The 288,358-nt window shown below is 40.2% G+C and overlaps 6 protein-coding genes and 2 long non-coding RNA genes across 11 annotated transcripts in view; 5 read left to right on the forward strand and 3 right to left on the reverse strand.

The window, feature by feature from the left end:
• Positions 1-25,343: 25,343 nt before the first annotated feature.
• On the forward strand, positions 25,344-158,266 carry nav2a (neuron navigator 2a). 2 transcript variants are annotated; one of them, XM_059347371.1, is made up of 40 exons: positions 25,344-25,565; positions 55,796-55,913; positions 60,637-60,689; positions 75,172-75,244; positions 76,846-77,062; positions 77,272-77,328; positions 80,654-80,787; positions 88,303-89,527; positions 91,771-91,880; positions 91,966-92,074; positions 94,730-95,155; positions 101,845-101,967; positions 118,477-118,606; positions 122,323-122,641; positions 123,134-123,842; positions 125,602-125,821; positions 127,611-127,885; positions 129,934-129,999; positions 131,194-131,238; positions 131,778-131,938; positions 133,035-133,217; positions 137,520-137,572; positions 140,794-140,817; positions 141,235-141,309; positions 144,591-144,674; positions 144,789-144,912; positions 145,539-145,726; positions 148,366-148,538; positions 148,625-148,778; positions 149,415-149,601; positions 149,786-149,886; positions 149,996-150,091; positions 151,256-151,433; positions 151,613-151,848; positions 152,035-152,186; positions 152,891-152,962; positions 153,077-153,273; positions 153,361-153,479; positions 154,005-154,205; positions 155,414-158,266. In XM_059347371.1, the coding sequence occupies exons 1-40, from the start codon at positions 25,344-25,346 to the stop codon at positions 155,537-155,539; spliced, it is 7,515 nt and encodes a 2,504-aa protein (XP_059203354.1). In that variant the 3' UTR covers positions 155,540-158,266. The 2 variants fall into 2 exon arrangements, with proteins under 2 accessions (XP_059203354.1, XP_059203361.1); XM_059347378.1 differs by lacking the exon at positions 25,344-25,565 and adding an exon at positions 46,136-46,235.
• On the reverse strand, positions 149,601-156,039 carry LOC131982794 (uncharacterized). Its single transcript, XR_009395422.1, has 6 exons — positions 155,898-156,039; positions 154,062-154,202; positions 153,339-153,473; positions 153,058-153,239; positions 149,949-150,602; positions 149,601-149,859 (listed from the first exon to the last, which is right to left on the reverse strand). It is a non-coding gene; the product is annotated as an uncharacterized LOC131982794 (long non-coding RNA).
• A 311-nt stretch (positions 158,267-158,577) lies between the features above and the next one.
• dbx1a (developing brain homeobox 1a) lies at positions 158,578-161,855 on the reverse strand. Its single transcript, XM_059347386.1, has 4 exons — positions 161,162-161,855; positions 160,948-161,049; positions 159,188-159,390; positions 158,578-159,057 (listed from the first exon to the last, which is right to left on the reverse strand). The coding sequence occupies exons 1-4, from the start codon at positions 161,526-161,528 to the stop codon at positions 158,776-158,778; spliced, it is 954 nt and encodes a 317-aa protein (XP_059203369.1). The 5' UTR covers positions 161,529-161,855; the 3' UTR covers positions 158,578-158,775.
• A 24,975-nt stretch (positions 161,856-186,830) lies between these two features.
• Positions 186,831-203,192, reverse strand: LOC131982897 (uncharacterized). Its single transcript, XR_009395430.1, has 4 exons — positions 203,025-203,192; positions 199,867-200,080; positions 196,653-196,851; positions 186,831-187,010 (listed from the first exon to the last, which is right to left on the reverse strand). It is a non-coding gene; the product is annotated as an uncharacterized LOC131982897 (long non-coding RNA).
• Positions 195,376-201,338, forward strand: htatip2 (HIV-1 Tat interactive protein 2). Of its 2 annotated transcripts, XM_059347472.1 has the most exons (7): positions 195,376-195,652; positions 196,690-196,879; positions 196,979-197,086; positions 197,213-197,350; positions 197,459-197,520; positions 199,888-200,127; positions 200,393-201,338. In XM_059347472.1, exons 1-6 carry the CDS (start codon positions 195,528-195,530, stop codon positions 200,102-200,104), a joined length of 840 nt encoding a protein of 279 aa, XP_059203455.1. In that variant the 5' UTR covers positions 195,376-195,527; the 3' UTR covers positions 200,105-200,127; positions 200,393-201,338. The 2 variants fall into 2 exon arrangements, with proteins under 2 accessions (XP_059203455.1, XP_059203456.1); XM_059347473.1 differs by lacking the exons at positions 199,888-200,127; positions 200,393-201,338 and adding an exon at positions 198,103-198,288 and having other exon boundaries at positions 195,377-195,652.
• On the forward strand, positions 203,096-205,122 carry LOC131982845 (uncharacterized). Of its 2 annotated transcripts, XM_059347470.1 has the most exons (4): positions 203,096-203,245; positions 203,342-203,403; positions 203,527-204,856; positions 205,050-205,122. In XM_059347470.1, the coding sequence occupies exons 1-3, from the start codon at positions 203,223-203,225 to the stop codon at positions 204,822-204,824; spliced, it is 1,383 nt and encodes a 460-aa protein (XP_059203453.1). In that variant the 5' UTR covers positions 203,096-203,222; the 3' UTR covers positions 204,825-204,856; positions 205,050-205,122. The 2 variants fall into 2 exon arrangements, with proteins under 2 accessions (XP_059203453.1, XP_059203454.1); XM_059347471.1 differs by lacking the exon at positions 203,342-203,403 and having other exon boundaries at positions 203,118-203,245.
• A 2,760-nt stretch (positions 205,123-207,882) lies between these two features.
• On the forward strand, positions 207,883-270,769 carry prmt3 (protein arginine methyltransferase 3). Its single transcript, XM_059347461.1, has 16 exons — positions 207,883-207,952; positions 208,196-208,328; positions 209,109-209,191; positions 209,270-209,319; positions 209,538-209,643; positions 211,861-212,020; positions 212,548-212,689; positions 215,312-215,377; positions 217,883-218,004; positions 221,848-221,947; positions 237,638-237,716; positions 245,843-246,030; positions 248,053-248,139; positions 258,708-258,758; positions 260,062-260,149; positions 270,502-270,769. The coding sequence occupies exons 1-16, from the start codon at positions 207,931-207,933 to the stop codon at positions 270,609-270,611; spliced, it is 1,587 nt and encodes a 528-aa protein (XP_059203444.1). The 5' UTR covers positions 207,883-207,930; the 3' UTR covers positions 270,612-270,769.
• Positions 270,770-279,279: 8,510 nt separating this feature from the next.
• slc6a5 (solute carrier family 6 member 5) overlaps positions 279,280-288,358 on the forward strand; it is a 19,286-nt gene continuing 10,207 nt past the window's right edge. Inside the window, exons 1-8 of the mRNA XM_059347469.1 lie at positions 279,280-279,335; positions 279,559-279,634; positions 281,183-281,333; positions 282,058-282,190; positions 284,113-284,247; positions 284,342-284,445; positions 285,295-285,419; positions 285,583-285,695. Coding sequence (XP_059203452.1) covers positions 279,622-279,634; positions 281,183-281,333; positions 282,058-282,190; positions 284,113-284,247; positions 284,342-284,445; positions 285,295-285,419; positions 285,583-285,695 — 774 coding nt within the window. The 5' untranslated portion in view covers positions 279,280-279,335; positions 279,559-279,621. The remainder of the gene's footprint in view (positions 279,336-279,558; positions 279,635-281,182; positions 281,334-282,057; positions 282,191-284,112; positions 284,248-284,341; positions 284,446-285,294; positions 285,420-285,582; positions 285,696-288,358) is intronic.

Genomic DNA, 288,358 nt, shown 5'->3' on the forward strand with positions numbered 1-288,358 from the left:
CAGCTCTGGGTTTTTACTACGTCTATAACAGAAGACGTCATCAAGTTTGTGTGAAAAATGTGTGACATCCTGACATTTTGGATCTTGACCTGTAAAAGGCCACTAAAGGTCAACACAACTTGTCCTATGCTGCATCAATTATGTTTTTTTTTTTTGTATTTCTTCAAGTGCCCTTCTTCCCTTTTGCACGTTTTAAATAAACATGCAGGATCAAGTTCCACAAGCAGCCTGTGCAGTCACCAGAATAAATGTTGGCATTTTAATTTCAGAAAACCACAGATGAACATGTGTGGTTTTCTGACTGATATATGAATATGACTTTTTTCTGCAACCTGCTTTATTGTGACACAACAATTGAAAAACAGTTTGAAACTACTTTAAAACCACTCAATATTTTAACACCTTGACTTTGCTGTACACAAAATGAAAAATGAAATAGAAGTTCCCCAGTAAAAAGTCTAATTTAATCCAGTTTTATTTCATGCTTCAAGGCAATAAAAGCAGCAGACCTTGAACCTTTTGTATTCTCTGAATGTTCAGTATTCAGTATTTCATGCATTCATGTTTTCCTCTGCCACAGTATAAAGCTCCACGGCCTTCAGCTCGGCTCTTCGCCCCTTGTTGTCACCAAGAGGATAAACACACTCATCCTTTGTGTCTTTCTCTTCCCTCTCCCTGCCCTGTGCTACTGTATCCGTGGCTGAATGTTTAGCTTCAGGTTGGCATTAATACTCTGCAGAAAACAGGATTAGCACGGAGAGGAGAGTGGGCGACGTGGAGCGGGTGCCTTCCTGACCCAGCACGCTGTCGGAGGCAGACCGGGCCCACTCACTAAGCTCTTTAAAGGATTGCTTACTGATAAAGAGCACATCTTCTAATCTGATCTCCAGATTGCTGCTGTCAGAAACAGTAGAGGTGCGTTTGAAGCAGCACCTGCTGCAGGAAGAGCACCACTGGCGAGCGAGTTGTCATTACCTTTGGCTGAATGAGTCGTCAAGGACACCAGGATTTAAATGTGAATGATGCAGGGTTTTGATTTGAAACATTTCTGGTATTCAGATTTAACAAATGTAATTTTCATAATCTTGTTTGGCTGTTTTTGCAAATTAAGGAACAGGGGGCAACTGTGTATTGTACTGTTGGAATGGTTGAACGTCTGGAGCTTTCATAAGAATAAAACGTATAAAAATAAATAACTGTAAAAAATGTAATTATCTGGCAGTTTGATACCAGCTACCAGTTACACTCAATTTCTTAATTTATTGTCACCAAACCTGATTTTTTAACCATGCTCAGTTTGAAATCAATGTCAATAATTCACATTCTATTTATTTTTTATCTTTTTAATGTTTTTAATATATATATATATATATATATATATATATATATATACACACAGTCATGTCCATGTCCAAAAATATTGGCACCCCTGCACTTCTGTCAGATAATGTACCACTTCTCCCAGGAAATTGTTGCAATTACAAATGCTTTGGTATTCACATGTTTATTTATTTTTGTTTGCATTGGAACAAGACAAAAAAAAGCAGGGGGGAAAAAAACGCCAAATCTGATCATTCCACACAGAACTCCAAAAATGGACAGGACAAAATTATTGGCACCCTCAAACTTCATATTTGGTAGCACACCCTTTGGAAAAAAGTAACTGAAATCAATTGCTTCCTGTAAGCATCAATGAGTTTCTTACACCTCTCTACTGGAATGTTGGACCACTCTTCTTTTGCCAACTGCTCCAGGTCTCTCAGATTTGAAGGTAGCCTTCTCCCAACTGCTGTTTCAAGATCTCTCCAAAGGTGTTCTATGGGATTTAGATCTGGACTCATTGCTGGCCACTTCACAACTCTCCAGCGCTTTGTCTTCAACCATTTCTGGGTGTTTTTTGAAGTGTGCTTTGGGTCATTGTCCTGCTGGAAGACCCATGACCTCTGACCGAGACCCAGCTTTCTGACACTGGGCCCTACATTGTGCCCCAAAATTCTTTGGTAGTCTTCAGATTTTATGATGCCATGCACACAGTCAAGGCATCCAGTGCCAGAAGCAGCAAAGCAACCCCAAAACATCTGTGAACCTCCACCATAGGGACCGTGTTCTTTTCTTTGGAGGCCTCATTTCATTTTCTGTAAACAGAACACTGATGTGCTTTACCAAAAAGCTCTACTTTGGTCTCATCTGTCCACAAGACGTTCTCCCAGAAGGATTTTGGCTTCCTCAGGTACATTTTGGCAAACTCCAGTCAGGCTTTTTTATGTCTCTGTGTCAGCAGTGGGGTCCTCCTTTGTCTCCTACCATAGCTTCTGTTGTGCCCTGTGTCTGTAGATCAGCTTGAATTTGTTTGAAAGTTGATCGAGTGTCTTTATCTACCATTCGAATAATCCTCCATTGCAATCTTTCATCAATTTTTCTCTTCCGTCCATGTCCAGGGAGGTTAGCTACAGTGCCATGGGCTGTAAACTTCTTGATGGCGCTGCGCACAGTGGACACAGGAACATTAAGATCTCTGGAGATGGACTTGTAGCCTTGAGATTGTCCATGCTTTCCAACAATTTTGGTTCTCAAACCCTTGGACAATTCTTTGCTCTTTTTTCTTTTCCTTCACTCCATGCTCACACAGGTTGAATCAACTTTCCTCCTTTTCAACTGGCTGCAATATTGATTTCTATATTACCAGCACCTGTTACTTGCCACAGGTGAGTTTAAATACAAATTAAAGGAGTATCACATGCTTGAACAAGAATTATTTCTTACAATTTTGAAAAGGCGCCAATCATTTTTGGAGTTCTGTGTCGAATGATAGTAGATTTGGCTTTTTTTCTCTGTGTTTTTGTGTTATTCCAACACGAACAAAAGCAATGAACATGTGAATACCAATGCATTTGTAATTGCAACAGTTGTCTGGGAGAAGTGGTGCATTATCTGGCAGAAGTGCAGGGGTGCCAATATTTTTGGCCATGACTGTTTTTATAATATAGTGTAATATTAGTTCAAGTTTTTTTTATGTTAGCATGGTTGGATTAAAAGTTGAAAAACTTTAAATGTTTTATAACGTTTCTGGTTGCATCTGCTCCACCACATCCAGCTGTCGGTTTGGAAGCTTTTCAGGTTTAGATGTTTTAAATCATTTGGTTCCTTTAAATCCAAGTAAAGACGGAAACTTGTAGCAGTTAACAGAGTGCTGATAAATCTTTTTATCTTTAGGTTTATGAGTCGTTTTGTCACATCTTGCCTTCCTCAGGATGGAGAAGACTTTTTTATTCTGAAAATAAAAGCTCTTTTATTGTGCACCTCACAAGAATACGTGTTTCCTTCATTTCTTCCAGGATAAGCTTTCTTTAACTGAGTTTCTTGTTGCATCTGTTAATCTAAATGTAGTTTTCTCTGGCGAGCACCAGTGTAAAAAGGGTGGAGAAATCATTCACATTTAAATGGAGTAACCTCCGCCCACAGTCTCCCACACAGCGTGAGAGCGGGGAGGCACTTTCAGACCGTCATGGCCGTGGGCCTAGGTGCCTCTGTGTGGAGTCAGATTCATCACGGCCAAATTGGCTCATGTGCGAGGCCGAGCGAGACCGCTTTTTTAGTTTTATTCTGGGGGATTTCCGCTCGCAGTCTCTGTCGGTAGAGTTCGGCCAATTAGCTAAATGCCAATGTTGCTGTGAGTGTTTGTGTTTGTCCATTTCCATCTCTGCAAACTGCAGAGGAAGGCATAATACATCTCCATGCACTTTGCACATGCAAAAATGTTCCTTCTCTCCATTGCATCGTTACACAGCGCTGTGATGTGTCTGTGCAGGCTCTTTGTTTTATTCCCCAGCTTGTGGTGCAGCCCGTCTATTAGAAACATCCCTGCCAACCTCTGCCAAATTAGAGCCTTTAATTGCCGTTCCATGTTGTGGCTTGGAGTCAATGTGTTTCCTCTTCCCGAGCTGTTTGGCTTTGAACATTTAAAAGTTCTGCTCTCAAACTTATAAGGCATTTTTTTTTTTACAACTTTTCATAAAATTCTTGTTGTAACCCTTGAGTTTCCATCAAAGCCTCTAGGCAGGAAATGAGGCTTTAGACTTGATTTCCTCTCCCCCTCACCAACGTGCTTACAGTAGGACTCTTATTTGTTGTTTGTGGTGGTGTTAATTTCCTGTTTGCCTCTGAGGGTCTTCGCCAGAGAGTCGTGTCTGTCCTTGTGATCTTTCTCACTGTGAAAGCATCACAAGTTCCCCCTTGTTAAAACAGGTGTGCGAGAGCTTCACATTTAGTTTGAATTGGCCTTTTTTTAAAGCTTTTATTGGCTTTACATCACCATGCAAACACCATTACCTATCAGATGGAAGCTGTGAGTAAGTGGGGCTGAGCTGGGTGGGCAGCACTTGGCAGCACATTTCAGCCTTGGCACCCCGCAGGCAGAAACAGGCTGTAAACATTTAGGGTGGCTCCCCCAATGATTCAGCTGGGCCAGAGCCAAACACACCTCCCTATTTACTGATACACTCTCAAGTTTGCCTCCTCTCTGTTGAATGATGGATTCAATTTGACTTTTAGATTTCAGCGAATGTTCGCTACAACTTTTCTCTCCTCCTGGATGATAGTTCAAAGTAAATTGTGCCACTTTTAAGTGTTCTGTTCTGCAACATCAGGCATTCCTCATAATTATTTTGCTTTTTTATGTGTTTCAGTTGTTTTATGACTTGCATGTACCTCCATCATTAAAAGCATTTAGAGGTTTAACAGAGGTATGGGAACATGAGTCGGTAAAAATGTCTTTCATCGTCTCCGTATTGACATTATGAGTGCATTTTTGTAATGTAATGTAATATAATATAGGATTAAATTTAATGGATATTACAGATTTAAAATCTTAAAATACATTTTGGGGAGAATTCTCTCATAAAATGGAAATATTGGCCTATTACTAACATGCGTTTTTCTCCTTTTCTTTCCCCCTGCCGCTGTTCGTCCTTCCCCTGTGATGCTGTGACCTTCTTGTCTCAGGTAAGAATTGCTTTCATTTGTTTTGCTGTTCCCCTGTCCCATGTTGTTTCCTCAGCAGCGTGCTGGTTTTAGATTCAGCTGAGTGTGAGTTTCTGTCAAACACCGGCTCCGTCAACAGAAGCTCACATATGTGTGCCAGATGGAGGTTTGAGCACAGTAAGAAGCTGCTGCGAGATGAATCTTAAAACTTGTGTATGTGCATACACATTAATGCACCCATCTGTGCATCTGTGTGCGTCAGCACGTGTGTGTTGGAATATTGTGGTGTAGAGCACCCACCCGCTGGTCCTTCAGGGTGGAGGTAGAGCAACCTTTGCGTTAAGATTGAAGTGATGACTGCACAACTTTTTGCTACAAATTTAGAGTAAACTGAAGCTCTCAGATGAGACTTTCTACATTAATGTGAAAACTGGTAATGAAAGCTGATGCAATTGTTGTTAATCAGAAATAACTCTTCTTTACAACATAACAATGTTAGCTGACAGTTAATGCAAGTTATGCAACCAAAACATAATACAATCTTCAAAGTCGTCAGCTGATCAGACTAGATTGTCAAAAGTGTTAAAAGTGTTTTGGTTTGCACATTGCATGAGTGATCTGTGACAGGGGGGTCAAACATAACAAGTCTGTCTGGTCTCCAATGTTCAGACAACAAAACACCTGTGAGAAGGTAAATGGGAAAACACGGAAGACCAGGTGCAAGACAGAACTTCTTTTCTCCAAAAGTCAGCAAAAAGCTGCCAATCCAAGTAGTTTGTGCATTGAAGTGCAGTAAAAAACTGAGCATGAAAGAAAGACTATGATGCTTGCTGATGTCCTGGTGCAGGTGTTATGACTCCTCCATGTGATTATTTATTTTTTAGGCCATTTTTGGCTTTTTTGATAGTGGTAGAGGTACAGAGTGAAAGGGAACTTGGGTCTGCTGCCTTGCAAGGACTAAGTCTTGGTGATATGCACTCTACTGGATGGTCCCTCGCCCTCTATATTGCTCTCATGGACTTTGTGTTGTCGCTGCTTTCATTGGCAGTCAAAGCAATTATTACGGGATTCGGACTCGCAGACAGGTGCAGATATTTAACAGACTAGATATCACCTGCCGTCTAAGACACATCAGCGCCTCTTTGAAAATTCACAAGTAGTGATGGACGCTCACTGTAGCCCAGAAAAAACTTGGTCAAGGTTAAAAATCACGGCTACTGTAATTGACAGCATCTCTTCTGACTTTCCTGACCTTTTGCTTTCCGCTGTGCTATTAAAATGTCAGCCAGCTATTCCAAGACTGTCCACTTTTAAACCTGCCTTACACATGGGATGAAAGACACTCAACAAGTCCTCTAGACTCAACAACAAAAGAGTGTGTAGTGTTTGTAATTACCAAAATAATTTATAATAGTAGTTTCCTGTCCAATGCTCCTGTGGTTAAGGATTGGTTAAGTTCATGCATAAATCTGACTTGGTTAGAAAGAGATTACGGTCTTGTTTTAAAGAAACCAACATTGTCTTTTAGTAAAAAAACAAAGTTGAAATTGAAATATTTTAATATTCCAACACTGCAAGTTTTTGGTCGATGTGACATCCTCCTTCAAACATTTTGATTATTATTGTTTTATTCTTTTTCTTGGTTTTTACTTCACAGTCAAGTTACATTTGCTTAATTTTGGCCTAAAATCGACAACATCCTGAGTATATTAATGGAAAGTGGAGAATTTGATTAAGCTGTAGGAATCATTTGTAAGGACGATTTGATACTTTTTTCCACCATTTAAAAACTCTCACCACTAGGATCCATTGTACCTGAAATTAATCCAAGCTGCTGTTCCATTCGAATAAAACTATCAACTTTTTATAGGCACCTTTCAAGCCTACAGGGGACGAGTGTTTGATATTAGATTTTGGGTGTGTGGAATCACGTCAAATTTTACTGCCCTTTAAAACAGCTCGCTTCGTGTGTTAGAGCATTTCACTGTCCTGAGTTTTACATCTGCAACAGCTAAATGTGATGCCTTTATTAAGGTTTGAGAAATGGCTTTAAACATTTACCTGGAACAGATAAAAAACTGACTAAAGAGGGGGTGAATTGAGTGAAAATTACTTTGACATTTGAAAGGAAAAGATAAAAAAAACAAACTTCAGATTGGGACGATTCCGTTAATTTAGTTTAAAATCCTGAGTGTTAAAAGTCACAGAAATAAGGTCAATTGTGTATTACAAATTATTTCAAATGACTGATCGTGCTGAAGCATCCTGCACTTCAACTAACAGAAAGGTCAGATTTTACACAAACTCATTGCACTTGCACACTTGTGGTAATAGAGCCGTGCAGAAACACGTGAGGGAGCGTTCTTGTTTCTGCAGCGCTGTTGAGGAATGATGCCACATGCAAATGCTGACTGTTGTACAGCCTCTGATGAATAATGCATCAGTGCAAACAATCACCTCAACAAAATATCCAGCACTTTGTTTGGTGAATCCCATTAGCATTTTTTTGTATATCTGCAATCCACTAATCCATGATCTCTGCTCTGTTTAGCTCATGCTGTGGCTCTGCCAGCATTGCAGTTTCCTCCAGCCGCCTCTCTCAAATATGTTTGTTTAGGGGAACGAAATGTTTAGATCCCGGAAATACGTCAAATCTCTGTTTATTCTTTATATTTTTATTTATTCTTTTGAGTCTATTTTATCAGGCGGTTCAAATGCCTTCTGGTTGCATGCATCAACAAACATCCTATTAATACTACTCTGATGACTATACTGTATCTGCAGTGTATGTGCTGCATGACTGAGCTTGGTGCTTGTGTAACAGCTTTGGGTAAAAAAAGGTTCATCTGCTGTGTTTTTTTGCACTTTAAATTCTTCATTCCATGCATTTAAACTGCTGCACTAATGAGCCATTAGCAGTGTAAATGTGCTCTAGATAGTTTTGTTGGATATGGTTTGGTGTTGATGTATGGACTCCATAATTAGCTGTATATTCTCATGTGGATACACAGCTAAGGGAGAATATGTCAGACAATTTTTCAGCAGGAAAGTACAGTCTGGTAATCTCCTAGATGTTTTGTTTCTACTACATATATTGTAACTGGTATTTACAAGAAATGGCAGTTTCCTTTAGTATGCTGCAGGTGCTTTACTGTAGGTGATCAGTGAAGGTGACTGTGCAGCTGTTTTCCTCTGTTCAGTCAAGATGCTGTAAAAGCTTTTTTCCCCAACTAAACAACCTGAAATTGTAGTTTGCTTTTAGTAATCCTGATCAGACCAAGATCAATAACAAGTGTCTGCAAATAACTTTCTTCCATGTTGCAGTTTTCTGACATGAAGTAAATTTACATTTCCTTTTTTTATGCACAGTTTACATTTCAAGAGCACCAGAAATTTGAAAGAAAGTAGAAATATGTCCCAGAAAATTATTCTCTAATGAGGTTGAAATGCTGCAGTAAGAAATGGGCTGACAGAAACATAATAATAGTTTAATGTGGTTGTTTTTGCACGTCTCTTTGCTGTGAAAACATCCCGAAGTTTTTTTGTGCACAGAGACAAATTAGTTGTTAGTTAATGACAGAAATGATAACGCAGTGCAAAGCAAAAGTGCATTTTCTATCTGGCTTTTGTATCTACTGTAGTTGATAATGCTCCTTGTGAGTTCCTTAGGAAAAAAGTATTTTCCAATTGAGTGAAATATATAATGGATTACATGATGGACAAGAATTACATTGAATTCCCATCACATACAGTACTGTGCAGAAGTCTTGGAAAAAAAAGTCTCTCTTGAAAAAATGCCTAGAAGAATTGATGCTGATTTGAAGGCAAATGGTGGTCACACCAAATATTGATTTGATTTAGATTTATTTTCTGTTCACTCACTTTACATTTTGTGAACTTATAAAAATAAACTCTTAACATTTCTGGTTTTGAAAGCATTACTATGATTTTTTCACACATGCAGTGATTTGCACTTTCATTTTGCTCACGTTTTTTTTGGAAATTTGCTCAACTAATGCCCAGATTTTCTTGTCTTCTTGTCAAAATATACTTATCTTAAAGTATCATTTACAGATAACAAGGGCTGTAACAATACATCCATCTGTATAGATGTCCAGATTCAAAGATCAACGATTCAATATAATTGGTGCAAAGTAAAAATATTGATACATATTATCATCTCTAAGGAATGCTTTTATTTTGAAAATCCCACTTTAAATTTATTCTTAAAAAAAAAGAAAAGATTTTCATTAAATGCCTGAAGAACTCAATGAAAAAAAAAGGAAAATCGTATTTTAGTTTCTTTTTGTGAATCTTATATCAATCGCAATCGTATCGTGACCGACTTTGTGATATCACTAAATATTATTCATATAATATCACATCATGATGGAATTTGTGATTCATACCCAACGAAAGCTATAGCATTGACTGTGTGTGTTGTCCATTTGTTTTACTTACATTTAGATCTGAGCATGTGGTCCTCAGTAAATATCAACTTATCTGCATTCACCTACAAAGAACATCTACAAATCTAGGTTTCCTGTTTGTGATCTAATTATTTTCCCCTGTTATATCTTGAAGTGATTTTGCAGCCAACATATTAATCAAACCAGGACACGTTCTCTATCAGCCACTTCTCTGTCCTTTATTCTGCACCTCCTTCCTTCCAGCCTTTCACTGACCCCTCCTCCATCTGTTCTGATCTACATCTCTATTTCTGTTCCCTCTTTCTCTCTTGTTTTTTTCCCCAAACCCACGTCTACTCTCGTCTGTCTCACTTTTCTGTCCTATTTCGTCACTGAGAGAAAAGCAGTAAGTGGTTTTGTGTCACAACAGTTGGGAGGTAATTGCTATTTCAGCCTCGGGGCTCACATTACACCGGCTGGCTTTATTGCAGACATGTTACATGATGCAATTTTTTTAATCTCACTTGTATTGATTGTTCTCTTTCTCCACTAAGGAATAGAGTCTGATGGAGATGGATGTCACTTGGTTTTATATTTAGGTCAAACAGCGGCTCTTCAGCAGGACTTCTTCCCAACACTAGAAAGCATAAAGGAGGTCATGCCTTCTAATATTGACTCATGCAGTTTAAATATATAATTTGGAGCATTTTCGAACATCAGCTGGGCTTCGAGGCTCTAATTAATGCTCTCAGACATTTGGTGTCCTCTCCTTCACCCTCATCCATTCATGAAATATTCACCACTGTCTCCTTTTGTCGAGTAAGAGGGGCTAAAGCAGAGCCTCATGTTTAAAAATGTTAACATCAAATAGATGATAAGTTGTAACATAATTACCACGGGAAAAAAAACATGTCCAGCCTAATGTGTTCGCATTAAATTCCACCTTCAGCAAATACGCAATGAAAGAGCTATTAGAGCCTGATTAGTGCTGGTTAATTATGCAGACTTCATTAAGAAGTGAGTTAGGAGACACTTTACTGTGTTTCTGCTTCACTTTCTTTATTCGGGACAAAATGTCCATCTTCTTATCTAAAGTAGGGCTTGAGATCCACATGTACACACAAAAACACACACAGACCTCGGAGCTGTGACCGCGATGACTTCTCCCTCGTTTCCTTATCTGTCACCCCAGTTTACTGCGGGGAGACTGTTGTTTGGGTGCAGCTGTCTCCTCTGTCTCGTTTTTAATCTGTGTCTGACTGTGTGTGTGTGTGTGTGTGTGTGTGTGGTTGCATGCACTGTATGTGTGTACATGTCTTTAATTTTTATGATTTTTGCTCTTGTGTCTTTGCTTTTGTTCACACTGCACAGGTTGTTCTGTTTGTTGTGTATAAGTAGAGATCTGCAGTGTGTGTGTCTGTTTCTTGTACATTCACCTTTGTGGGGACCAATTTGAGTTGTCAACCTTGAGAAATGGGGACACTGTTGGAAAGTGAGGAAGTTTTATTAGGTTTTAGTGTATATCTTCCCAAAACTTTATTAATCACTCTCTAAATGACATCAACATATCACAATGAAAATAAAACCACAATTAACAGAGGATTGTGTCTGAAAACAAAACTATTCCAACTTGATGGGCGCCATTCTATATTGAACAGGTTGGAAACAGGCAAACGATTTTTATTACTCAAACTGTAAACATCTATTGAAGTTTAAAAAACAACTTCCAGCTTCAGTTGTGCGCACACACTATTTTCCTATGAAATTAGGCGTTCTCTCTGAAATGTCATATCTGTTCACTTTCTGTTTTATATCATATACATAAAGTGGTTTAGATAACCTGATAGATTGTGTGACTGCTCGTGTTTCTTGCTCATTTGTGACGTGGTCCCAGATCTCTGCAAGCATTTTGATGACAGTTTTTTAATAAAGTGATGGCAATGATGGCCCAAACTATGAAGACAAAACATCTGAAAAACCTTTATTTTGGGAATTTGGGACTGCATTACTTTTTACGATGGATGTTATTTGGTGTGTGTGTGTGACGTTCTGCTCCCTCTGAACTGACAGAACCAACAGTCATGACCTGTGTAGGTGACATGTGACAGGACGTCCCCCCACTGCCCCAGAGACCCATTTAGATCTCACACACACACATAGACACACACGTGCCACAGCTGGAGCTGGGCAAGGGCACAAACACACTCAGCAGGATCCACACTGACACACACACACACACCTCTTTTCTCTCTCTTCTGTCATTTTCTCGCCCATGTGCCTCGTGTATCTCGTTTCATGTTTCATGAACAAACAGGACTTTTTCTTCTTCCTCCAGCTCATCCTGCTAAGCTGATTTGTGTTGAATATGTAGTAGGCGTGTTGTTGTTTATGTGTGTGTGAATGTTTGTCCTGACACTGTGCTGTGGGTGTGTGTGCGTGTGTGTGTGTGTGTGTGTGTGTGTGTGTGTGTGTGTGTTGTTTCACCCACTGTCACTTGAGCCATGCCAGAGCCCTGCTGGGCTTCATGGACTCGGCTCCTCTCCCCCCTGCGATCCCGCCTTACAGCACTGCCACTGTTCATTATCGTAAATAACTTTGTGTGTTAGTGTGTGTGTGCGGGCGCATGCGTGTGTGTGTGTGTGTGTGTTTGTGGGCAAATAGACTAGTGTGTGTGTAGGTCAAGTTGTAGATCCTGTGCTGTCACGGTGGAAATGTCAGGCCGTTGCTCCAGTTAGCGCAGCTCTTGTCAGTGAGAGCCCACTTGTTCTGCTCTGCTAACTCTGCTAATGAAAACAATCAGGAAAGGAAGGTAAAGTGTGTGTGTAGGTTTGTGTGAGTGTGTGTGGTTGTGTATGGTGTGTGCGTGTGTGCAGTTTAATTTCCTTTGTGGTGCATAAATATTTAAATATAGGGGTAGAATGTAGAATTGGCTGCTATGGAAATGGATCACTGTCAGCAGACTGTTTGAATATATACATTTTAATATTTGTATTAAACAATGGAATTTAAAGTACCCAAAATCAGTACTGGACCCAAAATCAGGTTTGAAAGGCAGTTACAAAATGTTTGTGACAATACAAACAAACCTTCACTTAATAAACAGTTTGAGTATGGAAAGAAAATCCTCATGGACACATTCCTCTATCCATGCTGGTATCCAGCCAGGCGCAAAAATAAGAACAATAAGAACAGCGACAAACGGCAAGTAAACGGCGGAAAATTGATAATTTGCATCTGCCTGTTACTATCTGGGGATATACATCAATGCCCAGGTCCGATGCCAAGAACTACGATCTCAAAAAGGCCCAGAGCAGGTGAAATGGTCTGCACGAGTCACCCAGACGTCGGGAGCCGGCTTTTCTCCATGGTCGCCGCAGGGAGTGGAGGTGCGCGTGGAGACGCCGAGAGACGCAGCGGAGATCCGTCGGGGAGAGATAGCATCAGGCAACGCGAAACTGAGCAGGCCAGATTGGATCTTCGGGCCCCCGTACTCGTAGGCCAGTCACTCTTGGAGGAGCCGGAGAGAACCGGCAGTGAGGGGCCGAACGTGGATTCTTTCCTGGCTATGCGAGGACTAAACCTGCTTCATCTCAACATCAGAAGCCTTCTACCGAAAATCACCGAGATTCGGCACCTAAGTAAAAGCAGAAAGGTTGGAATCTTTTGTTTCACTGAAACATGGCTGGATGACTCTGTTAAGGATGCTGAAATTGAATTAGAGAACTATTTGATTGTTAGGAGAGATCGAAACCGCAGAGGTGGAGGGGTGTGCATTTATGTGAGAGCGGACATTGGTTTTAATCACAGAACGGACTTGTATAGCGATCAGATTGAAGCGGTCTGGCTGGATATTTTGCTACCGAAGAGTAAGCCCATACTAATCGGTGCTTGTTACAGGCCGCCTGATCAAACCCAGTTTTATGAACTTTTAGAGGAACTTTGCACAAAGAGGTTGGACTTGATGAAATCTGAAGTTATTATGATGGGAGATTTTAACACTGATATTCAGAAACACGATGTGTCCGCGTATAAAGCATTGATGAATTTCTGTCGTTCGTTTAGTTTAAAACAGCTGATTAATGAACCTACACGTGTGTGTTTCAACACCCAAACCACGATTGACCTTATCCTAGTATCGGATAAGTCTAGAATAACACAGAGCGGGGTTATTAATTATGGTTTGAGTGACCATTCTATTGTTTTCTGTACTAGAAAGTCCAAGAAAGCAGTGCTTAATTGTCATTCTTCAATTAGAATACGGTCGATGAAAAAGTATAACAAAGAAACATTCAATGAAATTTTGAAACAAATGGATTGGTCTAATGTATTGCAATGTAAAGATGTGAATGAAGCATGGTACTCATTTAAACGCATATTTTTAGAAGTGGTTGATAATATAGCCCCATATAAAGAAATTAGAATAAAACAGAGGACAGAACCTTGGGTAAATGATGAAATTCTTGAGAAAATACGGTCAAGAAATAAGAAATATGATACATTCAGGGTTGAGAAGGATAAGCAAAGTTGGGCTGAGTATAAAAAGGCAAGAAATGAAGTCAACAGATTAGTGGTTAATACTAAAAAGGCATACTTTAATGAGAAAATAGCAGAATATAGAAATGACTCAAGAAAGCTATGGAAGTCCCTCAAGCAGCTTGGTTATAGTAAAAGGATGAAAACCAAAAACTCCAACATCACTCTAGATCTTGGCAATACAATTACTTCAGATAAGGGGATAGTTGCGGCTGGCTTTAATGAATATTTTTCATCTGTTGCCAGAGAGTTGGTTGGAAAGCTACCTGGCCAGACTGGGCAATATGGGGAAAGTCATGTGCGGGACTATTACTCCCAGTTAGGGATTCAGCCCAGGAGCTTCTTTTTCGGAAAAGTGTCTGAGGCACTGGTTCTGGAGAAGCTCCAAAGGCTTGATGGTTCTAAAGCCACAGGATTAGATGCCATTCCATCCAGATTATTAAGGGATGCTGCTGAGATCATTACTCCGTCCATCACTCACATTGTAAATAGGTCCATAGAACAAGGGCAGTTTCCAAATGATCTCAAGATTGCCAGAGTGATCCCTCTATATAAAAAAGGGAGTAAACAGGACCCGGGCAATTATAGGCCGGTCTCCATTCTCAGTAGTCTGTCAAAGATAATTGAAAAAATCATGTTTGAACAAATTGATAATTACCTTTCATCACAAAACATACTTTATGAATTCCAGTCTGGTTTCCGGAAATCTCACTCTACTGATACATGCTTACTCTTCTTAACAGATTTTATTAAAAAAGAGGTAGATAATGGGAAGTTCTGTGGTATGGTGATGTTGGACCTACAGAAGGCATTTGACACAGTTGACCACTGTGTTTTACTGTATAAATTGAAAGCTATGGGTTTTAGTGAATTAGCAGTGAAATGGTTGGGCTCCTATTTGGGGAATAGAATGCAAGTGGTGGACATTGGGGGTACAATGTCTCAACCTCTTGGCATTGAATGTGGTGTTCCTCAAGGGAGTGTTTTAGGGCCACTTCTCTTTCTTTTATATATTAATGATTTAAAGGCGGTCTGTTCATCTAATCTTTTTTTATATGCAGATGATTCTGCGCTCGTAGTTTCTCATGAGGATAAAAATATCATTGAACAATTACTTAGCGCAGAACTTCTAAATGTTAGCAGATGGATGACTGACAACAGGTTATCACTCCATGTAGGAAAAACAGAATCCATTCTTTTTGGGTCAAAGATTAGATTGAAAAAAGCCTCCAGTTTTAAAGTCGTAGTTGGAGATCTTGAAATTACAGCCAATGAATCAGTCAGTTACCTTGGATGTGTGTTAGACTGCAACTTAAGTGGCATAGGTCAGGCACAGAAGGCAATCACCAAAATAAACAATAGGGTCCGTTTTCTGGCCAGAATTTCAAAATTTCTGGATAGAAAAACAATGGTCATTTTGGCAGGAGCCTTAATTCAGCCGTATTTTGATTATGCATGTGGCTCATGGTATAATGACGTCACAATGAATTTGAAGCATAGGCTACAGACCTCACAAAACAAGTTAATCAGACTTGTTTTGGATGTCCCCATGAGAACCCACCTCGAATCATCCCACTTTGATAAGGTGGGATGGTTGAAGGTGGAGGATCGTGTATCTCAGATGCAGTTATGTATGGTACACAGGTGTGCTTATGGGGATGTACCCAATTATTTTAAAAATTATTTAAATAGAGTAAAAGAAGTTCACCGCTATTCCACTAGGGGAAGCTTAACAGATTTTGTACCACCTAGAGTTAAGACAAACATGGGTAAAAAGTCCTTTCTTTATGTTGGAACAATTCTTTGGAACAGGTTACCTGGCCCACTTAAATCAATCAGAAGCATATGCAGTTTTAAACAAAACTTGAAAAAATGGTTTAAACACCAATCTTAGAATGTTGGCAATCTGTATCTGTCGCGTGTATTTGAAACTGTAATTTATGTTTTTATGTGACTTATGAATGATTGATGCATGTATGTATGTATGTATGTAAGAATGGTACTTGTTTGATTTATGTAAGATATGCTGCTACTTGCCCCTGTCTCCTGCCTTATAGGGACCACAATGGAAATAAGCCTTGGGGCTTTATTGTGTCATCCCTGACTATTTTTTATCTATTTATATTATGTATGACACAGGTTGCTGTTTCATATTTTTTATATCAAAAATGGTCAAATAAAATCAATCAATCAATCAATCAAAGTATATAATTTCAACTATAATAAATCAAGAACTTTGAGACAGACTTTTTAATTTTGTACTTATTTTTGAATATATGCTTTCTGAAATGAAGTTTAATTCCCCTAATTTAGCTATTAAAGCTATTAATTTGTGGCTAAAGACTAAACTTGAGAACAATGAAGAAAGTATATCTATTTTTATTAGGAATGTTCATTTTAATGTTTTGTTTTTTTTTGGACCGATAGCTGACCCTTGTCAACAGATCATTAATAATAAGATTAAAATGCACCATAGAGTCCTGTAGATGTATTTTTTCAGACCTCAAATAGCCCAGAATACAATAAAACAACAGACCAGTACTCCGTACAAAGGACAGCTTGTCCATTGTTTTTTTTTTTTAATTCAGCAACAGGTGGACATGCTGTGAAATGTCAAACCCACATGAACCCTTAATAGAAGCTGTCTGGTGCATTTTGACTGGGCAGCAAGATCTCCAAACAACATGACAGAATAGACCGTTTGTCAATACCTCCCATGTAAGGTTCAGGTTGTAAAAAACAGGCTGCAGTTTCTGTGAATTTATGTTTCAGAACCACTGACCAAGGTTTAGAGCCAAAAACTTCCTGGTTAGCTGTTATAAAAGACAGTTGAAACAGTAAATAAATGTTCGTAAATGCTGGAAGCGAAGTAGTTACGAGGGTGAGCCACAAAAGTAAAAACGTAAGATCTGTAAACAAAATTGGTTACTCCAGTTTTCACGTGGGACACAAACCCTATTCTCCTGCAGGGGAAAGTCTGCCATTTGTTCGACTCTGAGTGTGACATCCACCATTCAAACTCCACATCACCGTCAATCATTACTACGACATCAGCAAAATGGCGGTGGAGGACAGTCTGAAACGTAAATATGAGTCGGATTTTGCTGCCTGTATTGACCTTTTTAAGGGGAGACCGGTCTGGACTGGGATCACATGGCATCACAGAATACCGGCTCTGGTGGTACCGATGTTGCAGAGTTGATCCTCTTGAGAGTGAGCAGCCCAGGGTAGCACGTGTGATTATCTTAAATAGGTGTTCGTGTCGGCATCATACGACTCCTGTCTGAGCAGCAGTCAATGCTGCATCTTTTACAGCCAGCGGTCAATCTTCAAAATATTGCAATCCTTAAATTAACACATTGTGGCGCTAGTGAAGCCAGCTCTACACCATATTACTAATAACTTGTAGGCTGTCTTGTCAGATTTGTTATCTTTGGACTTGAATTTGAAAAAAAAAGCTAAAAATCAGATCGAATCGAGATAAATATTTGCACCTTAAGGATGTGTTCAGACAAGCAATAGTACAGGTGAAAAATTTTTTTTTTTTTACAACTCATTTAGCCAATTACCGATACCGATATTTTTTTCCCACACAACTTATACCCACAATCAGGGCAAATTTGGCCAATTTCCCAGTTGACATAATAAAACATAAACATAAACATAACCTGTTTTCACTGGGAACATGTGAAAAGTGCAACTGTACAGCACTTAAGCCCAAATGTACCTTACAGACTGCTTCTTAAATTCAAATTTAACTTAAAACAGGAGCCCAATATGTGACGACTCAATCTGCACCGTGCAAACAAAATCACAAAAAGTACAAAAAATATAAGCAGCTTCAGTCCCTAAACAGAACATAAATAAATAGGTGAGCTCAGTCTACACTTCACAATTCTGTGAGCTACAAACAAGGTGCAAAAGAGAGGTGATGTGCACCCCATTATTTAATCAGTTTATTATATCGGCGTGTTGGCCATTTTCAAGCCAATATCGGCCGATACCAAAAACGTGCCGATAATATCGTGCATCCCTAATCAAGACCCTTATGTATGCACAGTGGAGGTGGTGATGCAGAGTACAGCAGTACAACTCTGAGTGCAATGCATTGTGATGTTATCCACCAATCAGTGCATTGGCTAAAAATGCAAAGGCACATTGTAGGTTACTTTCTCATGTGAACGGTGTATTTCTCCTGAAAGACGGAGGGTGGACTGATTGCCACGGTGATGCAGTAACTTTCCAGAGCTGTAATATCCTGTGCCATATATTATCAAATCCTGTGCAGTGTTTTTGCTTCTGACAGGCCTCCACACTGAGTTATGACTCAAACTGGACCTCCTGCATTGCATTTCATCGTCTCATGACACCTAAAGCAACACACCCCCACTAACACACCTCCCCGCCGGTCTGCACACCTGGAAAGACAAAAAAAACCCATGTCAGTTAAATCAGTAGTCCACCTCTGCTCCCCTGAGTTAATAATTTAGTACTTCAGCATCTATACGGTTCATATTTATTCTCTGTTGACACTAATCTCTCTCCATAGCTACAGAGCTCACAGCAAACACCCACCATCTACCCCACACAAATGTTTATTATTCTAAGAAGAACTGGAGTATAAACACACAGTGGAGCAGGCGGGTGGGTGTCCTAGTTATTACTGTCAATACCGCCCATTTAAAGCCAAAGCGGCTCTATTATTAGACTGCACTGGACTGTCATCAGGTATCTTCAAAGGTTGCTGCATGAATCTGTTTTTTTTCCCGCTCTGTGAAGTCCGTATGTTGTGATGTGATCTGTGAGGGACATGTTTACCATCACAGAGGAGAGCAGGGAAATAATGGAAGTTTCCCCTGTTATGTTTTTCTTCTTTCCATTTTAGACATGACAGATTGACATCTGAGGCCAGCGCGGTAGAATTAATGTATTTTCCGATATATGTTTCAGCCACTGTGTGTTTGTGTCTGTTTGTGTGTGTGTGTGTGTGTGTGTGTGTGTGTGTGTGTGTGTGTGTGTGTGTGTGAGTGTGTGTTTTGATGTCAGGATGTGAGTGTATTTTCAATCAGAGAGGCGATCTGTCTTTTCTCTCATCACCAGTTACGACCTCGTCAGGAGTTTATGACAAGGTGGAATATCTTTGGTCTGTAGTAATCATAATAATAATACATTTTATTATTAGAGCACTTTTAAAACAACATTTTTTAAAGGCAGACAAAAAACCACAAAATATACAACACATTTTACAAACACAAGGTTTAATGCTTCTTGTATATAAGGAGCTGATAAAAAAAATCTGAGGGGCAAATCTAGAATAAAAGCCTAAAGCTCTGTGGAATCAGCACAATCATGGCTGTAAGTGGGAACCACTCAAAAATGTCTTTTGTGCAGAATAACACTGTTATATTGACATAAATCATAAATAAATGGGTCTCCACATGCTACACATATGGAACAATTTACATTTTTACATCCTCTACTTTCAGCCTGTCCTCTCATCTCTGGTCTGTGTAAACAGACTGTTAGTCCCAGCAGAATCAATCGTGGCTCTTTAAGAATATAATGCTTTTAACAGGATCTACAGGACAAATTGTTTATTTTTGGCAACATTTTATACAAGCAACCTCTCTTGTCCTCTCCTCTCAGCTCTGTGTAAACACTCCGAGTTATGTCTGATTTTCAATGAATATTTGTCACGTGACCGATCGTCTCAGCAGAATCAATCATGGCTTCACAGTGTTGCTGAGGAGCAGAATTTAATGCTTTTAACAGTATCAGGTTTTTCCAAGTGGTTTATTTTTGACGTTTTAAATGAGACATGTAGAATAAAGTGATCTTGAAATACTTTTTAAGCTTTGTTTTAGTTACTTTTTTCTCACAGAAACTTTTGTAAATTATGATACCTTCAAGTACAGTAGGCAAATTCAATCTCAGACGATAGTAATGGCTGTTTCACATACTTTTTACGATTGCAACACATCCAGAATCAAAATAAATGATTCAAACACAGTCTAACTTGGACACTTAAAAAAAGACCTGGACCTGCAAATATTTAGACTCTCAGCATCACTTCTCTACACACACACACACACACACACACACACACACACACACACACACACCGAAACCACATTAAATCATAATCAGATATTACTATTTACATAATTTAGGATTAATGTAACAGGATTAAGATTAACATACTAAACAAATCCGCTCCTGGATTAAATTACTGCTCTTATAAAGTGTGTGTGTGTGTGTGTGTGTGTTAGCTGCAGAATGAACTCAGATGATCTTTTCACATTGAGCTGGAACACTGAAAGGCGCTCTGCAGTACTTAGTGACTCACTTGGTTCTCATGTCTCTAATGCTGGTAATTTCTGCTAATTTGTTTGGTTTGGATTGTGGAAAGCTTCCACTGTGTTTGTTTAAGACGCTTTCTCTGTTATTTCAAGAAAGAGAAAATGACTTGCTAAGAAAGACTTTATTTTAGACATCAGTATTATCTTTTGCAGAAGCGGTCCTCGTCCACAGAGGTGCGTCTAAACACCTTTGTCAGTTCCTTTCTCGGCTACCAGCAGGTCAATGTTTCAGTTAATCCAGTTAAATATTACTCACTCAGTGCTGAAAATATCAACATTACTAAACTGTCTCTTCTACATGTTTTGGGATCAAATTTAGTACAGAACTTCATGGGTCCTAGACAATGTTTCCCACTAACTTTGGTTGACTGAACTGCCACTAAGTGACATATCTTGACAACAATCAACCTTGTTTTGCCTTCTTGAATGCAAGTATACAGCTCTTTATGTCTTCTCGCCAGTGACAGCTGCATTATGTTTTGAGGTTGTGCGTTTATCTGTATATCGCATTCTCAGGAAAGCGATACCTCAGGAACAGGACATTTCTTTCGATTTGGCTCAGGCATCTACTCTGGATACTCAGTCCATGGCCTAGAGGTTAGGAATCGGGCTTGTAACTGGAGATTCGTCGGTTCGCAGTAGTTTGCTGCCCACTGCTCCTTGCATGGTGTGTTCACTTGTGTATAAAAAAGGATGGGTCTGAATTTCCCCATTGTGGGATTAATAAAATATGTAATGTTAATCTACTCAAGGATAAACTGATTACATTTTTTGGTCAAAGGTCAAAGCTCAAGGTCACTGTAACTGGGGGCGGCTGTGGCTCAGCCTACATGTTGAAGTATCCTTGAGCAAGCTACTGAACCCCAAATTGCTCCTAATGCTGCATTCATCGGTGTGTGAATGAATTCCCAATGGTGGCAGGTGGCACCGTTTAGGGTAGCCTCTGCCACCATGAATGTGTGTGTGAAAGGGTGAATGAGCGCAGTCTGTAGTGTAAAGCACTTTGAGTGGTCGCCAAGCGACTAGAAAAGCAATATATAAGTGCAGGTCCATTTACCATTTACCATTTTAACCTCAGATCTGTCCTATTCAACTGAACACGATATCTGAGGAATTTTTTTCAAATTTGGCACAAACATCCACTTGGACTCACAGGTGAACTGATGGTATTTTAGTGGTCAAAGGTCAAAGTCACTGTGAACTTCCAGAATATTGTTTTTTGGACTAATTATCACAAAATTTTACACAAATCGCTAACAGTTTAAAATAATGAATTGATGACATTTTATATCCTAAAGGTCAGCTTGACACTGTGACATCATAATATTATTAAACACTTTCCTAGCCATTATTCAACACCATTACTCAGGAACAGAACATTGTGGCCATATTTCACATTTGGTTGGGTATTCAAGTGGTGATAGAAATCTTTGGTGCCCAGCATGAAAATGGTGATTGTATAAATTGTGTGTCATGGATTCACTTTTTAGAATGTGTATCTTTTCCCCAGCACCATCCATATTCTAATCATTGTTGACTCTCATGGCTGCATTATGAGTCTAAACAGACATGGATGTAAATTACAACTTAACTGAGTAAAACAGCAAACAACCTTGAGGTCTTTGTCTTATGTGATGGTGAACAGGAATAACTTTCGGTTTTAGACTGTTAGAGAAAAAAAAGTAATTTGAAGACATCATGCTGGGGAAAAACAAAGAAATTGAAGAGGCATTTTTTTAACCATTTTTTTTTTTTACATTTTAAGCACCAAACGATGAACCGAATCAAGAAAGAGATTAAATTTGATGAGGTTAATCATTGCTTTTTTTATACTTACCTTTCAGATCATGTTGAGTTTGCAGCTGCTCTCATGTTTATATGTAGGAGATGAACAACGTGTGAACAAACTACTGTTGGATAGCTGTGTTTACACTTTTTGTCGTCCGAATTTGATTGCTGTCACCTGGCAAACTAAAGGAGTTAACAGGGTGTCACAAGGCTTCAAATTTATCTTGATTTTGGGTAGTTATATGTATGCAAATCTTGACATACTTTGGAAATCAGTATATAAATTCTTAAATTAACTGGTGGAGTAAGAGAAGAGAAGAGAAAAAGCTAAATCTCCCTGCTCTGTCTGTTCTCTCTGGTTCTGCAGCAGGATTTGAGTCAACACCTCGGCAGCCTTCACTGAGCCTGCTGGGAGTCAGGCTGATCTGACACTAGTCCACTAATTGGCCATCCTTACATTAAAAAGAGGGAAGCTTAATAGAGTCAGAGGAGGGAGAGTCTATTAATATAACATCTTGAGTGTCAGTGCCTGAACTTCCTTATAACGAAGAAGCAGCACTTGAAGTATGACACACTGATTTGGTCCAAATATGTAATGGACAAATAAAAATAATTGTCAATCAGTCGACCATTGTACACTGCAGCCTTTACTCTGATCACAGACATATGTAGCTCTAAGTATTTCAGTTTCAGACATTTTATCATGTAAAATGTTATGTTCCAATCGTGACATTAATGCATCTCATGTGTTCTGTATGTGGTTATACATATATATATATATATATAAAAAGGTGAAACGCCTTCCATCATCATAACTTCATCCATCAATCAATTAATCAATCACTGTTATATGGTTTATGTCACATCGACATTTCATCTTCTGCCAGTCCACAGTGATGCTAGCAGCTCATTGAGGCTGTAATTAACCATGGTCACCATCTTAGTTTAGTGTATTAATTACCGTAGATGTGTGAATCCCCAGAGGCCCCACGGTACGATTTTATCCCTATTCTTGAGTCACGATATGATATTATTGCGATCTTAAGCATTTGGTGATATGGTGAGTTTTGCGATACATTGAGATTTAACTGTTTAACTGCATTTGTGTCCACAAAATTAAATTCATTCAAGAATTGTTTTGTCGAATAAGAGGAAATTCTCAGTCTATTCATCTCACTTCAGTCTTTTTATTTCTCCAGAATGAGTCAAACCCACAGACTGACCAACAAAGTATTCAGTCAAACTGAACTGAAATCAAACGTGTATGGAAGACAACAACTGCAGCATTTTATCAAACTTTCCAAAACTTTAAGCTTCACTGCTCTCAATATTTTTGAATGAAACATAAAAAAAGCTTAACTTTGCAGCGTTATTTCAACGACATCCTGACACGATATCCTGACCCCTGCCTATAGATTCCTTAGATCTTCTAGTTTCATATGATACCAGTATCTCCAGTATATTCTTAAGAGTGAGCCTGTTACGGCAGAAAAATGGCGAAAATACTGGCGGCCGGAACGCTTAATATCGATACTTGGCAGCCATGAATTGATATGACTATGCTGTATTGATTTTTTCCCCTACCTCTAGTATTAATATGTTGCCCCGTGACAAGAGCCAGCTCAAAGTTCAGTTCACACACATTAAAATGAACGTTCAGAATTAAAATTTTTAAACTAACTTTACAGTCCCAAAGTTTAAGCTAGTTCATGCTCATTTACTTATTTATTTATAAATGAAAATTTGTGGCTGCAGACGTTTGCATTTGTTATTTCCAAACTGGCAGGCAAAATTTGCATATAAAAGCTTTGATCTGATGATAAGCCTCGATGAAAAGTTGACAGATCACCAGATTTTACAGTTCACCCTGAAGGGGATGTGAATGTCTGTACCGAATCAATCTTATGGTTTTAAGAGATTTCACACAAAACCTCTAATGTCATCCTCATGGTGGCACTACAGAAATCATATAAATCATCAGGAAACATCTGGGAACCATGAAAGTCCATCAAGTAAATCTTGCAATCTTGACCTGCTGGAAAACAGAAGATCCGTAACGGCTTCATCCTCTTTGGAACATAAATGTCAACAGAAATTCCTGGCAGTCTGTCTAATAGTTGTTGAGCTCTTGTTGTTGATCTCTAACACTCAGCTTAAAATCCACATGACAAAACATGCAAAAAACAGCTTAAAAATGATTCCTTTAATCCTATTTTTCATCTAGCAAAAAAATGTATCTCAAAGTAGGCTGATATGATTGGTTGCTCGCTTTGGAAACTGCATGGTTAAATGTGACCCACATGGATACTGAAGGAGTAATGCCTCATTTGCCTCATTTCAAGACACTGTCAGCAAACAATATTATCACACTGGACCCTTAAACTCAAGATGAGGAAGATTTCTGTATGAAAAGAAAGTAAGACATGCAGAGAGATAGAGAGGCGGGCTGCAGGAGCATACTGAGTAGATGTGGAGAAAAGCTCCACACATATGTCGGTCCTGATCTAAGCCACACCTGCTGCTAACCACGACTTAGAGGGAGAGGCAGAGCGGCAGCAGAGTGCAGTGTGTTTCAGGCTGTGCAGTCACAGGCTGAGCAGTCGCTGAAGCGAGTGGTCGCTGTGTCACTGCTGCCTTTTTCTTCTCTCTCTTCATCTCTCCATCTCGTCTTCTTGCCGGGGCTCGGGTCTTTCCCGCCGTCATCCTGGAGGGACGAGGTAATTAACAGGACTCTGTGGGAAAGGAACGCCTCTGACTCCTGTAGGATCCTTTTGCCAATTGCTGGCTCTCTCACTCAGAGCTGGAAATAAATGGAAGGGAACACTCGCTCCGCCACCAGGCAACTGGGGAATCCTCCCAGTGTGAAGTGGGATTTTTGATTTTCTTTCCTAGACTTTGCAGAGTGGATTTTCTTTCATTTCCATGTGGACACATTTTGTTCAGAACACCGTGAAGAAGAGCTGAAGCTGCTTGATACCAGGGAACAGGTGGAATTTAGTGGGTTTTAAGTCCCCCAATGCATTTTGGGGAGCTCAGCTCACCCCCCTGCTGAGACCCAGCAGGATCAGCCAAGACCGGGACACGGACAAATTACACAAATTACTACAACCAAGTGTCGGATCAGGTGCAAACTGCACGTGTTCCTTCAATCTGCTAACACCTTCACAGAAGTAGCGGGACCATATGTGAGTTAACGAGGAGCCTTGCTGCAGATTTTCCAACTCGGCGTGAGAGGAAAAGGAGCGTGCGGTCATCAGGCAGTGGGGGGGAGAAGATGCCAGCCATCCTAGTGGCCTCAAAGATGAAATCAGGACTCCCCAAACCCAAACCGGTGCACAGCGCCCTCCCCATCCCACAGACCCACAGCAGGCCGTCAGCTCTAGCTCTGCCCACAGCACCCCTCAAAACAAATATCCCCTCGCTGGGCCACCAGGGGGGCGCAGGTGGACCCCCGAGAAGCAACACATCCGGGTCAGAGGATGGAGAAGGCACTCAGGTCAGGATGTTAAACTGTCACCTCCACCCACACCTGCTGAGTGATGCTCACACACATCCACTGTCATTTCTGGTGCCTTTTTGTTAGATTTTGCAGCCAGCTCAAAGAAGCTTTGCTGCAGCTTTGCAAGGTACAATATGTGCTTTTGAACACTGCAGGATAAGATAATAGATTTCCTGCCTCCAAAACTCTCTTGCTAAATGGTCTGTGCATAGCTCTGCAGGGATCTGGGGCACATTTTTACAAGAGCATTTCATTTTACTATCTAGAAATTTGTATCCTCAAGTGAATAACCCCAAAAAATAATTTGTGACAGCTGTGCTTTGTGTCTCATCATGGCCTGAATGCTCTTTTGTGAGATTTTACTGTCCAAAAAAGAAGCATTTCTGGCATTCAGTCTGTGCATGAAATGTCACTTTATTTGTGTCATCAGTCACTTCACATTGTGCCAAAATGTGTTTCTGTGCCTCTTGTTTTCTCAGCTATGTTGGCTCTCAGGATGATCGTTTTTTTTTGTAAATCAATACTAAGGATTTTAGTACTTTCTCTGGCTCATTCCATCATAACAGAAACACAAAGCCAAATTCAGTGATTTCCTGGAAGGAGCCGGAGCCGGCTGTGTCTCTGCTGTCCAGGATGGCAGTGTAGCAGGATATCAGGGTGGCTGTTTTGCTGTGTTTGTGAAATATTGGCTGCACTTAGCAACCCCACACAAACGGCTGCAGTGGCGAGAGGGATCGCTCTAACACCATGTAAGGCAGCGAGGGGGAAGGAGGTGTCTGTGTTTGTGTGTATTAGGGAGCCAGCATGTGCACGCTTGGCAACCTGTCCTTACAGTAAGCGTGACTTGGAGCCACTGAGGCGTCCAGCACTCCGTTGTTGCTGTTTAAGAGACAAATATGAAGTGATGCTGATCGCGTGAGGAGATGATACAGGAGCTGAGCGCCGCTGGACACGGCACGCGTCCGCTGCTGGTGTCGTTTGTGTACTGGCTAATCACGTTTTCTCACTGACCTACTTTCCGTGACTTTCTCTCTCTCTCCTCTGTCCTTTTTATATTCTCCCTTTCCCTCCATCCCTGTGGTGCTGATGAAGCATCCGTCTTCACCCTCGGCTGGGTTAACCCTTGACCTCCTGACCAGCAGCAGTGATGCAAATATTGCAGTCATGTACTGGAATCCATAGCTGCTGACTGTGTGTGTGTGTGTGTGTGTGTTTAGGTGAATGTTTAGGCAGGAGAATCACCTCAGGGCTCATGTTTTTTCAGCCAATCTTGTTATTTTAACTACAGCACTGTGCGTTATGATGGTCAGCTCATTTTATCAGGCAATAAATTCTTAAAAATAAATGGTTCGTATCAGGAACGGTTGATAAAGTTTAAATTACAAATCAATTTCATATTTAAAAAAATGTAATATCTAACTTTATTTGCATTTTTATGGACTTTGTGGTGATTCATATTTGTCAAATTTCAGCTGGAGTTGACAGTGTGACAGTCAAAACCTGCAGGTTTTGTGCTTAAATAAATTAGATTTCTGCACCAGAGTTGCAGGTATATGTGCTCATCTTCTTCAGTGATTGCAAACACTAAGAAATAGTACAACAGGAATTTAACTGTAAACTCCAAAATAGCACATTTTATTCAAATAGAGCACATACAGTGGCCTTCACCTGAGATGAGAAACAGAGAAAGACAAAACACCTGAGCTAAAATAGAAACATTGACAACAAACTAATAAAAAAGATAAAGATAGAAGACTAAACAAATAGTTCCTATCCACATATTTCACATTATTGGCCCTCTTCAGACTGAAAAAAGACAGATTCTCTAATAGTCCATTGTTAGATGTCCCTATAATACAGAGTAGGAGTGTTTCTTGTCTCATAGCTCAGCTTTATCGTCCTCATTTCTGGACTGTGTCTGCTGCGCTGCACTCTGGGGACTGACTGAGCTAGAGGAAGGAATTGCTGGCGAGGACGCTGCGTGGCTGTCAGCGCAGGTCCAACCCTCGATGGATTCGATGCACAGACATGATTGTTCCTCAGTGTGAACCCAATCTGCTCCGAGGGCAGAGCGAGATGAGACGAGGCTCTCTGGAGATGTGATGGCTGCTTTATGTTTCTGGTGCTTTCACTGCCGTCGTCAGTGACACAATGTGTACAGACTTTTGTTTTAGTCGAATAATCAGGATACGTCTATTCACTGAAAACAATCTTTCTGGAGCTAACATTTCCCACTACCCTTCAACATTCATACAGGCAGAAAAATTCTATCACAGTAGAGGAGGAGAGACCAGTTTCAGCACCCACAGTGGCAACAAATAGAGCTGAATATCCAGTACAGTCATCAGAGTGGGCTGAGGCTTGAGTCATTTTCAACCAGGGAAACTTATCCGTTTGCTCTTACTCACTCTTTTTATTATTTGACCTTTATTGAACCAGGAGGGGCTCCACAGTGGTGCAGCGGTTAGACTGTGTGCAGTGTGCATGTTCTCCCCGTGTCAGCGTGGGTTCTCTCCGGGTCCTCGGGCTTCCTCCTGCTGTCCAGAGACATGCAGCTTAGGTTTAGTGAGTGAATGAGAGCGTGAATGGTAGTCTGTCTCTCTGTGTCAGAGCTGTGTCAGTGTGGAAATCTGTCCACCCCGCCGTGACCTCAGCTCGGATAAGTGGTTAAGGATAATGAATGAATGAACCAGGAGTGTCTTTTAAAATCTAAAATGTATTCAACTTGGATAACACTTACAGAAGAGAAGGAAAATATTCACCAAATGTATATAAACCATGGCTGAATTCAGGGATGTTATCAGGCATTCTGAGAAATGTCTAAAACTGCAAGAAGACACCTCCACGCAAAGTGTAAATTGAACATGACAAACTAACTACCGTCAGCTCACGCCTGCAGCTAACTGAAGGATTAGTGGAGTCATGGCAGACTGTGCACAAGGCTCCTGCTCTTCACAAACATCCAGCCAGATGACCCAGTTGGCACTAAACACACAAACATGTTGTGTACACCTGTAACAAAGAGTTAATCCATAATGCAACAAGAGCAGCAGGAGGCAGAGGGAAACATCCAGGCCATGTCTACAGACAGGAGAGAGGTGTGTGTGTGTCACTCTGTGTGTGTCACTCAGTGTGTGTGTGTGTGTGTGTGTGTGTGTGTGTGTGTGTGTGTTTGTGTGTAAAGTCTGGCATCTGCTGAATTTGATGTGAAGGTGATAATCTGGAAATGTGTGAATGGTATTTGAAGCTGTTTGTCCATTCTCTCTCTCTCGCTCCCTGTGTGTGTGTGTGTGTGTGTGTGTGTGTGTGTGTGTGTGTGTGTGTGTGTGTTTACTCCTCATATGTGACACCACATGAAATGCCAAGCTGTTCTGACCTTTAACCTTTTACCATACTGTCATTAAAAAGCGCAAAGCCAAGCACAGATACTCTGCTGCCCTCTAGTGGTTGTTTCTTTGCATTGCACCTGATTCCATTCACAAACATGGACAGGAGAGAAAGAGAGAGAGTGTGTGTGTGTGTGTGTGTGTGTGTGTGTGTGTGTGTGAGTGTGTGTGTTCAAGTCATTCAAGGCCACAGTCTTCACTTCTCTATTCATCTTTAATGCCTCAGTTTTTATCCCTGACCTCCTTCTCTTTCTTTTTTCTCTGTTTTCTCTCTCTCTCTCTCTCTCTCTCTCTCTCTCTTTCATTATTTTCTCTCTTTGGAATCCGAGCGTTTGTTTTTTTGTTGCCAGCTCATTAATTCTTAGCAGTTTTAAGAAAGAAAAGGTTCAAACGAAGACTCTCTGAAAGCCACATTGCACAGCGGGAGACCCTGAAAAAATAAATTCAGATGCTACGTGGAGCATGCACAGACCTTTATAAGTCATGAACACACACACACACACACACACACACACACACACACAGCCACTGAGAGAGATTTGTCCATGTGCTGGTGTGATAAGGAGCTCCTATCTTAATAAGTATCTGTGCAGATAAAGGCTTAAGTCGGACTCTGTGTAAAGACTGGCTTTATTAGACTCATTATGAAAGCTCATCTGGGCCGGGGAGGAGCTGAATCCCAATCACATGAAGACATACTGTGAGCAGTGAAGAGGGTCACAGGCCACCTTGGCTAATATTTATTCACATGATCTAGTTGTAAATAAACCACGATCCACAATTTAGTCTGGATATTAAATCATCACTGTGAGATGCAGCTCCATTAATTCAACATTCTTGACGATGTGTAATTGCCCGAGATTATAATTTCCCATGAATTATTCAAATTGGGAGTAATTTCATTCTACGGATTGGTTTGACCGTGAACCTGCACATGTGAACTCATTTAATTGTTATAGATTCAAAGCTAATTAAATGACCCTTAATGGCAAACTATGGATCAGTGGCGATGGAGAGGAGAGATTAAACTGAACATGTGTATATATTCGGTGAAAACTGGGAATGACATTATATTCAGCTGCCTGCTTATTCATTCATGTATATTGCAATTATCAATTTAATGCTGGAGGAGTAGTAAAGCCTGAAACAATTGCTGACTCTAATAATAATTCCACTTGTTTAGATACATTTGCAGAAACGAGCAGAAAAAGTTAAATTTACATTTCACTGGCTGCAGCTGGAGATTTGCTACTTTTCTCTGTTTTATATGATAATTTAAATATTTATGTTTTATCTCTTTTGGTGAGATAAAAAAGCAATTTAAAAATGTCATATTGAGGCTGTCACAAAGACAAATAATGCATAGATTACTTGATAATGAGAATATTCTTAGTTGCAGCTCTGTACATACATTAAATAGTTGTTTATTTAGGATCCCCATAGAAGCAGAGCAGAAGTAGATGTTCCTCTTGGTTACCTGGGACCCTAAACAAAGAAATACAATACAGGCAAGCATTAAAAGTATAAGACAGTTATAGCTATAAGAAGTATTTACAAGCTCATCATATACACAAATAAGAGAAATTAGGGATGAAGTTACCACAAATATTTGTCAAAAACCTCATATTTCAAGCCTGATATTTTATTCTAGAGAAGCAAGAACACTAAACATATCACACTGCATGATTCCGCTCAATTTATAACAATAGAATAACACTGCAACACATTTAATATCAGCTTCTTCAGTCTGCAAATGTCAGCATCAACCTTTAAAACCTATCTCACTTGACCCCTGGAAGAGATCTCTCTCCTCTCTCCCCTCCTCCCCAGCGTCCCGTGAAAAAGGCAATAATGACTTTTTTTATGGCTCCTACATGCAGCCGGAGTCTCCTGGAGGCTTGGCCCAGCAGGTGAGAGTGAAAGGCAAAGCACCGCCATGCTGCATTGGATTGCTAATGCATGCTCCGCCCAGAGCAGGACAGATTGGGTGGGGGGTCTGGGAGGCTATTTTATTATTAGCATGACAAAGGGCCCACACATCCACATATGTCTCCTCTGGAGGAGATGCAAGTTAAAGCCAGATTTAATGGATGTTATAGTGATTCATTGTTGGGGAGTTCATTGTTCAAAGGAATAACTGAGGATTTAACAGACTGCAGGAGCTCAGACAGGAGAAAGGACGTGTCTTGTTAGGTCTCGTGACTGATGCAACTCATGCACCTCATTTCCAAAATCAGAAAAGTGTCAAAAAAGTGTTTTTCTGTCAAGCTGAAATCAAGGCTGTTTTCTTCAGTTCCTGGAAGCTGACACTTTGGAGATAAGAGGTTTTCACCCAACATGTGTTACAATCAGCATCAGGCAGGAGGAAGATAAGAGCAACAACACACCTCTGTGTGTGTCCGCTCTCAGAGAACACAGAGAAGCTCGTCCTGCAGATTCAGCGGGCCGAGCTGATACCAGCCGAGGCTTCACTCACAGGCAGATGGTGAGATAGTAGCAGGGCTGAAGGCTGCTGCGTTTATCTGAGCCAGGTTCTCATCTACCAGCAACCTGAGCAGCTTCCAGTGTGAAATGGTAAAAAAAAAAGATACTGGCTGGTACTGCATGAAAATGGGACGAAGGGAGCTGTTGAGTTTAACTGAGGCATTTCTACTTGTTGAACAAGATTTTTTACTTTCTTGAATAGATGTGATATATACAGTTCGAAAACAATAATAACAAATGTATTAGACCACTGGTTTGTGCCCCAGTGTCTGAAACTAACAGCATTAGTAATTACCAAAATTATTTCTATGTCTCTGTGATGGTTAATACAGTATGTAGAAGCCCTTTAACCCAAATTATATTTTTAATGCTAAAATAAAAATATTATTGTCATCCATGTATTTTCAAATTTACTGTTTTACAGAATAACTGTAAGAATAGTGAAGCACATTATTATTTCTTGATTAAGAGTCAAGTTCTAGTTATTTACTTGATTCTTGAAGAGAAAATGTTGTATGTTATGGTTGATTCATTCTGACTTCGCTCAGATTTCAGTATAAAAAGATGAATTCAGTTTATTTGCCAAATAAATAACAATACAATTTTTAATTTTTAAACAAGCTTTTGAAAGATTTCTAAATGATTTGTTTTCACATTTAAGTACTGTATGTTTTAATTGTAATCAAAAACACAAAGTTTATTTTCTCGTTTTGTTCAACCAGAAAACTCAATGTGTGATGATCATGTTCCCCAAAAACCTGTTCCGATGAGTTGACATTTCAGTTTTAGTGAAGAGTTTAATTTAAAAGGACAGGAAACCCTAAAATCATAAAACTAATTTTATTATCAATAATCAGCCTGGTTCTCAAAGAGGTTTTATATTTTTATGTCAACCTTTTGCACTTTGTCTCCAATTTTTTTACATAAACACCATGAAAAGCGGGCGGCTGTGGCTCAGTTGGTAGAGCGGGTTGCCCACCGGTCGGAGGGTTGGTGGTTCAATCCCTGACCATGGCAGCCTACATGTCGAAGTATCCTTGAGCAAGATACTGAACCACAAATTGCTCCCGATGCTGCGTTCATCGGTGTGGTGGCAGGTGGCACCGTTTAGGGTAGCCTCTGCCACCAGTATGAATGTGTGTGTGAAAGGGTGAATGAGCACAGTCTGTAGTGTAAAGCGCTTTGAGTGACTAGAAAAGCAATATATAAGTGCAGGTCCATTTACCAAAAGCTGTTTTTGAGGATATACATGATCAGATGGCACTTGGGTCCAGTTGTAATGACCTCATCTCTGCCTAATGCGTCTCGATCAGATTCCACTTCCTGTGCGGTTGTCCCCTCGCCTTCCTGTGTGAGGTCATGGCTGAGGACATAACCATATTAATTAAGGCCGGGGCATCTGCTTCTCCTGAGTCAACGTCCTTCTATTGATCTCCCCCCAAGGTGCCCTCCTCTCTTCACTTTCCCTGCGTCTCTGCTTCCCCCTGCGTTAGTTGTCACAGGCGGCCCGTTGGTGCAGACAAACGGGTCATTGTGAAGCGGCGCCCCCTGGGGAAGCGGCGCTGCAGAGGCGGTTAGACTAACACAATCAGCCCCATCTCTGTCTGGAAACAGAAGGCGGTGTGGAAAAAGGAGGAGAGGCCAGGAGGTAGAGGTCAGCAGGGCTGAAGTCACCGTCCCCAGAGGCCCGTGCTCAGGGTCAACAAGGACTGAGCGGCAGGTTGGATCACTTCATGACCTCTGTGGAGCCAGCGGAGAGCCAATAACAGCTGCTGATCAGACCTGGAAAGATCTCAGTCTGGTACTGTAAAAAAAAGAGTCAATACCATCTGTGACAGATTTGACTGGATGCAACAGTTACTATAATCACTGTTCACCATCTGATCACCATCTCACAAGTTGACTCGTTAAAAGGAAATGGAAAAGTTGAGTAGAAATACGATCTTTAGGAGTTAGTCTTTCATCAAAGGTACCATAGATAACATTTGGATATATATATATATATAAATTATACTGTGTTGATCAAAACAATTTAAAGCTGAAACCAGAGCAGGTAAACAAGTGGTACATGTGCGTTGTTTAAGCTTAAGTACAAACACATTTTCTACTTTTATTTGTAAAAAATATTCCAGTTTTTGCCCTTATTCCAAAATAGACAGTATTCCTACTCAGCTGTTTGCATGTCTAATGCAATTTACTATTTCACTAATATTTCTGTTTACATTAAACTGGACATACTCCAATTAACACAATGGAAGTTATTCCTTCAATCTGAAAAGGTTGGCATTTAGATCTTTGCACATATCCAAAAACCTGTTGATATCCAAGTCTTTTATCATGTTTAAATGTAGGTGTGTTTCTCCTTCTGATCTGAAATATGGGCTTTTCTTCTACATGCATCCCCACTCCGGTGTTGAGTTTTTTCTTCAAACTATTGGCTGGTTGGTTTGTGTGCAGAGCTACAGCTAGAGCTGCACAGAAAACCAGCACAAGGTTGTGTGTCGAACCTGCACTTCTTATCAGCTGTCACCGTTTAGGCAGCGTATTCATCACTGAGGTCATTTACTGGAGCAACATGAGCGGTCACATTCATTTGGTAAACAAACCCTAGTTTATTGTTCTACTAACCCACTTATTTAAGAGAGAAAGCAGCAGAAAACTTTCTTTTGTTAGCTTTATATCACCTGCCATCTCTTATTCATTGTTTTACATTCTTAATTTTAAAATTAACTGATTTATTAACTTAAAGTTTGTTTCTAAGATTTGAGGACCTCCTGGCACTTTATTTTTCTGCTTTTTTATACACTATGGCTTGCGATTTAACTTCAGAATACAAAAATATCTCACTCTTCATTTTTTCTTACTGTCAATTAAAAATGCTCTGCACCTGGCACCTTATCATGGTCCAGATTTGTCCCACGGGCTGTAAGTTGGGTATCACTGACCACACATTTACTGCAGATTACCATATAATACCATAACATAATAATGGTTTACACTGTGCTTCCAGCTGCAGTGGCTCTCAGCTGTGCTCTAGGGTTTGATGTGACTCTTTGGTGTGAACAGACACAAACACAGCTTTGAAATGTTTCCTATTGTTCAATCAGCTCTCTGCCTGTGAACAATGACATTAGATTTTTTACTTTTTGGTTTCGGGGGGATTTTTCATTCCTTTGATTTCAACCTGGATGCACAATGTGTGTGTGTGTTTGCGGTTATGCATGTCTGTGCTCGCTCAGTTGATGCAGAGAGACTCTAACAGACACTAACAGACTCTAAGCCTCCCTGATAAGTGTTGAATCCTAAATGTGGCTGTAAATCTGACATTTAAGAAGCTTCTCAGTGATGCTAAACACCCCAAGTCTCCCACTCACACTCACAAAACCTTTAAACAGGAGCTTTGGATTAATTTTTAAATGGTTTTATTATCATTTTTGGGATTATATGATTCTTTTAAAAATATTTTATAACCATCTTGAGTTTATGTCTCAAAAGTCAAAGATGAATGGATATATTTACTAATTAATGTCAACCAAATTGCTGTGAGATTTCTCAAGTTACAAAGTTCTGCACACAAGAACTCACTTCTCTTTTGATTTATTCTGAAAAGACACAATCTACACCGACAACAGTGACTGTTCCATCTTTGCTGTATCTAAAACTTTGATAGTGTAATCCAGACCATGAGGGCACTTATTGCTTTTTTTTGTGTTTAAATGTTGTTTCGTTAATCAGGTGGTCTCAGCTGGTGGCCAGATGGCATCCTTGCATCCAAAGTGTTCTAATCAGTTTTATAATTTGATACCGGATAACTTTAATGACATTTTCTTTCCTTTCTTTATCGGGCAAAATAGCAGGTTGAGTGGAGCATTAGGTTCAGTGCCCCACAGAACAAAGATAGACATATATTTTTTATTGTACCTTTTAAATTAAAGATTTATGTTAGATCAGGATTTGTTTTATATAATAGATTAATAAAAGCAAATCAATATTTAAATATATCTATCCAGATGACACTGTCAATCCGTCTAACTTTAGTAAATAACATTTTTTTTACTACATACTTAAGTGAAACAGCTTTTCAAACGTGACACCAAACAATCTGTCATCTTACAGATACAATTAATAATAATAATAATAATAATAATAATATATTTTATTATAGTGTAAAGTGCCTTAAAAGGTACTCAAAGACACTGTACTAAATTTTAAAAAGCAAGAAACAGTGTAAAAATCAACAACTAAGGTCAGTGAAAGCAATAACATAAGAACAATCTCTGTAACAATATGTGTATATGAGAAATAACATGTAATAAAGTAATAAAATCACATCCTTCTGTGTATTTGGCAGCTTTTGACATACCGCAGTATTTAAAGTTAAATGTGTGTGATGTAGAAGAGAAGAAGTCAATAAAAAGCCAGATAAAGCAGTCAGTGTACCATCACCTTCCTGTCCCACTGCTTTGTGCCTGTCTCTTTACCCTCATCGAGTCCATATGTCCCTGTCCTCCACCCCTCATCCAGAGACGGAGCAGCCAGGCAGCAGGGCCGTCCCCACCCCTCCACCATCACCCCAATCTCTCCTACCCAGCCTCAAGAGCTCTGAGGTGGGGGTCCCCCAAAACAAAAGGCCCTCCCTGGCGGGGTTATCCCCCCATTGTCCCGGACACACTGAGGTTTATCTGGGCCTGTGAAAGGAACCGTACTCAGCCCATTCACTGTGGCTGCACTTAATGAGCTTGTTGAAGGCCTGTGCTAAAACTGTTAAACACAAGAACTAAATGCTGACATATTCTCTTCTTGTGGAGCCAGAATGTCATTAAATCAATGCTGGTTAGGAGCAATGGGGGATTAATGGCTCTGTGGTGTGGAGGGCTGAGTAGATGGGACACTTTTTGTGGTTTCTTACTGTACGCTATAGAAAAAGTACTGCATCTGCTGCATTAGTTGCTGTTGGAAAGTTAAGTTGATTTCATAATGGTGACCTGCAGCATCTTTTTTATACTGTTTTATTCCCATTGTTGGTGTTTCTTGCTCTTAGGTTGAATGCTGAAACATTGAAGCAGCTGTAGGATGGATTGCCATGACATTTTTGCACTGACCTTCATTTCCCCTGGAGAATAAATCCCACTGGCGTTGATGATCCCTTGACTTTTCCTGTAACTGTTTTTGGCTCTTTTGTGAAGCTAGTCTGAATGGTAAGCTTGCTTGGCCTCTTGTATTGCTGCTTGTAGCTTCATCCAAACAACTTCACACTCAACCCTGCACTTCCCTGAGTCCTGAGCAATACACCTGCTATGATATAGTTGCATTTAGTTGTATGGGACCAGGCTCTTTCCTTTACAGTGCTGATGCTTGGAGTCAGCTTTGAGTTTTCAACAATGTTACATCTCCGGTCTCTCTGGTCTCTCTTTCTTTATCTGTTCTTAAATGGTCTGTCATGAGAGAGGGAGAACAAGCTGTACTCAGCATGCCGTTCAGCGATGTAACATTTAATAGGGGTCCCCTCTCAATACACTACAGAGTGTGAACATACTGATAAAAGCAGAATGTCCCGTAGAGCTCAAGAGCTAGCACTAGACACTGTACTTCCTTGGATCCTCAGCAATACACTCGCCAAGTGTGGGCCCGATTGAATGAACGGGTGCAAGAAAAACAAAGGAAACCCAAACAAACAGAGACTCCTTCCATTATAGTTACAGTAATTGGATGGATTGCATTTTTTTCTAGATCTACAGTAGACACTCCTGGTTCTGATGGCTTATATTTGCTTATTACACCCACCAAGTGTGGGGTCGATTGAATGAACTGGTGCAAGAAATTCCAATGACTAAAAATACAGACAGAGACTCCTTCATTTTAGTTACAGTTTTTGGGTGGATTGGAAATGGTACATCTATGGTGCTGAGAGGATGATCATGATTAGGTGAAATACCTGCAAGACTTATAACATTCCCAACAAACTCTGAGATTTGCACACTATCACATCATGCTAATGCATTTAGCTCAAAGCACCCATAGCCTTTGATGGAGTTTGGATTTTGTGGTATTTATAAAATTGTTGCTTTCTTTATGGTGGCTATTGTGGCTCACTAACTGTACCTGCATACATCTGCTTCTGTAATTTTCTGCAAACCACAAGGCAGAACTTGAGCTGTCTTTGACACACAATGCCTTACAAAGTATCTATCCAGTCTCAGTGTCTCTTTGAATGATATTCTGGTGAAATCCAGTCACAGTTTCACCATTTTACTTGCAGTTTGCGGGGCATTTTAGCTGCAAATATCGTTATTTTTATTCTACATAAAATGCACAATTTCTCACCAGTGCAAAAGGTGTCATGAACCGGCTTCAAGTTGCATCGCTATTGTGTTTTAGTATTTGACTGTAGAGGCAGACTGCAAAACAGGTATTTATTTCTGTGAAAACATCACAGGTCATTACTTTATACTGTCTACATGGCTTCACTATTATTGTTGTTTCGTGAAGCGTTTTGTACAGCCTGCTGGAAGTGATCATGCATCCCCCTACTGTGGGAACTTTCTGTAAATCTTGGGCCTTTCCCAAAATTCAAATTCGGCTTGTAATTTGTGGTCAGTGGTGGGGTGTGTGTGTGTTTGTGTGTGTGTGCACAGGGGGTTGGAACGCGCTCAAACTGAGGGCATCCTGTGCTGTGGACTATTTTACACACACACTCACACATACATGAATGCTTAGGTTATGAACCCGCCGTACACATGAACATAAATACACACATGCAGCTGCTGCAATGTGATGTGGGTGACGGCTGATCAGAGGCCGGACTGCTCCGTCTCTGCTCGGGGAAAATAAAACTTTGCTTTTTTTACCAGACAGCAGAGGAGCGGGTTAAAGAAATAATAAATAGAAAAAGAGATGGTTAGCGTTGAGCGCTGCGTGGTTTGGCCTCTGAGCTCTCGGAGTCTCTCCACTGTTATCAAGGGTGCACCGATCATCCCTTTCTTGTCCTTTTTTTTCTCACTTTTTTTTGTCTTGGAGGGGGTCGACTATCGGGGGAGGGGTGTTAAGAGTTTAAGAGGTCTGTCCTTTTCTTTTTCTTTCTCCTCCCCATATGACCGATGGTCCATTGAAGAGCAGAAGCACAATGTGTTGCCGTGGGCAAGGGAGGAGGGGAAGGGGGGTCCACTCCTCCTCCTCCTCCTCCTCCTCCTCCTCCTCCTCCTCCTCGGTGCGTTTGGTTTGGCTGCCTCTCAGAGCGGCAGCAGAGGCCGTGGAGCTCCTCTTGCCTTTCGCCTCCTGCGTTTATTTTTCCCTCCTCCATGTCCCTGAGTGGGTGGAGAGAAGCTGGAGGCGCTGAGCTCTCTCCCCCTCAGGCACACAGAGACCTGCTGGGGCTCGAGCACGCAGCAGCTCTAACATTTCTTCTGGATCTACATGGTGCTTTTCTTTAACCTGCAACCTCCTCCTTGGATTCTTTTTTCTCTGTGGATTTTGCTGCAGCTCTGTGGGGTCCAGTTTGGTCTACACCTGTTTCTGATGGCTTGTATTTGGGCCTGGCTGGCCAGCCAACACTCCTCAATGTGAGGCAGGTGTCTCTGCTGCAGGAAGCAACATGAGTTTGATGCTGTGCCGCTGGGAGCAGAACAACTTCACCATGAAACTGGTAGGCTGAACTCCTCCGGGTCATCAGAAGGGTCAAACACCACAGGGCAGTTAAAAGATTTATTGCATTACATGCATATAAAATCACAACCCTATAGGCTTTTTTCTCTTGTTGAAAGTCCTTTTATCCATACAGTGTTCACATCTTTATCCTGCCTTTCTTCCCTGACGCTGCAGCTTCAGGACATGTCTCACTTAGGATTTTTTTCCCACTGTGTGTTTATGTATCAGTGAAAATGCTTGTCTCATCAGCCCAAAGCCTTACAGTAGCCGTGGTGTCGGATTGCAGGCACGCAATGGATTAGTGGCGGTCGTTTCTTAATATCATAGGAAAGTGCTGAAGGCGTGCATCCCGGTTTTTCCCCCTCACCTGATACCAGCTTCACTTTGATGTCTGCATGGAAACTTAAAATAGGCTTAGCAAGGACTTCAACCTGAGTTTTGCAACATTTTTATGTGTGTGCATTCTCCTTTCAAGCATTATGAGAAAAGGACAATCTTTGCTTCTGCTTTGTTGCCCACTGTTTGGTGTGATATATCTACAATATATGCTACAGGCATGGTAAATATTCAACAGGATCTGGGACAGTGTGATAAAAACCTACGGCGGTCAGGTGCAGAGAGGTCATGTGGTGCAAACAAATGAGAAAAAAGGCTGATGTATGTGATAAAAGTAGGAAGCAGCTGACTTAATATAAGTCAGTTTGTATAATGAGCACCCTGTTGAGTTCTCTCTCTCTCTCTCTCTCTCTCTCTCTCTCTCCCTCTCCCTCTCTCTCTGTGTCTCGTTCTTTCTGCCATGGTCCTTATCTGGATCTGGAGCCCACAGAGGAAGGGGAGATGGAAGCAGAGGAGGTTATTACCAGAGTCTAGAGATGAGCCGATAAGGAGGCTAGTTTAATTACACACCGCTAACCTCCACACAGCATGACTGACGGGATGCCGTTGGGCCACAGGGTCAGCATGTGTGTGTTTGTGTGTGTGTGAAAAGGAGAGAATGACAAAGGGATTACGGGAAGGCACACTTGAACATGTGCACACACTTCCCCAAATTAAAATGACCTTCCTTTTTATTATGAAGTGTAGTCGATGTCCATAACCCTCTCTTTTCTAATGCAGCTCTATTGATTATTTGATCGTCACAGGCTTTATGTCATCATGAGACCTGTGCAGCATAAATCAGAATGCATGCTTTATGTGTTGAATCCTGATCAAAGACATACAGAGCAGAAAGAATGAGAATGGAAGCGTAATTTATTTATTTGTGTGTGTGTGTGTGTGTGTGTGTGTGTGTGACTCACTTGTGCACACAGTAACCACATCATACAATAACTGCTCATTACCTTTTTCCAATTATTATTTTCATGACCTTTTTGACTGATCAAGGTTTTTGTTGTGTACAAGTGGTGTGACAGCTGAAGAAAGTGCAATTCGATTCTGTTCAATTTTATTTTATTTATTAATAAACCATAAATGTCTCAGAGGGCTTTTCAGTCAGTACAGCATTCAAATTGATTAGGATTTCAAAAGCTTATGTAAGTTGGATTCAGATTTCGCCACACAATATTTTTAGTAGGTTTTTGTGCTTTTGAACATTGCTTTTTAAAAAGAAATGCACTTATTGACATGTTTTACATTTTAATAGTACATAGGGTTATTTGAAGTACTTCCTCACAGTCAGATGGTACAGAGAGTAGATGGTGGTCTAAAAACCCCAGAAAGTACTGCTTTGGACATGTATCCAGTTGAAGGGGAGTATAAATTGTACATTTTGGTCTGTATACATAAAATAGTGTAGTGAGATAACCTCTGCTGTGATAATATACAATATAAATGAATGTGACTTGAATTGACTTGGACTGGGGCAGCAGCAAAACACATTTTAACCACCTAAAACTATCTATATCAGCAAGTGTAGGCTATATTTGTAGTATTTCACCTCTTTACCGTGCCACCAGACAGCCATTGAGTTGAATCCAGAAGGTTGAAGGTACATGTCTTGCACCTTCGCTTTAGAGCACCTGCAGCTCTGGGCCTCATACAGAGGGTGAAATACAACAAGGGTATCTGGCCAGATTTGAAATTAGGCTATGCATTACATTTTTAAGCAACTGGACAATCCCACCATAGTGCAATTTCAAAGCATCAAACTATGTTCATTCAACTTAAAATACAAATGATATTTTAGAGTTTCTGAGCTCAGAGAAGAGCTTGTATGTCTATATTATAATCTGTAGACCTTTATTGTTGCTGTACCACACCTGCAGAGAGAGAAGCTGGTTTTTAAGGCCCACGAGGCAGCAGCTGGCTCTGCAGGGCAATCAGTTGTATCATTGCATATGGCTTGTTCACTCATACAGTGCTGCTAACAAGCTAAGCCCTGTTTAATAACACTTGCTGGGCTGCTGTGCCCTCATGTGTATCAGGCTGCATGTCGCAGGATTTGTCCTATCAGATGTTGCATTGCAGACACCGCTGTGCCGTTTCATCTGTGCACCAATTTAGGGGATTTAGAAGTCTTGTATTTATGATTTGATATTATCATATTCTGGTTTTAGCTTTGAATATTTAGGCATTGTTGGATAGTCAGCATAAATGGTGTTATTAAAGCTGTTATTGGGTGCATATGTAAAGTTTTTGCAATTAAAAAGGTGAAGTTTTTCCACCAACCAGCAGTTTCACATCAGATTATGCATCACACAGACACTTGACCACACATGTGCACTCCATCTCTGGGCTTTTCCGACCGATGACTCCATTTCCCATATTCTAAACTGCAGAGTTCTTGCCAAGCCGTTTTGTCTACAATGTGCCTGGTATGGCCTCTATGGCTCACAAAGCCACATGTCTTTCATGTGCCAAGCAGAGAGCAAGCAGCGACATGAGGGCTCATTTAGAGCAGCCTGTTTCAGCTTTCTGTGGGCTAAAGCCACTTTAGAGAGGCCTGTGTGAGTACAAGAAAGAGCGGAGGGGGGTGAAGTAGCTACCAGGGGCCCCACAGACCAAAAGCCAGCCATGGTGCATCCTGCTGGGTGCTGAGAAGAAGAAGAAGAAGTTAGAACTGCAGTGATGATGGAAAGGAGAGGGTAAGTCAAAGGAACATAACATTATACAACCCTGAATGAAAAGAACATGGAGCGCTGTGGGAATATTCAGAATGAGTGTATATATTTACAAAAACAAACATATCCCAGTTTGAGTGTTATCTATCTTCATTAGAGTGAATGGAGGTTGCAGAGGATTTGCAAATCATTGCATTCTGGCTTTGTTAGATTTTTCACAACGTGCCAATTCTTTTGGAATCAGGGTTGTATATGGTGTAAACAATGTCACAGATTGTGCTTGTTTTCACTATATTCCACCTGCTTGTAAGTCTAGGGCCTGGAACTAAATTTGGCAAGTCTTTAGGAGGTGATACTATACTCTTGTTCGAGATAATTTCAGTTATGTTTTATGGTAGATATGACTATGATAGGGATTGGTTTAGCAGATGTGATGTCATTACAAGAAGAACGCCACAATGGCAAAAATGGGGGTACAAAAACAGCCAAGCAATGTAGTGACAAAAAATGAATGATTAACTAAGATTACAGAAAAATAAAGTATGACTGTGCAAGACCTGGACACTGCTCTGGGCCACTTTTGCTGTTTTGGAGGTTCTTGTATTCTCAAAATCCCATGATTGATCTTTCATGGGTCTCTCCTTTTTGTACCTTATCTGACTGAATATATCTGCTTTTACCTGAGATGTTATAGTCCTGCATTTGTCCCTAGTTTGACTTGCATCAAGCAGCTAAACTGACGAAAGCCTGTTTGACCAAACTAAGTGTGTGTGTACACTAAACGTGGCACCTGTGAAATCTAGAAGATATCTCAAATCATCATATTCAACCAGGCAATCCATATTGACTGCATGGAAACTGAATCAAAGTGAATTGAATCAGCAGATAATTGCCTATATCCATCATCATACAGTCGAGTTGGAAAGATGAGGAAAGAGGCGGGATACCAGGATGCTCGGTCCAGTTTGTGGTCCAGCAGTGGAAGTATGGGTGTTAAAAAACACAGAGCTGGAGTCACTGTGTCCTGTAGCTTGACAGCAGCTGGCAGAGCAGCCTGCAGTCCTCTGTTGTCATATCATACAGACCAGGGACACTGATTTCTCAGAAGCCATCTGTCTGTGTCTGCTGGTTTCACTGAGAGCTGCAGAAGACGATTCCCTCTGCACAGCGTTGTCTTATTTAAGCCGAGGGGGTTCCTGCGTTCACAGCTAGTGTCGGCATGTTCCATGTGACAGAGAAAGTAACATGCAGTATTAAATAAGTGGGAGACTATCACCTGCATCTATCCACTACTCCTTCCCCTCCCTGCATCCTTCTGTTAGATAATCGTGTGACTGTATCCATGAGTCCATCCATCATTTTCCCACCAGCCATCTGCTCGCCGGCCCAGACTGGGTCAGAGGGGATGTGTCGCCACATGTCGCCCTCCGCCTGCAGCAGCACACAGAGCTGCAGCGTCCTTATCGATGAGGCTCAGTGTGTCTGGCAGCCGAAGAGGTCACCCACAAGAATATGTGTTCTCCAAGTCAACTGTGCACTGCACTCAACATCAGTGGCTTCTGTTAGAGGCCACCCTTTACTTTGCAAACTAGTCAAGTCAAGTCAATTTTATTTATATAGCCCAAAATCACAAATCACAGATTTGCCTCAAAGGGCTTTACAGACTGCAGGGCAGTACTACACTACAGTCTGTCCTTAAACCCTCACAGCAGTCAGGGAAAAACTCCTCAAAAACCCTTTTAACAGGGGAAAAAGAAGAAGAAACATCAGAGAGCAACAGAGGAGGGATCCATCTCCCAGGACGGACAGACGTGCAATAGATGTCGTTGTACAGGGCAGATCAACAGAGTAGAATAGAGTAGATAGAGGCTGAAGGAGGAGAGGGAGGGAGGATAGAGAGACGACAACATTTAATAGTAAAAAAAGGCTGAAAGATGGTTCTGAAACCATCTGAGACCGTGAGAGTATTGAAGCTGCATGAAGAACTGGCAACTTAATTCACAAAGGAGTCCAATGCAATGTACTTTTTTGCCACAAATTTTCGATTTATTTAAACCTTTTGAAACTAACCTCTGAGCAAGTTTATGAGACTGCTGTGTTTGGTAAAGGTTGCCAAGATTACCTGCATAAAGACGATTATTGCAGCCCTTGCTGGCCAGGAAAAGGCTCTGTTCTTTTCTTTTTTAAACCTTTATTCAAGCAGTCTGAGCCCAAATGTGACACCTTCATGTTTAATTTTCTGCCAGATGTCACGCTCAAACACCCCTCTGATTAGCCCAACAGCTACTGACGTTTGACTCCCTCGCTACATAGGTTATTATTTTCACCCCTGCCGTGAATAAAGTCAGCACACATCCCTGCACGTCAGAGTCGATCCTGCAGCAGCAGAGAGGAGTTGTGAATAGTTTTCACATCTACTTTTATATTCTCTGTGTGTTAGAACCAATGCACATGTGTATCTGTCCTTGGGTAAGCACTGAGTTTCTTCAGTGAAGCTGCAGTAGATGTGTGGGTTGTTCTGTGCAGCTTCTAGGTATGAATCTGTGTTTCAGTGTGGAGCAGGGCAGTCCTGATGCCTTCACACTGGTTAAAGCTGCACGTTAAATCACAACATGACAAAAGAGAATAGGTGGATTCAGACAGCAGTACGACCCCTCAGGACCTCTCGTGTGAACTTCTGTTCCATGTTTGTCAGTGAGCGTGTGTGTGTGTGTGTGTGTGTGTGTGTGTGTGCGCGCGCTTGCTTGCTTGCTGTAATGTACAGCACCAGGTGTGTCTTCAGAGGAAGAAGACACTAAAGTGTTCTGTCAGTCAGCATTAGGAGCTCTGTCACATCTAAGAGAGACTTCCATCACATGTAACCATCTGTCTCAGACACAGGGGCTGACTGTGCTTCTGTCTAGTTGTCTGGAAGACCACACACAGTATTTTGTTGACAAAAAATACCATAGGATCTGAGAGCTTGCCAATAAAAATAGAGCATTCTGTTCAAGAGTTTATGGCTTTGGTGAATCTTCACAAAACAGACTAAGCAGCTACACTTTCTATGCATACGTCTGATGAACTACAGATTGTTTTAAAGTAATACTTCACTATCCAGATCTCCTTAACTCACCCTGTTTTTCTTGCATGCCTCTACTGTGAATGGAAAATACAATTAAAAAAAAAAAAAAAAAAAAATGGATGCTGCCTTTAACAACAGCAAACTATCAAACACAATTTTACGAGCTCTCACAAATAATGCAGGAAAATAAGTATTTTTTTGTCCAAGTCTCATCACTACTCGCACAGACAAGTATTGCATCTGCTTCGGAACTGTTTTAAATAGTAATAGTAATATTTTAGTGTTAATGCATGTGTTGCGGAAATGAGTCAACATATGCATGCATAAATGATGCTGAGATGTTGTTAAATGCTGCCTCCATTCACTTCCATTCATCAAGATTTGTCTCCGTTTTCTTCTTTCACTGTGGAGGTTTTGCTTTAAGGTTCAAGGTTGAACAGGATGTTGAAGTATTCCTTCAATTGCCAGAAAATTTTGTCATCTTTCGGCACAATGGTGGTGGCTAAAAAAGTTTCTATGAAAAACATTTAGATTTGCTAAAGTATACAGAGAGTAGAGCGCCTCAAAAATATAATGTTCCATCTCTGGGTTTTGTGTTGCTGCTCTTTCTCTCTTACAGTAGCAGAAGAGGGAACTGAGATAGGGTGTCTGACTCAGAGTGAATGACACCCAGAGAGAGAGGCAGAGGAGGTTAAAACAGTGTCAGAGTGTCTGAGGCTCCACTATGAAGCAGAGAGAGAGAGAGAGGTAAGAGAGAGAGGTACATATACAGAGGAGTAAAGCATGTCCTGCTCACAGCGCTGTTACACAGATGTGAGGAGGACAGGAGAGTCATCAAACAGCTATATTTACCCGCTCCTCCTCGCCTTCAGGACAGAGTCGTCTCCTGATCTCCTGGAAGATTATGGACCTCTAGCTGTCTGCAGTTAGTTGTCTCTATCTAGGTGACAGGGCCCGCATGGCGGAGTGTGGCGGCCTCAGGGTGCCCGCCAGAAGCTACAGCCGCTTCTCCTGCGAACACTACAAACTGGTAAGGAGCCAGTGAGGGAAAAGAGGGACTGTTTATGGGATATAAGGGTCTGATTAATGCATTTCTGCTTCAGAGACCCACCTGATGCTGAGCTAAGAAGAGTTTAACTTTGCAGTAATTCAATGATTTTTGAAGCAGCCTTGCAAGTGAATGTAGAATAATATTGGAGGGAAGTTAGTGTTTGGCTAACTGAGGCAACTTGGGAGTTATGAGAGAAACAGACTTGAGAGGAAGGGTCAGCTTGAAATAGAAATGTCAGGGGTAGAAGCCAGATCTCCGGGAGCAGCCGGGAATTATTTTCAACGCCCCCTGACAGAGAAGCAGGTAACACACACTGTGAGTTCAACAAATGGATAAAAGCTTACTGCTGGGATTTGATTCTATACCTCATAAACCTCTGGATGTCCTGAACATGGCCGGTGGAACTTGACGTTCAAAGGTGGATTTCCTTTGAAAAGCCAGAAGAAAGCCCTGTTATCAGAGCATGTCTTCTGTGGACTCGCCACTCAGTTCAGTGCCATTACCTGACTTATAACGAGGGCTGTTTTCAGTCCTGGCTCCCTATGAAAGCTTCTCGTGAGAGATAGCACTCTGTAGCAGCTTTGGTCCTGCTGCGTTCTCTTTATAGTGCTCGCTCACGTCAGTAGATTAGTTCATAATGGCGTGTTAAGTGCAGCACTTTTTTTAGGTTGCCTACTGAACCCTGAAAGTAATAAGGCTAATAGTCCCAAAGTTATCAACATAATTGTTTTCTGGAGAGCAATGTATGTGAGAACTGAGCTTCCACAGAGGGACTGGAGGTGTTGTGTGTTACTGTGTGTCGCTGCTGGTTTGTGATTTTCATGTTTTAACTTCAAGAGAAAGAATAAATGGTCCTCAACATGTTAAGAAAATTCAGCCAGTCAGTTATGAAAGAGTTTCAAAATCTACTAAATTTAGAAATGCACCACATCATCATCATTAAGCTAAAAATATACAGAACCAATGTTGAGCAAACTTGTTCAACATATTGCTGCTGTCAGTGGAATTACAGGCTCCTGTTTTTTTGATTCTCATTAATTTGGCTGGATGTAGAACTTCAGCGGTAGATGGGCCGAGCAAATCGGTTTTCTTAGGATCTCATGGACTTGTGTGATTATTACACACCAAAAAGACGAAAGTTGAAGTGACTTTTTGTTAGAGTTTTGGCGTAAATTGGCAAGAAATTGTGGTAATATGACCAAATTCATCTTAACATCTTACTGAACATCATGTTACAGTGAAAAAGAGTTTAGTGGCAGAAGTTGCCAAACACTTACTGTGAAATTACAACAAGTTATTTGACGAATAATAAACAACATATATCTGTATTTAAAAATATATATTTCTGTGGAATAATTAGAGTATTTTTTTGTTTTTTTTGTTTACTTTTATGTGACTGCAAGTGTTTGGTAACTTTTGCTGCCAGACTTTTAAACCTGTTTTTCTTTTTTTATGATTTATTTTTACTTTTTAAAAAAAAAAATTAAATGTAATGGTGAATATTAGTAATAAAAATAATAATCTTACTTAATTTTTTATGGCATTTGCCAACATATTTTAGTATATAGTATATGTATACTATAAAAACAATAAATAATTTTTTTTATTTTATTTTTTTTACAGTGTATCTCAAAAATGGCCTGTTTGTTGACATTTCTGCAGCTAGCATGTTTAGCCATAATGTTTAATGCACTTGTGTCCCACATTTTCTTTTCAATGGATTATTTGACTATGTTTAACACACTGAACATCCAATATGTTGTGCACCTCTGTGCCACACAACATTTTCAGTGTAAATTTTCAGCAACTAACTGGCAGCAGCTTCACCTGCAGGATACTATATTTTTTTACAGTATCTTACTGTTTTTAGAAATAGTGTATTAGTAGAAATAAATTTGCAGTATATGACTATATTCTTGTAAATTTACAACACAATACTGTTCAAAGTTCAGTCAGTGAATTACTAAATATTTACACTACACTGTAAAACTTTTTAGTTACAGAACATCCCTCTAAATAATTCTCAGTAGTCACATATTTCTTCCCCCAGATTGCATTGCAATATACATTATGACACTGTATGACATTAATCCAGTGGAATGGTGTTCAGAAGTTTTACAGTGCACGGGAAAGACTCAAACTTTTATTGCCATCGTAGTTACAAGGAAGTTGCAGGTGTGTGTGCCAGCATCACTTCAGTGTTTGCTGAGCAAGCACTGAACAAGTCAGCGTCAGTGCAAACAACAGCAGAGATGAGAGGGTGGAGCACTGCAGCCGCTCCAGCTGAGTGGCACTTTCACAGACACACAAACACACAAACACACCACAAGAAGCATTAAAGCACATCTGCTTTGCTCCTCCTGCTGTATAATGAGCCTACGTCATGATATGTCGTGACATTTGCTAAACTCCCGCCTCTGCATCTGCAGCTGAGCCGTCAGGACAGAACAGAAAACTCACTCTTCACTCCTTCGGCTCAAGGGCACGCTCAGTGTGTTGCCCCGGCTGCCCTGGCCCTCTCTGCGCCCCGGCTGACCCAGCGCTGCGGGGACGGCCTGTATGCGTCATGCCCTTCTGTAGGCATCGCACGCCGGCCCAGTGACTCAGCAAGCGGAGGCAGCAGGGACTCTGGATGTGAAGCAGATTTCTGTGTGTTTGTGTGAAGAAAAAAAAAGAAAAAAACGCAGCTGTCTGAATGAGTGACTCATTGCTGCTTGTCACAGGCTTTGAAGAACTTTTCTCTGTGTCATTTTTTAAAGCTTAAATTGGACGTTATTATGTGATCATGCACATCAGTCCAGGCTTTCATCTAATGCATGACAAAGCATATTCAGCTGTTTGCAGGTTTTGTTCAGAGTTAAGATAAAATGTCATGATGTCGTTTGTCTACTAAAGCCCACACAACATAAAAAAAACTTAAATCAACAGCTATTTAGAAAACAGAACACACAAAACTAACCATAAAAATCAAGAATTACATGAACTAAAATAAACTAAAACTAATGCCAGTGTTGTTAGGACAGTGAAACTTTTTTTTGTGTATCCAGTACTTTGAACATCATGTTTTAAAGCTGATGGTTATCTTTATTGTGTAGCGGTTTACATCTGTGGCTGTCTTTAGGGATTCTACACTGGTCCAATTTTGCTATGAACCTCCTCTAATTAAAGCTGAAAGTCAGTACTTTAGTCTTTATGTGATTCCAAATCCAAGTCCTCAACTTCTAACTTTGAGTATTTCATGACTGCACTATTAATGGTCAGTGTTTGAACCAAAAACGCACAAATTTAGTTCTTGAAGGTGACAAATTCCCAAAGCAGGAGGTCAACAGACTCCACCGGACACATATGACACTTTCCATACGGCCCTGACTGACGGTGTGAATGAGTCAGTGTCATGTTGCTTTCTCTGGTGACCGGAATGTCCCTGACATGTATTCACAGCTCCTAAAAAAGACCCTCAATCCCACCAGGAGAGGCTCGGGATTAATGGGGGTTTCTGGGAATTTAGGGATTTTCCCCTTTTGGAAAATCAGAGTCTTTGATATGGATCACTCAATGTTGACATGTGGATATGAGTGATGCCTGGTGCACTTTGTTACGGTATTAACAAGGACATTATGTGTCATCTCATGCTATTTATTGGTTTTTGTATCCAGTTTAGGATCATCAATGGTTGAAATTGATCCCAGTATGTATTGACAGGATGTTGTGCCATTATAGGGCTAACAGGAGTTTAAGACTCGCCAATAAAGTTGATAAAGATGGTTGGAAGAATAAACAAGTCAATGCATCATACAGAAATATACCGGGATATTGTTTTTAAGATTGTATTTTGGCAGAAAGTTCCTGCTACTGTCGTGCTTTTACAGAATACCGATTTTTAGGAATTGCAACATGTTTGTTTTTTCTTTCATTTTGCAAAATCAACCAAACTTTAAGCCATCACTGCTGCTAAATAAACAGCCATACAAGAATTGTGCCTCGAAAAAAATCAAGTGTAAACATACCAATTATTCCAATAAATTAAAAGTAGATTAAAAGTAAGGATCTGGCGCAACTTGTGATATTTGAGAGACTTTGATACTTGATGCATCAGATATATTTCATCATAAGGTACAGAAAAATATTGATGTTAAGAAGCCAATTCTTTACATAAAGGGCCTGAAATTAAACCTCCTTCCTTTCACTTTGCATGAACTGTCCTGTGAGGTTATAATGACCGCCACTTATCCTCCACGTCACCCTCTTATCCGTTCAAAGAATTCAATTTCGGACATAATTACAATATCGATTCATCAGTCGTTTACAACCCTGGGGAGTTTTGATTAAATGTTCTCTTCAGTATGCAGAGAGCTTCCCTCTGATGTAGAGTCAGTCACACTTCATTCTTGTCTGATAGATATTGAGTCAATATGAAGTCGATACTCCTTCACTAACCGCGCAGCGTATTAAAAAGCCTCTCAGATTAGACGCCTGCTTCTCATCAGCCCCCACCTCTTCTTCTTTTCTGTGACCTTTTGAAGCAATTTTCAGATCACAGAAGCTTCAATAAAGATGTGGTTAAACAGGCACAATCCAGATTAATGCATGTGGGCTTTGGTTTTTTTTTTAGTTATTAACGTGGTCTTTGATTTACAGACATCTGACTGATGTTGAAACATTTGGTCTGTGGTGGGACGGACCTCAGGGGTAGCTGTGTGTCACTGGGGATGGTTACATTATTAATGGCTACAAGTAATTCCTTATGTTAATATTTTGTATCCACATTCTAGTATTCCACATCTTACTGCCACCATATTGTGCTAGAATTGGCTCAAAATACTTTTTAAAAAGTGTGCCTCTGGTGTGAATATGACATAAAATGTTACGTTTTTTAAATTCAAACTATTTACAGTAGTTTGTGAGGATAGCATGTCAGTCAAAGCTTCAATCAGTGATGTTTCTGGCTGCAAGGATGCAGAATAACTCCACAACAGCCTAGACACATTAAGTTGTACTGTTATACAGTCATGGAAAAAAATATTAGACCACCCTTGTTTCCTTCAATTTCTTGTTCATTTCAATGCCTGGTACAACTAAAGTTACATTTGTTTGGACAAATATAATCATAACAACAAAAATATCTCATAAGAGTTTATTTTAAGAGCTGATATCTAGAATTTTTTTTATGGTTTTCTTGTTAAGGATTTTGGTTATTATCAAGAAAACCATGGAAAATGTCCAGATATCAGCTCTTAAATTAAACTCTTATGAGATATTTTTGTTTTTATCATTATATTTGTCCAGACAAATGTAACTTTAGTTGTACCAGGTATTGAAATGAACAAGAAATTGAAGAAAAATGGTCAAAATTGTTATTTTCCATGAATGTATATACACTGTTATGCATATACTTATATACTGTTGTTATGGTTAACATCATCGGTGGAGGAAGTATTCAGATCCTTTACTTAAGTAAAAGTACTAATACTAGTTAAGTAGTTACCAACGCCAGAGCCCCCTCAGTATCTAACCCCCTCCAAACATCTACCTTTGTTCGTGAGGGGACCAAGATAAGCAGGAGGATGCCAGCAGCAACTGAGTATAGTAAGCTCCATGCAGCTTGTGACTGGAAGACCAGACCTGGTATTCTGGTCCCCATCTGTTAGGAAGATCTTTATTGTCGAACTCACTGTACCTTGGGAGGATTCGGTAGATGAGGCGTACGAAAGGTAACACCTACGCTATGTTGAGAAGCGGGTTCATAGTGACATCTACCAGCAGATTGCTGAAGGACCTGGGAGTCAAAGGCCAGAGCTTATGCCTAGCCATCAAAGCTGCATCAGAGGCAGCGGAGAGAAGCAGCCAATGGCTCTGGCTGAAGCGGAAAGACTCCTACTGGTCCCCCAAGAAGCAGACTAGGATGACACAGAGGGGTGCGCTTCTGGGATGCTGGAAGTCACTGTTGAACCCTCTGGAGGTGCTTAAATCAACGAAACGTTGATGAAGGAGGTTGTCCACTTGAAAACCTCTCTGTGTCATCAGCATGGTCAATAACAATATTCTTTTGTTAAGTGCTGGCACATAAAGGATAACTCCATCTCGTCCTGTGTTTCTTTAACCACACTGTTAAATTACTCCACTACATGTAAGTAAAGTCCTGCATTCAAAACTTACTGAAGTAAAAGTACAAAAGTATCGGCATCAAAATAATTTAAATTATCAAAAGTAAAAGTCCTCATCGTGCAGAACGGACCAACTCAGATATTCCAGCTATATATTTGCATTTAAGCAATTAGTAAATCAGTCGCAAAAACCAAAACAAGAGTTGCTGGACTTGTTCCATAGGGGAGGATTCTGTAGAGCTAGGCTCGTTCAAAGTAGAAATAATGATATTATTATTTTCTTCTTTTAATAGATTTAATCTAGATCACATAGCTAAAGTGCTTTAGCCCGGCATGTTTCCTTTTACACTACCTGAGATATCACATTTAAAGTCTGGCCCTTGTGTTTTGGCTGAGAGGAAGACATCAGAGACACAAAAAGTGTTTTGAAAAGTTGAACTTTCAAGACTTAAAAGGCAACTTGTTGTGACTTGCCCACTTCCCCTTTCCTTTCCTCTCACAGCCTCGCCGTGCCCTCCCTCAGGCAGTCTGACCCCCTCTCTGGTGGTTTCCACCTCTGTGACTGACAGTTCCCCATTTCACCTCCAGTTTAATTACACTCCAACCCCTCAATTTACCTGCCCGAAACTACTTCAAAGGAAGCTCTCTCTCACATTCTCACACACACAAAAGCTCCTGAACAGTGCACTTCCTCTCCTCCTCGACCAGCTGAGAGTGAATTGAAAGGATGGAGCCTAATCCTGCTGCTGGGAGGCTTTTTTAGCTCCGCGTGTCACTCAAGAGGCTTTTTATAACTGTGCATTCGTGTTTGGGTATGCAGCTTGTGTGATTTAAACGCCGCTCCGAGGCTCTTTGTGTTTAATGTGTGGTCGTGTACTCTCATAAACCTTTTGCATCTGAGCTTGTGCGTGGAGATGAGTATATGTATGTGCGTGTGAGCTTTGAAGTGTGCACACCTGTTGTAAGCCATCATGAGAGCAGTGATTCATCCGATGAGTAGTGTGGCAGAAAAGCTCCGGGTCTGTTTACAGTGCAAGCACAAAGAAACAAGGGTCACAACCGTGTCACACACCTCGCCATGCGTGTTCTGTGTTCGTGTTTGTGCTTGTGCACTCATTCAGCACTAATAGATGCACTTAAATTTCACAGTTATTCTTGAGAAAGAAGATTAGAAACCAGGTTAGTGGGAGAGAGATATGGTTGCACAGCAAATAGATACCAGGTGATAACCAGGGGTGTAAAGATACATCGATATAGATCAATAAAATGATTCATGTGTGAATAACCCAACTGCATTGATGTATTTTGACAGTCTCACTGTATTGTTTTGAGTAAGTAAGTAACCGGAGCACAAAGATAGAACCTGTCTTGGGAAGGGTCTATGTTCATATTTAAAAGATCATCACAGGCTCTTTTAGGAAGCCCATTAAAAACATTTGCACTTATATGCACTTTGACACTTTATAGTTAACTATAAAGTCTTTTTTTATTCTTTGCATTAAAAGAATTCATTGTTTTTCATTCAGATATCTGGAAGAATTCAGAATTGAAATGGTAAAATCATATTTTAGTTGTTTTTTGTGAGTTGATGTAGATGTAACAGGATGTGTTGAATGGGTGTTAAATATGATATTATGTCATATTGCTGAATTGAATTGAATCTGAGTCATATCACAGCAGACTTTTTGATATTGGCAAATATCTTGTTGTTGTCCAATGAATCGATCTAGTTATCTGTTTACTGTAAAGTTGGCATATATGTAACAGCTCAGAAATCAGATTTGTCCCAAACTCGTTATCTTATTTTCGAGTATTATAAATGAATCCACATTTTTAATATTACAAATCATACTCAGTTGTGGATAGGGTTGCAAAGTGATAGAAGATTTCCAGTAATTTTCCAGAAACTTTCCATGAAATGTTAAGCTGGGGAATTTTGGAAATATTAAAAAAATAGGAACTATTGAATTTTATTGGAAATTGGGGTCAATTTAAACAAACTGTATCATACCCAAACATAAATATAAACATTTTCTATTTTCATAAGCAGACATCCATGCAAAATAATACAAAAAAAAAAAAAATTAAACCGAGTTATTTGTAAGTAAAACCTTATCAAGTTTTAATTACTTTATTGAACAATTAATTATTTCTTTGAACAACAAAAACATGAATGTTGAGTTAAATATTATATAAATATATTTAAGTTCCTTGTTACGGGCCAACCTTCAATTTTGTAAAGTCCTGGTTTATTCTCGTTAATTCCCATAAATTCCTGTTATTTCTCATGAAAAGTTTCCAACTTGAAAAATTCCCGGAAGTTTGCAACTCTAGTTGTTGAAAAGACAGACTAATAGATCCTATTTTCAGTTACTCTGCTCTGAATGCCATTATTTTTAATATAATGATGCATCACTATGATTAATGAGTATTTGCTTAATCCTGCAACACTGCTGTCACAGCGATACTTTCCTTTCATGCATATGTGTGCATGTAAAAAGCGGGAATAACTGCATGGTAGAGAAACTTATTCAGGAGAAATCTAGCTTGAAAAATCAGGTTTCTCTTTTACATGACACAGTAGAAACCAGATCACTGCAGGCAGCAGACAGTAACCCTCTTACTTAAACACACTGATTCTCTCTCTCCTTTGTCGTCTTTTTTTCCACCTGACTGGTATAACAGTTTTCAGGAGTGTGAGACATACTGTAGAGGGAGAGGTGTCTTTATTTAGCTGAGCTGTCACACATGTTTCAGATCCCTGAGGGAGGAAAAACTGCTCTGAAGTTCCACTTGTTAAACAGAGTCTCTGCAGGTTACAGACAAACCTGACAATGCTGCAAATCAAGATGGATTCATGCTCAAAAATAGCTTCTTCTTTTATTAGGAATAATTTTCTCTGCAACTTCACTTCAACCTTTGTGTGCCTTTTTTTTGTATCTCATCAGAAATAGAAACTCTCTTGATGAGAGAGAGGGAGTAAAAAAGGGAGAGTTTGGCGACTAATTATGAAGGAAGCTATTCAGATTATTCAGATGCTTGCTCTGCCCCCCTCCTCTCCTTCCCCCAGGCAGTGAAGGGTCTTTTCTGTCCCCAGAGAGTGATGTCAGCATGGCCCATTGAAAACAGCCGCCGTGCGCTGTGAGATGAATGCCCTGGCTGAGCACAATGGCCCCAATTTGAATACCACGCGGATATATGCCAGATCGGAGCCCCAACAAAAGAAAGAGGGCTACTCTGCTCCCTTTCACCCATGTTGTTATTTTATTAGAGTCGTAAATTTGCTTCAACCATTTATACCTTTTGTAGTTTTCAAGTGTTTATGGAGTTTGAAACACGTGGACGACCTGACGGGGCTGCCCCTGTTTTGGACTAGTTTTTATTTTTGTTGGCTCGTTGCTGAACGGCGTGGCTTGTGTTTGTGTCTGACCACAGATCTACACGGACTGGGCCAACCACTACCTTGCCAAGTCAGGACACAAGCGTCTGATCAAGGACCTGCAGACAGACGTGGCAGACGGAGTGCTGCTGGCTGAGATCATCCAGGTCGTAGGTAAGGAAAACACACTTTTAATTACACATTCTGTAAAAGGGAAACCAGCTCTGATCACGTGGCTACTGAAAAGAACATGAAACACGTCATTAGTCAGTTTTAAAGATGTGACTGACCTTTACCAAACAAATAGTTGCATTTCTGTCTAAATGAGAGACACCATTAACCAATAACAAACTTCTTCTGAAAGAGTTATTGTTAAAAGAGTGTAGCATTTTTAGCTGATGCAATGACGCTGCAAAAAGTTTGTTTACTACTGCACCACTGAATAGTCTTCTTAAATCAGTTGCAGATAGAAAACAACATTTGAGAAAACAAAATTAATCGTTTTCAGGTTTTCTGTGAGGCTCATGAGTAAAGTTGGATTCATTTTAGCTCTGAAAATGTCATTTTCTCGCTCAGAAAAAAAAAAAAAAAAAACTGATAGGGATCTGTTGTGTTATGAGATTTAAACGTCTTTGGTGAGAATGTCTAACAGAAGTATGTCCTTAGAACAAACTGCAGAATTGCCAGAAATAGAAATACTATATAAGAAAACAAAATAGGGAAAGAAAATGTCAGAGAAGTCAAGTCAGGTCATCTTACTTTTAGAGAAAAGTTTAAAAACAGCACTCAGTTGAATCATTGAGCTGTAAATTTACACAATAAAAGTTAAAAAGGACAGAAATTTATTTATGATACAATTTCAAATAATATTGCCATACATAAAACTCCCAGAAAGCCAGAAAAAACAAGGCTAGATTTAAAACATTTGATGTAGAAGGAGGAAGTTCCATAACAAAAGCCTCTAAAACAGTAAAAGAGCAAATAGCTGATGTCTTCTACTACATATGAATTAGAATCCTGCTTTTATTGGTGGATCAACTGTTCACAACCTAATAAAACAAACGTCTTTTTCAAGCTGACTAACATGCATTTTATAATTGATTCACTCGTGTGTTCAAAGTGTCTCATAAATGAATAGGAGAGATTGTAATACCACAACAGAAGTAAAGCGCTGCTCTGTGTTCATGCAACAGCAGAACTATGACGATATTCAGCCTGCAGTCTGTTAAAGTGGGCTGCTCCTCTGTGTTTCTGACCCTCACCCTCGTGTGTATCATCATCAGTCTTGTCATTTCGTCCTCAGCCTGTCATTTCATGTGTCGACAGCCTTAAGGCTGCAGCAGACGACACCAGCTGACCGGTGACTCAGCATGTCACTGACTCTGCCTGCTCCCGGCTCGATCCCCGCGTCTCTGACCCACATTTATACTTCCTATAAATCAGAGAGAGGTCTTACTGTTCTCAGTGGAGCTGCTGCATGTGATTCTGGCTCATGCTCCAGGCCTTTTATTCATATATTTACATCACATGCTTTAGAGTCTCCTCCACTCATAACTTGTCAGCTGCTGAAGTTATTCTGATTATTTCAGGAGTGTATTTGCAAAAACTATAACAGTTAATTCTGCGAGGACTGTAGAGGATCTGAGCTTGAGTCAGTCAGCCCTTTTCTGAAATACTCCCAGGAACTTTAAACTCAGGAACTAAATGTTATGTTAGTGTATTTCTGTTTGACAGATTGAACCAGCGATGAATCAAAAAGTGGCAGAGAAGATTTACATTTTGGGTTTTTATTTCCATATTTTTACTCATAGGTTTCTAAAGAGACATTGTGATGTTTAGTTAGATGGCTCCGGCTGTCACAAACTTGACAGTGCCTGACTCCTCCTAACTCCTGGTTAATCCAAAAATTGGCAAAGAGATGGAGCCTGGGTGGGCCGAATGAAGCCTTGTTACTGAAACACACTACTTGTGGCGGTACACGTCCGTCACTCAAACCACTATGCCCTTATTATAAAAAACTTTAAGCCTTAATGTGATTTAAATGGGTGAGTTATATAAAAATTCACCGCCCGTACAGTGAATGTAAAATTCAGTGATGAGACCAAAACTTATTTTTTGTACCAGGCTGTAAACATGTTTATTTCTACTGCAAATGTGGACTTTCTCACATGAAGTAAGGTGGCAATTCAAAATACTTTTGACAACATACAAAAATAATTCAGAAAAAGTTTTCCACGTAAGTTAAATCTATCAGTCCCAAAGGCTGAAAGGTAATTTACTTTTTGGATATTGTGATGTATGTATACCAGCCAGCAGAGTAAAGATGTAGACAGGGAGATAGGAAATGCCAGAAATATCCACGTGTCTTATAGTTTTTTTGTTGAGTTTTAATATGGAAAGATCTAGAAGAATTGTACATGTAGGTCTTGGTTAGTCGGTAACGCTCCATACTTCATCAGCACTGAACCTAATTATTCCTGGAACATCACAGAGTTTAGAAAGGAGACTTTTAATGGCTCATGAAGTAAAACTTGAATCAGGTTTAAAAAGTAAGTAACCTTCATTAGCTTTGTTAAAATATTTCTGTGTCCCAGAAAATGTTCATGTGGAAAAGTGGCATGAAGTTTGATCCCCCTCAGTCAGTTTTCTCACAACATCGACAGCTGACCACTGCTGCTCTGCTCTCATTTTAAACCAACACGAGCTGCCGACATCCACTCACCTGCTCTGCCTCTCTGCCTGCTGCCTCCCATCCACTGGGAACAAACCTCACACCACATAATCGCTGGTGAAACTGGAGCAGCCTGCTGGTGTTAGAGCAGCCATACTGGGACCGGATGTGGCACCTGTTTAGCTGTTTGACCAACTCGCACTCAAGGTCAGGACTTTGGAAGAGGGAAACTTCCAGATCAAGGACATCAGAAAGTTCTTCTGGCAGAGAACTGTCCTTGAGGCGAACAGATCTGTGACCTTTTTTTAAAAACGTTTTACTTGTGTCCCCAGCTCCCAGTTGTGGGATTCTTTGCTCTTCTTCTTCATACAGTCCAACTGCTGGTTTGTAAGCTGTTCCTCTGCACAAGTCAACCAGGCAAAATGTGTCTGGTTATTGGTTTTCTTATTTTTGGAAAATTTATTTTGCGTATCTCAAAATCACAGCTCTCTCTTGTGGGTGTCACCACAGTGTGCAATTTCTCAGGAAGCACACAGACCACAGCCAACAGCAGTAAATCATTAATCATGTAAATGTGTTAACACGTTTAAATTAGTCTGAAATGATACTTTGCACGTTTGCAAAAAAAATAAATCATTATGATGTGGATGAAGTTTACCAGGCTCATCAAAAACTCCTCCACACTTCATTACTTTACTGATGTCCCAGTAAATAAACAGACACCAATGTTGTTTATACAGTCGGGAAAACAGCTTTGACATCCCATCAGCTAACGGATAGGAATTAATGTCAAAAGTTATTTTCCAGAAGAAAAATAAAGTAATTGTATCTACCATCCACTTGGCCAAAACTGCACCCTGTAATTGATCATTTGCATTCAGTTAACTTTCTACTGTTTCAAAGTTACTGATATCTAGTTTCTAAATGTAGCTTTTCATCATGAATCAGAATATGTTAAATATGTTATTAAAGAGATAAAAAAACTATATCTTTATTTGCTTTATCAGCTCAGCACAATATAATTTAAAGCCATTTTTTTTTAACTTTTACTCCTCACCCCTTTAAACATTAACCCTCTGAAATCTTGGGCTATTATGCGCAACCTCACCTATATGTCCTGATAATTCATTTTTAACTTTGACTTACTCAAAGTAAAAAAAAAAAAAAAGGAAGAAACATAAGGAAAACGTAAAATCTGATCTTGAAAATTATGTTTCACACACAAAAATTTAAATGTTGCATATATATGAATATGAACACAGGTTGCAAATATAACATATAAGAAGTAAAGTGAGGACAATATCTAGTTCTATATTTTTATACTAAATATATTTGACATTATCTCCGGTTTTACTTGGCAGAATATCTTCAAAAAAATATCTGTTATAGAGTTTCAAGCCAGAAATTTAGAGGGAAGCTGATGGCAAGACTCAATGTTGCTTCATTTTTGCTTCCTGTCATGAAGAAGTAATATGCAGGTTGTTTCATGGACTCCAGAGGGTTAAGGAAAGGAAGGAGCTTGCTTTGGTTGAACTACTTACTAAATGTGGACATATGCAACCTGTGACCAGGGGTCATAAGTCAATATCGCTTTATTTTAAGGGGTCACGATCCAAAATGTTTGGAAGCGGGTCATGAAAGGTCATTTAGTCCAGTGAGTGTCTGCAGGGACTTTTATATGTGTGTTAGCAGAAAAAAACACTTTTAAGACATTAAAGAAATCCATCCACTGGACAGGAAGATGAGTATTTTCTCGCAGGGTACTTGGTGCAGTACGTGGGCCAGAGGTGGAGCTCCATTGTGGGCCCCACTATGCCCTCTGATGCAGGAGGCCGTGCTGTTGGCACAGTTGTCAGCTGTGAGCTGACGATCGTGTCTCAGCTGCTGTGGGCTGGGCCTCTAATAGATGGGAGGAATCCTTAACACAACACACACACACACACACGCCCCCTTTTGAAAAGGAGCAGCACAGCACACATCTCGGTTGGGCCCCCAGCGGCCCCGTTCCCATTTTCTGTGACCAGATAGTGTTTCATGTGTCAGCGGGAGGGGAGAGGAGAGGAGGGGGGTCACAGTCACCGGGATGAACACCTCTGCTCTCCTCACTCAGCCAGCAACTGTCTGGGACACACACACACTCAGGGACTTCCACTGAAAGAGAGGATTACATCAAGCGAACACGCCTGAAAACACTTCTCATTCTTTCATCTCTCTGTCTCTCTGCAGCCAACGAGAAGATTGGCGACATCAATGGCTGTCCCAAGAGCCGCTCTCAGATGGTAAGTGACCTTCTAAGTTTGTTTTGGCAGAACATCGTGAAATTCACCTCTGTGTGTGTTTGAGCACTTCTTTCATGTCCCATCTCGCCGACTCATGTGGTCCTCTTTGGGAGCTGCGCTGCAGAAGTCACTGGTGAATAGTTAGTCCATTTATTTTTACTTTTTGTGGTCTTGCGGGCTGCCGTCCGTGAAACCTCTGGCTCAGACTTCTGGCAGTTGGCGCTCAGTTGAAAGCAGCGCAGGGTTTTGGTTTTGGGGCCAGTTTTGCCTCATCTTATTACACTTGCAAAGAAGAGAGCATTCCTCTCATCTCCTGGAGGAGAGCAGGACCAGAGCATCAGAGCTGATAATGTTTACATGTTGTGATTCTGTCCACAGTGACATTTAGCAAATATGTAGGTGGGATTTCCTTTGTAAGGCTGCTGGTGGGACCTCAGTGTTTTTTCACACTTTTGTGTTCTCTGTGAGAAATGAGCCGGCAGAGCCCAGGGCAGGGCTGCCCTCCGCTGAATGTGAAGGGTCATAAATTGGGCCAGTGTGCCAGCTGAGGGGGCTATTTTTGGCCACCAGCCAGACTACTGAGGCCTCTCAAAGCACCCGGGAGAGACATACACACCCATAGTTAACAACTGAGGAGGAGGTGGAGGCACAGCTGATCGCTGAACCCTTCCTCTGCATTGTACACATGCACCCACTGTACTTTAGAGGAAATCCTGTTCAGATTGATCAGATTCTAGTGTTTTTATAGTGCTCTGTTTCCATGCAGTGATAGTGCTCTATTTCTGTGTTCTGCCATGTTTTAGGTTGTGGTGCAGGTTTTATTATGTCTGGGTGATTATTGAAGTATATATCAGTCAGGATCTATTCTCAACATTTATTACAATACAGAGGTGGGGCTTGCAGCAGGAACCACAATCAACTTAGTCTGGCTCTAAGTGAGTCCAGCGGTCAAAGTCATCCTGGATAACTGGTATCCAAACTCTGGTTATAGCTGGAATCAGTTCAGACAGAGAGTGGTGCTGCAGCAAAAGAGATGGCCAGAGGTTATTTTTCTAAACCAAAATCCCAAAAATGTGATGTGAGAAGTTGATGAGGATTTGAAAGTTAGAAACACTCGTTGTTCTGCAGGATCCCAGTCCTTTGTGCTCTATTTAGTAGTGTTAATGAAAGTGAAAAATACTTTGTGTGTCCGCCCCCTGATTCGGATCTGCTCCAAAATGTGTTTGATTCTTTCTTGGCTGATGCTTCACCCTTCTGCCAAGTTTCATTAAAACCAGGCCAGTAGTTTTTCTGTAATACTGCTGACAAACAAACAAACATCACTGAAAACATAACCTGGTGAATAATTATAATAAAAGCAGGGCATTCCAGACGTCCCTCTCCCCAGCCACAATGTCCAGCTCCTCCTGGGGGACCTCGAGGTGTTCCCAGGCCAGGAGAGAGATGTAATCCTTCCACCGTGTTCTGGGTCTTCACCGGGGCCTCCTACCAGTTGGACGTGCCCGGAACACCTCTAACGGGAGGCGCCCGGGAGGATCCTTACCAGATGCCCAAACCACCTCAACTGACTCCTTTCGACGCGAAGGAGCAGCGGCTCTACTCCGAGCTCCCTCCGGATGTCTGAGCTCCTCACCCTATCTCTAAGGCTGAGCACAGCCACCCTACGGAGGAAACTCATTTCAGCCGCTTGTATCCGCGATCTTTTTCTTTCGGTAACTACCCAAAGTTCGTGGCCATAGGTGAGGGTTGGACCAGTAAATCGAGAGCTTTGCCTTCCGGCTCAGCTCCTTCTTCACCACGACGGTCCGGTACAACGCCCGCATCACTGCCGATGCCGCACCAAACCGTCTGTCCATCTCACGCTCCGTTCTACCCTCACTCGTGAACAAGACCCCGAGATACTTGAACTCCTTCGCTTGAGGCAGTACCTCTCTCCCCACCCAGAGGGGGCAGCCCACCGTTTTCAGGCAGAGAACCATGGCCTCAGACTTGGAGGTGCTGACTCATCCCAACCGCTACGCACTCGGCTGCAAACCGCCCCAACGAGTTTGCAGGTTTGGATTGTGTGGATTCATTTTCTCATAACATATAGGGTTTAGTTTTTATTTTGATTTATCATCAGAGACACATAGAACAACACACTATCATCCAAAGGCATTTTGTGTAAAGGCATGTATATGTAACTGTATGTAATGAATCTTAACAAGATTGAAATGCAGCTTTTATACATCATTCTGTTTACATTTATGTCAAACTATCCCTGCATTTGCTCAGTTTTAAAACACTACGTAAGTCCGGAACATAATTTTCCTGAACTATAAATTAATCAAAATGTCATTACACTGCATCAGTTAACATGGTGATCTACTTGGCTAAAAGTGAGCTCAGTGATACCAGAAAATCTGAGTTAATTTCACAATCACTACAGAAATAAATGCCCAAAGTTACGTTTCAAAATAGCTCACTTCCTTCTTCTACTTCCTGTCCCACTCACTATAAATTAGACCTTTCCCATTGGTGCTGATTACGCCCCCCAGTCGCCTGTAATTGAGCGTTTTGCTCTCTTTGGTCTCGGTGGTCTGGGCGTCTCTTTGTGGTTTCGTCCTGCTGTTATCAGCACGCTGTCATCTGCAAATACAGCAGCTTATTTTTCTTTAAGGACAAGAAAATTGCAGGACACATCTGAGACAATTCAAGTGGCTCCAAATAAACTAAATGTCTTTGATTATGTCCTTGTTGTTCATGGACGGTGTGTGTGTCAATCAGGAGGGAAACAGGAATTATATTTATAGTGTGCATTCAAGCAATGAGATATTGTTTATTGGATAGTGGCTGTCAAAAGCTGCTTTTATTTTGCTTGGATGAGCTTAGTTCTTGCACTGTGTGTGTGTGTGTATGTGTGTGTGTGTGTGTGTGTGTGTGTGTGTGTGTGTGTGCGCGGCTTTGTGTGTGTGTGTGTGTGAGAGAGAGAGAGTATTTTTGGATGGCTGTGTATAATCTCAGTAGGTTTGTTAGCTTTAAAGCAAAATCTGAAGCACTCAAGCAGCGCTAAGGGCAGGTGCAACCACAGTCATTATGCAAATGTCTGCTTTGTGTGTTGTCATACTGTCAAAACAAACACACACACACACACACACACACACACACACACACACACACACACACACACACACACACACACACACACACAGGTCCTGTGAGTTTAGTTGGCAGGCAGCTGGGGTGGAGGAGTATGAGAGCCCACTTTTCCTGCACTTGATTTCATTGCTTTCAAACCTCCAAAGCTTCCAAAGCTGCTGCCAATTACCACCACTTGACTTAACCTCCGCCTCTAAACGAATAAACATGGAAATCAGCTCCATCAGCGGAATAAACTGCAGCACTCTCACCTCACTCTCATGCTCGCTGATTAGCATGCTGGCCGTCCGAGCTGCAGCGAGAAGCTGTTTTTACAACTGTCACATCCTCGTTAAACGGACCCCCATCGTCGGGTCACTCCTCTACCACCCAGTCAGGCCTGTGTGTGTGTTTGTGTGCGTGTGTGTGTGTGTATGTTTGCGTGTGTTTGCGTGTCTGTCTGTGTGGGTTCAGCAGCGCAGAGCGAGGGTGTGATCTGACACTGAGCTGTTAAAACCACACAGGATCCCACGCACACACAAAGGCACACAAACAAACACACACAGCTTCTGAAAGTTACTAGAGTTCACCTGCTGAAGGCTGAGAAAAAACAGTGACCAACAGAAATGTCCCCATAATCCTCATTTCATTCTGGTGCTGGATTCATTTACTTAATTCACTTGAGCTACTATGGAGCAGCTTTTTGAAGTTAAGCTGAATTTTAAGGGACTGTTATATTGTCAGAAAGTAGTTCAAATGAAAGCTGGCAGCGTGTTGAACTAGGACACTGTTTCCTCAAAGAGTTGTTGCTTTTGTGTTTATAAATGGATTTTATTTCTATGCTTTTATCACTACAAATTAAATTCCTTTCACTTACATTGTATGAAGATTGAAGCGACAGATAAAGCGGCATTTGCCCCATTTATGGTCGCTTTGGTCAGAGTCAACAAATATTTAGTTAGTCATTTTCTCATGCTTTTTTATGCTGAATTACTTATTTCCAAGAGTCTAATGAGCACATCTTGGATAAACATTTAAAGTGTTGCTTTTGCATGATTCTTTGTAGAGAAACTCAGTTTTGCAGTGATTAATCAACAAAATTGTGTTTCTATGAACCAAGAATTTCTTTAGTCAAGGACAGCCATAGATATCTCAAAGCTTGAACATTTTAATGAACTGGCACTTAAATTACATTATTTCCTCAACAGGTTAGATTATGTAAATGTTATAGCTATATTAATAATAGAAATGTATGACTGGTTGATTGATTTCCTTTGTTTTAGTGCCCAACCCTCATAGGTTTACAAGACACCATAAATGCAGTTGCAGTGTTATATTCCAGGTTATTTTAACAGCTCGCTCTTAAACTAAAATATTCTGCCTTCTCTGCTAAAGCTTTGCAAATAAAATCTGCTACAGAAAGTTTCCCTTCCTGAAGGACGAATCTTTATTCATGGTCATCCAGCTAAAATGAATCAGGATAAATGGAGGTCATGCAACTAAAAATCATTAAAAACATCCCGTTTGTACTGGTATACAGGACAGTAAAACAAGAAGAAAAAGATTAACCTCATACTGAACTTCACAACAAACACAGTCCTCCTCTTGAGTGGCATTAAACCTGCTGTGTATGGATAATCCATTACACATATATTCACAAATGCATGGATGAGCCATGCAGTGCTTCACACTAAGCTTATTTACTGGATATTGTGGAAGAAAGAGAAAGTGAAAGAGTCAGGTTTTCTATTTGTTTTATGGTTTTATTCAGGATCGTGTTTCTTAGGAACACTCTTGGGTTTAATTATTACCTGTATTTTTAAAGCTTGACTGTTTTTTTTCTCTCCAATGGGCGTTTTTCTGCTGCAGCAAAGAGAGAGGGAGAGGTGATGGAGGTATAGATTTAGGTTTTATTTTGATCTATTTGTCAAAAACTTCTGCAGTTTTAGAACAAGTCACTATCACCCAAAGTCTTATAGTGTAAAAGCATCTACACATATGTAATGAAAATAACCTTTCTGGTTAAAAGGCAGCTTTTAATCATCTTTTTTACAACCAGATTTGACACCAGGAAAGTCAGAACTTTTATTGACTATTTTTTTATGAAGTGGCTGGACAGGAATTGGGTTGTTGGCAAGTTTTAATAAGATCTTTTGAATAATAACTTCTCCATAGCAGGTTGGCCTGACAGCATCAGTTACAGAGTCGGTTAAAAACTGAGCTTTGTGATACCAGAAAATATGCTTTCAGTTAAAACTAAGCAAACAAAACAACAGAAATAAATGCACAAAGTTACAGTTTTTTAGCGTTTTTTCTGCTGCAGCAAAGAGAGAGGATAGAGGTGACGGAGGTAGACTGACAGATAGAAGTCACACAGGTGGAAACCAGCAGGACCAGGTGTTTAATGATCTTCATGAAAAACACACTGGAGGAAACACTGACAGTCAGAGAGGAATGTTAAATGGAGATGCATTGTGTGTGGCAAACTGGCCTTTTCCTCATGATTATTTCACCTTCAGCTGCAGTGTCAGGGCAGATCTGGTTTCATCTTTGACGCAGATGAATGTTTGTGTTTGTGATGATGGTGAAGCTTTACGCAGGTAAGCAGGACAAGACCCAGAAGATGTTTTATCAATGATTCAGCAGGCTGGTAAATGTTTGATCAAAGGGAGCGGTGCTTTGTGTGTGTGTGTGTGTGTGTGTGTGTGTGTGTGTGTGTGTGTGTGTGTGTGTGTGTGTGTGTTAGAGCTGGAGCTGGAGAAATCCCCAACATGCGTCAGCTGGTCAGGACTCAGGTGATCACGTGACGGACTGAATTCAACAGCTGCTGTTCCCAGGCAACAAAATATACCCAACCCTGAATCTTTTAATCTCAGAGACCTTTATCGGCAAATATAACACAGTTTGTCTTCCTCATGCTAACTTCAGAGCTCTGGGCTTCAAAGACACAGCACCTAAAATAGGTGGACAGAATAACAGAAACACAGGACTCAATAATGCAATCAAACACAACAGCGCTGCAACAAAAGCCACGACTGCAAAAATATTATTGTTCTTTATTATTTTTTCTACGTTGTGACTTGCTGCCTTCAAATCAATGAATCAATCACTTAATCGGACATTATTTGTATCGTAATCTTCATACAAATACATTTAAATATAGTAATTCACATAAAACATATATTATATAGATATATAATATTTAAACAAAATACAATTATACATAAATAAATAAAATAGAATAGAATAAATAAATAAGTAGAAAAAAATAAGTAGATGAATACATTAATAGTAATAATAAAAATTAATAATATTAATAATTGCTATAATAATACTAATAATAGTAATAATAATAATTGTAATAATAATAATAATATCAATTATAATATTATTGTTATTATTATTATTATTATTATTATTATTATTATTATTATTATTATTATGAAGCATTAAACCAATTAAAGATTACACTAAAACAAAAAAATAGACTAATAAATAAAGCTCTATAAAAAGCCTGACTAAAACAGTTAAAGACAATAAATAAATAAATAGAATGATAATACTCAGTTAGTAGTATTGATTAATTAGTAGGTATTGAGTTTTAAAATGAAGTTGTGTTTAACGTGTTTAAGCTATATGAATGCCATCCATTTACCAATTTTAGACATATGGAGTTTCTCTTAAAAATTATGACGTAACCAGCATGCCAATGGTCATGTTATTTTGTCCATCTCTCTGTGCATGCATGTATATACAGAGAAATTTGTTACATAAGTGAGTCATCTGTTGCAGTAACAGTCAGCCCATTCATTGGGAAATCTGACTCAACAGTTTGCAAAATTATACAATAAATGATTCCCAAAAACCTCAACCTTGGGAAATAAATTGGCTTCTATTAACTGAAAACAAATTTGCAAACAAGCAAAAACAACCCAACAGTGTTTTTCTTTTTCAGACTACAAATTAAATCATCTCTGCTTTAATTATTCTGCTCACAGTTCAGCAGGGAGACGCTGATGTAGCCAGAGGAAAGTGTTGTTTTTATTTGTGTCAGCCAGAGGACAATTAGAACATCTGAGACTGTATTAACAAAGCAGTTTATTAATAGTAATAATGATAATAATAGTAATTTTTATGAACCGAAAACACTAGCACACATGTTTAGATGTGCTGAAATTAAATGAGTGCATACACACTGCAATCATAAAGTGATTATTGGCATGATTATAGACACACAGCAAGTCTATAAACATGCATTTCTAGAAGCAATAAGACAGAATATGCAGCCTGAAGTTGGTGTGTGTCTTATTTTGCATCATTATACCTGCTGGGGCATCATTTTTTTAATCAATAAGCAGTGAGAACCAGCACGTCCCTGAGGTGGTGAAACCTCTGCATACATTTCTCAGTCAAAAAAAAAGAGAATTATTGAGGTTGATGTCAGAGTTCTGCAGGTGAGCTGGTAGCTGTAATCTGTGAACCCTCCTGAGAGAGACAAGTGTGTGTGTGTGTGTGTGTGTGTGTGTGTGTGTGTGTGTGTGTGTGTGTGTGTGTGTGTGTGTGTGTGTGGGCAGATTCTGACAGATTCAAGCACACAGTCATACACACACATGCACAGGAACACACACACACTGACAGAACGTTTTCTCACTTCCATGTCATCTGAATCAACAAGAGCCAGCAGTCAGAGAGTCAAATGGTACAGAGCTTTCGGAGATGAAGCTGCTGTCGTCACGCTGGAGTCAGACCGATAGATCAGAGCTGCAGCATATCGGGCCAATATTCTAATCTGAAATATCAGATATCATGTTTTTTATTTACAATGTGAAGGAGAATCCTCCCTGATCAGACATCAAGAACTCCTGCACTGTTGGGCTTTTTGCATCCATTTCTTAAGGTGTTCAATGAACACCATGCTTTTTTTGTGTGGAAATTATTCAGTTTAAAGAATGATTCCAGTTTGTTAGAACAAGTTAATTGCTGAGATCTTGAAATCACTATAATTAGATCACAACAATGAGATCATACCAACTAAAAACATCTTAAAGGTTATGATTAACCCTTCAGGTTCTTTGATGAGCAAACCTTAACCTTCTGTACCAACCGGAGCAATAAAACAAAAGTTTATCCTTTCCTTTAATCTTACTATTTCAGACATTTAGTTAATTCTTTATTTAACATTGGCCTTTTATTTTGAGCTATTTCAAACTTTTTTTTTTTTGCTTTAAGTTAGTTCAGCTATCAAGCTGTTAACTAGCTAACTATCTCAACCATTTATCTGTCGTTTTTCTGCTCAATTGCTGAAAGTTTTCACTCACTCTTACACATAAGATAGAATAGCCTTTTTTTGTCAGATCACTTCAGCCACTCACAGATTCTCCATGTTGTGGTACAAGTATCCCTGATTGGGAATCACTGTTTCAGATGATCTGACTAAACTGTTGGCTGGTCAACAGTCTGTTTGATTGTTGTGTGTTCTTTGTGGTGATGATCTCAGACTCTTAGACAGTTGTAATAAACCAGAATGATCATTATAAGGCAGATGGGAATCGTTGTGAATTGTACAATCGTTGCATATCTGTGGTGATGTGGTTGAAGAATTGCTTAACACTTGAAGATTTAAAGTTTTGTAGCTCAATATCAGACTTATATCAGTGGGCTTCACAATCAGTCACAAGTTAGCATGCCTTGGTCCTCTCAGTCCTGCTTCAGAGACTTTCTCAATCTGACAACAATACAAAATATTAGTTATTAACTTACAGAGATTCATTGCTTCAGATCAGCAACCTTGGTTTATAAATATCAGCCTCAGTATCAGTGTTCAAAAGCTCCTATCATTCAAATCCTGCTTCAGACACGTAACACTCCCTCCCTCCCTCTAGCTCTCTCTCTCTCTCTCTCTCTCTCTCTCTCTCTCTCTCTCTCTCTCTCTCTCTGTCTGTCTCACACTCACACTCACACACTCCACACTCACCCAAACAACAATAGCATCCCTGTGATGGTGAGCAGTGTTTGTTCAGAGGGCTGTGTGCTGGCCAGCCCCGTGCTGCTGCTGCTAGAGCAGAGCAGGAGGTGACGGAGGCCTGGTGGAGGCGTGAGGCCGAGCGGATCAGTCACACTGCAGGAGCACGTCACATCATCAGGCAGGTAGGAGCTGCCAGAGCTGCTGCTCACTGACAGGATCAGCTGCAGGTTTCTCTCTGGGCTTGTTTGATATTTGGTGTTTTGTTCTGATGATCTTACTCTTTTGACTGTTTCTGTGTCTGCTGAGTGTGTGTATAGTTTTAAGCCGAAGTAAACTTTTGTTTCATTTGACTATAACTTAAGTATGCTTGAACTCCTCTAACAGCCAGTTGTTGTATCTCAGGAAACAGCTCAGTAGTGCACATTGTAGCTCTGAGTTAGTTTTGTTGTTTTGTGGCACAACTTTCTTATTCCTGTTAGTAACTGTTAAATGTGATGTCAAGTTAATCCATTTTCAGTTAAACTGCAACTAACAGCAGTTGTCATTGTTCATGAATGCATCAGGAAATTGACAATCATTATTTTCTTGTTGGTTGAAATTTAATGATTGATTCAGACTCAATGATCAGCAATTCATAAATTTAGAACATGTTGTAAATATTGGCTCAAATTTCACCACATATTACATGAATCCAAACTTAAAATAGCTCATTTTGTTTGAGCAACAGTTTAAATATTCAAAGCGATTCTGTTTAAAGTGAGATTAAATAAGTGAAAGAAGGAATTTATTTGCATTTGTAAATGGCAAATTAGTTGTTTTAACTTGATAATGACTTTGTAGAATATGAAGCCAATTTCCAAATTAGTCAATTAATGTTCTCTTTATTGGGTGTAGATTTACGTTTTGGTGAGGTTGGCATTTTGTTCGTTGACAGTAGATCGATGAGAGAAAATGAGGCGAGAAAAATGTCTGGAGCTGGATTCAAACTGAACATGCTGCAATTACTTGTGTAGCATCTTGACCTCTAGTCTGGCCTGGAACGAGTCCACTATAAAAGAATAAATAAATGAGGATTTCTTCAGATCAAACATGAAGTGATTGTTCGTCATATTAAAACACAGCAAGATCTAATCTCTAATGACAGACTGTAGAGCTGAGTAGTGTTCCTCTGGTGTTTCTGAGCCCTGCAGGTTTTAAATAGAAAGAGTTTTCACCCCCTGAGAGGCGGAGCTTGGGAGCATCTCAGCAGGACGGGCCTGGCATTTGTGATCATGGGGGATCTTAATGAAGCATATTTTCTGCAGGCTGCTGCCTTTAAAACTCCAATCATACTGGGGAATTCGGGGCTGTCGGGGAGTTGTTCAGTCACTCAGATGAAGTTTGGGCCCGGGGTATTATATTAAAAGTTTGGGTATGTCGGTGGGGATTGAGAGGTATTTTTGAGCCGTTTATTTATAAAGAGTCTGTGGTGTTCAGAGGAGGACATAGTCTGCATTCCTTCTGTTCCTGCACTTTCTGCTGTCTCACCTCTGAAGGCAGCATATGTCAGCCTCTCTGACAGCTGTTTCTGGGGTCAGAGGTCAGGGAAGTGACAGCAGGGGCTGCTCTGCTGTTTCAACTCAATCCACCAGCCTGTTCACACACTCACATGGCTCAGAGAGATGCAGAGTTTAAACCAGGAAGAGAAGATGATGGAGTAATCAAGCTGTGGCTTGATTAATTACAATGTGGTTAAAATAGTGAAGGTTGTCACTTGTAATCTCATAGATGATGCAGCAGGTTGGAATCAAACAAGCACTACATACGTTTAATACTCTGTTAGTTGGTGGACTTGGTCATAACCTGGTTTTGTGTATTAATAACTGGCATTAATAGAGATATAAGCAGGCTTTGGGAGTTATGGAGTACATATAATATGGAGATGTAATAAGAACACAAAAAACAGTAACAATTAGAACAATAAATAAACTTATTAAGATCTGAATATTACAATATGAGTACAATATAAAATAAAGGCAAAATTAACAATCCTGGATAAGTCTGATGACTAGATTTGATGGCATTGCCAAGCTAACTGTATAAAAGTAACTAATACTAATATAAAGTATAATACTACAATGTTCATTACACATCATAAAGCTCTAAAACACTACTCTGGTCTTGATGAAATTCATCGCTAAAGTTTCCTAGTTAAGTTTAAATAAAGGTCATCTCATTGACATTTAACGTTATTTTCTCTCATCTTTATTTGCATATTTGGTATTGAGGTAATCCAAAAATAACTGGAAGTAATCAAGTTACTTTAATATTGTAATATACCTAACATTAGATTAGGTTACTGACTTCATTTTTTACTAATAATTGTATCAGAATAAATGTATAAGTAACTCTCCCAACCCCAGATATTAGTGATAATCTGGTTAGAAATGTATGGAAAAATGCAATATTTGGCTCTGAGATAGTGGAGTAAAAATGCAAAGTTCCAAAATATCAAGTAAACAACAAGTACCTCAGATTTGTACTTCCAGATTGTTGCATGGCCAACTTTTCATGTTCCACAAAGCACAGAGCTGCTACAGTGGTTGGATATCTCACAGCTCATCTCCACAACACATTTGAAAGGTTTCAGCACCCCGACTCCGCCAAGCTGTGAATTGTGCAATTTTTCTCGTAGTTTATATTTGTACATTATATATTTGTACATTATCCTATCCTTTTTTCAGAATAGATGCACTGTACTTAGGAATTGAGTTGGGAATTACATAAACACATGGCCAAAATGACCATATCTATTTGATCAAATAATCATCTAGTGATTAATGGGTTTCTTGGCGCAGAAAATATATATTTTGACACCAAGATTGACCTTCTAAGTGGCTTGCAAGATGTATTGGTTCTCATAGATTTTATATGGCTGCCATCTCCAATCCGCAATCTTGATGAAGTGGCTTGAAACTTATGTTGATAGAGAGCATGTGGAAAAATTTGGTGCTTTTGTCCGGCATGTCCTGTACTTAGTTACATTCCACCAGTGGATGTAACGATAATATGGTCCTGAATTTAAGTAAAAGTAAGCTGGTGGATGTGACTAATAGTAATATAATGGTAGATGTAAATAACAGTAACACAGACGTAGATGTAACTGGTAGTACTGTGGGTGTAGGAGCAACTGAGGGCAGCACCAAAGCGTAGTAACAGTGTGTTTATATCTACATATCTTGCGTATATGTGTGTACGTGTGTGTGTATCAGGTGTTGGGATGTAAATGAGCTTTTCCTCCAGCTTCTCACCTCACAGCCTGATACTTCCTAACAGGAGAGCCACAGAGCAAGCTGTAGGTCAGGCTATATTTAGTCGCTGCATATTAAGCGTAATCGTGTCATTAATCTTTAGCGAGCGGGACCCTCCCGGCTGCAGCCCACACCCGGCCTCGTTTACAAAGGACACAGTTCATATGTATTTTAGTTTAGAAAGCACCTGGAGTATCACTGCTCTATATCTGTACTCCCAGGGCTGTGAGATCATACGTGAGCTGTTTGTTGTAAGTACACTGTGGCAGATTTGCATCATTGCGTTATAAACGTACTCTCACTGGCAATAAATGTCGTCTTAAAAAAGATTTAGCACCTCTTTAACCTTTGTGTATACTGTAAGATGCTTTTAAATGTCCATTTCACAGTCAATTCTTCAGTTAATTGACTCGCCGAGAGCAGTAGCTAACAGTCGGCACAGCACGCTGAGGTCCTCCTGCTGTACCTGGTGTGTTTGCTCATCGAAAACAACAGTTGGCAAACTTTGATCGCACCATCATTAATCTGCCTGATGACTTGTTTTATGTGGTTTACTTTGTGATTACGTGGGGCCAGCCAGCACTCTCTCACTGCATAATGGGTCACATGGGCTCTGAACAAAGCCTGTCTGCCTATCAGATCGTCTCGCAGCCTGGTGACAGCTCAGCAGTCTGCTCAGGCTGCCAAAGCTGCTGTCATGGCAACTGTGGCGGTGTCGACGGTGCGCTGGCGAAAGTCTGCTCCGTTTGAATCCTGTTTTGACTATGTCACCATGCGGCCACTGTTGGGTTCTGAGCTTTGCACGGCACAATATACACTTTCAGTCACTGTAAAGCACCACTGTCAAACACTGGGATGACTTTATTTAATCACGCAAGTTATTGTTTTATTTGCCTTTGTTTGGCTTTATATGTCAAAACTAGTTCAAACATTTTAATGACATGTGGTTGAAATATTTATTATTTAGGCCACTATTCTTACAAATATCATCTTTACAATATAATCTTTGTTAGAGTCTAAAAATAAGTTTTTTCATTTTTTTATTTTAAACCATTTTTTCTGTAATTGGTTGTAGGCAGTAATGGGCATATTTGGTATACAATTTAAATCTCCGTCTTTCACTTTTTTAATGGATTATTTTTATTAAATACCAAAGACAAAAATGTATTCATATAAGTTTTGTTTTTACTTTTAAATTATTTTTCAAAAGCAAATAAAGATTAATTTCCCTATGGGGATTAAAATAGTTTTTAAAAAGAAGAGTTAAATAAAAGGAGTATTAAAAGAAAGAAAACACATGATGGATTATGTATTTGCATGCTGAATCACAAAACTATAAATGAGGTGAAGTTTTTATTACAAAGGACAGGAGCTCCAGGGGTTTTGTACTGTAATTTACCCAAGTTAAAGTGAAAATAAATTTTCATTTTTAGACTTTGAAAGCAACCTTTCATTTAAAATTAAATCGCTGAGCTATAATTGTGGATGTAGCCTTTTTTCTGTTCAGATTTAAATGGTCGTAACTGAACCACTAGCAATCTTGCATCATCCAAAACAAAGTCCTGATGCTCATGAACATGATTCATACATTTTCCAAAACTGAAGGCTACCACCAGGCAAATAGTATGATTTTTTATGTGTGTGCAGGTCTGGATTCAGATGCAGACTAAACATTTAATACCATTTTATATTATTTAAACACTCTGGAAATGCAAACATCTGCTCAGACTTCACAAACTGCTACAGAGTATTTTCAAATGTATTCTTAGTGGCATGACATCAGTATTTACAGCCAAAGGCAATCCAATAAACATAAACAGATTCAATCAATAATTAATGAAGGATGTAATATCTGTATTTCAACCCTGTCAGTGTTAATGTTCAGCACCTCTTTTCTGTAAAATCAAAAAGGTTTAAACATTTTTTTTTACTGCTGGATTTTCTTTCTAGATACACTCGTAGATGTTCACTTTCAGTTTTTCCATCATGCTCTCAAATATCACAGTCGTGCATAAGCCAGACCAGCATGCTTCCTCACATTATACAAATATGCAAATGTAAATGTAAATGTGCAGGGTTCAGTGTCTTACAGCTGTGTCTTTCCGTCCAGATTGAGAACATCGATGCCTGCCTCAGTTTCCTGGCAGCCAGAGGAGTCAACATCCAGGGTCTGTCTTCAGAGGGTAAGCTGTACTCCTACACTGCTGCTTTCACTAGAACAACAAAGGTAGATCCCAACCCAGAACAGGACAGACCAGGACTTTGTGCAGCGGGAAAAAAAGAAGATAAAGAATGGCTACTTGATAACATTGGGCATTTTTATTGGCAGGCTCTTCAGCCAGGACACACTACATTAATGCCAGACAGTACACATTAAAACATGTAGTCTCAGCAGGGGCTGATTACACCATATACAGAACTAATGTACCAGAAAGCTCATAATGCAGTTTAAATATAGCCTACTTAGAAGAAGGAAAGATTAATGTTGCCTCAAATGTTTACATCCTATTATTCACACCATGAACAATAGTAGTCATGGTGCTGCAGTGCTGGAAGTGTTATCTTTGGACAAAACAGCAAGAAACACACTGGATCAGTTTTCAGTTCTCCTCTTGCAGTCCAAGATCATGCATGTCAGATATGGTATTGCATTGTATTTTTTGTGTTTTCATGCTGCTTTGCAAGAAAATACAAGTGTACTTGCTGCAATTTGAACTCTCTAAACTAGTCCGTGCAATGAGGGTTGCAAAGAGGTGGACAATTTCCGGAAACTTTCCATGGAACGTTAAGCAGGAGAATTTTGAAAATATGGGAATCATGGAAATTTACGGGAATTAACTGGAAATTGGGGGTAATTTAAATAAACATGTGATGGAGGAATGCACAGAGCATGTATGGGGCGTGGCCTCAATAGGGGGCGTGGCCTCACTGGCGCTGCAGTAAGCTGTGTGCATCTGATTGAGGAATAGCAGAGATATTCATGTGTATTTGCATGAAATCTAGTTGTTTTAGTCAAGATTCCCCAGCTATATTTAAGTTGCCTGTTAAGTTCCAACCTTTTTTCCTTTTTAACCTTTTAAAATTCCTGGTTTATTCATATTTATTCCCATAAATTCCTGTTAATTCCCATGGAAAGTGTCCAACTTTGAAAATTTCCAGAATTTTGCAACCCCACGTGCACAATAGCGACACATTACAATGTTGTGCAGCTGCAGAGGGAAGGTGAGTCAGGATTTCGTCTTTTGTGACCATTTCAGTTAAATGTGCAGTTTGTTTTAAGTTGGTTTTTGGTAGAGTTGTAGTATGTGGCTAACTTAATGTAGGTATCACTGAGACCTTCTGCCTGTGATTCCAAATAAGAGTAAATGGATAAAGGCAATACATTAATTTGTCATTATCATGATATAACAACAATATTGACAGCTATTAATGGCTAGCCCTGTAGCATGTTTGTAGCTTTAGTTTCTCAAGTCTTGCATATCCAGAACAATCTCCATGCACTGGATAAGGGTCTCCAGTGTGTTTATATCTGTTTAAACCCATCACAGTCACCGTGGTGTTAGGTCAAGGCTGCAGCGACGGTGCCCCTGTAAAACAGCTTGCAGAGACAGTGGAAGGTAAAGAGAATACAATGTGAAATAGGGGGCCTACTTAGAACAGAACAATCTGCAGCTGTCATTGTGCAAAGTTAAAGTGACAGAATTTCTCTACGGCTTTTTCCTTCTTCACCTCACCTGCCCTTTATTTCAAATGTTCTTACATTATCCTTCTCCCTGACCTGCAGAGATCCGTAATGGTAATCTGAAAGCCATCCTCGGCCTGTTCTTCAGCTTGTCCCGCTACAAACAGCAGCAGCAGCAGTCGCACCGGCCCGCCCAGACCCAGGGCTCGCACCCTCCCCTGAGCCAGCAGAGCAGCGCCCCGGCCCAGCTCAGCCACTCTACGCATGGGACTCCAGCCCTTTCAGCCCAGAAAGCAGCACAGGCCGAGATGCAGTCCAGGTGAGGCTGCTCAATGCAAACTGGAAATATAAGAAATGTAACCATTAAACTGGGGTTTGTCTCTTGTCACTTTCTTGCTGTTTCTCCTGTTCTAATCCATCATTTTGTCATTTCTATCCTCCTGTTCGCACCTCCTGTCATTTATTACTGTAAACCTGACCTCTCTGTCTCTGTCCTCTTCCATATCTCTCTCTTTTCTTCTCCTCTAGGGATGGCTCTCAGAGTAAACTGCTCAAGTTTTCCCTTGGTCAGAAAAAGACCTCTAGGTCAGCTTCTTCTGCCTTTTCTTTTTTTCTTGCTCCTCCCTCTCTTTCCTGCAGCACACCTCCTCTGTCCCAATTCTTTTGTGGAAATAGGAAGGTAGAAATTGCCCCTAATCGAGGATAACATTTCTCTTTTGTACCGTAATGAGTTTCATGTTGTTTCTTTGTCTGAGATTAAGGGCAATCTCTACTACAAGCACTATCTAGTATGCATGAGTGGTAGTGTTGAGCAGATAGGAACTAAAGCTCCAGGCTCCAGTTTCGGACGTCCCTGTCTGTCTGGCAGCGCGCCTCATTTGGCAAGCCTGCTAAATGGGCTGTGAAAGACCTTTAGATAACCCTTGTGTGTGTGTGTGTGTGTGTGTGTGTGTGTGTGTGTGTGTGTGTGTGTGTGTTCCTTGACAATCACATCCCCCCATATAATGTGTAACATTAATAATTAACACAGAAAGAATCTGTGGCTGGAATGTCTCTATAATATGTGTCATTCAGATTTAGCTTTAGTCTGCCTTCACTGTGATGCTCTCCAGTCTTTTTTGCATTCACATTTTTCAGCATGCAGTGTCGTTTTTATGTGATGATGCACCTTGAAATAGGATTTAGGATGTGGTTTTGCATGCTGCCCATCCCAGACTCTGTTTGCATTGCACCTGCCCCAAACCAGCTCCTCTCCACAGAAATGTAACAGCTCCACCTTCTGGTCAGCATGTGTAACTACAAGATACAGAGTTGGGATTTGCCTGTTGCTCTCCCCCGAATAACACTTATCGATAAGTTTTTTTTATAGTTTTAATAAATTCTCTGTTTGAGGCCCTACTTAAAAAGTTTACAGATTTCCTCAAATTGAGCTGCATGTATAAATGTCATTTACTATCACTTTGTGACAGTAAATGTAACTTTTTATTTGTTTTAGAAAAGGTGAAAAGATTATATAAATTGTCATTGTTTGCAAATATTGCAATGAATGGCCTGTTTTATTCATCATCATTCACATTGACGAACTCCAAATCAACGATATTTTATTAATTTCTATGTAAGTGCGCTAGAATTGAGAAAATATGATAATCAGATAAACCTTTGCACAAGTATAATTCATTCAGGTGCTGGACAAACAGCATTGTGGGTTTGCAGCACACATTGAAGCCAAGCTCTAGACCAAATTTAAACTGTAATTTATTCAAACTTTTTTTTTCAAGTGGAAGAACGAGCAATGCATTTCAGTGGTTTCTTTCTCTTCCATTTGCAACTAATTTGTAAATAAATACCCTGAAGTTTTAACTTGGCTTAGCACATTTTGTGCAATTATGATAAATAACTGTCATGAAATGTTTTTTTTCCCTTGTATTTTGCTTTCGACAGTTTAAATTGACTGGAAACAAACAGAGATGTACCCATATTAGTTCTGACAAATAATATTATGAAATACATTTTTTATTAGCCATCAAGTAGAGTCTTTGTTTTATACACACTCAGTCCAGAGGGGGGAAGGCAGCAGACTGAGTGGCACTACCATAATTGAAAGCCAAACGGTGTTAGGCTACTCTTGACTAAATAATGTGGTAAAAGCTATTTGCTCGCAATGGCCAGATAAATAATGGCCAGTCAAAGTGAATGGCGTGCCGGAAATGAGAGTTTCTCTAATGTATACAAGAGCTGAGAGAGAGAGATGTAATCTGTTTATCAGCATCCGCCTCACAGTCCCAGGATGCTGATGATGATGTCGCCGCCTGTGAATTAGCATTTCATTAGCAGCCTGTGTACCACGGCCTGGTCAGATTACAGCTCGGCTTGCAGACCTCAGCAAAGGCAACACGTCTACTCACAATATGAAAACAAGGTGTCATAAACTTCACAGGGATTTATCGATAGCCAGAATATCCTGTCTAATCTATGTGGGGAAATAAAGGAGCAGGATGTGTAATCTGAGTCTCCCCTGGGACCTGCACTCTGTCAGCCCCCTCACATACGTTCACGCTGCTGTGAGCTCGTCTGTCTCCATTAGATTACTGTAGGTGCATGTAGGGAGGCGGGGCCAAGCAGAGCTGCAAGAAAAACAAACAATAGCAACACAATATCAATTCAAAGTGTGTGTATCTTCTAATCCAAGTTTCAAGAGTCTAAAATAGTAAAACACATAAAGAAAGATTTTGGCAGCAGGATGACTGAGTGGTTAGTGAAGACATAGATTTGAGCTGGACTCGACCTTAAAGCCCAGAAAGAGGGTGAGAGGAGAACTCGTCTTCTCAGAAATCAGTAAAGTAGGTTAAAAAAAGTTTATATTGTGAATTTAGTACATTAACTTCCTCGGGCATTGACTGAGGTCACAAGCTTGAAAATCACAGCGTGGAAAACAGAGTGATGCTTGTGTGGGATGATTAAACATGCCCAACATTTTTGGCAGGCACTAATACATTTATTTGTATATTACTTTTCTTGGCATAATATCATATCCTCATACAACAGCTTGCATGATAGTAAACAAAATGAGCGCTATATTTAATGTTGTGAAACAGTCGAAGTTGAAACACATATAACCTTTGTGAAATGTTGTGAAACAGAACTACTAAAGATCGTGATTTGGGCTTGATGTAGCTAAGTACAGAGGACAGTTTAGATACGTATCTTAACATATTTACAAGAGATAAACGGCAATCTGCAGAGTTAAAGTCCTGTGTTTTTATGAATTTCACCTCCTCCCTGGGCGGACTTTCTCGCTCTTTATACTACGTCACCTGACTTCCTCCTTTTCTCCCGTCATAATTTCTACGGCCACTAGAGGTCACTGCCTTAAGAAAATAAGTTGCACCTCTTAACTCTCTATTACATGGGTTATATACAAAGTATAGTGCATTACTCTTAATAGGTAGTACGAACAGTGAATGAGAACAGTCTTAACATAGTGACATTATCATTACAAAATGATCATCTTTCTGCTATTCTTTTACCCAGAAAAGCAAATTCTTCATTAACAGTTGCCTCTGCCTGAAACATGTGATGTTATAGAATATCTCTGCATCGTGTTATACATTTTGGATGACATGCTTTGCTGTACAGTTACATTAAGAACACCCTTGTGCAGCTCTTCTCTGTTCATGTAAAACACTTACCGTAATAAATCTGCATGGTCCCTGTAGTCTCAGTCCTAATTATGTGACATCCTCCTGTATGAATTTAGAAGGTGTAGACTGGATTTGTCCCAGAATAATGTGTCAGAAGCCTGTATTAACTGAATGTGTTCCTTCAGTGTGTGAGATGAAGGTTTTATATCAAGTATATTCTCTCATTTCTCTTTATTGCTTCTCTCTCTCCCTCTCTCTCTCTCCATCAGACTTCCCGGCCCCTCGGCGAGGGTGTCCACTGCCGGCGGTGACATCCCTCCAAGAGGCTCGGTCAGTGCTGCTGGGAACAGACGCAGCCAGGGCTTCAGTGACAAGACCAAAGCCAACTCGCACCTGAACAAAGGTAGGTTTCATCTACACATACACACACACACACACAACCTTGACAAATTGTGTGTGTGAGAGGGAGTGACGTTAGAAAAGAGACCTTGAAGCTCTTAAAAATATAAATGTCTAGAACGAATTTAGGGTGAATTGTGAATCTTCTTGGCTGCTTTTTGTTCCGTTAAAATTCAAGTTTTGCTCTGTTGCTTTGAGACCAGGAGAAAGCTCTGCCTTGAGCATGCAGCGCTGCACTGAAACAACTGCGTCCTTTTAAAAAGAAGTCTCCTCCTTTAACGTTCAGGTCAATTCAGTTAACTCGGAACATTTATATTTCACGTCATCAGGAGAGAAAAACAAAACATTCAGTTGTTGGATGTAAATGTACTCTGACTGCAGCCTCAGTAACTGCTCTGTGAAAGTCTCAAGTTCTGCCTGTGGACCTGCGTCCGGTTACTATTTTAAGGACACCGTCACAGTGTAGAAGGTGAGCTGGCGAGCTGTGATTTATTGGAGTTCGAGTTGAGGTGTTATTGTGACCTCCATTCGGCTGCTCTACACACTGTATTATCTGCACAAGATTGGACGGCTTCGATCTGAACCATTGAGGGTATTTATGCTTGCTTCTGTGAGACTTTATTGTAATAACTGCAAAAGAGATCCACTGTGGACATGGCTGATATCATGCATTTTTTTTATTGCTTTTATTTCTGAAGATAAAAAACATGTATTATGTTTTGTTATTTCTTAACTTTTCCATTATTTTCTCTGTGTTTACTGAGAAGGAATTTTTCACTCTACTGAAACTAGAAAGTCTAAACTGTAGGTGCATTTATTCTGGAAGGACAGCGCCCTCTTCCTGTTCGGTGAAGTCAAACAATTCTGCAGAATTGCAAATTCCCTTTAGGAATTCTGCTGGACTGGAATAATTTCAGGTCTGTGTCTGAGAAACTGTGTTTTTCAGCTTGGTATTGTTCTCTCGTACCCATGAGCCTTGCACCTTTGACTTTTGAAAGCTGAACCAGACATTTACTCGCGCTGCTGATGATCTTTTGATTTGATTTCCAGTTTAGAAACAGGAATGTTTTCTCACACGTTTATTCCAAACTACCCTGACCCAGTGTTTGAGTCGTGCAGCATGGAGACTTGTGAGTGTGTTTGGCAGTATATTTAGTTAGAACAGTGTTGAAATAGCTTCTGTCACAACTCAGAGGGCCAAGGCTTTATATAGACTGTGTTAGTGTTCACAGTCTAAACTCATTACCCTGCATTAGACCGAGAATTCTGACCGCCCAAAGAGAGAGACGGAGCCAGAAAGACATAAAGAGAAAGAGTGTGTGTGTGTGTGTGTGTGTGTGTGTGTGGGAGAGAATCTGTTGTTTAAAGTGACAGATTAACTGTGAGCAACACTGTGGGGCACTTATTCTGATGTGCAGCTCTGTTGGAGATGGGGGTCTCTGCTGGACAGTGTAGTGTTCTTGTACGTTTGTGCATGTGTGTGGTTTGAACAGTGGTTAAATTGTTAATGTAATTGTCAGACTTTTTTGAAGAATCACACTTTATTTATTTATTTATTTCACCTTTATTTTACCAGAAAGTGCCATTGAGATTAAAAAAAAATGATGACATGCTTCCATCACCACATTCTTTATAATGCCCTTAAATTTATCAGTGGATATGAATGTATCTAATTTTAGATCTTTTTGAAGATTATTCCATGCCCAAGGTGCAGAGAAGGAAATGCATTTTAATTTGTCAGTTTAGGAAAACCAAAATGTTAATATGACAAGTAGTGAAAACAGTTAACAGTTAAAAAAAGATGTTGACAGCTGTTAACCACTAAAATATTGCTTTACCTGACATATTATCAGGTGTAAATGCACACTATTAACTTTTTTCCAGTTCACACTTTATTGACATCCAATACCATATTACACAATCACATATGAGCATTTACCTTCATCCACCACATTTCTGCATAATATTCCTTCAACTGGACATCTCCTATACCAAACTTTTTGCAGCATTTCTGAGTTGTTGTTCTGACTCAAGGGGGTTTTCATGGGAATTTTTCCCTGTCTGCACTTTTCATATAATTCCAACACCACATGAAATGATTTATAGTTGAAATCAAAAGTCGTAATGGTAAAACTTGTATTATTAATAATAGTAGGGGCATTCATTTTCAAAGTGTGTGTGTGTGTGTGTGTGTGTGTGTGTGTGTGTGTGTGTGTATATTGGGAGCAGCCATATGACTGGCTGCAGGAGAAGTATGAGACTCACTTGTCCACCGTCCTGCTGCCCTGCTGTTGACATACTGCCAAGCCCCTCCCCCGCCATACCACTTCTCCTCCTCCTCCTTTTTTCTCCTCCTCCTCCTCCTGCTGCACTCTCTGGATGGCTGGTCATGGTTTGGTTTGAGACTCTTCCCTCCTCTCCTGTCCATCTCCTCCCCTCCTGTTCCTCTTTCTCTGTTCCTCCTGGATATCTGCAGCACCTATGAGGTTTGTCAGCTTGCATTTGAATATTGCCTCGAGCTAGACTGCAGGTTATATTTTCAGATGTAAAACTTAAGGTTTGCATCATAACTTTAAAGGTACGGCAGCAGTTTTATTCAGTTTCACTTGTTTGTTTGTTTGTTGTTGCTGTTAGAATTGAGTGCACTTTGGGGCTTTTTTCTGCAAGCCATTTACTCTGAACCTTTTTGTGAACATTGTGATTCGTAGAATGAATTGGATTGTAGGGATATTGTTCAACAAATTAACCAACTTTTTTGCAGCATTGGAGTGAAGCTGAAACAGATTTAGACTTCTCTTTGATGTCTTATATTTCAGTTCAGTTTTTCCTCAAACATGCATGTTGGGACTTCTGTGCTGCCCATGTTTTACATGCATGTTGGGAGAGGGTGTTGCTGCAGGTTCAGATGGTCAGAGAGACACCTGCAGCTTCTATTGTGAGGCCAGACCTGCTCTGTGTCATTGGCTCTGACACCAGAATGGAGTCACATCACTGCACGGCTGTACAGTAAGGAAACAGACCTGAATCTTCTCTTGTGCGCTGCGTTAACACAAGGTGACAGCATCTGGGTGTCCAGCAAGTGACACAGAGCAGAGAGAGCAGGGGGCATCTGTGTTTGTGTATGTGCATGCTTCTCATGTATTTCTGTGTGTGTGTGTGTGTGTGGGGGTGTGTGAGTGAGTGAATGTGTGTGTGTGTGTGTGTGTGTGTGTGTGTGTGTGTGTGTGTTTTATGGCCGGTGCCCTCGCTGAATGAATAGCCTTCTGATGAGCTGTAGCGTCACTGTTTGAGTGTATTCATGTGGAGAAACTTTAAAAAGTTTCAGTCTCCACACAAAAGCCGGCTGTCCCTCTCACTTTTTGGAGCACAATGACTGAGGAAGAGAGAGAGCGAGAGAGCGCAGGCTTCTGAAATCAGAACGTGAGGAGTAAGCAAACACCTGCAGCCTCAGACTTTGTGCCAATCTGATATAGTTTGTAGAGATTTTACAAATTAAATGTCCGTAAAGGTGTCAGTAAACGGCATAAAGCCTCCCTGTGAGAAATCTTCTCTGCACCTTGGGTTTGAAATCAGAAGCACGTTTTTTCTTGTGTGTAAGTAGGGCAGCAATTTGGTCGCAGAAGGTTTAGCTTAATGTCTTGTGACCATGAGACGGGTTGGAGGGCTTGTGATGTCCAAACAGTGTCAGCCGACGCAGCCTCTAATGCTTTTACTGCTTGTTTTTTTGTGTGCGAGTGGTCACACTGCAGTTTATTTGCTCTGGTCACCGGTCCTGCCCGGTTAAAGCGTTTGAAGTTGCAGAGCAGAACAAACATCCGCCCTTTTTCTGCTAAACTTGACATGCATTCACAGACATGTACACATGCACAGAGAGAAGAGTGTCGACACTGTGAAATTACATGGTTTTTCCTCGGCTGTAGACGGGCATTAACACAAAGCAGCGCATGCACAGGCACATGAGTGTGACGATCCATGAAAAGAGCTTTGAGTCCACTTCGACTGATTTCCCCAAAACGCCTTGATGTTATCAGGAGGCTGTGAGAGTAGCAGGCAGCCGGACGGAGAGGGTGAGAGTATGACACACAGGAAGCAGAGTGGTGGTCTGTGATCCTATCCCCTTCGGCTACTCCACTACTGTCATTTTCTGCTGTTGAATTTGTTCTCTAATGACTGCTATAATTAAGCACTTGAGTTGTAAACACCAAAATTTTTTCAACATGTTTCCCCAAGCAGACAGCTCCACCAGCACAGTGAAAGAGCGGCAATGTGCAGTTTAATTCCAGGCTTTGGCCCAAGGCAGTGCAGGGTGGGTCATTAGGTCAGTGACCCATTCGCTGGGCATGTTAAGACTCTTGTGTGTTTATTTTCGGAGGAAAAGTGCTTCCTTCAGCGCAATTTGTGCTGATAATTCAAAGCTGGTTCCTCAAAATGCAGCTAGAATAAAAACCAGATTGATTTATGATGAGAATATTTATTAGACATTTTTTTTTTTACATCTTGCATTTCATAGAGGCTGTTGTTATTAACCGTGAAGCTGTTTTTTTTCTATATACATCTTTTTCATTCCTCACTTTTCTCACCACCCCGCCGGTGGGATTGAAAGATGTGGTGTCTTTGAAAGATCACCAAAAATACAGCGTTTATTATAGAAAGAAACTGTAAAAAACAGGCTTCATGATCAGAGTTTGAACTTTTGGACAGTCCTTGAATGGATCATAGGTTACAAAAGTTTCCATTGGAAAAAGTAACCAAAATGAAGCTAAACATTTTTATATTTCTGTCAAAATCACGTTAGTTTACATTGCCAGAAATAAACCGTTTGGAATAACCAGATCCTGTTAAAAACATTCAATTCTTCTCCTCAGAGACACTGTGAAGCCATGATTGATTCTGCTGAGAAGCACGGTCACGTGACAAATATTCACTGAAAATCTGTTTACACAGAGCAAAGAGGAGAGGACAGGAGAGGCTGTTTACACAGAACAGAGAGGATAGGACAGGAGAGTCTGTTTACACAGAGGAGAAGACAGGAGAGGCTGTTTACACAGAGCAGAGAGGAGAGGACAGGAGAGGCTGTTTACACAGAGGAGAGGACAGGAGTGGCTGGAAGTAGAAGTTATAAAAATGCAAATCGTTCAATAGCATTCCAGCATTGCTTTATTTGTGTGAGCCTGAAGTGCTGAACCTTGTCTGGAGGCCTTGGTTGGGTTCATGATGCAACAGTGTCCAAGTCCATCGCTCTCCTGTCACTTCTGACCCGACATGTTGAAGATTGACCACCTTCCTTCAGCCTTAGCAACCCAACTGGAGCGTGTCAATCCCGGTCACCGGGTCCAGTCATGACAACCACCAGCTGTCCCAGTGTCCAGGGCCTCTCCATGTCCTGCCTTTCTTCCTCTGTTCCTTTCTGACCTGAAAATCCCAGCTGACCCCATTCATGGACAGCACAGACCGTCCTGCTAGCCCACATCAAAGCTTCACTCATCCCAAAACCTGCAGTGCCAGTCCCCTTATTCTCTCAGCCTCAGCAGGTCCCCTTCTCATTCAGCCGCCTCCAATAGGACGCCAGCTATTAGCAACCTGACCCACTTTCCCGATTGCTAACAGCTAGCACGGCTAATTGGGCTCTAATCACTTCCTAATGGCTGCATTGTTTCAGGCTGCTTTCGCTAAATGCTAAACAGGGGGAGAAGGGAGAGGCAGCGAGCGAGTGCCTACTTCCAATTAGGACATGAAAGGTGCAGCAAAAATGAAATAAAGAGGAGAGCCAGATGAGAAAGAGGTAAACAAGAAGGTTGAGTGTTTAATATTCTGTGTAAATGGTGACTTAATGAGAGCACATGAACATATGAATGTGGAATAAATTTAGCTAATGTGAATGAAAGGAAACTACACTGATAACTAAATGAGCTCTGTTAGAGTTATATGATAATTTTCATCAGAATTATCAGAGATGATGATTCTATATGCATCATATTTAGTAATTTTGAGCACCACATACCACAAACAACAAAATAATTAAGTGAGATGTGTATAAGTTTTTCAAATCCAGATCTTCTTATGCATTACCTTTATTTCAGCTTTTATCCAAAGCAGACTATAATAAGTGCTTTCAGCTTGATTCAGGACTTGTCTAGAATCAAGTATCATTTGTCTTTATGCTAATGCAGCAACCTGACTTCTGCTTCTGTGTTCTCCTTCAAAGAATTGGCAAGATAATTTCTCCTCCAAGTTATTGAAACACATTGGAAAAAGGTTAAGAAATAATCCCCTGAAAAAAAAATGCTACACACCTCAATCCTTCATCAAAATCAAAATGTATGAAACAAGCAGCAGCATTAAAACCATATTATTGGAAGAAAAACAAAATTAAATGTCTTTAGTCACATGACTTGGTGTAGCTTGTGAACTCTTCTGTCTCACTTTAATAAAGTCCTTATATGATTAAAATGTCTGTAAAACTACCAAATACTCAGTTATATTCATATTTTTAACCTATTAAATGCCAGCTTGTTTTCACAATGCCACAGTTGTTGGAGAGAAAAAACCTTACACCTTTGCCAAAATGTATGCCACATTCGTTAACACATGTCACTAGTGATGCACAGTGGTAAAGAAACTCGACTCTCATAGGTCCATGACTTCAGTTGTATAAGAAGGCACAACACAGAAGCAACAGTGACTTTGAATAAATACAAGTCTGTGTGTGTGTGTGTGTGTGTGTCTGTTGCAACAGAACTGTTATGATTAATTCCTCCCAGTGCTCCTGCACAGGCCCTCTCTCTCTCTCACCGGCCGTTGGTGTTTGAATATTCAAATGTTACTGGTCTGAACTGTGTAGCACCTCTCCTCACACTCACTGACAAACCTCAGCAGCTCTCAGGATACTCTAGTTCTCAGGATTTTTCAGCTCCTCTCTTGCTCCTTCTGTTGTTGGTAAGTCTGCTTGTTGAGATGCTGCTGAGTCACTTGTTGCAGATTTACCCAGGACAAATTGTTTTTGGGTTGATTAATTGTAAATGGAAGTATGTTTACACTGCAAAGGGAAAAACACTTTCTGTTCTTTGAAACTGTATTTTACATCAATCTAATTTACAACAGACTGGGTGCTTGTTATGGACAGTGTTTCTTTGTGAAGCAGAGGGACGCTGACCAAAAGCAGCCCATATAAGTCCAAGCCTTATAAGTGCAGCCACACTGCTTCTTGACTTGGCCTGCTTGGCAGGACTTTAAAGCACTTGAGCTGCTCCTCATTGTTTTTATAAACAGTTTGTGATGGGCTCCTCTCATTGTTAGTGCTAAGGGGTTTTTAACAGTTCTGGTGGCTAGCCCGAAGCAAAGTAATGGCACATTTGGCTGTATCAGCACAGGCCACCTCCAGGCCCTTATAAGGCCTCTTTGTGTGGGGTCACAGAAGACTCAGCATCTGGTATCTCCTCTCTCCCCCAGATCCTCCCTCTGCTTGACTTTTCCCTACCTTCCTATCTCACTGTTAATAAATGTCTCTTTTCTGGTGCAGATTCCTCAGAGGGCACGACCTCACAGCCTTCGGTGATGACTGAGCATGCTCCGTCGTCTGCAGTGACAGTCAGCTCCTCCACCAGCATCCCCGCTGCTACCTCCGCCCAGATTCCCACCCCATCTCCTTCATCCGCCTCCTCTACGGCCATCCCCCAACCCAACAGCAACAGCAAGCCCTGGAGGAGTAAGTCAATGAGCTCCAAGCACATTTCCCCTTCTCCCTCCTCCACCAGCGCCCCTGCACCTGCCATGCAGTCCACCAAGCAGGAGAAGGACGCCTCCTGCAAGGCTGAAGCTCCTCAGAAGGTTGTCACTCAGAAATCAATGCTGGAGAAGCTAAAGCTCTTCAACAGTAAAGGAGGCTCCAAATCGTCCACCTCCTCTAACGGAGTGACTGACAGCGCTGCTCCAGCCAAGCAGCTCGGAGCAGTGCAGGTGGAGAGAGCCGAGACTGGCTCCAACACCGAGCCCCTGGAGGAGGAGGATGGCAACCTCCGGCCGGGAATGAACGGGACCAGCAACGGCACGGCCCACGGGGCAGCCCCCTCAGCAGGTACCACTGTCTCCACAACCGCCAGCAGCCCCAAAATCGCCCTGAGGGGCATCGCCCAGCGCACTTTCAGCAGAGCTTTGACTGCCAAGAAGGGCTCTGTCAAAAGCACAGAGAAAGACAAGGACAAGGAGAAGGGGAAGGAGAAGGAGAAGGAGAAAGGGAAGGAGGTGGGGAAACGCATCTCTGTCCCTGACAGGACCGAGCTCAGGGGAGATGAGATTAAAGAGGAAGTAGCACCTGTTGCTGCAGACACAGACAGCTCAAACAAAAGGACTTCTAAAATCACCAGCTTCATTCCCAAGGGGGGTAAAGTGGCCAAAAAGGAGAGTTCCACCCCTGCACACAGCGGAATACCAAAGCCAGGAGGCAAAGCCCCGGGAGTCGGGGGGAAAGCCTCCTCAGTGAAGGAGGCGGGGGAGCGGCCTCGGAGCATGCGGTTAGGAGGGGGGCTCGCCATGCACCGTGGGCCCCTGGACAGAGACAGGGACAGCAGACACTCCAGCTCCACTTCCAGCCTGGCCTCCACAGAGGGAAAGACCAGCGCCTCCCCTGTGGCAGGAGGAGGCTCGACACAGAGTACCGCCAGCAACACCATCAGCGTGCAGCTACCTCAGACTCAACAGCACCACAGCCACCCCAACACGGCCACCGTCGCACCTTTCATGTACAGGTGAGAGCTCACAGAAACACATGTTCAAAGCAAGTTATAGGATTTCACATTAAATAGTTGTGACTACACGAGTAACAATCAATGTCACAGTCAGGAAAAATAGCTTTTTAAAATCTAAGTTTTAGTACAGAACGTCCTTTACATTTATGTCTTTGTCAAACAAGTTCACATAACAGTGATAAAGCCTATCACTACCAGGGAAAGCTCTCCCTTGTCCTGTATTTTGCAGTACACCAGAGTTGTAGTATCTGGTGTCTAAGGTTATTTCCCCCACGCTTGGACAGGTTGGTATTTGTAAAATACCAGTACAGTGCAAAAAAAGTTCCACACTGCATATTGGACTGTGTGGGTGATGCACATTTGACTCTCAAATTCAGCTTCAATTTCATTTTCATAGATCATTTACATAATAAAGAACATAAAGCACAGGTGGACAAGTCTCTGTATTACCTTAAAAGATGATATCTCTGGTTCTGCTGCATTGATTTTGATAATTTTTAACCCACTGAGACTCACACAGAGACATTTTTGTATTTGTTAAAGTGAACCAATTAAGTCTCAGCTTTCTACTTTCGACAATTTATGTAATTCCAAGACTGTTTATGGACCTCAGCATGCAGAAATATTAAACTACTTCGTAAAATAAATGGCGAAAATAAGACATTTATACTGCATGCATAAAACTGCATGGGATAAACGTAAAGGGGACACTCGTTGGTAACTATTAAACCGATTTTCATTCACATATTTTGAGATTGGAGATCAAGGAACCCCTTTGAAAATTCTAGTTTTTCCTTGCCAAAATTTATGAGCATTATTTAGCCCTCTTCCCAAGAGACCCTGTCAAGATTTATGTCTTAGATTGTCTAGTTATGATATATTCACTACAGCCGGGATCACTGATGCTCCTGCAGGAATCAGAGGGTTAAAAAATGTCCATTGTTAGTCTGAGTGCATGCTAAGTCGGTAAAGTACTCTTTTAAAAATGAATTTAGCTTTATTTATAATGTTTCTAATGTAAATATCTCAGAGCTGTAAGAGTAAGATCAGGTGTCACAAAACAATGAAATTCTTGAGTGACAATGATTTGAAGTTGGCAAATATTTACTGGAATGTATTTGTTCAGTTACCTGATAGCAGCTCGGGTTAGCTTTTCTGGACAATATAAACTTTTAAATATCTTCTTATTGGTGTTCAATTCAAGCATAAGTTGTTACAACTTTTTTCAAGTCATCACATATCTAACATTTGCTTCTCTGACGGCGTCTGAAGCACAAATTCTGCATGTAGATGACCATCTGTGAACTGTTAAGCAGGAATGTCACATCTGTGTTTGTTCATGTGTGCAGAGTGTATTGTCTGCATGTGTGTGCACATGTATCTGGGCAAATATGTGTGGATGTTGTGTGCCTCTGACCTCTGTCCTGGTCCCAGTGTGATAAGGAAGGAGGTCCCTCTAGTTCTCCATGAGTCCTTTGTAACGGCGGCTCATTAGCCTCCTGACGCTTCCTGCACCGCTGCCCTCTCTCCCTCTGCACATCCTGACCTGCAGCAAACCGGCCCACCTTCTCCAAAGCACCCCCATCCTCAGTACTCAGAGACTTTCTGTTTTTTTTGTTGTTGTTGCTGTATACCTGTCAGGTACCATTACCAGCAGGATTATATCGCCTCCACCTGTCAGAAAGAGTATGTTTGACAGAAATTTAAAGAAATAAGTAACAAAAAACTGTTCATGTTGCTTTTTCACTCACCTGCCAAGGACTAGTAAGCTAAAAGGAAAGTCAAAAAGAGTAGATACTAGTCTAAAATTCAGTTTCAATCAACATGAGGTCAGTTAACAAGAGGTTAAAGAGAAATTTACATGCAGTCAGTGGTTTTGACCAGCTCATGCTCAGAGAGAGTGTACAGTAGCCAACAAGGACAAAGTCTGGTATCAGGCAGAGACCAAAGGCTGTATATAACCGAGGCATTCAAACGTCACCATCTCAGAAAGCAACAGCCAGTGCAGCCAGGGAGCTGTATTGATTTATCCTTCAAAGACAACTTCGGCATTCAGGGCTTAGCAGGCGATCATATTGGACTCCGGTCACAAGACTTGAAACCCAGAAGGTTTAATTCCTAATCAGGTTTATCCCTCTTTCGTGACAATTTGCAGAATATTAGGTTCCCACTAAATGCACAATAATTCAGAATCGATGATAACCCCCTCGCTTTGATCACTCAGACTATTGTTTTCGTCTCAGATCCCAAACAGACGGCGAGGGAACGGCGAACACTGAGACCAGCTCAGGAGGAAGAGGTGGAGACGTTTCCTTCAACAAGACCAGCCAGCTCTCCATCGAGGACCTTTCAGGTGGGGGATCACTGACGTTAAAGGGTCTGTCTCTGCTTATTCTGCTTAGTCAGCTGGTTAATATTTCTCTTTTTGTCTCTGTCAGGTGAAGACCCAGAGACGAGGCGGTTGCGTACCGTCAAGAACATTGCAGATTTGCGGCAAAACCTGGAGGAGACAATGTCCAGCTTGCGAGGAACTCAGGTCACACACAGGTAAAGATCACACACACTCATTCTCACAGCAGCTTTAACTGGCAGTGACTGCTGCATCCCAGCTACTCTGCATAAATACTAAAGAGTGATTTATCAAGCTTGTTGTTGAGCTATTTTACTTATTTAATCAGCACCTTTTCTTCTTTTTCTTTGCTTCAAACCCATAGAAAAACACGTAGCTGACAGAAGAAAAGCTGAATTTATATTGGATATTTTTCCATAAATAATCATCAGCACAATCTATATTATTCCCTGAGTGTTGCATGTTTTTCAAGCTGGCAAAGCTTCTATAAAAACACACATGAAGAAAGATTAAATGCAAAGTTTATGCTCATCTATCAAGCTATGTAAACGTTAACCTGACAAACTATTTTTTAAGTGATTTTCCGCCCACCTTGCTCATAAAGAAGTTTATAAAACGTGTTGCAGTGGGAAACAAAACCTCCACTGTTTGAGGATCATCAAAGTGCAGCGCCTTACAATGGCTGCTACGGCTGAGTGGTAAACAGGCCAAATCAGGATAACTGTTGGGGATTTGAGTCAGTGACTCAACCCGCTCCTGGTCAGCAGACTGTGTCTGTCTAGGTTCTGCAGGTATTACCTCTTTCTCTTTTCTTCTCGTGGCCGTCTCATCCTTCCTTTGAGGAATATGGTGCTTTGATCGCGGGGCATGTCTTTCATGTCGTCTTTGATTCAGGTTTAGCTCTAATCATGTTTCGCCTCCCACAGAACTGTGACCTCTGCTCTGGCCTCGTGTCTCACTGCTAACCCAGCTGTCTCCTTTTAGTTTAGGCTCTGTTTTAAGGTTAATGTGACCTGTTTTCATGTTTATGACCGAAACAAAGGATTTATTTTCTTCGCTTTCTACCTGTCTGCACACCAGGGAGTGCAGTTTACTACAAGTTTTATCTCAAGATTATTTTAAGAGATTTCTGTGAAACAGATTTCTCAAGCCAGTTGTTCATTTGTCTTAAGCCAATGAACAACTGTTCCCATTCTGGTAGGCACCCAAATGTTTGATCTCTCATCGGAAGTAACTTTTCTGCCTGTGCTGTAACCATGAAACTGCAGCTAGAGATCCAATCCTTAGTCGTTAAACCATCCACCACTGTAATTGAATTTACTCAGAGCTGACAGTTTTTGTTCTTCGTGTGCCTCTTAGTTGGCTCAGTTTGTTCTCTTAGTTGTGTCTCTTTCTACTACTGCACATGAAGAGGTTTTAAATAAAACCTCATCAGAACACATTTAAAAAATGCTTTTAAATTTGGATTACATGGTTGCATAGGGTCACCTATTGGCCCATCAGTATAGCTATTTTAAATACATATTCACCCAGAAATTACTCTGATAGACAATATCATCTTTATTAATATAATAAATAGGCTAATAATGCAAGTGCACCCTTTGACAGAGCAATGCACTTTTAATTCTTAAAGGAACACTCCACCGTTTTTTCATATTAAAACATGTTATTCGGTCAAGTAAGACGAGTTGATACAGACCTCTTGCGTCTCAATGCGTGCACTCAATCGCCCTGGCGCGTGGCGCCACTTGGCTAGCACTTAGCTTAGCCCAGTTCATTCAGTAGGATCCAAACAGATGGACAGTTAGAAGCGACCAAACTCCTCCACGTTTTCCCTATTTAAATACAGCTACACGAGTAGTTAAACGACCAAGTATGGCGACACAAAATAAAACGTGGCGCTTTTCTAAGCGGATAAAAAGGAGAACTATAATGTATGGCGGAATAGCACTTGGGAGCACTTCGACTCGGCGCAGTAATATCATCACTCCTGAAAAATCTTCTCCCCTCAGGAGTGATGATATTACTGCCATACATTATAGTTCTCCTTTTTATCCGCTTAGAAAAGCGCCACGTTTTATTTTGTGTCGCCATACTTGGTCGTTTAACTACTCGTGTAGCTGTATTTAAATAGGGAAAACGTGGAGGAGTTTGGTCGTTTCTAACTGTCCATCTGTTTGGATCCTACTGAATGAACTGGGCTAAGCTAAGTGCTAGCCAAGTGGCACCGCGCGCCAGGGCGATTGAGTGCACGCATTGAGACGCAAGAGGTCTGTATCAACTCGTCTTACTTGACCGAATAACATGTTTTAATATGAAAAAACGGTGGAGTGTTCCTTTAAGAACAGTCTGATGTTGGAATTGGAATGTGAAAAAATATTAAAATACCCTAAAATAAAATAAATCAAACATAAATAAACTAAAATCACACAACCAAACAATACATAAAATATACTTTCTAAAATTGCACGTAAATAAATATTAATTTTGGCTAAATGGGCCTTATTATATAATATATTTATTTGTTCATTTATAGGTTTGTTTATTTGACAGGGGCAGCACACAGCTTCTTGAACTCTTGTACTCTTCTGTACTAGAGTTACCTATAAGATTATTTTCACCTATAGTCCCTGGGCAGGAAACAAAGAATGAGGTGAAATGTAGAAATGTACAGAAAATGTACAATGTAATTCAAGCAAGTAGTATAAAAGGTTATAGAAAAAAAGGAAAATAAAATATATATTTTAACTTTCAATTTGTCAATATTGCAATAATTGTGACAGGTCTAGTCCCTTGTATGCTGAAAAAAACTGTCAATCACTTCTAAATGAAAGCTCTCATCTCTCTCTCAGCACCTTGGAGACAACGTTCGATGGCAGCGTCACCACAGACATCAGCAGCAGCGGTGGAGGTGGAAGTGGTGGCAGCAACAACAGCGCCGGGGGCCGGAGCATCCTCAGCATCACTTCCTCCCGCCCCTCTCTGTCGTCATGGCGCCTGGGCCAGTCCAGCCCTCGTCTGCAGGCGGGTGACGCCCCCTCTATGGGGAACAGCTACGGCGGCCGGGTGGTGGCCGGCCAGGGAGGACGCTACCTGTACCCAGGGAACTTGCGGCGGCAGCTGGCCGGACGGGGCGGAGCCCTCTGCAGCGTGGACCTCGGAGACAGAGCTGGGGAGGACATGGACCTGGAGAGCATCGCCGTGGACGTCACAGGATACATGAGTGACGGAGACGTGCTGAACAAGAACGCAGCACGCACTGATGATGTCAGCAGCGGGTAAGTGGATTACACTGATGCAGACTTTTTAATCCCAACAGGTGTGGAAAGTGCTAATCCTGAAACTATTAGTCGCTGAAACGATAAGCAGAGCTACAGAAAATAACTGGACAGCATTTTTGTTCATTTATTAAGAAAAACATTCAACATTTTGCTGGTTCCAGCTGCTCCAGTGTTAGGATTTGCTGCTTTTCTCCAAGTTAGATCCTTATAAATAAAACATTTTTCTTTGTGGTTGGTTGGTTAAAAAAACATTTGAAGATGTAATCTTGGAAATTGTGATAGGCGTTTTTAATAATAAAACAATATCAAAATAGATTTCTCGTTAATAAAAAAATCATAAGTTGCAGCCCCAGAAATTGCCAACTTACTGTAACTGCAACAAAATGCAATATTTTGGTTTCAGGTAATAGAGACACAGCATACTAGGTGATAATGTTTCACTTTTACCTTACTTTAATTGTAAATTATTTTTCTGTAATTTGATCCCCTGTGTCTAGTTTTCTGTATTTAAAGTAATCAAAAATCTGCAGGGTCTTTAAGAGATTTTTGATAGATTATTGATAGACCATTTCTTTTTTTTCACATCCTTCGGTAGACAAGCCAAAAACTTTATTACAGACATTGTTTATTAATTTAACCTACAACTCCACTGTACTGTGCACTCTTTTATTGGCAGTAAAGTCATAAAAAGTGTTAATTTACTACTTTATGCTAGTTATTAAAGCATCATGTTAGATTGTGGATGTTAGGTTGACAATCTAACCCCACACGCTTTGAGTTGCTTTGAATCCAATCTTACCAGAAGAGGGCGGTAGTGTTCCTCGCTCACTGTTCCTGCCTGCCAGATAAAAACCACAGTGCAGTGTCAGTAGCATGAGCCACATTTATCCCGTACAGATCCCACAAGTATCCCATCTCTCTGTCTGCAGACGTAGCCGTGCTGATACAGTGATAACCTGTTTATTTGCTCTCTCAACACCACTGTCCATGTTGTAACAAGCACTCTGCATACCTTGGCTGTCGCACTGTGCAATTTAAACCTCTGCTGTCATTATTATTATCAGATGAGGTCGTTAAAGGTGCCAAGTCGCCTTCATATGGCATTGACAGACAGACCAGGGGCTGGATATAAAGCTGCTGCAGGGATTCGTTTGAATTCAAATGAATGCAAATGTAGAAAAGAGTCTCAGGGAAGCAAGGTGATAAAAACCAGAGTGGGGATGACGTCCTCTTACCCCCGTGGATTTGCACTGATTCAGCAGCCCTGAGGCGGCTGTACGAGTTGAGGGAGCTAAGTGCTCTTGAAGTACTTGATATGTCTGTGGCTGAGCAGACAAAGGCCAAGCCACAGCCACACCTGGACAGGTGAGTGATCTGAGCAAGTGAGCACAGCCATTTGCTTGCTCTGAAAACTTGATATCCAGGCTGGACCTGAGAGGAAAAGCGGGCAAATTAAATATAATTTCCATCTGATTATTTTCTGATAATTTGATACTGTTTTAGCTGCAATTACAGTTATTTTCAGTTACAGTTATTTTCCTGAATTTTGATGAAGTGATTCATCATTTAATCTCCAGAAAAATATAGAGATATACAGTCATGGAAAAAAATATTAGACCACCCTTGTTTCTTCAATTTCTTGTTCATTTTAATGCCTGGTACAATTAAAGGTTAATTTGTTTGGATAAATATAATCATAAAAACAAAAATAGCTCATAAGAGTTTAATTTAAGAGCCGATATCTAGCCATTTTCCATGATTTTCTTCATAATGATTTTGGTTATTATCAAGACTGTATATCACAGAGAGTCACAATGGGTTAATCATGTTAAACAGACCTCACCCCACCCCTCTCCACATCCTGAGGCCATTTAGTGGTTAGCTCCATCACAGGTCTGTTAGCATCCACTAACTGGTTCTACCAAAGTTGTGGGATGTTTACCCAGAGAGGAGGAGGAGCTGCTGTTTAGACGGCGGCAGTCGACTGTTACAGTTCGACTCCTTATCTCCAGTTAAATGTCCATTAAAGGAGGTCAGTTTGAACAAATCACAAAAGAAGTGGCATCCAGTCATGCAGATAGTTCTGGTTTTATTTGTGCATGTTTTGATATATCTGTATGCATGCTGTAACCTTAAAACAATCGAGGTGAGAGAAGGTTAATTTTCTTCTTTCACCGACAGCATTAAAAAATTACATTAAGAAAGTTTAATGGTATCTTTTTGTTCCAGAGGCAATGCCTCCAGTGAACAGTTTCCAGCTAAACCACTTTCCAAGAAAGAAAAAGTCTCTCTCAATCATTCAGACGTCCTGTCCATTGACAGGTTTAAATACTGTTAATGCCATATTAAATTAAATTCACGTTGAGGTGGAGGTAGACATTTCAGAGATATCTGAGTGTAGATCTTTGTCTTTTAATTGATCCTGTTACAACTCTTAAAAATAGATTAGTGACATTTCTCTCTTTTAACATTAAATAATTAGATAAATAATCAATTCAGTGCAAAACAGAAAACTCATCAAGAACTTTTATAACTGATTTTAGTCCTTTATTAAGTAAAAAAATCCAAATATTTACTGTTTTTGGCTTTTAAAAGGTGAGGATTTGCTGCTTCTTTTGTGGTGTATATAATTGCAAGTCGAAATATCTTTTGGTTTTGTCGAATAAAACAAGCAGGTCAACATATATGTTCAGCTCTGGGGCTAATTTCAGACTGTTTTCTGACATTTTATTGGCAAAATGATTCATTGATTAATCAAAGACTGTGAGACTGAGAGATGAATTGGTCTATAGATGGCTGGACGTGCTCTATCTGTCTTGGTAGTTAATTCATTTAGTAATCTCTGAGTCCTACAGCACAGACAACATGACTGATGACACCACATTTAGTATCTGCATTTCCTTCATTCTCCACCCCTCCTCTTCTCTTTTTGCTTTCGGCTTCTCTGGTCCTTTGAGACAAGGACCCCCCCACCTCCGCTCCCTCGCCACCACCTCGGCTCGGGGGTATGTTTCCTGATCTGCCCCGCTGCCCTCCCTCCCTCTCCTTCCTCCCCTTCCCTCCCATCCCTCCTCCACCTTTCACAGACAAACCCAACCTCCAGCCAGGAGGGGAAAGCATGTGGAGCGGAGGAGAGAGGCTGCATACCAACACAGAGCTCCCACAGAGCAACACACACTCACGTTCAGGGTGCACATGGACACATAATCTACACACTGATAGCGCTCACTCACTCCTGATATCACCATGATCAAACACGCTCTCACCTGGTGATATTATTCAGCACACAGGTTCAGACCTGATAGCAGACAGTAGCCAGACGCTTGAAAACGGACACCTTTGCTTTGGAGATTTGTATCAGCGGGGATCAACCCTCACCTGGACTTGTTTATTTGGCTTTGGACTAACTGGTTACCATGTTTGAGGCAGAAAGGTACGTCAGAATGTCTAAAATCAGAAGACGGTTGTTTGTTTTTTCCCTCCAGAGCGTGACAGTTAGTGAATTTCCTCCTGTCAGTACAACAGTGCGCACATTCTTTGCAAGTCAAATATTTCTGCACTTTCATTTACTCAAGAATTTTTGCTTCTGTTAGTTACACGGCTGTGTAAACTCTGCCTGCCTGGCTGGCTGCTCGGCAGTTTCAGCCCGTAAACTGTCTCTTGTTCAGACACGTTTTCTTCTGCTGCAGAAGGTTACAGGTTAACAGGCATCTGAAACAGGACGACAGGGAGGCTCGGTTACCCATTAGTGTGACGGATTAATATGTGTATGTGTGACTGCCCGGCCATCTTCAAGGTGACTTTCATTTGGGATGATAGATGCTCCCCATAAAGGACAGCTACCCCCCTCAGAGTGGGTCCTCTCAGAGGAGATTCATACCACCTGTCTTCATTGTCTGTTGTCTCTTATTGTGAAAATCTGCTGCACAACAAGTCATAAATAGCTGCAGGAAGTTGTATTTATTTGTCTTGCATTTGTGATTTTTAACTCTGTGGTATAATGCACGTTAATTTATTGCCCATATTACCAAAATTTACCAAAAAGCAATTCAAAATGCTGTAAAATAAAAAATAAAAGATACAGCAAAAGACATAAAAACACAAACTAAAAAGATAGAAACTATATTATTTATTACTTATAATGATTCTTATAATGATTTTTTTAATGATTTTAAGGTAGTTAAAATAAGGCATGTCCTCCTTCTACTTGAAGTTTTTTCCTGCTCTTTGGTGCATGGTAACAAAATGCTGAATCTCCATGTTTGGTTTGGACTTGGGGTAATGGTTAGCAGACGGCTACCAGATGACCTGAGAGAGTGGGCACAACCTTTATTCTGCATTCATGTTCTGGCGAGAAAGTACAACATCTGGTGCTTTCAAAAACAATATTCTCATGCTGCTGGGTTGAACAGATCATTCCCAGTCTGCTTTATATCTGTTTTATATATTGGCACAATGTATTATCACGCTCTGCTGCAGTTGCCCAGTTCCCTGCAGAACTTTTAGCCTCTTTTAACCTCATTGATTTGGCTTTCACGTCTGCAGAATCAGGTATCATCAATCTCATTTCTAGCAGCAGCTGTGCTGAGTTAAAAAAAAACTTGGATTAACCCACAGCTTAAGTCATCAACTAGCTGTTAAAGAAGTTAAACATTTAGCAGTTTTTCATCTTGTTTTGTGCAAGTGGCAACCTCAGGGTCTACAAGGTGAAGCCAATGCGGAATTGCCGTATGCATGCATTCTTTCTAATGGCCAGCAGGGGGCGACTCCACTGGTTACAAAAGAGATTCTGATTGTATACAAGCCTATAGGAAAATTACATTTCTCACTTGAATTATTACCTCAGTAAACATTTTCCTAATGAGTTTATGGTCTCAATTGTAAATTTCAAGACTTCTCCAAGATAAGATTATGTTCATTCTGTGAATTATAATCCCATTTAGAGTAAAAAACAAAACAAAAAGCAGGCCATGCTTGTTGGTGTGACTATCTTGTCATCAACAAATTGCTGCCACAGTGTTGTCCTTGGGTTTTCAGTCAGATCCAGACCTTGCTCATCCAAATATTGTCACTTCAATCAAAAAAGCAAAAATGACAAAGGCCAAAATGCCAAATTCAAGCCTCAGAACAATGGATGACACACGGTGGTTTTATCCACTTTTGTTACACAGTCTATGGTCGTGATGTGAGGATTTAAATGAGCTTCCATTTTGAAGTATCAAGAATCGGATCAGCTCAATTAAAAATTTGACGACATGGACTTATTAAGGTTAATTTCAGAGAAAATATCACACTTGACACCATGTAGCGAGACCATGAGATTTTTATAAACAAGAATGTGAAAGGCAGTTGTCTGGGCATGAAAGGAAATGTTATCACTATAACTTCTGTTACCTTAAGGAGAGGAGCGAGGTGCAACACATGCAGTATGGGCATGATATCTCATACTGCATGTATAAAACAAACCTTAAAATCAAATGCAGTCTTATCAAATTGTGGATACAAAGAATTGTTGTGTCTAGGATTTTATGCACCCAACTGGCCAAAAAAACAAAACAAAACAAAAAACGGATTTAAACATGATATAGTCAAATTTGCAGTTTGTTCAGAATCTCCACAGGTTTAGTCTCTGCTGTGTGACTTCTGGTTGCCGTTAAGTTTCTGTCCCGCAGCTCAGATGCTGATTCACTCTGACTGCAGGTTCCACAAAGGAGCTCTGTGTGAAGGAAACACTGTGTATACTGTATATACATGTAGGTATAAAAGTGTGTTTGTGTGTGTGTGGGGTTGCCACTTGCTGAGATCCACATAGAGATAACACAGAGAGTGTTTTAGTGGTTCGAAGTCTTTGCTCAGCTTATTTTTCTAGTCACTCAGCTGCAGAAACAGAATCATCACGTCTCCACACAGAAAGCATTCACCGTCTTAGCAGGCCAGCTTCGACTTTAAATCAGCAAACATTTCATTAGGTTACACCTGGGTTAAATGAGTCAATATTTAGTTCCATTAGAAATCTCCTCCAGGGGTAAATATTTGGAGAATTAGTTGGTGTTGTTTTAGTTTGAATGGGAATGTTTGTGTAAGTGTTCAGGGCCTCAGCATCGGCTGCTAACGGTCAGACTCTGACTCCCAACAACCAATAAATCAAGCCCATTCAAATGTAATTTTCCATTATGAAATAAATGGCCTACATAGCCTGCACTTACACACACAGTGTATTTTTAGCTTCTTTTCATGTTCAGCTACTCAGTCAATCATAATATATCTGACTCCTCCGGTGATGAATGGTGATATATCCTTTCTGTGGGAATAAAGAACAGACTCGTCCTCTGTCCGCTGAGCTGTCACTTCTCTTACAGGCCGCTGTTGTTTACCGCTGGCCACATGAGAGAAATGTGTCTTCAGCCGGATAGTTTGCTGTCCTCAGTGTTTGTTAGGGAGCTCTCTGCCAACCGTTTGGCCATTTGATTGATGAGAGCTTCGCCTCGGACGGAAAACTAGATGGATGTGGACTCCTCCTGATCCATGGACTACAAAAGCGGCTGTGTGTGTGTTAACTTTGGCCAAAGTCTAAGACAAAGTTTGGTTCCACACAGCTTCAAATCATCCTCCCCGAGCTCTTTAATTGTGCGTCTTAGAAGTGCTTCGTGGTGATGATATCTAATGTGCTTTGTTGTGTTTTGCAGCTACATGACTGATGGAGGTTTGGGCCTGTACACGCGGCGCCTGAACCGATTGCCTGATAGCATGGCCGCCGTCCGAGAGACGCTGCATCGGAACACGTCGTCAGGACAGGGAGATGCTGACAGGTAAGTCTGAAAAATTTTAAAGGGAACTTCCACCCGCTTACACTTTGAAATGATCCATTTGTGATGTTTAGTTCATTTCAGGAGAAACCAGTTTCCCTCAGCTTGCTTTGTCTGAGTCTACTTACTGGTCCAAACTCAGATTCAAATTTGTTTTTGGACAATTTTTGCTGCAATTATTTGCTCAAATTTACTGTATCTTTATTCTGTAGTAATGCAGAAGAGGTTACCGGCTGTATTTCCACTGATGTCCTCCTCAGTGTGCAGGCTGAAGCCGTGTTTTCATTAAAGTTGAATCGAATTTTGAAGCAACATTTTGAAATGCTGCATTAAAGAAAATTCAAATTAGGGATGTTTCCATCAACGGGTTTAGAGCGAATAAACCAAGCTACATGAATGTACTTTGGTCAGAATGTATTGCTGTGGGCTGATCTGTCAGTTAACAGTAGAAGAAGAGATTGCACAAAATAGAAAAAGCACCAATAAAAAAGAGGTTGCTAATTGGATAACTTTGTCCATCTACAAGAGAAAATGGAGAGAAGTCTTGGACTTGGATTCAACTTAGCAATTGAAAAAAAAAGATTTATTGATGGAAATGTGACTTGTGTGACCATGCAAAAGTTGCAGCAAATATCCATTTCAAACTTAAGACTTTATAGTGCAAACCAGTTAAAAGTTACAAGTTACAAGTTAAAATTGCGGTTTTTGCCCCAAAAAATCTGTGAGCATTATGATCTTTCAGGCCCAGTCCACACATTCACAGGCATTTTTATAGCTTTTTTCATGCGTTTTGAACTTTCATCAACATGCAAACTGAAAACAGGCCTTTTGTTAAAGTCTTTATAGGGTGAAGATGTTCAGAAACTCCATTTTCAGTATGGTTGAGTGAGTTTTTGGTTTGTAAAGTCAGAGTAGGCGCCGTAATCTCCTCAGTAATTCATCACAAATGAGGCAACATTTTGGTGATGGCAGACATGGCAGAAATAGTGCTGGTAACTTTTCTTAAAGCAAAATAGTTTCAAGCATGTTCTGTCTATTGCTTAATGTCTTAATCTAAAAAAGTGTCTCTGTTTCACAGAATGATATAGAACAGGTTTCTCTCAGACTTTTTCGCTTCACAGTATCTGATGTTACTGAGCTTTTGCACCACACTGCTGATGCGCCAACTGATCCTAAATATGAGAACAGCAGTGAGAGCGTATTTATTTCAGTTGGTGTAATAATTAGGATATATTGGCTACAGCATGTGGTAAAGTGAGAAGATTGAATATTTGCGTATCTGTGGGACTTTCCAGAGCGCGCCGTGTCAGCGTGAGGGATTCAGTGTGATGCTGCGGTCTTTGTCCTGTCACAGAGATGGAGAGGGATTTAGTTCCTGGCTAATTGACAGACGGAAATGGATGAAGGCCAAGCACAGCCTCACCATGCTGCAGGAGAAGGATGGGGGGAGGAAAGAATGAAAGAGAGAAAGAGAGAGAGTAGGGGGGAGGGAATGAGCTTGATATGAAGATGAACTGATGGTTGGAAGACTGACTGAATGAGGGATAAACAAAGGAATGACTGGTCCCAGTTTGTGTGCTCTTGGACTTGCATCAGTCTTAAACTGGTTACACACACACACACACACACACGGGCAGGCTCGTGTGTCTTTCAGCAGTCTCGAGTGCTTCAAGCAGCCTTTTCCGTAAATCCTCAGGTGTGGCTAATTTCCTGTCCTCCAGACTTTTGACCTTTGCCCTCTTGCTGCCTTTTACCTCGCATGCACACACACACACACACACACACACACTCAGTCCATCACATTAAACTCCCCGAGCCCTGAGGCGGGGTTTAACACAAACTGTCCCTCTCCTCACCTTTTCCTCTCTCTCTCTCTCTCTTTACCGTGCACGACTCCGTCTCTCCTCTCACCTTTCATTTTCCTCTTGCTTGTTCTGATTAAAGACTGTTGCTGTTAAACAAACTAGAAGGCAATTAAATGATAAAAGTTGGGGGGATTCCTCTTTTCTCCCTGTTTGTGCTTTTATGTTTCATGTGAGGTTTAATTGACCATGCAGGCAGATGTTACGTTTCACCAAAAAAACTTCTTCTTCTTTCATGATCTTCACTCAGCTTCATTATTTCTTTCATGAGATTAGAGAGAAGGGCACGGAAAGAGTTTTAAAATTAAGAGGGGATAAAGTGACTCCCCTCTTCCTCCTCCTCCTCCTCCTCCTCCTCCTCCTCCTCCCCCCGAAGGAATGTCTGATAAATGTGCTTACTGCTTTTAGTTTGGGATTAATTAGGAGAGGTGGAAGCGGCAGATATGATGCATTAGCATAACAAGTGGAAGTCAGAGAGCTGCAGGGTAAGGAAGGGTTTCTGCTGTAAAAGATGAGACTCATTTAATACATGAGAGGTAGGGTTAATGGTGCAGCGTGTGCAGGTGGAGGAGCATGTGAGTGTCACAGTGCGCTCTGTGTGTTTGCTCACTGGGTGTGCAACCCATATAAACCTGCTATAGTTTAAATGCTTTTTTAACTGGATTGTGATGCAACCAAGCCTCTCAGCAAGCAGGGGGGTGGGGGAAAGGTGTTGGGTGTCAGCGTGGCATTGGGGCAAAAACCTCGTGACCCCTGCATGAGGAGGTCACAAGCTTCAAAGGGTCGAGGTTCACAGTTAGGAGCTGCTCCGAAAGCCTTCACGCTGAAACACTCCAGATCAAACCTGCACTAATGAGGAGCATGAAGGATACAATGAGAAAAACACAGCATGAAAGGTTTATTCAAGAAAACAATTTAAGTGCATGTTGTGTCATCAGTTGAACGCGATCCGTGCTGCTGATCTGCAGCTTTTGTTGAAGCGCAGAAACTAGTTTAACCAACTGTCAGATGTAAAGCAGAGGATCACACTGAGTCACAGGACAACAGGACCTGTAAGGCAGAGTAAACAGGCGGAGACAATGGAGACCAGGAGCTCTGTGTGCATGTGTGTGTGAGCATGCTTATCCCTGTCATTTATCTCTGCGGCAGGAAAAAGAGGAAGCAATCTATAACCGTCTGTCTTCTGATTTGAATTCTCTTTGTTAAAGCAGACAAAGGAGATGTCTTTGTGGTGTGAAACCGCTGTAGCGGTGTTAGAGGGATCCCCCTTTTCCTCCTCCTCCTCCCTTCTTGCTGAGGCGTTGAAGATATAATTTCTCTTTTTCAAACGAGAACGTGACACAGAGAAGAGAAGAGAGCGCCACATAAGCCGCCCAGTTTGAGGCTGATGACTGATGCGTTCACATGAAAAAGAGGCAGCGGGGTGATAAAGGATCCTACTAATGTTTTACACATTTGCGAGAATAGTTTATTTCCCTTTTCTCTCTCTACATTCAGGATTCTTTCAGAGGAACGTAATCAATCACAGAGAACAATCTTTATTTGGTTTGGCGCTGAAAACATAGTTGATGTGAAAAATGATCGACCAAATCATGTGAACACAAAAACATGAAACACAGAAACTATACTTTACTCTCAGAGCCCCGAGCTGTTTCTTTGCTGGTCACTGTGGCCTCGTTTTTCATTGCAGTGTGTTATTCTCTATGGAAACAGCACAGTCATAACTAAAAGAAGCCTCTACATCCAACTTCTCTTGTCCTCTCCTCTCTGCTCTGTGTAAACACCCTGCAGTTCGTCTTTTGGTTTCAGTTGAGTCATTCATGGCTTTTGATGCAGAATTAAATGTTTTTTACAGGATCTTGATCGCGCAATTAATTTATTTTTGGCAGATGTAGAATAAAGGAATTTTGATGAAATATCATTATTTTTAAGCTTTAAGATTTTTCCTGATGGAAGTTCTTGTCACACATGATTTGTTCAATGACCACTGTACATTTGAAAATAGGAGGATTTTATTTGTTTTTAGAGTTTCTGACTAGGAAAAATGGTGTAATTTTGGCACTTTTTAAAAAAGAAAACATACCTTCCTTTGAAACATACCGATGGTTTGTGGTGTTCAAAGCTTGGACATCTTTATCAAGAGGTCTGACAAAATGCCAGTTTTAGTCAACATGAGACACCTAACAGAGCTCCAAAAAGTCTATATCATCTGTACACAAGCTGTCGGTAAAACAAGTAAAAGAGGTGGAAAAAAGGAGAATTATTTAATTGCATGAAACAAACTTGACAACACAGAGCGTGCCAAAAAACACACACTGCATCAGCAAAGAGGAACCATGAAATAACAGTCAGGGAACTGCTGTTTTACTGTAATCATGAGATGCTTCTGACAGTACAAACAACATTGTTTCACTGACAGATAGCTTCCATCAACAGGTGTTTGCTAAGGTACTTAGACAGCTGTCACTAACTCTAATCCCTTTCACCGTCATTCTAATTATCTTTAAACTGTAGCTTTAATGCCGTAATGTACTTTGAGTTGCCCGGGTGTTTCAAAGCTATCTGTACAAATAAACCTGAGGAAACTTGCCCTGCCTCTGTGCTACCAAGCCTTTGATCACTAGTCTATTAAGTATATTAGCCTTGCATATGAAAAACCTAAAAACCCAGCCTCGCCATTTATCTCAACAATCCTGAATTTGGTCTTTTAGCAACCTGCTGCATCGGCCAATCAAATGCATGCAAGCACACATTCCTGGTAGATTACTGATGAATGTGAATTGCATAATTCTGTGGTGATAACTGTAATTCTCACACTATAAACCATAACGCAAGGACTTGGCATCTGAGAAACTTAAACTCACAGATCTGTTACTCAAACAGGACTTTATCTTAAATTAATATAATATGTTTTATTCATATATTAGTCCCATAATAAAGCAATAGTAGATCATTCAAATAAGATTTTTAGTCTGGAAATTGCTTGAACTTGCACAATAATTGCTATATATATATTGCTATTGCCTTATATAGCTGTAGTTAAAACCTCCACCGAGAATATAATGGGCCTTATTCAAGGACAACTTGTATGAAGAGATGCGTTCTTAAGTTGCTTGTATGAGTGATTTAGGAGAAAGTGCCACATTCACCAAATTTCCTGTATTAATAATTTTCTTTGAGGCAGTTTATGAGCGATCCAGACCTGTTTTAGGAGTCGTGCAGTTTTTATGTACTAGGTTGTATATTTTTGATTTAGTTTAAAACTCCTCCATTAATTAAACATGATAAAGTAATAGAAAGTTCAGATGAGAATACAAACAATTTATTTTATAATGATTGGTTTGTTTGTGTGTTTGTCAGCAGGATTACAGAAAAACAATTTTTAAGAAACTTGATGGAAGGGTTTAACGTGGGCCAAGGAAGAACGATAACATTTCTAACCAGATCCAAGTCACAGGGTGGATGTAGTAATACTTTTTCGTGTGTGTGTGTGTGTGTGTGTGTGTGTGTGTGTGTGTGTGTGTGTGTGTGTGTGTGTGTGTGTGTGTGTGTGTGTGTGTGTGTGTGTTAGAAGTTTCTCTGTTGATTTCCAGTTTCTCTCAGTTGGGCTTTAATCCCACCTGGACCAGAGCTCCAAGTTATTAAAAACATCCTAACACACACACAAAGAAAGTAACATACTCACATATATTAGAGGTACACTTGCTGTAACACACACATGCCCCGAGCCCCAATATGTTACCTCTCCTGTCTGGACAGGTTCCCTGTTGGCCTCAGGTGGAGGAAGAGAGAAGTTCTCCTCCTCAGCTACCGACAACACCTGGGACTCCACCTGTCTCTCCCTCGACCTGTCTGTCTCCCTGTAGCCCCACCTCCACCTGCTCAGTGAATGTTTGCCTTGGGGCTCTCGCTGTAATAACAATCACTCCCCTCCGTCTGTTCCTGTTGTTTCATGAGCCAGCGATCTTATTACCCAAAGAACCAGCAGTCTATTTGTATGATAATCAGACAGAAACGCAACTTCATCTGCACTTTCACCCTCCAAAAACCTCCAGACGGTTCTTGTTACCCTCTCCTGCTCTTTGTGGAGACAACATCAACCTGTCAGTACTGATCTCAGCTGCTGTTTCAGGACTTCTGTCTAGCACTGACCCTGCAGTCTGTGGGTCTCAGTCTGTGGTGTGTGTGTGTGTGTGTTAGGCCCCGGCTCCACTCTGCAGGAGTGTTGGGTTAATGATGGCAGAGGGGAGCAGGGTGAGTCGGTGTTGGGTTACCAAGACCAACGGCACCAGGGAAAATGTAGATCACACCTAAACCATCTGTGGCTGTCAGATAGTGCAGTTTGCAGGATTTTCTACTGAGATTCAAGAACTGTAATGTCACAGCAGTTGTGTCATCCTCAAAGGGTGCTTGCATTGACACAAGTTTACACATATAAGATTGCAAAAAAGACCAATAGAAAATATGAGTAATATAAAGTATGTAAGTCCAAAACAAGATTAAGTGCAAAGTAACAAAACCCAATTAAATTCCCCGTAGTACAAGATTCAGCAGCAGACACAGTATAAGGTGCAGTGTGGTAGATATAATAGGAAATACTTGCAAAATATGTAATTTTGGAGTAGTTCAACAACTATATTTGGCCTCTCAGACCCTAAAAAGGTAAAAATTCAGCTATTTTAGCCAGTTTTTGATCCAATCCACGAAAGATAAGAACTTTGTAGTCATTATAAACTGCATAATCTGAGAGCTTGTATTAATTTACTTGTTTGATGAGAAAATTTAATAATTTTGGCGTATCATAAAATCACACTGTTTGATAGCTTAATGGTTCAATCATGTTAAGACTTAAATCAAAGTGCATGCTGTAGACTAACGTAGTCCTGTATGACAGGATGGATTGTTGATGTGCTTCTGTCGTAACTCCAGTAGATTTCCAATCACTTCTTTGCATGCTGACTATGTTAAACCTATGTTAAAGCCACAAAATGTGCCACCATGTTGGTAACAGGCCATGATAACACCAGTAAACTGAAAGCAACCTGTATGCTGGGAAAAGGGATCACTCACATTCCTTTTGCATTAGATGAGCATCAGAAAATAATGATCAGGTTAAAGATGAAAGTAACAAACTCAGCCTCTCAAACTTAAGTCATAGCAGACTGAAACAATCTACCTCAAGATTTGGATGGGTTAAGAACAGTTAGAAGGTAAAAAAAAAATAAGGCAAATTTCTGTAACTATAACCTCACATTCACTGAGAGAAGAATGTGTTGAACATTTGGTCTGAGTAATACAACAACCACACCTCTCCTTTGTCTGCTCTCTCCTTATCTCCTGCACACATACACACACATTCACATATTCACAACACACTTTATGCAACCAAATATTTCACAGATATCCAGACTCTCACACAGCCTTTGACTTTCCTGGAATACTAAATACATAAATGCCTCGCAGACATGTTCATGCTGTTCTGCTGCATCCCAGTGGTGTGTCTGAGTGCATGTTTGTGTGTGTGTGTGTGTGTGTGTGTGTGTGTAATGAAGCCAGTCCAGCGAGGCGTTCTGGGCCACGCTGGAGCAGGCTGAGGCAGTCTGACCCACAGTCTGCAGTGGTTTGATTCAAGGCGCACGGTCAAATCTGTTCCCAAGTGGATGTGATGCTCCCACACACTCACATACCCCAGCTGCTGCAGAGCTCTCTCCCACCTACACAGCACAAATCTCCATGTTAGTCATGTTAGTCTGATTTGCTTTTACTAAAAAATGTGAAAAAAAATATTTCAATGCGATGTGAGCAAGCAGAGTTACATTCAGCCGTAAGGGTTGGTCTCGTCGGCTTTTACAAATACAAAGTTTTGCAGTGAAATTAATTAATTTCAAAGAAATGGCCATGATCAGTGAACCTACTTGTAGTTGGTCTAACTTTAGTGAACTTCCATTTACAAATTTGTACCATTAACCAGCACCATGCATCATGACAGTCTGGCCTTTGACAGAACAACAAGCCGGAAAGTTTGCAAATTGCACCATTAATTTTGTCAGATATTTAAGTGTTCTACAAAAGACAAATAATTTTCAGACAGTTATATCACTAATTACAAATTTGCCACAGTGGCTTTATAATCTGTACAGGACACAGCATCCTTTGTCTTTTCAACCCTTGCTGTAGATAAGGAAAAACTCCCCAAAAAACTCCCTTTAACTGACAATAATTGACCGTTAGAAAGCTGCTTCAGCACTCTGTGTCGAGTGAAATAATTAACATACAGGGAATAAAATCCCTGGAGGAGTTTTGTTTTAGAATACAGACAATCACTTCCAGAAAATCTTTAAAACAAGTTGATTTGTGCTGGAACTAGATTAAATATTCTTGCCTCACTGGCAGATTTTGTTTCATATAAAGCAACAGTTGTAATAGGGAAACTGTACTTGGAAATATGTAGATTTTGTTGCTAGTGTAACCACATAAAAAATACATTTTCATGGCACATATATGTGGGAGAAGGTTGCACTGATGAGGGCTGAGCACTTTGATTTATGTGGAGAGAAAGGAGAAAGAATCGATGAAAACCAGGAGCGTTGTTATGAGCAGAGAGACACAGAGACGGACTCCTAAGAGAAAAGATGTTTCAGTTGCTATGGATACTGTATCAGCAGACCATCTTCCCCTCAGCTGGGCTTTTAACCAGCACACCTGCCTCGCCCTAGGACACACATGCACACACACACACGCACACCCACACAGTGAGGAGGGTGGGGCTCTCACTCAGGTAAATAAGGGTTTCTCCCACACATTTCTCGTTTTTCTGCCGCTCTAACATCCACAGCTCTCTCCTGATCTTTGTCCTCACTGCTCTGCAGGATTATTTGTTTAGGCTTGTTTGTGTTATCCTGTTTTTGTCCGTTTTATTTGCTTTATTACTCAGCGGAAAGTGAGTACGATGTTATGATCCACAGAGAGAGAAAACCAGCTTGATATACAACAAAGTTTGCGGGCAGGATTCAAAAACCAGGATTTTGATTATATCAGCCTCAGCCAACTGAAGCAGCCGCAGACGGAGCCTGCAGTTTTTCAGGGGGAAACACAGAAGTCAGAGCCTCAGTTCAAAGTCTCCGGTCCAGTCTGGAATCTGAACAGGCCACCAGGAGGAAACCGTAGATGGGGAGAGTAGAGCAAAGGAGCAGAGCATGTTGGACTTTAATTCTGCAGTGAGTGGTCTGAGGAGCTGTCAGCACAGGGTGAGTTTTAATCCTCCGTACCTCCCCTGACTGATATTTTCCGTGAGGTTTAGGTGCGGGTGGGAAGTCGGGGAGTCAGCGAGTTCATGCAGGTTGCAGCTTTAAAGTAACCGGATAAAGTTAATTTTCCACGTTTCGGCTGCAGGAAGAGCTCGGGGACAAAAATCTGCATGCAAGAGAGAGATTTAATGTCATGGACTCTTGAACATGTAACACACTACAGACAAGAATATTGGTTAGATTTATCCTGCGAACCCCAACGGCAACCATTCACATGGGAAATTTATATGGTTTAATTTCTGATTTTAACCCTTTAAGACACTATTTTTGTATCTTATTTCACCTTGAGAAAAGATAAAATAGAACTTTATTAATCCCGAAGGAAATTCTGATTCCAGATTGCTCCAAAGTTACAAAAACAAATACAAAAACAACCACAATAAAGGATAATATAAGAAAAACAATGAAAATATTGGTAACAATAACAATATAAATATGAATATAAATATGACAATATCAAAATAAAAAATTAAGTGTCAGGAGTAAAGTGGGTAGAGTGCAGATGACATGGCATGTAATAAATACAGATATATTGCACATGATAATGGACATAATATAGTCTTTGGTGTTGAAAATGGTATTGCACATAATGTTAATATTATTCAGTGACTTTTAGGTTGGATAAATCTTCTTATAACTGTCTATTATATAATTTATTTTGCATCAGCCTGTTCCAGCTCCCCATTGAATCTATATGGTGTTTACTAAACTTAAGAATCTCCTCTTAGATCTGTGTTTAATAGCATTGAGATATGTTTGGTAAAAGTTTAATATTGGGGTCAGTAACCAATCCATGTTTTCTATTAGGAAATTGGGAATCAATGAAATATTTCTTTTGGATACTTTGAAATGTGCATTTTTATGATTTTAAAGAGTTTCATAAACTTTTAAATACTGGTTCTTTTAAGTCAACAATTATAAAGTTTTATTCAATGCAGATTTTTGTGCCGTGTGACTAGAAATTTACTTCAGATGGAGAAACCGCATCTGTGGAACAAAATGGCTCGACGTTAAGAGAGGAAACTCCTGAAACTGTTTTATTTCCTCAAAGTGGAACATCATCTGTTATCTGGAGACACTTAGATGAAGGATAAAGAAACCAGATGAGCGTAAAAAGCAACAGATTCTGAGCAGATTTTGCTTTTATGTCGTAGCCGCACGTCAACATAACTGGTAATTTTTTATTATGTGTCCCTCAGGGATCTTCTGATCCTGTTTGCTGGACCACAGGTGTCGATGCAGGAGATTCAGCCTTGTGTTTCATTCTAGCACTGAGGCGACAATAGGCTGGTTTGCATTTAAACAGTGTGTCTGCACACACGTGAGAAATTCCACATGTTTGTCCCAGCAGCCTTTTAAATCTGGCTGTCCGTTGGCGGAGCGGCTGCAGCCCGGTGGAGTCGTGTGCCTTCGTTCAGTGATGCATGTCACATGTGTGAAGGGGTTTTTAACATGGATCCGGGTCAGTCGGTCGAATCTAAAGGGAGTGTGTGTTTACACATCAAACAGAGAGAAAGAAAGAGACGAGTCAGAGGAAATCTGTGTGAAAGAGAGAGGCAGCCGGAGGGATCTAAATGCTTTGATAGATTCTCAGAGTGCAGATAGCAAATGTTTGTGCAAAGACAGGAGACAATGGGACCAGACACGGGAGAGAGAGAGAGACATTCCTCAGTGCGTTGTCCAGTCCAGTCCTGTCATTTCTCGTCAGTGCAGGGACAGCTGTGTCATTTTCGTACCACACGGCTCCTGGGCTCCGGCCTGGAATGTGCCGGGTCCCGTCCCAGCGGCCCCTTCACTGCCTCCTGCACCCTCACACCACTACTGCCTGTTTAATCCTACTGTCACTTTGCACACATTTAAAAGAGATTGCACAGTTTTAGTCAAGTTTTAGATTAAAATATTACCTTGAGCTGAACCTTGAACTGCAAAAGTAGTCAGGTTTTTGTCTGTACTGTTAAAGTAAATCAATATTTTATCTAAATTGCAATACAGACTGGTGCAATATCCAAATCCTAGGAACGTGCAATATTTGTTCAAGGCAAAATATCGGTCAATATACCTTCTGAATGAAGTGTTATGGTGCTGCAGAGACGTCCCAGCCAACAAATCGTATTCTGCAGCCTGAAAAAAAAAATGTTGTCATTGCAAAATCATTGCAAAACATCACACCATGATCGTTATAATTTATATTTCAATGCAAATGAGACAAAAAGTACAACTTCCTACACTAGTTTGCAGCCCTAGTTTTAGTTTTTTTTTTTTTTGGCTACAGCAACTCTAAAACAATAATGATGCTTCTCAATTGTAGATTTGCTATATTTTCCTGTATTTCTGTTGTGGGTAATAATCATTTTATGAGAATAATGTCAAGGACATCCCATTAAATCAGTACAGGTTGAGACACCTGTGATCATGTCGTACTTCAGATTGCTTGAGAGAGCTCGCATGTATCAAAACACCTTCAAACTCCTTTTTTGAACCCTGCAGCAAAGAGCAGCTGCAGCATCAGCTTATATGAGACATCTTGGTGTTTCTCGGTGATACAGTTCAACTGGCAAAACATGTTTTTAACTACCTGAGGAAACATCTGTCACCTTATTTTATCTGTCATGTTGTTGCTGTACACATTGGCTAATGTACATATGAATGTTATGCCTGTCTGAACATGACGCGTTATGTTTTTAAACAGGATTTCTGTCTGCATCTTCATTCACAAAAGCAGTGACAAGAGTGTGACTCATAGATAAATATATGAGTGTGTTGCAGTTGAAATCAATATCACAATATCAAAAACTGTCAACGTCAAAGCTGGCATGTTGGGTCAGGTTCCCACAGGGATCATCAGATAGATCTTGGTTTATTTCAAAACGTTGCTCCTTAACAGCTACTTGTGTTTAGACAACAGTTGATTTTAAGAAAAGAGAAATATATATTCACATCCCTCAAACTAAGGCGTCACAGAATTATTATTTGATATTGGTGCCACAAATTAGGTATTGTATCAGCAGAATAAAAACTATATCAAGCTCAAATCATGAAGATATGATACCACTGAAAAATGATAAACAATATTGTTTTTTGTGCTAGCCTCGTGAGAAAAACTTGTTTTAAGCCATTATGCAAAGCTTATTTACTGATAAAAATAAAGTGTTTTGCATATCCTGACCTCACCTGTCATCTGTGTCCACCCACAGCCCCGAGGGCTGAAAGTCAGACAGACAGTTAAAAATCCTCCCTGTCTGTCTGTCTGTCTGTCTGTCTGTCTGTCTGTCTGTCTGTCTGTCTGTGTGGACAGAGACAGAGATTTTGGGGTTATATGATCCAGCTGCAGTGTGAGGACCAGTAGTCGCCCCTCAAACACAGGAAATCCCCTTACTTCTGCTTCACAGCTCTGTTGTGGCCGCATGTCTGTGTGTATATTTCTGCGGCACAGATCCTGTGTGCATGTGCCAGCGTCGGACGGGTTTTTCAGGAGGGGGGTTACAGTACTGCCGAGCCAACCGACCAACCCACCGAGCGACCGCAGCCCTGAGGGACGCACACAAGAAAAGTTAAACAAACACAACCACGGCCTTTTTCTCAGGACACTTCCAGGCCCTCCTATTGGCTGACCCACATGGCAGGCTCCTCTTTTCATTGGTCCCCTAGCCTCCCCCCCTGCTCCCACTCTTCTCTTTGGAGGCTTGGCCTTTGAACTCTGACCCCTTTGGGAAAGCTTTCTAAAGAGGACCCGATGAGAGGAAAGGAATGTCTTGATTTTAGTCACTTTTGGTTCTCCACTACTGTCCTCTGTGACCATTTACAGGCCTGTCGCCTCTTTAGGGAGTCAGAGAATGTACTCATTGCGTGCTTACAAAGTTAAACTGTACGAGCCAGCTGATTTAAAGGGTCAGTTCACCCAAAATCCAATTATTTTCCATGCTGTGAGCCCAGAAGCCAAATCCCATTCACCTCAGTTGTACAACAGCTAGATACTGTCAGAGAAAAGTGTTTTTTGGGTGAACTGAGCGGAGCACTTCACCTCTTCCCCCTCAGTGTGATGATCTATTAGTTGTCGACCTTGTCGGCCTGTGCTTGGCACCACTTCCTCCCGGGGGCAGCCAGCAGTTAACGTCTCTGCCTCCTGTGATTGGCCGTAAGAGGCTCGCGGTGGTTAACTGGCGGGTTGCTCTGCCAGCAGGAGGCTGTGGGCTGGGCCACGCCGCTTGGCCTGATCTCTAATTAGCACTGGCTTGTCAGTCACTCAGGGTGGATCTGTCTGGGAAATTGCAGTCTTGCACACACACACACACACACACATGCACTCAAACCATAGCTGGGAAGCGCACACAGGAAAGTGGGATGAGGATTGTCCTCCAGTTTGAGGGAGTTTTCCTGTGATCATGCGGCTTTGACTTGTGTTGCCGTTTCATTCTTGTTCGGCTGAAGTGGCTTATTTAGGGCTCGGGGTGTGTTTGTGTGTGTCTCAGCTCGCTCTATTAGTGGCGTGGCTGCAGCAGTGAAGTGGTTAACAGTCCCGGGGGAGGCTCATGTTACCAGCAGCAGGGCAGGTCCTTCCCTCTCCTCTCTCCCCCCTGGTTTCTCTCTCTGTTAGTCCAGAGAGAGACGAACAGTGCCCGAGGGATGAACCATCAGTGCAACGAGCGACAAAGGAGCTCAATCTAGGAACACTGCCAGGGCGAGAGAGAGAGAGAGAGGGCGAGAGACATTGAGAGAGAGCTAAAGAGGTAGAGAGAGAGGCAGACAGAGAGGGAGTGGGAGAGATATTTGGCTGTGTGAACTCTCTCAGCGGCATGAAGTCATGAAGCTCTCTGTCCAGCTTGGCATTTTCCCGCAGCGCTCTGGTTCCCACAGCAACCCAGGCACCCTCACCAGGTAGATGCATGTGTGTGTGTGTGTGTGTGTGCACAAGTGGTGTCAACTTTTTCCTTTTAGTGCTGATGAGTTTGGTTCAGGAAGCGCTGACATCTTTGTGGGTTTGTATATATCTGTTTCTTCATGGCTGTCTACATGTCTTTACTTTCTTTGTGCGTGTGTGTGTGTGTGTGTGGGACTTTCCCCTGTGGCTGTACGGACGAGTTGAGACGGTTGTGGTCACTCTAAATCTCTCAGCACCTCTCAGCTCGTCTGCTCCACGGATGCTTTGAGCTCTCGAGCCGCGGTGCGTCTTCGCTCCGCTGCTCCTGTTTGATTTATTTTACCGCCGGTAACTCCAGAAGGAAGTTCTCTGTTTTCTCTTTGTCTCTGTTTGTCAGGTTGTTCGCCGGCTTGATGTCTGCCAAGCACCAGCTGATTAGATTTAGGTGGTAATCTGAATCTGGGATTGCAGCCATTTAACCAATCTTTGTTTTTGTTCAGCTTTTTTAAAAGCTATAATTATGATGTTGTGTTCATGTGCTGGTGGGAAACATTCAGGACTTCCAAGTTGGCGGCAGGACAGAAATGCATTGACTTGCTGTCTTGCTCGTCTGAAAATCTAACTTGACAGTTGAATGATGAATGAGAGGTGATAAGTGCTGGGTACTGAAATCCTGCACTTTTGTTTTAATGTACAGAAATGTTTCTGTATCATTAAAGTTGTTGTGAAAGCTTAGATGCTTTGACTCACTCTGAGAGTCAGTTTTAGGTAACTTTGCAAATTTTCAAATGTTTTTTATTTAGAACAAATCCCTGTTTGTCTTTCTAGAAGTTTTTCAGATGTTTGTAAAGTAGATTGTGCAGAAAATTATGTTTATATTGCTTAAACTACTCTGAGGTCTTGGAAAATAATATTCTTTTGTATCAGAATCGAACAAAGAAAGCATCAAAATTACAATTACACTATTACAAACAATATGCAGACACACTTATAGGGGGTTGAGAATTTATTGATTAGTGAATCTTAATTGACAAAAATAAAGTAATTTATCAAGCAAAAAGTGTCAAACATTCACTGGTTCTATCTGCTTAAATGTGAGGATTTATCATTTTATCATCAAATATCTCTTTGCGTTGGACAGTTTGTTGCACAGTTGTCTTCGAAGATTTAAAGTTGTAATCTTGGGCTCTTCTGGTAAAATAAATCAACAGCTGAATCAGCAATGAAAGCAATCTTTAACTGGTTGATGTGACAGGAAAGGAATCGATGTGTGATTAGAGATTATTGTTTCACTGCTGTCATACAAAAACTTCCTTGACTTGTTTTTATGTATCATTAGTCGTCAGTGAACGGATCACTGACGACTGTGAAAATACAGTTAGCTTGACAACACCAGCTCAGTGTGAGTGTGTGTGTGTGTGTGTCCGCTGGTGCAACCAACCCTGCGCTGGCCATGACCATCAGCCTCCCTCTGGTCCTTTCAGAGTGATGTTTGCCAACTGGCCAAGCTTCCTGTCCCCCTCAGACTCCCAGCGGATGCACACACACACACACACACACACACACGCAAACACACACGTACACTCATGCATGCACACACATATTTACAAATATCCTGCATTAACTCCTGCCGTGTTTGCTCTGTTCAGATGGGTTTGTTTGAACATTTCTAAGACCCGCAGACACACACACACACTCACACACACACACACACACACACACAGACTCACCCTGTGATGTCATCCCTCCGACAAGCCTTTGTTCATGTGATAGACAGCCCCATTCAGCCTGTTTGTGTGTCTGTATGTGTGTGCGTGTTTGTACCCAAGCTGCAGTCAGTTCAAATGGAGAATAAAGGAAGAAGAGAATCCCCAGGCGGTCTCCGGATCTTCTTTTATTTTAATTTGCAATTTTATTTCCGTTTCAGACTGTTAATAAAAGTGTTTCGCTTCTTTTCTTCTCATAGAAACACATCCATTCAGAAGAAATTCAGAAGTAAAACCATACACAGAACTTCATACCTGTTGACTTTGTAAAATGAAAAATAGAATATTTTTCATGCATCCAACATGCTCACACACCTAGAGTCTGTGCATTGTAAGTGTAGATCTGCTCACATCTGTGCAACAAGAAATAAGAAACGGAAGAAAAAGGAAAGATGGATCAACTCCAAAAAGCCTCTTTGTCTCTTCAGAGTTCAGCTGACTGATGCCGAGCAGTGTTGTTTGTGTGTGTGCTATAAAAACATCACACCTGACTGCTGTGTGTCTGCTGACCGTCTGCTGAGTGAAATTAATGTCTCTCTTCATAGAAGAACCAAACATGTTCCCAAAGAGGCGCTGACTGCCAAGTGCACCCCCTCATCCCCTCATCCTCTCCACTCTGAAGAAAGAGTTTTTGTTTCAAGACTCTTTAAATGAACTTGTTCTCCCTCTCTCTCTCTCTCTCTCTCTCTCTCTCTCTCTCTTTCTCTCTCTGTGTGCAGCTGGGATGACAGCAGCTCTGTGAGCAGCGGCATCAGCGACAATATCGACACAGATGACATCAACACCAGCTCCTCCATCTCCTCCTACGCCAACACGCCCGCCGCTCAGCGCAAGGGCCTCAACGCACAGGTGAGACTTCACACACTCACACACTCACACTGACTTAATATCAAAGCTTTTTAATAATTGTGCCACAACTTGGGACAGCCAGATCCATCATGGATCTGATATCATGTTGGTTAATTATATGGATCCTTCAAGTTTGGAGTAAAATAAATCTCATCTTTCTATCTCCGGTCCCTTGTTATGAACAAAAACACTCAAGAATTCATTAATCTAAACACCAAATAGGGAATATGCTTGCTCATTGTTTCCGTTTTAGCTCTTACGAAACGTTTAAATAGATTCTATTAAAGTGAAACATCGTCAGGTGTCTGGATTGCCTCCCTGCTGCCAGCGCCTGGAGCTCCACACTCATTTGCCAGTAAAACATTGCCGGATGACGCATGTCACGGCGCCAATGATGCATTTTGCATCATTTTTCCTTTAAAGACTGGAAAGGATTCAAAAAGCATGTGCGGTACTGTGTTCTGTGTTTCCAACTTGATGAAGATCCATCAAACTTTTTGCTCCAGTTGTTAAGACTCCTCTATTCTGTCTACAAACAGTCGTGGCAGCTGCAGGTTTCAGAGATTCTGGATTTAGAAGACGCCAAATATGACGATGCTGTGTTGTTTTAGCATTATTTTGTGATTTATTGTGACAAGTTGAATGTTAAAGTCAAGTGTTAAATGTTAACTGTCAAAGTTATTAGACGCCCACATGAACAACTAAGAACAAATAATCACTTAAACATGTTGCTTTCAAAACATCAGTGACTTAATTTTGGCATATTTTAATGTCTTTAAATGTGGCTCTGTCAGACCAGGACTCAAACAAAAGACAAAAACAAAAACCCAGGACAAGACAAAACCTCACCACGGTATGGCAGTCCCTGTTTATAGTGTTCAGGAAACAAGATATTATGTGATACTGACAACTTTTTTGGGAACTTTTCTGATTGATTTCAAGCCCATAGATTTATATATATTAACCCTTTGGGTCATTTTGTCAGTTTTTGAATCCTTTTCATTCTGCCTGTATATACAACTTAAAAAAATGTTTACCATGCCATACCGTCATAAAAGATTTTTCTGCACAACCTCACCTAAATGACCTGTTATTGACTTACTGTTTCAACAAAAAAACCCAGTAAGGACCCAAAAACCATTACAAGAAAAACAACATGAAATCTGATTTTGAAAGTGTTGTTTCAAACACAAGCATGCTGCAAGAATAATTCTAAATGTTGTTTGCAAATATAACATATACGAGATAAAATGAGGAGAACATCTATTTCTATATGGTTTTACAAAATATATTTGACCTTATCTCCGGTTTTACTTGGCCTATCATCATCAAACAAAAACTGGCGTGGAGTTTAAATCCAGAACTTTAGAGGGAAGCTGCAGGCAGGAAAACACGCTGCTTCGTTGTTATGTCGTAACGTTACTTTGTAATTAATCGAAATTAATCGCATTTTAATCGCATATAAATATTTGACCTGAGAACAGTGAGAAGTAATTTTTTTCACATGGATTTTTGGTATACCATTCAATAATGACTGAATACATAAGCTTAAGCAACAAAAATATTGTTTATTTTTGTTCAAGTCCAACAGACCAGTGCAATTTTTGCTATTAAGTGTTGCAATAGCATATTTAGAAATATAGTACATTTCAGTAATTCAGATAGTCTATAGGTAGGTAGACCTTCTGTAAACTATAATACTTTGTTTTTTTAAGTAAAACTCAATCCACGCGAGCTACCACACTAGCCGCTAGCTGCTATATGTTTTGCATTGAGGTGATACTTGAGGCTCGATGTGCTGCGGTGATATGCAAATTCCTTGTTGCATAGCAACACAACCATGCTCTTATCGACACTTCCATCCGTTGTTTTTTTGTAACAAAATGTCCCATCATCCACGGGGCCAACCAAAGCGCTCTCATCAGCTTCTTCCTTCATGTTCACTGTGGTTTGTTGTTGTCTGAACTCATGAACGCTAGTTGGTGCTCCAGTATAATCGGTCCGCCTGAAACTCATCCAGTGAGAAACGTTCCGCGGTGCAAAAATAAGTGCGATTAAAATGCGTCAATTTTTTTAACATGTTAATTTTTGTGTAATTAATTAATCTTAATTAACGCGTTAAAGTCCCGGCCCTAGTTATAATTGATCTTGTTGGAGTGATCAGCGACACCTGAGGGTCAAATTAAGAATGAACAACCCATAAAGCTCTTTACCGTTTAAAAATAAAATTCAACACAATGCAACAACCATCCTGTTTTTGTCGTTGTTCCATTTGAATACAGCATGATTTTAGGTCTGTTAACTGATTTAATTGAAAAAATCTACACATTTTAAATAGCCTGATTTCTTACAGCATTGTGAAATGTAAACAAGGTATATAAAGTAGTAAACTGATGCGACCGTGTCCTTCCACTTGGCCTGGTTTCAGTAAAGCCGGTCTGTTCCAGCATTCCTCAGCCTCCAGAGAGGAATGTGAGACTACAGCTGTGGACTCACAGAGCTGAAGCTGATGTTGACTCTAGCCTCACATCATTAAACACTGATTAAGAGCTGAAGCAAAGTGATCGGCGAGACGATAATATTGTCAGCTGACTCACATGTACGTCGCCCTCGTGTTATTGCGGCGCTGATGTGGAGCCGCCATCATGTGACGTGTGTCCGTTACGGCCGCAGAGGTCGAGGTGCTGAAGAGAAAACAAAGGAGGCCACAAAGGAGCCTTTCTCTCAGCACGGCAGCCTGACACACTGCAGGTTGATTAAGTCTGTTTTAAATTCTGCGAGCAGAGCAGCCTGCTGCATTTTTTGTAGAGTTGCCTTGCCAACAGCAGAATCAACTTAAAAGCAGCCATCATCCCTGAAACAGCTGTAATTTACTGTGAGAAAAATAAAGGCTGCAGCAGAGAACTTGCCAAGTTGTACCTTTATTTACGATAACAACTCATTAAAAGAGTTGAAAGAAAATTCAAATTCTGCAGCAACTTTCCCTTCAGTAGGTTTTGAAAAAAAATTGTGTTTTTGAGCTCAGGGTGATCAGTAAAAAAGCAGCTTTTTTTCCACACATTTTATTGTAAACAAGAGTCTTTAGAGGAGACACAGAATCAAGTGGACTTCTCTGCTGTGAGGGCCAGATTTTACTCCCTTGGCTCCAAACTTTAAAGCAAAATGTTCAAATTGTAACCTTGTAAAGTCCCAGATCTACTAATAAATAAGACAGCACCAGGTGAGCTCTGTTATTAGTCTGTTTCCCTGAAAAGATCTGGTCTTAACTACCTTAAACTCACTAATGACACAGCTTTGAGAGGAAAGTATGCACATGTCGTTTCATTTTAGTGGACTTTCTTTACTTGCAATTTGCTTGTAAAGACTTGTCATGTGACTTCAGACTTGTTTTTGCGGACTTGACTTAAAGTTGAAGTCTCTCTCACGCAAAAAAAGAGCAGCAGAATTGCTTCTCTCACATTTCAAATGAGCTCAGGCCCTGAGGTCAAACAGCTTTCTGACTGACTGCTCAGGTGATGGTGGTGTGGACGCTGGTAGGATTACACAGCATGAGGGCTGTGGTCATAAAGTGGAGTGCTTTTTAGAGGCACTTGGCAACGTCTCATAAAAGACGCTTTCTTCAGCAGTAATAAATCAGTGTGTGTGTGTGTGTGTGTGTGTGTGTGTGTGTGTGTGTGTGTGTGTGTGTGTGTGTGTGTGTGTGTGTGTGTTCCCAGCCTGTGACGGATGCAGAGAAGCACTCGGCCTCCACAGCGGTGCACCAGGCCTGGTCAGGAGACGAGGTGAAGAGGCCAGACGGTGGGTCGGACAGCGGGGTCAGGATGGAGACGGGCTCAAAGTGGAGCCGCCGGAACCCCTCCGACATCTCTGACGAGTCCGATAAGGGCGGCTCGGGCAGGAAGACCCCCTCAGTGTCCCACACGGGCTCCTGGAGGAGAGGCATGAGCACTCAGGTCGGGGTGACGTCCCCCCGGACTAAAAGCACCAGTAGCACAGGCTCCACGAGCTCCGGAGGCCTCAAGACCCACAGTTCAGGTAACGCAGACATACACCACCAAAAATAATAAATAAATAAATTGAAAAAAAATACAGATTGAATGAAAAATGTATATATAAATTCAATTATTTAAAAAAAAATTAAAACTAAAATAAATAATATACATTTTACTCAAATCAATAAATAAAATGAAAAAAAAACTGATTAAATTAAGATAAAGAAAGAAAGAAAATGAAAAATTATAGAAAAAAAATAAATTAAATTAAGAAAGATGAATAAATATTAAATATTATATAATAAAGTATTAATTAAGTATAATTTTAAAAAATGAAATGAAAAAAAAATTCAGATTAAATTAAAAAATTAAAAAAATATTTCAGATTTTAAAAAAATGTACAATAAAATGAAAAAAAAAATGTATAAATGTATGTATAAATGTAAATGCTACTTTTTCATCTGTGTGTGTGTGTGTGTGTGTGTGTGAAATCATGAGACCGTAGCACTGATCTTTCGTTCTGTGTGTCCTGCAGCTAAGACGGATGACGTCAAAGTGTCAGAGAAGGGTCGTCTCTCTCCTCGCCCTAACGGCCTTCACCGCTCACCCTCAGACACAGGACGCAGCAGCGGCGATGAGGCAAAGAAACAGTCGATCCCAACCGGACGCACAACGACCACAAACGCCTTGACACACACTGTTTCAGACCCCCACTCTCAGACACACACGCTCACCTCCCGCACGCCCACCAGCACCTTTGGCTTCAAGAAGCAGGGCCACGGGATGGTCACCATGGTTACTGCCAGTGGTGCCACCATCACGAGTGGCTCAGCCACGCTGGGAAAGATGCCCAAATCTGGGGCACGCTCCCTGGTAGGAGGGCTGAAGGCTGGCGGGCAGGACGGCAGCTCGGTGCTGGGTCACCACGACGACGGCTTCCTCCCTATGAGCGCCCGATCCACACTGCAGTACCGCAGCCTGCCCCGGCCCAGCCGCTCGGGGGCGGCCGCACGCAACGGGAACCGCTCCTCCACCAGCAGCATCGAGGCCGCTGTGCTGTCGGTCACCACTCACGGGAAGAACTCGCTCAGTATGACCAAGACTAACGGCTCAGGAGCCAATCAGACGGACCGGGAGAAGGGCGTCTCTGAGATAGACAACCTGAGGAGCGGGATACAGAGTGGAGGAGCAGCCACTGTCCCTCTGACAGGAAGACAGCAGGTCTCCTCACCTACACTGCGCAGGTGAGCGTGCGCACACACACACACACACACACACACACACACACACACACACACACATACACACTCACAGAACATCATTTGTATTGTTAGTGGTCCTGCAGACATAATGACGACTCCCTGATGAGACATACTAGAGGGAGGACTTCTTGTATGGGCTTGAAATAAACCCACATGCAGGACAGCACACACACACACACACACACACACATACACACACACATACAAGACCATTTGAAGACACAGTAATCATGCAGTCACAGTAAATGATAAACAGTGGTGAGTAAGGATCACACGTGTGGGCTTGTTTCCCTCACACACACACACACACACACACACACACACACACATATTCGGGCTCAGTGAGGTTAAATCAGGCCATTGTGAAAGCAGGCTTTGAGCGGAGCTGATCAGCTGCCAAGCCTCAGCCTTGGCGGTGCAGGGGGGGTTGAGGGGGGTGTAGGGGGAGGGTGTGGTGCTGTAATGGGAGTCTTACCTCAGCGCTCTGGCCTCATTAATGTGAGGGAGTGATAACTCTTCAAAGAGGCTCTGTGCTGCCATTATCGCCCACCGCGGCTCCAGTCATCACAGCCTGCCATTTAACTCTAACCCAGGATTAGCAGAAAACCAGGAGAGAGTTCTCTGTGTGTCTTTGTGTGTGTGTGTGTGTGTGTGTGTGTGTGTGTGTGTGTGTGTGTGTGTTGGCCTTGACTGAGCACTGACTCTACCTTTCCTGGCTGCAAAGTAAAAAATAATTCTGCTGTTTTTGTGTCCTGTAAAGCAACATGACCTGAAGGGTGGCACCGCCTGCTTCTCTGCTCCTTTGATCCAGAACAGCCATGAATATTTACATGAAATTTGTTGTTAATAATTTGCTGTTAATATTCACAACTCCCTGGAGGACGAATCCTAATGATTTTTCTAACCCTGTGACCTTTTCTTCTTGCAACGGCATCCGTTTCAAATTTACATTTATAGGGAAAAAAATAGCTTCAGGCAATTTCAAAACCTGCAAACTTTGTTATTGAAAAGCAAAATAGAATAATTAAGCCTTTAAAGATATTATCATGTACAAAATGCATTAGGAAATACAACTGCAATGAAAAATAAATTGCTAATTTTTCATGTAAAATTGGTAGAAAATGCTATTTTCCGCCTCTCAATTATGAAGATTTACTCCTTCTCTCTGTTTATATCATATTAAACTAAACATCTCTGGGTTTTGGACTGATGAAAAAATATATTTAAATACCATGAAAAGTACAGATTATATATATATATATATATATATATATATACATATATATATATATATATATATATATATATATATATATATATATATATATATATATAAATTAAATTATTTTTATTAAAAATAAAATATAAATTAAAAATAAAATACATTTTAATGAAATAAATAAGTAAAATGAAAAAATATATAAATTATATGATAAAACAAGACATTAAATACATTATCTTGGACTTTGGGGAACTGGGAGAGACATTTTACACTATTTTGTGACATTATATAGTTATATTAATTATAGAAAATAATTATTAGATTATGCAAATTATTGTTAGTTGTAGATAGATTGTTCTCTCCACTGAAATCATCCCAACACTCTGCCTCTTCTCCTGGCATACTGCTTCTTTTAATAATGTGTTTTGTGATTTTTTAAAATTAACTAGAATAAAAAGGACAGTTGGAGTACTTCAGCCCCAGTTCTCACCCTTCCTCCTCCTCTCTGGTCTACCACAGGTTGTTTGGTGGGAAGCCCAGTAAACAGGCTCCGGTCACCACGGCTGAAAACATGAAGAACTCCACTGTTATCTCCAACCCCCACGCCACCATGAACCACGTGGGCACGGTGCTGGAATCCCCCGACGGAGGTCTGGGAGGCGTAGAGAGCGACACCAGCAGCCCGCTGTTTGGAGGCAGAGTGCAGGGACTAGGGATGGGCACGCTGGGCAGCGAGCAGGTGAGAACAACATCTAAACAAATAATGCAGACAGCTTTATTATGAGAGCGTAGATAAACAAATCATCCACAAGCTCCTACAGGCTGTAATTCTCCAATGTAACCTCTAGTGAGTGACAACATGTAATGATAAAGCTTTAACATACACAATATGGAGAGTAAAGTGGTGTTTTTGTTTATTCTTTGGCTTTTAGTAATACTTAGTAATCCTTTAAAGTGCCTGAAGTGGTTCATCTTTAGGTCTGAGTCACGGGAGCAGCTACTTATTCATTAGTTACGCTCTATTTTTAGCAGAACACAGCTGCCCACCATCCATTACTTAGCATCAAAAGGGGGAGAACATTTTTTTTCTTCTTTTTTTTTTACTTTTTGAGTTTATTTTGGAGTTGCATTTCAGTTATTTTTAGCCAGGCTAATAATGGTGGGCCTGTTGGTCAGACCACCACTTTTGTCTAGACGGTAATGTCTCAACTATTGAGGGATTGTCTCATTGTTACATTCATGTCCACCCAAGGAAGAACTTTTAACAACTTGAGTATTATTTAAAGCAGCTACAATCTATATCCGATTGTGAAAGAGGTTTTTACAGAGAATTATCTCCTGAATCTGCAGCTCTGCTCGGCGTGGTGGAGCTTGAATTTGAGTTTGAGCTGATTGTTTGTCTGTCCAACCCACAACTGTATTGTTTTCGTTCCCTCTCACTAATCACAGTGTTGTTTGCGGCCGCAGCAGGCAGCTGTTTTCAACCAAAAAGCTCTAAACACCAACTGTACGCTACCTGCTCAGAAACAAACAGCAAACAGACACAGTTACAGACGAGATGGTGAACATAGTGACACTTTAAACAGCCAAAGAAACAGATATTTACCTAAAGGAATTGGTGGAGACCAAAACAGATCTTCAAGGGTCCGACTACGACGTGTCAGGAACTAATTTTTCCATTATTCAGAGAGTGTATGAATGCAGCACAAATGCAATTGCCTTGCAGTGTTTACGAACTTGAAAAATAATTAGTATATCCGCCTCATAATTGGGATCCACTCCAAATTTTAGTGGGTTCTTCCTTGACACACGCTCCACTCTTCTGCAAAGTTTCATGAACATCAGGCCAGATGTTTCTGTGTAACAATGCTGACAAACAGACAAACAAACCAGGCCAAAAACACCTAAGTAATCAATAATTATGTTGCTTTACAGAGACACGACGGCCGTTGTTTAACATCATTTATCATAAGAGCAACTGTCATTTTCACACTTTAACTGTAAGGTGTGTGTCAAAGTGTTAAACCAGAAGGTTAGGTTTGGGTTAAAGATTAGAGTATGTACCTTTGAGCTCAGACAGGATGTATCCTGTGTGTTGAAGGTGTTTGTGAGCTAGTGACGAGGCTTTGACGTGGACAGGAGGATGATTCAGTTCTTACCTGACTAAAATGAGTTTGTTCAGTGGAGGCACAGACAGGCAGTGTAGGTATGTGTTGGACTAACTGTAGGCTACGTATTGCAGCAGAGCAGCGAAATGTGAGCGTGCTCAGTCATGAATGCACCGTCACCTGCTCTCATGATTCATGAGTCTTAATCTGACTGTCTCAATCATAACGTGACTCACGGGGTATTGTTTTTAAGCACTAAATACAGGGTCAAAAGTTTAAATAGTCAGTTAAAGCAAATAAAAGTGGAAAATGCATCAGAAAAAGGCAGAGAATTTAGAATAATTTTTGCCTGATTCACCTGTTTCCACAAGATTACACAGACTGCAACTGATTTTCAAATCTATAACGACCTCTCCACAGGCCTCCAGTCCCGGCTCAGTCTACTCCTCCACCGGCCCCTCCAACAGCCTGACGTGGGGCACCACCTTCAGCAGCTCCTCCGCCCAGAGCAGGGAGAGCACACTGGGTGGGCATGGCGGGACGGGCAGCATGGGCTTCCCCTCCGTCAGCAGCATGCACACCAGCAGCGAGTCCATCGACATGAGCCTGGGCAGCGCCGGACACGGGGCCCACAGGGAGGACACCCTGTCCGCTCTGGGACGCACCGGCAGCGTCAAGACCGGCATGTCGGAGAGGTGAGGACACAAAGGAGGAGTGGGGAGTCTCTGGGTGTTTTTTTTTTCTCCTCTCAAACCTTTTTTCCGTTTCCAAAAAACTGAAACATGTCATCTGTTCTGCAGTATAGCATCTTGTCTTCATCAGTGTGGGATATGAGGTAGTTTCAAGGTCAATCTGTAAGCCACATAAGCCACTATAAACTAGCCAGACCAAGTAGGACTGCAGCAGTAAAACCTTAAGTATGATGATCTGGACAAGGGTGCAGTTTAATGCTTATGAGTTCAACTTTTCATATTACATAAAAAATGAATGCTGTCTTTCTTCTCTCAGAGGTAATTATTATCTTATTGCTTTGGAAGTTCAAGTTTTATATATAAAACATAAGATATGTTTCTAAAATAGAATAATTCTACAGTTTATAAAAGTAGTTAAATTACCTTCATATGCTGTTAACAGGTTAATGCATCTGTAACTAGAGGGCAGACCTCCACCGAGGCCATTGAACTGTATTCATGTGCTCCTCAGGTGGTCCCACTTCCTGAGCTGGGAAGCTGTTATTATGACTTTGGTATGATCATGAGCTTTAAGTCATAATGTGGAAACAACATGAATTCTACAAAGAAGATGTGTTGTGTTTTATTGCTAGGAGCATTTAAAACAGCACACTGAGAGCTGGTTTCCAAAATGTGGAGTTCATGTCAAATTTTCCAGTTGAAAACTACGTTTTCTGATTATCTTGACACCACATGAATGAAGCACAAATGCCCAATGTTAACCAAAGTGAAAAGTGATTTGTGCATCCACACTCATGTGATTATGATAACATTTTGAAGGGTTCATCCTTAAACTATGCTTCACTTTTCCACCAAGTTTGATGGAGATCAGGCTGGTAGTTTTTCTGTAATCCAGCTGATGAAAAAACAAAGAAACAAACCAGTAAATCAAGCTGAATCTGATTGATGACCTCCCTGGTGGGGGTAATTATAATTTTGAATGTAGAATATATGTTCTACCTATAAAAATATAAAACACCACATGAATGCAGCACAAATGCCCTATCTCGCTAATATTTTAGCAAAAGTGAATCCATGCTTTGATTCTGATAAAATTCAAGGGTTCATCCTTGAACTATGCTTCACTTTGACACCAAGTTTGATGAAAATCAGGCCAGTAGTTTTTCTGTAATCCTGCTGAAAAACAGACAAACAAACCTGAAAATCCAGCTAAATCCAGCTGATGACCTCCCTGGTGGAGTTAATTAAAATCTGAATATAGTATATATGTTCTATGTATATTGCTTTGAAAGTTGAGAACTAATTTCTCTGATTATCTCAACACCACATGAATGCAGCACAAATGCCCTACCTCACTAATATTTTAACAAAAGTGAACAATAATTTGTTCATGCTTTGATTCTGAACATTTTTTGAAGGGTTCATCCTTGGATCATGCTTCACTTTGCCACCAAGTTTGATGAAAATCAGGACAGTAGTTTTTCTGTAATCCTGGTGACAAACAAGAATAAACCAGAAAATCAAGCCAAATCGAGCTGATGACCTCCCTGTTATTATAATCCGGATAAAGAATATATTTGATATAATGCTTTGAAAGCTATAATTCTGCATAATGACTACTTTTAATTATACATTTTCTGACAATAATTTGACTTTTTGACAATGATACTCTACATGGATTTCCTTTTCAATGCATCCAAAATTCGAGATGATGCATGAAGCATCAGCCGTGGCGAGGTGTCACTTCTTGTTTGCCGTTGTGTCGCGCACTCGAGCGCAGAAACAAAATCCCATGGGGTCCTCAGTCAGCTACACAGTAATTGTGGTCATTGTAGCGGATTCCATCCTGGCAGGTCGGCTGTGTAACGTGACAGGAATGTCTCAGAGGAAACCTAATAGCATCTGGAGGCTATGACATCACCCTCCTCACTCTCATTAGCTTCATCGGTGAAGAATCTCACAGTTGACCTCTGTTCTGAAGCGTTTACTTTATCCTCTAAAACTTTCTCTTTCTGTGTCTGTTGTGCGTTTTCCTTCCTGTCTTCCATCAGTCCCCTCTCCTCCCCCTCTGCTAGCCCTATATTCAGCCGAAACACGCTACCTCGGAAGCAGGACAGGTAAATGCACCTGTGTGCAGTGTTAGGCTTCTGCTGAGGCGGCTGTGGAGGTTCCTACTAAAAAAAACCACCACCTGCTGCCACACAGAGAGCACCACAGAGAGACGCTATGTGTTAGTCTGTTGTGTTTGTGTGGAGCTGTGTGGCTCTGTGTGGTAGTTTGTGGTTATTTTTAGGACCTCTAGCTCCTGTATGAATGGGAATTTATGAGACTGTAAATGTGAGGATGTGTGTGTGGATGTTGGCAGCTTCACAGACTTTGTTTAGTGATCCGTGTTCACTTACTGCCATCTTGTGGTAGCGTTTATATGTGCAGATCATCTAGAAGCATTGGTATTGGATGTTTATTATTGATTCTAAACTGCAAAAATCTCAATCTTAAAGACTTTTTTGTAACTATTTCAGAACTCTAAAAGTCGTTTTTTAAAAAATTTGTGTTCTTATTTATTTTATTATTTTAAATTAAATGATTTAATTTTATGTAATTTTTATTTATTTATTTAATTTTATTATCCCAGCTGCCTATAAATTAGATAACTTTTTAAAGAATGTTCTGTAATTAACAGTTTCTTTTTCTTTTGTTTGTTTTATTTTTTATAATTTTATTATATTTATTTTATTTATAATTTCCCAAAAATCTAAATATTTTTTCTCATTTTACAATTAGTGTTGCTATTATTATTATTATTATTATTATTATTATTATTATTGTTATTCTTAATATTATTATTATTTTATATATATATATTTTAATTTACCCCAAATCTATATTTTTTCTTATTTTACATTATTATTATTATTATTATTATTATTATTATTGTTTTTTATTTTTTATATTTTTTTATTTATTTTATGTATTTTATTTTTACCAAAAATCTAAATATTTAGCCTGTAAATTAGATAACTTTTTCAAGAGTTTTCTGCAATTAACTGTTTATTTTTTCTAGTTCAGCAATCTGCCGTACTCTGCTTTCTTTCAGGAAAATCCTTGTAACTGTTTTTTTCAGTTGTCTTATTCAGTTCTAACTGAGTAAAAATACATAATTCTTGCCAAGATAGAGATTTTTTTGCAGTGTACAAGTTGAGATGTACTTTCAGGAACAATATGTTTGAAGGTTTAAAATAGCATTAGGAATTCTTTAAGAGTTTGTTGCCTCCTTTGCTTTCCTCCTCTGAAGTGTTTCTCTCCCACAGCGGGCCACACTGTGGTAGAAACACTCTGCCTAAGAAAGGACTCAGGTACTAACTTCACTTCCTGCTGGACATGTTGTGCTTCCACACACTGGTTCACCAAAATTGTCTTCTTTCTTTCTTTCTTTTTTATTTCTGCGTCCTCATTCACTCTCCGAGGCTTGTGCTCACGCTTGTTCTAAATGCTTTTGTTTGGCACTTGGCACATGTGTTGTTGTGTTGTGCTTCTGTGACGGGGCATGTCACCTTGTTGTCGTACAGAGCTGTCACTGTGTTGTGCTGTAGCGGGGGCCTGGTGTCGGGGGTCAGACTCTCCATTTGGCTTCTTTTTTCTGCCTTTTGCCTCAGTTTCTGTTGCTGAGAATCAGTGTATGTTTCTGCTGTTGTAATTCCTTGTTTGATTCATCATGCCAAAGATCCCAGCTACTAATCTGGCTGCTTCACAGAGAAAAAAAATCCAATTTACTGATTGTAAAAAAAGTCAGAAAATCAGAATCATCTTGTGCTGTAAATACACAGACCCACACTGCACCTGTTCTGTTTCGTGTCCTCGCCTCCAGGTTAACCCTTTCTTTGACCTCCTGCAGGTATGGCCCGTCCCCTCAGCTGCGAGGCCACGAGGAGGCCCGTGATTGGCTGCGCTCCCACTCCACCAGTGGGCTGCAGGAATCAGCCAGTAACTCGCCGTTCTCCCCAAGCTCCAGCCTCACCTCGCCCTCCGGGACGCGCTTCAACTTCGCACAGCTGGGTATGCCACACACACACACACACACACACACACACACACAGACACACACACACACACACACACACACACACACACACACACACACACATTTGTTCTCTGTTGATGGAGACAAAATCAAACCTATGAAAGTTGCATTAACTAAAAAATTGATTGATTTAGCTTATGTTTGAAACACATGGATCTAATCTTATTATTATACTGATAATATTCAGTTGGTATCCCAAAACATTTATTGATTTAACATTTAGGACTAGAACCCAACTGACAATGGGATTTTTGAGACAATACCAATCATCGAGGGGGAAAAAAATTCCCATCTTACCGATGTGGCGGCTGATAAAGTGAAATTTTTTTTTTGAGCTCGAATGAAAATAGATGTTTTCTATTTGTATTATGTGTCACTTTTTCACTCAAATGACTCTGCAAAGGAAAGGGTAACTTTCTTAAAATATAACTTTTAATTTAATTTGCATTGTCAAAACAAAGAAAATAAACAATAGATCTGGAAAAAAAAGCTTGCACCATTTCACCCTGCGCATCATTTTCGGCATCATATGTTCTGTATAAAAACGTTTCGTATCAACTCATATCAGACAACATAACTATAAAGTTGTGTAGAATGTGTCATATTCAGAAGTTTATCAGTTTGAACATAAAATGTATTGACTTTGTATGGTTTTTAATCGAATATATGTCAAAAAGGATTAGCAAATTATCACATTGTGTTTTATTTACGTTTCAGACAGCGTCCCAACTTATTTGGAATCAGGGTCACACACGCTGATGCCATTATACCTGTGGCTTGATTTAAGACATTTATCAAGCAAAAATGCCACACATTCTCTGTATTCAGTCTCTCAATGTTGAGGAACTGCTTCTCTCCTTTTAATCATATTATGTAAACTGAATATTTTTGTGTTTGGGATTTGTTGGACAAAACCAATAATCTGAAGGTGTTACTTTTGATTCTAATGGCCATTTTTCACCGTTTCATGACGTTTTGTAGACTAAAAACTAAATGAAAAGAAAAGATATCAACAATGATAAACCATATTATGTAACTTGACTTCTATCCTGTCATGTATCTTTCTCTCAGCCTCCAGCCCGACCTCGGCAGCTCAGATCAACCTCGCCGGCATGCGCAACAACAGCCTGACCAACCAGGACGTCCCCTTCGACCCCTGCAGCGACAACCGGCTGAGGAACTCGTGCATGTCGCTGGACGAGAAGACTCGCACCATGAGCAGGTCGGGCTCCTTCAGGGACGGCTTCGAGGAAGGTAAGAGGAGACGAGAGGAGGACGGATGGAGAGTGTTGAATATTCAGTGACTCTGTGTGCGTCCTGGCTCTGGTCTTCATGTTTGGTGTAATCTGTAATTACAGTGTAATCCTTCTCCAATACCTGCATACCCCCGTCTCTCTCTGAAGTCTGTCTCCTTCCTTATTCCACATCCCCGTGCCAAAAGAATTATTATTCCATTTGTTTAGAGAACATTAGGACGGATTACAACCGCTCCTCTAAGAAAAGCCCTCCATCCCCTTAGAAATCCATAATCAGCTTTGGCACTGCTTTGTTTTTTTCATAAGCTTGTTTATTGGGAAAAGTACCCAGCCGTGCTTTTCCCACCAGCAGGCAGACTCCCCGCCCGGCCGAGGCTGCTCCGCTGGAGTCGGCTCAATCCTCAGGGCTCTATAGAAACTCTGCGCTTTGAGTTAGAGCAGCAAACTAAGACTATGAGAGAGGTAGGCGTAGTATTGTGCAGAAAATGGTTCTCTAAATGGGAAAAATCCACTTAAATACTGGTAAATAGCTGCAGTTGGTTCATTTGCATTTCAGTAAACCACAATATAAACAGTTAATGTAATGCAACCTCAAAACATTCTTTGCAGCTAAAGTGCACAAGGCTTAATTTTTCATGATGAAAAAAACTGATAAAAACAAAAAGTTTTCACTCTTTCTATCACGGTTGTCAAAAGATAATCTGGGAAATGTAGTAGTAGAAGTAAAACTCTACATGCTGAGAGTGTAAAGAGATCCAAAGACAGATTTGTCCTGCAGAGTGAAGAAGAGATGCAGGAATACGGAGAAAAGGAGCAACATGAGAGATGGACAAAGAGCTGGAAATTCACTGACACTGACACTGGTTTTGTAAGAACGCCTCGGGGGAATCAGCTGTGTTCTTTAAGAAACCCGGCGAATACAGACTCCAACTAGAAAGCTTTTCTTTACCAGTATCTGAAAGAAACATCTTCTCAGTTCAGCCTGGACACGGTTTTATTCATCACTATTTGGTGCATCATATCTAAGAAGAAGTTTATAGTTGAAGCACAAATGTTTGCATGCACAAACACGTATAACCTAATCGCACAGTGTTCTTGAAAGCCTAACACAGAAGAACAATAGCTTATCTATCATAAACATCAGGTCTGATGCAAGAATCACCAGTACGAACAGTTTGTTCTTTTACGGAAGATTAAACAAGATAACTCTCTCTGTGGTACAAAGTGGTCCAGACCTGTTGAAGGAGTCATATGCAGTTTTTCCCTGTAATGCATATTGTATATTTTTTGTATATTTAATTACTTTGAAGCATTTTTAGTTTTATATAGTTATAAGTAAAAGGCCTTCATATTGAGTTAGTGTTTGGAAGATCCGCTGATTCACCACCTCTTTTAACTCCTGAACCACTTGAACAGCTGGCTGAGATGATGTGTGAATTTCCAACCACATACATGTTTTGATGTGGTATTTTAATTGGAAAGTGATTAAAGTTGTTTTCCAGTGTTAAATTTAGCAGCAAAGACCAGTGACAGCCCTCACAGCGTCTCATCATGTGAATGAAGGTTCATTTTCTTGCCTAAAAGACGGAGACAGCCGTCAGTCATTTATCACACAGCTGACTTTAAAAGACATTTATCAGAAGCTTGTAAAGTTGTTGAAAAAATGCACAGCTAGCACTAATGTGCACATGCACAATAGCATAAAGACAAACATATTATTATTGCGCCCCCCCTAGTAGCATCTGAGACGGTGTTTCCCAGCTCTGTGAGTCTGTCTTCCCTTTCAGAAGAAGAGATGATTACAGGGATCACAGTGAGAGGCGTGAGAGAGACACACTGACATCCAGCATAACTTTCTCTCTCTCTCTGTGTGTGTGTGTGTGTGTCAAGGTTATTATAGTTAACGAAAACTAACAAAATAACAAAAACTAGAATTGAAAAAACATTTTCGTTAACTGAAATAAAAATAAAAACGAGAGTTTTTAAAAAAACGATAACTCACTGAAACTGTATTTTGTGGTTACAAAACTAACTAAAATTATAGTGAAAAATGTCCTTCGTTTTCGTCTTTGTCAACGTTTTTCATACGTAAACCTTTTTGGTTGATATGAAATCTATTTCATCTATTTGGTTTTATGACTTAATAAACTTATTGGAGCTGAGATGGATCAGACAAAGGAAATAAAGGAACATTTATTGTGACTTTTTTTTCTCACACCCAACAAATACCCCATTGCAAAAGAACTAAAACCAACACTAAAACTAATAAAAAACTAAAGTAAAAGTAAGCATTTTCAAAAAATAAAAACTAATTAAAACTAGCAAACTCACTCTAAAAACTAATTAAAACTAACTGAATTTGAAAACAAAAATTGACAATGAAATTAAAACCAAAACTAATGAAAAATCCAAAACTATTATAACCTTGGTGTGTGTGTGTGTGTGTGTGTGTGTGTGTGTGTGTGTGTGTGTGTGTGTGTGTGTGTTAGATCACAGCCAGAGCAGGTCAGCGAGGACATGCACTCTATGTGTACGTGTATATGTTGCGGAGGTGTAAGGTTACCTGAGCGTTGTTAGATTGACAGGACAAAAGTCACATCATCCACCCAACACTTTGTCCGACCTGTCCTGTATGAGAGCAACACCACCACACAGTGTCACATCATCCCCTCACACACACCCTCACACACACATTTATATATCCTCACCTTCTCCTTCTTTCTGCAGAAACCATTTTCTATTTTATTTACAATTTATATACTATATCTCGGACATCAAAAAGTATAAACTGAGATTTATGGTGGTATTTTTTATAATACTACCCATAATATAGCCTACATAGCCATGGATGAAAACAAATATGCAGAAAAAAAATAAAAGGTTATATTTGTCACAAATCAGTGTTTTTCATTTGTCATGCAGAATTTTTATTTGGTTAAAATGCAGTCAGAATTCTGCTGACAAGTGAGGTTAAAGAAAGTAATAGCAAGTAGAGATTCTAAATAATAACACAAACACACAACATGTGCACATGCATCATCACTAAAAGGTCCAACTATGGTGGACCAGAGAACACACTGAAAATTAAGAAAGCAGCTTCACCAACTTGACACAGCATTAAGAAAAATACAGAAAAATGCTGAAGAAAGCTCACAACACAATGCAAAAATGTTTCCAGAGGATGCTAAAAAGTTGTGAACATGTTGGAATCTGTTTCTGTGCACTTTTTCTTAATTCTTTATGTGTCGAAATTGATGTTTTTGTGTGTCGTCAAGTTTGTGCGGATGTTTCTTGATCTTCTATTCACAGTGTAATGAGCTCTTAGGGCCACGGTATCAGACAGCACAAACTGGCAAAATGCTGAGGCCCAGAAAAGAGAAAAATTCAGGGATAGCGTAACGTTTTGAGGGCCCTCAGAGCATGTCAAGTCTTACATCTTGTATAAACTGGATTTTAGCACAATTAAAAGTAGCAAATTTCCACAAAATCGACAAGAACGTCAACAAGGATTCCAAAAAGCTCAACAAATGTCTGATGACCAGGAAATGTTTAGCATCGTTGCTTGAAAAATAATTACCAAAAAAGAAGTAAATGATCAGAATAGTTGCCAATATTTTCTATCAAAAGAGTAATGGATTAGTCATGTAATTGTTGCAGCTCTTGTAAATTCATGTCTTAAGAGTTAAAAGATCTTACACAAAAAGATTTATGTGATTTAAACCAGACAGCAGTGAATTTAAATCAATATTCCTCTTCTTTTGTGGCTCCCTGCACATCTCAATGTCTAGACCAATTTTAAGATAAAAGTGAGTCCTCTGTAAACTCAAGTCCCTGTGAGGTGAATGAGTGAATGAATCTGCCGGGATCAGCCCGACCTCGCTGTGTGGTTGATGACATCACGCTGCTGATCCTTTCTGATCTGCTCCCAGGCAGGAAACAGTGCTGGCGTTGTGTCCCGGCCTCTGATGTGTGATTAGCGGCTGAGTCATTAGCGCAGTACTGCTCAGGCTGTCATTAGTTGCGCCACAGTCCAACTGTAACGTGTAGGAGTTTTATCTTTATGACCGCAGAGCTCATTATGTTCAAGAGGAGGCGGGAAGTGGAGGTAGAGGAACTGGAAATGCTGGGAGGAGCAGAGTGGGTGGTGTGTGTGTACGTGTGTGTGTACGTGTGTGTGTACGTGTGTGTGTGTGTGTGTGTGTGTGTGTGTGTGTGGGGTCTGTTAATAATCACGGTGCTGGTGTGTGTGCAGATGTACTTTTCTAATCCCCACTTTTGCTTGTGGTTTTTATCTCACCAGTTCATGGATCGTCCCTGTCTCTGGTCTCCAGCACTTCTTCCATTTATTCCACAGTGAGTACACAAAACATCAAGAGTTAATTATGGATGGATCATATGGGAATTATTGTTAATCCTGGTGCATATCAAACACTGAACACTGAAACAGTATGTTAGCTTTTTCTACTCTTTGGGCCCATTTTGTTTTGTCGTTACATAGTTTGTCCACTAAAGAGCATTTATAAGTTTATTTTTCAAGAAAATATGTCCCCACAACCCTTTTAATAACCAGATTTTGGGATCAAACATGCTTGTCAGAGCTCTTGGTGACCCAGAGATTCAATGTAACCCCATCGTCCCCGGTTCAATTCTGACTGGGATGTTTGCTGCTTCTCCACATCTTTCCTTTCTCCTTCAGCACATTAAACTGTAATAATTGCAAAAAGGCTTAAAGACGGTACACCCCAAATACATATTTTTCCTCTTACCCGCAGTGCAGGTACATTTAGATGTGTCGACTGTTTGAGATATCAGCTGTAGAGATGTGTGCCTTCTCTCTGATATAATGGAACTTTGCTAGTGGTGCTCAAAGTGCCTTAAAATATACATTTGAAAAACTCAACAGCAATGTCTCTTTTCAGACATAATGGCAAAGTAAAATAGGAACTATTCTAGAAAGAAAATACATCCTACATTAAACTGCTCACAGCACCTATCTGCAGATTATCTTGAGTAGCCAAGATTCGGAGTCACTATTTGTGGAAAGAGAAATTACTGTTGCACTTTTTTAATGTAGTTTTTGGTGCTTCGAGCACCACTGAACGAGCGGAATTTAGTTCCATCATATTCAAGAGAAAGAAGACATCTCTACAGCCGTAAAACATTCTAGACTGATACATTGCGCTAAGGTTTAAAAGGAAAAACTTATTTTAGATTTTAGAGTGAACTGGCCCTTTAACTGAATTAGCTCTGTAAGATCTTGTTTTAGAAAATCTTTGCAAAGTAGCAAATCAGTTCAAGATGACTCCACAGTGGAAACCAGAGCAACCAGTTTCTGCTTTTCCTATGAAATTATTAAATATTGAGTATTTGAGTTGGCTAATACGCTGTTATACATTTACCCTCTAATCCATCAGATATCTGACTCAGACACCCTGTGAGAAAAAGCTCCGGCTTCAGTCACACAGTGCAGACTTAGGACAGCCCACATGTACACACAGTAGCCAATCAGAGCTTAGTCTTCACAGCTTAGCTCCTCCTCCCCCTCCCCCTGTGGGCTGCTTTACTCACCTGGGCAGGTGTAGCAGAAACACTCTCTCAGACACTGAATCTGTGCTCAGCACTGGCTGGTGCACTGAGCCGTAGAGGCGCAGGTTTGAAATAAGAGAGGAGGGAAAAATGATGGCGACTTTATCCCTGACGGGCACCGTCACGTCCTGGCAGCTAACGGTAGGGATGAGGAGGAGGACTGGAGGACTCTGATTTCTTTTTGCTCTGTTGGAAGTAAATACAGCAGAAAGACAAACATATAATTATGCAGAACACTTTCTTTATCAGGAGAGCTGACAAGTCTAGGCTGTGGATTCATGTCTATTAAATGCTTCATATCTGGAAAATCTAATGTAATGTTTGGAACACCAAAACTAAAAAAAATGCTGCTGCCAATTTAGCATTTTTTCCCAACTTTAGCTTTTTTCTGATTCTTTTTTTTCCTGTTTATTTTTGTTGAACTGCCTTGATGTCGGCAGCTCATGGAATTGGTTTTGTTTGTGAGCTCTGGTCCTGGAGTTTGCATCAGAGTGAGATCTCTGTGTTTTGTCTGCGCTTCCAAGACAGACAGACAGACAGGCTGCTTCTCTGTTTGTGTATCCAGGATCATCTGGTCATATGTGTGTGATTGACAGCTCTGTTTGGGTGTGTGGACAGATGCCACTTTGTAAAAACCTCAGAACACACTCTGCTGTACATGCACAGACACATGAGGCTTTCCAAACCTGTTTCAGGGTTTAGTGGTTCGGGAGGAGGAACCACATGGATGGAAAATAATTAATTATCAGATGTTCTGCATTGTTGCATCTGTCACAACAAAACTGCTGTGTTCACTCTTTAAAAATACTGATTGTGGATTAAAAACCCTAGCACATAGCTCCACCAGGGCTGCATGATTGCTGCTTAATTAGCTTTTAATCTGAATTTGAATGCATATAGTGATCAAATATCACAAGACAGATGTGTTAATTTTGAAGCAAATGCTGAAGTTCATAGTGTATTTACCAAAATTTAAACACTCCGGGCTCTATGTCCTAATAACTAACATTCCTATAATTTGGTTGAAATAATATTAAAAATTTTTAATATATCTTGCAAATAAAACAAACAAGCAGGACCGAAGACATAACCTCTTTGGTGATTGTTATACAGCTGATTGGATAGCGCTATAGGTTATAAATTCTTGAAAAATAATAATCAAATCTATACGTTTTTACATCATAATAGCCTCTTTCAATTTATTCTGATGACATAATTTTGCAGAAAACAGAGACAATAATTGTGTTGTTTTTGGTACTATGACTGGATGGAAGTAGGAAAAGTAAAACAAATCTTTAAATTCTGCACATTAAAAGAATATTTTTCAGATTTTCACCCAGCTGGTGAAGGTGCTGTTTGTTTGGATGTGCTGACATGAGTCGGTTGAAAACTGGAAAAGTTTCACTTTAAAGATGTTAAACTGACATCAAACTGTAGCTACATGAACCAGTTTTAGTGCATTTACTGTCAACTGACCGCTCAACATAAACAAGCTGTAAAATCAGCTCCAGATGTAGTGTGAGTGCAACCCGGTGCAGCTTGTTTACATGTAAATGTGGGTGTTTCTCTGTTTTGGTGAGCAGCAGCAGCAGCAGCAGCAGCAGCAGGGTGTGTTGGGTTCGTGTGAGCGTTTGTTTTGCCCGCCCTCACTCTGGATGTGTTTGGCTACCTGTCTTTTCTTACTATTGTTCTGTGTGCAGCCTATGGAGACAATAGGATTCTCTCTCACACACACATTCAGTAATACCGATGAGTGAAATGCCTTCAGGAGAAGATCTCTCCTTTCCAGACACATTACACCAGACAATCTCCTCCACAGTTTATACAGCTCCTCTCTTTGGAGCTAATAAATCAAACAGGAGTCAGGACATGTGCAGGGTCTGACCTCCGGCGGCCTGATCTGCTCTACTTTTTCATTAAAGCATGTCAGCATTCAGTCAGCACTTCCTCTAATGATTTTTTTCTTCTTCTGATGTTTGTTTTTACAGAATGAGGAGAAGTCTCAGTCGGAGGTAAGCTCCAGCCCGCCCACACCTCCTCTTCTTCTTCTTCTTCTCATGTGTTTTCTCAGCTCTTTAATTTTCTGTGTGCATTGGTTGGACTTGTTGGAACATGGGAGGCGTTTTCACAGTTGTATCCAGTTACACATGTAACTGTATTGTGCCCGAGCCTGTAACAGGCTCTTGTTCCTCTGTGAACACCTGTGTACACCTGTACGTGCTCCTTTATGCATCCTGTGTGTTTTCATCTCTGAACATATCAGAGGTTCGATCTGGGAGCCTCCCTCATTTGTTTGGCTACAGTTTATTTTCTTTATGTGTTTGGATGCCTGTGTGTTAATCACTGCATGCTTTTATGAACAGGTATGTATGGTTTTGTCCTGGCGCCTTTTGATGTCGTGTTTTGTTTTTGTCTTTTTGCTTCCACAGATTCGCAAGCTGCGCCGGGAGCTGGACGCCTCCCAGGAAAAGGTTTCCGCCCTCACGACGCAGTTGAGTGCCAACGTAAGTGAACATGCACACACACAAAAAACACACTCCTAAACAAACTTGTTTGCACATGTATGCTGTCTACTTCCAGTGTTTATTGTGCCACAAATGCATCCCTAATATGTTCAATAACGGGACAGTGCACCCCTCAATTAAAAAAATATTTTTTTTTAGTATTGATTATTCTACATCTTTTTTTTGTGTGAGTTTTCAAGTGTTGGAGAAATCAGTTGTAGAGATGTCGGCCTTTCCTCTAATATAATAAAAAATAAATATATACTATAAAACTCAAGGTTCGAGGTGACTTTAAACCAAATTACAGTGGATTCCAATATGTTTTTAGACTATTAGAAAAAAGAAAAAAGAAAAAACAACTGAGTGAGGCACGACAAAAAAGAATTCCTATCAACTTGTGATGGATACAAAATTTCATTTATAAAGTATTTATGAAGTTCTAAGTGTAAAATGGCACAAAGTTCAGCTGCTTCAAAAGCTGCACTATGAGAAGGGATTTTGTTATGTGCTGATTTAAAGCAGGTGAAACATTCACCTTGATCACCATCTTGCAGCCCTGCACTGAACACATAAGACTTCTCAGGCTGATGGAAATGTAATTAGTTCTTCAGGTGTTTGATTATATACTGAAGTTGACAGATCAGATAGACGGATTCAAGACTTAAATGTTTGTTGTTTTGTCAAAAGACAAACTCAGTTTTAAAAAGCTGTGAAATTTGGCACGCTGTCTCTCTCAAACACCCAAACACACGCAAGTTTGTTTCATGATCTCCATCAAACAGTGAACAGAGAGCCCCAACAGAGCACTTTGCTCCCAGAAGGTGTAATTTTACATCTGGCAGAACCATCAGAAAATCTCTTAAAGCGTCTCCAGACACGATCCTCTCTGCCACCGTACCTCCTGCATTGCACAAGTCTCGCCACGCTCCGCTTGTAATCTGCAGCCTGAGTCAGTGCACGCCGGTGGTTTACCTGCGGATTAGAGATACGGACGGAACAGCAGTGTTAGATTACAGCAGAGTCAAGTCTCAGCACACGGCTGAGGGACAGTCACAGATGTGGACTGAAGATTTACAGCTAATGACGCCTGATACAAGAAGGTGTGGAGTGTTGAAAGACAAACACAGACTGATAAAACAGAGGAGTTGGCAGTAGGGGGGTCTCGAGGGTGTGATCGAGGGGCTTTCTCTGTTCAAATATTTAATTACACGCCGCAGACACATGATAAATTATCCAAACACGCCTTGAAGCCCCCGAGGCCGAGAATCTAAGAACATCCTCTGCAGCAGAAAGTCATGACTTGAATCACACATCAGTCAACACCTGACTCAACTCTCACACACACTTCCTGCAGGCATCTGCACATCATTTGTCTGTTCAATCTAAAGCCTTCATTCAATATTGTGATGGATGACCGCGCTCACCCTGGTGTGTTTAAACCTGCAACGTCTGCAGCGATGCACAAAATTTTTTCAAAATGCTTATTTGACGTGTATGACTTAATTAGAGTCTGACCGATGTGGGTTTTTTGAGGCCGATACTGATTTTAGAGGAGAAAAATTCGCTGATAACAGATATTGTAGCCAATATAGTTCATTTTTAGCTGGTAAAGTGACAAAAAATAGACCTTTTTAACGTGGATTGTGCATCAATTTTGCACAGTTATGACTCTGCAAAGGCACTCAAAAGTGTGTTTTCTCAAATAAACTTAATTAAACAACATTATACATCATTATTCAATATGTATAGATTGCATAGCATTGTAAACCAATTTTAGAATTGGAAAAAAGGAATGTAATAGAAATTATATCAATAGCTAAATATCAATAGCGTATGTTCAGTGCCAAAGAATTTTAAAAAAGTATCTATATAATAATATAATATAATATAATATAATATAATATAACACCGTTTCTAGATCATTGTTTTCTACATTGCATTCTGTGTAAATAAGAGTTTTCATATTGGTGGATATTGTACAGCATGTGTAAAAAATACCAATAAATACAGATATGGCGTTATAGCAGTCAACCGATATAGATCTGTTAGGTTCTATTTATAATTGAAATCCGTGGTCATTTTGTCAGAAAGTAAATTTATTCTTCTATTCTTAAATTAATCTGTGCATTATCTCTGACAGAAAAACATGAAATCAAGCCAGTCAAACTGTAGAGAAGAGGAGTTTTAATGTTGTTATCAGGGTGAATCTAGCCCTAAGGACTGTTTCTGGTTTTGGCTTCAGTGTTTGTAGTATGGGAACGTGTCCAGAGCTGACCCACAGTGGAATAATCGTTCATCACAGTGGCTTTATTATTTCACATGCTTATTTGGAGTTTGTTATGTTTTCATTTTGATACGAAGACTACTCGACTGATGTCATGTTTGGGTTTCAGCTCCAAGGTTGAAGCTGTTTTGTCGACAGAACTCACATTTTTTCACACTGAGTGGAGTGTTAAGGTTGATTTTCTCAGCTCAAGCTTTCTGCTAGTTATTGCAGCACATTGGAGATGCTTTCAGTCCCTCATATTCTTAGATTAACTCTCCACAATTATTCATTTATTAGCAGTACAGTTAGATCCCTGCAGCTAGTATTCTCAGGCATATTGTCAGGGAATGAGCTTCCAGCTGACTCGTTTTTCATGGTGTCCAGCAGCTGGTGGAGGGACCCTCTCACTATGGATACATTTTTAGAAGAGATTTATGATAAAACCTTCCATCTCTGATGAGTGAGACATTTGTAGTTTTCTGTTTTATCATTATATCCGTTTTTTTAGATAGATAGATAGATAGATACATAGATAGATAGATAGATTGATTGATTGATTGATTGATTGATTGATTGATTGATTGATTGATTGATTGATTGATTGATTGATTGATTACTTTATTCATCCCCGAAGGGAAATTCGGTTGTCACAGCAGTCCGTTATTTAAGTACAATAAAATACAATAGAATAAAATACTACGGTAGAATAAAATTTAAAGTTGGAAGGAGGTTTTGACTCCTTTCGGTATTGGATATCTAAGAAAGTTACAGGTGAAATGTTGCAGTCAGATTTTTAGTTTATTGGACTTAATCATTTCCATTTAGCCACAAAAATGATGCTGTTTGTATAATGTAGTTGGAAATTCTGGAAGTTTTAGGGATGCATGTGGGATTTCGTTGAGTCAAACCTGGAGGATGGATAACAAATGAACATCTAATGAGGCATTACAAGGTTGAGGATTGAGCTGTACAGAAGTCCTGGATTACATTTTGCACACCTTTCTGTCTCCTGCAGGCTCACCTGGTTGCAGCGTTTGAACAGAGTCTGGGCAACATGACCATCAGACTGAAGAGTCTCACTTTGACAGCAGAGCAGAAGGTAAAACAGCTCCTCGTTTTATAAAAGGCTGAGCTTTACACTAATCAAAGTTCACATTCAAAGTCACGGCAGTTGATTTATTGGTGTAATTCTCCTGTCATTTCCTCTGTGTAGGACTCTGAGCTGAACGAGTTGAGGAAGACCATCGAGCTGCTGAAGAAGCAGAACGCTGTAGCTCAGGCTGCGATAAACGGGGTTATCAACACACCCGAACTCACGCCTAAAGGGGACAGGACAGGTACGGCAAACACTGCAAATACTACACACTGCAGAGACATTTTAAAGGCTGAAGTTGATCATTTTTAACTAGAATGTTGTGCCAACATTTTAGTTGGCAAGTTGCATGCAAAGAAATTAATATTTAGTCTTTTTATTGAATATAACTCATCATATTTTGCACATACATGGTGTCTTTCTGCACTCTTGTATCAAAGTCTTGAGGGACAGGTCTGTGAGAAAGACCAAGTAAAAGAAGGATACCACTATTTGTCCGCACCACAAACATTTTATTAATAAACAGACACTTCTATGTGATAAGGATCTTCATTTATTTTAAGTTGTTGTACTTGTGAGTTTCAGACAGTGTGTGGGACATTATTTTGTTCCTCTAAAGGATAGAAAAACCTTAAGAACAATAGATAAGCAGACATTAATTCTGAAGTACATTTAATGAGAATAATGTACTCCACTTATGTAATAACAGGAAACATTCTCAAACTTTTACTCCAAAATTTGTAGCCTGTTTTTCCTGTTTACCTCTTACATTTCAGAAACAGACACTGATTGGTTTATATTTGACGTTTAATGAAATACGAATTTCAGGCTAATATTTGCCGAACACATTTGCCGCCTGTCTCTCCTCAGCCGGCAGTAACGGCAGTTCACAGCAGCAGCAGAAGCAGCAGCAGCAACAACAGCAGCCGGACCTGCGCATCAGGAGGCAACACTCCTCTGACAGCGTCAGCAGCGTCGCCAGCGCCACCAGCCACTCCAGTGTGGGCTCAAACATGGACACGGACGCAAAAAACAAGAAGAAGAACAAAAAGAACTGGGTAAGCTGCTGGGAATTTAAAATGAAAAGAGGGCCGATATCAGTGTGTGATGAGTTACTAACAAGCAGCCAGCCAGGACTCATGGTGTGTGTCTTTGTCTCTTTGTGCATTTTCATGTGTGTGTCGGTGTCACATGTTTGGGTTTCTCCCCATTAGGCATCTTTCACTGGAGAAAAGGTGAATACTCCTAGGATTTTTCATAGATTCTGTCCTGTTGCGTATAACTGATTTGGTGATTTTGCAGGTCAAATTTGAAAAAAACTAAAAATGCTAGAAATGGGCCAATTCTACTCTGTTGATACATGTAGTAGTATAGTTTGTCCCAAAATAATGAAAAAGAAAAAAAAAAACATATTATGGGATGTCTAAAAATGACCCCCTAAAAAAACAAGTCATACTATATAGTATGTCGACTTTTGTCAAAAATGGTCAAATTTTAAAATGCCTAAAAATGCTTTAAAAAATGACTATTATAGTCTGTTGATACATATTAGTGCATAATATGGCCAGAAATCAGAAAAACATCATATTACGGGATGTCCAAAAATGGCCGCCACTTTAAAAAAAAAGTCATACTATAGCATGTCGATTTTTATCAAAGATGGTCACATTTTAAAATGCCTAAAAATACTTCAAATGGGTCAATTATCCTTTGTTGATACATATTAGAGCATAATATGTGCAGAAATTACAAAAAAACTCAACATAAATAATAAACACATTTAGGTGAAAAATAGGTTGAAATATGTTGTAGTAGTTGTTTTTTGACCTACAAAATTACCAAATCTGTCTACTGGCTAGTGCCTAGTCCTAGTGTCAGCTCATTAGTTGTTTTTACTAGTGATCATACAGCAAAAATGGTACATACTTTCTAAAATTACTTAAAAACATGAACTTTTCTTTTTTGTTGTTGGAAGGCTTTTTTGTGCACCGGAGGACAAATCATAGATGAAGACGTATGCAACTTTTTTTCTCTCTCTCTCTTCCCGTAGACTGAAGCGATGTTGTGTTAGCTGCCTGTGGTTTCATCCTGATGTTGAATTGAATTTTTTTAAGGAAGAGCAACGTGGTGCTTTGTGGTAGCCGTTAAAAGATGTGAGCTCGTGTAGAGTTTCCTGCTTTAGCTCACAGTGATAATAAACCAGCCTCCTGTGTGTGTGTATGTGTTTCCAGCTGTCACAGTTTGTGTAGATGAGACCCCACAGCAGGCTGCTCCATGCAGGTGCTGTGATGTGGAGAGTATAGGGGTAGTGTGTGTCGGAGAGTATATAATGGATCATGAAAGACCTGTTTCATGGTGGTTGTGATGTAGCATTAGCTTGCAGCTGCCCGGAGGTCAAATAAAATCAGCTTTTTATGGGCCTCTAGTTGAATCTCTGTCCCTCCATAACACATTAACTCACCCAAACCCATATGAACATGTGCTGTTTTGTCTCTCTGTCTTCCTTTGCTTCGCTTCATGTGGCAGGTCTATGAGGTAAGAGTGGTACGCTGCGTGAAATGAAAGAAACAAAGCTGCCTAACATCCTGCACTTTTTCTAGGTTACTAACCTCTGTCCTCTTCCTCCTGTCCTCTGCTGCCACCGTAGTGCCTGTCCTCTTCCCCAGCACTGCCTCTCCCCTAAAAAACTGCTCTCATGACACTTGAGCCAGCTCTTGAAAGAGGAAAATCCACTGAAAAAAATATCTTTTAAAATAGCGTATCTCTGGGTCCATTTTTGGTACAGCTACAAAGATGTTTGAGGACAAAATAAAAGTTACTTTTTAAAGCCTCTTAACAATAACTTCAAAAGTTATTCAGTAAGAAAGTAGTGTAGCAACAGCTTGCAGATTTAGATCTGTTTTGAGTAGAGAATTGTTTTTTTAATTGTTAATAATCCTGTCCTCCTACATGTATTCAGCACAGAGGCTATTTCTCTGGAGACTGTTATAAAGCTTTGTATGCTAGCATTAAGCCATAAAGTAGTATTATAAGTGTAAAGTATATTCGGTGGATTTCTCCTTTAAACTCAAACTCTGAGGAAATCACTTTTTTTTACATTTAGTTTGATGATGGTTCATCAGTTTTGTTTTGTTTTGTTTTGTTTTACAGATTTTACCAAAAATGAGGAGCAAAGAAGAGTACAGTCAAAACATTTTATTAGAAAGTGAAGAAAAAACAGAGGACAAAATTATGCATCTTTTTAGGAACACACACACACACCCCTTGTTAAAAAAATGTCAAAAAATCAGAATTCTGTTTCCAAAAGATGTCAAAACTGCCACCTGCTCCCCTTGAAATGTCTCATTATACATTAATAGACATGAATATCATATTTCATCCAGTTTATTTCTGATTTATGAATATTGAACAAACAATGATACAATTCCATATTTTATTTATTTAATTGAAAAACAATGAGCCATAAGTAGCTACACACTCCTCACACTCAGTGTTTGAGTTTAGAGCTGTAGCTCAAGTGTTAAGACAGTCTACCCAGAATTCCTTTCCTCCATGTGACTCACTTGCACTTTTTCACAGCTGTTTTCCTCCACTTCCCCCGGCACACTCCTCCTCTTCCCTTTCTGCCCTGTGATATTTGGAGAGTGTTCCTAGTCTGCTCACCATCTGTCTCTCTTTCTCCGTTTTCTACTTGCAGCTGCGCAGCTCCTTCAAACAGGCGTTCAGCAAGAAGAAATCTCCCAAGTCGGCTTCTTCTCACTCCGACATCGAAGAGATGACGGACTCGTCGCTGCCATCTTCCCCTAAACTGCCCCACAACGGCCCCAACGGCTCCACCCACATGCTCAGGAACACACACTCCAACTCGCTGTACGTAGACATCTGTGTGTGATTATAGGAGTATTGGGTATAGCTCATCCTTAGCCTGGTCTAACTAAACTGTGTTTTCCTGCCAGATTGTCTGAGTGTTTGGACAGCGAGGCGGAGACGGTGATGCAGCTGCGCAGTGAGCTCAGGGAGAAGGAGATGAAACTGACTGACATCCGCCTGGAGGCTCTCAGCTCCGCTCATCAGCTGGACCAGCTCCGGGAGGCCATGAACCGCATGCAGGTCTGCATAAACAAACACTAACTAACAATCACACTACTAGGCTTTCTGTGGGTTTAAACTGTCAGTCATATTGCACATTTCCATTTTTCACTTGACATTCCCCTCTTAAAGAATAATAGGCTTGATGCTTTAAGGTCAAAGCTAATCTGTTTGTCTAATGTTGTAAAAAAAAAAAACAACTCTAAAAAGACTTTACAACTATTAAATTTGTTTACTTTTTTAAAGATTTTTATGGGTAAATTCTAAAGTGCTCACATCTTATGACACTTATCCACATTTAACACAAAAATGTGAAATGAGCAAAAATTATTTTTTTTAAGCTGAGTTTTGTTGATGGATGAACAATGTTAATCCTTGGCGAAGAGGTTTTTTCCAACATAAGCCCTTACATTTTATTTTTTTAAGAAAGCTTTTTGTAACTGAACTGAATTGTGAGGACTAATTGGTCTGATAATTTTGCAGAAATTTCAAAGGAGACATTATTTGCACTCAACAGGCATTTTAATGTAAACACATAAGTTGCCCTGAAGGGGGAGCTGTAGTTTAAATTCAGAAAAAAATAGAATTAATCTTTTCGCTGTTTTTTGTTATAAGCTAACTTCATCTGTGTGTGTGTGTGTGTGTGTGTGTGTGCAGCTGGAGATCGAGAAGCTGAAGGCGGAGAACGACCGTCTGAAAGTGGAGAATCAGGGCAGCAGGATGGGCTCCCAGGCCTCCATCTCTTCCTCTCCTCCCCCTCACACACACAGCCAGGCCCAGGGAACCGGGCCGGGGCTCTCCCAGCACAGCCTCAACCTCACCACCAGCGAGTCCACCAGCCTGGGTAAGACAGAGCTGATGTCACAGGACCTACACAGTTCCTGGTAGATCTATACCAGATACTGAATAGGATTCAACAGCTGGGACATACAGTATAGAAAGAGAAACACCTAAATCAGACATTGACATTAGCATTTTCCATGGAAATGTAGAAACCTTTTCTGACTTTATTCTGCATTGCTATTCAGACATGCTGCTGGACGACACCGGTGGAGAGGGAGGGATGAGGAAGGAGGGTCGACACGTGAAGATGGTCGTCAGCCTGGACGAGGACAGCAAGTGGGGAGAGGTGAGACCTGTTTATAAACTATAACTTAATTAGTTTTGTGTTGGTTAAGAGTGTTAGTTTACCTGAAGAATTCTGGTGTCTAAAACCAGTCTTGTTTTTTATTTGACAGGAGGGCCGGCCTCGTCATTTTCTGATTGGTTGCATCGGTGTGAGTGGTAAAACCAAATGGGACGTCCTGGACGGGGTGGTCCGGCGCCTTTTCAAGGTAAACATAAACAGAACTAACCACAATACAGATGAGGTAACAGGTTTGACTTTTTAGGTTGTTGAAATGATTTATTTTTTTAAAAAGGCCGTATTTTTTTACCACCAGTCTGCACACGCAACTGCCAGTGATGCAGCCGTGACTTCGACTCCAAATTGGTCGACAGAATGACTTTATTTGAAGGGTTAAATTTTGGATATCCCATAGTGTGTGTTTTTTTTTCTATTTTTTGACAAACTATACTACTACATGTATCAACAGGGTACAATTGGGCCATTTCTAGCATTTCTAGGCATTTTAAAATTGGACCTTTTAGGACTACACTATATAAAAAAGGTTTCTTTATTCCTAATGATTTAACAAAGCTTCAACACTTCAAACAGTCAAATTTAACAAGACACGACATGACAGCATGGTCTGTCTGGAAGTCAGAGAGGAAGACATCTCACGCAGACATCCTTTTACAGCTGGCATGATCAGCTGCTGGCCAGTCAGCATCTCCAATCACCACCTGCAAAAACAAACACACAACACAAAAGAAGCAGCACCTCGCTCTGGCAGGGAGGATTAACTACATTAACACACTGAAAACACACTGTTTTTGGACATTGCATAATATGTTTTTTTTCTGTCTTTTATTGCTATATTATGCTCTAATATGTATCAACAGACTATAATTGATCCATTTGAAGCATCTTAAGCATTTTAAAATTTGACCATTTTTGACAAAAATCGGACTTTTATTTTTAGGGTGACATTTTTGGATATCCCATCACATGGTGTTTTTTTCCGCTATTTTTGGACAAACTATACTACCACATGTATCAACAGATTATAATTGGGCCATTTTTTTTAGCATTTTAAGCCATTTTTGACAAAAACCTAAATACTATAGACCAATTTACTGTTTACCAACAACAATGAAGTATTTTGTGGGAGGAGCCTAACTGGTGGCAGAAAGTGCAAGTGGTACAGTCAAATAATATGTTCATTGTTAAATGACTGATTATCTTACATGAGTAAGCTAACCAGTATGTGGTCAAAATTTCATGAAAGGTCAAAGTATGATGTGGTGTTTTAATAGAAAAAGCAGTCTTGCAGCTGGTTTCCTCTGCATAGAATTCACAGAAACAGCCTTTAAATGCAGAGACTTTGTGTCAACAGGAGTACATCACCCATGTGGACCCGGTAAGCCAGCTGGGCCTGAGTTCAGACAGTGTTGAGGGATACAACATCGGAGAAATCCACCGGCCCAGCAGCCTCAGCGCCGCCCACACGCCTGAGCTGCTGCCCTGCGGCTACCTGGTGGGAGACAGCAACACCATCAACATCCAGCTCAAAGGTACCTCATCAAGCCAAATCTGCAATTATCATTCTCTAAGAAACTATCAGAACTTATTCTACAGAGAAAAACTGCAATTCACTATTGTTAGCTGAGAAAATCTTGTTTAAAACCAGATTCAATTAAGTTAGTTTAACATGAATGCTCAAGAATTACTACATGATACTGTGTGTGTCCAGGTGTGAGCAGTGAGAACGTGGACTCGCTGGTGTTCGACACTCTGATCCCGAAGCCGATGCTGCAGCGCTACGTCTCCCTGCTGAAGGAGCACAGACGTGTCATTCTATCGGGTCCAAGCGGGACAGGAAAGACGTACCTGGCCAATCAGCTGTCCCGACACCTGCTGCTGCTGGAGGGCCGACCTCTGACCCCGCGTGCTGTCGTCACTTTCAACGTGGACCACAAGTCCAGCAAGGTGAATACAAATCATGTAGTTTTACTGGTTGTTAAACCTCCTCTGCAGAGAGCTAACTCTACTGTTTAAACTTAATTGGAGAATTATCTTACAAAGGTTTTGTGTAGAAAACCCTGATGCTTAAAGAACATCCAAACAAATATGACTGATTACATGATTTCTTATACTCTCTCTGTCTCTCTGCAGGAGCTGCGTCAGTACCTGTCAGGTTTGGCTGAGCAGTGCAGCGGTGTCCCGGGGGCAGACAGCCCTCTGGTGGTCATTCTGGACAACCTGCACCACGTCAGTTCTCTAGGAGAGATCTTCAACGGTGTCTTCAACTGCAACTACCAGCATTGGTCAGTTGGCACAAACACATTCATCTGCACAATCATACTAAAAATGAAAGTGGATACACAGCCGCTACATTAGTGCCCTAAAACGTTGGGGACTTCTGAACTCGTTACTCTACTCTGAAATTGGGATTTCCACTGGCCATATGTCTCTATTTATTGTATTTGATGTATTTAGCCAGTGATTAGACTGGTGAAATAAATGTCATGGGATCATTTAATAGTTTGGGTTCGAGTAGTTAGCTCTTAGGGTAAGCAGTCTTGTTTTGTTTTGGATGTTTTTAGGTTGTAAATGCTACTATACAATGCATGCACTTTTTAAAATCCAGATAATGTGTCCATAAACATGTTGTAAATACTATCTGCATAATGCCTGGGCCACTATTTTCAAGCTTCAAATAGCTGATCAGGGTGTTCCATTTCATACATCTCCATTATGATTGTACTCATATTTTAACTGTTAACTGTGAATAAACTGAACTACTTAAAATAAGCAGGTTTAAGCATAAACATCACTGTTTTCAACGAAAAGTAGAGCCCTGTAATAACAGCTTACAGGAGTTGTATCACACACTGCAACACAGATTTAAACCCTCTCAACTGCTCTACTTTAACACATGTCCGTGGCTTATATAGCTTGATACAACTAAGACGAGACTGATGTTACGTGATGAGAAAGAATAATAATCAGTGTTTTTCTCTCCTTTCAGCCCCTACATTATCGGCACCATGAGCCAAGCCACATCCTCTGCCCCCAACCTGCAGCTTCACCACAACTTCAGGTAAACTGCTGCTGATATCCTCCACCCACTCCTAGAAACTGGATATTTGACATGTTGAAACTTTGATTTTGTATGATACTAAAGTACTGACATACCTGTGTGTTCTCTGATCAGGTGGGTGCTGTGTGCCAACCACATGGAGCCGGTGAAAGGCTTTCTTGGTCGCTACCTGAGGAGGAAGCTGATCGAGACGGAGATCGGCAGCCGAACGCGCAACATGGAGCTGGTGAAGATCATCGACTGGATCCCGCGGGTTTGGCACCACCTCAACCGCTTCCTGGAGACACACAGCTCCTCAGACGTCACCATCGGTGAGAGAATGATGCACAGTACACCTTTATTAAATGCAAGTGTGTGCGTACAATAAGTGTCTTACCTCTTTGCTCTGTGGTGTGCAGGACCTCGTCTCTTCTTGTCCTGTCCCATGGACGTGAAGGGATCCAGGGTTTGGTTCACTGACCTCTGGAACTACTCCATCATCCCCTACATGCTGGAGGCCGTACGAGAGGGACTGCAGGTAACACACACACTTTAAATTTAAAAAAAAAAAGCCCATTTGAACTGAATAGAAATGGAGAAAAAGGAGTGATTTTGTTCTGAAAAAAAATGGATTATGTTTGTTTATTTCTGGAGTGGTGTTTTTATATATTTCATAATAAAGAGACTTGATTTGACATTATACGGAGATGTTTAAATGACCAAGCTGAAAGAAGTAGAAGTGTAATGAGTCTGTTCAGCTTTGCCCTCTCACAGGACCAGGGTTATGTTCATCAAGTGAAAATGATTCAATTTGTACTCTTAATCTGCATGTAATTTGCATCTGATTTAATTAGGCAGCGGCTAATCACCAGAATGCAACCTCTGAGTAGGAGTGAAGGGTAGCTGGAGTTCAGTAGACAAATTCGTCTCATCAGCTCATCAGCAAGAGAAACCACAGTGTAGCAAAGCTGAAAAGGAAACATTTTTTTCATACTGAGGCTGCAGTTTTTCTCAACCTGAAATACTTAACTTGACATCTGTTCAATTCTGTGTCTCTCTGTAGCTGTACGGTCGCAGGGCTGCGTGGGAGGACCCTGCTGCTTGGGTGATTGAAACCTACCCCTGGTCAGCCACGTCAAGTCCAGCTGATTGGCCCCCGCTGCTGCAGCTCCGCCCGGAGGATGTGGGGTTCGATGGCTACTCTGTCCCCAGAGAAGGCGTGAGGAAAGAACCACCACAGAGCGACAGCGACGCAGATCCACTGGTGAGCAAATAAATACACACGAAGAACAGGATCACTTTAGGCAGGGTAGTCATGGACAAACATATACATTTTTTCATACATTTTAGAAGAAATGTAAGTATGAAAGTTCATTTTTTGCCCTTGAAAACAGAAGTTTAGCAAACAAGTCTTAACTCAAGGTCCATTAACTTTCTAACTTGCTACAGATTAAAAGCTACTTAGTGGATCTTATTGTTTTAACACGACAGTCTTAAAAGGGAACAGCTACTTAAGGAATTGTTAAACCTGATCAGACTAGGGTTGTCACGATACTAAAATTTTCAACTCAATACCGATACTCAGGAAAATATTCGATACTCGATACCATTTTCAATACCACAAGGATAAAAACAACGACCCCAAAATTTAACAGAAATATTTTTAACAACAAGAAAAATGCAACATGTAAAAATTAACTGAACCACAGGTTAAATATTTATAACAAAAAACAGTTGTGCGAAAAGAAACCGCAACTATGATAACAAGCTTCAGGTCTGAGGTAGGTACAATATTTTGAGGTTGTATGCTGTGCACAATATTAGGAAAGCTTGATAAAAAAGAGGTAGAGTCAGCTGTTGCTGTTTGGTTGCAGGGCGACTTTTCTCTGCTTCATTCTGGGACTTCAAGAGAGAAAATAACACTTTTCAGACACCAACATTTATGTAAACTTATTAACTCTATGCTTATGTATACTGACACTGTGTCAATTAACGTAATATGGGCATACTACGTGCCTGATTTATTTATTTACGATGCTTATAATCATTAACGTGGCGTCAGCCTTTAATTGCTAGCTGCGGCTAATGGCTAATAATAACATGGGCAACATTAATGCGAGCCACCGGCCACGATAACATCAGTAATAGGTCAGTTTGAAATGAAAGATGCTAACCTGTCCAATTCACTGTAAAGGCCAGTGTGTCGGTCCTTAAGATGTTTCACCAAGTTTGAAGTACTGCTTGTGCACGTCACAGGGGGAGGGGCCTGCTGCTGTGTGTGTGTGCGTGCAGGCAGAGAGAGAAAGGAAGCAGCGTCGGCAGCTCGCCGTCGGGAGGGGTGGGGGGGTGGGGGTATCGATACTTTTGAAAATGAGTATCGTATTCGGATACAACGTTTAAGTATCGATACTTTTTGGAGTATCGATACTTTTGACAACCCTAGATCAGACTGACACTTGTTTCTGCCAACAGATGAACATGCTGATGCGGCTGAAGGAGGCGGCAACGTCATCGAGCCCGCAGAGCTACGACAGCGACTCCAACAGCAACAGCCACCAGGACGACATCCTGGACTCGTCGCTAGAGTCGACCTTGTGATGCAACACTGGGATCATTTTTTAGGAGGAACTTTTTTTTTTAAAAGGACTGTTCTCACTGTGAGAACTTCTTCTTTAGGGTATAATTTCATGCCACAAAATCCAGCCACCTTAATTTGGGTGCAGGTAACCCAAATGTTTAAAATGAGAGAAAAAAAAGGTTCAAATTGCATTTCAGAAAACGGGCAACAATAGTTTTTTACTGCACTGCGCTGTTTAGTTTTTTTGTTGTTTTTTTTTCACCGCTGTGGCCCGTGGCTCCTCTGTCAGGAGCCTGACATCTACTTCAGACAGACAGAATAAAAGCACACAGCCTGTGACTGTTGCGGCATCATCATTACCATCATCAGCATACTTACACACCAGCCAGGAGTCCTTCAACCTCAGCTCCAGCTCATCAGGCTGAGAGTATCCCAGCTCTGCCCAGCTGCAGTTCAGCTGAGCTGCCTGCAGATGGCGATACAGACCATCCTTATCTCTGGAGCGTCGGTGAGAACACAGATGCTGCTGGTTGGATGGATGAACAGCCAGCAGCTTTCCGCTCTTCCTCCTCTGCGGCTGAAGTTGTGATTGCTGGAGGATAAATCGAGGCAAAGTGAATGTTAAGTCCAACAGCCCACCCACACTTCTGAAACTATTGACGCTGTTTCATTTTTTACAACCCCAAACTATATTAAAAAACAACTTTTTGAGTGGAAAAAAACAGATTATGTATGTCCACAAAAAGTAATGAAGAAAGCACTAATAAAAAATAGTTTCTACTCAGTTATATCTGAATGTTTTTGAGTTATATGTCCGCATCCAAAGCTCTACATGGACGACAAGGATGAGAACTGTTGTCTTTATATGACATAAATATGGCAACATTGCTTCACCACCAGTGTAATGTAAAACTGTAAAAATTCTCCCCATAATTCTTGCTGACACTTTTTTGTTTCTTTTGGAGTCGACACATCATTACAGTACTCTTCATCCTGCCTCGTAACTTAGAAACTGATGTTCTTGCAGAAAGTATTTCCTTTGAAATGAAGCAGAATAACATATCAATGGTTGAAACAGACACCAACATCTATAGCCCATATAATATTACAAAGCAATCCAAGACATAATTATATAATAATGTCCAAGACAAAATTGTATTTACAAATTCCCCTTATAGAGTCCGAGTTCTCCCAAAAACGTTCAGAAGTAAAGGGCACTAAGTGGGATATTAACATTCACTATAGCTGGATTTATCCTCTGAACGTTTGAGATAATGTCCTTTTCGATCTGTGTTGTGATTTTCCACGTTAAAATGCCTCTACCACTTCTAAGTTCTCGCTTTGAACACTTAATAATCCTTTGAGATCTCCATGCACATTGGCCCAAACAGGCTGTTGTAGCACAAATCTCTTTTGGTGCTGGACTGAACTCTTAAACAATGCCTTACTCTTTTCTAACAGACTATGTGCATTAGCTGATTCTTTATTTGTCTAAATGGCTGTAAACTTAACAGGGCTTCGGGTCGACTCCCTCCTCGAGCACCTCGGGTTGTCGAGGAGCGCCGTCGACCTCTCATCATATCAAACACCAATGCCGTGGGATTGAGACATGAATGAGATGCAGTACTTTGGGTTTTAAATTAAAAGTTGTATGCATGTATGACCCAGTGCTGTGAAGCTGGTGTAGATATTTGGACCACTAGCAAAAAAAAAAAAAAGAAATAAAAAATATATAAATGTGTTTTGGTGCTTGAAATCAGAACGTTCTGCAGGTTGATTGGGTGCGGGAAGTTTAAGAAGACGTGTTAATTTTTATACCTCATCCCCATCCTTTAACTGTGCTTTGCCACGCTCATAGTCTGTTTTATGTGATTTGTGATGAACAAAACTGTCCTAACAAACATGTTGAACTAATTAAGTGAAAACTAGTGTAAATGCTGCTTTGTTTATAGTGAAATAATTAATCTGAGGTTAAAGGTATAAAGGTACTTGTTGTTGAATGATAATGTAAAACGGTTTGACATAATTTCTGTTGCTTAAAAATATAAAGAATATTGTACTTTTTATTTGCTTTAAACCTCCCGGCCTGCCTTCTGGGAAGGGCAGGCGGACGTTTAAAGAAGGGGTCACGTCATCCAGCACAGCTTCCATCGATTTCAGTGTTTTTGTCAAAGATCCTATGCAACATTCATTCTGATCTCCAAATGGAAGCCAAAAGCTGAATGGGCGTTTGTCCCCCTGCGTGGTTTTCAGCACTGCCGAGACGTACAGCATGGAAGCAGACTTGTGAGGACTTTTTTTTCAGATGCGTGGCCCATGTTCTTTGTCCATATGTGTGGCTGTGTAGTTTAGAGGCTCTCATGCTATGGTCCTTGTAAGCACAAAGAGACTGATTCTGTTCGTCTCGCCTGTTCTGAGAGGTGTGGATGTTGTTGAAGCATTTGACCAGTCTGTCAGTTTATTACTCACAAACTCTATGAATGTTTAGCCTTCTTTGCTATGTACATTTTTTATATGTAACATAACTTTGTAAATAGTTGGATTATCTTGCAGCATTTTGATGACTTTTTCTAGATGATTTGTTACAGTACTTGAAAAAGGAGTATTTTGTGTACAGTCTCTTTACATCAGAGCAGATTGATGCTGTTTGTCATCACTGGTCTGTCCAGGGCTCGGAGATTTAAATCTGATATCACTGTACTAGTCTTAAGTTATTGTGATTCAATAAAATTAATGATTATTTATGATTGAATTGTCACATGGTTTCTTGAACAAACAACATACACGCACTTGATTTGGAATTGTTTACAATTTTATTTGGTATTTGTACAAAAAGTGTGAAATAAACATATATACAGCACATAATACAACATCCTTATTAAACAAATTCATATAAATTATTAACGAAATAGCTACATTTTTCAATAAACAACTCTATTCAAGGTCAAGGTAAAAGTAAATCAGTATTCTTGGCATAAAATTTCCATACAAAATTGTACAAAATACTGTACAATTGAACGAAGCTGTGCAAAACAGCAAATTGTGTGTCAGAAGCAGATCCTGTACAGTGCGCACGCACTGATGAAGCAACAAACATGAGTGAAACTTGTTGGGTTTTTTTGTGTATTTTTTTTTTTTTTTTTTTTTACATTTATGGGGTTCCCTTTAAGGCCGGCAGCTTCTTACAAATCTGGTCACAGTCTCATATGAAAACAAAACATGGGTTATAGTCTCTATATTTGCTTTTTAAAATAAATTAAGATACTGTTATTTCTTCTTCTTCTGACTCTGAGAAGTCCGAGTGCTTACTGGAAAGAGATGGAGAGGAAATGCTGGACCCCGCTCTCATTCTCTCTCTTCCGAACTCCTCTTCCTCATCTTCCTCCTCAGCTGAGGACTTTTTGCCCACGTCACTGAGGTCCGGGTGCGGGTTGGCTTTGGTGGGCAGCGTCTGCTCGCGGCAGCCACCTGATGACAACAACTCTCGTTCCTTGGAGTTTCTCCACTTCATCCGTCGGTTTTGGAACCAGATTTTCACCTGTGGAGGTGGAGAAAATGATGAGTGAAAAAGTTCTGCGCCAGGTGCAGCAGAATGCGCAGCTGCGTCTTAACGCACAAATTACGCACGACATACTAAACATTTTAAGCACGTGGGAAGTTTTGTTTACCTGAGAGTCTTTTAGGCCAAGCTTAGAGGCCAGCTTCTTCCTGTCTGGCTTGCTGATGTATTTCTGTTTCTGGAACATTTTTTCCAAGGCTTTGCGCTGCACATCGGAGAACACAGCCCTCCTCAGCATCCCTCTCCGGGGTTTCCCTCTGGCGGCCAGAGGCCACGAAAAGGTCCCGGGAATGGGAACAACGGATGAAGATGCTACAATAACACACAGAAGAGGAATTGGCACCTGTTAGTTTTGTTTTCTTTGCTTTGAGAAAAAAAAAAATCTGTTTTGAGAGAATAAAACCTTGAATCGACCCTGTAGCCACAAATGACCAACTAAGAGATGAAAAAAGCTTACTGCTTTATTAATCTTAACTCAAAACCACTCAGGCATCTATATGAATATAATGATTTCCCTTTCAGACTTTTTTAAACTGGTTATCATTGGAAGTTTTCTCCCTTTGGAACTGTGCAATACGTCTCCGTTTTGAGTGAAATGGCACGAGGTGACTAATTAGCACATTGGCCGGTCCCCAACCGCATTGGTATGGTAAAGAGGTAGCATATCCTTTAAGGAACCCTGTGAGGGCGGATAGAGGAGTTAATAAACCGTGAACGGTAATTGTGTAGTAATGAACTAACGCAGAAAAGACTCTGGACAGGCGGCGAAGGCCATATATTATCGCAACAAAAGGAGATTTACACTTTCAAACTAAACACAACTGCATACCAGAATACTGATGCCCGGAGGGGGGAGTGAAGAGTGGAGGGGAATGGCGCTTTTTTTTTTCTTCGTGCCTTCAAATCATTTTCATTAAATGAACACGAAAAGCTATTCAGGACGCTGGAGTTGTTTTGTTGAGGCATTCAGCTGAGCCCATGAAAAGACTCCATCTCCATTATGATTTGCCTGAATGAAAGCACGGACTAGCGACTTTATAGACTTTTCTAAGAGATTATTCTTTATCTCAACTCGTTGATTGGCCCGCTTGGAGAATAAACGTTTAGGGCACACAGAGAGAGTGAGGACTAGAGGTCAGTGGTAACCTATCCTATGGGCCGTGCAGCGTGCAGGGACGAACTTCCCCCAGCTGGGACGTTTTGGATGCAGTTGAGCTTTTAAAAAAACTCGCTTTACTTCAACTCCCACAGCGCGAGACACTTTCCCTGTCTGCATACTGCTAACTGGACTTCCCCCTGACAGTAGATGCCCTGTGGCCGCAGAAGAATCAGGAACAACGACGCGCTATGTGGTCTTGTGAGAATATTGAAAACTCTCAATAGCGCCTAATAGGGAAATTAGTGCATGACTGGTTCACGCCTTTGCCCCCCCTGGTAAAAGTCACTCTCCGGGGTGTGTGGGTGGTTCGCCCGGTGGGAGCTGACCAAATTGGTCACGGTGCTGAAGGCTTTGTTGCCCGCCACAGCGGCCCGGTGGCCCCCCGGGCTCTGTGGGAAAACGCGGGGCCGGGGAAATGCCAAAACGCCCCCAATGGGAAGCAGGGGGGACTATAACTCGCCACCCCGCCTCAAATTTAGAGCGTGACGATTTGGGATAATTGGTTAATTAGGGGGAGGGTGGGTGGGTCCGGGCAGAGGCCAGAGCCAGCGCTCCCCATTAATAAGACAGTGATTTCTTCTTTTCTGGTAAAAAAAAAAATATGACAGGGTGCGAGAGTGTTTTACATCTAAATGCAATTAGTTCAGACTGAATTCTAAAGGCTGCAGAGATGGAGCTGTAAAGGAGACGTGCGTTAAAGTTGCGCCTACCTGGTAAATAAGGCGTCCTGAATATGGGGTGAAAGGTTCCGTCAAAGCAGGGGAAGGGGAAGGTCTTGGAGTGCAGGCTGCTGACTGTCGGTGGTGAGGACGCTGTGGAGGAACACCAGGCATGTTAAAAATAATTCTAGATTCTAAATTAAATGAATAAGCATAAATAAAGATAAACTCAGACTGAAGGTAGAAACACAACCTGTCAACTCACCGGTCTTTGGTGAAGGTGCGAGGATGGCGCTCATTCCAAACTTGAGAAAAGTTGGGTCCTTGTTGCTCGACAGCGACATTTTCGGCGAGCACGATTCGCGCGTCACCGCGGTCGTGGCCATTGCGCGCTCCGCGGGCGCGCCGCTGAAGGACAAGGTGGTGGTGGTTGTGGGCAGCGAGGTGCACGCAGACGGGACAGTCCGGTTAAGGAAGGCGGCGGGGCGGCTTATCCGCAGCAGGTCCTCCACTAGAAAGCTGGAGTGGGTCGGGAAGGCGGACGGCAGGGTCTGGTGCAGCGGCAGAGCGGCGGCGGGCCGGTACAGCCCCGGGTAGAAGGCAGGAGGCGCGAGGACGCTTGGGATCATCATGGTCCCGGTTTGAAAAAAATCAAGTGTGTGAAATGTGAGATACTCCTCGTGTCAGCTGGGAGAGAATGAGTCGTGTGAATGGCTGCTAACTCCTCTGGTTTCCTCACTCTGGGGAGAGGAGTTTTATAGCAGCCTGCCCCCCCGGCCCTCCGCTCAGAGCTGACAGCCTCAACAATGGGGCTCAACAAAGTTCTCCACATGGGTCGCTTTCATGCCGCATCCCCCGGCCCGCTGATTGGCCGAAGGACGCAATTTATGATTGCATTAGACTTCATAAGCAAGCAACACACAATGTCCCCACCACAAAAGAGGCTCAGTCATCAATTTTGCATGTTGACCACTTTCCTTTCAATTTGTTTTGTTTGGCTGAGGCAAGCGGCCTAATTAAAGAGCAATCTTTACAGATTCAGTCATTATAGGGGGACTTTTAATGAGTACTTTAAAAAGACACTTTATTCTTCTCCATTCAGTGCGTCTCTCTCTTACGCAGGATATAAAAATATACTCGTTAAAAATGTAAAATTATTCTTTTATTCTATTTTCAGTGCTGCAAAAATAAACACCTGCAAGCAGATAAAAGTAGGCTTTAAACTATCTAATGTATTAATAGAATAACTGAGTGGATTTTTTAAATTTATTTATTTTATCCACATTTGCTGCACTAGTTGCGGACGCTGCCAAGCATCTCAAATGTAAATCAGTTTTAGGGTTTCATAGGATTCTCAACACTCAATCTGGCCCTCGTCATGGAATAATGTCTTAAACGGATTTCTGCTATCAAAACGCTTTAACAGATGTGTTAAATATCACTCTTTTTGCATAGGCTTCATTCAGTGCGCAGAGCCGCAGCTCAGTGCGCACAGGAGAAGTGTGCGGCCTGAGCCGTGCGCTCATGATCCTGTTAACCATGAACTAACTGTCACCCTCAGCTGCGGAGGAGGCGCCCCTCGGCCTTTCTCTCCTTCCCTCTCTCCGCTTTAAAAAAAAGCCCAGAGGAATAAAAAGCTTTATTTCTAAAGACGGTTTTGTTCTGCTATTTTAACCGGCTGAATAAAAGTGCATCTGTGATTTGATTTAAAACGCATTCATATGAGCGGACACTGAGACCCCATATAAAACTCTTATTAAAGCGACTTGGAGCCTGATAGTCGTGTTCTGTCAGCTTTGCCCCTGAAAACCCGTTAAAGCAAAGCAATCAGGCGAAAATACATTGCACACCAAAAGAAGAAGAAAAAACGCCTAATTGTTGCCAGTTTGAAACCCAATTAAAATAAGAAATAGTGTGCAATTAAATAATTAGAAAACTTCTGATTTAGATATAAAATAATTAAAGAAACGAAAAAAAGTTTAGAAATTATTTGATTTTTTATTAATCTCCACTGCACTTTTTCATCAATGCCATTTATTGAGTTTTTGAATTAGTTATACATTTTAGGCTAAATAACGAACTACTAGCTTTTTATTTTACACCAAAATAAGTTTTTTCATTTTAATACTTTTTTCACTTAACGAAAAACAACGAGTTATCCCTGTATTAAGGATTTACATTGGTCCTGTGCGCAGTTAATATTGTCTGCTGAAAATGAAATATAAATAATGAAAGTCGCCTAATATTATTTTGATCAAATGTTAATGTTATATGAATCTTAATGTGTGTTTTAATAGCAGTCAATAAAAACACAAGGAAGAAAGATTAAGTGTTTAATTAAAAGTGTGTGAACAAACTTTTCAAAAAATTTAAAAGCAGAATTACAGCCCCCGGTGTGTCAGTTTTTATTCACTGAGTGACTTTTCTGTCTTCAGTAAAGCAACCAGTCAGTTTGTATCACCTCAGATAACGGTAAGTGGTTCGACATCAATCTAATATAAAGTGGCCACAATCCGATAATTAAAAGGGAACGCCTCCGTGAAATGATCCTTTGCAGAGAGTCAACGCTTATCAGAGGTGCGTCTGCTTTTATGAGCGCATGCAGGACGCACAAACAGGCGTTAACACAGCGCTCCGTCACCACAGCTACACCTCCGCTAAGTAACGAGACCTTCAAAGCTTTTTTATGAGCCCGTATTCCTTTACTTGGCTGCCCGAAATCCTCCTTTTGTGAGCGGTAAGCAGATGGTTAGCAGGAAGCATAGGCTGCTCTGGCTGACCGAGACTAATTTCGACGAGCTTTGCAAGCTTGCCACGTCCCCACTCCTTTACCAGGCCGAGTAAAAACAGCTGGCTGCGGCTGAATTAAGGCCATTAAAAGCACATCTCTGAAATATTACCACCAACAACTCCCCCTCCCCCTGGTTAAGTCGCATCACTCTATCATTATTATGCAACTATCCATGTTAAAGTTTACATGGCATTACGCATAATCTGTAGCATTTCATAACCTATCCTTGGGCCCAAACGCGTTTTATTACATATTCTCTATTTTAAAGTTTATTTACTTACTATAATATATCCATAGATGTATCAATAATCGTATTCTTATGAGGCCTCAGCGTTTTATCGACAATATTCATATTGCCACCACCTAATTATGTTTATGATCCCTTATGGCAGGCTAATAGCCCCGCAGGGACTGATGTTTATCACTTATGGTATCTTAGATATCCCTACAGGGGGGGATTACTCATCCTAACCACTTATTATATAATATCCTTAATAGATTAGGTTGCCAGAATAGACGACTGACACTTACATTTATAACATTCCTTAATGACATGATAATTTCAAGCTATATTTTGTACAATATATACATCTAATTGTACAATATATCCGAATATTTTCGGATTGTTGTACTTTTTCCGACAGGGCCATGCCATCTTACTAAATAGATGAACTTAACCATTGTCTTGGCTCTCTTTCTGCTTCGTTAAGTGAAAGGGGCTGAGTAAATATGTTACCCATGCATGAGAGGCTCTGTATGGGCCGTCCCATTGTGCCGCGGGTCCGACAGGTGGTTAACTGTTTATTATTCCCTCATTATTTATCGGTGACGTGGACGCACCGAGGAAAAGGGGAACTCCCCATCTTTTCACTTAACCGGGGATGAACAGATTGTGCTGACTGGTTGCAGCCTCGTATATGACAACGGTCACCAGTCCATCCATCTCAGCCCTGCAGCCATTCAACCTGCAGCCAACTCAATCAGGGTTTGGTAAATTAAACCATTTATTTCACTTAACACATCCATGCTGACAAATTCAGCCATTTTCTGATGCACTTAATGCCAAATAAGACCAAGCAATCGACTTTTAGGATACCATGAAAAATTTGCTTTATGTATATTACATTTTTTTATCTACCTATAAGTGCCAATAATAATAAACAGAGACAGATAGAGGCAGATTAGCTTAATGATCACTTCTGAATGGCCATACTGTCAATAGTATTGTTAAATGTGCTTAAGTTTAAGTTTGCAAGTTAATACATTTTAATTTGAGATATGGACACAACAAATGGGAATATTTTGTAGTAGTGTGTCTATGTAAATGTACACAAGTACTGATAAGTATTTTACTTCACTTAAACATTTCATTACACATATTGCACAATGCACTAATTGCATCCCAGATTCCAATTTTACATAAACAAAACATGATGCATTAGTAAATATAGTTAAAATGATCTCCATCTCAACCAGCTAAATGCTGCTGTATATTAACACATTAAAATAAGTCAATAATATAAAATGACACACAGAAAGGAGCCCATATAATACAAGCCTTTACTTTTGATACTTAATCTTGCTGCTTATATATAATTTTTTGTCCAGAATTTAATTAAAGTAATATTGTGGGTGTAGAACTGGTTCTTATAAAGAAGCATGTTTTTATTAAAGTATTGCTTTTACTTAAGCAACTATGAGGAAATTTAATTTTGTGTTGATTTTGGTGGCCCCTGTGGACAAAAGCAGCAGTGTTTCTATGAGTGTCAAAGATCTTGATCAAGTTAGTGCATATATTTGTTTGAAAACCAAAGATGCAACTTATTTTCAAAACTATTTTTCTTCTTTATCAAACACAGCTGTTTGCAGGATTCACGACTATGAGGCACATTATTTGTGGGAATCTAAGATTAATAATTGTAATATTACCATAGTAAAACAAAGTTAGCCAACAATCAACCAAAAAAAAGTATAGTATATATATATATATATATATATATATACACATTTGTGTGTGTGTAAAACATGTGTCCTATCGTTATTTGTATTTAATGACAAAGCAGAAATATGACAGGAGGAAGAGGATCTTGAATCCATTGAAATCCCACAATTCATTGAACAATCGACATGGTTGACTCACTGTCCATGTTGAGGTACTGTCTCTTTTAGCGATTTTTTTTTTTTTTCTCTAAGCTGATCCTGCCTCTATATCTGCCATAACTACAAAATAAAACGTTAAAACAAAATCCTCTAAAGAAAAATATGACCCTGTTTCCTTCTAACTGGCTAACATTCAAACTGCCAAACTTTGAGTAAGAAAACGTAAGGCTAGGGTCTGCATGCCATAAATTGTTTCATCTGATTTTACATGCAATCGAACCCAACGACAGAAATTAGGAATAATTAATAGACAATCTTCTCTGATAGTCTTGTTTGCTTACATGAGTCATATAGAGGCATTAGTGTTAAAATGAGACAATTTCAAAACTAGTTAAAACTCCTTGTAGTATGAAGTTTCTGAGTACCTTTGCGACCACTGCGCATTATTTTTCAAACTTGAGTCCATCAGGCCTTAAAATGTCACAGTTCGTACAGTGAAACCTCACTCCTGCCATGTGAAGTTAACCAAACATCTATTTCAGCGGATTCAGTTTGTGACCGGGCTTCACCTCAGCAGTGGCTCCCACTTGGGGTGTTTTGGCCGCGGCTTCACCTCGGCTCGCTGGCGGCACTGAAAGTTCCTGCAGCATCTGGCGCAGACGGCGCAAAAGCCCTGCTCAACACTGAGCGAATTAGCAATGCCACAAGACTCAGAAGAGCAGTGACAAGCATTAAATCGATATTAACTTTGTATTAAACATGGGCCCCTCCCTCTTCCCCAAATGGACTGAAGCCATATCATCGCACAAAGCGCTCTGTATGAACTCTGGCTGCACCTGTTCCCTCTCACTTGGCCATGGGAGTTCAACTTCTTAGTTTCACCCCAGGCTCTTTCTTTCGTCTGCTTCACCCCACCGAATTCTTTCAGTTGGGCTTTTGTCATCCTTTTTTGATCTCATCTTCACCTCCCACGTTTACAACTCATCAAGTCACATCATTAAAACACGCATTTCACATTTACATTTTCATTAACTCTCCGAATTGAAACAAAACAAGTTCCACTTTCAACTGGAGAAAGTTTGAGAGCAGAATTGCTCTTTCTGGTCCAGACTGGGACCCTTGCCTCGCCTTTTTGCTGTTCATTTATTAGCAGTTGTCAGTATGGATGTCGAGTGGTGTCCTAATCCTCTTAAAGCGCATGTTGGTACAGTTTGCATATCATTTTCTCATCTTGGAGAAAGGCCACAACCCTCTCTATTCACAGGGATTCCCTGTCCTCTTTCAGTGCAGCCACAGCCAACTGCATTAGCATAATCTGACAACCAATGCCATTGTCTGTGACCTTGTATGCAAAGTTAATTGCTCATTAATACCAGACAAAACAGAGGGGTGCAGAGGAAACACAGTAGTCCTCTAAATCCTTGTTTTAGAATAGACGGGCAGGCAGGTGGAACATCCTCCACTGGCTCATTATACTCTACCTGAAATCATTAGAATTTATTCAAAATCTAAATATTTTTATTCTGTTGTCTGAAAAGAACATCTGGTGCTTAAAAATACTCAGAATCAAGTATGTGAGTAGGTGTTGTTTAAATCTATTTAGTTTTAATAGAAACCTGGCAGTGATATTGTGTAAAGTCCAAACACACACACACTCACACACAAAAGACGGGCACACACTCCCTCAAAAGTATATACAATTTGTCACAGTGGCTCAGCGTTAATCAATTGCAAATGTATCTCTCCGCGAGTTTAATCTCATCTCTACATTAGTTTCACGGATGCGGGCCGATTTGCAAGAGGAGCCTCCACTCGAACCCCCCCGAGCACCTGGCAGTCTTTTCGGGTAGCGTCATGTAAACACCCAATGCTTCAACGGGTGCCCGGTCTGAGGACCCAAGCGTCACTGCGCAGCACGGAAAAGAAGGCCAGGCTGTGTGGTTGTCAACACCGGTTTAGCTTAGGAGTCCCGTCGTGACATTAGTGGTGACTCTCATAGTCAGTCCGACCTGAAGCACTTGTTTGATATAGATATAGCCGCTAATATCTGATTATTATGGAATGAACAGGCACTAGACAGGGTTCAGAAGGCCACCACATGCAGCTGCCTAATACTGTCTTTGTGCTCTGCAGAGCTGTACAGCCGGCAATGACGAGCTTGAGATAGATGCAATAAAATTGAAGTTTGCAGGATTTTTCGTTTAAGTGCACCATAAGTGATAAAGAATACTGCTAAATTTTAGGTCAAGCATAATGAAATGCAATAAAAGTTTTTTCAAGGAAAGTTTTGCCTGGGCTAAAAAGTTGCTATTTGAAGACTGGTTGGGACGGTTTGTTGTTTACTGGGGCTAGAAGCTTGAAGAAGTGTGTATGTATGTGGGAGGGGTAGCTGTGCAGAGCAGTTGAAGAAGAAGAAGGTATGAATGGAGAAAGAAGGGGCTTGGGTGGAGGAGGGGATGCTTGACGGACTTCACTGCCTGTTGGCCCTGCAGCATTGATGCCGTGTTGGCCATATAATCGGATTGCCAGTGGGTGAAAGTGAGCCTGGGTGCTTATGTCAGTTTGCGTCTCGTCAAGCTGAATAATACGCATGGCCAGGGAGTGAAGCGGACGCTTGCCATTGAGGGCTCTCAGTACTTGTGGCTAAGCATTTCTAAAAGAGAGAAAAAGCCTCATTGGATTCATATATAATTCTCACTCAAGCGTTTTGATGCATTTGCATAACAGGAGGAAACCAGTGATCTTTTCAGTGCTGCTGCTGCTCCTGCTGCCCAAGTGTGTGTTTGCATGTGCCAGTGTGTGTGCGTGACTGTGTGTGTGTGTGTGTGTGTGTGTGTGTGTATGTGTATATGAAAGGGCCCTAGCTGAGCCCTGCATAAACAAGGCTGGACACGGTTTTTGCACTTGGCCTCTCATGATTAATCGAAGATCAACAACAAAACGACAGAACATTTAGCTTTTTTCACTTATCTTCTTTCACTTTTAGGAGAAAAAAAAAACAGTGCCGGGTGCAAGAGTTCAGTGTTTATGTTGTCATGAATGAACATGACCAAAGAAAACACTGCTAACCTTCAGATTCTGTGGATTTTATTTAAAATGCATCAAGGAGAGTGAATAATGGAAGTCTTTAACCAATCTTTATTTAAAACGAGTCAAATCAGCCAAGGCGCCTGTTGAATTTTCCCTGCATGGAAATAACCGAAATGTAGTAGATGCATATTACGTTTTTCAAAAATGAACTTCAATTATTCCCTCTTCGGATCCACAAGCTCTTCCTTAAGCATTTATCTTCTGTGTTATTTTAACCTGATGATATGTTGAATCTACAGAGCAGTCAGTAACTATGAACACAACACATTTTCATTATTTTGCCTCTGTCTAACCTTTAGGACATTAAACAACATACAAGCAAGGCAATAAATGTTTTTCTGGGTCAACAGTCAATCCAACTGTTGCATTTACAAACTAAATTGAAAGCAGAAAGACCCCAAAACAACAAGAAAGTGAAGATGGCTACAACACGGGCCAATCAGGGAAGATAAAGTGATTTTTGTTCAGTCTCTGACAACATTACTTGCATTAAATTTGTCTCCTAAAATTGGGGTATGCTGAAAAACTTCATTACCAATTATGAACGACAGAAAATCACTATTTTTTTTACGGATTGTTTGGATAATTTATCAAGCAAAAATACAAAGAACTGATCCCAGCCTCCTAAATGTAAGGAATTATTGCCTGTCTGTAATTCTATTTTGAATTAAACTTCTTTGGGTTTTAGACTGCTGGCTGGATAAAACTAATAATTTGAAAATGTCACAATAGGGTTTGTGATGGGATGAACCAATAAAACAAAAAAAAATTGTAGAAACTGAAAGTGAGATAGCAGTTAGTTGCAGCCTTATCGCAGATTTAGCACGCTAACTTCATAATGATAATATGGCCAAAACAAATAAAATGTGTAACTATCAGCATACTTTGTGACTGCACTGTGTTTTCTTATCTGATATCGGGTCTACATTTGTTGTGCAATAGAGATAGTAAATCAAACGTTCATTGATGAAGCCATGACAGCAGCCACATGGTTTGATACACCTCAGTGTGGTGTGGCAGATTGCTGGCGGCTGAAGCTGACAAGGCCACCGCAGCTCTCTTCAACCCGGATGCGGACCATCAGCCGGTCCATTTACCCCGTTGAAACTCTGTGAGGCATGATGACCATCGGGATGGTAAGGTGCTTTAGTCATACAGACAGCAGTAATGTGGTTTGACTGACTTTCCACACAGCAGACCCCCCAGGTCTGATTCCTGGAGCAGTCAAAGTCCTGCATCTCAAAGTCACATGCAGCCATTTGGATCCTTTGGCCTGTGCTGGTTCTCAGTCTCAGTGTGGCCTGTAACTGATCCCATCATTGCATTATGGGGCATCTAATAGACCCAAGGTGAGGTGACCTTCGCTCCACCAGGTCTTTAACTCCCCTTTTCTGCTTGTCAGTTCTCCGAACCATCACTTGTCTATCCCTTTCACCATCTCCTTCAGTCCATTTCCCCTTTTCTTCTTCTCCACGCCTCCTCTCTCCTGAGGTTTAGCGACCATGTTGGGTTCAGAACGTTTCAGCTTAATGAGCGAAAAATGACAGTTTATCCAGATCAGAGACATGGTGAGTGCTTTCATGTTTTTTTTTTTCTTTTCGCCATCAGCTGATCGAACAAAGAGACACCAGGATTGCAACTGGCCTCTGATGACGAACTCATGACCAGGATGTGGGGTTAAGCCAGTCCAAAAGAGACAGCATGGAGAAGGAAGCATTTATCTTATCTAAAAGCATAAAGCTACTTCATAGTAGACTGTTAAAGTCTGTAACTCTTTCTGAATCTGAATCAACTTTTCCATCCATCTTTCAAATCTAGTCATTCAAAGCTGCATCGGGGTTTACCTCAGAGTACTTTGTGTATTATCTTTGGCTGGAGAGTCTTCCTAGAGACCTCTTGCACTTGTACAAAAGCCGAGTGAAGCGGGCAGGGGGAAGGGTCACCTATTGCAGGGTGACCTCTGCTCTACAGGGCCAAATGATAAGACACTTAAGGTCAAGGAGAGCACAAAGGCCTGAGAGAGAGTCCACTCCAAAGACAACAAGCCGCAGAGCAGGAATTTGAAACTTTCACTTGGCTTCAGAAAAATCACTTGAGGTAAAGCTTCGAGAAGAGATGTTATCCTTTAAAATATGAGCCGGATTAAGGATGCAAGGAGCTCAACCTGCTCTTCCAGCTTACTCTCTGTTTAGAGAATATGGAAGATGTGAAAACTTGGAGTGATCTATTGTTTGCCCTGCCACACACGGAGCTTTTGGTTCCAGTTGTTTCACTTTTTAGTTTTCATGGGACAGTGTGATTCCAGCTATTATCCATGGCCATGCTTCTCCTGGAATGTTTTCACACCGTCTTTGTGTCTACGGTTTGATAGATCTTTACAGTCTTTTCTCTGAGGCAGATACAGAGGGACAAGCGGAGACTAATTGATCAAGGGAGAAGCAAATCTCAGTGTCACAGTCTGGGAGTCCAACCCTATTAGCTTTACGACGTGTGTCCGACCAGTGCAGCCTGCCAGATCTCAGACATTCTCCGAAATCCAAGCAGATGGATGGGAAATTCTAAGCTACCATTTGTTGTTGGAGGCAGACACATAGTGTTACTCCTTGAAGTAAATCTGCAGCATTCATTCATGTAATCTGAGATAGTGAAATCTCTGCACATTTGCTGTAAACATGGCATTATTTGAACTGATTGTCATATGGGATGTTTGCAGCTTGTGGGGAAGGGTGTGTGAAAGGAGGCTGGGATGAGATGACAAACAGGTGACTGCAGTATAATGAAAAACTTACAGAATAATAACACATATGTTCCAATTTTACACCATTCATTGAACTGGGACAATATTTCAAGGATTAGAGATAACAGGCTGTGATAGGCTGTCTCCTGAGTCCAGGGATCATGGCTGCATTCACATGCAAAGAGACTATATACACACATACGCATGCACACACAACACACACACACACACACACACACACGCACACACGCACACACACACACACACACACACACACACACACACACTTTGAAGTTGATGTTTTCACTCCTCTTTCATGTGAAAATTCATTTTTAATGACGGGCAAGCACAAAAATGTCAATCACAACCGTTTCTCTCAAAAAAAATTCACAAATTAGCAACAATAATGGCATCAATGACACGCGAAAAACTAATTAATAAGCCCCATCAATTAATTCGCTATTGCAACATTTGACAAAGAGAGGAGAATGACGAGTGCATGAGAGCAAGAGACAGTTGGCAAGGGTTGCCAGTTGAGAAAGCTCTATTCAGTCTCCCCGAGGTCCTTCATACTCACAGAGGAGATGACAAAGAGCACCAGTTAATTAGCAAGAAGTAGCATCTCAAGGAGGACTGTGAAGAAAACCTCCTTTCACTCTCTGTGCTCACCTCTCGCTTATGAGAAAGACTGAAGGGTTGGGAGGAGGAGGGGTGAGCAGGGAGCTCCCTAAGCTCAGACTGAGAGCCTGGCTGCCTGCATGGGGCTGCCTTGCTTGATTTAATTTGGACAGTCATTCCTTTAATTTGCAAGGTCATTGTATCTAACGGGGAGCTTCTATTGAGGCCGGCGAACAAGCGAAGGCCTTAGAGTGCAAGTCAACGATTCCTCCCTTCTGTCTGCTGGATGAGATGTGGCGGCGGTGGAGGAGAGAGGATGAGAAGAGTAGAATAAAGTGGAGAGGGGGATTTGGAAAGAGGATGAAGTTTTAATTAAGGCACTTCTCCATTTCTAAGCAGACTAATTTAGCCATAGTTGCTCACAAGTGTATGAGACGATTGAAACAGAGGTGAGGGAGAGGGCTGGAGGGTAGCCTATATTAGATCCATTGTTGGAGAAGATTTTAAAGTGGCTGGATGTGTCATTAAAAAGAAAATAACAGATGGGAAAAAAAGACAAGTAATCAGTTGGCCTACTTTCCCCTCAACAAAAAGAACTGAACACAATCTTTACTTTCTATTTAAATAGATTCACTGTTATAGCGTGCAAAGTCTGATTTCAAATTTTACAAAAGCAGGTAAACTGGATGATTTTTTTGTGTTGAAAGCGCAGATTAGGAAATAATGTAAAGACCTGAGGAATTACCATTTACCATTGCAACCCAGAGCAGAAGGGCAACAGCTTGCAAATAAATCTCTGATGGAGAAAACCTGGTTGGTTTAAATGCTGTTTTTGTTTCACTTGTTTAAATGGAACCCTGATCAGAGCAAAGAACTCCCCGAGGTCCACAGGCTGAGGTGCAGACAAAGGTAGGCCTGCCTGTGCTGAGGTCCCTGTGGACTGAGGAATATGCAAAGCCCTGCACCTCCACACTGAGGCTGAATTTGAATGGCTTAAACCAGGCTGCACCATAAGGAGGCAACATACAGCTCCTTTAGCCACTTGGCTTTACATATAAAGGTTAGAACATGTAAATGCATGACTGTGACACTGGGAAGTCAGGGGTTTAGGAATGGAAATGTGAGTAGGTATACGATCACTGTAGGGAAAGGCTAATTAACAGTCAAACAAATAAAAATGAATGAATAACTGTAAAACTTTGTTTTACATTTTCCTCATACGTAACCCGGGAGTGAAAGGAGAGTAGAGAAAAAGAAAGAGACTTGAGTTCATTGCCTCTGACAGAATGTGTCAATCAAACTGCTGTGTGGAAAGCCTCACCGCCCAGGTCTTTGAGGGCGCATTGACTCTCTGTTCATCTTCACTGCACAGTTCTACACTGCTGAGAGACAACCACATTGGAGCGGAGCTGCATTCAAAAAATCCGTTAGGCTTGTTCCTCTGTTTTCTTCTGCAGAACACCATCAATCAACAGAATAATGACTTTTGTTCTTCTCTTCCTTTCTCTTTATTATTTCCATTATCCCTGAAAGGCATTTTGCCTCTCGATCAGTCGTGAATATTACCACCAAGGAAATATACTCCATTGCAAGTAGCAGTGCTGCATTACATAATACATTTAAAGTAGTAAATTATAGGAATGAAAAAGTATTAAAGCAAATGTAATAATCAATCATCAAGAGATGCTTCTTTTCAAAGTTCACAAGAGATCAAAATCTCCACCCTGTTTAAAAAAAAACCATCTCCAATTTTGGAGTTTTCTCCTTAAAAGGTTAAAGTATTCTTCTCTTTCTCTAGTTAATTAAAAAAAGTGACAGCCATGAAAATCGGCAGCATCAGTCGTTTCAGCAAATCCCTAAAAAAATGTTTACTTTCAAGTGACAAAGCCCTCTAGCGGCTGAAGGAATTCTGATCCTTTTGCATCAGGAGCAAAGCGATAATCAGTACAGACCAATAAGGTTGGGATGGATGGATGGATGGGTCAACAAAATGTCTATGATTATTTTGTGTTTTCTGCCATTAGTGAACCATAATTGTGCTGTTATTACTGCAACTCAGTGAATAAATCTTAAAATTTTAACCCAAACCCAAATGAGCCGTTCCTTAAATGTAACAAAGTCATGTTTGCGCCCAAAGCTTAATAAAAGATCATAAAACTGATTTATTTTTCCGTCATTAGTGGGGTATCCAGGAAATCTTCTGAGATTTATTCTCAACAACGGCAACATTTAATGAGCTTATACCATGCTGAGTGGAAAGTCTGACTCTGCAACTACTATTAAAAGTTTGCTGAAATGGAGGAAAAGTAGACCGAAAATGTAACTTAAAGCACCAGTCCATCAAAATTGTGTTACTACAGTTAGCTCTTCCTGTTGTGTCAGTATATGTCAGATGCTGACAGGAAACTGCTGACAGAAGCCACGACAGTGCTAACTAGGGCCTTTAGAGATGCAGGCTAATGGTTAGCTTGCCAGAACAACATCGCCATTTCAGCATCTGTCTCTTTCATGTGTCAACAGGAAGGAAGACGACTGACAGAGAGCAGCACTGCTGTTTCCTGCTACTGTTTAACCTGGTCAGCTGTTAAGGGATTTAAGAAGTGTAATACTATGTCGGATGTAATTATTTCATGTTTTGTATGATTACATATTTAAAGCAAAATGAACAGAGGAAGCTAACACAACACCAAGATCCACACTTTTCAAATTTAAGTTTTATACAGTTATGTAAAGTTTTTGTGAAGTTTAAAAAGGCATTCAGAGAAAAATTAATCCTGATGCTGTTTCGGTTTGTCATGAATATCCAAATAGCAGCGTTGTGCCCACAATGGTCAACATGGAAATGTTGACTGTCCATTTTGCGAGTCATGAACATTTGTAAGCATGAAAAGGTTGAGAGAAAGGCGAAGACTTTTTTTTTCCCGGAGAAGTGTGGAGACTTTTGGGAGGGAGGAGGGTGTGAGGGGTTGTGCTCAAATCCCCAGAAAATTCAAAGTGAGAGAGTGGAGGGGGTGGATCTGCCAGAGGAGGAGGGTGGAGGGGAGGTGGAGGGTGATGTATGGAAGCGTAAGAGTAAGAGTTTATTCACTGGTGTCTGAGGGAGCCTTTCAAACCCACTGAGTGAGTCTCTATAGCGGGGCAATCAACCATAGGACTAGGAGGCTTTATCTCTAAAATACAACCCCACCTCCACCACCCCGCTCCACCCTTCACACTCACACACACACACACACACACACACACACACACACACACATATATATATGGACACACACACACACACACACACACACACACACACACACACACAAACTCTCTGGTACCTGTGAGAGCCTCTCATGTGCGGCTAAGGGTGCCATTGAGGGAGACAGGAGGGAGAATGGCCCATGAGGGACAAACAATCCTGAGGAGTCTATCATTCTGTGTGGTGTTGTCTTAGGGTCTGAATAGAGCCAGTGTGACCTGCCCACCACCACCACCACCACCACCGCCGCCGCCGCCTCCTCCTCTCTTCTCCATCAACCCCTCCTATCTGCTGCCAACCACTCCACCACTACCACCACCCAGCATCCCCAACCGTCCTGCCAATAAGTGCCTTATCGTCAGCTGCACTTTCACAAACAAGCGACTATCTCTTCCAGCCAGGGTTCTTATTTGTATACGACCAAAACAAATTCAACTTATATTTTCATGAACGGGGGTCCAGATCAAATTCTTTTGAACCAGATTCCATTTGGAGCCCTATAAATCTGCCAAAGCTTTTATATTTAAATGATAATGTTAAAGGAAAAGGATGCAAAAGTGTCAGTCAAAGTATGCATTTGTAACAGTGCAGCCAAGTGCAAATAAAACATTTTTGAGAATGTAATACTTTACTCTCCGTCTCTCTCTCGCTTTTAAAAATCTGTGAGCAGCATTTGCATTTATAAAATTAAGATAATATATTGTAAAATTTTCAAACTCTCTGAATTAAAATTATATCTACAACATGCAATTTAAAGCCTCTTGTACATCACATTCCATAAATGTTGGGGAAAAAATTTGTACACCAAAAATTTGTGTAATGCTGATTTAAATCAGAGCTCACATGCATCTTGAATATCCTACCACTATTTTATACACATTTAGAAGAATGAAAATACACTTTAGCCTTCTTTTCAGCATCACACACAACTCTTTCTACAACCCTGTGTCACCTCAAAACACTTTTATTTCATAAATGGTAGCTCATTATTAAATACATGAGATTTCAAAAGACTTGCACTCAGTATATGCTGCCAAACTATAATTAATTTATTTTAATGCTTATTAGAAGCTCTTTTCCCCAGTCGGCAGTCTGCAATTACAAAGAAATAACATTTAAGGACCAAAGTAGTGGGTATGGCAGTATAAACAGATTTTATCTCCTTATTTCAAGAAGTGGAAATTAAGGAAACATTCTGACTAATGACAGGGAAATGGAGCCTTTGTTCAATTCAAATGCCTACATGTATACAAATAATCATCTAGCCATAATGAAAAGGTGAGGGTCATCACTAAACATCACATCAAGCTCTTAAGTTCCCACTTGTACTGTAGTTACATTTTTAGAGAGATGGTGATGAAGAGATAAGGTTTTAGAAGTGTTTTTCTCGATGGTTTGTGTTGGACCAGCAAAAAAAACCTAAGAGCTCATAATGACAATCAACTGAGAACATACAACTTTGACGCAGCCTAAAGTCTCTAACAAAATCCCCAAACCACCACAGCTTTCTATATTTTTTTCATCTAGTATTTAAAGAGTTTATATTGGACAATTCTACGGGTCACAAAATACATCTCATGCCAACAATGCAAGACGTTTTATTGTAACAATACCAGAATATTCCCTGATCTAAACCAAGTAGCTAAAGTTGCCTAAATTAGAAGAGACAGATTAAAAGTGACAGCGAGCAAGCTGTTTTAAGAGCATTCATGTAAGAAGAGTGACTAGAGCCCCATTTGTTTTGTGTGGGACATGTTGTCAATACTGAGAGGTTGTCTAAAACAAAAAATTTAATCTGTTATATTGTCTATTTCGCCTAAAAATAAACATAACTATTTCTTTTATGAATGCTTAAATTACTGGTACCTCCTATCACAGCCTACTAACCTGTAAGATTGGGAGTGCTAGACAGTATGGAAAAAGCTATATGTTGACATGTCAACTGCTGTTAACTTATCTGTCTGGCAATCATCTTTGGGTTTCAGTAGGAAAGCATCCATAGATCGGCACATCATGTCACAAAAAAACTCTTCGATAATCGTCTTCCATTGGCTACACCAAGTTAAGTAATGGGACATCATCTCAATATGTGGGATGGGATAAAAATGCTGTGCAGTCCAACATATAGTGGGACACCTGGTTACATGTGAGTCATATCCTATTTTGTCCTTCAGGTAAGGAGACTTCGTAAGGAGCGTCAATATGCTATTCTTGTTGGAAAACTAAGGTCGCATTCTTGATACCATTGTTGGTATGAATTATTTGGCTGTTCTTGTGTTTAATGCACTCATTTAGTTTACATACTAAATGTTCCGAAAGTCCAAATTACAGTCAGATAAAGACTCCTCCATCAAGCTCGACTGTGTGGGAAAAGCAGGAGGACCATGACTCATCCAAACATATGGTCCTCTGATTCCCTCTGACGGATCTGTCTGCCGCATCTGCTGCCAAGTGCACCACACAGACACACACTGTGACCAACAGCATTGTGTAGATGTGTGTGTTAGTTAGAAGACCAGAGGGGCACCCTGGGTTGGGTGCAGGGGTACGGGGAGGGAACGGGGCTGGTGGCCACTGGGGTAAGGTGGGGGGTACGAGGGCACCAGAAGGGCGTAAAGAGAAAGGCAGAGAATACAGTCATTACCCACCCAGGGCTATTCCTCTCTGGCCCATTAGCTGCTGGCGGCCGTGACCAATTGGGTTTTGTCGCTCCTAGCAGGGTCATCCAGTGGTGGTCTGGGCCTTTTCTATAATGGACGCTCACTCAGCCGTCCTCACACAAAACCTTTAAGAGGGAAAGAAATTCTCTCCCTGACTCTCTCTCCTCTCGCTCTCAGTCTAAAAAGACCCAGTCAGGCAAGAAAGAGAAAGAGTGAAAAGTGATCATGAAAAGAGATTTGTTGCGATGTGAGGCGCGCAGGGAAGTGATCGTTTAGCCACACGTGGGGTGAAGGGACTCCATGGCGGTGGGTCTTGTTAACCCTCTTGACTCGTATGCCAGAAACCAAATCAAATTGTTCCATGCCTCAAAGTCTGAGGACGTGGTTCCTTGTGGGAAAAGCTCACAACTTCGCAACTGGCGGTGTGTGTAATTTTCAAAGTGGAAAGGAGGAATTTGAATAGGCCATAGCAGATTATCCAGTGTGTATGAACACTGATCCTTGAACTCAGATGGTTAAAACGGTGCCGCTAAAACAGGAAAGACGTTTCTCTGCTTTTCGAGTTTGAGTCCATGTGGTGGCTCAACAGAAACAGGTGTGAGAGAGGAGACAAAGGCTGGAGTTTAATCTTTAAAGAAGCTGGGAAGTATTCGTTTCAATCATCAGATTCCCTGAATGAAATGAAGCTCTCTCTATACAGATGGCCCTTACTGAACCATTGCCTTAAATCGTATTCACTATCATGAAAACTTCAAACATCCACTTCACTGATTAACTTGAAGTTCCTCTAGCAGCTGAAAGATTCTAAAAATGTTGGAGATTTGAGGTCTCCATGCACAGATTTACACTGTTACAACACATATAATTGTGTGCACATATATGCATATTGCATCCAGTATGAGTTAAGTATGTCTGTCTGTGTGTGGGTGTGTTTTTTTTTGTCCAGTCCGAAGCTGAATAAAAGGCCAGTTAGCCACCTAGCGGGCTACTAATTCTCCATGTCAAATACAATGGCTGCAATTATATGGTAATCAGTGTTGGTGGCTCATACCTTTCTGCTGCTTTCTGTGAGTGTGTGTCTGGCCAAGCTGCTCCTCAGGGAGACGGTTAGTCACGGCTTATTATTGACCCATTAGACACCCGTCCCACTGCCAGAAAGAAACCAGTCGGCTCACAGGCCGCGCTGCATTCACTGAACAACAATAACGAGAGGGAGACTGAAAACGAAGTTAATCATTTTGTTATCTATGGACGAAATGAATGAATTCATCGGTGCCAAACTGTGATTCAGATTGTTATCTTTAAAAGACCATACGAGTGGGTTTGCATGCTTTACATCACAACCAACCGTAACTTAACCATTCTAGACATCCATTTATTTATCTACGATATGCAAGTAAATGAGAAATCTTTGAAACAGCTTTTAAGTTGTGCAAAACGTGAAAGGAAACATCAACTCTGCATTCATTTAAAATGAAATTACAAGTGAACAGTAAATACTATTCAAATCAATATGCTCTGAAACTCCATCACCACTTCACTACCACAATGCAACTTTAAAAAAAAATTAATACACTTCTCCATGACCAATTATGCAGCTAATTTTTAAGAGCCTGCACATTTATTTGCATACATGCATTAAAACCATGCAATTTTAAAATACAAAACGGTATGCATTCAATTATACTCTGGCAGTATGTAAACTGTGGGGTTAGTACTTAAGGAGGTACAATTTGCAAAAACACTCGTGTTGTGGCTGCAAATACAAATCAGTAGTTGCCGGATTATATTTAAGTCCTTAAAAGTACTTTTTGTTACGGTTTATACTTCAGAGTGAATTGTTTACTACAACTTAAAACAGATTATCATGCAAAGCACATTCATAACATGACGCAAGCCTGTGAAGATATTCTCTTTCAGAACATGTCCTCTCTTTGTCGCCTCTTCTCTTCGTCATATAATCGACAAATGTGTTGTTTTGATATAATCCCCCAGATCTGTCAACTCTGAAGCTTGCCCTCTGCTCCCCCACCCCTCCGTCCTCCCCACCCCGCAACACACCCACACAGACCCCTCTGCCACCTCCTCTCCAGTCCCCACCCCTGCAAAGCAAAGCTCTCTTTGTTAACCTAATGTGCTTTTACCAGTTGCTTTCTGCCAGGGAGACATCTGCTGTGTGCAACCAGTCAATATTGTGAGGACAGTTCAAAGCGGCCAGTTCATTATCTGTGTCAGCTTAACAACCCAAAGGTAGCGGTCTAAGGGACACAGGGAGGAGGAGGAGGAGAGGGGGGAGGAGGAGAGGAGGGGGGACACAATGTGTGAGGACACAATAGACTCCTCATTAACCAGTGATTTATCATGATAGGATGCCCAGTTCAACCTTTGCCCCCCCGCCTGCACGCACACACACTCAGTCACACACACACACCTCCAGAAAAAGATCTTATTGTTGAAAAAAAGAAGAGGACTGTGAAAGTAGAGTTGAAAGTGAAATGATATAGTTAAAATGTCAAATGAAAAGTAAAAGTGAAAGAAATTCATCCAGAGCCGAAGTGTGTCCTTTTTCAGAGTGTGTGAGAGTAAAAGTCGGTGCGTACTGACACACACACACACACACACACACACACACAAACACACAACCCATTGCGCTTTTCACTTTTTTAACAGTGAAACTAATAAAAAAAGAAGCTGGTAACTTTCTCTTGTTACTTTTGTCGCTTTGATTTCATTCTGCTTTCTTCGTTTTTTCACATTTTACAATTAATAGTTGAATGCAGTTTTTGACTTTGGATGGACAAAGTCCCTCTTTTAGTATTTCATGAGTAAAGCCAGTGGCCCGAAATGTCAACTTTATTAAACATTACAGACAATCTGATTCGCACCGTAAAAATTAGCCTTGCAATAGACACACCCTCCCTTTCCTGGGAGGCTTTATGAAAGTCAAATCTCTCGGTCATGATGATATCATACATGTCAGAAAGCCTCTAAAGATGCTCCATGCATGCATATGCAGAGAGATCATAGTCCATCCTCAGCCGCTCTGCCCTCAGAGACGGAGCCTCCTCTTGCACAAAAAGGCTGTATAATGAGCGTTTAATGTATGGCTTCTCAAAATGCAAGAGAAAAGAGAATATTCAACGTGGCCCATGTGGTGGTTTTGTAAAGCTGCTGCAGGAACACACCTCTTTTCATTTCTCCTTTTCCATCCCTTTCCATGCAATCCCCCTCCTCCTCTCCATCCCTCCCTCCCTTTCTGAATCCATTTGCTTAAATCAATCTCACAGGAGGCGGTCGTGGATAATGTACCAGCCAGGGTTTGTAAACCGTTTTGTTAACAATGCATTCTGAAAAGAAAAGAAAAGAGGAGGAGAGGAGAGAGATAAAGCGAGACAGAGAGAGAGAGTGAGAGAAGGAGAGAGGCAGAAATGGGCAGAAGGGTGCTGAAAGAGGAACAGTTGGGTGGGTGTGGTGTGCGGCGCTGTTTCGGACAGGCCCCGTCGACTGGTGACACCCCTGTCCCATCTCCTCCTCCCTCGGCTAAAGCCTGCATCCGCCCAATTCGGTCCAGTCCTTGCTTTAGTCACACCACCTGCCTTCACCATTCTTCACCATACACCCACCCGTCCACTGACAGGGTTGAACAGACGGCATAAACTCCCATAACTCAGCCTAAACAGCCCTCACACACACACACACACACACACACACACACACACACACACTCTAAACTGACAGGGCAGTGTTCCCTTTATAGGATTATAGTGATCAATAATGAGCAATGAGAGAAGATCATGGTCAATCTCTCAGTCATGTCAATACTCCGCTCAGTGCTGACAGTCGGACACATGAGACTACTCTGAACAAATCAAGGGAAGGAGTCATACAAATTTGTTTTCATCTTTAACTCACAGGGGAGTGTGAGCGCTACCTTACTTGAAAACTCAGCGCACGACTGTGTCTAAACTGCCAAGAGATTTCACATCTTATTAACCATAACACCAGATCAGGATGAGTTAGCTTTTAAAGTTTCTCAACTGGAACCTTTAAACTGATTGAGGACTTTTCATGCAGAAGTACTTGCTTGCTGATATTCTTAGTTATTTGAGGTTTTTTTCTAACTGTTGTGTGTGTGTGTGTGTGTGTGTTTGCTGTGTTTTGTTCTAAGGTGTCTCTTGATCTCTATGGGATTTAATCATGAACTAAGAAATAGTGTAAATTACAATAAAATATTGAAATATACAATACAAAGATAAATAAACCTGCAAAGCTGCAGTTTGCATCATATATAATTTGATTTCTATCATTTATTTTGCTTGTGTTAGTGAATACAATGTGAATGCAACATTGTTAAGTGGCAAACTTGTAGTCTCCGGTGTTGGACTTTCCAAAAAAAAAAACTTTGAGTTCAGAACAAAAATTGTTAGAAATGCAAATCTTCTGAATTTCAGATCAGTACCAAACTCAAATAAGCTAATACTTTAGTAGAGGATAATCTGTCAATCATGTTTTAGACAAATCCAAACATACATGTCTTGCAAAAAACAGGCAGAACAAATACAAAACATGACACACGCAGACTTTAGAGATGTGTGTGTCCAGAGTTGTATCAGTTATGTACTATGAGCAGTAGTGTTTAAGCTTTGGTGCCTTGGTGAAACTGCAGAGGTTATTGAATGCACTTTTCATTCACTTCTTAGTTTAAAATTTCAAAATGTGTCCAAACATACAACAAGGCAAGTATAAGCATGCGTATTTACTTCACTCACATTTAACACAAATACTAATTCATGATCACTAAAAAATCTGATTTAAAAGTTTATGTGGTAAGCAAGGGGTCAACTGCTTCTGTACAAGTTAGGAGTGACACATCCTATCAGCAGGGACCTGTTCCTTCATGTTCATTGTGCCAAGCTACTTTGCTTATCAAAGCCCCTTTTAGCCTGAGGAAGCCTGGGCCAGTTTGACACTATATTCCCATGGGTTCCTCTTAGATCTCCACTAAAGCACCCATTACTGGATCATAAGCTGCAGAATCAGGCTCTACTGGACAGGAATCCCCAGTAGAGTCCTGCAGATCTGGACTGATTTGCAACATAAGCCCCCCTGTGATTGCCCATTAGCCCCTATCCCCACTGACAGCAGCTAGCAGGGTAGCATGTGTAGCTCTAACCAGCTACTGTTCGTTGCCATTGAAGGTTCACTACCATTACTTTCCCTAATTGGCTGTGAGGGGTATTAGGAGAGGCCATGGCTTCTGGGAATTGATAGTGACATCTGATCTGATGTCCACTTAAAATAAAGACGATGTTGAGTCATAGTGTGCTGACAGAAGAGTAACCCCCTGGGATGTAGCTTAAGATCTGATGATTGATGGGTTATTATAATACAAGCCCCCAGTGTCAAGACTCATTTACTTTTGGTTCATTTTCTTTGGTCTAGCTGTAGTTAAAATGGTCACTGTACTGCAGTTTTAGATTTGGTTTCATTGATTTTGATACATTTAAAATGAGTCTAGGCTTTTAAACAAATTTGGACTGGTTCCACTTATTAGAAAGTATTTCTTGTAACCTGTCGATCTGCCACAATAGAGGCATTAGTAACAAATCTGATCCCAGCTCTTTTTAAATAAGGCTGGAAGTAATAGCTGAATATCAGTCTGATGTAAAAGGAAAAACTACTGATAAAATGCCTTCTTTTCTGAATATTTTTTAAAACAAATGTGAACACATTTTCACATCAATCAGACAATATACATATAGATCTCTCTACACAAATGTGTAATTTCTTGCAGCTTGGTTGATTCTGTTGTTACTGAAGCTGCTTTACAGTTTTCTTCGGAAGTAGAATCACATTTTCAACAAATTTGGGTCCCTTTTTTGGATTTTTAAGAGTTTGGTTCAGTCAAATGAAGAAACAATACATTCTAGAGGCCAGAAAATATCAGTAATTAAATTAATTTACACCATGGTGTTTAAAGTAGAAGCACAGTGTCCATTTTACTTGCTGTTAAAAAATAAAAAATAATGCTCAGTAAATCATTTCAAGGAAGATGATTGCCATTGTCAACTTGTATTGACTGCTTGGTCATGTAAATAGAAAGCATAAATAAGTATAGATATACATAAACTTCAGAGAACTGTGCATGGGATAAAGAAAAAATCAGCACAGTAGCAACGCATCCTCTTAATTAAATTCTGCTGACTATTTGTAAAAAAAAAATAGGAAACTTTTGTGTTACTACAGAGCCTGTGCTCTACTTGGACAAAAAAGGCAGGTGTACAGTATCAAGGTTACTACCATGCATGTAAACTCATCTGTTTTCCTGTGTAACCCGATTTCTCTGTCTAAACTTTCTAGTTGCATGGATCAAAAGCTGCAGACAACTGTAATGTCCAATGTAATCCTCATGCTTTTCTGCCTAATCCTGCATTCTTGCAAACTAAATGAACTCATCATACCTGGTATGTTAAAACTGGCACTATAACCATAAAGAAACACCAGATCTATTAGTTTAAAACGTTGTAGATCCACCAGAAACCACAACAAATCCCCTCTGGGCCTCTCTCAACACCTACAACCAGTCAGAACAGAGCGACGCCTGAGCCAAGCTGCTCACAGTTTGTCTGCATGTGGTCTGCAGATCAGAGCACGCAGACACCGAGTGTGGTCCATCAACAGCTCTTCCTAATCAACCCTGAAGACCCCAGCCCTTTAGCCACCAGCCCTCAGCATGTCTCGCTGTGTTTACACACGCTGATTAGTTTGGTAAGTGTACAGAATGTCCCAAGGACGGTGATCTCTGAATCAATGTGGCCCTCAGTCCCATCCTTTATCTTCCCATCCCTCTGTCACAAAAGCCAGAGATCCTCTTGGAATCGGTGAGAGAAATTAGGGGATCAGAGTCGGCCAACTCCTGAGCAAACAGACTGAGCTAATGGACCAGCCGCTTTCTCCTCCCCTCAAATTATTAGCAGAGCAAGGGAATGTAGCCAGTCCAGTCATGATGTTAATGCTAAAGCTTGCTAATCCCTTACACACACACACTGGCCTCGCACTTGCCTTGATGCACACACGGCTACAGGGTAATCAGTCCACCACCCAGGCAGTGGGAGAGGATGGGAGAGCAAAGGAATGAGACTGAAAGTGCACACATACACATGGCAGGGTTCCCAGGGGCCGGGAAAATGTTGTTGGTTGTTGTGAGGTGTGAGAGAAAATGAAAAAAAAAAAAGGAGTCAGGACATAGTTCAGAACATTTTTTCACAGATTTCAATTTGATATGATGTGAAACAAGTTTCTAACAGTCAACTGTGTGGGATTTCTATTTTGGTTATTTTCTATGGTTGCTTTTCGGTCACAATGGTTGTGACCTTTGAGATTTTTCTGATGGTTTTCCTTTATGATACATTACCTCCCAATATATCAACATTGAGCTCTTCAATTCTACAAAACAAGAGCTTGGAAATAACCCAAACAGTCTTTGGAGTGGGGGGAAACCTGCTTCACATGGGAACACACAGGTAACCCAATACAAACTCAAACAAATCTTCCTCATCTCCAGCACATCACTGTAGAAGCCTGTCTCCTCCAGGTTTAGGTTGGCAACAGCTGGCTGAAGCAGAATATGCTAATGCCAGTTCTTGGGAGGAGTACTTTAGGCTTATGAGGGATTAGTGCTTGTTGGCCAGCCCTGACTCCCTGCTGAGCGAGCACGCTAATACAGGTGTTAGTAAACTGGCATTAGACTCCAGCTAATTAGCTTCCATTCAACAAGTGATTGTCCAGCCAGCTCTGCCATTTGTAGTGGTGTTTGCTCATCGGCAGGGAGGTCTCTGTGCTGTGGTGGGTCCGTTATGATCCGACATGATCTCCCTTCTTCCTTCTTTCACTCTGCCTGTAGGCCACAGGGCAGCAGGGCCCATCCAAGAGACTAACTCGGCTGGTTTTATAAGAGCCAGAAGCCAAGACAGAGACCTGAGGAGATCCAGCAGCATCACGCTGAGACAGTGTAAATCAAAAGTAAATGCAACTTTGTTTTTGCAGTTTTGGCCAAGCTAACGTTTGCCAGCATCCGAGTCAGTCTATTACCATGTGATGAAACTTTCAGAAACCAACTTTCAGTACCTCAGACTCTCACTGTGATGATCAAGTTTGTGTTTCAGTGCAGCTGACTCAATATAGTTGTCATTAAAAAGATAATCTAGTTTATTAAGCTTGGGTCTTAATTTCATGGTTTGATCCTTAGAATAACATTGTACACACAGTTTAATAAATTGTAGAAATCCCTACAATGAAGTCTAACAGGGCAAGAACGACAATCAATTAGGTGATCAAACAGGTTGCAAACAAGTTAATAGCAAGGTGAAGCTGACCATAACAATCTCAGTACTGTTTGTGCATACAGTTACAGTAAGTAGAGTGGATCAGTCGAACCAACGAGCTGGTCCTGAACTTGATCATTTCCCTTGTTTTAGTTTTTTCTAGTTTAGCTTACTTGAAGGTTTGTTAAAAATCTGTATGATTGACAAAAGTGCACATTTTTTGCCATGTCTGACCTCTTTTTAGTCAAGCTGCCAAATTCACAGATCTCAGTAATTGATTTAAATACAATATTATCACTAATGTCCGACAATTTCATTCCTGTGTTTTATGTCAGACAAAACTTCACAAACATGTCAAACAAAATAACCAATTAGGAATGGTTTGGATTCATTTATTTGGTCAGGAAAATGTTAAATGATGACACAATAAAACTTTTATCATCAAGATTACACTAAAAGTCAATATTAACAATACTGAAGCCTTCTTTTCAAAGTGTTTACCAAATGGGGACTGATTCCAAAGCCTCCAAGGTCGTAAAATGTTCCTAACCTGTACACAGGGAAAGCATCATAACTGATCTGAGTTATTATCAGGTTTTCTGCATTGAATCTTCCATAGAAATAAAGAATTTGGTAGGTTCATATGCCATTGAGTTTATAAGGGTAATTGCTCAATGTTTGCACGTGATGTTGTGTGATGAACGACATGAATATAGGTTGTGGACAAGAATTAAAAGATGGGTATTATGTGCCCGACACTGTTGCTGGATGTGGGAAAGAGACTAAAGGTTAGTTGGTTGACATTCCCGAAGCCATTCTGCCGGGGATGTCGGCAGTTCAAAGGAGTCATTAAGCTTCACCCGTCATGCCACAAAGGGGAGATTTAAGACAGCAAATAGATCTGATAGTGAAAACTCAAAGCCAAACACAAATATTCACTAAGAGGCTTTGGTGCATTATGCCATTATTACCCCATACAAGACCGTACAGATTTAAATGTTTCAAGTTTAATTTTCTCCTGGGAAAGTCTCATAACTGATAATCTGTCCCTTTCATGTTATGCATTGAGATAAATGACAAGGGAAAACAAAATACTGATAATAACCAATCAGAAATATTGACATTTCATTAAGTCACGGTGGTCCTAATCTCTGCCATGAAATAATATTCAACTGAAATCAAAGAACATAGACTAACTGTACTTATGAAATATAAAAAAATTGAAAAAAGGTCCAGAAAACCTGGACTATTGTTGGAAATGACAGAAAAAGAAATCTCCTCTCAATTAGTCGACTGACTTTAACAAAGCTATACTGATATAAAGGACTCAGTGGCCAATACACATCCATTCAGACAAGGGTCTGCAGCTTAGCAGTACAAAGTCTGCAGTACACTTAGTGAGGAAACAACTTTCAATACATGTCAGACAAAGGCATAAAGGTTGGTTTTAGAGTTGCTTATAGACACAAAGACATATTTGAAAGAAAATAAATTGCAAGCTAGTCAGAGTACCTGGTGGTGAGATGGTAAGTTGTGTAACATTTCACAGGACTGTCTCATCTTTGTAGAATTGTCTCAAATCCCCTTTCCTGATTTATTTTTTTCTTCAGTTTTCAAGCAAGGTGCTCAGCTCTTTTGTGAATGGTTTGAAAGCTTATTTTTCTGAGCTTGTTTGTTTTGATGATCTTACCTTATTGATGACCAGTATCAATCAAACTGGTTATACAGCCTCAGATTTCTTTCGTTATCAAGGTTTTTTTGGCGCTTTGTTTGTATTTAAATTTTTAAGGTTTTTCTCTTTAATCTCCATACAAAGCCAGAGGTGTAAGCAAGAAATATAAAGGTGCAGCAATAAGTTTGGTTTTTCTTATTGTTTTTGTCACCCATTTCTTCCTATTTTCTATCTCTGTTCAAATGTATTTATCAAATTTTTAATTGCAAGATATAATCAGCCAATGTGCAAAACAACTGTATTCATAAAGTTCACTGTTATGGGTCAGATATACTCTAAAACAGACGTGCACACAGACAGTTGTTTTGTTTAAATTGGATGTCTGTATACAGTACAGTGTTCACTGACATGCAGACACAGATGCAGAAAGTGTAATTTGGGCTTCAGACATTGTAATTGGTTTATGTAATTCACAAACTCAGAATTCCCCCCCGGGAAAGGAAATAATGTTATACTACTGCCACATCCATGCCTTCTAATTCATAGCTTTTTTTAAATGTTGAAAAGCAGTTTATTTCAAGATTAGGTTTCATACAGTTTGTGTTTTAAACGCTCAAATGAGGGAAACAAAACTATACACTGAATGAAATAGGAAGAAAGATTGCCAGACGTAGCAGCAGCAGGTTGGCCAGATGTGCAAGTGTAGTCTTATCTCTACCTGCTGGGAGGGGCCCCCAGACTCTTTTTAAGGCCCTCTATTGAAAAACAGTAATAATCTGTTTACTCCTTTAATGAGCCCATTGTTCCTCAGAGGAGGAAAAGAAGGTCTCATTGCTGCTTAGCTGTGGCTCTTTGAGCAGGAAAGCTCCTCTGAGCACCGCTGATACTCTGCTTCGCCTCGAACATATTGTGAAGGTCTGAGCCTCCAGTCTGAGCCTGCAACAAAGCCGAGCCTGAGGAAGACCCTGAGCCTCTGTCCTGCTGTGGAGTTACTTTATTGTACCGCTTTTTTCACCACTGATCTGGCAGCCAGTGTGGCATTTTTAACCCCTCAAACTTTTGATTTTCCTTTTAAGTTTACCCTCGGGTTCCTTTAAATTTATAATATATGCAATAGTAAAAATGGGTGAAAATCTGCTTAAAACATAATGCAAAATTTGTGAAAAAAATCTGAAAATAAAAAATACCTTAGAATTTGCAACATAACCAGTCTAGTTAACCTACTTTTTTCTTTTTTAATGCTTGTGTATAAGGACTTTGATATAACAGAAAATGTTGTAACATTTGCCTCTTTAGCGGTGGGAACAAATACATTTTCCAGTGGATGTGGACATGATATCTGGGTGAAAATGATTTTGAACGGATATGCAACTAATAAATAACTATAACTATCCAAAAAATAAATAACATTTTTATGTGAAAATCTGTAAAATAACTAAATAAATAAATAAATGATGAGCTCTCTAGTATAACCGATATGCAACTTTAAAAAAATTAATAACATTTTTATGTGAAAATCTGTAAAAATAAACAAATAAATAAAGGGTGAGCTCTCTAGTATATTTGGTATGTGCTTATTCTGGCATTTCATTGAAACCACCACATTACACACCCAAACCGTAAAAACTTGAAAATAAGTGACGTCTAAGTGATGTCTTTAACACACAAGAAATATAAAACCTGAAGTTAACAATATTGTTAGTGTTAAAAAATGAACTATGCATCACAAAATAAAAAATAAAATAAAAAACTTTTGCATTACTTTTTTACTGATAAAACTGACCTTAATAAGTTGACTTGAAGCACACTGAAATATTCATGGAGATATTATCATTTGGACGATAAAACACATTGGAGATTAATTACCATTGAAATGTATGACAATAAATGGATATCTCAGCAGAAGGTCATAGAAAAGCAAAAGGCATCATCTTGACTATTGTTTGCACCAGCTGCATCAGTCGACACAGCAACAAATAATGGCAACAGTCGGCTCTAATGATGGAGACTCCTCTCATCACACACACACACCATAGGTACCATCGAACCCTGCATCTTGATCAGACAGTGCCTCCCTAATTGAGCTAATCCCCACTTCAGGATCAGCGCTGTCCCCTGAGGTCTGACCCTCCACTCTGCCCGTCTACTGCTCTCACTGTTCCAGCTTAAACCTCCCGTCCCCTCTGTGGCTCATGTGGACTGCAAAGCTGTTTATTGGGAGACAATGGGCAGCAGATTGTGCTGTCAGGCTCCATTAATTTCCATCATTAGCATCACACTCCAGAGTCTGTGGAATCAGGGTTCTAAGTCTTAAGCCATGTTTGTGTACATCACGTGTGTGTGGTGTGTGCAGTGTTTTGTGTTACTTAAAAAAAAATGTCCATTACAGATTACTGATTACTTGCCCTATAATGTAAATTGTAGATTCCTCAAATTTTACAAATTGTAAATATTTTTCTGTCCTGGCAGAGTGTCTCCTCTGTTATTGCCATGTGGGAGGTGCACTTCATGCACACAAATTGTTGCACGTCTTATGAAAAAAATACGGGAAATGCATGCCACACATGAATTTTAGAGTTCATTAAACAAAAACAAACCAGAAGAGCAATTGGAAAGCCTCCACTAAAGTTTTAATTCTATCTTGCAATCTTAGAAGTGAAAAATTATTTGTGTTCCAGTCCTGTGATTCCAACCTGCTCTGAAATTACATGGGTTCTTTCTTGGTTCATACTACACTCTTCCACAGTGTTTAAAAAAATCAGACCAGAATTTTTTCTGTAATTCTACTGACAAACAAACAAACCAAACTGAAATCATAGGCATGTATGTAAACATGTTGTTTAGAAATACCCCTACTATCTTATTAATATCAGTGAGTTTTACAGAATTTCAGTATCTGGTTCAAGACCAAAATGTGCCACTGCCACCCCAGGCTACTCCCTGGTAGAAAGCCTTTCCTCAAATAGTAAAACTAGATTTATTTAGTCAGATCCTTCAGCAGCAGACTGTTACACCCACTGTGTAAGAAGGAAAGCTTCCGCAGGTCTTTCATTCGTGCCGCTGTGAGACTCTACAACACCTGCACCACCTGATCATGTTGTAGCTTCTGTTTCAACCACCACCACTACTCGCCATAGCTTTTATATATATCTTTGATCTGTATTTATATTTTTCATTCAAACTGCTTACCATGCAATATTATTTATACTATGGCCTTATTATGGTTTAGGTTTTTTTTGCTTGTCTTTGGACCTGTCTGTGTTTATTGCATATGTTTGGGACTTTTCTGCCTGTTTGTTGTGTTTGACATTTTATTCATTTTTTTCTGTAATTTATATTCACACCATTTGCTTCTGTTTTTGCTGCTGTGACAAGTGAACTTCCCCGTTGTGGGTTCAACAAAGTATAATCTAATCTAATGTAGATGGCACTCAAGACAATCTACAGGTATAGTTGTAAGCAGTTTCATGTAGGAACTTTCTTCTTTCTAGTATAGTTCCTGCATGACACTTCTCACAACAAGATAAACAGATTATCTTGAGTAACCAGGTTATGTAATTTATTCTTTTTGACGCAACACAAGTTGAGTGCTATACAGTTTCATTATATTTGAGAGAGGCAGACAATAAGAGAGATTAATGTACTCTCAGCATTTGTTGTATTTCCAGTTCATTTACAAATTTCATAAACATGTTGGTCCATAAACCCTTTCTGTATAGTAATGAACAGTGATGTGAAACATAAAAGAAGGTTGTTGGACACAGTAAAAACATTTGTAACTTTGTTTGAGCATTTCAGCCTCAAATGCAGTAATTGCATGTGACACAGTTTTTTTGGTGTGAAGAAGCAGTCCTACTATATCTGAGTTTTTGTCGCAGGATCTCTTATCAGGCGCAAACTGTCCATTAAGAATAAAAAATTGCATAATATATTTGCATATGTTTGGCATTTGACAGTACCAACTTTATATAGCTTTTTCTTCCTGCTGTGTATACTTATTACTTCTTCATTTCATACATGTAATGATACTTGTGTTTATATTATGTTGCTGCTTTTTTCTTAGCCTATTTGTTACACGTTTGAAATACATTTTAGAAAATCAAAGGGCAATATCAGGTTGGGTCAACCTTTTTCTACCTACAAAATCTATAGAGTGCAGGTGGGAAAAATATTCAACATTGGCATCACCTTCAAAGAACCAATGAATGAATAATTCCTAATACATACAGTAGCAGTGTGTACTGTGTGAGCCATTATTTCTCTGTTCTAAAAGCTAATCCTGTCTGAATAGGACTTCAGGTGAAGTGTGGCAGAACAGCAGTGACAGATACATCATACATATTACGCAATGGTGAGGAAATGCAGGAGGCACTGTGATTGAGGTATAAAGAATGTGAAAAAGCCAATGAAAACCAACTCTTTATAATCCATATGTCTTTTAGTGCTCGCTAATCAATGGTCAAACGCGATTGACCACTGACCACCATTGGTATTTCCACCTCCAGCAGCGGGGCTCTAAAAGGAAATTGAACCACGTTTCTGCCACGCACCCACTGTGGCATAAGCCTTCTTACTCCAACTTCCTGTCTGATCAATGTGAGAGACAATGACTCAACAGGTGCGACAGACAGGAGCCCAGCGGCAGCTTTCCTCCCCGCCGCTAGGCCCAATTAGCACCCGCGGCTAAGGAACAAAGAGGCGACATTTCATTTCAGCAGAGTGCCAGTTTAAGGCCTCTTCTCTCAACCTCAGCCTCTTTTCTTTCTGTCTCTTACTGCTGACATCTTTAAAGGATCATCCCTGGCTCCATCATATTCTATTAGATTGGGTCGATGCCTTGTGTTCGAAGTGGCAGGGGTGTTAAAAACATGGGGTGTTGATGAATTCATTGCATGTGACTGGACTTGCTTTCTTTGTGTGGAGGTTTTGGCTAATGAAACCCCCTGAAGCTCTGACAAAAGCCAAAGACATTTTTCAGAGTTTAGTTTGTACTCCAGGTCCAACTGGATTTCATCAAATAACACACATGTGCCACCATCCTGGACAACTTTCCAACTTATTTGGAAAGAAAAGATCCAATGTATCCTTTTATTATGTTTTTTTTAGACAGTACCTGATGTGTAAATAGCTTTCATCAGTGTACCGATGAAGAGCCTTTCCATATCGCTGCAAGACCATGTTTTCTGTATAGCTATTAAATGTGCCATATATGAAAATGTTTGATACTTTTCTTTCATATCTATTCAGCTTTTTTATTCATGCTTTTATCACCATATACTTTTTTCTCAAAATTAGGCCATATCACACATATTTTTAAGTGTATTTCTTATGGAAAAGAAGCTCTTATTTTTTTGTGCAAGCATTTTCCAAAGTGTAAACTGATCAGTTGATAAGAGAGCACGCTGGCTAAAAGGGTTAAAACAAGTTTTACATGTTTGTTGAGAATCATAATTTCCTTTTGGGATGAAATCTACATCTGCTTAAGAGAACTGTATGTAAAATATGAATATTTTAACCTGGGTGTTAAGATCGGTCTCTGGTCTATTAGAACTGGTATTCAATTCAGAACGCAGCATTAGCCTTTCAATTATGAGGAAAATTTCCACTTTCAGCGCCGACATCAACCCATTTCAGTTCATGCAGCAGAAAAAGCTGCCTTGCTGTCAAGTCTTTCTGCTTTCTGCTTTCCTCTTGAAGTTATAGCATTTGTTAATACTCCCTTAAGCTGAACCTTATCTTTTAGCTTTCAGCTGCCCTTACAAAGTACATACATACTACAGAGATATTATTTCATCATAACATTGCATATTGAACTTTAACTGTCTTGCTCATGCTGCAAAGAGGATTCTGGTTCTGAATGACCAGAAGAATGCTGGCTTGCACACTGCAAAATACAGTAGGCTATCATGGTATTTTTGCATACTGCATTTGACATACTATATATCAGGACAAATAAAATAAAAAATTAAGGCATTTAAATAGTATGGTAGTATGGCTATTGAAATGCAACCTATGCTTCAGTAGTAGTATTTACTTTACCTTAAATAAAATATCTGAATACTTCTTACCATACATCTTAATGATATACTGTATGGTCTCTACCCTGATGACTTTGGGAAAAATGGAAGAACCATGATATGGGCATGTTTCTCCTATTTATCGCATACCAGGGATCATGGATCAGTTTGCATATGTCAAAATACTTGAAGAGGTCATGTTGCCTTATGCTGAAGAGGACAAGTCCTTGAAATGGGTGTTTCAAAAAGACATTGACCCCAAACACACTAGTAAACCAGCAAAATCTTGGTTCCAAACCAACAACATTGATGTTATGGAGTGGCCAGCCCAATCCCCGGACCTTAATCCAATTGAGAACTTGTGGGGTGACATCAAAAATGCTGTTTCTGAAGCAAAACCAAGAAATGTACATTAATTGTGGAATGTTGATAGAGAATCTTGGAGTGGAATAACAGCTGAAAGGTGCCACTAGTTGATTGACTCCATGCCACACAGATGTGAAGCAGTTATTAAAAACTGTGGTCATACAACTAAATATTAGTTTAGTGATTCACAGGATTACTAAACAAAAAAGTTTGTACAAAATAGTTGTGAGTTTGTTAAGTCAACGGCAGACACTGCTATTTTTTTTTAACAAACCCTTTCAATTAATTGCCCAACTGCACAGCCTTAAGAGCGTGCATATCATGAATGCTGGGTCTTGTTGGTTTTCTCAGAATCTACTGCACCTACTGGTACCTTGTTTGCCATGTAGCAATAAAAATTATACTAAAAACTTGGATTCATCTGGTTAGTCACATTGGACTGCTATTAATTTGAACACTACTGTAATATTAAGCCCCACTTTAAATAAATGTCTGTAGATGTAACCTAAAGGGAAAAAAGTTTGCATTATTAATTAAATATTTGGGAGGTTATGATGGCAAATATCAAATATGTCATGAATAACAATTAAGTTAACTTTGGGATGACACCAAATAAACAAAAAAGTAAATCAGGTGGACACTAATTATGCTGCAATGGACCACGATATAGAAACTACTGATATTACAGAATATTGTATGCAATCTTTATAGGTGGGTTTCTTCCCTCTAAATTCCAATCGCGCATGCGCAAAGAATTGTCTATGGTGGAAAATAAGGATGAGACAGAGGCTTTTTGTTCAAGCGTTTCTCCCCTTCTGTTAAATTCACCATCATATCATGCCTAATTAATAAAATAAACAAATCAACAGTACTACTGATGACTTGTGTCGTCTATCGCTGGCGTTCACGATATTTTTTATGTTGGTTTTTCCTAAACGAAGCAGGAAGAGAGAGAGCGCCGAAGATGAAGCAACCAGGAAGTGTTCCAGCAATTTAACCGTTGCTCCTAGCGATGTCTGTTGTGAAACTGCTGGTCTCCACCCTGGGAAAAGCGACCGGGATATTAACTATCGTTGTTGTTGTCCTTGCAGCAGTTTTGATTTATTTCGAAGATCCTGATCCGGTTAAATACACCAGGTAATGAACAGCGGAGGTCCTTATTAGCTTCTCTGACAGCTGAACTCGGCACATGTAGCGTTAATATAGCTGCTCTCTATCACCAGTTACATGTAGCATGGCGTTAGCTACATGTATAAGTATGAGTAATATCATATACAATATTGATATTTTAATGATAGCTACGGTAGTCGCAGTCATGTGGACAACCAGTGTGAACCTCAGTGACAAGTAGCAGTGACAGGTAATCAAAGATCGAACGTCACACCAAATCCCACTAAGAAACACCTGCTTTTAAGGTTCCCTTTCGTTTTGGAAACAATTACTGACCCTTTAAAACAAAACTAGGACTACATTCAGAAATACATGCACCTGCGTTTAAATTCGTCATAAATTGTATCCACTAACTTAACTTACATACCAGTTTGTATTATTTTACATACTAGTTTACTGCAGTCCAGTTAGAAGTCCTGGGAAAGTAGGAAATCGACTGCTCTCTATCACCAGTAACATGCAGCATGGCGTTAGCTTCATGTATAAGTTATATAATATACAATATTAATAATAATTTAATGTTAGCTACAGTGGTCCCAGACATGTGGACCACCAGTGTGAACGTAAGTAAGAAACACCTGCTTTTAAAGTTCCATTTCGTTTTGGAAACAATGCTGACCTTTTAAAACAAAACTAGGACTTGACTATGAAAGACACGCATCTCCTTATAAATTTGTCCTAAATTGCATCCGCTATCTACATACCAGTTTTTATTATTTATTATTTTCACATACTAGTTTACTCCAGTTCAGTTAGGTCTACTAGAGCCCTGGGACAGTGGGGAATCTACTGAAATGACACAAAACTAGCTTCCCTGTGAAGATGACATTTCTTGTTATTAAACTATTCAATAATTAAATTGATTTCATGTAATTACTTTAGTTACTACCTTATGCATAGTACATACACAGCATATTTCACAAATTTGAATGTAATTAATACATGTTTCTTTTGATTGAACTTTTACCTGCACTTGCTTCAAAGAGAGATGTCTGTTTTGGCAGCATGGCAGAGGACATGAAGACTCTGGAGGAGAACTTCAGGCAGCAAAATAAAAGCTGTTTCATCCTTGGTGCTTCTGGAGAGACGGGCCAGGTGGTTCTCAAAGAGCTGCTAGCACGCAACCTCTTCTCCAAGATTACTCTCATTGGAAGGAGACAGCTCACCTTTGAGGACAAAGCATATGAAAACCTGGTTAGTGGATTAGTACTCTAGTCAGCTAATGTCCCCATTACCTAGGATTTATCATGTTAAGTGACATTTTTTTCTTGGCACTGATATCTATGCCTTCAGGTACAAGAGGTGGTGGACTTTGAGAAGCTTGATGATTATGCTGCAGCCTTCCAGGGCCATGATGTTGGCTACTGCTGCCTAGGAACAACTAAAGCCAAAGCAGGGACTGTAAGTTAAACATTCACATTTTTTCTCATCTTTCTATGAGCATGTTTAATATTGTCTACTAGAAGTAAGCTTTGGCAGACGCTTGTCAGTTTAAACCATTTTTGTGACCTCTCTAATTTGTTTCAGGATGGATTCATCCGTGTTGATCATGACTATGTTATGAAATCAGCGGAGCTCGCCAAGGCAGGAGGCTCCACACAGTTCCACCTGGAGTCCTCCAGAGGAGCCGATAAAAGCAGCAGCTTCCTCTACCTCAAAGTCAAGGTAACATTATTTTATCTACTGCATGCCACAAACTGAAGTCTTTTTTCTCATGAAATAATGCCATTGGACAATAATTGAAAGATTAACATGAAATGGATTTTCTTCCAGGGACAAGTGGAAGCAGAGATTGAGGCTCTGGGCTTTGACAGATATGCCATATACAGACCAGGGTGAGTGATCTCATGAACTTAAGTCAGTCATTTTATGAAACTTCCAAATCACAATATAAGACATAAAAACTGTCCCCAAACTTGAATACATTATGTGCAACAGAAGTATTGTGTTTAGTGAAATTACTCACAAAACACACTGGATATTGGACACGTTGGGGGTGAATTAAGGCATCTGATAGCTGCTGGTAGAATATAATACATTGGGACCATAGACTCTATGAAAGAAGTGGACATAGTCTTGTACTATAACCTGCATCAATTCTATGGTCCAGCAGGGGTCAATTCCACTGGTTGATAGGGTTTTTTTAATGCCGATGCCGATTATTTTGACATCAGTCTTAACCGATCCCCGATATGTGCCTTTTCTCCCTCCATTTACATGATAAAAATGACACAATGATAACAAATGTTACACAAGTCTCAATTTAAACAAAAAAAAGAAACATTTATTAACAAAACAAACAAAACATATTAACAGTTGGATAGCAAACAATGTGTATGTTGTTCTAGGCCTCGAGGTGGTGGCGCCTCAGATGATCCACATATTTGATGTGTTTTTCTTTTTTCCGGTATCAGCAGCAGCTCACCAGAGAATGGCAGATATTGCATCGAGCCTTGCCTGGTGTTGGCTCAGTGAAATGGGCTTATTGATCGGCGAACACATGCACATATCGGCTGATGCCGATACAAATAAAAAACGCAAATATCGGCCAATATACAGTTGAAACCAGAAGTTTACATACACTATATAAAAACACAAATGCTTTTTTTCTCACTGTCTGACATGAAATCAGACAATCACTTTTCCTGTTTTAGTTCCGTTGGGATTACCAAAATTATTTCTATTTGCTAAATGCTAGAATAATGACAGATTACAGTTTTGTCAGATCACAGGACATGTCTCCAAAAATTAAGGTCTTTGTCCCTGTGTGCATTTGCAAACTGTAATCTGACTTTTTTGTTTCTTTTGGAGTAATGGCTTCTTCCTGGCAGAGTGGCCTTTCAGTCCATGTCGCTACAGTACTCGTTTCACTGTGGATAATGACACACTCTTACCAGCTTCAGCCAGCATCTTCACAAGGTCTTTTGCTTTTGTTCTTGGGTTGATATGCATATTTTGGACCAAAGCACGTTCATCTCTGGGACACAGAGCCCGTCTCCTTCCTGAGCGCTATGATGGCTGGACATTCCCACGGTGTTTATACTTGGGTATAATTATTTGAACAGATGAATGTGGCACCTTCAGGCATCTGGAAATTGCACCCAAGGATGAACCAGACTTGTGCAAGTCCACAATTCTCTTCCTGATATCTTGGTTGATTTCTTTTGACTTTCCCATGATGTTACACAAAGAAGCAGTGTGTTTCAGGTGTGCCTTAAAATACATCCACAGGTGTGTCTCGAATTAACTCTAATGTTGTCAATAAACCTATCAGAAGCTTCCAAAGACATGACAGCATCATCTGGGCTTTCCCCAAATTGTTTCAAGGCATAATAATGTTAGTGTATGTAAACTTCTGACTTTGGAAAAAGTAATTAAAAAATGTCTTTAAAAAATCCTTCTCTCATTATTCTAGCATTTAGCAAATAGCATATGTGTCTTTTTATATAGTGTATATAAACTTCTGGTTTCAACTGTATACAGGCTGGCCGATATATCGGTCTATCTCTAAAAGCTAGTATGTCAGAGGTGACATCGCACACCATAGAAAGGAGCAGTCAAGTTAGCAGTATAGGTGGGCATTTATTGTGTCCTCAGTCAGGACACTTCTGGTTCCATGGTTGCTATGTCCACTTCTTTAATACAGTCTATGATATGGACGCTTAATAGATGAGACAAAATCAGAGATAATGCTTGTAATCTTCCAAGTCTTCATGTTATCTTCAAAAATAACTCAAATATTACTTTTTAGCAATGTTTTGGAGACTGTGGTTGAGGTTATTTTGCCTCCACTGCTGCCTATTTGGAAGTTTGATGGGATACCAAAACTCTATTTAGTAAACATGGCTCATGTAACACCATGTGACTTCTGTTTAAAGGCATTTATGGTATAATAGTATAATAGTGCGATGTGAAATAACAAAATAAATAACAAAACTTGCTGTAAGTTACTGTGATATAAACAATTAAAAAAACATTGGATAGAACACTTTTACATGAAGTATTGATTATACTTGAGCGGACAACTCCAAAGTCAATCTAGTGTGACATATTGAGAATCAATGTTGTGAATCGAGCCAAGTGAAGAAAAAATAGATGTCATATCTGCTGTATAAAGGTTTTTTTTTGTTATTAAATGTATATATTGACCCAACTCAATACAATCTATATATCATCAATACCTTTGTGCTTTACTCCAACAGGGTTTTATTGGTAGATAGGCAGGAGAGTCGGCCTGCTGAGTGGTTGGCCAGAAAATTCTTCAGTGCCTTTTCCGCTGTGTCTTCTACATCCATGGCCATCCCAGTCCCAGTGGTGGCAAAAGCCATGGTGTCAAACACTTTGCTCCAACCTGAGCAGAAGACGGAGATCCTGGAGAACAAAGATATCGCCAGTCTGGGGAAAAGTGCAGGGAAATAAGGGAGAGGAGGAAAAATGCAGAGGTAAGAAAAATATTAGACTTGCATAGATTTAAATGGAAGATTCTACACAAACAGAACACAGAAGAATCATTAATACCCAATAAGAAAAGCTGTGGAAATTAAATAAATGTATTTAAGATTGATGGTTGGCAACAATTCATATTTTGGCACAGTCCCCTTATGGCTGATTAATAGAATGAACTCCCCAAATTAAATCTAAAATTATTTTCTGTCTACTTTCTGTGTGACCTGAGTTTTTACACTGATTTTGATTTTCTCTTTTCAGGTAATTTCAGCAGATACACAGATGACTACATACTACAACCATTATTCACATCATCATGTCATCAATATTTTTTCTTTTTTAGATTATTTTTTTTGGCATTTTACTGCTTTTTTATTAGATAGTGACAGATAGAAAGGGGGAGACAGAGGGGGAGACATGCAGCAAAGGGACCTCAGGCCGGATTCGAACTCGGGTCCGCTGCAGCAAGCACACGGCCTTCATAGTAAGCGCTCTACCAGTGTGAGCCACCGGGACGCCCATGTCATCAATATTTAATCTTGAAATTGTATATGGGTGGCATTGCTTGGGTCTAGGATGATATTGTTATACATTCCTCAGGGAACTGTTGCTTGGCTTTTCGATGAGCAACTGCCTTAAAGTAAATGCTTGTAATTTATTCTGCACTCGATATTGAGATATTGAAATATTGGATGTTTTTAAAATGCTCTCATTGCATCATTATATTTAACTATGTATGGGTGTTTGAATTTTTTCCCCCCATAATGACTGTATCAATATTAATATCTTGATGTCTGTATCTGCACTACACTACATCTGTGCAGTATATATTGCATGCAACATGCAGATATGGTCCCACCCAATGAAGATATAAAGTTCTGTTTTTTTTTGTGATAAAAGCAATAATACATTTTGTTGATAATTCATTTTGAACACATGTTTCTAAAGCTATAAAGTGCCATTTTTATTTAGGTGATGATTAATTTAAACATACCTTGGAACCAAGTTAAACTAAGCAAGTGTTAGCTATGTCAGACATCCAGAATATGATGTATACATTAAAACCAGCACGTGTGTTTGTGCATAGATAGAAACATTTAATAAAAGGTAGACAAACCAGAATATGAAGAAGACAAACAGAATAATGGAATACTATCAACCTGTGTTCCTAGTAAAATCTACACTAATAAAACTTTTATTCTTTTCATACGTTGGTTTTTCTTGTATTCTGAAAATTGTCTTCTACTTTTCTTGTATTATTGCATTTGAAACTGTGAAGCAGGTCAAATTACCTCTGTGTTTGAGGGTCGTTATTCAACTAAACTTGCCTTTTCTCTCCTTGATCTAGCAGCGCCCCCTTCTGACTGAATGTGGCTACTACATATAATATGAACTCCTCAAGTTAAACTGCAGCTTGCAGCAGGTGACCTAAATGGTGGCATTCTTTTCTATTGGATCTCAAAAGGCTTTCCAAGAGACTAGCACGTTTAATTTTAAATCATATCTGTACATTTATGCTGCTAAAAATCTGCCAATAGTAATTTTTGTTTTAAAAAAAGGCTGGTGCTTTGTTTGATAAAAAATCTAAATAAATGGGATGACAAGAAAACTGGTGGAACCATAATAAAAAAATGTTTTCTGGGGTGACATTTTACACTTGCAGATAACAGCTGAACTCTGACAAACTCTGGTTTCATGGTGCTTTTATTTGTGCTTGCTGCCACAGCTAACCTAGACTGTGGAATCTAATGGGCCTTTTATGTCAGACACATCAAAATGTCTGCTGTGAAAACGGCCTAGTAGACAGATGTTTGTAGAAACATAGGGAAAAAAGATTAAGTAAAGTCAAGAAGTCAGTTTGAAATACTATTCAGTCACCTTCAAGAAAGTCCCAAACTTTACAAGGAGGCTGATTTTACTTTTGAGGTAAAAACAAACAAACAAACGGATTAAAACAAAGTCTTCCCTTGTACTAGTGGCTATGTCTGATACTAGATCTTCATGGTTGATCAGGGTAATACAGTTGCTACAGTAGCCATTTCTAGAGAACAAAAGTCCTTTTAAGTATTATTTTAGTATCTTAGTAGCAGACAATAGGTTCCTGTCTCATGACATTGTTCATACAAATATATCTACTTTTTATCCAAGTAGCATCAGTTTATATTTGAGGCTAAAACCATAAATCTGCTCATCTATTTAAAGTCATCTTTGTAGCACGACAATCAATAATTCTGCTGTTTTAAACACAAAAAAATAAAAAATATTGGGCATTATAAACCGAAGGTCTGTGAGTCCATATTTTTTGAGACAAATATTTGCCTCAACATATCAACTGCGCCTTCCCTCAGCATAGCCATCCCTAAACAATCATTATGACTACACAGTACTATTAGGGCTGGGCGATATATCAATATAAAAAATACATCTATATTTTTTAAAATGTGATATGGAATTAGACCGTATCGTATATATAATTCTTTTTCTTTCTTTATATATAAATGCTAACCTTACTAGAGTTTGTCATATTTAGTTTTTTTGTAATGTTCATTATTCTTTTATCATATAAATATATTTATTTTAGAAAAAGATTGGCCTATTTTATTTCATAGGCTATTTTTAGGCTCCAGTTGTTATACAGTATTTATGTTCACTAAATTAAACGGTTTGAATAAAACTTCTAGTGACATGTCATTTTTGACTTTGACTAAACATTTGCTTTCACTTTGCGATAAAAATATCAGGATATATATTGTATATCGATATTCAGCCCAAATATATCAGGATATGACTTTTGGTCCATATCACCCAGCCCTAAGTACTATATTACATTTAATCAAAATTCAGACACAGCATAATAAATTCCCAAGAAGTTATAGTGAGTATGAGAATTTACCTGTAACTGACACACAGTTTTCTCTTCTTACTGCAGCTTTGGCTGTGCCATCATGACCATGCAGCAATTACTCCAAAACGAGGAGCAGCTGAGTTGATCTGGCTTTCACTGCTCAGAGTTTAGAAATCAGGGTCTGAGGCTGTTTAGTTCTAGCATTAGTTTCTGTTGGCTATTTGGCTGCTGAAAAAAAGCTTAACAATGAGCGTGATGGACTGTTCAAGGTAAATTGTCCTTTACAATGCTTCTTTTGATTTTGACTATTTGAATAGTTATAGTCACATAATTAACTGTAGAAATATATGATTGTTACTTTACAGGCTGCTTGTGCTTTTCTTTTGGCTGCTGGTTGGTGATGTAAATTGTGAGAATACCCAGAAAGGTATTGCATGACATACCAATCGGCATTTTTTTTTACAGCCATTAACTTTTAAACTGAATTGATGTTGTCTATTGTATAGAAACAGTGGCACTGTATCTGTCTGTGTTTTGTTTTGACATGCAGGACAGGCCCCTATGGGAGTCTACATTGACAACAGGGAATATAAAAGATGGAGTGAACCACCTATTTACAGAATCCTTAAAGCTCGTTACAATACATCAAGTGGAAACCTTTACCCTGCTCAAGAAGATCACACCACTGACTCAACATCATCCCAAGTTCAAAGCCATTATTCTTATCCTGTTATCGCAGAAAGACCGAAAAGCAATGTTCCGAAAAGCCAAGTCAGCCATTTAAAATCTGGCTTCAACTCACCCTCAATTACTCAACAACAAAGTAATGTGGTGTACCATCGCTCTCGAAACAAAGTATTTCCTGATGACAAGAAGATTCAGCAGGCAAACTCTGATGCTGTATTCTCCGCAGGTGTAGTTCTGGTTCCACCCCATATCTATCGTGCCAGAGCTGAAGCAGTAGGAGGTTTTAAACCTGAACAGGTAGCCAAAAGACCAGTAGGTTTTGGACCCAGCAACAGAAGGCTCCCCATCTACTCTCACAGCAGTAAAGTGAGTCCAAATGTTCAAGACATCAAGTCTGAGTCTGAAAAGATTAATGTAAACCCCTCCACAACCAACATGCATCACCAGGAGCTGCATCTCATGACAAGGCCTCAGGTGGGTGGACATTATTCTGCTGTTTTCCCCAAAACCTTAAATCATGGCAGAGCAAACTTGCAAAATGTTTTCAGAGCTATCAACAAGAAGACTGACTCCATTGTGAAGGGGCATTCTCCTGGCAGTGATTCAGCAGGAAAAGCTCCGACATGGAGTCCCAGGGTCCATAACAGTGATGTGATGTCTGAAGCCAAAGGATACACCCATGTCCGCCGCCTCAAACCTGGTTTTGACAAAACACGGCCCCAAGCTAGTTCTACTGCAGGTAGAAAGTTCTTGGAAACTGGTTTTCCACCTGTAAAACAGAATCAAGACAGCAGAAGCCGGCTCGGCCCTCCACCGACAGCACATTCAATTCCTGTCCAAGGCAAATTCAAACCTTTCCAGAGACTTCCTTCATATTTGATCCCTGCAGACACTCATTCATCAGACAGTGAAAAAGCTCTTAGTGAGACATTTGCAGGGACAACCCTTTCCCCAAGTTTGAACTCCACAAGTCGCCCTTCGTCTAATTCAGTCACTGGAGAATCAGCTTCACCCATGCAGGCGGAGGGCCGGGATGCAGAGCTTGTACCTCAAAAATCCAACCATGAAGGCCAGTCTGAAAGTTCAGCAGAAGATGGATCTTCTTTGGAACAAAGCACAACAATTATAACCTCTACTGACCAGCCAGATGCTGGTCAGTAGATGTCAACATTGGTGGCAACACCAGTGAGAGGGTAAGCTTTCGTTGATAAACTGTATTTTATATATATATATATATATATATATATATATATATATATACACACACATGTATATACAGTATTTTTGGCAACTCATCTGTATTTGTATCTATCTATTTGCGAGAGCTTGAATGACAAAGTTATCAAGGCTGTAGTAATGAAATGACTAATGTTTTTCCCCATCCAGATTTTAAACCTACTGGATGCTCTGCTGCCTGTCCAAGAATGGTCTGATTTTGAATAAATAACATTTAAAACTTTTTGTTTTGTCATGACAGATAAATCAGAATTAATAAATGGAGCACTTCACCCCAAAATTAAACACAGATTATTTCAAACACACAGCTGTGGTGCTATTTGCCAGTCCCAGTCTAGATTGTTCTGGTGTGAGCTGCCCAGTTTTGGAATCCACATACCTTGTTCTGAGCACTTCCGGGAAGGAGCTATTTTCTTTCTAGAGTAAATCTTACGTGAAACTGGTAAAAATATTTCCAACATTTGGTAACTCGCACAAAAACACTTTAGATTAACACAAATACCAGAAATAATTTTGATTTTAGCCCAGAGTATATTTTTTAACCAAGCATGTATTGTAGTTATTTTAAATCAATAGCAAATATAAAAAGCATCCATTGTAAACACACCAATAGCATTTTCCTACACATTCACACATTTTATTACAAGGCAGTAATAAACACCCCACTACATACACTTTTGATAGTCTAGGAATATAATTTAAAAAAAAAACAGTAATAAAAGAATGAGATGCTTTCAGACACAATCTATATTGCATTAACATTAATCCATAGCCGATTATGCTATCCAAAAGAAAGATCATGTTGGAATATCAATATCACTTTTTCAAGTAAGATAACCATAGAAAATGGCATTGTTAAGTACAAGAACAACTATCACTACCTCAACAGGTGATAAGGGGTATGTTAAATGTTCAAACTGAAACTTTTGTTTTATTTTTAACTTCAATCTGAATTTGGTTCGATCTGTTTTTAATTGGGGCTTACACAGCGTCCAAACTTAAGGAATCGGGGTTGTTTTAGCTAACGTCAACATGTTAGCTAACTGTTTTTACCAATTTTACCCATTCAAATGTCCATAAGACACGAAGTAACATTACCAATCATTTACAGTCTACTTACTGGTCTTGAGAAGTCATTTTACTCTACCTTCACACCTCTTGCTTGGTCTCCACCAACTCCTCAGGGAAATGTTTGCTTTTAATGTATAGCTAACAGTCAGTTTACTATACATTACAGTCTGGTAGGTTTATGAAGCCATATATGAAAACGGCTACTTCCTGCGGATACCAAAGCCATATAAAAAGAAATAAACAAAACAAAGATTTAAAAAAACATGGGTCGTTTCATAACAACTTAAGATCTGTTTTGAAGACTAAATTACTTACAGCCTAGCTTTTGACCACTCGACCAGGTTTTCATTTTTTTTTTATTATTTTGGCTCCAACTGATTTCGTCACCAAAACAATTAAGGCGGCCGAAATTGATAAAACGTCCGACTCTTCATTTAAAAGGTAAAGGCGAAATTGTATCCACGTCATATACAACTAAAGGGTGTTCTGAAGACATTCCAGAGTACTAACAGACTCCTAGCTATATTCCTGGGCTTTTCTATGTTTTAAACCTTAAACTTTACTCGTTTGTTTTGGGCTCCAAGATGCAACTGGTTTCCTCAGCAAAACAAATATGGAAAGTGATTAAACTTCTGACTCCTCTTGTTTGAGGTAAAACCGACGTTTTATACATATACAGGTTTGTATTCATATACAATAATACACGTAGGCCTACTTTCAAAGTGAGTGGTTAATTAAAAAGCTGCTGCAGTTTTGTCCAACAACAGTTTGCCCACCACAGCCCTTTTATTTGAAACTACACCCAAGGGCCTACACCGTAGAGCTTCAACTAATGATTATCAATCCGTCCCGTAAAATTAAAAACTTAAAAGTTAATAAAGATAAAATTGAGTCTTTTGACTTTAACATTTCCCAATTTCCATTGCGTTGCTGTGAGTTTGTGGATATCAACTTTCACACTGTCTGACAGCATTATATCCACATTCTGTATCCCCTTCATTGGACCTTCATAATGCTTGTGACTAACTTGTATTGTCTATAATTATTTAGCCTTTATGTTCTAATATAACATAAATTATGTATAACATATATGTTGTAGGGTCAATATTTACAGTTTCTCTATTTATGAAATTTTGTTTAATTGTGTCCATGTTTCCCTCCAAATCAGGTCGACTTTGACTGTTCTTTGAAAACTGAACTACAATTTTTAGTTCAGTGGTTTTGAACTGTGTTTTGCTGCACAACACTTTGATTTGTGGTGACAAAAACCACTGGTGTGTCAACGGAGTTCAAGTAGTTTTAACCCGATTGTCAGCAGTATGTCTGAGCTGCTTAATCAAATTAAATAGACCATACCGGTGTTTATTTTCTTGTTTTTGACCAATTACTAAACCGTGTCAATAGGTTACATCCTTGCTAAATATTTATCTAATATATTCAGCTATAACATATATTTTCTGTCTTTCATGTACCCAATTATGATAATCGTGTATTCAGTTTCTGTTTATTCACTCTATATATGAATGATATAAAGTTTGATTGAAAAACATTGATACATCTCCATAAAGGTCAAAAATCACACTTTGATTTGTGGTTGCCAAACCACTGGTGGGACACTAGGGTATAAGAAAAGTTTATCATTGAGCAAACCTGTATTATTATAAAATAAAATCTCCCAAAAACTGTTGGTTGTATAGATTAACAGAGATATTTTTATGTGTGTGTGGAGTGGAAGATTCCCTGTATAATAGGTGATGATAAAACCTGTTTATCTGAATTAATGTGTAACTGAAATAAGATACTTTCATCTGTACTTGTGTGAAATCAGCTGTGTCATGAATTAAACTTTGGCGACATCTTGTGGTGTTTGTCTGGAAGTACCTCTTCTGACTTCCAGGCCCCGCCCCTTCTTTACGTAAACCAACGTCACCAGGAAGTCCACTGAATCCAAAGCGGCATCATGGCAGAATACACAGACCCACGTGAGTGTGGTTTATATCAGATTTAAACCCCTAAAGGTGTAGCTGTTTAAAATATAAGCACTTATTGTAGGGAGCGATAAGCTCAATTGCATATGTAGTTAATGGGTTGTCTTTAGTTGCGTCACAGGATGCGTTAGCAGCTGTAACGTTCATGCTAACTTACCTGATTAATGTTATTAGCGTCAATTAACAGTGCAGAAGTAATTGTTTTCAAGCTGCTGTAATGATGTTTTACATTGATAGGCGGTGATGCAGCTGCTGAGGAGATGCCCGAGCTCTCTGACGGAGATGATGATGACTTTGATGAAGATGTGTGGCAGTCGATGGAGGAGGAGGACAGTCAGCCAGTCACCGTTACCTGTCTGTTCTGTGACAGGTGAGAGCACTTTCACACTGTAGCCTTTTATCAGAATGTCCTTTAGAAATGCACTAAACTTTTTTTGTGTGAAATGCACTGCAGGGATTTCCTTTCCTGAGAGGGGTTGTACAAAACCCATGAATTGAATGCCTTAGAATCTAAGGCTTCTAAAATTTTGCATTTCAGCCTTCCCTTTAAAAATGACTGTCCCATTAGTTTTAGTTTGAACAAAGTGTCCAAGTTATATATTCACTTTTGATATAACCGTCAGCAGATTAAACTATTTGTTATCCTGTTATTAAAGTTAAAGTCAATCCCTGAGTTAAGAAGTTATTTTTTTATACATATGGCCAAAATGTGCATATATTATCAAAAATAAGCCTTTATATAGAGATCTTTTGGTCAGAGATATTTGTGACAAATTTCTCTATTTGAAAGAAAAAAGCCAAGCACAAGAAGTGGGAACGCAATCACAATATTTTTAGAACACTTTTGAATATATTTTTATCTGATGTCTACACTTGTCAAATGGCTAAGGTCTGGAGCTGATAGTGTTTTTATAGCAACTTTTAAAGGTTGATGCCACATGAGCCAACTTAGTATTTTGGGCTGACCTCAATAAATAATTTGTGGTGTGTCCTGAAAATCACTGAAACCAAAGATAAAATGGTAAGTGTGACGCAGCTTTTTCTTGTGCTACAAAACAATAAATCTGGAATTTGTTTTTGAAAGAATAATGTGTGTAGTTATAGATTTTAATGACTCAGATATTCCTTCCTCTGTACGTTTGTGTTTCAGGCTGCTGAACTCTGTTCCTGCCACCCTGCAGCACTGCACAGAGGAGCACCAGGTCAACCTGGTAGACGTGATAAGGAAACACAGTAAGTAGACACTGTCAGTGAAGAATCAGAGTAATATTCAGTTTGATTGAAGTGGCTCACGATTCTTTTTCTCATTAGATTTAGATGACTACGGTTATATAAAGATGATCAACTTCATCCGGTCAACAGTAAGTACTGTCTGTAATGAGATGTGATTTAATGTTAACACTATATTGTTGAATTTCTCAGATTTTTTTTCCAAGCTTGTGTTCATGTTGATTGATTATATTTCATCCAAAAAGCATCAGCTGGAAGATCTGAGTCTAGGAAATGCATTAGAACTTCTAAAAAAGTGCAATAGGTTTGATGGATTTTCAAAAAAAATTGTACAAATCCGTGTTGATAGAAAAGTGATGCGTCCTGTCTGACGGGGCTGCCAGATGCTCCCTTACCCTGGGAGAGTGAAGACTTCCTGCGACCAGTCCTACAGGACGACCCCCTGCTGCAGACAGGTACAGCAACTCCTTTACTTTTTTATGTGTGATGTTTCTGCAAGTTTTTCGCTTTTCCAACCACTTCATGGAACTGGCTTGTAAGTCACTCACAAACTCATAAATCACATTTAGCAGGCTGGTACTTGTTGGTTCTTGTTTGCAGTTTGTCCCGGGTCTTATGCCTGATTTCCACCGGGCGCGTTACTGCAGCGTAACGTCAGCGTCGCGTATGACGTTGCAAATAGGTAACACTCTAATCAATGAGAGCATTTCCACCGGGCGCGTAGCGTAACGTTACTGCAGCGTCGCGTCAGCGTCTCTACGTGAGCATTAGGTAGGACTTCTATTTCTCCGCGAGACGCTGCCAACTCGCGTGAATCTCAACAGAGCAGATTGCACCAGACAGGAAGTCCGACTCAGATTCAGCGTAAAACACTTCCGCCCCTTTCAAAATAAAACACAATACGCAGTTCATGCAGCCTAAAACTACTTCACATCAACGTTATGTTATGACCGGGGCACCAGATCGGCAATCAATCAATCAAAGGGTCTCAGAGGATCGGCGACACGGAAGACAAGAGACTAATTGTTGAAGTGGAACATCATACAATCATTTATGACATAATATATTGTTTTTATAAGGATAGATGGTCAGATCAACATATCTTTCACCTCAGAGAAGCAAAGTAAGTTGGTTTTTGTTGTTGTTGTTTACTTTATACACACAGTTTATCCATAGACTGTATAAATAGAGTTTAAAGTTTATCACGGGAGCTTGCGGTCTCCCGTATGGTCAGGATTATCGCGTGATCTCGTTATCTCGCGTGTATACGGCCGGCTCGCTAAACTGACGTGCTGCTGCAGTAACGCGTCCGGTGTGAATTGACAAGACGCAGCAAAAACGCTGTGGAGACGTGCTGCTGCAGTAACGCGTCCGGTGGAAATCCCCAGTTAGGGTGCTTTCTCACCTGCAGTTTGGTTCATTTGATCTGGACCAATGGAAAAGAGATGCAGCTACTATTTTTACCAATGATATGCAGAAATGGCTTGTATATGGCCTTACAAAGATCAATTATAAGATCGCTTCCTGAACGGATTTCACAATCAGCAGCAGGATTTATTTGTCATTAGTTTAGTATGAGACCCACCTTTCTGAAGCGGTCTCGCTTTGTTTTTTGGTCTTTACCAGGGTTCGATTGACAACTCAGGTTAAATAAACTGAACTAACTGAGCAAACAGACATGAATTTGTTTTAACAGAACCAAACAGGTTAGGTGTGAAAGCAGCCTTAGCTGTGGTTTGGAGGAAGGCAGTTTGAAGGATTTGGTACTTCAGACCAACTAGTTTCTACAAAGAAAAGATGTAAAGGCAAAAGTGTTGGAATTTGTTTTCAATGGGGAAACTGAAATACGAAGAAAAAAGCCTGTTGTCATAGAGAGAGGTGCATAGTGCTGACCTGCAGAAATGCGGATAAGGGTGTGAACTTTGGGGCATCCGTGGAGTTGTAGACAAGTAGCTGTGTGAAAATTGGCAAAAAGAGAGCTTGGAAGAGAAGTTTAAGAAGGCAGAACAACTGCTTTAGACTGTTGTTCTGCCTTGTTGTTGGATCACTCAACTGTTAAACACCCTGTTTCCTCACTTAATATTTAGTGAAGTTCACAAATAATTAGTTATGCAATTTTGTAGAATTCATTTTTCTCGTGTGGCTTTTTCTTAAACTTTAATGCTGCAGTCAGTGAAATGTGTCCCAGAATCTCTTTGAAATGCCCAGGATTTAGTTTTGCATGCAGAGAGCATTAGTGAAGTGGAGTGATGGATATTCTGGTTGAGAAAATGCAAGAGTGACTCACCTTATTCAGCCCCAGCCTGGCTGTAGAGATTTCTCTCTCTTCTTCTCTGCAGTGCATTTTCCCTGGTTCCTAGTGCCCTGATGATGTTCTTAATTGCTATTCCAAATCCTGGCAGGGATAAAACAAACACACCAAACAAAAGCAGCATATCTTTCTTGTGTGGAGTTGTTGGTCTTTAAAACCACAGGAGAGTGTGAAGAAAGTATTATTTTTAGATGGTCTGGATTGATTTTTTTAGATTTTACATCCACTATATTGAAAATCATTCATGCAGCTGCTTGTTAATATAAAACCGAAAACATGCTGGATATAAATACAAAAAATGGTACCATATGAAGTATGTTTTACACCTCTGTTTGACTCCCTTTTTTTGTGTTTCTTGCAGACCCTGAGGAGCTCTGTGAGAGCTTGAGCCCGTCGATGTGCCCGACATCTCAGTCCGAGTCCCATGGTGCTCTGCAGCAGAGGGCCCAGGCCGCTGAGGAGAGAGCCCGCCTCTCAGAGGAGGCGCTGGCTCGAGCCATGGATGACCTGCACAAACTCAAGTCAGTGACGTTTCTGCATTTTCATTTTTTTTTTAATAACCACTAGGTGTTATCTAGTTGTCCTCTTTGTTTGTTTCATGTCCTCATGGGTAGATTTTCTTTCTTTCCATGTTCTTGAGAGTTTGCAGTGTCCTCAGTGTGTTGCTTTACTCCTGCACTGCCCTCCCGGGGCCAGCAGGGGGACACAGTGAACCCAGGATTGCAGAAACATCAACTAGAGTACCTTGTGGAAGAAGTTTGGAGGAAGGGGAAAGATAAAAAAGGGAAGGGAAAATTCCACTGCAGCATGGAGGTTAAAGTGAGGAGGGGAGGTAGGAAGGGGGGCAATAAGGGAAAATTACAGAAAGAGTGAGGCTGGGGTGGAGGAGGGGTTGGAAGAGAGTTGGAAAAGATTAATGCCTCCCATCTCCTCCATTTACTGCTACGTCCTGCATGAAGGTTGTGTGTGCTTTCTGCTTTCTGGTCGCTGCTTTGTCCAATGTCCTAATATTAGAAGTTAAACGCAGATCTATCTGGTGTTCTTTCAGGCTGCTGGCTCAGGATCTAGTGCTTAACGCAGAAACCAGCAAATCTGCTAAACTGGGTGCCGTGGCCGAGCTCCGAGAGGATGAAGACGAGGCCTATTTCAGCTCATACGGCCATTACAGCATCCATGAGGAGATGTTGAAGGTCTGAATTGTGCTAACACACACACATGACACACATACACACTGACCAGGCCTGCAGGTCTCATTACAGTCTTGTGAATGACTTCCCCCAGGCGCAGCAGTCTCTGCAGAGCAAAAGTGGGTTCATCAGCGTACGTCTTGGCTGAAAGATTTCCATGTAGCACGTAAATGAAAATGATCATCTTTATGCGCACATTGATACTGAGGACAAGACATTTTCTCAAAAGTGATAAATCAGCAATAAGAGCTGAGCTCTCATGTGAGACAGCAGCACTGTCGCTGCATGCCGGATGCTCAAAACGTGGAAATACATTTTTACACTGTTCAAGCACTGAAACCTGAAAGTGTCAGCAAGCTGAGGGGGTTGTGTTTGTGTGTGTGTGTGTGTGTGTGTGTGAGTGTGAGTGAGTGAGTGAGGGGGGGGGGGGTCAGCTCTGTCTCTTCCCTTCCTGTTCTACTTACCGCAGTGCTTATACATATTCCTCTTGGCTGTCCTGATTGGTGCTAAGCACTGTTAAGTTTTGCGTCATGTTTGCGTAAGAGAGGCAGTAAACTCCATCAGAGCTTCAGGAGGAGCAGAAAAAAACGTGTTGGGGGGGCTTTGCGGTACAATGGACAACTCTTTCACAGGTCGGCGTGAAGAGCATCACCTCTGACGCACTGTGTGTGTGTGTGTGTGTAAAAGAAGAGAAGACGTCGTGATTTCTGAATATGACGTGAGTTAGACGTACAGTACTATGCAAAAGTCTTAGGGAGGTGTGAAAAATGCCTAGAAGAATTGATGCTGGTTTGCAGGGTGATCACACCAAATATTGATTTGATTTAGATTTTTCTTCTGTTCACTCACTTTGCTTTTAATTGATGAAAATGTTACAACTATAAACATTTCTATTTTTGAAAGCATTCTTACAGCATTTTTTTACACCTGCCTAAAACTTTTAAACAGTACTGTATATCACTTCTGTTTGGAATGAATCAACTTTTCACTGATTAAAAATAAATGGATACTGGCCAGTCTGTGTGACAGGAAGAGGCGAGAATCTTTTCAAAGTAAAGCTGCCTTACTTTGCTTGCTTTTTTTTTTGCTAGTTTTGGCGACCCATTTTGGTTGATACTGAAGCTGAACTCTTAATTCTATTATTAAGACTCTTCTTCATACTACAGTTATAGCCTTCTTTTTACACAACATTATCTAGGTTGACAGGTTTCAATATTTTCAAGTTTACACATTAAAAACAATACCCACATGTTGACAGGTACAGTAATAGTTATTGGTTGCTTTAAGTTTTCCTTCCTAACACGATACTACAAAAATCTACAAAGAAAAGTGTTTGCTCTTTGCAAAAATGCATTCAAACGTATAACGGTATCAGCAGTCTGACTTGGCCAAATCAAGTGTCTACTGAATTCTAAAGTCTTTTAGTGTGAAAAACCCTGTTTGTGTTACTGTTCCTCTGCTGCTCAGCAAGAAAACACTGTCCAGTGAAGTGGAAATGCATGTGGAAAACAATTACAGTGACCAGTAACTCTTTCAACATACATATGGGCATGTAGTTATTATATTAAGATTGATTTGAGCTACATTTAAACCTTCTACCAGTCTTATGAGGTAAAATCCAACCCAGACGTGTGAATTCTGTAGACAAGTTTGACGAATCAGAAGCTTCGACTCAAACATGGTGTGAGCCTTGTGAAGCAACGCCACAAACCTCCAACAATATCTGATATGCAGCTGCAGTGTTGGTGATAAAATTGGCAATTGAATGTTTTCCCCAAATCATTCAATATAAAATCTAAAATTAAGTAAAATTAAAGTAATTAGGGCTAAATGATGAATTGACTATAAATGTTATGGTACTCCAGCTTTGGTTATTGCAACATTGTGATATAGCATAGATTTGTGTTTTCCTGGTGTTTATTTTCAACATCATAGTTAAATAACACAAATTCGAGCTTATTTGACTGTTCTAGCTGAGTACAAAGAACAGTGAATGGCTCTTTATTAATCACCCACATTTTTAAATAATTTTCTAATTGAAAACTGTCTTTTATATAAATATCTGGAGCTTGCTATTGAATAAAACCTCCCCAGTTCCACTGTATCTTGCACGAGGGCATCTAACTGTCATTTCAATAGATTCTGTAGCTGTTCCTCCAGAGAGGAGTTTCCAAGCTTGTGGGCAGATTTGATTGGCAGGTTAATTAACGAGTCCTGACCCGACCTCCACTACAAATTTCACAGTCTCTCCCAGTTGTATTAATCCCATAGATTTGCTCTAAAAATTTCCAAGAATCCCCCACAGTCTGGTTTGATCTTCTGTTATCTGCAGCGGTGTAGTAAAAGCTTTACATGTCATGCTCTGAGATTTTTCTGTCCTAAGGGGGAAGATAAGGTCAGTGTTGAAATCAGTTGTATATCATACATAACATAAGCTTTCTGATACAAGCAATCATAGAACGTGAAGAGCGTAAATTAGCTGCAAAAGGTCAGATCATCTTGACCATTAAAAACGAATTAAAATTTGCCGAACACATTTCCTTTCTCTCTTTTAACTCTTTTAATGAAGAAAAGTTGTTGTCTGTGTGCATTGTTTTTTTAATTTTTTGAATATTCTCTCCACAGGATAAAGTCCGCACAGAGAGTTACCGTGACTTCATGTACCGCAACCCTGAAGTGTTCAAAGACAAGGTGAGCCAGCTGAACATATAATATAAAAAAACAATTAAAAAAAACATGCATAAGTTGTTTTTTAGCCTTTTTTCGGCTGTCAATAGTGCTAGAGAAACACCGTTAAAGGGGGAGACATGCAGGAAAGGGCTCCGAGCCGGATTCGAATCGGGGCCCTGTGCATTGCAAGGATTGAGCCTTAATGGTATGCAACCGACCGATGACCCACGGTGACGCCCCCATATGCATGTTTTTATACAGTATTCGTAGGTTAGCCGGTTTAATGTAAAGCCAATCGCATTAACAGGAAGAGCTGTGTGCGTTTTGCAGGAAAGACATTCATACGGCGATGGTGTCTGATTTAAAACACAGTGTGACTTTATTAGCGTCTTGAATGTCGTCTGCAGAGTGCTGATAACAGACACGTGCAATCCACCATCAAACCCATAACCCCCCCACCAAAAAACCCTTCCAACTCACCCCCACCCTTCTCTCTTTTCTATTGCCTTTAGTTGCAGGAAGCAGTGGCCTGTATCATGACCATCCATTATATGGGCGGCTGCTGGTTAGTGCCGGGATGAGGCTGTAGAGGAGGGAGGCAGGTTTTGTTGATGGGAACGTACATTATCCCTGTCACAGCGAAGCATTCGGCAGAGAGGAGACTGTCACCTTCTACAGGAAGCGCTAGAGAGAGAACAAAACAGGATATTCTTGTTTCAGTACTGTTAAGGGGGAGGGGGGGAAGATGGAGAAAGCAGTGTCAGCAGTGTGTTGGCGACCCTCTGTGAACCCATAAAAGCAGCGGGGTGCTTACAGGGAAGTTAAAGTCGCCTGAAATAGAGACACATATAAACACAGTGTTACATATAGAGGGGCGTACAGTCCCTGCAGCTGTGCCTCAGCCATTTAACAGCAGTCGGGGGCGAAGATGAACAAATTAACTGTAACCTATGGGAACCTGAAATAGAAGTGACTCAACAAAAAGTTACTTGGGGGAGCAGTTTGATCAGGAAAGGTTTTTGGGGACAGCATGCATACACATACAAACCATTAACCAGTTAGTGTTCAAGGTCCTTTTCTTTAAGAATTGGTGGTTGTGGGCAGTGGATGTTTAGGGGGAGATAGCAGGTCAACAGTAAATGCCAAATTTAAGTGGTGAACATCTTCTGAAAGCTGTGAACCTGAAGATTAAATGCAGTGAAGAAAAAAAATGCAGTTTATATGTAGCGCCCCAGATTTGATGAAGGCCTACATCTGAAATACATGCTTTGATAGATTTATAAAGAATAAACATTGTGCTTTATAGCATATTTGTTTATTTTCTGCAAAGCAAATGTTGCAGCTCTTCCAATAAACATAAAAACTGCCAAGTTATGTAAAATCTTACAAATTTATGCTTTGGTCAAAAGCTATTTTCCAAAAGAATTCCTGATAACAATATTTGGGCAGAAACAATGAACCGCTCAAATTAATCTATTCACTTTGTTCACCGTGCATTTTGTTTTTCTTCTTTTTTGAATTACAAGTAAAAAACGTGTGCAGGAAGGTGGAGAGCGATGAACACATTGTTCGGATTGATTATTAACATGTTATCAATATTTAATTTTTAAAATATCACGGCTATCGTCAGTGCCAGTACATCTCAACACCCCAAGTGACAAAAATCTCTCTATAACTATTAAAACCAACCAATCTGACCAGCAAACGTGTTCACATTACAGCATCCAAAGCCAACAGTTGTATTTCACCCAAACTAAGCTGTCTGAATTAATTTGAGCACCTTTAGGAGCGTTTATTTCCAGCAGTCCTTTAATGCAGGGTTCGTACGGGTGCTTGAAATCCTAAAAAATGCTTGAATTTTAATGTTGAATTTCAAGGTTTGAAAAGTGCTTGGATTTTGGATTAAGTGCTTGTAAATGCTTGAAATTCTTACTGTATTTCTCTTGCAATCTGACTATAGATAACCGCATTTTCAATGGAAAAATATATATAAACTGAATAGCCTTTAGCCTATCTGAAATGAAGACCGCTCCGCCTGGGTCTCGCCTGCCTCTCGCCTGCCTCTTCTTGTTTCTGAGATGTTTCCTGTTGCTCTACCCTGTATCTTCTTACTGAAGGGAGTTTTTCTCATTCCTAGTGGATGTGAGGGGTCCTGAAGTAGGTCTATTTGTGGGGCTTTCCTCCTAGTCCTAGTTTGGGTCGTGTTTAGTTCCACCAGCTGCCGATTGATGATTTTTGTGAGATTACTTTTGCTCCTATAGCCCCTAGATTCCCATACCTGTTTTATGGGATTAGCAAACTACTTTTAGTTGTTAAAAGTGTAATACCATTGCTGGTGGTATGGTTAAGTGAAATTACCCCGTTTAGTATCGAAGTACTCATCTAAAACATGCCATTTACAACTGTTGTAAGGTACTGGAAAAGCTTGAAAATGGACCTTGAAAGTCCTTGAAAAGTGCTTGAATTTGACCACTGAAAAAGTGTACGAACCCTGTTTAAAGCCTTTCTCCCCATCCCGTCCTGCAGGTGGTGCTCGATGTGGGCTGTGGGACCGGCATACTGGCCATGTTCGCTGCCAGAGCGGGGGCCAAGAAGGTCATCGCAGTCGACCAATCAGGAATCATATATCAGGCCATGGACATAGTCAGGTGAGACACACACACACATGATGGTCACTCACATGATTTTGCTTTTTACAACCTCAAATTGACAAATCACATTTTAAAACGCAACAAAAAGTTGTCTTTCAGTCAGAAGTTAACTTGCTAGCAGATTAGCTCACTGGTGGAAATACTCTCGCTCAGTCATGTGACCCTCACCTCAAATGTTGTCGCAGTCCTTGGAGAGTCAAGAGACTATATGGGTGTTTTTCCCTTTGTGTGCAGCATAGGATTGTGGGAGTAGAGGTCTGTGTGACCTCCAGCCACCTTTTTATTTGTTGCAGCTGGTTGACTTCAATAGAGCTGCTGTCAGTCGCGTGGCCATAATGCACATAATTTACTCCTGCAGTCTGACTCATTCACCTCTCGCCTCGTCCCCTGCTGCAGCTACAGCCTGAGCCCTACACACACACACACACACACACACACACACACACACACACGCACGTACACACGTACACATGTAGATGACCCCCTGTTGGTACCTTTTAATACAGTCCTCAGTCCAATTTCAGGTGTTGTGTGTTTCCAGTTTTCCAGCAGCTGCTTCTCCACAGTGTAGTCATTTACCTCCACCAGAGCCTCCACTGTCCCTCCGTCTACCTGCAGCCACTTCTTCCATCACACCCCTGCCTCTAAAATGCATTTTTGAGTTAGGGGCCATTATGACTGCTATTATTACCGTTATGTAAGAGAGTGTCGTATAAGCAAAACAACGGGGTTTGCTGAAGGAAAAGGACGTTTTAATTTTACAGCCCACTGACTCGCTGTTGGAGTGTGTGTTGGCATGCAGGCGACGTCGCAGGTTCGCCAGCGGTGAAGATTCAGCTAAAGAAAGATGTGTAACCCCCCTTCCACACACACACACACACACACACACACACACACACACACACACCTCTTCCTACTCACTCACACATATTCACACATGCATACAGAAACACACACAGACTTTTGCCCTTGGCACCCTTTAAATGTACTGTTCGTTTGGGTTGTGATTGTACAGCTCTTATTTCTGTGTGTGTGTACACTGGCGGGTGGCCTTTGTGTGTCCGCCACTTCCTCTTGATGTTAATATCAGGATTGTAATTAAAGTTGCTCCTGTTGGTTGGGCAGAAGCATCCATCTCCTGTCTCAACTCCGTCGCCGAAGTTTAAATGAAAAGCTCGATGTGACTTCCTTCCTTCACAGTCACTTCCTTAATGGATAATGTCTAAATACGTTTTTTTTGTTTTTTTTAATGGCTGGAATTGATGGATTATCCAATAGTCCAATAATGCTTTGAAATGTGACAACAAAGTGGAAAAAAACTGGACACCATTTTACGTAGATGAGAGAAATTCGACTTTTAATGCTGAACAAAGGAAAGGCTCAGCCAACAGGATGGTGATCAGCCACTAACACAAACTTTGTGTCACTCATTAGCCCAGAAACGCTATTAAAATAAATTAAAAATCATGAAAAATTTTATTTGGGAAGTTTGTTTTCCGTGTTTACCCGAGCAGTTTCAGGTGTTTTTGCTCCTATCACATTTTACTCACTGCTGCCTTGATTTTCACTGCAATATATATGAGTCCTGGATCAATGTTTAAACTGCAGTTATAATGCCATGAATCAGAAAAGAAGAAAAATCATTAATATTGAATATAATAATATTTACACTTTTACAATCTCTCTTGACCTCTCCCCTCTCCTCTGTGTAAACAACCTGTAGTTCTGTTAGATTTTTGCTAAATATTTGCCTTGTGACTGTAGGTCTGAGCTTAGTCATTCATGGCTTTCTAGTGTCACTGAGGAGTGCAGAATCTATTTTTTACAGGATCTAGTTAGAGCAAGGGGTGTGGATTTTTGGTAAATTATTATGAAATATCACAATTTCAAGCTTCAAGTTGGTTACTTTTTCTGACATTCGTCACACATGATCTATTCAAGGATCGCTAAGGGATAAAATGTATTTATTTTTTAATAAAGAAACCATGCCTTTTAAACCCAGCAAGGTTTTGGGGTTCAGAGGATAAACCAAATTCATTTTAAATATTATTTTCTTTATTGCTCACTCATTCTTGATGTACACGTCGTGAAAGAAGCAACAAATTAAAAAGATATACACGTTTGAAAATATTTTGGCAGACATGGGTTATTGAAAAACTGTAATACGAACACAAATATCAGAATTATGAGGAAAAAAACAATTTCTATGACAAAGGATAGATGCACCATCAAGGCAGCAATTATTTTTCAACACTGGTTTGCTACAATGAAATGTACTGCCTCCTGTGTGTGTCTCTCTCTCTCTCTAACACACCTACAAAGCCACACAGATACTGACTCTCTCCCCAGAGTCCTGACATTGTCCTCTAAATTACCCCAATAATGAGATTACAGTGTTTCCCTCTTGTGAAAGGTGTAGGAGGTGGGGGGTTGTGGGCGAGGGGTGCGGGTGCGTTGGATCCTGGGAGGAGGTGATAGCAGAGCAGCAGAGAGGGGAGAGACAGTTCAAGATAAGGATCGCTGCCACAGAAATGCACTCTGGGCTGCTGTGAGTAATTGTTCTGTCCTCGGTAACATTAGCTGTCATGATAATGGAATATTCACAGAGATTGATACCCAGACTGGCCGGTCTGAAAGGAAGAATCATTTAAACGGCAGCACTGATCTTACAGTCCCTACCTGAGCCTGACACCTCTGCAGGCCCACAGTTACAGTTTCCCCTTTTCACACTCCCCATACGGCTCAGGGAAGAATGGAAATACACTGTACTTGACAAGTTTGAAAAATTGACCAAAACGTATGGAAATTGATTGCTGTGCATGTGTGGATATATATCTTGATGTATCCAGTGTGTCAGTCATTTTGAAAAGTTGCATGTCAGTGTGACTGTGATGTTCTTGTCAGTCGAGTAGTCGAGGCTTCAAGCTGCACTCATCACCATTTTTAATTGAATTAATTAACAGGGCAAATGACTAAATGTTCAGTGAAAGACGTCACTATCACGGTACACCTGACTCTGCAGTTCTCCTCAGCTCCACTGAGCATCTTCTGCATCTTTCAGCTGCTTGTTTTGGTTTTATCCCCTGCAATATTACTGTTATTGTTCATTCCCACCAAGAGTATAAGGCTGTTTTGATAAAAACCATTGTACACTACCTCCCCAGCACTGTACAGCAGACAGACAAAGTTGATGACCAGCTGATAAACATAGTGGAACATCTGTCTGACTGTAGTGCACTTTATTTACTGATCACTACATTCCTGGTAAATGTGCAATAACATCCACTTCACTTGGCTGTGAATCCATCTACCTCATTCTACTGCAATACCAAGTTTTGTAGCTTATTTATTATTATTCATACCCCAATTTCTTTCTTATACTTCAATATATTTGTGTTATAGTGCTTAGTTCTTACTGAATGTGGAAGAGTTGAGAACTAGAAGCCAGACTAGAGCCAAGAGGAGAATGAGTAATGGACTGAATGAGTTTTTTGTAATTAGGGACAAATGGAAAAATGACCCACAAATTAAAGGTATCTGCTCTATAAAATACAATAAAAGAAACTGAGAAAGATTTTATATGTAAATGCCTCCAAATTTCAAAACTCGGTTGCAAAAATTGGAATTATCTCGATAAGGTTACATCAGTGGAGTCAATCATTCCTCCTTTAGTGTAACAATTTAATAGCTACAATTGGGATTTGCAGTATTTGACTTTTGGAATGTGCACCACAGCAAACCTACAAGCCCAGTCTTGCACCATTGTTTTGTTAGTTGCTTGGTAGAAAGTTGATATGAAGTGGTTTTCTCAGTTCTCTGACTACTGCTTGTTTCCCAAAGGTTTAACCAGCTGGAGGACAAGATTACTCTGATCAAAGGGCGCATAGAAGACATCACGCTCCCTGTGGAGAAGGTGGACATCATCATCTCAGAGTGGATGGTCAGTACACATTTACATATGTATGTACATACTGTGGAGATGAAGCTGTTTACTCTAAAAGCTTCACAAAATCTGTGAATGAAATGAGTGATGAAAGTTCCCACTCAAAAATATATTAACTTATATTCAATAGCTGAGGATGCGAATCAGTATCAGTGTTGGCTACATTTTTGGAGTCTGTTTCTTTACTAAAATGCTCCAATGTGATTTCCATGATTTCAAACACTTGTAATGTATTGAATATCGTATAAAAGCACATGAAGGTTCAACCAGTTCCATGTAAGAGTTTGGCTTCTGAGACCTTGCATCGTCTTTTGATTTAAAGCATTTCTGGCCTGACTGGTGTCTGGTCTTGTGGCAGACTCAAACCATCTCCCTGTCATTATTACTTTATGGCTTTTTATGACATTGCTGGTCTGGCTGATTTGGAAGAGCAGGTGTGTGTGAAAGGTGTGTAAATTAAGATGTAGACAGTGGAACGTTGGTAATATTGAAAAATGGCTGAAGCCTTTACATCATCACAATACATACTCAGTGTCCAATACATCAACACCGACAGAACACATTTTACTTATCATTGCAGAAACCGGACAGGGTATAAGTAATAACGTAAATTATGTTGTTCATGTTAAGATTTCTCTGGTAATCAAGATTCCTGTGAATGTGAATACACATCCAAGTTATTTCCCATTTCCCAAGTAATTTAATAATTGGAAAATTGGAAAAACTAGTTGCATTCTTTTGCCTGAACTATTAATGCCATCAAATAAGAAGAATATAACAGTCTTGGTTTGAAACCCAGTGGTTTTTATACATTTCTCCTTTTTGCATTTAATTTTTAAACAAGGTGATTTTGTGCTGCTACATTGGGACAGAAAAGTTCTAATTTTCAGGAAAATATTAATACCTAGTTTATGTTGGCCATACTGGCCAAACCAATGTGTATAACTAAGGCCTTGATAATGAAATTGCCATTATCATCACTGGTATTTGTTATTCTGTAGTACATCAGAGTCAACAGCAACTTTAAAAGTAATTCTGAAAATTTGGTTTTAGTAAGTTTCTACAAATATACCCTAATAAAAACATCTGTCTGTGTCACCAGGCAATTTTCTAATACATCTACTTTCTTGCCACTCAGTTTGCTTACATGTATGCCTTGAACATATATTGGCAGCTTATTTTCCATCATTAGCAAAAATGCAGATGGTCAACTTAATGTCCCATTGGTCCTCTACCAGCCAATGAGCATGCAGAATCCAAGGTTCCAGCAGCAGTGATGCATGTTTTAAACATGGCTTAAACGGGGCTAAACTCGGCCATGAGCTCTTCTGAATACCTAACCAGGAAGAGCAGTCTTCCTTCCCCGTGATGCCCATTTATCAGGGAGATTCTCCGTGGCGATACAGGCGGGACGGCCAAAGTTGAACGCACCGCTGAAGTCATCCCTAATTCATGAGCACAGCGTATCTGTCCCCCCTCCACCTCCCCCATTCATCGTGAAACCCCAGGGTCACGAGCAGGGGTCGCCAGCCAGAGCCTTCCCATCCTCTCGGCAGGGAAATTGAAATTCGGTGGTTGACGTGCCAGTGGAACGGTGAAGGATAGGGGGCGTAATCTCTGATGACACCGGCTCACAGGGCGCTAATAAATCTAAGAATCCTCCAGTCACTTCTCATCATGGCGCCAATGGCAGACATTTCTCAGAGTGGCCAGAACTTCAAAAGCTGCCCTCCAATCTGCCTGAATAAAATGGAAAAATGACAGTTGTCACGGGAGTAGACGGTCTGGCCAGTGTAAATGGCTGTAGACTGTATTAAACTCTAATGGCTTCGTTTTACGGCCAGGTAGTGTCTTATTACCACGGGGAGATTCTGGAGATTTTATCGCTACAGGATGGATTTTTTTTTTTTCACTTTTTTTGTTTGTTTTTTGCTTCAGATGCCTTGTTTTTCAAATCATGTCATATAAATCACCCTTCCTATCACAATTCTTTGAGAATTTTTCACTTCATTAGGTAATTGGATTTAAAAAATAACTCCTAAATAAAAAAACTAAAATGAGAAATAATTACTTTATCTGCCCATGTGGATCTGCTCCAAAATGGAACAAGTTTTACCTTAATCCTGCTGACACGATTTAAAAAAAAATATATTTTTAATAATATTTTCTTACTTCGGTCTGACAGACAGCAATGTAAGATTTTCATTGTGCACGGAAACGTGTTTCTACTGTGTATATGACAATAAAACATTGAATTGATTTGAAAGAGACAAATAAAGCAAGCCAAAAACATGACCTCCTTTTAGAAGTTAATAGAAGCAAAACAACATAAAGATGCTGTATCTCAGTGACTTTGATCAGAGTTTAATCCCTTGGCCTGACATGACTTTAATGCATGCCTCTGATGTAATTTGACCCTGCTAAAAATGTACACATGCACACACCTTGGAGGTTTGCTAATGCCTCCAACATAAAATGGTCAAATTGGGTCAAAGCAATGGCAGGAGGGAATTCTGTAACTAAGAATAGATGGCATCCAGCGTTTCCTCTTTGCAGATAAGTTGCAGCCTTTTGTTCCTTCCTCTGGTTAGGAGGAGTATAGGATTGATGAAATGGAAAGGATAGAAAGAACTCAATTGGAAGACCAGAACTAATAACTGAGAACCCTATTCACAGCTACACTCCAGTTACTAGAAAGTAGAACATTTATTATAACAGTCTGGTGAGTTTGTTGTCACTGAACAGCGTAATTAATCTGAAATTTGTAGAACTAATAGGTCTATGATGTGCATCAAAACAGAGAACTTTGGGCTTACTGTTGCAAAGAAAAGCATCACTCCCTTTTAAAAAACTACATTCATCTATCATCATGTGTGTTGTGATTGAAAGTGTTGTTCTCTGGTCTGGAAAGTCGTCTATATTGAGTTGAAGGCGTTCAGTAAAAAATGTTAAGGACTTTGAAAAGGTATTAATTCCAAAAAAGGCTGTGGACAAATGTAGGAAAAAAGAAAAATAACTGAAGAACAGTGACAGATTATTGCTACACGTTTGGAGTAATTAAACAACTCAAAATATCGACAACCTACCTTTAATATGTGCCTGTTAAAATAACCAACTAAAGCAGTTTAACCTATGTTTGCTTTCAGATACCACTGGCACTGTCCAAACATACTTTGCTTAACTTCTATGTATAAGTAATGTTAGAGTTTAATTTTGTTTTCCTGAGAGGTTAGCATAAACGCTGAAAAAAGGGGGAAACTTTTACTTTTAAAGGAACCCTCCAACAATCTCCACATTAGTCTAATTTTCCCTTGTATGTGTATGTTTAACATGTGTTGAAACATGGAAAACATAGTATAGAGTTTGTGTTTTAGTGCTCATTTGCTTTACACATTGCAGTCTTTGTGAGAAACAACAACAGCTGGGCTCAGTGCCTCTATGTGGCATCCCACAAGTCCTTTCCTCAATTTTAAGCATTTGTGACTTTTAAAGTAGGCCCCTCCTTCCAGTCTTTGTGCTAAGTTACATGTCACAGAACTAACTTTACATCTAGATTGGATGCATAGAGATGTAAACTCTCCTTATCTCAGTGCCACGAAGTGGATCAAAACTTTCTAAAAAAGTCACTGAAATGATTAATTTCCTTATCGAACTCAATCTCTCATACAGTAAAAAATGTAAATTAATTAAATTCAATTAATCTTAATTGAACACCCATCTTTACAGACACTGTTTTACACTTTCACACTGTAGTAGATGCTTTATTTTATTATGTAATTATAGAGTATTGGCATCTGTATTACTCCCATTTTATTTGTGCTTTATAATTGACAATCAGATATTTATTTGTATGTGAAATGTCATCATAACCAATACAAGTGGTCCCATAAACAACAGATGTAAGAAATGGTGATACAAAAAAGATTTGAAGAGTTTGCAGAGGATCACTTTAATTATCCATATTCCAGCAAATTGTAGCTTTATAGAAATAACCTTGCAAGTCGTGAAGTAATAAGTAACTTACCTGACAATTAAAGCTGTTATGGAGGAGAATCGAAGGATTATATCACAGAAGTCCAGCTGTCAGAGTTGTCGGAGCGAGCAGACAAACAGTGGTTACAGGGCTAATAGACAGAGATGGGTGATGAATGTGGTGTATCTGTAGTGGTGGAGGAGGTGGAGGAGAAGGGGCCAAATGAGTGTCTGTCTGCTGTGGCAGTGTTTGAGAGACTGCCTTTAGCAGCACCACTGTCATTTCATAACTCACGACATTGATCGGCTCTCTTCCTCAGCACACCGAAAAAACAAACAGTCCGGAGCAGATAAGAGAGTGAGGGGCTGACGGGGAGGAGGAGAGCCCAGTCCCCCCAAAGGCTAAATAAAGATTGTCACTCAGAGATCAATCACAGGTGATGGGCCTGCTAGCTTGATGGTGTTTAATGGCACGGACACACAAATACGGACATGAGGAGAGTTGGCTTTTATAAACTTTTGTTACATAATAATAATAATAGGGGAGTAGAGCGGTCGTCCACTGATCAGAGAATCAGGGGTTTGATACCTGGCTATGGCAGTCTACATGTCAAAGTATCCTTGTATGAATGTGTGTGAATGGATAAACTTTTAGTGTAAAAGTGTTTTGAGTGGTTTAAAACAGTATACAAATGCAGTCCATAAACTATTTAAATTGATACTAGAGTCAGCATTAAGAACTGAAGCCTTAAATGATTAAAAATCTAATGCTAGTCCTCCCACAAAAAGGTTGATAACTTCACTTAACTCCACCCTGAATATTTTAACATACATTAACTCTACATTTGAGTCTATTTTTGTACAAGAGAAATATTTTCTAAATGTTGATAACTGTAATAATGTAGACAACACAACATCTATTAGATGTATTCAGCAGATGTAATCAAGTTATGCCTCAATTGACACCCATCGAATGAAGTGACACAGATGATTTAATGCATGCATGATTGATTTGCGAGCAAAACTATCAACACTGCGATGAATATTGCAAGTAAAATAAGTAAAAAATGTAAATGTTGTCAGGAGACATGCTGTGTTCTGAGAAAGTTTGCATAATAAGACGCTTTATATCGTAGACGGCATACAAATGTCTTTCTTTCTTTCTTTCTTTCTTTCTTTCTTTCTTTCTTTCTTTCTTTCTTTCTTTCTTTCTTTCTTTTTCTCTTCTCTTCTCTTCTCTTGCATCCTTTTCATGAGATGCTTTGGGCAACATGTTATATTGGACCAAAGTTTTCCTGGACACATTCAAAATTAACCTTTTCTCCATCTCTGCTTTCCAATACCAGCTCTTTGTAGTCACTATTTCCGTCATTTCTTTCTTATTGTAGACTTGTCTCTAAAATTAGTGATACAACAGTTTGAATTTTAAAAATATTGAATCATAGACAACACTTTGGTAGTCCCCTGAAGAAACATACCTGGATCTGGACTTCAGTATTTGATGACACAGAAAGTTATGATGGAAACCAAGTGGTGTTCTTTGGAACATACAAGTATGTAGTCTTTTACTTGTATGCTGAACCTGCATCATATATTCTCTTCTTGATAACCGTTTGTGTACGGAGGCGAAGGCCAGTGTCCCTGAGCTTATTGAGGTGTGTGTGTGCACTAGCTCACCTTGGTGAAACTCTCCCAGAATGTCAAATTGGTATTCAGTGAAAGAGAGTCTGTTTCATTAAAATGTGAAAGGAACCCTGAACAAGAAAAGTGTCAAAGAGCTCTGTTCAACTTCTCTGCTGAGGAGGATTTCTTTGTGCACACATCTCTGATATTTTACCTTGAGGTGAACATAGTTTGACTACAAAACGGAGTATCACTGACACACACACACACACACACACACACACACACACACAAAGTCCGAATCCTTGTGTGCGGTAAAAGTGTGGAGTCAAATTAATGGCAGCCCTTCCTCTTTAGCCTCATTATCAGTGCTGGGAGACTCACCTGCCCAAGAAGAGGGCGGTAGTCATCCGTCATCCTGTCCTTCAGTCTGACTGACTGTCAGTCACACACAATCACACACACGCATACATAAACACACACACACACACACACACACACACACACACACACACACACACACACACAAAATGTTTTTAGCCAGCTGCTCAAGTCACAAGACCTCTAATGCATCTAACCTATCCCATTTGTTGTTATTTGGCTGGTTTTAGTACTGTGATGTTGACCTGAAAATTTGGTCTAGTATGAGGATAAATATTATATACATTTTTTAATCAACGGTCATCCACTTCTTTGGGTATTTTTCTTGAGATTAAACTGATCCAAAAGTTTTTCTTGCTGTAACAAAAGTACAGACCACTGCTTTCTAATTGGGCCAATTTTTGGGTTCAAATTTGTGTCCAATGGGTGTTTCTGATTCAAGGCTAGTCTGAACCTCTTATCTGCCCAGATAATCGACGATCCTGTCGTGTGAAGGGTGTACAGACAAAATCTTCGTGTTACCAACTGCATCAGAGTCTGCCTGAGTTTCTGTGAGATCCCAAGTCTCTGGTATCTCCACTCTGAAATAGTTTAGTATAATTGGCAAGTGTGCAGTCCTGTGTCCTTACTGCTTCATCTGGCGTGTTTGTTCTTCAGATTGACATATTGGCGTCATGTCTGTGGTCTCCCATGTTTGTAAAATGGGTTAAGTTGAAAGGGCAGCCATGTTATAAAATTTGGAAGAAAATAAAGATGATCATGCATTTTATAGTGCGCCACAGGAATGAGTTCTTAAACCTGGAAGTAAGTTAGCATGCTAGTGTCCTGGGGTCTCTTCTCTATTACTCAGTGGGGATTTTGAATGAGCTTTTGGTTAGATGCCTTAAACAAGGTCTGTGGTTTACACAAGCTCCAGAGTTGTTAGTTTTTTGTCATAAGTTATATAATACGTTAGTAAATAGTTTTAATGTGTCCTTAAAAAGGCGGTTGCTAACAAGTCGCTAAATGAGACTACAGTGGTTGTCAGGGATATTTAAAGTCATCCCGCCGGACACGGATGGAAACCCACTCATGAGTCCGCCTCATTTTTTGCCATGATCCAAAATCCAATGCAAAAATCCCATAGGTGATCCCATTGGTTTGCCAACTATTATAATATTTTAGTAAATGCAAACACAAATGGTTGAGTCTTTGCTTTGGACCTTGTCTTGCTAAAATCCAAGTTTTACCTGGGTAACGTATAATGTTTTTTAAAATCATCATATCACAGGCTTCTATTTTTATAAATGTGTCAATCCACAACGAGTCAGAGAGACTTGTTTCCCCCTCACTCCTGTTTCTATTTTCACCCTTCACGCCTAGTAAAGCATATGGCCATATAGGCAGCCATTTACTATGAGCAGGGGGTATATAAAGAACCACAATGCAATTCAGTACAACAATATCAACTGTATGTATCTAAAATGCAATGTTGCATTTCACTCACGTGGTCAACACATCCAGAGGAGAGGGGTAACTACTCTGTGGTTTGAATAACACTACAACATGCAGAACATGAACCTGACAACCTGAAATATCCCTCAAACAGACATTCTCATAAACCCAAAGCCATAATCCTGCACCGCTCAGTTGACATTGTTTTTGTGGAGAGAAATGGCCTCCATGTTCCCTCAAAATGATGAATTTAATAACCGCTTGTGAATGCTTGGGCAAGTACACAGTGGAATGCAAGTATATTAGGATTTTTATAGTGTATGTGTCAATTCGAAGCTATAACTTTTTATTCCACAAAGGCAGGCATTGTTTTATTTCTTTGCTGCTGACTTAGAGTATGACCTTAAAGCCAAATGAGTTTTCATGTTAAGGTGCCTTTCCCAAAATCCAAATCGTAAATCCATGCATCGGGAAAACAACCAGGGCCTTAAATATCAGTTATCTGGTCCTGACATCTTCTGCTGACATGATGACTTTCTCTCTGTATTTCAGCCACCAACAGCCTGTAAAAACGAATAGGACTTTTAATCTGTATTAACTGATTATTTTCTGCTCAAGAAAGTCTTAATCTAAATACTAATGAATAAATCAGAGATATTTGAAGGGCTGCTAAACTTCAAGAGGAATATTTCACTTGCTTCTGTAGCTTCAAGTTCCCGGTTTCACATTAAGGTGGACACAAAACTGCATTGGCTGAACAGCAGAGGTGTGAAATAGGGCACCGATTGCAATTTTCTGGCCGATTCGATCGATTTTTAAAAAGCCCAACCTGCCGATTCTGATTTTCAACATCAGCAGCTGAAAGCAGCATGGCTAATTATGCACAGAGTCTCCGCTGATCATAAACATAGTGATCGTGAATTAACCGGGATGCTAACTGTGCACAGAGTGTCCGGTGCTTGTTGTAAACAAACAGATTGCTAAGTGAACACCTCCTGCAGCAGCAGCACATACACACGACACTGCTACAGAGCTAACTGCTCTTGTTCACAAGAACAAGAACAAGAGTTGCCGTTAGCGGCTCGTTAAGAAGAGTAAGAAGGAGTCGCTGGATTTGTCTCCAGTCGCTTTCTTGAAAATTAGTTATTCAGGGGGTCTGAAAACTTGCTAAATTTAGCAACAAAGTTGGGAGCACTGCTTCGCCGGTGGGGGGTTATTATCGCGGTAGATGAGATCCCTAGATAAGATCGGTTTGACGTAAAAGAATCGGCCGATCGGAAAAATTAAGGAAATCTGTGCCGATCGATCGGTGCACTCCTAGTGTGAATCCCCAGAGGGATCATGAGTCATGATATGATATTATTGCGATTTTAAGCATTTTGCCATATGATGAGTATTGCGATACAATAAATTGCCATTTAACTGTTTAACTGTATTTTGTGTCCACAAAATTAAATTCAATCAAGAATTGTTTTGTCAAATAAGAGAAAATTCTCAGTCTATTCATCTTCACTGCTCTGTATAATTGTGTCCGAGAAATAACGTCGCGATGGAATCACATACCTTGGTTCCAGTGTCTTTAGCATTTAGCATGGCCTCAAGTCTTTGCTAATGAAGAAATTAATGGATTGTGTTATCTTTGCATCAAGTTCTGAATTGGAAGGCAGCCATGTATGTAAAGAGAGACTCGTGAGAACCCAGAGAGCCTATTTTATGAGATCGCATGACGTCAGAGGTCACATGAGCGCTTTGAAAATCGGCATGAAACATCAAAAGCCTAACTTTGCAGCGTTATTTCGACAACTTCCCGACACGATGTCCTGACAAACCTGCCTATAGATTCCTTAGATCTTCTAGTTTCATATGATACCAATATCTCCAGTATATTCCTAAAAGTGAGCCTGCTCGGGCTCTGTAAAGGCGAAAACGGTAGGGCGTCGGAACGCTAGATATTGAAACGTGGCTGCCATGAATCGATATAATATTGCCACGCATAATATCGCGATACTATGCCGATCGATCCCCCCCCCACCTCCTAATATTTGAAAGGCTGCTAAACTTCAAGAGGAACTCTAAAGTATTTCACTTGCTTCTGTAGCTGAAAGTTTCCAATTTCACATTAAGGTGAAGACAAAACTGCATTGGCTGGACAGCTAAATTAGTTTAAAAAAAATATACAATTCAGCAAATTCAGTAAGACATTTGACATGACATTTGCCAAAAGATGAAGATAATGTATGCATGCACATTTTTCATAAAATCTTTCAGGTCTTGAATGAAGTGTTTACCGGCCGTTGAAATGATTGCACCATCTTCTAAAAACATGTGATGTTCTTATCTTTGATTTGAGAAGAGCCCCTGCCTGTAATAACCTTGTAGCTATCCTGCAAATTACTTTGCTGTTCCACTATCCCTCCCCTCTATCTCTCATTTGCCTTTAAATGGAAATTAGGTAGATATTGGAATCGGCACAATGTATACTCTCCGAGCGTTAACACACAAAAATCTATTACTCGGATGTGTGTTATATGTTTATGCTAATTTGTTGTCGCCTGACCAAAGATCAGTGCAGAGGAGGCTTGTTGACGAAGAGGTGCTGCCTTCAGTGCTCGGTGAAGCGTGGAAACACTGCCAGAAACACACACACATTCATGCGTGCACACGATCTCCTTTATTTTGCCTTGGCCCTCCTGGGACTGGAAGTGATGATGATCTGCAGTAATTGAGGAAGACGTATGTTGAACGCAGTAGGAGAGAGAAGGTACTGGAGGGCGGAGGAGAGTGTAAACTGCTGATGTAGATTTTGTACCAAAACGCCTCTTGGTACCTATAATTGACAGACACTCAGTCTCCCATGGGTTGATGGACATGAAAATCTGTAAATTGTAGCACACCAAGCCCTTTTTTACACTTTGCCTCCAGCAACTAAAGACAGTAAAACATTACAGGAGTAATTATAAAAGTTTTCTCTGTAGGGTTTAGAAAGGAAAGTCAAACTTAATAGCATTTGTGTAAAATTACGGGCAGTGACAACTCTTTGAAAAAGCTAAAATTCTACACATACAGTAACACAGCTGTAAAAGTGTATTTGCCATTTGTCTTTTTTTGTGTGTGTTGGTGCATATGTAGATGTGTGTGTGGTGGCCCACTCAGGGGAATGTGTTTTATATGCTAATTTTGTTAATGTGTATAAGCTGCTCCAGCCCATTCTCATTAGGTTTTCATTAGTCTCTTTTATGGAAATGCACAGTGACTATACTGCAGAGCGTCGGCTGCACCAGCCGGGCTGCCTGACATAAAGCTGAACCACTTCCTCACACTAACACCTCGGCCTGTCTGTGTCACTGAGCCCACAGACAGACAGACAGACAGACAGACAGACAGACAGACAGACAGACAGACAGACAGACAGACAGACAGACAGACAGACAGACAGACAGACAGACAGACAGACAGACAGACAGACAGACAGACAGACAGACAGACAGACAGACAGACAGACAGACAGACAGACAGAGGCATCGATTGGAGGAAATGGTATCAGAAAAGTTAGGATGGTGCTGAGATTTAATCTTGTTTTGCTTAACACAAATGAATAAAGATAAAGTGAAGTGAGATAAGAGAGAGTTTGGCATCTCAAGTCTTCAGTTTTCACCTAGAAAATGTTCTACAACTTTCACACTTTTAGACCAGGTGGATCACTCTTTGATTTGCTTTCGACAGCAGATACATAGACTTTTTTCTGATACAGAGCAGTAAGACGTAGGCCTTAACCCTTTAAGGAATTCTACAATATTTTGTACTTTGAGAGATTTGGAAATCAATATCATTTTCCTCTGTGTGTTCAATTAACCCTGGGCACTATCTCACCGAAATAGCGACCGTTGTGGCCTTTTCTACACCTCCTCCCTCCATTTCAGAGATGTACTCCTCAATTGCCATTCGCCTTAACTTTGAGCTGAATCGTGCACCACCCACTGTTTTGAATGTGCAACTGTCAGCAGAGATGTAATGATGTAAGATGGCTCATCCCTCAGAAACTCTGCTCCTGTAAACGACGTCCTGTCCCCGCACAGCATGAAAACATACGATGACATAACGGACTACAATGTCCACTACTCGTTGCACCCCTACTTTGCACAAAACATAATTAACCTCATCTGACTCTCAGTAAGATATAAAATATGCACATTTTTCACAAAATGCCATTCAATGATATGGACATAAATTGTGGTGTAACAGGCTCAGTTTTGTACTCTTAGGTTAAGCTTTTTATCTCATAAATGATCGACCCCTACATAAACCTACAGCAAACCATCCGTTAGGTAGAAGACTGTCTTCCAAGCAGATTGGACATTACTTGTGATGGACACGATGTGGTGTCATTGCCTGTTGTCCATTACGATTTTTTTGTCCCTTGTGCAGGAAATTGGTGTGGTGATGGGTCTTCTTACTCTCTCCCTCACTTCAAACTGAGCCTGATGTGTTTCGAGGTTTCATAGTTTTTATTTCTCAAATACTGCATGCATTGTGTCTACATTGTGCAGTGAAATCCTTTGCTGCCTCCTCCTGTATTGTGCTTGAAATAAATATAATCCTGCATATACAACTGAAATATACATACATCAAAGCTAAGATGATATGTGCAACATTAAATTTGAAATACTGAGGAAATCGTTAAGGTAATCGTCTGCAACATCTGTCCTTCATGAGGATGTTGGTGATGCAACTGAGTCCAAAATGTTGAATAAAATCAGCTTAAATCTCAAACTTCACTGGTCAGACGTAGGTAAAACATGAAGTGATGACTCATCTCCCACTGCCCTGAAGCATTTTTCTGATCGTGTAATACTGTTAGAAATTATTTAAAAACTTGAACTTTTAATTAGAACGCTGAGACACTGTTGGTCGGAGTTCAATGAAACTGTGAGGGATATTACATCCGCACGCTGTGTAATGTCATAATTACAATATCAGCACCAACTGGCCTGCAGGATTCCTGTATATCATTAAAAATCCTTTGCAACACCTATAGCATACAGTAGATATGACTCAAACAATGTCTAGCTGCCTGTGCACCGATGCAGCCCAAAACTGCCACCTCATACAGTTTTGATTTAACTTTTAGCGATGACACATTGGACAGGATCACCTGCATCATTCAGGAAATGACAACTTGTCCACTGATGGATTGTTGCTGCAGTTTTTTTATGGAGAGTGCTTAAAGTATTCTGAGGAGATCTAATCAGGCTCAGACAAATTTCAGTAGTTTTGCTTTAGTTTCACAGCCCAGTCTAATGGGACAGAAGTGGGTCTATGTTACTGTGTTTTTGGTAATTAACATTGGAGTTGTATAAATTAAGGGGGTGTGGCGCATACTGCTGGGAGGACATGGAAGGCAGTAGGGGGGGCAGTAATCCCGGAGCATTGTTGACGATAAAAGTAAGGTGTGACTGTGCTTTCGGGCATCTCTCTCCCTCATATCCTCTTCCCTTCAAGAGAAGCAGTGTCCCGTGAAATTGGGATCTAAATTACGAGGCTGGTGTTCTCTGTGTGAGGGTTTTAAAAACGACCCGCTCGGCTGCTAAGGACATCGACTGGACCGCAACAGTCAGCGGCAGCCGGTTCGCAGGCCCAACTTTCGGTTCGAGACCAGTCCACTGTCGATAAACAGAGATAATGTTTCCCTTTATCGCCTCACGGAGGATGAGTCGGTTATATCAGCTTCATCGCTGTCATCATTATCAGCTCAGGCCCATGACAGAGATGGTGACGATTCTGAAGTTAGTTATAAATCAGAGCTGTTTCCCCTGTTTGTCTGCAGCTCGCTCTCCTCTCCTTTTCCAATGAAAGCTTGTCTTTATTTGAATAATAAGGCTCTTATCTCAGTGAATTACTATTCTGCTGGCCACTGCATCCTCTCTGCATCACTCTGTTTCTCTCTTCCTCTCTCCGATACTTTCTCTACATCATACAAACCCCCCCCCCGCCCACCCGAATGCCACACGTCCCCTCAGTCTTTATCTTGGTCCTGACCCTCACCTCTCCTTGTTCCTCCACCGAAGAGAAGGTAGAGATATTGGAATCTTAAGCACACAACTCTGGCCTTTTTTTATTTTTTTTTATTTACACACTACATATTTTATCAATCGTGTCACTGCAGAGCTGCTTACAGTTTGCTTGGATGGGTCCAGCACTCCAATATAGTTATAGTTAGTCACTTCCCGAAATATTAAACTTGCAAGAAATTTTTAATTAACCACAACAGCATAAGTAAAGTGCCTGCTATCACATTGATTATCTGCTCTGTAATTATTTTGGGTAAAAAGTTTAATACATTTTCTCAGTCCTTTTAGGAGTCATGCCCTGAAAGACCAGTCTAATGACAAAACATTTTCCCTTATATTATTGGCCCACTATACACAAACCAGTTGAAAAAAAATGAAAATTGAACAGCGACTCCTTGGAGTGTCTTTTAGTACAACCGGATGCTGAACAAGAAATTTTTAAATTAACAAAATGTTCACATAAACTTATGAACTGAAAACTCAAAGTGAAAAAGTCTAAGTTCTGAGACAAAAGTGGCTGTTTCGATGTACACAGTGCTGTGGATACGCATTGTTCTGCTTCTGTCCTGATTGACCTGCTCGCCGTGTTATCGACCCGTCAATCAAAGATAGCATCCCCCCAAATCATAAGCTTAATTATGATCTATTTTCTTCGAAACGGGACCATTATTCACACAATTAATCATATTGTCTTGAAGAAGACTTGAAACTAGTGATTGAGACCATATTGTCGGCACGAGAATATTTTCTGAGGTAATAAATCAAGTTAAAAGTAGTCTCATTTTGTATTGGGATAGATAGGACCGGAGTTATTTTGCAAACGACGTTAGCAACCCCATTTGGTTTGCTCAGACTGGGAGGTTGCCGTCTGCTTATTACTTTATTTCTGTAGCATAGGTTATAGTTTCTATAGGTTATACCAATGTACTCACAAACTTATTGTCAGCAGTCAGAAGGTCTGGCAGGTTGTTAACAGGCCAACAAGTAAATTGGTGTAAAATAACTGGAAGTGGAAACATTTATAAATATATGTTGTAAAAATCCAACACAGTTTATAGATCAACTTTGATCTGCAGTACTTGGTCTATGTGTGCAGATTGCGTTTGCAGTACGTTAGTGTGTAGCCCTTGTTCAGAACCTCAGTGTTGATCTGGCCACTTGTGTTTGTTCTCCCGTTGAACCTGTAATTAAGAAATATTGCCATCGTCTGAGATGTTTGGTAGGTATATTATCCTAACCTATAGAACCGATGATCTATGGGAATAAAATCCAGCTAAATCATTTTTTCCTGATCACCTTCTCTTTCCTCTATGCTGGATCTGTAAAGCTGTACAAAATACAGAATAATGAACATTGTCAGGTCATGGGTTAACTGATGATTAAGCACTAATGTGATTAATTCCAGAATGAATATCAGTGTCAGATATCCCATCAGAAATGCACCAGAAATCCATATCAAGGCATATAAGTACAGTACAAATTCATCATTGTGAAGGAAAATGATGGAAACCAAATATCCAGGTTATAAATTGAAGGGGTTGTTCTTCCAACATTCTTTTCCTTCAGCTCTTGTTTCGATCAAATATCACAAATCTAAAAGCAATGATGGGTGTTTTGGTTCCTTAAGGAGCCAGTCAGTGTTGTCACAGCAGTGGAAGGACTGATATGGGTCATCAGTTACAGTACGAACGTACATGTAGTCATTTTGCTCCACCTCCTTGTCCCAGATGGAGATATGCCCTCCCATATGTGTGAACCTGCCCAAACGTTGTGCACATAAAAACCACATTGAAGAGGCCAGTGTTGCAGCTCGGGCTCATCCCATTGGCTGATCTGCCGGTTGGAGGAGTAGGAGGGTGAAAAAGCCATTTGTCAGCAGAGCCTGCCACTCAGGTCGAAGCCAACAAGATGTGGACAAAACTCAATTTCAGCATTAATGGAATAATACCACGGTTAATGTGCCGCCTACTGGAGCAGAACAGGAGGTCAAACCAGGGTCAAACTCTGGATGTTGGGTGGCAGACCACGTGGGCACATCACTCAATTCACAGTCATGGCTAATTCATATTTCCACCGTAGTGATCTTGAATTAAAAAATAATTGCTTAGTTCAGCAGTTGTGTAGATCTCCTTGCACGCACGTATTTCCTGCCTTGAGCTGATAATGCTGTGGTACGTGGGTAATAATGTGTCTTTTCTTCTCTTTCAAGGGTTACTTCTTGCTGTTTGAGTCCATGCTGGACTCTGTCCTGTACGCCAGAGACCTCTACCTAGCTGATGGCGGCACAGGTAAACCACATTTTGTCCTCACAATGCACTTAAGGCTGCACAAAGGATTGTCAAATCACAATTGTCTCTCAAGTATATGATATTATCACACGTAAAAACTGCATATGAACTACTTTTCTTCAGCCATTTGAGATATGTCTGTAAAAGAGTGATGAAACGCAGACCTCCAGGCTGCCACTGTGTCCTACATGTATATGAAAATTAGCTGAAGTGCCACAGAGAAGAGGGAGGAGTGTCCGAGGGCGTTGCTCTACTTTGTTAACACTATAGTGACACGGAAAGCCAAATGACTTGAAAAAGCTGTGTTTGAGTGGAAAAAATACTGTACTGTGTCTGCAAACACTAAAAAGCTGTAAAAAGACAAAACTAAGGTTCGTAGAGTCACATTTTGTGGCAGTAATAGTCCGACAGAATGTGTATCCCTCTATAACTCTTGCCATGAGAATGTGTGTGCCCCTAAAAACTTTTGAAACTTCACCAAGGTTATTGTAATGATCTGAAGTATAGTAGGGTAGAATCTGTGCATTAGCCGAAGAGAAGAGATTCAACATTAGACCTGCCACCTCATGTGCATCATCCACCCATTTAAGTGACTTTCCCTGTCCTTGGCATTATGTAACAAGCAGCAGACTAAAGTCAGAGTTAAGTTTCCAAAGTGGGAAAGATCTGTAACTCTAGTTTTGACCCCCCAAATTGTTTTTGTCTTGAAACACATAGATAATATTGATAAAATTGTCCATTTCCACTATATATGTATATGAATTGTGTTGTATTACTCTGAAGTTCTGTTTCCCCTGCCTTTGACTAACTGTGGTGCAGTGTGATACTGAGGTCAGCCGTCCCCTGTGGTCATTATAAGTAATGAGGGAATGATTGGAGTGGTTTTCTTGTATTTCCTACTGGGATGTCAATAAAAGCAGGAAAAATTGCAGAACTTCCCTCAATATATACAATCCAGTTTACAAAAGAAAAGCCAGAAACTTGTGAGAAACAATGGAAGATTGACTTCATTTGATTTGTGTGTTTCGTTTGAGCAACCCTGATTCCTAAAAAGTTTTGATGCTGTGTAAAATGTAAAAAAGCAGAATGCACCAGGGAGGAGTGTACAACCCCCCCCCCACCCCCCCAAGTATATCAGTTTGAGCATAAAATGAATGGTTTTGTACAGTTTTTGATTGAATATATGTTGCAACGGATCAGCAAATTATTGCATTCTGTGTTACCTACTTTTAGACAACGTCCAAACTTCGTTGAGATTTGGGTTGTATGCAGCTTGACTGTTGAAAGGAGGATTCAGCCTTCTAATCAGAGCGAATACTCAGAGGTGGAGCAACAAACAGCTGAGGGGGAGGCAGCAGCTCACCTCAAACTGACACACAGCTGTTTTTAAGACAACATGTCTCCTGTGTGGCTGGACTGAAGGATGGGCAGAGACGGGGAAACTTGCACAGTAGTTGAGTTTGGGCTCTATTCTTGCACATTTTTGAAACAGTAGCCTTGAAGTACAAGTCTGAATTTATTTTTATTTTTTTCCCCCATTTTTTAAAATTCCAGCTAAAAACATAAAAGAAGAAGAATAAATAATGGAAGTCATATTTGTAAGATGTGTATTTCAAAGATGATTTTAAAAATATTGGAGTCAAACTAATAACACTTCTTTAGGGATCTGCCTTTGTGTGTGTGTGCTTGTGCGTGTGTGTGTCTCAGAGTGTGACTCAGTCTCCTGGGTCGTCCCATCCCTGCCACTGACCAGATTTAATGGTTTGTGCCAAATGTGACCCAACTAAGGAACGGTTCCACCACACTGACTTTAGTGGCTCTTTGGGACACAAGGGAGAGGTCACACTCGGACACACACACACACACACACACACACACACACACAGATAGATGGAAAGCCAGAATGACCCCACCTATAGAGACAGATCTGTTAGCGAGGGAGATTGGACAGGTGAGGGTGTGAAGTGACAGGTCAGAGGAGGCGTATGGTTCGTCATGAGCCTTTAACCCTGACGCTTCCAGAGTGAGCCGCTCTTTCCTGGTTTTGAGTGGCAGTAGATCCAGAAAAATGATGTGGGAGCATGGATTTAGAAAGACTCACTATATATTCGCAATACAGATAAGTCCTTTCACAATGGTTTATTTGTTTATATCATGTGAACCGCGTCTAAAGAGAATATTGCATTTGCTTTGTCCAGTTTTCATATGCATTTTTGACCACATGCCTCTGAGGTACTAGTCTATTTTTGCTTGTTTTTTTCTGATGCTACCTCACAGTTTGTCCTGATAAACTTCTTGACTGCACTGTCAGATGATTGGCTGGATTTCTGGTTTAATGTCATTGGTTGTTGAAAATCATAAATTCAGCTCAATAAGAGATTTATGATTTCACACATTTGACAGATTTTGTTTATTTTGCATGCTTACTCTGCATGCATTGTGCCTAGGCACTAAAAGGAGCTTAGTTTCTGGTGTCAAGACTACAAGTAGAGGCTCATCTGTGTTGTTGTTTTTCATCAGAAGTAAACATGCCCAAGGCAGTATTTATGTGCAAATCTGCATAGCAAATTTTCCTCCTTCTCAGCACCGCCAGACTGCACCTTAATGCAATAACCAAAACCAAGGTACATAACTTTAATTCATTGAATGTTGATACAAATCCAGTGGTCGTGTCTCATTATATTCATCAACTTCTAAGATTATTTTCAGATCTTGAGTGTGTGTGCACGTGGCCGGCCCTGCAGCAGTGCTGCTGTATGTGTGTTTAAGCTACATTAGAAGCGAGTTACAGCAGCTCCCTCATTCTCCCCACTACATTAACCTCCCCTTCATCCTTAAATGTGTCCCTGCATGCCTGGCACAGCACAGCGTCCAGGGAAAAGGGATCTGTTTTGTCCCGTGCCCCCTCCCACACCGTCTTCCCCTCTTTCGCAGCCGACCAATTGGGGAGATGGAGGGAGCAAGAGAAGCGTGGGGGGGGGGCTTGACAAACGGGCTGTGAGCAGCGAGTCGAGAAGGACGCAGATGTCAAAGCCATGAATCTGGGGAGGCCTGTGTACCCCCACCCCCCACCCCGTCTTCCTCGCCGTCTTTCTCCCTTTCCATCCCCACCACAGCACCCCCTCATCCGCCTATACGTCTTATACGTCTCTCTGTCTCCGTTCCTTTTTCAGCGTGTCTCTGTCAGACGGGCCTGTCCCGATTCTGCCCAATCAGCACATTTCCCCCTCTTCCTCTCACCTGGCCCTTCTAATTACTCACTCGGTTCAGTAATCAGAGTAAAATGAAGTGACAAATCTGCTGTTTTGCGTGCACATGTGCGTGCACAGTCATTAGGTATGGTGACACTCACAGGGTCACAAGCAGGCTTCAGCTAATAATGAGAGGCCATGAGTTGCCCATCAGTGAGCTGTCACCATCCATTCACATGCTTTATGGCCCGTTGTGTCGAAGGTTATGTGAGACAGAGCCCGAACACACATGCCAGGTAAAATAAATAAAATGTGCTCTCTGGAAGAATTATATTTTTTGAAACCGTAAAAGTGGCTGTAAAAAAAGTTTGCTCCTGATGGAGAATGGTTGGGCTGGCTTTGTTTGACAGCAGCTACAATTGATTCCATTTTTTTGACAATTATTTGTCTCTTTCCACTTTGTAAAACACTTTCACTTTTTGAAAAGTGCTGTATCAATGAAGTTTATGAACCTGAGTTTTACTGTAGAAAAAGTACTAAAACATTCATAGAAACTTCTCAAACCCCTTATGCACCATAATCCTTTTTTTTCATCTGTAAGATATTTATGGCAGTTATTTTTGCCAAAATATCGTTTACTATAACTAAAATATAAATACCCTGACTTCAGTGCTTACAGAACAAAAGGGTCAAGTTCCCTTTAATCTGTGTGCTGCCTTTCAGAGGGAACTGATCAGCTGGTTAGTTATAGTCTGACATAGCATCTGGTAAGCTAATGAATGGAGCTCACAGTGATGCTTCAGGGAGGAACATGGGTCCAAATCAGCACCTATTCAAATGAATGAGATGCTAAAATTCCTAACTGCTATTCTGCTAACTGCTGTTGCTTTATGCCTGTTGGCTGTTAGCTTATTTGAGTAGAGCTATTGCTTAGTGTTATGGCTGCTGCTAACTGCTCACTGCTTGCTATTGCTAACCGCTAACCTCTTAATGTTGCTGCTAACAGTTTATGATGGCTGTCTGCAGCGGCCCCTGCTGCTACTTCTATCAGCCTTCGCTGCTGCCTGGTACTCTCTGTAGCTTTATCCTCATATCTTCTGCCTGATTTCTTTACCTTTATTTGTTGCTTCCTTTCTTGTTCTCTCTTCTTGTGTTGTTGATACATGCAGTACTAGCTGTAGCTATCAGCTATTGCTACTGCAGGACTTACAACTAACAATTATTTTCATTTTTGTCTCTAAAATGTAAATAAATAGGGGAAAATGACCATCCTAGTTAGTCAAAATCCAAGGTGATGTTTTTAAAATCTTGTTTTGTCAGTCCAAAATCGAAGAATATTCAGTTAAATATGATATAAAACAGAAAAGGAGACAGTCTTCACATTTGAGAGGCTGAACAGCTTTTACTGCTTGAAAAATGACTTTAATGAATAATCAATTACCATAATAGTTGCTGATTATTTTTATTTGATTGAATAATTGATTAGCTGACTAATCGTTGCAGCTCTAACTGCTGATTGTTGCTATTGACTATTGCTGTTGCTAACTACTGTTGCTCTTGTTCATGCTTGTTACCCAGATTAATGATTTTTTGTTATATACCAATATTTGAAACATCTGATATATTGTCTGAAATATGGATAATACTTTTCCAAAAGTATGCAGGTTGTACTTTTCTTCTACTAGTGGCAGTAAGTTGTATGTTAAAATGTAGTTTGGTATATCCTCATCAGTGTATATTAAAGTCTAGTTGAGGCCCTAGGCCTCTGTGTCGGCTAATGTTACTTCACAGTGGGGAAACCAATGTCTCCAAGCATCTCAGCTCCAGCTTAATCACCAAGAATATTAACCATAGAAAATAATCCATTGAGATGTGAAGACACGATGAAAAGGACATTAAGGCTCACGTTTAATGCTCATTTCAGACATGGATGATGATCATTCAGTAGACAGTGTTATGTAACATGAGGAGCGACAATAATCACTGCTCAGTGTTCAGAGCTTTGACAAATGAAAGTAGAAACACAGATCCCCGGTGACTGACCAACATCTTTCATCTTTCAAGAAAAATAGTTGTTCTGAGGCAGCAGGTTCAGTCAGCTTAAAAAAAAAAATTCCGAAGCTTGTTTGACCAAAACAGAGCCAGGGTGATTTCCAGCAGCAGTCATTTCTCTGAGGTGATAGAGACACTGTCAACTCTGAAACCATGTGTTTAAGAGTTCTGGCCACTGGCACAAGCTTCAAAAACTTAAAAATGAGTCCAAATCAGGTTTCCCCAAAAACTACACCCCGAGTAATGAATCTGTGTTAGGCTGGGACCATATCATTTTTTTGTCGTCGTTGTCCTACTTTTTTCTTTTCTATTTTATTTATGCATTTAAAAGGACAATGCACATGAATCAAGATTGCTGTGAATGTGCCAATGTTAGCCGACTGATTAATTTTCAACTGCAGTCCATGGCGAAATTTTTCGACACCAGTAAGTTAGTAAGAAGGTAAACAAGACACCATAAAGGTAACAAAAGCAACATATAAGAAGCAACAGGATGCATCAAAAATGTCAAGAGTGTCCGCTATTAAGGACATCTCAGGCAAGCAAGCAAAACGAAAATAAAGCGAAACGGAGCCAAGCAAAGCTTATTACAGGCCTTTTTTTCTCATGCAAACATAGAGAATTGCAGTAAGCTACAACCCATAAATATGATATAGCAGTGATGATGGACATCTTAAAAATAATGCCGTTACAAACTACTAAAATGGTGATATTGCCCGGCAAATGAATATTTCCTAAGTGTCGTAAATATATCCTATCAAAAAAATCCCACCACATTTTTATGCAGTCCTAGTGAATATTCCATACATACCAAGGGCCTGTGAAGCAGACCATCTGAACAACAGGCAAGACATATTAGCAGCAGATTTGTCTATTAAGAACAATATTGATCAAATTTCAAATTGATTATAAGTTTGTATATGTCTGAACTTTTCCGAAGCCGGACCTTGAGACAGTCCCTTGTTTACCATAAAGTGCAGTTATCAGTGTTGCTGGTAAATGGGAGAGAAGGAGCTCAAGCAAGTGCAGGCAGAGTAACATTATTATTGATGCTGGGCAACTTTCATTAGCACGCCTACCTGAAGTAATGAAGGGGATAATGGACAAATGGACGTTTTGTCTCTGTGTTTGCTCAAAGAAGAAAATGAGGCGGCCATTTTTTTTATCTCCTCGGTTGTAATTTAGTTTGTGCAGCACAGAAAGTTTACCCATTTAACTTTAGAAGCCAGTGAAGTGGCTCAAAAAGTCAGCCATTAAAGGCTTGTGGTATTAGGAAGAGGTACCACCAAGACTATACCATTGAAAATGCACCAAAGAGCTCTCTGTGATCTCAGACTTGGGAGGCTAAGGAGGAATTTATGTGCATATCTCTCAATATGTGCATGTGTGAATTTGACTGGATCTTACCAGACACTATAGGGCCAAAAGTATGTGGACACTTACACTCTTAGGCTGGAGATGTTTGCATACCATTGTGTTTTGGACAATTTCCTGCCACCAACTTGCAGTTTGGGGGAGCAATTTTCTTTCTGTTTCAACCCAACATGACCACTGTGCACAAAGCCAAGTCCATTAAGAAATATTTTTTTCAGTTATGTGTAAAAGAACTTCACTGGCTTCCACAGAGCCCTAGCTGTAATCCCATCCAACACCTTTGGGATGCACCAGAATACCAACTTGTGCTCAACTTCAGTGATGCAGTTGACGTTGAATCGGAGCAAAGCCCTGCAGTCAGGCTTAAAAAATCAAGTATTGAGGCTATTATATAATGTTAGCATGTGTGCTCATGGAACAGTGCCATTTCGAGTAATTCTATATGGTAATATTTGAGAATCCACATTTTGACCATCTAGTGTACAGAGAGTATGAAGTATTAAAGTAGGACAAAATGGTCATCAGGCCATGTTTTGTGCACATGTGATGGATACAGTCATTACAGCAGCCTCATAAAATTGATGCAATGCTCCACACCCACAAGATGTTAAGGCGTTCTCTGATTAAATTTGTTGAATTGTTTTCAAGTCATTAAATGTGTTGATATTAAACACATCTCGGCACTGAGAGGACACGTTTTGGGAACATAATTTGCTACCCTTTCCATTCAGTTTATGATTAATGGTCTGAAGTTTAGAGGAAGACAAATCCCTGGAAGGATTCACTAATGGCTGACCAGGCGATAGACTAACGATAGTTAAGACCACTGAAACTGCAATTGGAGTGACCTCCAAAAATGATGGACTGTGATACATTTTTTGGTGCCTTTTTTTATTTTGGATGTATGTTGCCTTGTTAGGAGGTCCGAGCTCCTCCTGTCCACGTGTCAGAGTCTCTGTTGGCAAGACAATGAACCCCACATTTCTTCGATGGTTGGCCAATAACTTGCATGGTAGCCTGTTGTGTGAATGGATGAATATGCCAACGAACAGCAAAACTACACAGCTCACATTGACATGGAAATTTCCGAATGTTGCATCTGTTGTGGACAAATATTCCAGCCAGGCGTTCAGCTCCAGCCAGCTCTGACAAAAAAATTCTGCTGGTTGCCATTATTGCTAACAGCACTGCTGGGAGTGAGCAGCACCAGAGGGTCTGCCTCAACTTTCTAACTTTCTTCAGTTTCTGGTTCCTTCTGACAAGGTCGTTTAATGATGAAGTAATGCATTTACATTTTACTACTAGCAAAGCAAACTGGAAATCAGATTACATTAGACATTCAGGTGATTGCAATGCAGAGATGGTTTTAACAGCATGGAAATATATGGTAAAATTCTCACCTTGGGACTTAATAACAAGATTTGTGGTTGACTTGTGATGAGTGGAACAATGGGTGTCTTATTTTGTGATCAGTCCTTAACTCCCTCTGCTCCTTTCTTCTCTCCACAGTCTATCCAGACCTTTGTAACATCAGCCTGGCAGCAGTTGGAGACTCACAGAAACACCAAGACCACATTGAATTCTGGGATGACGTGTATGGCTTCAACATGGCCTGCATGAAGAGGGTGGTGGTGCCCGAGGCTATGGTGGAAATGGTGAAAGCAGACACGCTCATCTCTGAACCTACAGTCATACAGGTAAACATGCCCATATGTTATGTAGTCCAAAATTAACCTACAGTGGATGGGCTTTTGAGGGCCAATAACAATGTAATACTTACATTTGAAATTGCAAATAGCCAATATGTTTTTAACAATATTCAGTATTTCTAATACTATATTTTACTGGTCATAATGTGGATTTTTAATGGTAATTTAGAGTAGGCCCTTAAATTACACTAAAATGTGATGTTTTCCATGATGTAAAATGTGTTTATTTTCTGAAATGAACAGAACATACACTATGTCATGAAATGTAATCAATTTCTCCCTGTCTCACTCTTCTGCTGAGGCCTGAGTAATATTTCTACTCCTTTTTTTTTATAAGAAAATTAATGCTCGTGGACCGTAATTGGTTCCCAACTTGGGGATTTGGACCCTACAAGGCGTTGTAAGATTAATTTAAAGGGTGACAAGATGATTACTAGGGTTGAAAATAAGGAAAAAATAATACTGCCGCAAAACACGTTTGGTTCTTAGTGATCTCAATAATTTTTAAATGCCGGATGAAACACTCTTTTATTGAACTGCTTACAATGATAGACATGCAACCTGTCCTGAAGGTTCCACTCTGATTTGGGCAGTCCACAGTGTATCTGCACAAAAAATACAACACAATTATTAAATGTTTGTCCTAGAGGTCACCCTGAGATTAAACCCTGAGCGGAGACTCTTTCTGATTTTTTTTCTGTAGCAGCAATCAGAGTGGCTCCTCACTTCTATAACCTGTGGATAACACCAACTACCCAGGATCTGATTTTTAACACCTGTATAGGCGAGACGTATTGACAAACCAATATGTCAGTGTGATCCAAATGTACAAGGATCGTGAGAGTTACAAGTAGAAGAAATGGAGTTTGTGGGGCCCAAGCTGTTAGGCTATAGACAAGGAATGAGAGCAGGCTGTGGAGAGAGAGAGATAGGGCCCTGAAGAGAGGTGTGTGTGTGTTGTGTGTGTGTGTGTGTGTGTGTGTGTGTGTGTGTGAGATGCTGTAGCGCTGGGTGATTGATCTGTCTAATCCTTGTTTAAGTTCCTCTTAAGGAAACTTCATTACTCTCAGCCCCCTGTGGATAGAGCGGTTTTCACTGATGGCGGAGCACACACACACACAACGCAGAGATAAAACAAACACACACACACAGTCCAACATATAAGAGCACAGATACCTCTTGTGAATCTTTCTGTGTAGGGACGCTCTTGTCTCTCATACCATCGTGTGTTCTTTGCCACTTGGCCCGTTTGCTAAGTAGCATGTCCTCCATTCATCTGTTGATGTGATGAATGAGGAGAGAACTTGATATAATGGAATTTGAATCCTCTAATCGATAGTTTCTCCCCTCCAGTGACAAATAGACAGGCCCCTCTGCCCAAATTACATGGACTCTCATCTATTGCCTCCCGTTGATACGATCCAATAGCATTCCATTAAGGCTGGCTGCTATTCCGTAAAATTGAGAGCCCTTTCATGGAATTATAAATTCCCACAAAACAGATGAGTTTTTTTCCTCTCAATGAGAGCAGATAGGAATGCTCAACTTGAGAAATGTGCAACCATTTGAAGCAGCTTTAAACCTGCCTTGTGTAATGGGTTTCATCTTCTGAGTTATAGTTTAGAAACCTATATATATGTATATATTCACTTTCACTTGGATGTTCTGTTAGTAGCAGCCACTACTGGTACAGTTTTATAGCAGTTGCTGCTTAACTGACATCATTACTGTCACCACTATGTCAGATTTGTGAGTAAATATTGACAAGCATCTTTTATCTACTCTACTCTTAGTAAAGCTGTTGTATTGATTTGTGAGCTAATAAAGTTTGGATTTTTTGTGCCACGTAGCTGTCTGAACTGTGTTTTACAGTGATTTTGGGACAGCAAAGCAGCATTGTTAGGCATGACACACAGCATTGAGGCTAAAACCTCCTTAGCTGTTCTAAAATCAAATCTGAGATTTTTAAGTTTTGCATCATATGCCTTGTTTGTTTTTGACTTTCAACAGACAATTGACTGTAACACAGTGTGCCTGTCTGAGCTGGAGTTTGCATCAGATTTCTGCTTGAAGATAACAAACACCACAGAATGCACGGTAAGCTCACACACAGACACACACACTGCTCATGAGCTTATAAAATTGATAAAGTTTGAGTTTCAAACCTCAAAAATTATAAAATTAATTAATTTGAAGTATTTTATCTGAATGCATGCTTTTAACCTTCACCCTTGTGACACTAAGGCAAGACTGTGTAATTGGTTAATAATTATTTGATCACCATGTCATACTTAATGTTGCTGAGATCTTAGTTGGGTGGAAAAACTCACCCAGAAGCCAAAATGTTCCTGTTTTTTATTTTTATTTAGTCCAAATGTAAAGCATGAAGGGCTACACAAATAAATGACCTAAAACAAAAGTTTGCACAGCCACTGTATCCACCTGTCATTTATCAGAAATACTGTGAGAGGAGCGAGGCAGTGCGACCTGCAGAGACATCAGTCAGCTCCTGTTGATGGATTGTGTTTCTGTATTTAAGAGGATGTCTGGCAGTTGGATATTTAATAGAGTTTCAAATCGAATCAGAACACTGAGGCTAATGTGACTTTGAATTACATGTCACACAACATAGTGAATGTTCACAGCCTGCTTGCCCTGTCATTCTCCAAACACCAAAACACACTCACACACACAATCACAACACACCTCTCACACTGGAGCCTGAAATAGTTTCCTAGCCTGGTCATGTATGCACTGAACAGCTGAACGTATTCCTTTTGTTTCCACTGTCTCCACTTATACAATTTTCATTATGTTGACATGTGAGAAAAGTATGCATATCTTCATAAGTCTTCAGAAAAATATGTTGACATGATAATTTATTCAACAGATTGTTTCTAAACGCAAGGTACAAATGTTTCAACAGCATTAGCTCTCACTTTTTTTGAAGTGTGACTGTTTCTTTAAGATGCCTTAATGAATTGTATAACTAAGGGTGGAATGTATTTCTGGTTTGTGGTTTTTTGGAGGCCATGTGCAGCTGTAGCTCTGTTGGATAGAGTGAAATCTTTTTTTAAATTAATTAAAAAAAACGTCTGAAAAATTGAACTACACATTGGACTATGTGGAGCCTAATCATGACTACTGTGTTCATCCTACATAATTGTGGTGTTGTTAGTGTTTGCTGATTGTGAAGTAATATTTATTATTACATTATTTCATAATGTAGCAGAACCATATTCAGTGCAAACCTGCTCGATACGAGAACACTCACTATCACGAAGGGAATGAAAGATGTAAACATGATCACTTTGTGTAATGATGATTGAATAATGTGGCATGATAATGTACAACATATCTATATCCTGTTTTGGTTGTGCTTAGTTGAATTAAGCAATAAGCCACAAAAAATGTTGTTTTTTTTACAGCAATTTTAGAACAGCAGCTGTTCCAACATCTCCATAAACCATAGTCTTGAGTTCATTATAGCTTTTAAAAAACAGTTAGTATATAAACCTGGAAATGTTTTATAAAATTAACACACAGCAACAAAAAATGCAAGAATGTATTGATAATCATTCTCCGCCAAGTATTGGAGTTCTTTAGCATTATTAAACAGAATGGCATCTTTTTTTGCCCTGGTTGTCACTGATTTTTGCCTCTGAGCCACCTTCACAGAGTTTTTGTACAGCTGTCCTTAGCAGGAAGGGGTTGGTGTAGATTGTTTCGGTTCTCCGCCTGCTTTACAGATCAGTGGCAACATGGAGCCAAAGAAAGTTCAACCCCTGGGCTCTCTATTATACCCGACACTGGGTGAAAGAAAAAATAAAATTAATCTACCATCAGTAACTATTCTGCTTCCTTTATTTTTTCATTTTTGTCACAGTGTAGCCCAGGTACTTCCTGAGTAACCATTATTTTCAATAATGATAATGCCATCAATTAACAACTTGAAAAGTGATCATAGTAGTCCACTTTGGATGGAGATGCAGAGCTGGTTCATTGGGCGACAACAATGACATGTATTTTTCCTTGCTCTTTGTTTCTTCCCCAGTATCTTTGTGGATTCTTTTGTGCATTCTGTGAATGACAGAGAACCTTCTGCTGATTGTTTTCATCCTGCCATCTATTAAATGATTCAGGCTTTAATTGGTGGTTTCCCCTCTTAATCTCTGCGTCCAGGACAGTGCAGCTGCAATAGTTGGATAACTGGCGAGATAATACTCATATAATATGGTCACAGGTGTGTGTTTATAGAGTATTTTACAACAGCTTTAAACGCGGCTCACCAAGCATCAAGGACCGGAAATATTCATTTTCTAAACTGATTTTTGCACAGCCTGATAAGCCTTAGCGGAAAAAACAATTTAGTAGTCTTTAATTACCTAATTTATACCCTCAGATTGAATACTTGTGTGCACAAATTAGCAGAACACTGCATTCAAATAATATGTAACAACATTTCAGCATATGTTTAAGGGATTTTAAAGCTAATTCAACTTAATTTGCGACACCCCCAACTTATTAATGTGTCTCTGTCCAGAATCTAAACCACTTCACTGAAAATAAATGCAGTTAATTAAACCAAAGACAAAAATATGGAGTCCTATGTAGGATATTTCATGACTCATCTGAGCTGTGCGTGCGCGCGTGCGTAGGTCAGCTTGACGACTGCAACACAAAACAGAAGTGTGTGTCCTCAGCGAGGGTCAGCTACAGGCACCAAAGCATGGAGAATGGTTTATGAGTCTATTTGGTGAGGTGCTGGCAGCCACCATAACCCCCATCCCCTCACCCCCCCCCTCCCGGCCATCCCCACCCGCCTCCCTTAAACTTCCTCCAGCGTCTGAGCCACATTCCTCTCCGTGGTACCAGCAGTGACCTGCCAACTACAGAGCAGCCTCACCACTGCAGGCTGTGACGCTGTGCACTGTGAGGAATGATCAGTCTGTAGAAAAGCCTGTTTTTGTGTTGGAGCGGCTTTGTGTTGTGCTGCAGTGTTGCTGCACTGTCTGGTGTATTGGTTTAATGGATAATCAATAGGTGGTTATTATCTGGCCAGTGCTCCCTCGGTAAGGCAGGCGAATTTAATGGGATTTGTAAACATCCTCTCATTTTTCCTTTCTTTTCTGCTCTGTAATTGAAAACATCCCGTTTCTATATATAAGATGTAAGTCCAGTCATGTTAGGGGTCCTGCAGCAAAACAGATGATCAGATGTGTCATTTTATTTTTATTTACATCTTTTGCAGCTTTTTGGTCACACAGCAGCTCTTTCCCTGCTTTCATGCTGATATTTCATGCTTTTAATCATTTCATGTCTGCATAATGACATGCAAAAGCTAACTTATGTGCTTTTGCATTGAATTTATATGATTTATAATTCAGTCATGCTATCAGACTCATTCTATCCAGGTGTCTCTGGCTTTTATTATGCAGGTTTTCTGTGCACAGATACTCGCCTGCTGCTTTCAGCCTGCTTGTCCCAGGATTTACAGATGGATTATTGACCTGCAGGAGTGAGGGTGAAGCTACCGTAAAGATACTGATCTGTAGTCAGTATCGGCCGCAGCTCCTCAGTAGTAGTTAAGGTTAGGATGTGTGAAGGGTAAACCGCTCCTGGACCAGTGCTCGGGGATCGGTGAGGGAGAGCTGCTGCGCCTCTCGTCCCGTGATGGAGCGCCTGCTTTTGTTCTCCTGTCGACAGTCCATTCATCAGCTCAGCCTGCCTAACCTTGCATTAAATGAACAGCACAACCCCTGCGTCTGCGCCGTTCACTCACAAGACAAATCCTCTCACTCTTGCTTCTTTTTTTTTTTTTAATCCTTCCTTCCCTCGCCTCCCTTTTACCCTCTCACATGCCCTGTATACATCGTGTCTGCCTTTTGCATGCCGGGAAATCACACAGAGGATTTATATGTGCTGAAACTTTTATTAAAACTTGGATCAGAGAATTTCTCAAGGCATCTTTACCCTTGCCTTTTTTCTCTTTTAGCCCCCGCAGCTCCATGATCCATTTACCTGAACTGTAGAACAGGTAGCAGAATTGCCTCATCCCCACCTAAAGGCTGGAAATGATGTATGCTGATGGTGTTGCAGGAGAGAATAAGTTTCTGTCTGTAATTAATTTTAGCACTGCTGTCTCACTGCTGCTGATGTAGCTACTGTAGCGCTACAGAGAAAAATGTCTCTGCAATCCATCTCTAACCTGCTTTCCATCAAATTTAAATTGCGAGGGGGGGGGGGGGGGGGGTATGGCCTTCTGGACTGACAGGGCAGGCACTCGTCAACTTCAAGGACGAGTTTCAGCACATTAAGAAGCGAATTGTTAATGGAAAAATCCACTCTTTAACTCTCAGCAGCAAACAGAGTGTATATTCTGACTTACAACAAGAATTGTTAGAGCAGGCTGTTTCCTGTTGACTATAAACAAAGTTTCAACATAATGATTCATGGTAATATCTGAGACGTTAAAGAGGAAATCTCTTATAGTAGTTTCTCCTCTGTAAAGCACTGGTAACTGGTGCTATTCAATTAAGTTTCTAAGTATTATATGTTGGAGAAAATATATATAAAACCTTCTGTGGCTTCAAAAAGAGCTGCACATAATCTGCTGAATCAGTGATTTCTCTTGACCACAAGTTTAAAAGTAAATAAGAAATCTCGGGATGTTGACCTCTGTATCTGGCTTGTAGGCCTGAGTCTTCATTAGTTCCAACTCGCAAAATCTTTCCTTAATCTTTGAGGAAACTGTCAGGGGTGGATTGTGGGTAATGTAGGTGTCAGGTATTGATGTGGAAGAAGAATGTATGAATTAGAGAAGATGATATCTTTGGACAGTGTTATAGAAGTGCAATGCTGAAACAGTGGAGTTGAACTGTCATGCTTGCCGATTTGGCTGTTTGACTTCATCAGGTCCAGGTCCATAAAAGATGTGGGTTAGGCTGGAGACACATGTTGAGGTGTTGTGTGGCTTGTAGTTGGCGAAGTGGGAACAATTCTGTCCACCACAATATTCAAGCTAGAAAGAGTTAACCTCAGGAGACAGAAGTTAAAAACATTCCTCTGAATTTCGAGGATTTGAAGATTTGTTTTCCAAATATATTGTCAGTTTGTTCAGGATCCAGCATCTAGTGGCAACTGGATGAAGTGCAGTTTGAGAGACATTTAGTGCCAGTTTTTTAAAGTCATACACAGAGAAATCCATCACAGAAGAGACAAAGGACAGGCTCTTAACACACACAGCAGCAAAAACAGACCAGACCTTCTTTTAAACAAGGGGTGACATTTTTCTCAACTAAAAAAACCTCTTTCATTATCTCCCTGTCATCCAACATGAGCTAGATGCATCAATTTCACACACTGAAGGTTGTCTAAAGGCATTGTGAAAAATTTTGGCAATCAGCAAGCGGGGAAAGTGGTTACAGCAAATTAATTTCCATAATCAAAGGTACTCCGACCTGCTCTTTTGTACTTGTTTATCAGCAGTGCTGCTCTTAAAGTGGGAATACTTGTCAAGCGGGCTGTTATTCTCATATTTTATGAGTGTGAGTCCTGGCAAAGACAGCATTCATGCAGTGTTTTCTCTCAGGTTTGTGGAAGACTCGGGTGCACCTATTTGACAGGGGCCTTGCTAAAGAAAACATTACATTTTTCAATCAAAAACTAAGCAAGTTCACGTAATTAGTTACCATATCTGTGTACAAAAACTTGGAAAAGCTAGAGCAGATGATAAACAACACCCCAAAAAGCTTAAACACAAAACTTGCTTAAAAAAATCCACTGAGGACCCAGGACAACTATTAGATCTGGGAAAAGTCTGTTAGTTTCAATACTCTTTACATTGATTTTACATTAATTCGGCCTAGGTGGAACCTAAAACGGCTTGCATGCTTCACCATAGCCTTATGATGGTAGGAAAAACTCTGCAAAATGAAAGCAAACATGAAGAGATACGTGACTAAACATACTAAATAAAGCATTTATTAAGCTAAACTGGTTCCAAAATTCAAGGACCCATTTATGTTTTAAACCAAATATCACAAAAAAAACAAAGACTTTGACAAGAATGGGTTCTACTGGGCAGCATGGTTCACCAAAAACTTTAAAAATGCAACAGAAATGTCTCACAAACGAGTCCAACCAAAAGTATTCATAAAAGGTAGTCTTAGTAGTCTTTGCAATTTGGAAACATGTAGACACAAACCATCTTCTTGTGTTTGCTAGGCTAAAATCGAAATGAGCCACAACCTCAGTGCACTCTTTGATATAGCAGGTAGTTAGCCGGCCTGTGTGCTTTCTGAGTGTTCACTTTCTGTCGCAAAGGCAAGTGTGTGAGAAGTTTTACATTGAAAGTAAGTTTTTTGGAAAAAGCTTTAAGAGGCTTGTGCCCCTTTGTTTGCAAGTGTCATTAACATGACAATGAACAACAGTTATAAAATGGGGGGTGAAATGAGAATAACACTAGTATTGTCTCTCTGCAACTGTCCACGTTAAACTTAACTGTGTCCAGTGTTTTTATTCCTTGAGATTACCTGAACAAAGCTCAGCGATGCAGCTAACCACTGTCAGTTTTGCGCGGCATGAATCTGGACCCTTTCCTAACTGTTACAGTAAATTGTTTGTTTGCCCGAGAGGCATCATGAGTGAGAAACACCGGCTGGAGGTGGGACGCTGCAGCTGAGCTTGATTTGTGCTCCACCTCACTGGAGTGGCGTCAGTCGGTTGGAGAGGCTGAGTGGAGGGGTGGGGGAGGTGGTGGTGGGGGGGGGCTATTCACACCAACCAGCCCGTGAGGTGGTCGTGCTTGAAGCCTCCACGCCTGGATAAACCCCATCAAAAGCGCATTAGCCCTCTCTCCTCCCTCCCCCTCCCTCCCCCTCAGTGCCCCTCCCTCTCCCTCCCCGTAACCCCCCTCCCTACGTCGTATAATAGTATCTGGCCGGGCCACGCAGCTCGCTGACACACAGCCGGGCGAAAGGGGAGCAATGATGAATTGCTCCCTGTTGGTGTTATCCATGATGATAATTATTAATTTTCCCCCCGCTCTTCCCGGAGAATGGGGGCCGGAGAGCAGCAGTGTTGCGGAGCCTCCTCCATGGGCCGTCAGGAAGCCCACTGTCATCACTTATCACAGACAGAGCCGGGGCCCAAGGCTAAACGCTGATGAAAATGAAAAGCGCTCATTCTGATTTGTCCTGTTTTCTGTGTGTGGGTGTGTGTATGTGTCTCTATGGTTTAACTTTACCCTTTCTTTTCCTGGTCCACTCTGTTTGTCGCTTTTGCTTCTTTAACCCTCCCTCCCTTCTTCCGTCATGGGCTCCAATACAGAGGCCTTAATCTGTCAGGGATTACACAAAATCTCAGATTTAACAACCTCATACATTGTTATATTTATCATAAATGAATGCAAAATAGATTTTAAAAAATGGGTTTGTAAGGGTGCTGAATTTATAATTTAAGGTTTCTGATTATTCAAGATGTCAACCAAGACCAAATATTTAAATTTTGAAAAAGGTTTCTCATAGTGCAGAGAATTATCACCAATTCTGCACCTCCTTAGAGATGTGTTTTGCTTCGTTTAGCTCATTGTTTTGGTCATAAAACACATTTAGTTTGGTTTAGTTTTAGCACTCTCATCAACCTCATTTTCAGCAAACACATGGCGATTTTAGCAAACAATCTTAAAAAAAACCACTGTGTGCTACCTGCTTACTACCAAATAGCAGATAAAATTTGCACACAAAAAAAAAATAGCGGGGGAAGCAGCTCGAGACCCTGATATTCTTCAGAAGTTGTGATTAGGATAAAATAAATTATTGGACTTCATTAGTTGGACAGAAACTTGATTCTGTGCTGGATGTATGTTGATAGAACTAGAGACTATCTTGCAATGGGATTACACCAACATCATGCAACACCAAATAGGTGTGAATGGTGCAATGAAACAGGCATATAGTTCCCTACTTTTTTTTTTACCTCCTTCTGGCGTCCTTGATCTCAACTACACAACTGTCAAGTATTGTGACTGCATCATGTATGGTTGTGTTGCTATCACTAAGAACTCAAACCACTTCTGTGTTAGTTCTACAGTAGATGTCACCAGGACCATATTTTGCCACAATGACATGCAAACAGACTCACAAGTTGAAAACGATACAATACGCTGTCGTGGCTGGTCGAGATTTTTGCTACCATGTTAGCCATAACAACTTAATAACCCTCCCACTAGTGGCCAAAATCAATTCATTCTGCTTTAAGGATATGTGTTTCAGAGCTGGAGCCAAAAGAGAGTAATTAAATAACAGCCAGGACCAAAAGTACAGCAGTACATGCGTTTTAATCTCCATCTATCAAGTTAAGATAGCTTTAGATCAACAGAAACAGAAACTCTATTTGCTGCTGAGTAACAGTTTTCATTCCCCATCTGGAGTAAAGGTTCAAGTCTTGCTATACTGTTATACTGGCTCTCATAAAAACTATAATTAAGTCCTTTCAAAGTGCCCCAAGAAGTTTGATAAAGCCTCAGCCCAGTTTAAATGAAAAGCCTGTGATCCCCTCTGCTTGGTACAGTCCACATCAGGTGTGAGTCATCAAGGTCTTTATTGCTTATCGTTACACTTTCAAGGCTTTTGTGTTTTATGTATGAGGCAGTTACATTCTTTTTCCTTTTTTTCCTCCATTTGAATGTGATTTTAATGGAGCAGCGAGGCGCCGAGCTTTTCCGCTTTTTTTTTTTTTTGTATTTGCAAGTTTCACTCTGTGGCCTAAATTTTAATTGCCCGTCTCGCTGCTGCTGTGTGAAAGTTGCACAATGCAGAAGTGACAATCAATCTCGCTTACGAGGCGTTGTCATGAGCGAGGCGCGATGAGGATGATCTCTGCCTCTCCGGCTGAGAGAGGTGAATCCGCTCTGCCTGACGAGTAATTACGGCTAATTTCCTAATTACCTCAGTACCGAGCGTCTCTGTAGCGTTCATTAAAAGCCATAATTGCATTGGGTTGACATGCTCTTTTATCCACTTTGGGTTCTTTTCTGGCGGTTTAGTTGTGAGCTAGCATGCCGCCCCTGCCTGTCTGAGTCGATAAAGGTTGATTGAAGCCTCTGTGTGGGGAGTGTGTCGAACACAGCTTCTGATGGCATCATGATTATCAAGTGTGTATCTCTATGCATTCATAAAAAACAAAAGATCTCTCATGGCCAGAAAATATTTAAATAAAATTTGGGTGAATCTGTGAACAGATGGTACTGTATTTTGCTTCTCCAAGTGATAAAAAAACAATAAAAAAAACCTGTAAAAAAAAAAAAAACGAAACCTCCTCCCCAGCTTTCACATTTTGCTACAGCCACTCTCTTCCTGCTAATCCCTTCCTTTTTAACTTTCTCTATGTCTTCCTTCTGTCTGTTCTCCTCTCTCTTTCCTCCCTCTGTTTTCCTCTTTCTCTCCCTTCCATTGATTCGGCTCTTCTTTGTCTCAGAGAGCTGGCCTCCAAGTTGTCAGCTGCGTCAGGATTAAAAGCTATTAGTTCTGCATCATTGCCACTACAAGTGCGCTCCTGAGATTGATAGAGTGCCTCTCTTCCTCCAGTGGGGGGAGAAATGGGAGGAAAACAAGCCTGGGGGGTGGTTTTTACCTCACATATCTGACAACGGTCACCTACAGGCACTCTGGCCCTGGACTTTCCCTCAGTTTGTTTTTAGATGTGTGGATTGGTTTTCAGTCAGTTGTGTTTATAGCTCTGTAAATCCATATCAGCAGACAGTACATTTTAAAGGAATGGTGACATTTCCATGCAGGCATTTAATGAGTTTGACCATCTAGAAACGCTGTAATGAAGCTTCGGATGTTGCTTCTTTTTTTGGTTTGCACAGTCTTATTAACATAATGGATTCCCTCGGAGCAGAGATTTGTCAGTTCCCTAATTTCCTTCCCTAGTGGGCATTATTCAGACAAACTCACTTTCATTTTCAGTCGAACCAAAACTACAATAGTGTTTATTTTCCTGAACCATTTCCTCCTCTGTGCTGCTGAGTGTTTCTATATTCCTGTCACCAAAGTAGCCACCTTTGCTAATTTCATGTGCAAGACTGGATTTTTTTTATTTTTTATTAATGTCAGCAAAATTGCCTCGATGTTGTTGCCGGCTGCCTCATAATTTATTTCTTTTGTCCGGTGACAAGTCTCCCAGATGAGGTGAGAGGGAGCACATGGGAGCTGCTGTTGACTCAGCCTGAACAAGAAACCGAGTTGGTTTTTAGAGGAAGGAGGGTTGCATGGTGCAGTTCTCACATGAGTCATATTGATTCTCACTGTAACAATGAAGCCAATAGAGTTCTCCAGACCACACACATGCATGCACAAACATAGGACAATGACATGGTAAGCAGGGCAAGAAATCTAAATTCCTGTGTCTCCTTTAATGCAGATAAGTACTGTAAAGATAACTGTAAATATTTGAAAAGTAAATTATATTCCCAGTTTGCTTTTACTGACTTATTTCTAAACACAGCAGCTCATTTAGCTTATTCTGCTCATTAAAACCTTGAGACCTGTTCTGCCTCCTGCCTCTCTCAGCTCCACATGTCACTGTTGCAGTGTAGTCAAACAAATCCAGGGGTTTATTGTACTGTCACATTCTAACACGCCCCTCATATTTCATTGCAGGCAATTGTCGGCTACTTTGACATTTTCTTTGACAAAGGCTGCGGCAACAAGGTAAGCAGCGGCGGCAACAGCCAAGCCATTTAACGGAAACTCAATTATGTTCACGCTTTAGCGTGTTCCTCCTCCCCGAGGCGTTCGCTGGCAATCGACGGGCGTCCTAGCCGACTGCTGATATAAGCACTTACCCAGCAGAGCCGGCCAGTTGGAACAGCCGATGCCAAGCTCTGTGAGCAACACAGATATGCCTTTTGAATGCACTTCCTATTGTACCTGAGACTCAAACTGCATGCTATGGATGATCCAGTGCACATCCATCTCCACTGTGAGCTAAAGCCAGAACAATGTAACATGGGATTATGTGTTTACCTGACCATACATGGCTGTAGAGAGAAGTGTTAAAGTATATTTACTGTAACAGAAACCATAAAATAGAGAACTGATTCCAAGCTTTAGTGCCGCTTGTTTTAATCTAAACAAGAATCCCACAGGACATCCAATAAGTCTTGATTGTTGCTTGAGTCGTTCCAGGTTTATTGCTCTCAACTTTAAATGTCATTGTTCTTTCCAGAAACTATTATTAAGTAACGACATGAATAGCATAATTTCCATAGGCTCAAATTATGACTTACTGCTTTTGTGTTTTTAAAAATTTTCCCAATACATACACTAGCGTCAAATGTTTGGAGTCACTTAGAAAATGTTGTGAGTGTTGTGTTCCATAAAAACAATTATTCTTGAAATGAGTTATAAAATGAATTGAAAATATAGTCAAGACATTGACAAGGGCAGAAATAATCATTTTAACCTGAAAAAATCTCCAACTTTACCTCTAGATACTCAACTACCCTGAGGATGGTTCATTTTATTGCTTCTCAAATCAGTACAAAACAGTTTTCAGCTGTGCTAACATAATGCTCAGGTGTTTCAATGATCAATGAGCCTTTCAACACTATAAACATGGATTAACACAATGTGCCACTGGAACACGGGAGTGATGGTTTCTGACAATATATAACAGATATTTCATAAGAAAATCAGCCGTTTCCAGCTTTAATGGTCATTTACCACATTAACAATGTCTATACTGTATGTCTCTGTTTTTCATTTAAAAATGTTTTGCTTTTTCAAAAATAAGGACATTTCTAAGTGACCTAAAAACTTTTGAGCGGTATTGTTTCTAGAATTTGTTTTAATAAAGAAAATTGGTTTAAACTGAGTTATTGACAATTTTCATGTCCTTGAACATCTAAAAGTGGTTTAGTTTTTTCAAAATGCTGCAACATGAAAAGGTTTTCCTAGCTAACAGAAACACTGGTTAATGCTCTCTTTTTCTTTTCATGTATTATCACACCAGGTGATGTTCTCCACGGGTCCTCAGGTCACAAAGACGCACTGGAAACAGACTGTGTTTCTACTGGAGAGGCCTTTCTCTGTCCAAGCAGGTCAGTAACACACAGACCAGGAGAAACTGCAACGGTAGTTTTATATCAAAGTACATCAAATATATAGTATGTCAAAGTTCTGCAGCTCTCTTGTATTTCTTTTTCTGGGTCAAGAAGAGATTTTGGTTTGCGTTGAATGGGTTTACTTTCTTTCATGATTTGATTTCCCTCCCGTGGACCTCGGAGGTGCATCATAGCTCGCTGCGGCAGGTAATCTGTCTGTGGTGGAGATGTAGTCAGGCTGGTTGACACCCGTTATCTGTCACCAGCAGAGACAGCAAGGGATCAAAACAAATCACATCCAGCCATCAGAGACAGCATGTAAAACTTCATCTGATAGCCGCCTGCAGGCCTCCGAAGCTTGACACGTTACAAGAGGAGCGCTTTGTAACTGACCAGTGAAATATTTATAGAATCAGCGGATCAGCAGATTAAATTATTTTAAAACTGGTGCAGCTTGCTGAAAGGCATCACTGAAAAGATGTTCTCTGAGATAACTCTCCACAGAAAACATGACAGAGCATCTTGTATCGTTTTTTGGGAGGTTCGCCTTACTGTTGTTGGTCTATAGTGAAAATGTAATGAACCAGCCTTGAAGGTGGTAACTTACACACTAGTAGTTTTTTATAGTCGTGATTGAGTCAGGTTGCATCAAATCAAAAGTTACTTAGTCATGCTTTAATGGGAAGTCCAATAATTAAAGCAAAAACTGGGAGGCAATATTAAAAACCCTTATTTTGAGTTTTTAGGAGGTTTTCCTTATTTATGCCATACTGCTGCTACTCATATTCACCCCCCTGTTATTCTTCTGTTTTTTGAAACATTAATGCATTTCATGTATACCAAAACATTTACCACAGGAAGGACCTTTCTGGTGGGTTTAGATCAGTAAATCTTCAATATTTATTCAAGTTAATAGAGGAAAAGTTTCTCTGGTATTATGAACAATTGCAACAATATATGATATCATTTTCCAGTGTTTCCCCACACAGGCATTATATCAAGATGGGTGACTAACTGAAGAAAAAACCCACATGAAGTGTATGAGTATGGTATCAGGTCACCACAAGCCTCCAGAACAGTTTCAAAGCTCCTTCTTAACTCTGAGGAACTTTTTTTAGAGAATTGAGCACGATTCCCCCACAAGATAATCCCTCATTTGTATATGCAACCTTTATTTAATCAGGTGATGATTTCTTCAGTACAATAGATGGAAAAGAGGCAAACAAAAGACAATCACAGATATAATTAAGTAGCTTAGAAGATGATAGTTTCTATTATACAAATTGGTCTTTTGTAGGTGGTGGTGGAGAGCATTGTCTTACACGTTGGTCCAAAATCTGCCATTAATTGGGTTGAGCGCTGGTTACTTTAAAGTCAGTAGCATTTTATTCAGACCCTCATCGTCACCAAACCATTTAGTGAGCCCTGGTGAACAGAAGCATCTGCATTCGCTGTCTTCCACTCTTGTATTCAGGTTTTTCCTTTATATATTATGTGTATATGTGTGTGTGTTGTGTGAAAGGTCCTGTGTTTATTACTGCTGTACAGTCTGGCTCTCTGCGTGTGTTATCAAAATGGAAATCTTAGATGTGTCTGCTGATGTGGGAATGGATGAATCTTGTGGCTTGGCTGTCCACTTGCTGACCAGATATTAGATGGAGTCTGCTGTAATAAATGAGGACTGAGGCGATTGACGTGCGGCAGCCCTTAGCCACGCTCGGCCGGCACGATAAGAACGTCAAAAGCTCTGACGCTGCTCAAACGCTATCGCAGGCTTCGGGCTCCGCTGGGTCAGATAAACGCAGCGGACTCTGAGAGCTGAGGACGACAGTATGCTAACACAGTGCAGAAGTGGGGGGACTGCGGAGCGAAACGGAGACAGATTTCATTTGATTATCTGGTGCAGAATGTCGGCTCCATTCCCTGTTTCACTTGTGCGGAGCAGAGAAACATAATGAATGCAGATGCTTTCTGTACGGGGCTCAAGGGGGCAGTGAATGCTTTCATGGAAATGATGTGAATCATATGCTATGGCCTGCACAGTCACATCTCAAAGCAGTTGAACACCTACGGGTGAGTTTGGACCAATATCTTAGACAGATGAGGGAATATCTGTTAGAGGAATGATGTTAACCCCTCCAGTAGAGTTTCAGAGATCTACGATGAGGAGCAGTGAAGCTGTTTTGCAGCTTAGGGTTGATCAGTACCTTACTAAGACACTTATTGTTTTTTCCTTTGATTTGTAACCAGTATGTATATTCACATAAATGACCCTGAATGTCCTTATTTGCCCCTGTTTACCTATTCTTAAGTGCATATATTCCCTTTGTGCGGTGTGTACTTTTATATTGGCTTTTTCAAGATAAACTAAATTAACTTCATTTCGATCTTAATCTAACCCTTTTACCACCACCAGGCTGAAATTTCACTATTGTCACTAACAGCACATCTAGGAAACTAAGGGCTCGATTTCTGTTGCATTGTCTGTCAGTATTCTCAGTCCTGACTAAACTGATCATCTAGTTTTTGTGGCTCCACTCATTTTTCTTCTGTGCCAACATCAGGCCAAAATTTCCATATAAACGTAATATTACATCATGGCTACATGGTGGTCTAGTGGTTAGCACTCTTGGCTCACAGCAAGAGGGTCGTACTCCGGCTTCCTCCCAGTCCAAAAACAGGCACTTAGGTTTAATTGGTGACTCTAAATTGTCCGTAGGTGTGAATGAGAGCCTGACTGTCTCTATGTGTCAGCCCTGTGATAGTCTTGCGATGTGTCCAGGGTGAACCTGCCTCTCGTCCAATGTCAGCTGGGATTAGCTCCAGCCCCCCGCGACCCTAGTGCAGATAAGTGGAGAAGGATAATGAATGAATGAATGAATATTACATCATGTGCAGATTGCCATGACATTTCTTTTGCACATTAATACTCTCTTGAAGATGAACTCTTTCCATTTCGCACTTCATTTCAAATCACAAATCAAATCATGTTTATTTGTCACAAACACAATCATACATATACACACAATATGAAAACGTGTCAAAATAAGTAATATCTTGGAGGTGGTTGGCTGCACTTAGACTCAACTGGACATAGTCCATCTCGGGTGTTACTAGGTACAACTTCTGCTGTGACACGGTTTCATTCGGTGCAGCCAAAACGTGCCAATAGAAAAGCCCAATAGGTGTACCCAAGATACTAGTGGCTTGGTTGTAAATAAACATAATATTATGTTAATTACATTATCATATGGCACCGTGTCTGCATCCTCAAACATTACAGTATTACCAGAGAAAGTCTCTGTTGACCACAGAGCTTGTCTGTTGGAACGAGGGTAGATCTTTGATCGCAGATGACCTCATCCTGCCGGACTGATGAAATGAAAAGATTTTTTTAAAGAAGCAGATATACTTTGGCAGGTGTAAATATACCTCTGCAGCCCGCCCAAGTCGATTCTGAGTGGAAAACACTGTGATTCAAGTTAGGTTTAGTGCTGTGATGCTGTCAGACACCGTTTGCTCATATAGGTTGCTTTTTAATTTACCAGAATGTGTCATAATGGCCTAATGGTTTGCATAAAATCATACTGATTTTAGCTTATACACCAGACTTGAGCAACAAAACTGTAAATTGACCCAACTCTAACACACAAACAAAAGTTATTCCCTTTTTCAACTATGTGCCTGATCTGACAGCTAGCAGAGCATCTGGGCTCTTCAGGTTACTTGGGGGCACAGAGACATGTCACAGCATGAGCCAGGACACACAAACACACACGAGGTCACAGCCCGAGCTTAGAACCAGCCAATTTCAATTTCTAGCTAGGTCGAGCTTAAACTGACGTCGAGTCTATAAAGATCCATCAGTCTGTGCTTTTATCTGTGAACCGAGCCAAGTATGAAGAGGAAAAGTTTAAAAGAAGAACGAAATGAAGGCGGAAGTGTGTGAGTGAGGGAGTGAGCGGCAGGTTATTGATGTGCTCGCTCCACCCCGGCACCCTGACGGTCCCCAGCCTCCTCCAGGGGCCGTAAACCAGAAATTGAGTTTTTAACAGCATTCAGTGGCTGCCTGCTAGGCTCCTATGGTGTACTTTACAACACACACACACACACACACACACACACACAAATACACACACACACTGCTACTTTCCACACTCAAATTCACAAGAGTGCTTGCATACTTCTATACTAAACTCCCCTCTGGCTGTAAGAGAAAACTTCCTGAAGTCACCTTGAAGATGAAAAACTCTTTTTTTTTTCACACACACACCTGCAGTGGCCTCTCCTCCTGGGTGTTGACTGAGAAGCACCTTCAGCTCTGATCGGCTGTAGTGAGGGCCGGGCATAAACATCCAGTGGTTTGTTTTAATACCGACTCTGTCTGTGGTGATTTATCATGGCGGAGACCGAATCCTATTTGATGTGTTTGTACGAGTGCAGCAGTAATTAACTCCGAGGCTGCGCTTCTGTGGGAGGTGCCGGCAGAAGAGAGAGAAGGCACGCAGCAGGCTGGAACAAAACATCCCTGCAAATCCTCCCGGCTGGCAGCGTAATAAATTAAACAGCGAATCATTTGTCATGCTCTGGTGTGTTTGTGTAGCTCCAGTATTGAAGAGGATGGTCCTTTTTTTTTATTCCACAGCATTACCTACTTAATGTAACTAGAGAAAGGAGGTCACAATTTGATTCTCGAAATGAGGCGGTGGCCTGGTTACCTGCAGCGTGGCTGTTTGTTCTTGTCTAGACTTTCATTGGACAGTCAGGTGATAGTTTTTATTTTTTTTTCCCACCTTTGTCCCGAGTGGTGCTGTAGCTCCTCCAGATCTCCTCACCCCCCGCCCTCACCTGTCTGGTCTCACTTTACTCCCTCACCCCGTCTCCTCGTTTGAACTCTGGAGGACCTTGAGCTGTTGAGCAGCAGCAGCCGAGCCAACCTTCAGCCATTTTTCAGGGCTGTAATTCCACACTATGGTTTTGGTGTCTATATGCCAGGGCTTGGTATATACTGCCCATCAGCTCTGCTTCTTAACTCTGCACTGAACAGGAAAGGCCTGGGAAGTAAAAACAGGATAAATGAAGGTAGACTGGAGCAAGAGGGAGAGTGTCAAAGACATGGTGGCTGAAATGTGGCCATAAGCATCTCTACAGTGTCAGAGAGAGGGAAGTGGAAGTCATTGCATCACTGCGAAATACCAGAAGCACTTGGATGAGACAATGACAGATAAGGTCTCTAACTGAACTCATATGAAGTTCGAGCATTGGCAGTACGACGCACGAGCGATGAGATGCCCTCACCTCTTTCATATTGCTAATTAACACCAAATATTTGTCTTTTTAGCTTCTATTTCTTTTTCTTATACTATTAGAAACACTGGAAGGACTATAAGGATGATTGTTCTCTGAAGTGCTAACGCATAGTAAATTAACTTCACATGAAATCAAATCATGAGTTCCCTTTTCACGACGACATAAATTTCAGGTACAACTCGAAAAATCATGGTATTTTTTTGAAAAAATCCCATAAAAGCAGTAAGATATTAGCCTTAGTGTTACAGTACTTTGGCTCAGTCTGCTCTCGCCCTCACCGTGGAGCTGCAGATCCTGTAGGAGTGTGGGCTAAATGGTTAAAATGTAAATGACAACAGTTTAAATGAATTACTAATGCGAGCCGTGTATTTCCAGTTTAATTTCATGGAGGAAGGCTGCGTGGGGCTGTTTCTGTGGGCCTTGTTGTGCTTAATGACACTGGCATGTTGATGTACGACGTCGTGGTGGAAGCCCGGCTCTATTCCCCAACTCATTTCCACACATGGTTAACTCTTTCTCCCAGCATCTGAGCGGCCAGTTTACTGAAGCCACTTCTACAGGGAGTTTGGTCTGACTGATTACAGCAGAGCTGCTGTGGTCACACCGCGACTCAACAGACACACATCCACTCGGTGGGTCTCTTTCTACGCTTTTAATCCTTAAATGTAAAACACAAGAGGTTAGCCGGACAGAATTTTTTGAGAGCAAAAGTCCCACATGTTTTTTTTTTTCTTTCAGATGTGTCTTAAGAAAAGGTCAACAAAGGTCAAGCAATTATTCCTTGAACCTTTATCAGCCTTTTGCCAACTTGAGTTTGACTGCAGCCGTCCGCTGCCTCCCAGGAGCACCAGGCTCTGGTGCCGGTACCAGATTATAGCTAGTGGGAAATTGAAGTTTCCTATAATATAAATTAAGGCAAGCATAGTTTTTTTGTTTTGCTTTTTGGGGAATATTTAACTTTGTAGACAATGAAGCTGATATCTAGCCATTCTGATGGATTTCTTGATAATATCCAAAATCATTATCATAAAAAATGTTTTGGGGGAAAATGTCTAAATATCAGCTCCTAAATTAAACTCTTATCAGTTATTTTTGTTGTTATCATTATATTTGTCCAAACAAATATACCAGGTACCAGGTATTAAAATGAACAGGAAACTGAAGAAAACAATGGGTAGTCTAAAATGTTTTCCCATGACTGTATGCCTCAAATTGAGGAACAAAATAGATTGGTTTTTGCTTTGGCTACATATTGGAGATCTGCATGAGGTTAAGCATCACCTGAAAGGGTTGGATGAAGGAAGTGGAGCAGACAACTTTTGCTTTTTCAGCTTTAGACTATACATTTTCTGTCAGACCTTTACATGAGCTTTTGTACAGAGATCACGTGTTTAGGCACACTGACAACACAAACCAGACGTGTGTGTCAGTGACCTTTTCTGTTACAGTTCTGCATCCATCATGCCCACACCCCTGACCCAGCTGATTAGGTTTGTGATTGAGTGGATGACAGACAGGCTACATCTTTTACCAGCCTTGCAACATTTTAGTCTGTTCCGTGCAGTAACAAGCTGCAGGTCAAGGCTCTGACGGTGTTTTACTAGTTATGCAAGAAAGACCGAAATCTAACCGTTGAGTTTGATCAGGATTTTTAGTTCTGGTGTCTGATCAAAGGCCCTTACTTTTGACTACTAAAAGTCCTTCACAAAGTCGTGAGATCTATTAAAGTGATTAACTTTTCCAAGCCAACATCAATCTGTACGTTAATGCTGCAGCATGGCTCCTCAACATTTAGGAAGAGAGGTTTCTGTATCAGTATCATCTTTAATCTCGGCATCGTGTTTTAACATCAGTTGTGATATTTTTTCTAATAACTCAAGTTGTGCAGTGCCTTGGCAACTAGCTTTATTTCAGAATTGCTAATTCCTCAAGGTGCAACATCCAAATTGCAGGAAGTACATTATTTGTTAATCAAAAATGGTATTTAGACACATAATTTGCCTTTAAGTATTGTGCTGTTGCAGAGATGTCCTGGGCTACAGATTGTATTCTACACAGCCTCACAAACAAACACACCATCATCATTTTAATATATGTTTTAATGAGCATGAGATTCCATCCAATATTATGACTCATATCACATATGCAATATCCAATGGTGGAATGTAACTAAGTACATTTATTCAAGTATTTTACTTAAGTACAGTTCTGAGGTACTTGTTATTTACTTGCGTATTTTCACATAAGTAACTTTATACTTCTGCTCCACTACATTTTGAGGCAAATGTTGTACTTTTTACTCCACTACATTTAGCTTTAGTTACTTTTTAGGTCGAGATTTAACATGAAAAACATGATACATTTAAAGTGATTACACATGTTTATAAATTTAACCAGTATATGAAGTAGTTAAAATTGGTAAACAAGCGTAAAATGCTGCTTACATAAATGCATTATTATTATTATTAATAATAATAATAATAATAATAATACAAAAATACATTTGGAAGATTTGGGAGTCCATTTTGCATAACGAATACTTTTACTTTTGATACTTCAAGTACATTTTGATGTTGATTTTTTTTTTTTGTACTTTTAATTCATTAAGTTTTTAATGCATTTTACTTGTAGTAGAGTAATCCTGCAGTGTGGTATTAGTTCTTTTACTGAAGTAAGGGATCTAAAAACTTTTTCCACCACTGGCAATATCATTGAAAATAATCGCAATTAGATATTTTTTGCCAAATTGTTCCACCTGAGTCCAAAATGAGTACTAAAGGAGATCATGCTGAGGCTTTTGAACAGCCTGGTATCCCTGTCCTCCTTGATATTTTCTGCATTTCTTAAGATATTTTAACCCGATGGAAGCGGAGAGCACGGCCAGGCTGTTTGTTGTTTGAATAGGTTACGTTTTTGTTTAAAATGCTGTGCAGCACTTTATTAATTGGATTTGAAAAGTGAAATTTTAAAATGCGGGTTAAATATACTCTTTGAAAAGTTGAATTCTGTGCAACATAGCAGGGAGTCTAGCGCCTCACAAACAGAACCCCAATCTGAATGAACTGATTTAGAACAGGAGAGTTGAGTTAATTTGTTCCACTCTGGTTTCTGTTGAAGCTCCCACAGTGCGAGCGCTGCGTCCGTCTGTCCTCTCTGCAGTGGACCGACGGACCCAGAGAGCGGCGCCAGCAGCAGAGACTCTGTGACAGCGGCGTTGGCATGGTAACGAGCGAGACGTGACAGCAGTGATGGCGAACGATTTGATGGAGGAAAAAAAGCGTCACATCAGCATTTTTCTCCCCTCGTCCTCCTCTAACCTCCAGCGATGGAGAGCGCGTGGCACGGAGGGGAGGGTGGGGGTGAGAGGATGCTTGTTTGCCGTGTGGATAAACATTCATTTACCTCCAGCAGTCAAACGTGAAGTTAATCAGAGTGATTATGCGTCATAATCATCAGCGTCTTCTCCCGGCCTCCTGGTCGCTCGTGCGTCCTACTGTAAATGCGCCTCTTCCTCAGCGCCATCTGGAGATTTCTGCATGTCTGCATACACACTCTCTCGCACACACGCAATCTTGCTTATTAACATACATTAAACCACATCGCCTTTACACACATCATCATTTCTATAAGCGGCCGTGTGTGTCTGCAGAGGCCTGAGCTCAGCAGCACTGTAACTGCTGCAGGAAGATTTCTCTTTGTGAGCGTTTATTCATCTCTCTTTTATTACCAACATGCTGATCGATGTTGGCTGCTCTTTGATAGGGTTTTTTAAAGAGTTTGATATAAAGGCTCAGATGTTATGGTTGTGATGTACTGAGGATTGTTATCAGATGGAAATCAAGCAATGAATAAAAGTTTTATTCACTTTAACTTCCTCCAAGGACATAGAAAAACTCCAGTAAGGAATATAATAAAAAACATATAATAAAACATGAATAACTTTACATACATGCATACTTGATCCCAAAATTAATGCAACTTATATCCAAGGACAGATAAAAGAAATTAATCAATTTCAATAACTTTATAATTGCAACAACATCAATGAGTCATACTGTTGCTTCAGGTGACGTGTTCCTTCGTTACCCTTAGCCACACGCTGGAGTTAATTTTGACTCAATCCCACATAGAAAGCCCTGCTGCAGTAAATAACTCATCAGCACTAAATGTGTGTTCATCCACAGTTGGAAACAGTCCAGTTCCTGTTTAAGGAATGTTTGCTAAGGCCTTGTAATAAAACAATATTTGCGACCTGTTTTTAAGCATTCCAGTAGGAACCAGTATTATTATTTGAATTTTTTACACCTCCAGCAGAAGGTGTTGGAATCTGTTCTGCACAGATCACAATTTTTTGCCATTTTAAGTGCATACAATCAGATTGAAGTTTCATCTTGAGACATGTAAACAGCAAAATCTGTTAATATAGACACACGTGGCCCGCCATTCACTGAACCAAAATCCTAGTAAGTTACTTGAGTTAATCGTTCTTGGTGGAGAAATGTAACCGGGGGTGTGTACTCTGCATTGTGTTAATGAAGAAACCCAGACCAGATCTCTTTTGGAGGCAATCTCCGTTTATTCTGACAGATACAGTTAACTAAACAATACTCTGGTCAGTCCTGCCCTCAACTTCAGCTCCTACGCAAAGGTACAGAAAGTACATTGTGGAATATTTCAGTATAGTAACAGTTCCTATAACCAACTTGGTAGAAGTGTTACTTGACTGGAACTTGAGGTAACACCAGCTCTACTCTATCTCACAGTCTCTTTTAATCTTAATTGCAGGTAACAGTTTTGTGTTTATCTCTGGATTGTCATTGAACTTATTTTCTCCTTCATTTTTCCCATTTCTCTTTCAAATTGAATTCAGTTTTTTGTGTCTTGAGGAATCTTTATATTCTCTTATGTGTCTGAAGTTTATTTCTAGTTAAACCGAAGTCCTGCTTCTTGTTCAGAGATGGTTGACTGAGGAGGTTTCCTGTCTCCACTGTGAAACAAACTTTGCACTGATGTTTGGTATCTCTCTCTCCTTTCTTCAGGGGAGGAGCTCCGGGGAAAGATCACCGTGCGTAAAAACAAGAAGGACCCTCGTGCCCTGTTGATCAGCCTCCAGCTGCGAGATAGGAAGCTGTTTTACAGCCTGCAGTAACATCAGCGGCCACATGGTACAACGTTCCCCAGATACAGCCCACTTTTTAACTGACCATTCAGGAATTCACCTGTGGGAGAAGGATAGAATTAAAAAGTAGATTTTTGATGTTTCAAATGTTTAGGATTGTTTCTGTGCCTTTTTAATAAATAAAAAAACATAACGTATAAGATTTTTTCCTTGTGAGTGTTTTATTAAGCATATTTGAACCCCAACATAGAAAAATATCGACAAAAATACAGCGTTTATAGTAGAAAGACTGTAAAAAGCAAAAATTGTCAAAATGTGAACTTTTGGACATCCATTGAACGGATCATAGTTTGTCAAAATCACTTAATTCTATATGTCTTGTTTAAAATTTTGCCGAAAATAAACCGTTTGTAATAACTAGATCCTGTTAAAAACATTAAATTCTGCTCCTCAGCGACACTGTGAAGCCATGGTTGATTCTGCTGAGATGAACGATCACGTGACAAATATCCACTGAAAATCTGTTTACACAGAGCAGAGAGGAGAGGACAGGACAGGCTGCAAGTAGAGGTTGTAAAAATTCAACTTGCAGTTTTTATTTTTTATGATGTATGTTATAACTGTGTTATTCTGTACAAAAGTAATTTCTAGAGTAAGGGTAAAGTAAGAGCTGTTTCCACTTCTAGACATGATTGTGCTGAATCCATAGAGGTGCAGGGACTATTAATTGCAGTAAAAAAACAAGGCCACAGTGAGTAAAATGTGAAAAAAATGCCCTGAAACAGTGTCGGGGTTGGGAGGGTTAACCTCGAAAAGGAAATAGTTAGTTTTTAGATGTCTAGGTGACATGTAATCCCTTTTTCTCATCACTGTACTTCAGTGTGAAGCAGGAAACAGCTGCACATTAAATTGCAGTAATATAAATGCTGTATATGTAACCTTGATGTCAGAAAATATTTAAGTTTTAAATCCAATCCAGTTTAACCTTAACCTGCAAAACTACACTTCAGGCCATATTAACATGCGACCATGTCTGATCAAAAGAAAAAACAGGAACTGGTTGCCAAGTATTTCCTTTAATTCCCCTCCATACTCTCCTCCTTGTTGTCCTACTTTGAGCCCTGTGAGATCTCACCGGGGACATCATCCATCTTCCGTGAGTTTACTGGGACAATACGGAATGAATTTAAGATGTAAAAAGGCTGACTGAAGTCTCTTTACATACTTAATTGAGCAGCTCTGCTTTAAAATTAAAGATTTTTCCTTCCCTCTTTGCCTGAGATGATGAATCCTGGACTGTTGGAAAGAAGTGTGGTGGACTGTGAGGAGGAGGAGGAGGAGGAGGAGGAGCAGCAGACTGTGGGCCTGGCTGCCTGTCTTATTGGTCATTTGACAGTCACCTCTTTTGATGTATTTCCACTGCGTCTGTGTCCTCCCTGCCGTTATATTATTACAGTGTGGTGTGCGCGCTGACGTCAAACAGGGCGTATGCTCACATGAACATGCTCTTCTGTGCAGGAAACGGAAATGTCAGTGTGGAAGTGTGGATTTAGTGGGACTAGAAAATCTTAAAAGTGCTTTTAATAACCTGCATTTCTTAAGAATTCAGATGTTAATTGTCTCATAAACAACTATTCATTTTCTGAGGCACAAAGACAAGACTATAAGACATATGAAAAACTGTACTTTTAGTCTATTTTCATACATTTTATAACCCAATTGTGCCTAGTAGCTTATTTATAAAATAAATAAAAATTCTAAATATTCATCTTTTAGTTCAACTTTGCTTATAGTTTCCCAAACAGATTCTTATATATATGTTTAATTTTAGATAGGCATCATTTATTTAGGGCATGGGACATGTTGGCCTTACTGAAAACCTTTTCAAAGTAATATCCAAATAGAGCAACAAAAGATGAGCTTAGAAAACTCTGCTTCATTGTTTTAAACAAAAACAGCTGCATGAACGGAATTCGATAACAATCATTATTAGTAGAAAGACTGTGAGGCTCCGTCAGCCTGAAATGATGATGATGATGATGATGATGCTGGTGTTGTTGGTGGGAGCCGTGGGCCCCTGTTTGACCTCCTCCGCTGAATCACTGCTTTCCAGGCGCCTCAGATGGATGCGGCTTCTTATCACTCGGGCGACAGTGGGAGTGATCAATTAATTACAAGCGCTGGTGTAATTAATGAGCACGAGGAGACACCCTGCGCGAGGCGGTTAGTTCAGCTCCTCGATCAGGACTTAGTCTCCAAATTAAATAAATTTTTGAAGAGAAAAAATGCGTAAAAGTGAGAAAGCAAAATCAAGTAACCATAATAACCTTTATTTATTTATTTATTTATTTATTTTTACTTTTCTGTTTTTGGACACTTTGTTGAATCATCTTGATACACGTGTTTTTTATGTTGCTGCTTCTTCTTTGCATGACACATTTAAAATCCTCACGAGGATCAAAACTCAGTGTGTTGGAATGATAGGGGTGCGTGTGTGCTGACGGTCCGCGTGTTCAGCGGACTCTGGAAGACGAGCAGAAATCAATTACAATTATTCTCTGTTGACAATGTAATTAAACTGAAGGCGGCGGATAATACACCCGCTGCAGCCTCTTATCTGGAGCGGGACGGTCGGAGATTTACAAGCGGAGAGAGAGCAGCGTGTACAGTGAGCGGCCGGCCGGTCCCGGGTGGGACTCTGCGGGACTCTGCTTGTCCCGGGGTCTCCACGGTGAAAGACGGCAGGCAGACCAGGGAAACCTCCTCAGCTGTCGTGAAAACAGCTTAGTGTAAAAACTGTAGGAAAATGCACTTTATGTCAATGAGCCCGTAGAAAAACATAAATAATGATTTAGATGAATAAAGTTTATATTATTAAAAAAAGGCCTGTGGGGTTTGTTAAGTGCATTAAATATGTCAATAATGTTTTTACTTTTTTATTTTTATCCTTTACTTTATTTAATTTATTTATTTTTCACTTTTATTATTTATTTTTTAAACTTTTACTGGAATGATAGTGTAGAGACATTTCCCCTGTGATATGGCTGAACAGTTAGGCGAAATATAATTATTTTTAATTTAGCTATTAAATGTTAAAAAATAAATATAATAGGTTAATTCCTAGATATAGTGAAGGGTATTATTTAAATATATTTCATTTTAATATATTGTTTTTATTTTAACTTAGACATTCTCTGGGAAATGGTATGGGTATTATAATAATAATAATAATAATAATAATAATTATTATTATTATTATTATTATTATGGGCCTGTCTGTTCCATGTTTTTATCCTGGCTTTAACGCTGCCAACAACAGCTAGCGTAACAACGTAGTTGCTAGGCAACTACCTGATTGTTTTCGTTAATTATAGCCGCAGTTTGACTCAGCCAATCAGAGCTGTTCGCTTTACTGAGCACAACTATTTCAATGTTGCTGCAAAGTGTAAATATTTAACATTTTGTTGGAAATCAGTTTCTTCATGTGTGTGTTTTTTCTGCTCACACTATATGAGGGTTTTTCTGCATGGAGGCTAAACTGTTAAGAATGAACGTTTTTTTTCCTTTAATTGCTCAGGCAAATTAGGTCGCTTGTGTTTCTTTAGTTTTTGTAAAATTTTCCACACAGGCCTCGCATATCCATTATCCGTTTAGAGGGAGAGCTGGAGGATGGTATGCGCAATGCAGTGTTTTAGGATCTCCAGCATGGCACCTTTCCCCCCCTCTCTCCTGTCACTGCTTCCAGTCCAGCTCCAGTGGTTGGCTCCGGTTCCTCCTGACACACGTGATTTAAGGAAAAAAAAGCAGGCCTCCTTCTTGCGTAAGACTTTAACAAATGAGTAGCTTTATAAAGACCTCGCCCCCTTTTTTTTGCTTGATCAATGCTCCTATCGGTGACGCACGAAGAAACGTATAGAGCCTAGAGCGCGCCGTGCGTAAAACCTGCCAAGTGGAAAAACTATTTATAGTTCAGACCATTTATAGCACAAAGTCTTTAGCCATATATTGTACTTATGCGACCTAAATCTATGCGTGCATCTTCATGGTATATATCCATGGTGTATATATAGGCCTATATTAAACAATTTAAATAAACACGTATTGCACCCTTAGTTTCTGCATTTTCAGGCCTGAATGTTGATGATTAATCTGATCAAAATGTTTCTATAAAACAGCCCTGTGGGCTGCAGATGCCTCTTTCCCAAGAGTGGCTACTGTAATTGTAACCAGAAAACCCAGACTCAGCACAGTGCAAACATTATTTAGACCCTCATGCACCCGGATGTTCACCAATCAGAGCTGAAACCTGGAAATCTTTATCCCAAACGAGCTGTGTGTGTGTGTGTGTGTGTGTGTGTGTGTGTGTGTGCTTATGTAGGATGCATCCATGTATGTGTGTGTGAGAGCATCCTACACATCCCCAGATACAAGTGTATTAATCAGCTTTGAAGGAGTCCGTCCAGCGCTCACGCATGCCGTGCGTAACCAGAAACGCACACAATCCACGCACGCACACACGCGCGCCCCCCGTCGTCTTGGCTCCGGTTGTCCCTTTAAAAATCCGAATCCAAGGCCAATGATTTATCAAACTCCTATTATCAAGAAAATGTCACGCGAAGGGCACCTTGCGCTGCACTGACGCAAACTCCGGTCTTTCCCACGGAGCTATAGAAAAGCTTTGCACTTGGTGCTTTGCGCGGCTACAACCAGTCCGCTTCCAGTCCTCTCCTCGTCTATTTACAGCTGTTTCCAGCCTGCCAGCAGACATCTGCAAAAAATGGTAAGTGTCCTGAAACACTTTCTTTACTTTTCCACCTGCATTTCCATCGGTTTAATGAACTTATTCTGAACTGTTTTCATCTTAATTGTACACTTTTTTGAATGAAGTTTGACACTGTGCTGTCCGTGGTGCTGAAATGCTGCTCCAGCGCCACATTAAAAACTTTTTTTCACTTTTCACGCAAACAAGCCCTTTCTCCCCTTTTACATATTTTTAAACTGTAATCTTGGTTATTTCTAAGCTTCAGTGAGGAAGAAAGTTTAATTTTAGTCCATCATGACACTTTTCCTATTTTTTAACGTCTTTTTTTCTATTCAAATAGAAGCGATTACAACCAGGTGCAGCTATTTTTCTCACTAATTAACAATACAACTAATCATTAATCAACTAACGGTTTCTTTTTTAAACAGACCCACAGCCACACTTTTTTTTTTTTTTTTTAAGAATCCGGAGGCTTTGCCGGGTGCTGTAACGCCCCCCTGAAAGCTACATTTCAGGGAGTCATTTGTAATTCCACCGCCCCGGGTCCGCTCACTGCTGTAACGCCGGTGATCTCGCATGCCTGCCGGGGGAGAGCGGAGCCACTGAGAGACCCGCAGCAGCTTGTCTATTGCCCATAAAATCAGTGGATGTGTGTGGCTGAATGACATGAGGGGGGAAATGGGGCGTAAAATTAAAGAATCTTGCAGAAAGCGAGAACTGGAGAAGCAAAGCAGCAGCAACCCCCTCCCTTCAACACTCTCTCTCACACACACACTGACACACACCAACACACCCGGTAGACTGTGAGTTGAAACTACAGAGCAGCCAGAGCCAGAACATGCTGCAGAAAAACGTTGCAGAAGAAGAATTGAGCATTTTTAGTCCCAAAGTAGAGATGGGCTGCAGCACCCTCACGGTTTCATGCTTCCTTGTGTCTTGCTGATCTGTCACTCCCATGTTCCAGGATTTCTCTGACCAGAGAGAAATGGCCAAGCAGCCGGCCAGCGCCAGCGCTCCCACCGGCTACATCCCGGCGCAGCAGCCCGACGGAGCTGCGGGACTTACAACAAACAAACCGGACAATACGGCTGCTTGCCCGGCACCCTCCCCTCACCACCACCCGGCGCCTCAGCCGCCGCCTCCCTGCAACGAGGGCAAAACTTTTTGTCCCACGGAAAATAAACCGGGAGAACTGGACAGCAACAAAGCCTATGGGACGTTTAAAAGCACCGCGCCGGCGGCCCCCGGACCCGTGGCCGTCAACTCGGCCTTCAGGAAAGATTCCTCCGGTTCGGCCCGCGGGGGGTCCGCCCAGTACGGCGACCCGCTCCGGGCCACTGCGGAGCAGAACAACACCGTGGGCAACTGGACGGCTATGAGCCAGACCACCATCATACTGGGAACAGATGGGAACACGTCTGTTCAGCCCGGCACCATGGCGGGGGTAAGTCAGCTAAATGAACCGTTTCCTTAACGGAGAGCCGGCTGGTCTGTGGCTGCAGAGCAGGTGCTGTGTGGATGTTTCCGTGTGTCGCTGAGTGGATTAACCTGCTGCCTCCACACAGGGAAGGTGCAAACCCCTGAGAGCTCTTAGCGCCATGCAGAGCTTTGTAGATCAGTGCTGCTGGTGTGTGATGGAGTGAAAGAGGGAGATCCAGAGTCTGTGGTGCTGATCGAGCTGTAATGATTTGCAGGCTCTGGTGCTTTTGTTACTGCACAGAGGTGCTTAAAAGTGTTGCAGACAGTCAAGTCCCGACCTGAATCAGTGCATGCTTGTGGCTTCACAATCGGATCATGACCTAAAAATGAGCAACCATTATGAGGCGAAAGCATGCTCATTAAAAAAAAAGCTATATTTTTTAACAATCTGAAAAGAGAGTGGCCTTGGTGGTTTAATTATTTTCTTCCCTGGTGTAATTCAGGCAGTAAAATGTCCAATAAACCACATGGCAGAGGTTCATACTGCTGAACAAATTGTGCAGTAGACTAACATGAGTAAAAGCTTATATTCAAACCTCCAAAGGCTGACTGTATGCATGCATGGAGAAAACAGTATTTTTGTATGGACCCTGAGCTATCTGGCTCTGCAGCGACCTGCCCTGATCTCTGCACCAATCTGATGAACCATTTAAACTTTCAAACCTGCTTATGTCAGCTAAATATGCAGAAACAAAGCAGGAGAATTATTCATAAATCAGCGTAGTAGATCAGATCAACTGGATGTGAAAAGGAGGGTAGTAGACTATTTCTTATCTTTTTAGATATAAACCGGTTTCTGGTGATTTGTTCAGATTTGTTCGTTTGTTCTTTAACACGATTAATGATTCAATGATGCTCTCGCGGTATTTTCGGTGTTCCCTGCTCCCAGCAGCCCAGGTGTGATCCGGCTGATAGACAGCACTGTAGTACATGAGACTGCGGATTGTTTCCAATCCCCGCGAGGGCACCCCCACCACACACACACACACACACACACACACACACACACACACATTCCCATGCATGGTGTTGTTTATGTGTCTCAGTATTCGTGCAGTTTCTTTCAGAAATCTGCATGCGGTGCAGTTATAATTCTGCATTTTTTTGCGCACATGATATTAGTGGACCATTAGCAGGTGTGTTTTTTAGATTTGCATGAGATTTTGAATGTGCTTCCAGGAGGTTTTGTTGCAATAATGGGCCTTTAAATGCAGTTAAAGATTACTTTTATGTACAGGCTTATTATTGGAAAGCTGGTGCTGATGCGAAATTAACATGAAAAAGAAAAAGCGATTAAACATTTTTTCCATTGTTTACATTCTCTGTGATGATTCCTTTTTATTTTTAAATAAGTAAAATGCGTCTTTATGTTAGTATGACGTAAAAATAAAAAAAAATAAAGAGTGGTGCATTTTGTTGGTCGTTGATATTTTTTCGTTATGATTCCGCCTCCAAGGCCCAGCCTTGGTGCATTTATTATTATTATTGTTATTATTATTATTATTATTATTATTATTATTATTATTATTATTATTATCTTATTTCAAGTGGTTTAATTCGGGGTGGAGCGTGATGAGTCTGGGGTTTTATTTTGGAGAATAAATTATTTTTCCCTCCACTCTCAGGCTGACGATGATGACGATGGGGGAGATGAGAATAAGGCCAGAGGAAACTGGTCCAATAAACTGGATTTTATTCTGTCCATGGTTGGCTATGCGGTGGGACTGGGGAACGTGTGGAGGTTCCCTTATCTCGCCTTTCAAAATGGTGGAGGTAAGAGTTCTGGGTCAACGCTGTTTAATTCCTCACACAGAGAAAAAAAAACGAAAAATCAGATCAGAAAAATGCGAATTTTCATGGTTTGAATTATTATATTTTATTGCTTCTTGTGAAATGTTTCTTCAAACTGTAGGCCTATATCCTACGAAAAAGTACACGAAATGTATCTAAAACTCATTATACAGACCATAATATATAAAGTTTTTTATTTTCGTACTAAAAACGAAAAAATCAAATAAAGATAAGAAAACAATTATTAAAATAAGAAAAAATAGTAAAATGAATGTATTAACACAATTATAAAAGCTGTGAAAACTGTCAGTTAAAACAATATTAATAATATCAGTAGTAACAATATCACTTCATTAGATTTATTATTAATAGTATGATTATTATTATTAATTTGTTCAGCTATGCTCGAAGCCATTTACAGATCAGTTATGTTTATCCATTAATACATTTAATGATGCGTGCCGTATGTTATTTAAATACCACGAGCAGGTTCATTTCCTATTTATTTTATTATAGTGTCCCTGTTAGTTTCAGGTGTTTCTGCCGCTCAAGCTGCGCTCTGTAGCTGCTGTTTCATTATTTCCCTGCAGGAGCTTTTTTGATCCCCTACCTGACTATGCTGGGCATCGCTGGCATCCCCATCTTTTTGCTGGAGGTGTCCCTGGGCCAGTTTGCCAGCCAGGGGCCCGTGTCAGTGTGGAAATGCATCCCAGCTCTGCAAGGTAAACTGCCACAACGAGCCAAAGTGACAGATAATTCACAAATAAAACTCACTTGTTATCATCACGAGTTCTTCTACTTTTTCTTAAGAGTAATTTATATATTTCGTCTCATTTATTTATTTTAGGTTGCGGGATTGCCATGTTGATAATATCTGTCTTGATAGCCATATACTATAATATTATTATGTGCTGGACACTGTACTACCTGTTCGCTTCGTTGAAGGGCTCACTGCCATGGGCTAACTGTAGGAATGAGTGGAACACGGTGGAATGTAAGGACAAAGACATGCTGCTGTTAGGTAAGACACACACACACCACACACACACACACACACACACACACACACACACACACACACACACACACACACACACACACACACACACACACACATAAACCAAAAGCACCTCTCTCTCCACAATGCGCAATGCGTCATGACTCCCTCAGCTGAGGTGTCCTGCAGTATAATGAATCCTGACCTGTGATCTCTGCGGTGTTTTTACCCTCAAAAACACTTTAATTTGAAAGATAGCACTGATATATAACAGGGCCTCAGTGTCACAAATCAAACTGAAAAAATATAGATATTTCACATATCTTTTATTCCTATTTTGCCTCATAATCACAGATTTTTAATCTTAAAAAGCTGCAGCATACAAGCAGAAGCAGTCTGTCTTGGTCAGATGTTTTAATGAAACTGGAGATAAGATCATGTTTTCACTGGGAGGAAATGTGCGGGTAGAGGCCCGGAGGTGTGTGAAGTCGATCTGCGTCGAATAAATATCGAAATTCCGTTCATTCCGTGTGATATTTGCCTTTAGCGATACTGTGAATTCAGCACAAAAACTGCTTGCTTGACAAATTTACTGTACAGGCTGAGCTGCTGCAGTGCTGCGGTGAGCCCGAGACTGACCCCTGCCGGCTGCTGCGCGCACTGCAGGCCCGTTCACAGCTGTAGTCTCTCTGCCACTCTCTCACCCTCACTCAGGAGGAAAATTACAGATAAAAGAAAAAAAATGGCTATAAAAAAATTAGTTTATGAGAATTATTAATAAAGTGGCTACGCAATATGTCATATATCAAATAGTTCACATCAAATGTGTACATGTAGTTTGATAGAAAAAGAAAAGAAAGATCACATTTACAATCTGGTACAAGAGCTCTGCAAAAAATATAAATACTATGTTTCTAGGTTTTAATTTGCAGATTTTTGTGTCATTTTGTATATAGAGGTTGAACTATTTGAGGCCATATTCTGTGCTGCAGTTTCATTAGATTAAGTGGTTTGTTTTATTTTTACAACCCTATTTTATGTCATTACCAGAAAACTCAGCCTGTGAGTGGTTAAGTCATTGTTAAAGATAAAATGCAGGAGTTTTAGTTAGTTTTATGCCCTGAATTTAGAAGAAAATAATTCTGAGTGTAAAGTACATTAAAACGCATTAAAAATAGGATTTAAAGATAATTTTAAAAAGCACTAAAAGCAGTTTGTCTGATGTGTCTGCATGAAAAATTGTGCAGTCAACAGAAAAACAGGTTTTCTTATCTAATCTTTTCTGGAGAATCTGAAATGAGGCAGATTCAGTATAATCATTCCAGTTATTTACATCTGGCTATTTATCAAGAAGAGCAAAACTCAGCAAAACAGTTTTTCAGATCCAGTTTTTATAGCACACTGCTGTCTCCCTATCACCCCCCCACAACCCTCCCCCCCCACCCCCCTCCACATCACACCCATCTGTTCGCTCCCACTCTGCTTTACCTGAGCGGACAGTCAGCTCTGTCCCACAGCAGCTCTCTGCCAGTCTCTCCCAGTTTGACGTGTGTTGGTTTCTGATTGGAACAGACACGTGCATCCTGCGGGACAGAAACATCACCTCCATCAAGAACTCCACTTTCTGTCTGTCTGCAAACGCCGTGGGAAACCTGAGTAAACTGATAAACATGACTGTGGACAGCAACAAGACCTACGTCAGCCCCAGTGAGGAGTACTTCAAGTGAGTAGAATTTAAATTCATTAGACACAAAAATGAGGCCTGAGTTTACAGGTCTAATTTTCCCTGTTATTGGTATGTTCACAGATATTTTTCACTTAATCTTCTGGTTTACTGACTCTAAATACTTAGTCTAATGCTTTTATTCTTGTTTCTAAATTTGCTCAGTTGCTTTTTAACAAATTGATCTAAAAGATGGCCTGTAAATCTTTGAATTTAACACAAAAAATCACCAAAATTAGAGTTTTGCAGCATTTCACCTGACAGTGTTCTGCAAAAACATCCTATAAATATTCTCTTAAAAGCACTATAAAATCCACCATTGTAGTAAAAGTATTAGACATAATTACAATTAAACAGCACAATTATTACAGCTAGAACTCAATAAAGTACAAATCAAATCAAACTTTACAGTTACATTAAAAAGATGTGCAGTGATCTTTTTAAATGAGGCAGAATAGGGCAAACTGATGCAAAAGGATCAAGAAAAATTAGATGCTTGGATGATATATAAAATCTTTAATCTAGCTCATTTGTGTTGGAAATAAGTTTAAATGATCTCACTGCCCTATCAGACTTGTAGGACTATACATAAATGGCTTGATAAAATGAAGGATTTGCAGCATACAGATTCTATATTGGACCTAAACTGCATTATGCTTCAGTTTATTTTAATCTGAGGTGTGTTTTGAGGCTGAGTTTTGCTGTTTGCTGATCACACCTACAGGTACAATGTGTTGCACATCTCTAAAGGAATCGAGTATCCAGGAGACATCCGCTGGCCTCTGGCAGGCTGTCTGTGTCTGGCCTGGATCATTGTCTACGCCTCTTTAGCCAAAGGAATCAAGTCATCAGGAAAGGTAACAAAACACTGAACTCCTCCAACCAAACCAAACCTCTGCTGTTTGCAGTTTCAGCCAGCTGGAGAGGAGAAACTGCCTTCTCTTCCTTCAGTGAGGAAAATGCCACCTAGTGATGAGATGTGGCACATATAAGACACTATACATGTTTGAACTGGCTTCTCATAGCCTGGTCCTTTTTGGATCCTGCTCTCAGATAGTTAAATTACCAGATTCATTAATCTTTTAATTTGATATTATTAATGTAATACAGGTGCATCTCAATAAATTAGAATATGATGGAGAAGTCCATTTCCAGTACTTCATGTAAAATAGCTCCAAACAAGTATTGAGTCATATAGGTGCACATACTTTTCAGAGGCCAACATTTCCATATTAAACATACTTTTAAAAAATGGGTTTTTTGTAACATTAAAATTTTTTTGAGACACTGAATTTTAGGTCTTCATTAAATGTAAGCCATAATCTTTATACTTAGAATAAATTAAATACATTAAGACATGAAATGTTTCATTCTGTGTATAATGGATCTACACAATGTGTGATTTCCACTTTTTGAATTGAATTTTCTGACATAAATAAACTTTTCGGTAACACTTTACAATAAACAACATTTATAAATGGTAAACAGATAGTTTATTAATGTTTAATCATCATTTATAAACCGTATATAGGCCATTTACAATGGTAAATACTTATTTTTATTAATGTTTAACTAACTAAATCATTTATAAATGGCAAATAGCTGGTATATAAATGTAAGTTTATAGTTACTTTACCATTAACAAACAATTAAATTATAATTAATAGTTTCTAATAGTTTTAGAAATACTCTAAACTTAGATTAATATATACCTTTAAGAAATTGGTTTAAAACATTTAAAGATTAAATATGTATAGCACTTTGTAAATGGTCAATAATTGGTTTATAAACCACCTATAAACATTACTTTGTTGGTTATTGTAAAGTGTTACCAACTTTTCTATGATATTCTAATTTATTGAGATGTACATGTCAAGAAACAATTATAATTCCGTTTGAGAAGCTAAACTAACAAACAAACAAACAAACACCTTTTACCTTTGACAGTGGATTCAGGAAGATTCAGATTCAATAAGCAGGTTTGATTCCCGATTCAGATTTGTTAAACCTCAACCATACTGTAGCCACAATTAAAAATATTTCAGGCCTTTTTCGACTGCAGTGCAGCAGTACAAATTGAATGAATAATTTACTTTTACCTTTGATTTAATTTGGACTGTGAGATACAATAACTTCAAACGTTTGCTTGGAGGGAAGAGAAAAAGAGAACACAGGAAACATAATTCGCCCTGCATCATTTAAAACCGAAACGTTGGCAGACATGTTTAATCTGAGCATTTTGTGGATCTATTTTCTTCCCTTGATTAAAGAGAGGGAAACATTACTCAGTGGCTGCACCCAGGTTATAGAGATTATTACTCACATTGAAATCTTGTATAATGCTGCCCTCCACTGGACTGAAGTGTCACACACACTTTTGGCAACCTTTTTATTTAACAATATGTGTGTCAAATGTTACTCATGACACTGTAATGCAGAAATGTTTTGACAAGTGGTACTTGCTGGTGCATTCAGATCATTTGCTTTGTATTCATGAACAATTATTCTATTATAAAACAAGAAACGGGCTAAAACAGAGGATATATGACATAGGATGAATACAGACATATTCAGACAGACAGTTTGAGGACAAGGGTGTTTTTTAAACATAAAAGTATGTAAATATGTTCTGATAAAAACCCTAAATACAAGTATGCACCTGAAAATGACCATAATGTGTCTGCTCTAGGCAAGTTTTATCTTTAGTTATGACCTTTTGGTCCCATTTCCTTCTCCCTTTCTCTCTCATTTCGCCTCGTCCTGTCTCCTCTCTGCTCAGGTGGTGTATTTCACAGCCACTTTCCCCTACGTGGTGCTGGTCATCCTGCTGATCAGAGGAGTGACCCTCCCTGGTGCCTTCGACGGCATCCTCTACTTTATCACACCAAAGTGGGAGAAACTGAATGATGCAAAGGTACCTGACATTAGTTTTTATTCCACCATGATGCGTTTCCCTCGTCTCTCTCTGCTCTTCACCTGCAGCTCTGACTCTCCTCCTCCACCGTCAGGTGTGGAAAGACGCAGCCACTCAGATCTTCTTCTCCCTGTCAGCTGCTTGGGGAGGCCTCATCACTCTCTCTTCCTACAATAAGTTCCACAATAACTGCTACAGGTAAACAAACAAAAGGTAAACCATGCTTCTGGCAGACAAATTCAAACTGTCACCATAGACTCTGTATCTATACGTCTGGTAGAAATGTGAATAATAAATGTCACTCTGTGCAGCCAACAGTTCAGTGTTTCTTTCATTTCCTCTTTATATTTTATCTATTGCACTCACTCAGCTCAAAACATGTGAAGGTATTTTTATTGGAAACATCTGAACACATAAAACATTGTTTTGTCTTTTGTGTTGTGAAATTAGATTTTTTGGAAAAAGCAGGCTAATACATTTTTATTTTATTTTATTTGTTTTTTGCTTTTTTCATGTAAACACAACTCATCAAATTAAATATATGGGAATGGCTTATTGTTGAGTTGTTTTTACATCTGTTAAAATGATTGTGCATATTTTTCTTGAATACTTTCTGAAAAATTTGCAACAATAATACCTTCAGTGAGATTAAAATATTAAACATAAGCACACACTTCACACAACAGCCCTGTATAAATATAGATATTCAAAACATACATTTATTTGACTAGTTTGCATTACAAGGTGTGGCTGGTATATTGTCCACTGGATGGACAAAATAACAGAAACATTTAACAATATAAAGCACTGTGCCCCCTAGTGTACACCTGCTGTAAATGCCTAAAAAATTTGTGAGCCTTCTGATTGCAGTATTTACTCCTGCCACCAGATGGCGCCACTGCATCTGTGTACACAAGACTGCAATGTCTTTATCATTATAAATTTGTTTTATGTTTTAAACAGTGCTGCACTATTCCAGTCACTAAATCAGATATTTGCTTATTTAGCTTCTCTCTCTTTCTTTCTTTCCTCTCTTTTCCCCTGCAGGGATACGATTATTGTGACATGCACAAACAGTGCCACCAGTATATTTGCTGGGTTTGTCATCTTCTCGGTCATTGGTTTCATGGCACATGAGTTGAAAGTGCCGATAGAGAAGGTGGCAGATGAAGGTAAGATGCCAAAGCAGCAGGCGGCAGCAGCAGCAGACCAGCACTGAAAGTTTTTTATCTTATTATCTGCTGTGAAGATGGTGTGTGTGCACCCATGTTTATGTGTGTGTGTGTGTGTGTGTGTGTGTGTGTGTGTGTGTGTGTGTTTGTGTGTGTGTGTCAGGTCCAGGCATAGCGTTCGTGGTGTATCCAGAGGCTCTGACCAGACTTCCCCTGTCTCCTTTCTGGGCGATCATCTTCTTCCTCATGCTCCTGACTCTTGGCCTGGATACCATGGTAACCACTGCTCCTTTTGTGTGTGTACATGTGTGTGTCAGTGAGTGTGTGTACTTACACTACAGTTCAGAAGTATTGAATCGGCCCCAACAAAAGCTTGAGTGAGAGGTCTGAAAGGACTCCTCCATATTTCTTAATTGATCTTTCGTGCTTTTAGGTTGTAGAAAACCTTATTTATAAATACAGCCAGATTAAAATGAGAAAATAGCATAAATCAGACTGTTTTCAGCCTAATTTCACACAAAGATTGGAAGCAGAGGGAAACAAAAAAAAGTACTCTGGGTTTTATTCATGGTAGTTTATTAACTGATTATAAGGACAAACCTGGTGCACACAGTTTAGTTAATGTACAGTCACAGTAAAGTGTCCAGTGGGTGTCATGAAATAGCTTCTGTGGTAACACTTAGAGCTATAAATTCCTCTTTCAAATTGAGTTTAAAGAGCAAAAACAACATGCAACAACATTTTAAACTTTTAATTGATGTCAGCAGGTATCTCCTGCTTTCAGCCTTTGTTCTAAACTAGACTTAACCCCTACCTGACCATCCCTCTGCTGAGTACGCACAGAGATGATATTAATATGAATCCTGTCTTGTCAAACTGGGCAAGACAACAAAACAAAACCTGCTTCTTTAAATACTGATTTTTATTGGCCACTAGGGGGCAGAAGAACCCCACAAGGCTGAGTGCAGAGACAGAGTGCTACAACATCATCCCACTGGAGTCACATTTCTGATAGATATATATAAGCGCAACATTCACTCTTTTCTCATTTCAACTCCAGTTTGATCTCCACTCACTCCTGAGAAAAATATCTAGTCCTTTAGCTGCCACATGTTCCACTTTCTTCACCAGCTTGTTGCTACATTTCTTCTGTTTTATTCTGCTGTTTGGTGCAGGGCACATACATGTGCAGTAAAACTAAAATAACAGGCTAACAGAAGCTAAAAAAGCTCAGAGGAGCTGCAGAGTTGGTGTTCAGTCCCTCTAAATCAAATGACGATGCATGATGTGGATTTCAAAGCAGCTCTAAGGAAAGGAATTTTTGTTTTAGGGTCAATATTGTTTTTATTTTGAGTAAGGGAATTAATAGAGTCAATGAATTTAAACAAATGAGTGAAAGCCAATGGTGGAAGCAGTATTCAGGGCCTTTACTTAAGTAACATTACTAATACCACACTGTGAAATGACTCCTCTACAGTCCTGCATTCAAAACTTATTTCAGTAAAAGTACAAAAGTATCAGCATCAAAATGTACTTAACGTATCAAAAGTAAAAGTTCTCGTTTTGCAGAATGGCCCCACTGAGATTGTTTAATATATTCCAAATATATTATTGGGTTATTATTATTGATGCATTTATGTAAGCAGTGTTTTAATTGTCTCAAGGTGGGGCTCATTTTAACTACTTCATATGTTTTATGCAGTTTAATTTACAAAATATGCCTAATCACTTTAAATTTATCATGTTTTTTATGTTAAATCTCGACTTGAAAAGTGTAAATGTAGTGGAGTAGAAGTTTAAAGTTACAAGAAATGGAAATACTCAAGTAAAGTACAAATAGCTCAAAATTGTACTTAAGTACTGTACTTGAGTAAATGTATTTTGTTACATTCCACCAGTGGTGACAGTGACACTAGAAGCATTTCTAAATTCACTTTTTGCTTTGTGAGAAATCCCTGCTTCTGTTGTGTCTGCAGCACCAAACAATCTGCTCGAGAAGATCTCTGAGTCTCATAACATCAGCAAACCTTTCTGTCAATAACAAGAGTCTCAAAGTAAACTCTCAACTTCAGAGGCGGCACCCAGCCAAGTATAAACGCTGCACACATTGACCCAATTAACATAATTACCCATACACACCGCCCACTGCGACTGATTTCTGCTGAAGTGCTTCAGCTCCCCGGGTTCTGGAGCAGAGGGGGGTCTGAGTGATTGAAGTGAGGGGAATTAAGTTGACCTTAAAGTTCTGAAACAAAAACACAGAGGTAAATTTAAGTTTGAGTACAATAAGATTACATCTAGGTAAGCGTTTTCACTATCACTAAACTATGAATCATGATTAAAAATAATAAAAACTGATCTAACCAGTTGGTTTTTGGTTTCTCTGAGTTTAGAAACAGGTGTGGAGCCTTTAGTCTGCCATGAAAATATGTATAGACTTTTCCAGTATTTATAATCAATAAATACATTAATCAGTCTAAAATATATGTTGTAAATGTATCAATAATGTGCATTTAAATGATGCACCAAGAGAGTCAATATAAATAAGAATTGTACCAATTAATAATAATTATTTTCCTTTTATTTATTTAATTTAGATTAGATTAGATTTAGATGATAATTATTAATTCATTTCATTTAAAAAAATACAAAAATGTATATCTTTTTTCCTTTTTTTCCAAAGACTTTTAATATATTATAATTATAATATATAGAAAATTCTTAGTTTATTATTTTCCTTTTATTTATTTTCATATAATGTCTTTATATAATAATTATTAATTCATCATTTAATTAAAAAAGAATACAAATATATTTTTTTTCATTTTTCCGAAACTTAATCGAAACTATTTTTTCTTGTGGAAAATATATAGAAAAATCTTTGTTTTATACACTTATAAAGCCACACTAATAAAGATTTTCATATTATTAATGCATCA

This window comes from Centropristis striata, chromosome 2 (assembly GCF_030273125.1).
Source record: "Centropristis striata isolate RG_2023a ecotype Rhode Island chromosome 2, C.striata_1.0, whole genome shotgun sequence".
NCBI lineage: Eukaryota > Metazoa > Chordata > Actinopteri > Perciformes > Serranidae > Centropristis > Centropristis striata.

What these genes read in the sequence shown, in the direction of transcription:
- prmt3 (XM_059347461.1), top strand. Translation starts at nt 207,931, where the DNA reads ATGGCAGAATACACAGACCCAC. An exon ending in TCAACTTCATCCGGTCAACA is followed by an intron (nt 209,320 to 209,537) that starts GTAAGTACTGTC and finishes CCGTGTTGATAG; the next exon opens with AAAAGTGATGCGTCCTGTCT. An exon ending in CTGAACCTACAGTCATACAG is followed by an intron (nt 246,031 to 248,052) that starts GTAAACATGCCC and finishes GACTTTCAACAG; the next exon opens with ACAATTGACTGTAACACAGT.
- LOC131982845 (XM_059347470.1), top strand. Translation starts at nt 203,223, where the DNA reads ATGAGCGTGATGGACTGTTCAAG. An exon ending in AGCGTGATGGACTGTTCAAG is followed by an intron (nt 203,246 to 203,341) that starts GTAAATTGTCCT and finishes GTTACTTTACAG; the next exon opens with GCTGCTTGTGCTTTTCTTTT. An exon ending in TTGTGAGAATACCCAGAAAG is followed by an intron (nt 203,404 to 203,526) that starts GTATTGCATGAC and finishes TTTGACATGCAG; the next exon opens with GACAGGCCCCTATGGGAGTC.
- dbx1a (XM_059347386.1), bottom strand. Translation starts at nt 161,528, where the DNA reads ATGATGATCCCAAGCGTCCTCGCGCCTCCTGCCTTCTACCCGGGGCTG. An exon ending in CGCACCTTCACCAAAGACCG is followed by an intron (nt 161,050 to 161,161) that starts GTGAGTTGACAG and finishes GTTCCTCCACAG; the next exon opens with CGTCCTCACCACCGACAGTC. An exon ending in CAGGACGCCTTATTTACCAG is followed by an intron (nt 159,391 to 160,947) that starts GTAGGCGCAACT and finishes GTGTTATTGTAG; the next exon opens with CATCTTCATCCGTTGTTCCC.
- htatip2 (XM_059347472.1), top strand. Translation starts at nt 195,528, where the DNA reads ATGTCTGTTGTGAAACTGCTGGTCTCCACCCTGGGAAAAGCGACCGGG. An exon ending in ACAAAGCATATGAAAACCTG is followed by an intron (nt 196,880 to 196,978) that starts GTTAGTGGATTA and finishes CTATGCCTTCAG; the next exon opens with GTACAAGAGGTGGTGGACTT. An exon ending in TCCTCTACCTCAAAGTCAAG is followed by an intron (nt 197,351 to 197,458) that starts GTAACATTATTT and finishes ATTTTCTTCCAG; the next exon opens with GGACAAGTGGAAGCAGAGAT.
- nav2a (XM_059347371.1), top strand. Translation starts at nt 25,344, where the DNA reads ATGCCAGCCATCCTAGTGGCCTCAAAGATGAAATCAGGACTCCCCAAA. An exon ending in GCAAGGGCCTCAACGCACAG is followed by an intron (nt 118,607 to 122,322) that starts GTGAGACTTCAC and finishes GTGTGTTCCCAG; the next exon opens with CCTGTGACGGATGCAGAGAA. An exon ending in AAGACCGGCATGTCGGAGAG is followed by an intron (nt 127,886 to 129,933) that starts GTGAGGACACAA and finishes GTCTTCCATCAG; the next exon opens with TCCCCTCTCCTCCCCCTCTG.